This window comes from Phyllostomus discolor, chromosome 6 (assembly GCF_004126475.2).
Source record: "Phyllostomus discolor isolate MPI-MPIP mPhyDis1 chromosome 6, mPhyDis1.pri.v3, whole genome shotgun sequence".
NCBI lineage: Eukaryota > Metazoa > Chordata > Mammalia > Chiroptera > Phyllostomidae > Phyllostomus > Phyllostomus discolor.
This window is the reverse complement of record NC_040908.2, coordinates 3,500,980-3,752,716: the sequence shown is the minus strand read 5'-3', so window position 1 is coordinate 3,752,716 and position 251,737 is coordinate 3,500,980. Positions and strand designations below refer to the sequence as shown.

Sequence of the window (251,737 nt, the reverse complement as noted above, 5' to 3'; positions counted from 1 at the left end):
TCTGAGAGAAGACAGATGGTGAGAGAGCACGCTGCCTGCCTGTTGCTCCGCAGGAGACGTGCCCGGAGAGCCCCTCAGAGGCTGCCCCTGCGCCCGCGGTCCCGCTGCACCTCCCTCCAAAGCTGCCCTACGCGGGGCAGCGCTTCTCCGGGTTCACCCGCACGCCGCACAGTGAGGACGTCCCGCCCGGCCGCCCGGCCCAGCCCCCGTGGGGGGGGGGGGGCGGTGAAGCAGGGACTCGCCCACGGTCACGCAGTGAGACGGGAGCACAACCCAGGCTCCTCCGAATTCAGAGCTTCCCCCTGGCCGGGTTGCTCGATGCACGCCGGTCAGCAGCCTGAAATTCCGCCTCCCGGTCCTGCTGTCCTGCGCCTCCCGTGTCCCCGCAGCCCAGGGCCGCCGCCACTAGCTCCCAGGGCCCCGAGTGTCCACGGCCCCTGCCACCCCGGTCCCCACTCTGTCGTGGGGGGCCTGCCTGTCCTTCTTGGACGATGTCCCACAGCCCCCCCCCCCCCCAGCCTGTGGCCCCAGCTGTCCGTCGGCCAGGGCGCCAGCTCCCATCACCTGCACTGCAAATGACCCAGCGTCACCTGTGGCCAGGGGACCGGGTTAAAAAGTACATTCACTTAGGGGCGGATGGCAGGGCAGAGCACAGACGGGGTTCAGGGCAGTGGAGTCATCTGTACTATGCAGTGACGATGGGCACGTGTCACACTGTACTGTTGTCCAAACCCACAGAGGCACCACCCCGAGAGCGAACCCCGGGGTAAATACCGACTGGGTGATAATGGTGCGTCCGCGCAGGCTCAGCGATTGCTAACAACGGCCCCCTCTGCTGGGGGTGTTGATAGCGGGGGAAGCTGGGAGGGGGGCAGGGGGTGTGTGGAAACTGCACTTTCTGTTCCATTTCGCTATGAAATTAAAACTGTTCTGAAAACCGAAGTCTTTTAAAATATGTTCTGTAGGCTGCGATTAAAAAAAAAATTGAGTTTCTATCCATTAATGGATCGTGAAATCACTTCGCCGGCTCACTGACAATCGCTTCTTTAATGAGATCGTATAATATTAGAGTACGACATGCTCAGGAGGTATCCTTCGGTGAAACGTCGTTTTACACGTTTTATTTCCTTTTTTACTGAAGGGAAACCTGTGACCTGTTACTACGGAGCGAGAAATTGAGATTCAGAAAGGTTGGGCAATAACAGTATTTATTATAGAGGCACCGCGCGCCCAGCGCTCTCCGAGCGCTTTGCACATTCCTCGTCTAATCCTCACGGCGTCTCCCCGAGGAAACGAGATGTCAGGCGCGCGGCCGAGAGCACTCCGCCGGCAAGTGGCAAAGTCGAGGTCTGCGCCGGGGCAGCCTCAGCCTCCTGTCACGGCTCCCACACCTCGCCTCCCACGGCCGGTCCCGCAGCTGGTAGCGGTGGAGCGGGGAGGTGAGTCAAGCCCCGCCCCCCGCCCCCGCGGCTCTAAGGCCAGTTCCCCTCCCCAGCACAGGGAAGAGCGTCCCCTCCTCCACACCGCCCGACCCTCCTCCAGCCCCGCCTCGTTCACTCCCATCTCCCTGGTCTTCAGTGGCTCCCTGGAACAGGCAGAGGTCGGTTGCAATTGTACCTTAGCCTAAGCTTAATGGGCTTAAAAACATCCATTCATTTCCTCTTTTCTTCAAATGCGTATTGAGCTCCAATGGCAAGCACGCACGCGCACGCGCGCGCGCGCGCACGGGGCTCGGGAGCAGGGTTCATCCTCAGCGGAGAATGTATTTTTTGTAGCGATGATTACAGCTTGCAGTCATCAGTGTAACACGAGGTGTGTGCAAGGAGCCGTGGTTCCTGAGCGTCCCTACAGGGGGCGCTGAGGAGCGGCCCGTCGGTCTGGAAGGCTGCGGAGGGACGAAAAGAGGGGGAGAGGCTGCACTTGCTCCGAAAGGGTGTTCCCGCGGCCTAGGTGTGCATCAGCGGTGTGTGGTGGCCACCCTTGAGGCGGGGGCCAGGAGTTCCGGACACCTCGCTGGTCCAGCCACCCGGAGACTCAGGCCTCCGGAAGAGTGACATTCACCTGGTTCACCTGCCTCACCTGGGAGGGAGCAGCAGGTTCAGAGGAAGGCACATGGTTGGAGGCCGGTTCGCTGGCCTGAAACGGCTGGGGAAAGCCGAAACAGGTGGCCCCGGAGGGGTGTGACCTCTGCGTCAAGGTTTCAGACCTCGGGTCACCGCTCAATAGTTGATTGGCTGTGTGATGAACTTATTGGGTATGACCAGCATTTTAAAAAAGAGATAGCATACAGCATAAACTAGAAAACATCGGAGCGCTTCACACAGGTAAAAACAAGGGTGGCTGAAGTCTCATCCTAGTATCCAGAGGCCGACTCTACCTCCAGAATGTTCTGTCAGGGGGAGAAAGCTGATGCTGGGCTGGAGTGAGGGAGGAGGGGGTGGCAGATGCAAAATCCAGCAGCGAGAATGCCCCCCAACAGCCCACAGTGAGCTGGGGCCCACTGACACCTGGCAGGAGAGAGAGAGGTGGCTGTGGGTCCCAGGTCAGGGACAGGGGGTCTGACCCGCAGAGCTGGTGACAACGGAGGGCAGAGAGGCGACTCCTGCTGGAGGCGCCAGACCAGCCTGAGGCCACACGGCAGAGGCAGAGGCAGAGGCCGAAGGAGCAAGGTAGGCCTGGGGGTCCCACCCTGCGGGGAGCAGCCCCAGCACCTCGGAGAGAGGGGAGTGAAAGGGTGATACGCACTCGCCCCCCCAAACCTGCATACCCTGTGCCCCCACCTCCCGGACTCCTCAAACCATCACAAGCCTCAGAGCCTTGACTAGGGACTGGGGACTCGAACTTATCTGACCCCAGGATGCGGTGCCCCCACCACGCATGTCCGCACAAGCCTCACTCTCCCTCCCCAGCCTCTCTGCTCAGCTGGCTAGAGCGCAGCTGCAGGCTAGGTGCTCAGATTCCTCTCACCTGGTGCTCTCCCTCGGTGGGTGCCCCTCCCCCCACCCACATGTGGAAGCCTTAACCCCCAATGTGCCTGTACTTGGAGACGGGGCCTTTAAGGAGGTCATGAAGGCCTCCTGAAGGGAGGCCCAACTCTAATTAGCGTCCTTGTAAGAAGAGACGCCAGAGGTCTCTCTCTTTCCACGCACAGTCACGGGAGAGGCCCAGTGAGGGTGCCGCAGGGAGGCTGCCGTCTTCAAGCCCAGAAGGGAGGCCTCCCTGGAAACCCCACCGGCACCTGGAGCCCAGGCCTGCAGAAGCCCGAAGGAAGGTGTTACAGCAGCCAGGGGAGACTAAGATGCCCCCCTTCTCCCCTCCCACGGGCCGGGCTGAGTCCTCCCTGGACGGACCCCTCCTCCCAGGCCCCAGACACAGGCCCTTGTCACCTGACCCCTCCGCCCACCCGTCTAGGGTCTGTGGAGGCTGAGCTGGGACACCCAAGGCCGAGAATGAATGAATCTGTCTGCCGCCTTCTCCCGGAAGGTCACTGGCACGTACAAACCCCAGGCGGGGGTCTGTGTCCATAGAGCACTTCCTGACAGCTTAAACCGGGGGGGAAAAGTCTGGACTTTTTTGGCTAAAAATGGAATGTTCCTCGCTGTGGCATATTCAGTCTTGCGTGCGCCTTCTATTACATTTGAAATTGTTTTTGCGGGGGCTCGCGCTGCGGGGGCTTGGTGACGCGGGAGCGTAAAACCTTCTGTCAGACGCAGGGAACAGCGCGATGTTGACTCAGGTGGGTTTTCACTTAAACGGGGAGGGAGAAGCCGGCAGCCTAGGCAGGCAACACGGGAGCGCTTGTCTCAGCTGAATTGTTCTTTACTGAATATGTATTTTGTTTTTTGATGTGTTGAACAATAACATTTGGGGCTTCGGAACGCTTCATTTTGGTGGCATTAATTAAAACCAGTGCGTTGAGTCCCGACGCGATTTGTCTAGACAAGGAGCGATGCAAGCTGTAATCGGCTCCTGTTTTGTGGAATAATCAGTTCTGTTCCGTTCAGTTCTCTTTGTGTTTTTGCTGAATTTAAAATACCTTCCATCCAGATTCGGTTTCCGTGCTCCGTTGAAAATTGACTTTTCATTATCTGCTGCTGTGCGCCCACCTCCTCCTGTCTGAATAAACTGTCACCAAAGTCGAGCGCAGGAGACTGGCCGGGCACCAGGCGGTTGGCTAGATGGAGAAGAGTAGGGGGGGAGGATAGAGAGGAGAAGGGTGTAACACTGAACCACCAGGAAACGTCGGGCTTTTTCTCCTGTCTATGCCTCAGTTTCTTTCATCTACAAAATGGAACCGGTATAGGGTCTTATGAGGAACAAATGCAGTAACGGGTGTGAACCGGCTTTAGGAACTGTTGAGACACAGGAAACGTGAAGGCAGGGAGGAGGAGGGCATGGAGGGGGAGGAGAGGGGAGGGGCTTCGACTTCCCGGAGCCCGTCCCACGTGGGCGGATCCCTGTGCGTCCACACACCTCCGCCTCCCCAGCTCCGTTCCTGGTGACTCATCCAGCTCCAGTGCTGGGTGGGAGGACCGCGAACACGACAGGGCCGCCACACATCCCAGATGTGTAGGAAGATGTGAGAGCATTGGGCCAGGGCCGCTGCCCCGGGGGGTGGCTGAGGGACAGGAGTCTGTCAATGGAAATCAAGCTCCTTTGTGTTTCTCAGGGAAAGGAAAACAGCTGGGAAACAGGCCCCCCAGTCTGGAGCCGCGCCAGTCCCCGGGGGAGGGGTGGGGTGCTGTTTGCTTTTAAAGCACGCAGGCAGTGTGCAAAGAGAAGAAAACCATTTGAAAAACAAGCCCTTTAGCATTCTCCTTTTCTTTAATTGCAAAATTAATATGTACTCATTGCAAAAATTTCGAAAAATGTATAAGCCCCATATTAGAGTCCCCCAACGGCCTACTTGCCCGGGAGCAGTGCTGTCCGCGCGTTTCCGCTCTTGCCGTGATGAGGTTCCACCGTCTCGGCATCTTAAAACCACAAGCGCTTGTTTAATGTCGCAGCTCCCCGCGGTCGGGAGTCTGCCAGGGCTTAGCTGGGTCCTCCACACCAGATCTCACCGGCTTCATGCACAGCGCGGCTGGGACTGGGGTCTCCTCTGGAGCTCAGAACCCTCTTCCTTGCTCACGTGGTAGAATTCATCTTCTCTGCTACCACAGAACTCAGGGAGGCTTAATCTTCTGTGAGGCCAGCAGCCAAACCTCCCTGACCTCAGTGAAGGCCTGAGTCCCCCTTTAAGAGGCTCACCTGATTAGGCCTGGCCCACCCAGAAGACCCTCCCTTTGATGAACTCAAACACACACTGTCACGTGACTATTACATTAGTAACCTCCTCCCAAAATGAAATACTTAGGCGTAAGCCTGACAACATTTCTACCAGACCCGTATGAGGAAAACTACAAACTCTGGTGGAAGAAATCAGGGAAGAACTACACAAAGGAGGAGCTAGCTAAGTTCACAGGCAGGAGGAGACCTTGTTTTTGCCAAGATGGCAGTTCTTCCTGACTTGATCTGGAGATTCAGTGCAATCCCGATTAAAACATCCCAGACCCTGGCTGGCATAGCTCAGTGGATTGAGTGCAGGCTACGAACCAAAGTGTCGCAGGTTCGATTCCCAGTCAGGGCACATGCCTGGGTTGCAGGCCACGGCCCCCAGCAACCGCACACGGATGTTTCTCTCTCTCTCTCTTTCTCTCTCTCTCTCTCTCTCCCTCTCTTTCCTCTCTAAAAAATAAATAAAATCTTAAAAAAAAATCCCAGCAAGTAATTCTGTGGATGTCGACAGCGGATCCTAAAGTTCATACGCGGGCAAAACGCCCAGGACAGCCAGCGCAGCACCGAAGGAGAAGGACACGGTCAGGGCCGACACTGCCGACTGGAAGACTCGCCACCGAGCTGCAGGAATCAAGACAGCATGCTAGCGGCGAGACGCAGACGGACAGGCCCGTGGGGCAGAATACAGTCCGCGTACATACGGTCGGCTAGCTGGGCTCCGACAGCGGAACGAGGAGGCAGTGCCACACAGCAGAGACGGTCTCTTCCGCAGACGAGACGCTGGAACACCCGGACATTGCAGGCAAGAAAAATGAATCCAGACACAGGCTTTACACCCTTCGCAAAACTAACTCAAAGTGGACCGTAGCCCTCAATGTAAACCGCAAAGTGGCAAAACTCCTAGACGGCACCGGAGGAGAAGACCTAGGTGACCTTGGGTACGGCATGGGCTTGTTAGGGACAACAGCAAAGGCACAGTCGATGAGAGGAAGGATTCATCAGCTGGACTCGGTCGAAAGTACAACATGTGTTCTGCGAAAGACCATGTCAAGAGAATTAGCAGACAAGTCACAGCGGGGAGGAAATACTTGCAAAAGACACAGTTGATAAAGAACTGTTATCTACAGTGCACAACGAGCTCTTAAAACTCAACCGTCAGAAAACAAACAACCCAGTTAAAAGGGGTGTGGATGTTCAAGCCCCGTGTTTCTCACTGAAGATGAGCCTCCGTGTAGGAAGCCGGGCCCCAGCACGGCACAGGGGAAAGGGAGCTGGAGGCAGGGGGACAGCCGCCACCATCACCCCCGCTTATGTCCCGTGGAAGTCAGCAAAGAGCCGTGGACGTGGGCTCAGCCCGGCACTAACTCTCCTTGGGAACTCCTCCGGGTCCCGCTCTGGGAGGGAAGCGGTTAACCAGTGCTCGTTGCCATTTCCACGTCTGCCCCTGGCCCGAGAATGGGAAGGGAGGGGGCTGTTATGGGGTCAAACGAGGACAGAAAGGGCAGGGTGTGGGGAGTGGAGGGTGGTGCCTGCGAGCTGAGTGGGGGGGTAGCAGAGTGGGAGGTGGGCTGGCAAGAGGGAGGGAGGGGGATGGGACTAGAGAGGGGAAATTCGGCCATGTCTTCTCGTGTTTTGAAGAACATGTCGTGTCAAGCAGGGCTTGATCATTACTGTCCTTTGTGGGGTGTCTCAGTGCAAGAGGACCAAATAATTATGGTGTCACGAGCTCAGTCCTTCCTCCAAGGCAGCGGCCAGTCACCAATGCATATGGTTGCAGCGTCCCCGGGAGTGCCCTGTGCCTTAGTCGCCCATGGGTGACCAACAGGGCCCCTGGGGGTGTAGAAGTTTCTTCCTAGTATGGTTACGATGACCAGATAGGCCCTCGCAGTTGCACAGGTGGACCCTGGGAGAACCTCAGAGCTGGAAGGAAACTCAGACCACTTAGGTCTTCCATGCACTGTACCCCTCAGCTTGCATGCCTCCAGCGATGCAGAGCTCATGGCATCGCAGGGGGCGGGAAGTGGAGGGGGCGGGGAGTGGCGCGACATGAAAGCTCTCGGGAGGAGAGGCCTTTCTGTGCTTCCTGGCAGTGAGATCGTTCCCGGCCCCGAGACGGTGAAGGCGCCATCTTTGCAGGCAGGCTGGCCCTCGAGCCAGGGAACAGGGCTTTGCGTCCCACCTTGGCCGTGCTCTCTAGCTGTGGGACCTGGAGCAGGTCACCTTGCCTCCTTGAGTCTCAGTCGCCTCCTCACTTGCCGAGGTGGTCTTCTGTAAGTCAGGTCTGTACTTGGCAACCCCAGCAACAGAAGGATGGATGGGTGGAGGGTGGAGGGTGGGTGAAGGATGGAGGGTGGATGGATGATGGAGGGGTGGTGGATTGGATGGATGATGGTGGTGGATGTATGGGATGGATCGATGGCTGGGGAGATGGGTGAATGACAGAAGGATGGGTGGAGGGGCGAGGGCTGGATGAATGGGTCGCTGAATGGATGGCTGGACGATGAATGGATAGATAAATGGATGGTACAAGGCAGGGGGGTGGAGAGAGCGGTGGAACAGATCAGTGGATGGGTGGATGGGTGCATGATGGGAGGGGGAGTGAATGGGTGGATGCCAGAGGCTCTAATTGGGAGGGATTTTGCAGACAGGGGAGGTGGCAACGACACAGAGAGAAGGGAGTGTTTTCCTGCACGGCGAGTGGAAGGTTTTCCACCAGGAACCACAAGGGGCTCCCCTGGACTTTCTCCCACGCAGGAGTCACCCGGAGAGCGGCGTGGGAAACCGCCGGCCGGGTAGGAGCGGAAGCCACAGGCCCTTGCTGGCAGGGCACCAGGGCGGCGCATCTCCGGGTCCCTGCTCTTTTTAAGGAAGGCTCTTCTCACCGGCGTTTGAGCCAAATAAGGGCAGTGCACCCTGGCTGGTGCCTCGCAGGGCTTCACAGTGGCCGGCCTCTGCCTCCGTGTAAGGAATGGCAAGCACGGACTGGGCAGGGACCGTCCCCGTGGAAACTGGGGGCAGGGTGCACGAGGGGGCTCCCTTTGGAGCTCCCACCAGGAGCTTTGCCAGGCTCCCATGTCTGATGACCCCTGAGAACGTCACATTTGCAAAAGCTCCACAGATCAATGGCAGCGAGGTGTTAACAACCTGCAGAAGGGTTTCCTAAATAGAGTCAAGACATTTAGAGCCGGAATCTGCCCAGATCTGCCCCTCAGATTGGCCCAGCCTCCAGCTGTGGGCCTTTTGCAGGGTGGCAGCCAGGGGCCCCCACTGCCCCCCCAGCCTTCGCCACACCTCCTCTGGGTGTGCGACGTGAACAGGCGCTGCAGACCCTGGGCTGCCCAGCCTGGAGCAGCGTGGCCTACACGCGTGGGGCAGGCCCCAGCACCTACTGTCCAGACTATTCCTCTACCCCAGTCCTCGCGTGTAGTTACTCCACGGGTTACCTTTCCTTCTCCTCCCACCAGAGTCTGGTGTGTGCGTTGTCAGGCTGCACGATCCCTACCCATCGGTCTGCATCCTCCCTTGGGGCGGCGCTGGCCCTGACCTGGGCAGGGTGCCGTCTGCCACTGCCCTGCCTGGTGAGCCCCAGGTTTTTCCCCAGAAACGCACGTGCGTTTGGTTGCAGAGTGCCACCCAGACCAGTGGGCCTCCCGGAGGCGCTGCTCAGTGAACGGAGGGAGTGTAGGCCGTATGACTCTTCATAGTTTTGGAAAGGAATCTGATTCCAAACTATACCCGGCCCTGAGGGACTGTCGCCTTGCGCTGGGTGACATTTGAGACCTGCCCTGACTCTCTGCACCCAGACTCGGGCGGGCAGACGCCTACCGAACAAGTGAGTGCGGCCTGAGAGTTGTCCCGACGTCCCAGCACGTTGCCGTCCTCCCCCGAGCACCGGCCTCTGAGAGGGAAGGTGAGGTGGACCCCACTGGGTGCACCTCTTGCTGGGCGGGTCACTTGCCCATCAGAGACTCAGTTTCCCCATCTGTCAAGTGAGAGCCTCTGTTTCCTGACATGTTGCCCTTAGGGGCCCTTGGGCTCTGAAACACCAACTAGGGACCCGGCGTTACAGACTGAACGTGCCCCCCCCAAATCAGTGTGGTGGGGCCCTAACACCCCTGCGCCTGCATTTGGAGAGGGAGCCTCTAAGGAAGTGATTAAGGTTAAATGAGACCTTCAGGAGGGGACTGTAATCCAACGGGGTTAGTGCCTTGCAGAGAGAGACACCCGAGAGAAGCTCTCTTTCTAGACTCTCCCTCTTGTCCCCTCCCCCTCCCCTCCCCTTCCCCCTGAGCTTGGAGGAAAGGCCGCGTGAGCACACCTGGAGCAGGTAGCCCTCTACAAGCCAGGAGGAGGGCTCCCACCGGGACCCAGATCCGCCAGAACCTTGATCTTGGAGGCCCAGCCTCCAGCACTGGGAGGAAATCCATCTGTATTGTTTAAACCACCCAGTCCTTCGTCATCTCAGCCAGGGCAGACGAAAACATGTGACGACCATTCTCGTTTTACAAGCACAGGAAACTCGGGTCAGAAAGGTGCGGTGGGGCCACAAGGAGGAGCGAGAAAGGAAGGAGCCGCTCGGGGAAGGGAGCACTTTTCCGCCAGAAGTGCCAGGGCGTGGGCAGAGGCCGTTGTGTTCAGAGAACAGGGCTGTGCCCGGGGCTGAGGACTTGGGGAGCCATCCTCAGACAACCATATGTTTTGAATAAAAATTGGGGGCCCCAGCTGGTATAGCTCAGTGGATTGAGCATGGGCCTCTGAACCAAAGGGTCGCCAGTTTGATTCCCAGTCAAGGCACGTGCCTGGGTTGCAGGCCAGGTCCCCAGTAGGGGGCGTGCAAGAGGCAACCACACATTGATATAAAAAAAAACGGGGGGCATATGGTCTGGCATGAATATGTAAATGAGCCTAAATCTGGGAAATTCGAGTTCCGAGGGTACAGCCTGCACGCCGGGCGTGGGCGGCACAGCCTCGAAGGACCTCAGTCCCGAGAACGTCAGTGGGGGCCCCTTGGTGAGCGGCACTGGGGCTCTTTTCCCCAAGCACAGGGCTCCGGAGACCACCGAAGGGGCGGTTCAGTGATGCTGGCCCCCACTGCAGGGGAGGGAGGGGCTTCCCTCCACCCTCCTGCGGTCTTTCCGCTGCCTGACAGCCAGGGAGACGTGAGACAGATCAACAAGAGAAAATAACCACATTAAATACACGCATGTGTGGGAACCCCGCACACATGAGACGGCCTGACACCCCACGCGCACGTGAGGTTGGAGACAGAGAACCGGGGCACGCGGGCCGTCCAGAGCGAGGGGGAGGGAGGGCGCCGTGGGGACGCCCAGGGCCGGATCCAGACGGCAAGGAGGCAGGCGTTTGCCCGCCCGAGAGCTTGGTCCAAAGCGCTTCTCTCTGATGGTCTTTCGTTATGGGCAAGGCCCCTGACCCAAATTCTTCTCCATAGTTGAGGGCGTGGGGCAGAAGTTGCTCCTAAGCCCACAGGGTCTTGGCTGCTTTTAGCTCGAAACGATCCAGCACTACAGGGACACACTTGGGGTGACTCGTTCTGACCCCCAGGACACCGTGGAGCGGGTGCACTTCCTGAGCCGGGAGGGCAGCCTGCGAGACGGGGCTCCCCTGCCCGCAGCCGACCTCTCCCCACTGCAGCTGCGGTGGGTCACTTCCTTTTCCAGTGACCTCTGCCTTTCTCTCTTTTCCGTTTTAAGGGCACACCTCCTTCTCAGCCTCGGGAAGATCCACAGGGACCCTCCGCTGGCCCCGAGCAGAAACACGACAGCGAGGAGTCAGCACCTTCATCCGTACCCGTCTTCCTCTGGCTGCCTTCCCTCTCCCCACAGCCCTGTCTTCCTCCGCCCTGGAATACACGTCTGAAGGGACAGCTCCCCGCCGTGCAAATGGGTGCAGCCACCCCCACGATCTTGAATTTGGGGGGTTAGAAGGAAATGTCATCTGGGCTGGTTCCCTAAAAGCCTCCCCCCCAAGACAAAAAGTCCCTCAAATGATAATCGCGGACTTTGTCCTGTTGTCAACCACCCCCTCCACCCCCCGAGCAGCTGGGCTTCAACACGCTGCCGACGGCCTCTGCGGGGCTGGCTCCTTAACTCTTCCCTCCCCGGTAACAGTGCACGTGTGGTGAGCACACGCGCACACACACACACACACACACACACGTGCACACGCTCCCTAACACCACAGGTGTTCACTGAACACCACGCGCAAGCCAGCGACAGCCTTGGAAGAAGGGACCCCTAGGGGCCTCCAGCGGTGGCCGTCCCCTAGGGAAGAGAGCGTGTAAATATGTGAAAAGCTCATTTGCAAAGCAGGAGTTAAATAATACAGCGCCAACAGAGGGGATAATCCCTCAGACAGAGACGCTTCACCTTGAAGAGCACCGCCAGCCCCTCGCCCATGGCTCACAGCGGCCCTGAGAAACGCCCACGGCAGAGCCGCCAGGGCTGGGAAGGCAGGGCGGAGGGGCCAAGCTGCGGGGTGTCCGCGGCAGTGAGAGGGATGGTCGGCCTCACAGCCATCATCGCAGGCGCCGGGAATGAGTGAGATTTCCTCTGTGGTTCCGGCAGCTTGTCTGCACCAAGTGAGCGGCTTAACAAATGGACCTTGATTTTGATGGCTTAACAGTGGGAGTGGCGTTCATGTACCTGGTGACTGGCTTCTCAAACCTCACCCCGCTGGAGCTCGAGAACACTCTATCCCCGGTCTCCCCCCGGGGTAAACGGACTCCAGAGACTCTGGGTCAACACCCCAGTCCCCGCAACCGGGTGCGGGCTGAAGAGTCCCCCTCTCTGCTCTGCAGCCTTGCAGGTCTCTGAAGGGGCTGCCCCACCACCGCCTCCAGGCCACGGTGCCAAACCCCGTCCAGCCCCAGACACAAGGCACGGGGAAGCCCATGGGCCAGGCCCCAGGAGAGCAGGCGCCGGGCCGGGCCGGGGCAGCCTCTGACCCCGGATGTGGGAAACCAGGGCAGACATGCCCCTGGCCCCTCACGGCCCTCTTCCTCTCTCCTCGCTTTCTCTGCACGCAGAAAGGTGAGAGGGTCGAAGACCCAGAGCCGGGGTCCCGGCCTGTGCCCCAGGACCCCTGGGGCAGGGTGGGGGCTGAGGGCTGCTGGCAGGACTCTCCGTTGGAGGCTGCAACTGCTTTGTCCACCCACCTGCCCATCGGCCATGGCCCCACCAGCGGCCAGCAAGGCCCTCGTGCTGCGCCAGCTGACCACCAGGAGAAGGTGTGACGCCTCTGATGAGGCCCTCACACACACAAGGACACAACTAATGTAAACCGCACCCCCCCCCAGCAGTCTACTGAGAACTGTGGCTGGGTCACCAGTGCCACAGCATGTGGCGTCAGACCCAAGGTCAAGGCCCAGCTCTGCTCCACCAGCAGCCTTGTCTGCCTGAGCCTCAGACATCTCGCGCCCGCAAACGGCAGGGGCAAGGAAATGAACCCAAACACGATCACGTGTGTGAGATCTCCAAGCACACAGTAGGTACACAGTAGACGGAGGTGCCGTCCTCCTTCCCACTAGGTTATCACCTGCAGCCTCAAACGGCCGGCAGGACCAAGTGTGGAGACTGGGGCGTCAGACGTGACGGGAGCAGGGGAGGCCTCGGACGCTGCGAGTAAGGGTTTCCTTCTTCCACCGCAGACAAGGAGTGCCGGTCCGCTGCTGCCGGAGCCCTCGGCTCGCCGCCGCCTTGGCCTCTCAGCCGTGTACCTCCAGCACCCGGACACGGAGGGGAGGGACACCAATAAGAGTTTCATTAAATAAGGCCTTTCTGGCATCTCCCAAGTCAATAGCAGCCTCCGCACCTTCCGGTGGCTATATTGCTGTGTTCCTTCCTCGGCATTATTGAGGACATAGGCTCATCCGTTATAAAGATCCCAACACAGGAGAGAAATAAAGTTCGACCATGCAGGCAATCCGGGGAGGCTAGTAATATTTTATAGGAGGCATTACTTTCCCAAGGACTCGTGTTAGTGGTTGTAGCAAGGGTCTAATTTAAGCCTCCTCGTGATCCTGAAACATCGGATGTTATGGACTGAATGTTTATGCCTCCCCGAATGCGTGTGTGGAAGCCCAGCTCCCGCTGTGACCGTGTTCGGAAGCGGAGCTGCTCAGGAAGTAATTAGGGTTAAATGAGGTCGTGAGAGTGGGTCCTGATATCACACAATTAATGACGTTATAAGAGAGGACACCAGAGAATTTGTTGTCTCTTTCTCCCCCTTCACCACAGGGGGACATGGCAAGGAAGTGACCGTGTGCACGCCTGGAAGAGAGCCCTGGGCAGAAACCGGACTAGCCGGCGCCTTGACCTTGAACTTCCAGGTCCCAGAAATGTGAGAAAATGAATTTCCGTGGGGTAGGCCCCCCAGCCGGTGGTGTTTTGTCACTGCACCCGAGCTGGCTAAGACAGAGGACAGCTGTTCTAGATTACTGTCGTTTGACAAGGGAATAAAAATAATGTGGAAAGGTATGGTGTCCTGCCTGAGGTCACGCAGCTGCTACACGGTAAAGCCAGGATTGGGGCCTGAGCTTTCCAGAACACCCCACCCCACCCCCCGCCAGAGCCAGTTACCCTTGTACCATCCGCAGCTGCCTCTTTTGATGGCCGTGTTTGGGGCGGGGGGGTGGGGGGGTGACAATGTGGATAGAACCCCGAGTCCGGGGCCCAGGGCACCCCTTCCCGAAGGTGTCCCTGGGACTCTGACTCCGTGGGCTGTGGGTGATGTGCACACGTGTCTCCAAATAAGAGAGGCCGGAGCCCTCCATAAACCCCGACACCTTCGAGTGTGACTTCACTTGGAGAGAGGTCTTTGCAGACACAGGGAGCTGCTGTGTGATTTCATTTATACGCCGCCAGTCAGGGAAAAGGCACCTGTGTATGGACAGAAGTCCAAGCAGAGGCTGGGGGAGGGAGAGGGGCTGACTTCGCAGGGGATCCGGGGGACTTTCGGGGACGCCGCAGGCACGCTGCCCGGACCCCGATGGTGTTCCCACGACTGTACACGTCGGCCGGTCTCACAAAGCCGCGCGCCTCGACTTCGAGATTTCCATTACATCTCAGTCAACCTGACTTTCTCATCCTTACCCTGTTCAGAGAATGCTTCCTTTTTTTTTTTTTTGCAAAAGTGTGTCATCCAAAGAGAAAAGCAGCATTATCCATGCTCATTTTTCCCCTGATGAACACGTGACCAAATACCGTATCTGTGTGTAGAGAGAGCTCTAACTAAACACGTGTCTCGCGCTCACATGACACATTGTGGACACTGCACCTGACCGGGAACTTCCGGAGCCGCTGCCCCTTGTCCCCGGAACGAAGGACAGACGGATGAGGAGAGTGGTGCTGGGGCCACCTGCTCCGTCTCAGCCCCGCCCCTTGCCAAGGCCCGGAGAGGGCGGGGCGGGCCCCGAGTTTCACTGTTTTGTTTCTACCTGCGCGGATGCTGTTGAAGAGCTCGCTAACCGGCAAGCCCTGCACGGGGATCCATGCTTTCTGACCACTGAGAAAGCGATAAAAATGTGCCCGATCTTCTCCCCAGCAGCAGCGGAGCGGAAAGCGAGAGGCGGGAGCGGTGCGCGGACGGGAAGCCCAGCGGAGGGGCAGAGCGGGGGGCAGCGGCAGGCGGGCATCGGAGCTGGGAGCTCGTCTGCGGCCCTGCGGTCTATTTTGGGTGCTCCCCACACACCGGGCTCCGTGGACGTGAAAACACCGCCCATTCTCAGCACCCAGAGCCCGCGTGGGAGGTGGCGTGGGCCCCGGGGCGACAGACAGGAGCTGGGACGCAGAAGATGCTGCGTTCCTGCAGTCGTTCGCTCTGAATGGATCCCCACGGCGCCCACAAGAGCCCAGCTTACAAGGGATCGGCCTCAGACAAATCCACCCGTACCTGTGAGGGGGACAGTTAGTAGGGAGGGTCTCAGTGGGCTCACGCTCTGGCAGTGACGCCGACCAGCTAGAGCAAACTCCGTGTGGCAGACGCTCTAGTGGACGTGCAGAAGGGGAAGGCCATCGCGTGGACAGAAAACACCTGACCTGAGTCAGAAGGAAAGGGGAAAGGACACGGGTGGGCATGGGTGGCCCCGGGGGTGTGACAGGGGACACACCAGGTGCCTGAGCCAACAAAAAGGAAGTAGAGGTAGGGGAAGAAACAATAAAAAAAAAAAAAAAAAAAAAAGAAACCTCTGGCAGTAGTCTTATTAGGATGAGCACAACTCCGCCCAGCTCTAATTGTCCTGGGAGTCAGAAGAATAGAGGAACACACCAGATTACATAATTTTCACTGCCCAAGATAAATAAGTGCTCAAGCCTGCCAAGAGTGACAGCTTCCCCAAGTGCTACCGGGCATATACTTGGGCTTTGAAATGAAAAGGCATTCAACATTATAAGCAAGATGGGAAGAATATATTTACTATAACATCTTATCAAGTCTTAGCAACCTATGTGATATGAGGGGAAGCAATGAAAACGTCTAAACCTTGTCCAGCACAGTGCCACCGTGTTGCTGACACCTAAGACACCTGAGCATACCTTTTGTGGCTAACGTCTATGTTACTTGGGGTGTAGGCTAAATTGCGATGTCAGAGGCTCACAAATACAATGGTTTAAAATAGAAATGTGTGTCTCTTCCACAGAGCAGTCTGAATGTGGGCACTGGGCCGAGGCTGGCAGGTGGCTCTGCCTGATAATGTCATTGAGGGAGCCAAGTTTTTCTGTCTTACCGCTTTGCCATCCCCTGGGCTGTCTTCTCTCTGCACGACGGTCACTCACTCCTCCAAACCACTCCACATGCCAGCCCCAGGCAAGCTGGAAAGAGCAAGCAGGGCCAGCAATTTATGTACTTAAGAAAGTAATGTGGGCCCTGGCCATTGTGGCTCATTTGGTGGGAGTGCCATCTCATAAACAGAAAGGTCACCAGTTCAATCCCCGGTCAGGGGACATGCCTAAGCTGTGGGTTCCATCGCAGTTGGGGTGCATACAGGAGGCAGCTGATCCATGTTTCTCTCTCACATCATTGGTTTTCTCCCTCCCTTCCCCTCTCTCTAAAAGCAATGAAAAATGTCCTTGGGTGAGGATAAAAAATAACAAGAATTTGGAAATTGCACGCACCACTTCCTCTCACATTCTCTTGGCCCAGTTAGTCATACGGACAGTTAGCTGCAAGGGAGTCCACGCAGCACGGTCTGCTGGGGTTGATTATGCACCTGGCTAGAATGCAGGGGCTTCCGTTGCCAAAAAGAAAACGGCAGTGAGCAGTCTCTGCCTCGACGTCTGAGCACAGGCCTTCAGAGAGAGAGAAACCAACCAAACGACAAAGGACTGTGGAGCTCACTGATGCACTGAGCTCGCCGGTTCCAAGGCTTTGCATTTCTTGTTTTTAAATTCCATTTGCTGTTGCCTCTTAATTGTCGGTAAAGAGAAAAGACGATTAGAAGAACTCAGTAAGTCATCTGACCAGCTCTCCAGGCAGCAGGTTCGGATTTCTACTCCATTAAGCCTTCTGCCAAGAGGAAGGTCCACTTATGCAGAGTGCCAAGGTGACAAGCCGAGGTCCCCTCTTCTGACTTCTGCCAAATCTGGGGGACGTTTCAATCCAACCAGGCTGCCTCACATCACCTAACCGGCCCCAGACCACAAAACCCTCCATACCACCAAGAGGGCATAAACTGCTCTGGGCCACCCAGCAAGCCCCCAGCAGAGCTGGGCCAGAGTGCAGGGGAGTAGCCGACCCAGCCCAGTCCCAAGCCCCAGCAGCCGCTGGGCATGAGGAGTCTCAACACATGAGGCACCTCCATCCCTCAGAACTTGCTTCTGATGAGCCACCTTCTTCCCCACCATGAGCAGGCTGGGGGTGCAGGCCGGGGGTACTGAGTGGCTCTCTGACCCGTGGAGACTGGGAGTGGCTGTCTGGCAGACACCCAAACAGGAGAGGGTGGAAGGGGAGCGTGCAGCTGCAGGCTGAGCTGCCATTGGATGAGGTGCCAGGGGCCCAGAGCAGGAACCTCGGCATCCTCCCGCCTCCCCGGGTACCCCGCTTCCAGAGTGGACGGGCTGGCAAGGCCCGCAGAGGCCCCTGGGAGGATGCCTTTGGTGCAGCAGCAGGAGTGGCAGAGGCGGGAACAGCTCGGACCCGGGACCACAGATGTGAGCCTTCGTAATCACCTAATTAACGCCTCCGTTCTCCCCGAAGACTCGAATCCCCATAAGAGCAGGGACAGTATCTTCCCCTGCGACAGTCCTAGTGCCTGGCACACAGTAAGGGCTCGAGAAATCTCTGTTGGCCGACATCCTCCCAACCCAGGCCTCATCCGGATCCCGGTCCAAGAACCTGTATTGGGCATCACTACCGGCCAGGAACTGAACTGGGCGTTTCCCATACGGCACCTCAGTTCACCTTAATAACCTTGACAGTTGCATGTTGCGGCCCTCGTTAGGGCCAAGGACAGAGCCCAGTGGCCCTCCCTAGACACGGCGTCCAGGACGAAGGAGCAGACCCTAAAGACAGCTCAACCTCATTGGTGTGCAAAGAGCAGGATGCCAAGGGCTGGCATCCCGAGAGAGGGGACAGACAAGGAAGGGGCCGACTGTCCCTGAGGACGCCAGGTGCCTGGCGGAGTTCTGGCCGCTGCACGGCTGTTCCCTCGCCTGAGCTCTGAGCAAACCCGGGAGCTCCGGGCCTGTTAGCCACATGTTCCAGGAGAAGAAACGGGCTGGGGAGGTTAGAAAGGTGCCCAGCCCCTCGGCTCCAGGGGGCGGGTGGGCCTGAAACCCAGGTCACACTGACTGCTAAGCCCCAGCTCCTTCCACATCTGAGGACTTGACCCTTGAGATGTGCTGTGGGCTGACCTGTGCCCTCCCCACATCCATGTGCCGATGCCGGAACCCCATGGGGCTGTGCCGGAGATGGGGTCTCCGAGGAAGGAATGAAGGTTCAATGCGGTCACACGGGTAGACCCTGACCCAATATGTCTAGTGTCCTTGTAAGAAGAGGAAGGGACACAGGCATACTCTCCCTGTCATGTGAGGACGCAGCGGGAAGGCAGCCATCTGCCAGTCAGAAAGGGGTTCTCCCCAGAAACTGACGCCGACCCTGGACTTGCAGCCCCAGAAGGGTGGGAACATGCATTACGGCGGTTGGAGCCCCCGGTGACATCTGATGGCAGCCCGGGCAGACTGACTGAGGACGTTTCCACCGCCCAAGAGCTCAGCGTTGGGTGCAACAGGCCAAGAGCCCCTTTCCTCCTTGCTCAGTATTTGAGGGGGAAATGGCTTTCACACCTCACGAGAACACCATCGAGTTTACGGAGGAGCTGGGACTCGCCGTGGGTCAGGGCCCGCTGCCTCCCCTGCCCCATAAAGAATCTGTGGGGCACACGCACCCCCAGGAGCCTCCAGAATCCCTCAGAACAACTCTCCCCCTCCCCAGTCTGAAGATGTGCCGGCAGCGCCTGGCCCTCATCACCTCCCTGCCCCCCACCCCACCCCCCACAGAGGGCGCTGCTCTGAGTTAACAGAGGGTGCTCACACACACAGGGTCTGTGCCGGAACACCACCGGGGGAGGACTCGTCACCTCCCCACCTCTCCTGACAGGGACGCTGAGACTCGGGGGGAGGGGGTCCCTGACATGCACAGCAGTCCTCCGGCTCCACCCCTGGTCCTTCAGTGTGAAACCCGAGCCTCGCGTGCCCAAGCGCAAGGTAAGGAAGTGCATCTGAATGTGTGCTGTTCGGCAAGCGAGTCACTTCCTGGCAAACAATTAAAAGCAAAACGACCACTAAATGGTTAGAGCTCTATGAACAGCTTGCCAGCCAGAGAGGGAGACAGCACCACAATAGGGAGGAGGAGTCGTGGGGGAGAGGGGGATTTTTCTTTCTTGCTCATCTGTGCACCTACCGACCACCACCCAACTCCCTTCTGTCATGGACGGAGGCCGTGGGCCAGGCGCTGGGCCAGGCGCTGGGCGAGGGCTGAGACCGGAGGCGGCTGGCCAAAGCCCCCTTGAGGGTCGCTGCATTTTGTCACATGTCCACTCAGTTATGCAGCAAAGCGGACGTGGGATGGGAGGACAGCTTGTTGGAACAGGTGACATGGCCTCAGGGCCCTCCAGGACTCTGGTCACAGTCTCCTGCGACACGGCAGGTTTGCTGGAAAACTCAGGTTAGTGACTGTGCCGGTGCCGCCCCAGCGACACAGTGCTCCCACTTCCCACGTCCCACGGGTGCCTCGCCACACCCCTGAGGAGCAGGCGTGGTGGCCAGCCCATTTGCCGACCAGGGAAAGGAGGCTCAGAGAGGCTAATTCGCTCGCCCAAGGTGAAGTAACCAGTAAGTGACAAGCCAAGGTTTGACCTCAGATCTTCCTGGCTCCGATCCAGCGCCCTCCCCACCTTTCCCAGCTGCCTCCTGGCCCCGTGCCCAGCACCTTCCCCACACTACAGGCATGTGTCAGAATTGGCACCGAGTCTAGGAAGATTTGGGCCCATCTCAAATCCACCCTGACTCCAAGTGTGCAAACAGTGTGTGCCCTTTGAAGGGAACTGTTCGCCCCTGTTTGCACGAGGGATCTGGAGCCTGTGCGGTGATGCCCGAGATGAGCCTTGCACAGCACTGAACCATACACATGTGGGTCGATGCCGGGATCAAGGTTGCCCACTGTGCGTCCTCAGGCAGGAAATAGGGCTGGGAGCCCAAGTGCATCCCACATGGCCTCCGTCTGCTCCCCACAGACTCTAGCCGGCTAAGTCCCCCACCCCCGGTCCCCTCCACATCCTAAAGCCTCCACTTCTCCATCAATAAAGATACAACTTAAAATATATCCAATGATTCACTGCAAAGAACAGAATGACGCCCAGCATCTCAGCAGGTGAGGGCTCCGCCAGAACAGATGCCGGCGGCTTTCAACAGCATCACCACCCCCCCCCAAAGTGACGAGGGTCCCAGCCTTCCCAGCGGGGTGAAGCCAGCGCCTGCGTTCAGATCTGCGTTCAGATCTGCGTTTCCAAGGGGTTCACGGAGCGCTCCACCGGGAATGGAGATGCTTCTGCTTTTTGCCAAAACGCACGAAGCAGCTCATCTCTGAGCACTGGCAGTGAACTGGTTTTTTCAGGGGTGTGGTGCAAGGGGGTGACACGCAAGATGTGTGTGTCATTCTCTCACAGATGTTTTCCCCCATCTCCAATTATGCCACTCAAACCCAAGTACATTGTCTTCTGCGTTTCTAAGTGGTTTAATCATAGAACTGCTTCGTTAACTCTCATGAGTGCTTGGGAACCAAGCAAAAAAAAAAAAAGAAAACAAAATCAAGAAGAGCCAGGAAAACAAGCCATGGCAGACACGAGCGTTCCTCAGTTCTCAGCACGTGTGGGCCTGGTGGGAAGTCACTAGTGGGAGCCCTTGGCCTGCAAGGTCACGGGGAGACTGTGCTGACGTCTCTGCTCCTCCCGCCCCTGTCCCCTCTGCTTTACAGGGAGGGAGGCCTCTTTGAGCCGTCGTCCCGCCCCCACCTCCAGCAGGAGGCCGCGACCTGGTTAGCTTGCAGCACCTCGGTCTCCTGCACAGAGGAGCAGAGAGCCTGGGTGTGTCTCCACTTTGTTTGCCCTGAGGAAACAGAACCCAGAGGCAGGGACTTGGCCTCACCAGCGTGACAGCGACTAGGAGGCCAGACCAGGTCAAGGACCTGTGAGTTCGGGCCCCGTGTCCGGAGCTCCTTCCTCTCCTAGGCAGGGGCTGCTCCTCCCTCGAGCCTCCCCGGTAGCTCTCCCAGAGACACCGCTGCTGCCTCCTCCTGGGTCACTCCTCACTCCACCTGTCCCTCCACAGTCTTCACAGCCGTGTGTCCCTGTCACACCTGAACCCTTTCGATGTCTTCCCAGGAGCTGCAGGTCACACTGAGTCTCCAGTCTTTCACCCAGTTCTCGGGGTCGAGTGATTCTCGACCTCACCCTGCTTGTGGCCTCCTCCAATCTCCTTCCCTCCCACCCAAAGGCCCAGGCAGCCTCTCCCAGCCCCTGAGGCCCCTCCCACTGGCCGAGCCGGACCCGCCCACCGCGCTCAGCACAGCCCTCCGCGGGTGGGTGTGAATCCACCCTGCCGCGCCGTGCAGACATGTAACAACGGGGCGCCTGACAGAGGGGGAACGGTGAATGGAGAGGCAGTTCCTTCCGTGAGCGACCGTCGTCTGCCCATGAACAAATCTTCTTCCAAATCCTAAGATCCTGTCTATGTCGTGAAGGAGTTTCCTCTGAAAGGGTTTCCCAAAGAAGCCCGCCCTCTGGATGTTGAGGAGGACAGTACCGCACTTCAGCTGGGGACCTTCTGCGGAGTCACCAAGGAGCCCCCATAAGTGGGGTGCAGGGACCTCCTCCCACCAGAGGTCAGAGCCAAGAGCACCAGCCGGTCTCAGTGGCGTCCTCCCATCCCCCTTGTGCCATTGGACTGGGGGGAGGGGGGAGGGGCAAACTCCCTGGGAGCTCGCGGCGCAGTAGGATCGGAAGGACCAGGCTGAACAGAGCCCACCTCAGAGCGAGCGGAAAGCCACAGGCACAGCCCAAGGGGGCCCGACGGGAAGGACCTGGCTTCGAGGAAGAGGCGGCCTCTCGGAGACGGACCGCCCTCCCCTCCGCCGTCATCGTCATCAGCAGTGCGCCCTCCTGTGGCCGACGAGCAGACTCCATCACGTGCAACAGGTCTCAAGTCACGAGGAGGGGCCTCCCTGGGGTCATTCTTTCCCTAGAAGCGCCTTCCCCAGAGCCACGCCCCTGCAGACGCACCCACCCCCACCCCCACCGGCCGGGACTGCGCCCCCTTCCCCTTTCAAACCTCTAGTAACACGGGGACGAGACCTATCGCCCCAGCTCATCAGCCTTTACCCCCGGGGCGGGGGATGCCTGCGGGAGGCAGAGGGCCCTCCACGCGTGACGAAAATCGGGGTTCTGCTGGTGAGGAAGGAGGCAGGGCAGTGTCAGCTTCTAAAGACACCCCGTCAGACCTTCGCTGCACCTCGTCACCCTGCAGACCTTCCCTGCACCCTGCGGTGTGACACACCGTTAGCGACTCAGGTGGCTGCTGGGCATAGGGAGGGTTCTCCTCCTCCATGCGGGTTTTCCGCTCAGTTCCGACACCTGTGAGTCATCTGGCTTTGGGCGAGTCACCGAACCCCTCCGGGCGCTTTTCTCATCTGAAAACGGGGGTTTTTAACTCTTCCCCAGGCGCCAGGAAAGACGAGATGAGGAGCGGGTGTCACGATCACGATACAGGGTGCAGCGCGCTGGCTGGCGCCAATGGAGGCTATTTTGGGAGGAGTGGTTACTAAGAAACCCGAGGCTCTGGTAACCTTGGCAACCATAGGTAAAGCAGAACGCTGGCGCATCCCCTGGCTGCGTTCCCTTCTTATCTCCTCCTCGCAGAGCCGGTCTCCGGTGACTGATTCCTTGGGTGAGGCATCTCCCAGGGCCTCTCCAGGCCTGGCGCTGGCCTGGCTAAACTACTCTCGCACAGCCATGGTCCAGGGGGGATCTAGAAAGACAGGGGCCCCTCCTTGCTTCCGAGGTCGCCGTGGAAAGGGCAGGGCGCCCTCCCGGAGAGCCCACTTCCCGCCTCCCTCTGTGTCCTGTCCTCGGCGCCGTCCTGTCCTGGCTGCAGTTCTCCCGCCCGCACCCAGCACCGTGGGCGGGCGTCAGGAGTGGAAGGGGTCGCCTCTGGCTAGCGACTGCCGGCTCCCAGCAAGCCCTTGGGTGAAGGCAGGGCTGGCCAAGAGGAGGCAACAGCCGTGCTCCCTTGCAAAGTGTGCCAAGTGTGCAAACCCTTGTTTCTATGGAGTCGATGTAGGTGTTAGCAGGTATAACTAGGTAAAGGAGAGTGTTTATAACCAGGGTGTAGGCTGCAAAGACCATCCGTGTGACAGATGCCCACGTGCCTACATGCCCACAGCCCAGCTCAAGGACCGGGACTCAGCCAGCACCTGCACGGGAACGCATGTCCTGCCCCTCCCTCTTCATGCACATCTGTCACGGGCTCTGTTTACATTTCCTTGTGGTGCGGCCCAGTTTCCCCACGTCCGCGTCTCTGAACACGTATTCAGCTTTGCCCGTTTTGAACTCTGCGTGAATGGAATGGTAGAGGCTGAGTCCTCCCCTGCATGCTGGGGCTCCACCGTTCGCTCCTGAGGTTCGTTTGCTTTCCCTTCTCTGCCGCGTCCCACCGTCTGGATACCCCGGGGACTGGCCCACCCCTCCGCCCGCCAACCCATGCTCAGGCCGTGTCCGGTTTGTGCCACGAGGAGCGAGGCCGCTCTGGGCATCCCCAACGGGACTGTCCCTCGAACAGGCCCCTGGGCGGGTGGCTCTGCCGGCTCTTGGCACCTTCTGCTTCCTGGGCGTCGTTATCCGGTCCCGCGTGCCCCGCTGTCTTCTGGGACCATGTCCCCGTGTGCAGTGCCCCCCTCGCGGGACAGACTCATGGGTTCTCTCCGTGTCTCTTCAACGAAGAGAAATTCTTACTCTCGGTGGGGTCAGTTTTACCCCCTTTTGCCTTGATGATCTGCACTTCTCTGTATTTCATGCGAGATCTTCCCTCTTTGTTACAAGTCAGAAAGGAAAACATCACCTTCTGCCCTGATGTGTGTGGCTCAGGCTGTTTGGGTGCCACCCAACACATCGAAAGGTTACTGGTTCGATTCCCGGCCCAGGCATATGCCTGGGACGTGGGTTCAGTCCCTGGTCAGGGCACGTATGAGTGACCCGTGTTTCTCTCCCACGAGGATTCCTCTCTCCCTCCCTCCCTCTCTCTCTAATCAATCAACAAATATATATATATTTAAAGATTTTATTTATTTTTAGAGAGGGAAGGGAGGGAGAAAGAGAGAGAGAAACATCAATGTGCAGTTGCTGAGAGCCGTGGCCTGCAACCCAGGCATGTGCCCTGACTGAGAATCGAACCTGCAACACTTTGGTTCGCAGCCCGAGCTCAATCCACTGAGCTATGCCAGCCAGGGCTCAAAAAATATATTTAAATATATTTTTAAAAACAAAACATTATCTCCTTAAAGTGCTATGAGTTCACATAGCTAGGCCTTGACTCTGCCTGGGGTGATTTTTCAAAGGGCACGAGGAAGGGCTGACTTCCCTCTTTCCCCGTGCGGCTGCTGGGAGCTCAGCAGCACACCCCCGCCTGGGCACCCGGCCGAGTTTTGTCGTAAATCAACTTTCTGTGTTCGCTGGCCTGTTTCCGGCCCACGTTTCGTCCCATCGGTTTATTTTTGTATCTAGAGTGTGAATCCCAGTAAGTGCACCTTCATCTTTCATAAATTTTATAAGTGGTGCACACGATTAAACCGCCACATTGTGCGCACGATGTAACGAGTGAACCGAGAATAGAACGCTGGGACAAGAGAAGCTGAGTCTAAACGGGGGCTCTCACGTTTGTCCCACGCCCCGGGGAGCCGCCCCAGGGAGCCGACCCGTGTGCTCCCTCCCGCTTCTGAGGCTGTGAGGTTGGACCCCTGAGCCCACTGGTGCTGCAGGACCCCCCTGCAGGAGGGGCCTGCGGAGGGCGGGGTGAGTGCCGAGTGCCCCCCAGAGTCAGGGAGGGGCAGCTGCAGCCGGGCTCACAGTCTCCCCACCCCCCCACCCCGCTCCCTCCCTGGGACAGGGTGCAGGGCGGCCCCTCGGTCCGAGACCCCCCCACCACCCCCACCGCCACTGGCAATGCCTCCCCCTCCACACACTGCTAAGCCTTCCTGCCAAGCTCCTCCTTTGTCCAGGCCCACACCTGAGTCTCCCAAGCTAACACCCACTCACGCTCCAGCTGCGCCCTTCCTGCTGGGCTGAGGGCCTGCTCTCAGACTCCACCCACCGCTCCCCATCGTGGTCCTTTCTTGTTTTTATCAACAGATGCCTCTTTCGAAAGGGGCTGCCCAGCGTTCTCCATCAGGGGACAAGCTGGGCGAGGAAAGACATCCAAGCCCTTGGCCGTGTGGAGTTCGAGGTGACAACCTGGAAAAGCCGAAAGGACACGCACTTCCGTTAAGCACACAACCAGAGCGAATGTCCTCCCGACAGCCCCGTAGGATACAAACATTTGTAGTCCCTCCCAGGAGGTCGAGGACCAGGACGGCTGCAGCCGGGTGCACGCCCCGCCTGGTGAGGGACGCAGGCTCCAGGCCCCGCCTGTGCTGCCGCCTCTCCCCCAGAGTCAGAGCCGGCGGGCCCGCTGGGGGCTCCCGCGGGAGAGCTGCTGCCGAGCCGTCGTAGGCAGTAATTATAAGCTGACTTTAATACCATATTTAATTTTTGTAAGCACTTGGGTGTTTTATTGTACGTGAATAAAAATGCCCCTTTCGCTAACCAGACACCTAGAATTAGAACATAGGAAGCACCGAAGGCCCTGAAACGAGCGCCGGGGTGTAACTAACTACTCACTGCCGGCAGGCTGCGTGTTCGAAACCGAGTCCCGGAGAGCAGGGGTGATCGGGACGGCATGGTGACTCCACTCCTCCGTCTCAGCTGTGTCGTGGTCCCTCGATGGACAGACTTCCCTCCTGACCCCTGCTGAACTGCTGGTTGAAATCCGCTGGATTGCAGGGTCATCGGAAAACATAAAACGTAAACGGGGCGGGGAGGGGGGGGTTTCGCTTCAACCAACCCAGAGGCCGGCAGCGCATGCGACCTCAGAACCTGGCGCGCTGGCCTCGGCCGTCTGCCCGGTGACAGCGTGAGTCCCCTTGGACGCGACGGGAAGGACAGTCACCGTGAGGTGGCCACCTGTGACTGCTGACGCTCCCGCCCCTGACGTTGACCTGGAGAGACCACAGAACCACAGAAGCTCAGACCAGGGGAGCCAAGGACGACACCAGAACCAGGCTGGGAAACTGAGGCCCGGCTTCAGGGGGGACCTGGCGCCGAGAGCCGGCTCCCGAGCGCCCCCACACGGCCTGCTGGGAAGGTGCAGCTGAGTCGCCTGCTCGCCAAGGAAAGGGCAGCATGGCCCCTGCACGGGCGCAGCTCTCATGGGGAGACGGCGCCAACCGGCCGAGGAGGACAGGAGCCCATGGGTCCCGGGGGTTGGCCTCAGGCCTGGGGCCGTGGGGATGGACCACGGCCTGCGAGGGGGCGCACAGGAAGCGCCGAAAATGTTAAGTATTCGATTGTGGTAATATACAAAATTATCTAAATTTGCCCAAATTCGTCTAAAGGTACAGGTAGGTGCACTATTTGTATGTAAACTGTTCCTCAATAAACTTGACTTACGAATGAAGCAAGATGGGCCGAACGTTAACTGGCCGTGAGTACTTGGAAAACCATTACTCTCGCCCGCCTGTTCGCACCGGTATCTGAGGATGCCCATAGGAAAAAGATTTTTATTATATCACCCAGCTTCCCTCGCTCCGGCACCCACAAAACTGCGGTCCCGTGGGACTGAAGAGTGGGGATAGGACCCCAGCTTTGTGCACGTGACTTACGAAATTGGTTGCACGAGCTTTACCCTGTATTCTCGCAAGGCTCCAGGGCATGCCCCTCTCTCAGGGGAACCTGAGAGACCCAAGGGAGAAGACCTGTCCAGGGTCGCCCAGGCAGGGCAGCCGGCTGGGCCAGGCAGCAGGTATTTCTCCCCCAGCACCTGCTCCAGGTCCCAGGACCGGGCACAGCCCCCTCAGCAGGGCCTTGGCCTCACACAGCACCACCTTCCCAGGCTCTCGGGGGCCAGCTCGGAAGGCGGGGCCAGTCCAACCCAGTGGTTAGCGACCGGGGCTGGAGTTAGTTGCCTGTCAGTTACCGTGGTCATGTCCTACTCAGTTCCCCTCGAACCCCCAACCAGAAGCTAATCGACAGGAAGAGGACAAAGTAGGCAGGGCCGGACGTGCTCCCAGCTGCTTGCAGAACAAGCGGACAGTTCCTGAGACGGGCTTTACTTGGGGACGGTCACCTATGTGCCAAGAGAACACCGTTGCCTGGCATCCCGGGGCTCAGCCACGTGGCTGGAGGCGTCGCTGTTTGGGGAAGAAACCAGCCTGTCTGGCCCCCTCCCCAGCGAGGATCTCCCAGAGACCCCTGAGCACGACAGGAGTTGGCTCCTGTGACGTCCCTTTGGGAAGCACTAAGACCAGCCCCTGCCGCCCTCAGCACAAACCGAAGGCAAGGCGAGGAAGGTGGAGTAAGAGAAGACTGGCAGGACTTGACCCCTCCCAAGGCTACATCAAATTGCTCTATACAATACTCAGGAGGACCTGAGGGGAGGCACCCTGTCGCCCCACTTCCATCTGCAAGGATCCCCGAGAACGGGGTCCTCACCGCCCTCGAGGTCCCCCAGCCCCGCAAGGCGCGTTCTGTCGGTGACCACCAGGGACAAGGAGACTGGCGGTGACAGAACGAAACCACTGCCGTCCACACTGATCTGCCCAGGAGCCACCCCCTTCCTGAGCCAAGACCCGGTCCCTGTCCCGTTGTTTTTACTGTGCGGCAATTGCTAAGGCTACTCCGTGCCAGGCACGAAGCCGGGGACACTGCCCGTCTAGACTGTGAACCCCAGGTTTGCCAAAACCCTGCTGCACTTGTAGCCCCATGCTAGCCCACACCTTCCACCAGCCTGACTGGTTTCTTTGCTACAAGATCTGGCTCAGGCGCTGCCTCCGCCAGGAAGTCTCTTCGGATTGCCCAACCCATCCTGGCTTCTTCCATGGAGTGTGCTGCCCTTCCCCCCTCTGAGCACTCTCCCAGAGACAGGAGCTCCTCAAAGGGAGGCCCGAGGGCAGCCCCTGACTCACAGGCCGGCTCACCGTCTGTCTACCGGGGGCGAGGCTCACAGAACAAAAGCATACATGGGGGGGGGGGGGGGCTGGGTGCCCTCCCCGAGGCATGGAGGTGCCAGGGCCGGGGAGCGCCCAGCAGGGAAACAGCAGCCTTGGCGGTCTCATCCCCTCTCCCCATCCCCTAAGCATCGCTGACAGCTGCTAAAAGCGACCTGTGGGTCCAGCCGGCCACACTGAGGCGACAGGACTCGCAGGAAGAGGAAGGGAGGCGTTGCCAGGGTCTCGGGAAAGCACGAACCCCGCAGAGGAGTCTTAGGAGCAACTCGTGACGTCGGATCTAACAGGTGGCCCGGTGGGATCGCTGCACAGCTCCTTGTCTCCGCTGGGAACCGGCTCTCACCCTGTTCCCCTCCAGTAAACCCCGAGCCCCAGAGACAGGACCCCCGCAAAGCATTTGAGTTTTCTATCCCCCCCCCCCCCCCCGGAAACGCCTGCCACCCACTGCCTGGAAATGCACAGAGAGGTGGGGGCAGCTTCTCCCCATCCCCTGAGCACCTCTAAGCAGGAAACTGACTGACACACCCGTGTGGACATCCTAGAACAGCGCGTTCCTGTGTAATTTGGTCTCCAGGTCTACAACGCTCACCCCTGTGGAGGAGACACTGTTGCTAGGATACGGCCAATGAGTAAACACCCCGAGTCCTATTGTTGTTTCACAGAATCCAGCCTCCGTGGCTTTAGTGCAGCAGCTCGGCTAAGGGCACCTGCGATCTCCTAATCGTTGTGACTAATGGACACCCCCCAGTCCCTCCCCAACCAGGCCTGTCACTCCGAGGCCTCCAGAACATTCCTTGTTGCTTCTGCCCCAAGTCTGCCCCTTAAATATTGCTGATCCTCAGGCTCCTCCCCCAGGGCCCTGACTCTCAAGACGTGCGAGTGCGGGGCCAATGCTGCGGGCGGGCCTCTGCAATGTTGCCTCCCAGGACCCCGGCTTCTCCCTTCCCTCCGTGCTGATGCCGTCTCCGCGGCGCACTGGCCCAGGCCGCCAGGTCTGTGAACAGGCCTCAGCTGCCATAGCAAACAGACGGAACGCGGCTCCGCCTCGAGCTCTTCCCCAGCCTCAGGCCTGTGTATCTGCCCTCTTTCTAGATGTCTCCACCTGGTTGGGGCCGCCTTCCAGCTCCTGCACAGCAACCCCCCATCTTCCAGGGGCCCGAACCCCATCTCAGTTCATCAGCTCAGCTTCAGCCCTCAGTCACCTGAGGCAGAAAAGGAGTCACCCCTCCCCCCATCCCCTGGTCAGGCTGACTTCACCTCCTCATAATTCTCCAAACCTTTGCTTCCTCGCCACCCCGACTGTGACCGCCTCACGTGAGACCCTCACGTCTCTGTCCAGGCGCGTGGCAGTCGTCACCCGTCACTCTCCCACCCGCAGTCGGACAACCCACTTCGCTCAGTCACCAGGACTCCCTCCGCGGTTGATACCGCGCACGGAACCTGTGCGGAGAATGGGCTCCCCTCCACTGGGGGCGATCTGACGTCGGATCCGGATTATAAACGTGTATGCCCTTTGAGTCCGCAATTCCAGGGCAAGGAGCTCACCCTCTGCACACGTTACTTGCAGCGTTGCTGGTGACAACCGCAGGGCGCCCCCCACAGGGGAGATGTGGAAAACGACGTGCTGGACTGGGGAACGTTCTAAAGCCAACACAAGGACAAGGCGGGCTGGGCACACCAGTCAGGACGACTTACAGACGCGGAGATACGAAGCAAGGGCTGCAACGGCGGCGGCGTGTGTCGCTGTCCTGCCACAGCGGGACGTGTACGTGCGCGCTCCGGTGATCAGACTCCGGAAGAAAACGCCAGCTCTGGGCACGGAGCATGCGCTCCCGGAATGGAACTCGGGATAGGGGTTGGGGGAGGTGGGCGGGGGGGGGCTCCGGGTCTACTTTTTGACCCCTCCGGTTTCTTTACATGGAGCGTGTTTTACTTTTTGAAATGAAAAGATGTTCGACCCGTCCCGTGCCCCGCGGCCAGAGACCTTTCTAAAGTGCGGATCCGCTCACGTGTCGTTCCGCACTCCGCTCCCCGCGGGGCTCTCCGGGACAGCTGTCTGGGGCAGTCCATGCTTCCTATAGAGCAGCTACCACCTGTCCTCGGGTGGACCATACATCATATCCCCACTCCATCGGTGGCCCTAAGATACAGTCGACCCTCCTGAACAGGGATGGCAAGCCCCCCCCCCCACGCATAACCCCCCACGACCATCCTAACTGCCCCGAAGGCTGCTCTTTGAACTCCAGAACCACTGAACTGTAGGGCTCCCCTGAACACGAGCTATGCTCAGCCCCCAGGCCTTTGCTCCCACTGTGCCCTGTTCCGGGAATGCCCGGCATACACACCCAGCCCCCGGCACAGCCGGCCGCCACTATTCCGAGTGGGCTGCGGATTCGGCATGGTCACTCTGCTGAGTGTGGCGACACCATTGCCTGGTGAGAGGGGGAACCTGCACCTGGCACCCAACAGGCAGGGAGAAGAGAAGGGGTGTGAACTCTGGGCTCACCCTGAGCACCCTTTACCCAGAGACGAGGGGGTGGGTTTCCAGCAGGACCGCGGCCATGGCTCCATCTGAGGGCTGGGGCTGCCGGAAGGTGAGCCCAGAGGTGGGACCCAGGCCAGGGCTCACAACAATTTCCTCATGGGCCAAGATTCACGTCCTAAGACATCTTCTAGATTTCACTCACAGAAATACAAAGAATGTCTGGGAAGAGTCCAGCCATCATCAATGTAAGGGGAATGAATGGTTTGCAAGACAACGATGCAACCTGGCAGCCAAGGAGAGTGGACTAGAATGTGCATGCATGAACAATGACGACTTCACTGTACTAGTCAGTGGGGGCAGTAGACACCATTGAGTGAGCATGCGTACTGTGTGGTTGTTGTATTCAAAATGACCGAGCGAGTAGAGCAATGAATCTGCATCAGATTTTGTGCTACACTTGAACATTCCTCCGTGGAAACTGTTTGGATGACTCAGAAGGCCGCAGCTGTGGGCAACTGGTGATGGGCAGCTTCATCACAACAATGTACCTGCTCATGCATCACATCTCGTGCAGAGGTGTTTGTTTTTTTGTGGGGGTTTTTTTTTTGGTGAAACATCAAATTGCCCAGGTGACCCAGGTCCCCTACAGCCCAGATTTAGCAACCTACAACTTCTGGCTTTTCCCAAAACTAGAATCACCTCTGAAAAGGAAGGGATTTCAGCCCATCGATGAGATTCAGGAAAATACAGCAGAGTAGCTGCTGGCAACTGGGAGAACTGTGTGAGGTCCCAAGGTGCCTACTTTGAAGAGGACTGAAGGGTCGTTATCCTGTGTACAATGTTTCCTGTATCTTTTATCTTCTTCAGTAAATGTCTCTGTTTTTCATATTGCATGGCTGGATACCTTCTGGACAGACCTCGTCGATTTCAATGGGTGTAGGAGCCCTACTTCCTGTTTCCCACCGGGCCCCAGGCTCCACCGCCTCGGTGACTTCTGCACCAGTGCTAACCTTTGCCTGCAGTGCCACCTAGTGGACGTGGCTGGCAGCACCAGCGCCTCTCCTGGCGGCTTCCATCAGCCAGGCTGCGCCTGGTGGGCTCCTGGAGGGGCTGAGAAAGCGGGACTGAAGAAATACGCCCAAGGAGGAGGCCGGACAGTGATGGGACGGACTCGTGCAGCCTGGTCAGCAGCACAGGCCCTGGAGCACAACCAGCCCGGCTCTGTCGCCCACTTAGACGCCTTCCAGCCTGTGGCCCTGGGGGAGCCCAGGACCTCTCCCCAGCTCACATGTAAGAGGAAGGCAACCCTTCCCAGCTCACAGGTTGCTCCTGGCAGTTAGTTACCTGAGACGGTTCAGGTAACGTGGGAAGCGGCGGCTGACCGGGTGAGTCCTCAGTAAAACAGAGGGATGGGTCACTACGCTGTTGCCGCCACGCTCCCACCCCAGACACACGGCTCATAAACACTCACCACAACATCTGTTCATCCAACATAAAACTCCAAATGTGCCGGGCACCGAGTCCAGCGGGGAGGGGAAAGACCCATTCCCTCTCCGTGTATGTAACCAAGAGCAACCAGGACTGTCCTAGGCCACGGGGCCGGGTCCTTCATCCAACCGACTGTCCACTGAGCACCTGGCCAGTCCAGGTCCAGCTGGGCCCCAGCCCTCAGAGTGCCCCCTGGAGGGGCAGAACCACAGGGTGGCCTTGCCAGAGTTCTGTACCCGGCCCCGGGGGAGCAGGGAGGCCTCTCAGAGGAGGAGGCACACTGATCTAGAAGGTTCCAGAATGTTCCCTCTCCCCTGAGAGTCAGTTTCTCTCCAAAGCATACCGTGCAGGTGGCACACACAGCCCACAGAGAAGCAGCCTCCCTTCCACCCAGCTCAGGATTTGCACCATTTCGGTCTCTGCTCAGAAGTGGGGCCCGAGTGCAGCCGGCGCTGCTGCCCCCTTCCGCCGCCGCCAGAGAAGAGGTGGAGAAGCACTGCGGACTTTTCTTCAGCCCTGCGTGGTGCTCAGTGTACGAGCTGCTGGGAGCTTGCCACGGACTTTAGAAAATTGGTAAAGCCAGGTTTAAATCTTCTTCAGAAGCTTGGGAGAGTGGGGTAGGGAGGGGAATTTGTTGTAGAACTCGGCTTCCCTGTGGCACCCGCCAGCGATGAGTGGAATGCAGAGAGGCACCGGCCAGCCCTGGAGGAAGGAAGGAAGGAAGGAAGGAAGGAAGGAAGGAAGGAAGGGTTCTCTGCCGCTGACCGGCTGTTGGCTGGCTGCCGCCCTGCATCCTGGGGCCCCGGGCTCTGCCTCCAGACACTGCAGCGTCCAGCCCTGGCACGTCGCCGAATCTGCCCAGCTCTGATCTGCATGCCCACTTACCTCAGTAGCACGGTGGGACAGCCTGGTGGGACGTGTGTGCCCGGCGCACGGCCTGGAAATGCGTGTGCGCCCGAGTCCCCTGCCCTGGCCTGTGGGCGCTCCAGTCTGTCATCAGTGTGAGCATTCGGGGGGCTCAAAAGGGCTGCACCCAGCTGTTCATCCGTCACCCATCTGAAGGGCAATGGATCCCTCCGGTGGGGCTGAGGTGCTGCTGAGCACAGAGAAAGAGCAGCACAGAAGGAGCCCTGAGACCCCACCTCCTCAGGCCATCCTGGTCCCCCTGAGCCAGCAGGGGGAGAGGAGGAGGAGAGGGGGTACAGTAGAGGGAAGAAGACCCTGAATTTCAGAGTCCCGGCCTCAGGCAGGGGCCAGCCTGGGCCAGGTCGGGGCTGGGGGCCAAACTGCCGTCTGTCCCTCCTGTGAAGCTGGTGCGGCCTCATGGGGCTGGGCCGAGGGGCTGCAGCCTCAAGCGGGATCACAAGGCTCCTTGTTGGACCTGATTCAGCACCTTGTGACCCGTCCCATCCAGGCCAGGGGGGACACCTGGCAAGGATCTGTCCCTGCCCCACGCATAAGGCGCTGGTGTTTGCAGCTGGAAGTGGAGAGCCTGTTGGCACCATGGCAGGGGACGCTCTTCGTCGGGAAGGAACTGGCCACCTCCTCCCTCCCGGGTCAGTGTGCCCAGTGTGGAGCGTTCTCAGCCAATCAGCACGAAGCCTGTCTGTCCGGCTTCAGATGGAACGGTCATCACACTCGTTCAGTGGCTGTAAACTCACCCACGGCGCCAGGTAGTGTGAAAACTCTCCTAAGCTGGCTGGGAGATAAAGGAATCCGGGAAGAAAGGAGGCGGGGTGAAGGCTTGTTCCAGCAGGGCCCTGGAGGGAGGGGAGTGAGTGGTCTTCACTTCTCCGAGGGCCCTCTGGGTTAAGCAGGGTGCGAAGGGCCCCTCGCACGCAGCTCAGGGCAGCGAGAGGTGGGAGCCGGCGGAGGAAAGGGTCGTTACCAAGGGGAACAAGGGGACCGGGAGGCTCGCTGGGGCACAAGGAATGAGGTGTTCTCCTGGAGAGCTGCTCTGGGGGGGGGGGGGCGGGTGTACCCGGAGGACGCCACACCAGCGTGCCCATTAGCCCCTTGAACAACACAGGTAACACTCGGTAGCGGGCCTGTCCTAGCCGGTTCTGCGAAGGCAGACTCCATGTGCGTCGTCCAGGGGCACAGCCGCGGCCTCTCTCAGGGCCTGGGCTGCTGCAGCGGGGGAGGGGGGGTGACCAGAGGACAGGGTCGGGGGCGTCATCAAGCAACCCAGCGGGGGTGACCAGAGGACCCGTAAGAGCTGCGCAGTGAAGCTGTAGCTTCCAACCTGGGGCAACATTCTGAATATTTCCTTGTGCCAATTTCTCCCTTTAACTGAACTTAAATATCATTTACAAAATGTCCCTTCCTCCCTGGGCTAGATCTGGAATGTTAGAGTGAACCCATGGATGGATACTCTTTCGGGAAAACAATTTAGAATGATCTGCAGCCTCTTGGAACGCACTCCTGCAGAAAACACGGATTGCAACACTTCAGCACGGGGACCTGGCGCCACCTGGTGGTCGCCCGGATTACGCGCAGGCGCGGTGACCACGCCCCCAAGCCCCTTCTCTTGGGGGAAAGCTAAGCGGACTTTGGCCTTGGACCGGAACTTGGCTGTCACCGGCTTGCAAATTCACCAGGTTCCACCAGCTCAAACAAAATTAGCCAGCCCAAAACAAACAGAGAACTGGTAGGCATGGAGCCTCGTGGCATTTCATTCATTTATACGTTTATTTGTTGGAAGGTTGTGCATTCATTCATTTCCCCTGGCCCCTGCTCAGAGCTGCGAATATAGACCTGACCGGGTCCTGGCCCTTCCAGCTGCTCAGGGGGCGCTGGAGGAGGCAGGCGCACACGTGGTAAGAAGCTGGAGGAACCGGATGCAGGTGTGGCCCGGAGGAGCGGCAGGCCCCCACCCTCCCTGGGGACAGGTGTGGGAGAACCTGGGTCTTAAAGGCTGAGTGGGAATCAGCCAAGGGTGGAGTAGGGAGAGGGGTGGGGGCAGACATTCTGAGCAGAGACAGCCGGAGAGGGACGTCTTCCTGCAAGAGGACCAACCCGGGGCGGCTGGAGGAGGGAGGGAGGGCAGGACTAAAGCACCCGGGACTTCACAGTTCCGCCAGCAGAGCCTGGGAAGTGTGATTTGTGCCACTGCAGGAGGCCAGAAGGACATTTCCGCCGGCTTCTAAGTCTCCAAGGAACCCACAGTGGGACTCCGGAGGTCATCTCCAAGTGAGGTTCGATGTGTAGACACAAACTGGCAAGGCAGAGAAATGTGGTCTTCGGGGAACTGCTTTGACCTTGTGTCTCGTTAGCACCTGGCCATACCACTTGGGATGCACTATCTTAACTTTTTTAGTTCTACAGTTTTACCTAATGACTAGCACAACTGGTTAGCATTACATGTTTTTAAAATAATTTTATTTTATTTTTTAAAGGTTTTATTTTTTATTTATTAGAGAGGGAAGGGAGGGAGAAAAAGAGAGAAACATCAATCTGCGGTTGCTGGCGGTCATGGCCTGCAACCCAGGCATGTACCCTGATTGGGAATCGAACCTGTGACACTTTGGTTCGCAGCCTGTGCTCAATCCCCTGAGCTATGCCAGCAATGCCATTATGTTTTTTAAATGAAAGTATTAATTCCATTCAAAGTAAACATGTGAAATTCATCACAACATTATCACCCTCCTTCGACATGTCTCTGATTTTTAATACATCAGAAAATAAATCAAGAAGAGGCCCTGGCCCCTCTCATCCTCAAGGAAGCTCTGGAAAACTCTGGAAAGCTCTGGGGAAGGATGGACTAGAAGAGAACCAAGAAGGGCTCTCCTAACAGCCGAGGTCCAAGGTGCTGAAATCTGAGCTGGGCCAGGATCTGTGTGGATGGAGAGAAGAAATACTATTTAGATTTCCAATGTGGCGGGATTTGGGGATTGCTTCTGGGAAAGAAGAAAGAATTGTGGATAATCCCCGGTGCCTGAGGAGGAGGGCAGATCCTGGTAACCACGGGATCTGTTGTTTGGTGAGCAGAAAGCCAACATCCTTGGTTTTACAGCTTTTGGCAAAGCGACAGGTAGTGTTGGACCTGGCAGGTGTGGGGATGGGAACGTGCAGGAGCCGGACAGAGTCACACGGGTCAACCAGGAGAGGGAGAAGGGACGTGAAGCACGCATGGTCCGCAGGCTGCAGGCGCCAGTGGTCCTGAGGGCTGCCAGGGGAGGGCCCTGCCGGGCGGGGTTCTGGGCCCCGAGTATCCCAGAGGAACCTGGGAGAGGTCTGGTTCCGTCGGACAGGAGCTCTGGGGGGTGTGCAGGCCTGCCAACAGCGGCACCGTCATGGAAGCTACCTGGGGACCTGGCCCCCGGAGAAAGGAGCCGTGGGACCCAGAATGAGCCCTAGTGTCGGCCCCTGATGACCAGGAGGAGGAGGAGGGGCCACCTTCTCAGGGGGTTGACAGAATCTAGTGTCCCCCAGCTGCACCAACCTGTGGCTTTGGATGAAGTTGTCATGTCAAGAGAGACCAGAGGAGCAAGTCCCGTTTCACTGACTCTGGTGCTGGGGCTCAGCAGAGAGCCCCCTGAGAATTGTCCCATGGAGCCGTGTGTGCTGGGGACTGATACCCTGGCCCCTGCGGAGCCAGGGCGGGAGTCACTGTGCCTGTGTGTCCCCTCTGAAAGAGGGGTTTCCTGGGAGTGTGGTGGTAGTTTCCTTATTTTCAAGGGGTATCCTTTGTCACTATAATTGAATAAAAGTAGTACACACACTCAAGGAGGATGCTGAGCATGACAGGGTGTCAGCCACCATCTGGGCAACGTGGAGGATGCACGAGAAATAAGCTGGGCCCGTGTCCTCAGGGGGCTCCCGGTCCCTCACCGGAGACCCCCCTTCTCCCCGAGCAAGGGCTCCTTGCTGGGCTTCGGAGTCGGAGAAACTGGGTTACAATCTGGTGGGTTTTATACATTCTCTGTGAAACGCTCCACTTTCCCTCCCCATCATGCTCTTCCCTGCGGGAAAATGACACATCGCTGTTACTAAATAAACAGTGTGACCCCCTCAAAATCCATACGTCGAAGCCCTGGCCCCCAATGTGACTGTCTTTGGAGACAGCCCTTTAAGGAGGGCATGGAGGTTAAAGAGGTCGTGGCGTGGGGCCTGACCCAACAGGAAGAGGAAGTTACACCAGGACCATGTGGCCCAGAGAGAGACCACGTGAGCACTCAGAGAGAAAAGGGGCGGCAGACAAGCCAGGGGCTGAGGCCTCGGGAGAAGCCAGCCCTGCTGGCACCTGCACCCCGGACATCCAGCCTCCAGCACGGCGAGGCATCAGCTCTCTGTTGTTCAAGCCACCCAGTGGGCGGTACTTGGTATGGCAGCCCCAGCAAACCGATACAGTCCCCACTAGTTGAACTGCTGCGTCCTGCTCGGGCCGGTACCTGGGGGTGGAGGTGGGAGAGGGGTGCCACGCCCAGACGGGAGATTTAAAAGGAACTTTTCTGCTTTACTCGCCAATATCCTCACCCCCAACCCCGCTTAAAAAAATTCTTGGGAGCTAGCACGTGCAAAGTTAACCTATTTATTTATTAGTAATATTATGAACTATGGGAAATGTGGTGGGAGTTTGAGTCACTAATTCTGTTCATCGTTCTGGGGAAAAAAAAATCACGTTTCCGGACAGTCCTTCCCTCCTCCCCAAGTCATCCGGGGCGTTCTCTCCCGCTTGGCCATCAAGCCTGTGAGGGCGGATCAGGACGAGGAGTCTGCCTGCCGCGCTTCGGAGAATGTTGCTGTGGTCCCTTCCATTTTTTCCAGGAACAGCGGCCCCGAGCTGGTGTTCGATCGGCCCAGCTTCCGGCCGAGGCCACGGGGACCTTCTGAAATTGTCTCGAATCACCCAACTCTGGAACGCTCAATTCCCATTTACTGAGCACCCAGGGAGCCATACGAAATATAGGCCAAAGTTGTAGAATTCAACAAATTTAGTCCTGTAAGAGGCGTCCGTCTTTTGTTCTTAAAACCCATCGTGCGTTCAAAGAAAAGTGACTGGCGTGGCCGCTGTCCCTGCACTTGCGTAGCTGCGGGGACTGGTCCCGGCTGGCCTGCTATGGAGGTCTGACCACGGAGGGTTCGCCCGCACCAAGCCCTTCTCCTCTGCACCTCTGAGCTGCACTTGCCAGGAATAGCCCCCCCCCCCACTCCTCGTCTGTCCCCCAGCACCCAGGAACCCTCTTCAACATCAGACTCCCCGAAAGGGAGCGAGCTGCTTGCTTGCTCTGCCATCTCATAGAACGTTCTGTCCGTGCCTTCTTTGCAGCCTTTTATGGGCCTGCCTCCTCCCTTGGGCTGTGGGCATCTATGGGCAGGAGACCTCTCTTTCTCTTTTATTTTAATTTTCAATTACAGCTTACATTCCGTATTGCTATGTATTAGTCTCAGGTGTACCGCTTAGAGCAGGGAACCTGTCTTAGGCACCCTAGCAGCCCAGGACCCGCACCGTGCCGGGGATAAGCGGATATGCAGCAAATATGTGTCACAGGAGTCAGTGAGGGAGGGAAGGCGTGGATGAGAGCGAGCAGAGAACCCTTCCTTTGCCTGCATCGGCGGCCAAGCCGCCTTTACACTTGAGCTTTCAAACTCAAAGCCTCTAAGAAGAGCTGGAATATTCTAGATCACGCAGAGTGCACCGATAAGCCTACCTTTTGATGGCTGCGACTGCATTTTCTGTATTTCTTTTGTTCTCCGCTCAGCCTCCAGACATGGGAGGCCTTGGGTGCACAGCTGCTGAGGGGAGCCCTGACGTACCCACCCCCAGAGACTAGCAGACTTGGGGGTCACAACTGAATGTAGCTCTCTTGCACTGAGCAGCCCTGGTTCCACAACCTCAGGCCGACTAAACACTTTGTGTCGGGGAGGTGTGGGCTGGAGCTGAGATTTAACCTGCTACACAAATGGCCACCGTACACTCGGCGGCACCTGGAAAACCGCTTGTGGCACCGGCTACAAGGTGGGCATCTGGTCCCTTAGGTGGTTGGTGCACTGCGCCCACCCTCCGGTGTGCGTGGGAACCGCCCCCGTGTCCCTGAGGAGATCACACAGACTGTGCTCCACCCATACAGGGGGCGCAGCCAGCAACTGTGTGTTATGTGGATGGGCTGCCCAACAGAACTCGGAGCGAAAGAAGCCGGATACAGTGCAAACTGGCGGTGGCTTGAAGTGAGTGGTGGGGCTGGGGTTTTATTTATTATCTTTAATTTTTATGTGTATTTTACTTACCTATGTATTGTACTGTGTTTTTTCCATTCCCATGTATCCCCCTTATACACACTCTCCCCAGCAGTCACCACCCTGTGGTCCACAAGTGTGATCCAATTTCTATGAAGTGCCCAGTTAGGCAAAGCCGACCTATGATGGTAATACACAATATTAGCTATTTTTTTTCCCAGGAAGTGCAGGGGGTGGTTCTGGGGTGCTGTTTACATGGGCTATTCGCCTTATGAAGAGGTCAAGGAGCTGTCACCCTTAAAGATTTGTGCTCTTTCAGTACGTACATTTGTACTGAAGCTATTAGCCTGCCTGATGACCATGACAAAGTACCGCAGGCTAGAGGGCTTAAACCACAGACGTGTATTGTATCACAGTTCTGGAGGCTGGAAGTCCAAGATCAAGGTGCTGGCAGGGTTGGTCTATCCTGAGGCCTCTCTCCTTGGTGTGCAGACCACTGCCTTCTGGCTGAGTCCTCACGTGGCCTTTACTGTGTGTACACACCCCTGGCATCTCTTCCTCTTCTGAAAACCCTGTCCTACTGGATTAGGACCCCCCTTATGACCTCACTTAGCCTCAGTTACTGCATTAAAGCCCCTATTTACAAAGGCAGTCATTGGGATTTTAAAGCTTTAACATTATGGTTCTGGGGGAGACACTGTTTAGTCCCTAACAATGTTACATTTCAATAAAAAGTTACTTAAAACAAAAGGCAAACACACAAAACAAAAGACCATGGACCCCCAGCCTTCCACAGGCAAGGCGGGACAGAGCTCAGGAGAGCAGGCATCTCCCCTCCTCCTCCCCCCCCCCCCCCCCCCCCGGGGGCCCAACCCTTTGCCCAGTGTGAAGCCTCACCACGCCCACCCCTCGAGATCTCAAAATTGCGGAACCAGGAACCAGGGACGGCTGTGTGTCTACTCTTCTTTCTGGCAGGGAGTGATCATCGTTCTCCCTCCGGTCTGCCCTAACACTGTATGTACTTCACAGGTTTGCAGGTGGGGAGGATAGCTCATTCTTTCAGTTTATGAGCTCTGTACCTGGGGGCCTCACACCCTGACCTACAGGGTCAACGCATCTCCCAGACATCCAGGACTTTGAGCTGGGTGCAGCCCCCTTGGGGAGCAACTGCCTCTACCCTTGTGTGGATATTTGGAGCCCAGCCTGCAGCGGAGATGGTCTTGATCCTAATCGGTGAGATTTCTCCTCCCGGCCAGAGAAGACTATTTCCCAGCCTCCCCTGCAGTTAGGTCGGGGCCACAGGGCTGGCTGCTGGCCATGGGATCTGCGTGGAAGGGCGCACCAGGCCTGGCCAAAACGACCGGTGCAATCCTCCTCGTCGTCTTCGTTCTTCAGTCGGCCAAATGCGGAAGAGCCGAGCGAGGACCCGGAGGAGGAGCTGGAACAGTGCTGTCCAGTGGGGCAGCCTCCCGCTCCACATGGCTGTTGAGCACTTGAAATGTGGCTGTTTTGCGATGTGCTGCACGTGTCAAATATACACTGGGCTTCAAAGACTTCATATGAAAAGAATGTAGAATAGGTTATTAATCATTTTTATAGGATTACAGGTTGAAATAATAACCTTGGGGTTATCTTGGGTTAAACCATATTATTAAAATTAATCTCTTACTCCTTTAGAGTGGCTACTAGAAATTTTTAAATTTTACATGTTGTTGTGGCTCATGTTATATTTCTATTGAACAGCCCTGTTCTAGAGCGGTGTTTCTCAGCCTCTCTCTCTCTTTTTTTCTCATTATCATCCTCCTAAGGAGCCTTTTAGACACTTCTAATTTCCTCTCTCCCATGAAATTTGAAAAACACATATGCTGTGTATCTGTTTATGTACTGTAGCCGTAGGAGTATCTAAGATTTTTTTTTAACCTCCTTCCCTCCACGAGCTAGTTTTGCCCCCTTGGGGACAGTACCTCCCACATTGAGTGACAACGCATGTTTGAGAAGATGGTGGCATTGTATGGTGGGCAGAGCCAGAGTCCCTGAGTCACCACCTGAAAAGCCACTCCCAATGAGAGCCAGAAACAGCCCTTTACAGTATAAGCCATTGAGATTTTAGGGTTGTTTGTTTTAGAGGCCACCATTAACTACCCTGACACACCAAGTTCGAGACTTTTCAACAGCATCAATAAACCCAAAGAGATCTTAGAGAATTAAAACTCAGGGATCTGCGGGGGCAAGCCTGTGTACTACAATCCGAAGGCCTCGCCGTGTCACACAGCCCCCAGCACCACCCCCCAAAATGCCAAAAATGGGCATTGGCTGCGGCTTCCTCTTCACCCTGCAGGTTCACCTGTCTATGCCTTCTTCGCACCTGTTGGTCCCTCTCCCCAAGAAAGACATTCTCCTGCTTGTCTAGCAAATCTTCCAGACCCGGGTCTAATGCCTCCCTACTAGTCACTACCATTCCTAGACCCCACTGTGCTCAGAAATGCTTTTGCCAGAGTCATAGCTTAACAGAGCGATGTGTAACATAACACAGCCGTTATGTATTAGGCGGCACAGAGAAAGAAACTATTACTAACAAAAACCCAAAATGCTCCAGTCTACCCCAAACATAGGAAGGGAAATCAGAGTGGAAAGATACCTTAGTCGTAGTCTGTTATACTTCAAACATTTTACTTTTGCAAACCTTACAAGACATCAGACCACGTGAAGGCATTGCGAGGGCCCCACCCAGGGCGAAGAAGAAAACCCTGCGAGGAGCACTGAAGCTTAAGTCCCGCGGGGAACACGGTCCTGTCTGCGGGAAGGCTTTGCGCAGTCCTGTGCCCAGGACATGGCAACTTGTAAAGCAGTTCAACAAAATACTTGGTGACACAGGTTATATACAGCACGTGCTTAGCAAGTGTTTTTTGACTGAGTATTCATCCGAGAACAAGAAAAAATTAACATCATTTAACAAGGTCCTGGATGCGCTGAGGGCCCAAAGAAAGTTATCCTCCCAGGAGGCAAAGAGGAACAGGGATTGGGGAGGCCAAGGATGAATGAGGGCTGGAGAGGGGCTCCTTCGAGGAGGTTTAACGTGAGGTTAAAGAGAATAAGGAACCACGGGCTAAGAAACACCAAATAGTGGACCCCAACGGCCTGGGGATGGGGGTGGTTGGCAAGGGGAGAGGACCAACCAGAATGGAGAGGTTGGGCAGTCCCGCCCCCAGCAAGTCCCTCCTTCCGCCGGCCGCTCGCCCCGCCTTTATTAAAAAAACCAAACTGGTAACCTCTACCCGGCCACCTCTCATTGGCTGTGCGAATGAACGAGGCCTTCAGGGGCCAATGAGCCGCGGCCACGGCTTGGCGAGCGTCTTCCGGCCCGCCCCCGCTGCGCCGCCTGCCACCGGCCTCGCGCGGACCGAGGGCGGGACGTGGGGCGACGGGGGCGCGGCGCGGCAGAGCTGAGGCGGCGGCAGGACTGCGCGGCGGCCCGGACGCTCGGCATGGCTCGCCTGGTGCTCGGTAGGCGCGGCCCTCCTGGCCCTGGGCCTGCGGTTTGAAGGCCCCGAACCCTCGCGGCGGTCCGCAGCCCGGGGAGCCGGCCGGCGCATGGCCTTGGCAGGGTCCGCTCTGGGGTGGGGGCTCACGGGCCTGGCCCACTCGAGGACGCTGCCGGGGAAGCCAGTGGAGCCCCGGGGGGACGGTTGGGGAGTCCCGGGGACCGGGGCTGCCTTTGGCCGGAGCTCCCGCGCGGGCCTTCGGGCGGAGATGCGGGGCCCTGACGGACTCGGGGCGCGTGGGGAGGAGGGGGCGCCCTTGGCGGGGGGCTCCCGCAGCTCACCCCGGGGGAGCATGTACACGAGCGTGGCAGGGCGGAGGAAGCCCCGAGGTCGGGCCCGAACTTCGGGCTTCGGGGCCGCCCGGGACATCCCCGAGCCTGGGTCCGAGCGCGGGTACCGACCTCCTGGTCGGGGTGGGGGTTGGCGAGAGCGGGGAGCTGCTTCGAGCCGCTGAGATCAGCCTGGCTTCCTGCCTGGGGGAGGGTGAGTATTGGGGCGCAACCTGGAAGGGACCTCGGGCTCGGCTGTGTACGGGAGCGTCACGTACTCCTCGCGCGGCAGAGGCACGTACTCCTCGCGCGGCTTCTCCTCCTCACCACTTGTTTTGTGCCATTCCCACTTCTGAGAAAATCTGAACTAGCAAAACCCAGTCCCGAAATCAGCCTGGTGGTCGCCCCCTAAAGGAAACGGTGCCGTTCACAAGCTGGCCGTAACGATGCAAGAATACTTTAAAGGTGATCGAACTTTTAAAAACTAAATTGAACCCAGGCTTTCTTGAATTATGTAAGTCTCTTTGAAAGACGACAGTGAGCTGAGTTGAGGGTCCCGGTCCTTCTCGGGTTCCTCTGGGTCCCAGCCGCAGCACTCTGGCGGTGATGACGCGAACCCCAGCTCCCGACAACAGGTTCGACTCCCAGCTCCGCTGCCCCGCAGCAGCTTGGCTGTGTGACCCGGAGCAAGTTCCTCAACCCCTCGGGGCTGGCACTCCGCCGGGCTGGGCTGTTCGGAGGAGCGACGAGTTAATGCACGTCTGGAGGGAGGGAACAGGATGGAAACATTGGCTGTGTTGCTGCAGAGGGGAGAGATCCGGGGAGCGGGTGTGGTGGGGGGAGGGGTGCCCCTGTTTAGAGTTGCCCGCACGTGAAGTCAGACGGAGCTCTGAGAGGGGCCGCGGCTCTGTCAGTGGACTGGTTATCTCAGTGAATGTAAGCAGCCCCTGCGGGGGCGGGGGGGGGGGGCCCTCTCGGTATCGAGATGACTGCTTTGGGACTGTGCGCTCTTGGGAGATGTCACCGACGTGGGTTTAGAGCATCCTCCGCTCCTGCGGAGGGATCACAGCAAAGCTGTCCGCTTGCACGGAGGCCAGAGGCTGGGGGTCCCCGGGTCCTGCGGGTGCTCCTTACCAGGGAGCGGGGCAGCGACGTGGTTTTTAGAAACAGAACCGTGTCGGTCAGCACTTAGCTATGTATCATCTTAAGTGGGCCCCGGGGTGTTTTGTTTTCCTGGGGGATTTTGTGGAGTCCTTACTGGCTATACTTTTGCTGTTGGAATTTATACATCTTTTAATCTGTTTTTCAGATTATTATGTTTGATTTCCTTCTAAACCTACTAGGTCATACCCGCTTTCAAGGAGTTTCGGTCTTGGAGCTTTAGCATGGAGGCATTCCATTGGACAGCCACTTGTATGGAGGGGCGGCTCTTGTGAGGACCAGGCAAACGTTAAAAAGACTAAATGAAGTCCTCCAACACCCCCACTAGGGAACAAGTAGCCCAAGTTCATGTCGTAGTGAGTGTCAGTGGTCGTGGCGGTCTCTGTCTGGAGGGGAAGCGCGTTCCCGGGGTAAGAGTCAGGGACCATGGACCGTGCCTCTGGTGGCTCGAGCCTGAGGAGGAAGGACAGTGCACTCTTTACAGCTGTCCCCATGGGCCAGGGAGAGGAAAGAGCCTAATCCTCTGCCGCCAACTAGCTGCCTGCCGCGGCCCTCCTTGGGACGAGGCCTCTGCAGGCTCAGACCTCGGGTGAAACATCGGGTTACATAACCGGGTGCTGTTTCTAATTATATGGCCTTAGGTAAGTTACCTTTCTGTGCTTCCACTTTCTGGCCTGAAAATGAACGTGATAGTACGTACCACGTGCAGTGCTTAAATGAGTTAAGGTATGTTAAGTATTTAGGACAGTACCTGGCACATGGCATCATAGCAGTGTTATTCTGAGTTAAGATGTCAGTTTCGGTTTCTGGAGGATGGATCGGCAGATAAATATATCAGAATGTGAGCCATGTCCCCAGTACCCTCTGTAAGGTTTTAAGTAATCACATTCATTGCGGGGAGGGGGTGATTAGCCTTCTCAGCATTGGCCTGTTAACAGGGAACAATGGGAAGCCGATTCTGTCCGTAGATACAGCCATCAAAATGGGTACATGGGGTAACGAGTCCGTGATTATTACACAGCCTGCGTCTAACTTACTTTGAGAGACAAAAGGCTACAGAAGGGAATACATGTATGCATGTGTGTGTCCATATATACATGGTAAGGTCCCGTTTATATAAAGTAATAATAAAGCCCCAGGCCTGTGTTACACGGAGATGTCAGTGAAAATATGAACGGCTTGCTCTGGAGGGGACTGTGGATGGCTTTGCCTTGGCTTTTCAATTTTTGAAATTTTCACAGTGAACTCAGTGTATTGAACAAGTGTTGGTATGTATCCATTTTTATGCCCCCCCCCCCCCCCCCCAAAAAAAAAGCTTCTTTAAGTGAAGTGGATCTTCATGGGGGATTCTCCAGGACCAGTCTGTCTCTCGGGCTTATGTAGAATTAAGACTGTCTTTGCTTAGGTTCTTTTTTTTTTTTTTTTTTTTTTTGAGATTTTATTTATTTATTTTTAGAGAGGGAAGGGAAGGAGATAGAGAGAGAAACATCAATGTGCGGTTGCTGGGGGGGCATGGCCTGCAACCCAGGCATGTACCCTGGCGGGGAATCGAACCTGCGACACTTTGGTTCACAGCCCGCGCTCAATCCACTGAGCTACGCCAGCCAGGTTTGCTTAGGTTCTTAATTTACTCGCTTCACTAAGTACGTCGAGTTCTGTTTAACGCTTCCTGCAGCAGCGGAGGCGACTGGCCGCCCCATCCAGCAGAAGTGCAGTGCACACTGTGCAGTTTCAGGTTTTCTAGTAGCTACATTTAAAACGGCAAAAAGGAATGAGTGAAATTCATTTTAATATGCACTTATTTACCCAATATATCTAAAATACCGTTTGAATAAAATACCATTTCAGCGTAGAATCAATACCAAAAACATTAAGGAGGTAGTGTTTTTCCTTCCTGCCGAGGTTTTGAAATACAGTGCGCTCTTCACACCTGCAGCGTCTCTCAGTGCGGGGTAGCCGTGTGTGGCCGATGGCTACCGCACTGGACGCCACGGTTATCGAGGGAGCCACTGTGGCTGGCCTGCTCCTCATCCCCGCCCGCCCTTTCCCACCTCTTGAAATGGAAGGGGAGCCCTGGCTGCTGTGGCTCAGGTGGCTGGAGGTCGTCCTGTAAACCAACAGGCCGTGGGTCTGATTCTGTGTCAGGGCACGTGCCCAGGTTGCAGGTTGGGGCCCAGCGTCAGGGCACGTACAAAGGGCAGCTGATACCGATGTTTCTCCCCCCCCCCCCCACCTTCTCTAGTGTCAGTGAATGTGTCCTCTGAAAAATGGAAGCGGGGGAGGTCATCCATCACAGGCTGGTGGGGGGGGGGTTCCCTTCCCCTCCTCCCGACCCTGGGCACTTTGTTCTGCTTCTTGATTCTGTGTGCTCTATCTCCAGCCTTTCCCTCTGCCTGCACCTCTTCCTCTCAGGCTCGGTCCACTCCCATCTTCACAACGAGACCAGCCTTCTGTCCCATGTTTGCTTGTGCTCTGCTGCTCTTTGTGACGAACCTGTGTCGAGAGCTACCTGTACTGTTGTCGCCAGTGTGCTCCCTCCTGCTCTCCCGGCCCCTGCAGACTGCTGCTGCTTGCTTCCCCTGCCCCAGCCCAGCTGCCCGTGGCCTCTGTGTCGGGAGAGTGGTGCAGCTGCCAGCCCTTCCTGCGGGAGCTCCCAGGAGCAGTTGTTACTGTTGCCCGTCCTATCATGCCCTCGGTTTGTGTGACGGGCTCTCCTGACAGCCCACGCTGCAGCCAGACCCTTTCTAGAGAGCAAATCTGATTGCACCCCCACCCCCACGGTAACCCATTGGTGGCTTCAGTCACCATTAGCAGGGTCTCCAGTTTGATTTCAGGTTCCTCCATTAGCAGGCTCTGTCGTTCAAATGCAGTCATCTCGAATTGTGTGACTGTTAACTCTTGTCCCTGGCACACAGCCTTCTGATCTCGAGCACTAAAAAGACAGCGTGGTTTAATGGGAAAGGTTTGGAAATAGCAGTCAGATCTGTGCTTTACATGTATAGCCGTAGATGGCCCCTGGTCTCATTCTGCCTTTAGTTAGTGGTGCTCTCCAGTTAGTGATGCTGTGGACAATCGAGTGACCTGATGTAGTGGACAGTGGTTTGGAAATTGAAAGCACTGTGTAAGTGTTAGGTAGACTTTTTAGCAATAAAACAGTTCACATTGGTGTACACACCTTCCAAAAGAAATTTGCCTCCGGGTCATTCGAAAGAAGCTCCATTTGACGCCTTCCAAACCCCGTTTACGAAGTGAGCACAGGGAGGGGTGACTGCCTCACAGATGCTGAAAAGACCTGATAGACATTTCTCTAATTGCATGCAGTTTACCTGTTTCATCACAAAAGGCAGCACCATGAAAATGGGAAAATATTTCTGCTGAAATCAAGAACATTCCATTATTTAGCATTGCTCTGGAGGTATAAAACAATGCAACTAGAAAACATGAAATTACATATAAATCTTAAAGGAGGAGGTGAACTTTTGGTAGTGTTACCATTCAAAAGACTTCTGCATTCTCGAGACCTTGCGAGAATCCCAGTCTAGCAGGGGAGACAAATAATCATTTCTCCCTACAAAAAAAGCTTTGATTGTTGTAGAATTGTGCACCCGAAACCTGTATGATTGTTAAACAGTGTCACCCCAGTGAACATTATAAAACCCAAAGAGCATTAATACAGGTGACGTGCTAATACTGCACCTGAGGAACGTAAGAAATCAATACTGTGCGGATTACTCGGATCACAGCTAGGTGTGCCCTGCCGACTTCCTGGTGTCCTCACCCACCTAAGGGCAGTGGTAGTCCCACTGCACGGGGTGGCTACAGAGAATGAGGGCACTAAGAATAATGTGTAAACCTTTTTCCGGTGCAGCTCCCTTCTTGCTGGGCACTTCACAGCCCCTAAAATTCCAGGGGCTCCTGGCAGCAGGGGCAGGGGTACGGTGTTAGGAGGGGCCTGCCCCCAGCCGTGCTTCTCCCCAGGGTGGGGGGGCTCCATCGGCTGAAGAAGACTCTGGTCCCCGGGTTTCCGGTCGGTGCGAGCCCTGTCGTTGATGCTCTGCTTTTGGTTGTCTCTGCAGGTCTGGTGAGCTGCACCTTCTTTCTGACGGTGGAGGGTCTGTATTCCTCTAGCGATGATGTCATCGAATTGACCCCGTCCAATTTCAACCACGAAGTGATTCAGAGCGATAGTTTGTGGCTTGTAGAATTCTTTGCTCCATGGTAAGTATTATAAAATATTGTCAGTCGTTTACGGTACTTTACAAGGAAAAATACTATATAAAGATGTGATTTTTATCTGGCCATCTAGTTTACCCACTGAAAGAAGTAGAGGGAAGTGGGAGGAGACTCCACGGAGTGTTTGAGGGCCATGGAGATTGAGTCAAGTGAAAAACAGTGGGTGAGGGAGCTCATTTTTGCAAGACAGAAGAAAGAGAGAAAAAACCCGTAGAACTTTAAGGTGATGTGTCCCTGTGAGGAGGTAAGTACAGGGAGGTCGACCAGGAACCGACTTACGAGGGGAGGACGCTGGGCAGAGAAAGGGAAGAGCTGGGACTAGCTCCCCTCTGTGTCGTGAAGAGGGCTGCTGCCAGAAGGACGTGATTGGAAAATCTGGTTTGATTTACCAGTTCTTTCCTTGCCTCAGATTCGTTGTTGGAAAAAAAAAACCCTTGTGGGGTGAGGATGCACTTACTGTTGAAATGAATGGTGTTACAGTTATGTATAGTCAGAACACAGCGTGTAGTTGAAACATTTAATGAAAACAAAACAAAAACCCAACAAATGGAAGTTTGGAGACAGGTCGGTGGAAATGGCGCAAAATGCACACGAGACCGTCAGTGCTGCGCACGAGCAGGCAGCGGTGCCCGGGAGCGGACCGGGCGCCAGCTCGTGGGTGCGCACAGGGGGCTGCAGGCGGGGCGGGGACCGGGGCGGGGGGGGGGGGGGGGGAGCTGAGGTGAGCTGTGCCTTCGAAGCTCGCCCAGGGTGGTCAGCCACGTTCTTACCTGAGAGTTTAGCATTTTGGGTGTGCCTGATGTTATTGCTTCAGTTTTTCCTCTGGAGGACCGTGGAACTGAGTTTTAGGAACATGATACCAGTCCTCGTGACATGTTTTACTTAATGTTCATCAGTGTAGCAAACGGAGGCAAAACCCTTTGTTTTGAAAGTTGATGCTGCCATGTCTTTGATGCTTAATGCCTTTATTATTTTTTTTAAAAGCTCCTATTTGTTTTTTGGCTATTAAATCCAAGTGAGGATTTTATAGGGGCTAGTTCATTTGTGTTAGTAAATGAACAAATAGTTGTTATTTGTCGGCATGAGTCATTTACCTTGTTTCTGGGGACTAGGATGTATGAGAATGTGCCTCCCTCCGAAACTAAGCCAGCAGCCTCGTCGAGAAGGCGGGACCTGGATCGGGGGCTCACTGTTACTGCCCCCCGGCGGGGCTCTGCTCCGCGCTGCTCTGGGAGGAGCCTGTCTAGTTGGCGCAGGGCGCTCGGCCTCTCCCTGTGCTTGTGCGCTGGCAGGCGGGTGCAGCCGAAGCCTGTAGGATCACAGAGGAAAGCTAAAACACTGACGTAGTCAAGACATTGAAATAAATTGCACGTGCTTGTGTGGCCCTGCTTTACCGGACGGTACAGACGGGGCCGGGCAGCAGGTCTCGCAGCTGCCCCCCGGGTTCTGGGGCAGCAGGAGCAGCAGTGAAGCTCCTCGGTGCGTGCGGCTCCGCCGTGGTGACAGGGACGCGGCCGGGTGCGCCCCCGCTGTGCTGTGTTGCTCGTGTTCACAGTCGAAGGAAGCCCTAGACTCCGGTGACAGGTCGGTGAAGACAGCAGGGGGCAGCGCTGCCAGCAAAGCTCACAGAGCCCTTAGATTTCATTCACAACCCTTCGTGGGGGTCTGTGGGCGGAGGGCGGAGGGCCCTCGGGGCAGAGGGTGGGCTGCGTCTGTATTTACGTGGCGTTTTGGTGTGTCTTTACGTTGCTTCACGTTAACAGTGAAGGAGGTACGTACTCTGACAGCCTCTGACTGGCATCCTTCTTTCGTAGAGTAAACTGACATTAAAGAGGCACAGAGGTCTGTAACATTTGGACTCCTGGACTTCTAAGTAGCTCGCCTAAACACCAAAACACAGGATACAGAAGTGTGTACAAACAACACTTCAGGACGCTTCCTTGAGAGGCCCTGTGGCGTGCCGGGGGAGCTGCTGCTCCCATGGGACCGAGCGCATGGGCTCTGGGGCGTGAGGCCTGCAGGGCGGCTCTGCCGCAGGACAGTGGGCGGGGTGGCAGGGTATTGTCACCGCTCAGCCTCGGTTTCACCACCCGTCACACTCAGGCGCTGAGGCCTGCCTTCCCGGCTGTGCCGGTTACCTGCACTCCTGGGTGGGGCTGCCCACGGTGGTGCCGCCCACGGTGGTGCTGGCATACCAAGTTCACTCGATGGGCCCTCACAGACCTAATTAGAAGGGAATTCACTTTGCAGCAAGGAAAACCCGGCTCGCCGGTGGGTGAGCTAGCCAGGGCATCACCACGTGGTGGGCATTGCAGATCCGCGAGCGTGAGCAGCACAGCTGCCTGCGGTGGCGCAGACACAGCGGGCTGCGCACATATCGCTTTAAGAAGCGCTTTTCTGGGTATCTTCCAGTTCACCCACATCCAAGTGCCAGTTCCTGAAAGATAAGGGTTTCCTCGTGGTCTTGTCTGCCCTCTGTCTCTCTCGCTCTTCTGTCACCGCCGCGTGGTGCCCTGTGCCGTCCACGTGCCAGGCTGACCGACGTGGGGCGACGTGCGTGTCGGCCCCCCACGCTGCTGTGGGGCCGCAGCTCGGTGGTGTTTAGGTTCGAGCACAGGTGCCTCACCTGTATGTGGAAAGGCTGCACTGGATCAGAGAATCTCAAACCGCAACAGGTTTAAGACGGAACCACTGGCCGAATTTATGAAAATACATGTTCCTAAACTCCCTTCTCTGAGGACCTTGGATCTCTCGGGGCCCGGGAAACCGCATTTTGCCTCGTCGAGCACCTCGTCGAGCCCCACGCGGAGGGACGCGTGACCAGATAGGCACTGGCGCTCTGGCCGAGCGATGAGTTGGGACTGATGGGGTTTGTGTAAACGATCTGAACGTGATCAAATCGTGCAGTAGTTTGGAAGCGTCGTAAAGCTATGAGATGAAAAGGAATTGCAACAAAGTCGTAAAATACTGGGCCCCTCCAGGGTCCTGTTCCGTGGGTGCTCGTGCTCCTCACACAGCCCCGCCCCTGTGGCTGTCACTCGGCAGACCTGGCGGGTGATCTCTGAGTTGGGGACCAACGACTTTAGCTGTTGCCTTGTGTTTTTCTCCGAAAGGTGTGGCCACTGCCAAAGGCTGACACCGGAATGGAAGAAAGTAGCAACTGCATTAAAAGTAAGTTTCTGAAGTGTCCACATGTGCCTGTATATGTTTGGATTTATGCAAATGGCTTAATGTATAAGAAGCTAATTTGCAATATTAAAGCTCAAAATCCTTGTTTTACTGCCAGGATCATGTAGGAAGCAAAGGTATGGTGTACATTCTAATTTCTATGTTGTCTATTTGTGCCAGTTCTGTTTCTGGCGCGAGTCTGTGTTTTGCCCGTCGCTCCACTTGGGGACGGCTCTGCAGACTGAAGCCCCCATTCACTCCGTGCCTAAACGTGACCCCGCCTTCCGTCCTGTCTCTGAGTTCATGTGACTCGGACGGAGGGTCTTGCGGAATCCTCTCGGGCTGGAAGGGAAACGGGCATGTCTCTCCCTTCTCCGCAGGGTGTTGTGAAGGTGGGTGCCGTGGACGCGGACAAACACCAGTCCCTCGGGGGACAGTATGGGGTGCAGGGATTCCCTACCATCAAGATTTTCGGCTCCAACAAAAACAGGCCAGAAGATTATCAGGGTAAGGGCTTCGCTGGCGGCCGCCCTGGCTGGGTTTTCTTTCATATGAGTGGGCCGGGAGACACAGGCGAGGACTGGGCTCTGGGACTGGTCCGCCCCCACCTGCGGGTCCTCAGCCCCTCCTGAGTCACGCTGAAGGCTGCGTGGGCACCCGGCAGGTGGGGGGCTGCCCCTCGTCGTCCCCACCAGCTCAGGCCACGCGGCCTTTGCCCCGATGGAGTAACGATGCTCTGTGCTTCCCTCTCGTCTTTCTCGTTGCAATTGTTTTTAACTTACTAGCTATTTAGTATTTTACAGTTCCTTAACACTGAGTAAAGATCTGCCGGCGTCCTCTCGCTGTGACCTCCCCTCTGCTGCAGGGGAGGGGTCTGGCGCAGCGGCCCAGGAGGGCCCGTGGTGGGGAAGCCGTGCAGACTGCCTGCGGCGCCCCTGGACGCTGGGCACGCAGTGTTACAGCCGCTGCGCAGTCCCCCGAGCTGGTGCCGAGGGCTGCCCGTGCTGCCCGTCCGTAGATGAGGGAGGAAACCAGGAGCATCTGCTCCTGGGCCCTGGGGCAGCCGAGGAGCGAACTCGGCTCCAGACTCTGGGAGCTGAAGGTTCCTTCAGTTACCCCGTGTGTTCTTGTATGGAGCAGCCCTTAAGATTTATTACATGGGACACATAAGTGGCGACTTCACAAATCAGACATCTTCGGTTTTGCTTTATGTGAGAAAAACAAGTTTGCGGGGTGGGGGCATTGCAGAATCAGCATGCCCGGAAAACGGTGTTACCGTGTCATCTGTGCTTGGTGGCCTGCGCCGTGTGCAGCTGACAGAGAGAACATCTCAGCAGGGGCAGCGCGAGGGGAGTGCAGAACCTGGAGAGGGAGAGCAGGGTGGCAGCCGGCCGGCTCGGCTGCTGGCCTCACCACGCTCCGGCTTCGTGGCTAGGTGTTGGGCTGGCCAAAAAGTCCGCTTGGTTTTTCCGTACGGTGGCTCTAGCGGTGTTTAGATGTCTTTAACTTCATTTGAAACAATTTTGTTAGATTGTATCATGACAGCTGACATACCAGCCTGCATTAAAAAAAAAACTTAGCAAAATTGGTGAATTTTTGTGCAGTCATTTTAATATTAAAGATGGAAGAAGACACACAACATTTTCAGTGTATTATGTGTTATTATTTCAAGGAAGGTAAAAATGTAACCAAAATGCAAAGAAGATTTGTGCAGTACAGGAGAAGATTCTGTGACTGATTGAATGTGTCAGAAGTGGTTTGCGAAGTTTCTTGGTACTGTGACATTCTGGCCAAATAATTCTCTGCCGTGGGGCTGTCCTGTGCATTGGAAGATGTTTAGCAGCACCCCTGGCCTCTCCCCAGCAGAAGCCAATAGCGGGGGACAGCCGACGTACTCAGAATATCCAAGTCAGTAAAGCTAGTGGTGGAAATGAAAAATAGGTCTTTTGTTTTACAGAGAAAACTAAATGGACTTTTTTAGCCAACCCAGTAGAATACTTTACTCTCTAGACCTGCTTCTGTTGTATAAAATGAGCATGGGAAACCTCCATTGCCACCGAAAGGTACACGGGAACCGCGTGACTTGGTGAAGACAGTGTAGTCGGTACGTCACCAAGCTGGGGTTCAAAGTACCAGAAAGCCTCGCGTCCTTTCCTCTAGACTCCCAGCCCCGAGGTTTGATGAGTGATGAGTGTCATTCTTTCTGAGTCAACATCTGCTTCTCTGCTCCAGAATAATAATTCGTTTTGCTAACTTACAAAAATCAGATGTTTAGAGTAGGGTTGCATTTGGCTTGCTGCCCGTTTTTGTAAATAAAGGAAGAATTTGGTGACCCTTGGTCTAGAGTGAGAAAATTCACTCTGACTTTTTTTTAAGATTTTATTTATTTTTTAGAGAGAGGGGAAGAGGGAAACATCAGTGTGTGGTTGCCCCACACGCGCCCTCCACTGGGAACCTGGCCCAAGACCCAGGCATGTGCCCAGACTGGGAATCGAACTGGCAGCCCCTCGGTTTGCAGGCCAGCACTCAGTCCAGTGAACCACACCAGCCAGGGCCTCTTTGCCTTTTTTGCTCGTCTGTTTCTTGACTTGGTCTGTTTCCAGGTAAATTTGGGGCTCCACACTGCCCTTCCGTCCAGCCTGCGGCACTGGGGTTCCTGCCGGGGTTGCAGTACCAGCTGGGCGGAGCTCGCTCTGCATGGTGCTGTACAGGGTTTTCTGGGGCCAGGTCCAAGGTGGTCTCGGATTTTATCTCTTCCTAGGGAGTTTGATTAGAAAAGTCACTTTTTTAAAAAAAGAAAGATGCAACTTTCTGAGTATTAGAGTTTTGCTTTGGAACCCTGAAATTCGCCTCATGGCACATCATGCTGCCCCGACGCTTCTGAGTCAGCTCGCAGCCCCTGGCTGCTTGAGCGCGCGGCTGCGGCAGGCTTCTGAAGGCTGTGGTCGCTGTTGAGTGCCAGCTGCAGGGCCCGAGCGTGGAGCGGCGCCAGCCCGCCCGCCCGCCCGCCACCCGCGCTCAGGCCCTGTCCACCCGCAGGCGGCAGGACTGCCGAGGCCATAGTGGACGCCGCTCTCAGCGCCGTGCGCCAGCTCGTCAAGGACCGCCTGGGCGGAAAGGGTGGCGCGTACAGCTCTGGAAAACAGGTAAGGCTGTGCCACGTCTGTCTGTAGGGTGGGGGACGGTTTTGAAGCCTGAGAGTGGACCCCTTGTAGGAGGTAGCTTTGTCGGTGGGGCTTTTTAAGTTGTAAAGCGGTAAACTTTCAACTAAAAGATCACAGGAGGTTGGGTCCACTGACCCCATGGGCAACCAGCCGTCCAGCCCGCCCACCCAGCCCCCTCAGGGCCACCTACCGCGACCGTAGCCGGTCAGTCCGGGCACATCTCGCCCAACCGCAGGCCGAGAACCAGCCTGCAGAGAGGCCTCCCAGCCCCTCCGTCACGTGGCTACAAGGTGGGGGGAGGGGGCTAGCTCTCCTCCAGACTGACTCGGGGCGGACAGGTGACCTTGGGGTAAGCCCCCAAGCCCGTGTCTGTGGCAGTGAGCCCGGAGTCCCCGGGAAACTCTACGTGAACACGCAGCGAAGAAGAGAAGAGGTTCCGGCTCCGTGGGAGGGCGTGTTGGGTGCCCTTCCGTAACATGTGACAGTGCCCCATGGTGGCACTGTGCCCCATGGCACGTGCTCCTGGCCTCGGGAAAGACGGCAGATGAACCCTTACTGACGAATATAGATGAAGTGGCCCTCTGCTCTTTCGGGGGACCAGCAGGACTAGCTTCTCTGTGCAGGCGGGGGGCACGTCCAGAGATCTGTGTTCTTGCCTTTTATTTCCAATGTAGACGCTTAACGAGCGCAGCCGCCTCCCCGCGCTCCAGGCCTCCGGGCCCAGGCGGCCGAGAGCAGGCTTGCGGTCCCGCCTGGCTCTTAGGGCTGGCGCTGAAGGGAAGTATCTGAAGAGAGGAGAGGACTAGATGTCGTTGTCCGCTTTCTGGGACGGGGGGGGGGGGGGGGGGGGGGGGGGGCTCTGTGGGAGGGCAGTGGCGTGGAGCCCCTGGGGCGGCCAGCGGCCGTGCTGGGGTCCGAATCCGCGCGGGTAACCCTATCAGCACAACTCCTGGAGCCACGCTGACGTCTCTCAAGGACAATGGCAAGCGGCAGAATTTAGACACGTGTTACATGTCATGCTGAATGTGCTGGTAGTTGCTTGAGAGTAAGTGTTACCAACCAAGCAAAAATAAAATACTAGTGTTACACGACGTCCCTGATTTGAGTAAAGTAGTTCTCACTTGGGAGGATGGCTCAGAAACTCGGTAACTCGCGGAGGCGGCCTCTGTGACCGGAGCACCGAGAGCGGGGATCCTGGGCGCCGGCCACGCCGCAGCTTGCTCTTCGGTGTGACCCTGACAGGGCAGAGGTGAGAGTTCAAGCAAGAAAGACGTGATCGAGCTGACAGACGACAACTTTGATAAGAATGTTCTGGACAGCGACGACGTTTGGATGGTTGAGTTTTACGCTCCGTGGTGCGGACACTGCAAAAAGTAAGTCCCGGGACCTTCAGACCGCCGTCTGTCTGCTTTCTCGTTTTCGACCCTCCCCGCCCGTTCCACCCACCCCGCCGCCTGCCCGTGAGCTCTGTCTGTCCAGGGGCCTGGGCGGCGCCCTTTAGACCCGTGTGGCAGTGTGCACGCGCCCCTCGGAGGAGCTGGGCCAGTCACAGATGCGACCAGGGTCTCCTCCCGAGAGCCCCCGACTCTAAACAAGTGGTGGACGTTGGGTTGGTGTCAACGCCAAGCGGGTCCTCTCCCACGTTCTCAGAGGCAAACAGGGGCGAGCGTCCAGGTTCCGGGGGGACAAGGGAAGGACTGGGAGCACGCGCGGAAGGCAGCACCCTGTCCCTTGCAGCCGGGCTGAGCGGAAGCACACACGTCGGCAAGAGCGTTGGCGCTGAGGGTCGGACCTTCTTTTGCAGCCTGGAGCCGGAGTGGGCCGCTGCCGCCACCGAGGTCAAGGAGCAGACGAAAGGGAAGGTGAAACTCGCCGCCGTGGATGCCACGGTCAACCAGATGCTGGCCAGCCGCTACGGGGTGAGTCCGGCTCCGGGACTGTTGTTCGAGAGACACAGGGTTTCTCGGTCACTCCGTCCAGTGCCCGGGGTCCCCTCAAGGTGGGGGGCTGGGGGTAGAGCCCACAGAGTGACCTTGTTACAACTAAGAAGTCTGGAAGTCAGGGCTGTTACTGGGGTTTTTCCCCAGCATTTCACTGTTTTTATGTGGTTGGTAGGAGCCCTTAGATTTCCCAAGCTTTTACAGGTGGCTCACAGGGCTTCTGAAGCTAGCCTTTTGTTCTAGAGCAGATACATGGGGTGTGGTCCAGGGTTTGAACCAGACGCCGCCACACCTGGCGGTCGGTTGTTAACTCCCCCCGCCCAGCAGACCTGGGCCTCATCGCTTGGACATTCGTTACGTTAAGTTGCCTAGAAGGGGGATTTAGAAACACCATAAAGATTACCTGTTTCTTATGGAATGTGAATTTGATGTTTAAAAGATTAGGGGATTCCCTACAATCAAGATATTTCAGAAAGGCGAGTCCCCTGTGGACTACGATGGAGGGCGGACGCGGTCCGACATCGTCTCCCGGGCCCTCGACCTGTTTTCCGACAACGCGCCGCCTCCGGAGCTGCTGGAGGTAAAGTGCGGGGGCGGCGGGCACAACCTGTCCAGCCTGACAGCCGGGCGTTGGGCCGTGAGGACAGCCCCGTCCTTTAGAATTAAGCTCTTTTCCTGCTCCTTTGGAACGTTCTTAAAAGTGTTCCTGTACTTTCGAAGGGGCAAAGCCTGTCCAATTATTAATTGCTGCTTTTCATAACTTGAGCATTGAAATAATTGCACTGTGAGAAAAAGTGAACCTAAGCTTCTTAAAAATAGAGTGGATCTTCTGTCTCTCGTTCTCAGAATAATAGCTAACACTTATTTAGCACCTGACCATGTGACAGGCTCCGTTCTGGTATTTCTGGGTAGAATTTTCACGCTTTATTCTCATGCGAACACTTAGAGGTGATGCCACTTTTAATCTCCACTTTGTGTATGAGGGCGCTGAGGCACCGCGAGCCTCAGGTTCAGGTAAACATGTGATGTGCGTGAGCGCGTCCGTCCGCCTACTCAGAGCTGCGTGTCGGAGCCGGGCTGCGCGGGCGTTGCGTTCAGAGGCCGCACGTGCAACTCCCGCACCACCGAGGGCGGGTGGCTCAGCGGTGATCCTTAGCGGGCATCTGCAGAGCCAGCCGCTCTGGGGCGCCTCTTGAACTCGGGCCAGGAGGTGCCCTTCGGCAGACGTCTTCTCTGTCTCTCGCTTTGCTCTGTGAGGCCCGTGGCGGTGCTCAGTCTGTCTCCCGCCCCTTGTCCCCGGGCCCCGCAGATCATCGGCGAGGATGTTGCCAGGAAGACGTGTGAGGAGCACCAGCTCTGTGTGGTGGCTGTCCTGCCCCACATCCTCGACACCGGTACGGGGTGGGGGGTGGGCGCGCCTTCCTGCCCCGTCCCGTCTGTGCTGCCCGCCCCAGGAGCGCGCGCAGGTCCGTCGGCGCCGCAGACACCCTTGTCTTCACCCTTGAAATTCCGTGTTTCCATCAGGGGCTGCAGGCAGAAACTCGTACCTGGAAGTCCTTCTGAAGCTGGCAGACAAGTACAAGAAGAAGATGTGGGGGTGAGCTACGGCCTCAGCGTCTCTGGGTCACTTGGGCGGGGAGTTCAGTGCCCCTTGGAGGGCCTGGTCCCCTCTGTCCTGTGGGGGTGTGCCTGTCCGTGTCACTCAGGGAGAAAAGAGGTGGCACGGGTCTGTTACGTATAGGGCACTTGTCTCCACCACAGCGCACCTTTTTCTCGGGGACTGCAGTCTGGGTGGCAGCTGGGGTCCCAGGCCCACAAGCAGGAAGTAAATGAGGGATGTGGCCGAGTTCCAGTGCGGCCGTGAAGGAGGGCAGATGAAGGAAAAGGAAACGGAGCTGTTTCTCCGCCCTCTCCCAAGGGACAGCCAGATGCGAGCAACGTTTTAAAGCAATGTCCGCCTCCATTTTCCTGCCGTTTATCTTTAATTCAGCATTCTTGTATGTATTGAGCAAGGGTGACATAGCTATAACTTTTAAAAAAGACGTTATTACACTTTCCAAAGACCATACATAATCCAGATGATACTGATACCAAAGACAAAATTCATGAGGCCTAGCGGACAATGTAATATTCTGGAGGCTGGGGTGGGGAGACTGTCCTGCAGGCAGGCCAGTCCATTTGGGGGTGCTCCTGGAATCAGGGTGTAGGGGACATGGGAGAGGAACTGTGGCCACTGCAGAGCACACCTGGAAAACATGGTTTTTAAAGACCCTGTCTTTTGACTGACTTCCACACCCATTTCATTCCATAGAGTATCTGAAGCGTAATCTTGCATTCTTTCCTTAAGATCTGCTAGTTAGACCCTAGCTAACTTGAAGGAGGTCTTTGTCCTGAACGCGGTCTGCTTCTCCAGGTGGCTGTGGACGGAGGCTGGAGCCCAGGCGGAGCTGGAGAGCGCGCTGGGCATCGGCGGGTTCGGCTACCCCGCCATGGCGGCCATCAACGCGCGCAAGATGAAGTTCGCTCTGCTCAAGGGCTCCTTCAGCGAGCAGGGCATTAACGAGTTTCTCAGGTAGTTGTGGTGGTGTTCCCTCTGGTTCTGCCGTGGGTTTGGGTTCGGAACTAGGTTTATATAGACCAGGGGATACAAGGAATTATTTTCCATTTATCATTCTGGAGAGATGGATGTTTATAAACTTGGAGCTTTCACATCATCATCCGGTGGGAGCTCTGTTCTCTTCTCCGTGGGAGCGTCCTACAGTAGTGGACGGTGCTGCCACCTTCCTGGTCTCGGGGCGCTCTGCCCTTCTGTTCCGTGGGTGCCAGCCGGGCTCTTCCTGGTTCTCATGAAGGTCTCCTGGGCGAGCAGCAGCCCAGTCGTCCCCGTCCCCCCCAAAGATGCTCAGTACCCTTGACCTTGGGTGTTAGGGTTTCCACTTCTGGGCACTGGCTTTAGAGCCACTCTGCAGAGCAGCAAGGGGCTGTGGCTCTGGCGCTCGGCAGGGCGTCTGCGCGCCGTTGGAATTCGCAGGGGAGGGACGAGAGGGACGGAGTTCCAGATTGACGACCCCACCTTCCCAAAGCCTGCCTGGGGTCTTAGACTCTCACCTTTGATAGCTTTTACATGATCGTCTAGCATTTTAGCAAAATGCACTGCTGGTTTTTAAATGGTTGGTAGTAACCGGCTTTGTCTGCTGCTGAGGCCCTAGGAGTTCAGTGACGCTGGTCCTGTTGCCCCGCCTGAGAAGACGCCACCGTTCACGGGGCGTTTCCCAGGAGTGACCGCGGGGAATGCCTCTTCGTGAACGGGCTGGGCGCGTCCTTCTTCCCCAAGTCGCTGCTTCACCCGCCCCGCAGCCCCGTAACGCCTGTGCTTGCTCTGCTCTGTCCCCCAAGGGAGCTGTCCTTCGGGCGAGGATCCACCGCACCCGTGGGGGGTGGAGCCTTCCCCGCCATCAGCACCAGAGAGCCCTGGGACGGCAAGGACGGGGAGGTGAGTGCCAGCATGGGGACTGGGAGGGGGGCTCTTCTTCCCTGCCTTCTACCTCCCTGGCCCTGCGCACCTTGGCCCCTTGCAGGCCCAGTCCTATCAGTGGTGCCGAGTGGCATCTGTACCTAACAGAGGCAACCAGAACGAATGTCAGACAGGAGGTCGCTTTGCTGGCGATCACTGGAGCGAGCGTGTGCCCTTGACTTCATTCGCTCTGCCTCCCGGAGCCGTGCCAGTGCCGCTGCGGCTCTGCCTGCGGTGGGCGTTGGCGCCGGCGCACCTCTGCCCCGCCCCCCCCCCCGGGGACGGCGAGTGAAGCGGCCGCCGGTGAAATCTGGTTCTGGGTCGCCCGTCTGCGTCTGCGGCGGGGCTGACCGCTGGCGGTTTCCTGTCTTGCAGCTGCCCGTGGAAGACGACATTGACCTCAGCGACGTGGAGCTGGACGACCTGGGGAAGGACGAGCTGTGAGGGGCTCGGCAGGGACTCGGGTCCTTTCCTTGGGAGCAGGCGTCCCCGGCAGTGGGGGAGCGGTCTGTGCCAGCAGACGGCTCTGCCAGTGGCCTTGTCGCTCAAGAAGCGGCACTTGATCGGTCATCAGAGAACTCTGCGACGGCGAACTTCTGCATCTCAAGAAAACAATGGAAAATTCTATGAATTGTAGCCAGTGAATTGGGTTGTATTCCGTCAAGTGATATTTTGAAGAGAACCGATGGGCTGTTGAAACCCTTCTCCCTCCCTCTGACTGCTGCTTGGGTGTTCTTGGAGGCTGTTTCTTACGTAAGTTTTTAATGTGATTCTTTCATTTGAATATTAATGGCTTTTTCCATTAAAGAATAAAACAATATTTTGGACAATGCCAACAAATGTATGAAGTTAGTGTCCACGTCATAGATCCTGAGTCTGCCGTGTAGCCAGTCAACGAATACGGATGTCTGGCCCCGATGGCTTCCCTCTCTGAGCACCTGTGGTTCGCAGGTGCGGCGGCGGCACAGGTGGTGGGCGTCCTGCGAGGCCAGGCTGCTCGGGGACGTGGGCCGGCAGGGCGAGAAGCCCGGGCCGGCCTCCGCGAGCTGCGTGTCATGCCCGGCGCCGTCTCGGGTCCAGCAGCGCCAGTGGCCGAGCGGGGCACAGCCGCCCAACAGTGCGCTCGAGGGTGTCCGGTCGCCGAGTCCCCGCGAGAGGGCCGTGGGGCCAGGGCGCACAGCGGCAGGCCACCAGTCTAGGGGCGGTCCCCGCGGATGTAAAACCTTCAGGAAAACGAAGTTCTGAAACACGTTAGAGCACAAGTCAAGAGCCGGTTGAAAGGACTGAGCGTTTCTTTATTGTGACTTACAAAAAATAAATACAATTGGAACGAACTTCTGTGAGCACTTTCTCTAAAAACCTAAGTTCCGGAGGACACCCGAGCTGCTCCGGCTGAGGGAGAGGCCTTCTGCCGCCGTCGGGCCCGCGGGGACGCGGACGCCGTGGGGCCCGCCCGCCGGCCCGGGGCTAGTCCAGGAGGCTGAGGTCGATGTGGAAGTACACGTAGGGGAAGTAGTCCTGGTTGCTGAGCTGCAGCCCCGGGATCTCCACGGACGCCTGCGGAGGGAGACAGGGTCGGGCTGCAGTGCGCGGGCTGGTTTCCGGTGACGCCCCCGCGTGCTCGAGGAAGCGCTCCAGACGCGGACCCTGCGCTCTGCCCTGCACCCCGCCACCGCCCCCCACACACACACACTCACAGCCGCTGACACCTCACATTCCTAAACTGCGGGGTTTCACAACAGTCTGCCAGGCACCGTTTGGGGGGCGGGTGTCCCCTGCAGGGAGGCTGACCGACTGTTGCTGCAGAAAGGCGGCCACCTCCGGGCCCGATACCTACGTCCAACAGGCTGGCAGCTGCCACTTCATCCAGGTGTCGGAACACGGAGTTCAGAACCTCTCTCAGCCGCTTGGTGGACGACTTCTTATGAGGCTGCAGGAGCACGGCCTGGAAGTTCACGGGGAGGCCGTACCTTCCCAGACAGACAAAATGCGCGCGTTAAACGCCAGCGCAAACGTGGGCAAAGCCACCTGAGCAAGAAACCGAGTAGGTTCTAGTAAAATGAAAAGCTGCAGCCAGCGTAGCAGCCAGAGAAAATAAAGCTCGGCTGAGCAAAGTGACTTAGGGTCAGGGGAAACGATCACTAGAGATCTTTCCAGATAGAAGACGCTAGAACACGCCAGCCCGCTTCCGACACGGCAGTTCTTGACCGCAGAGCTGAGAGGCCGTTCCGGCCGCCTGTGACCGCTGGGTGGCGAGACTCGTGGCTCCGACCGAAAGCGTCTGCCCAGAGCCCAGCCTCGCTGCCTCTCCTCCAGTGAAGAAGGAAAAGCGAAAAAATCCAGCTCATCAAGTTTTCGGGTAAACAAAAGACTTTAAATGGACTTCGAGTGCCTGAGTACATTTAAAGTCACTCGCCTGGCGCTTTTCCTGTGGCGTTGCCCAAGAACAATTGAGTACTGTATAAATAATAAACGTGCTCTTGGGGAGTATCCATTTTTTTAAAAATACACCATCAGGGAGCAAATGCTGGGCTGTTCCCTGCTTGTCACCTGCACGCCCTCCTGCCCCAAGCCAGCTGTGAACGCAGTCCTCAGGGCACTGACATCTCTGGGTTGCCCTCGATTCACCGGGGCAAACACCTGTTACCATCGCTATGTTTTTATTTCCTGATGTCCACGGTTATGCCCCGCTCCCAGGCGTCCCCAGGCCTCCCTGTGGGCCGCCGATGGGGCAGTGTGCCCCGAAATGCTGGGGTCTCCTCCTGTCTGATCCTCTGACAGGTTGCAGTCGGCAGCTCTGTGAGAGGGGGCTGCTGGCCACTGGTGCCACAGCAGCCCAGCACCGGGCCGGTCCCGGCCTGTGCACCCGCACACCAAACCTTGGGGCCACCCTCCGCCTCTCCTACTGTCCCTACCTGGGAACTCACCACTGTCTTGCCCCGTTCAAGACAAAAAGTGAACTCGCTGAGCTCCTGTTCCAGACACCCGTGTCCTGTGTCACCACGCTAGCTCCCCACACCACGGATGTGAGAACCCTGACTGTCCCCGGCCTTGGACCCTGGGCACAGCTCCCTCCTGTCTGCCTGGCAGGCTTCTCAGCCACCACCCCTTAGATGCTGGGGTTCCCTGAGGTGTCCCTTTGGTCCCTCCCCTCCGACTCTCCCTGGGGGTGAGCTCGCCCACACATGCCAGTCATTGACGACGCCTGGGTGTCTGTCCCCCACCAAGACCCAGGCTCACGTCTAGCTCTCAAGGCCACTTCCCTCTCCGTCTCGGCTGACGGAGGCCCCTGGCCTCGCCGCCCTGAAGGGAACTAGCTCTCGCCCTGACGCTCTTCATCCACAGACACTCAGCACCCACTCCCGCCGAGCGCTGACTCGGCCCAGCACCCGCTGCAGCTCCCGGGGTCGGGGAAAGGTCAAAAGCACTCAGAGCACTTGCCGGGCAAAGGCCACCGGGAGGTCGCAGGAAGCGGGACGTGACCTGTCTCTGTGCTCTAATGTGCTCGGTCAACATCTACTCCCTCAGACCGCCATCTCCCCGTGGACTGGGGTGGGGGGAGCCTCTAGAAAGGGCCGGGCAGCCCCACCCACACTGATGAGACTGTGATGCAACGCAGACGGAGAGCCAGCTGCAGACTATTAGGTGTAAATGACCCCGGTTGGGGGATGGGAAGAGCCCTGATTGTCCGGGGAGTGTGAGGCCACGAGGGACACGCCCTGCAGCACACACACCCACACGTGCCTTCGTTCAGGGCTCCTGAGTCACGGCTGTGCTCAGGACGCCGGTCCGCCAGGCAGGCTCGGTCTGGGCGCCGGCCGGCCAGAGGTGGCTGAAATACTCCAGGTTGGTTTGAGGACGCCCGTCAACCCGGCAAGGAGACCCCCGTCATCACGGGCCTCTGAGATGCGGTGGGGGGTGGGGAGGGGGCGGGGAGGATGAGGAGCCACGGTCCAATCCACGCAGAGGTGCGTTCGGACAAAGCTGCATCGGCAGCCACGGGGAGGGTGAACCAGAGGCACAGAACCAAGGAGGAGCCCGTGGCCACAGGCGGGCGAGCCGAGCGGGGAGACACGGGGGAGACAGAGGCAGGGGGACAGGCCGGGCGAGCACGGAGTGGGGGGCGGAGGCAGTGGGGGCAGCATGCGCGGACGAGGGGGCAGAGGCGTCCAAGCTGGCCACCAGCAGAAACGGGGGAGCTGGAGGAAGGTGCTGGAAGGGAAGATGAGCCAGATAGAGTATGGCTGGCGGGCGAGGTGGGGGGATGGGAGGGGACCCCAGGGCAACCTGCCACGGGGGGAGGGGCAGCAGCAGAGGGGGCTGAGGGCTGGGAGGGCCTCTGAGCCCGCCAGCCGGAGCAGGGGCAGCCCCCGGGAGCAGGGTGCAGCCGGCGGTGTGTTCACGACACCCCACGTGTTCAAAGCAGGAAGACAAGCTGGCTTCAAAAAATAACTCCTGTCAGATCCCATTTTCATAAAAATTTAGCCAGAATTATACACCTCTGCACATTTAAAAGGCCAAGAACCCCAGATCTGGAGAAGTACACACCGGCATGGGCGTCAGTGGTGTTTTCTCTCCCTGTTAAAACATCGGGTGATTTTATCCATTCTTTGTGGTTACCTATAGTCTCCAGAATTACCAGTGAAACTATTTTGCTTTTGTTTAAAGAAAAAGGGAAAATAAGTTTTGGTGGTGGCGGTTTGGTGTGGCTGGGTTTATCTTTTCTGGTGCTCGGAGGCTCGGGCCTTGAGGTCAGGCTCTGAGGGAGCGGGGTCCTGGGTCCTGGGCCCTGGCAGCTGCCAGGCAGGGGCAGTGAGCAGGGAAGTGGGAAGTGACACCAGGGTCTGGCTGCAGGAAAGGGCACTAGCCAGCAGGGGGCCTCGCGGCTGAGGGACGGCTCGCTGGACTCAGAAACCCTGGCCAGGAGCTGGGGAGATGTCCTGTCTGAGGAGGCTGGAGGGCCCGGGAGGGGGCAGGGGAGCCCAGGTGACCCTGGACCTGGCTCGGCCACCACCCCTCTGCAGGAGGGCCGGGCCGGCTGCCCCCCCACCTACCTGAGCACGGACTCCACAAATACCCGCAGCGCCTTGATGTGGACCCAGGCGATAAAGGCTTCACTGAAGTTCACCTTGAGCCAGCGCAGCAGGGGTCCCTGCAAAGACAGGCAAGCGTGACCCCTCCCGGCCACTCCGCCCCTTGACCCCAAGCCAAGAAGGGGCGCGGGTCTGGCAGAGCAAGCCCTGAGCGGAGGAGAAACACCCAGGGGCGAGCAGAAGCAGCGCGTCGGTCCGACGAGGCCCGAGGCCCGGGTGGGGAGCCGGTGCCCGGGACCACGTTCTCCAGGCGGCCTGGCGCTGGGAAGCGCCGCGGGCCGGCCACAGGCACACGCGTGATCCGGGCGGCCCCTGGCCTCGGGGCTCTCAGCCGGCAGCCCCCAGGCTTCCACCTGACACTGTATGGCCTGGGGCCCACCTTCATGGGAGGCTCTGGCCCCCTGCCCGCGTCACCCATGGCCACCGAGTTCCAGAAGCTCCTCATATGACCACAATGCTTTGGGGCCGTGGCAGCTGTCACGGGTGCTGGGGGAGTTCAAAGTCTTGCAGCAAAGGCTCTGAGCTCCCACCTGATACCTCCAACTGCCCACAAGTTCAGCAGGGGGTCCAGCCAGGGCAGGACAGCAGGGCTGCCTGACCACCGCCACCCGCAGCCAGGGTCTGCCCGCCACCAGCTGCAGCCACCTCCAGACAGAGCAGAGGCACCCTGGCCCCAAAGCACCATCCCCGGCAGGGGGGCGGGGGGGGGGGGCGCATAGCCCCAAAGAGGCCTCCAGAGGAGGAAGAAGAAATCGTCCCGGGCTCCTCGAAGGGAGCAGCTCAGAAGCCGTAGAGATGACAGAAAGTGCAAGGCGTGGATTTCTCGGGAGACGCCTGCGCCGGCGAGGACAAGCGAGCCAGGGAACCCCGGGGCTCCCTCGGGGTGCTTACCTCGCCCTCACCCTCACTCTCTCTGTCGGTGTGCCCCACGGCAGGCCTATCGGGGTGACCTAGTGGGGTTACCTTAACCTTGTGGTCCGGGAAGGTGGAGGAGGATCCCTTTTTAAGAGCAACACAGGAAGTTTGCTAAAGGCACAGAAACGATTAATCTTTTAGGAAGCATGCATGAGAAACACACAAATAACGCTCATTGCCCGAACGGGCCGGCAGGCAGGAGGCGCGTGCCATCCGCCCTGGGGGCGTGGAAAGTCTTTGTTCGCCTCCATATTCCGTGGAAAGGGCTGACGGCTGGGGGTGGAGTGGGGGGCAGTTCCCGCACCCCCTCCTCTGCCCGGCCTGGCCCGGGCCTCCCCCTTGAGCAAGCAGGCCAGGGCAGGGCAGCTCCCAGGGGTGCAGTGGAAGCGACTGCCTGTGGAGCTGTCTGTCCGGGCCCCGCCGGGGTGTCCCCACCAAGTGCAGCCCACGGCGGCCTCCTTGGCGGTCAGGGCGCACTTCCACACGCTGCCTGCTCTTGGGGCGTGTCACCCTTCGGCGCCATTTTTCTTTCAAACAGGGGTGAAGCTCAGGGAAACCCCACCCTGGGCTCTCAAAGGGACTGATGACACCGGGAGCCGGCTTGTCCCCTCTGGTTGACAAGCAACCAGACGGATGCGGGAGGCGGGTCCTACCCACCCACTCACAGGCCAAGGGGTAAGGGGCTCAAGAGCCCGGGGCCGGGCTGAGCCCAGCTGGCCCCCGCTCACCGGCACACAAGGAGAGCCCCCAGAGGGCCAGTCTCCCAGGCAGGGTGTGTCCTCCCGGGCCCCGTTCCCCCCCGCAGAGAGGCCTGGCAGGGCTCCCCAGGCCGGCGTGGGGGTGCAGAAGCCGACACCAGCCGGCAACCTGAGACCCAGGCGGCAGGTGTCAGGCTTGTGTGTCACCTCGATCCTCTGGGGGTCTGTGCCAGCGCACGGGTGGGTGCCAGAGGACCTGACCGCCAGTCCTCCGGGCAGGGCCTGCCGCCTGGACACACGTGGAGGCCGCCATGACCTGGCTTCCGTCCACACGCAGCGGGGAGCCAGGGGCCACTGAAGAGGCCGCGGGTGCAGTCCCAGGTCTTGGAGACACGGTTCAGAGGGGGCCTTTTGGGTCGCAGCTCTGGTGGCGACCCCCTTTCCTGCCTGGGTTTCGGGGGGCTGGAGCCTGGGGGCCCAGGGCTCTGACTCAGCCCTTCCTCTCAGCAGAGGACCTGAGAAGTGTGCGTGTCCCTCCAGGGTGCACACACCCATGCACATACATGTATGCATGTTCATGCTTGGGGACACTTTGTACAGCCGCTTCCCGTGGCCTGTGAAAAGGGACAGGCCAGTCCAGGGGGGTTCTGAGGAGCCATTTCAGGGGTCCCCACGGCTGGTGTTCGCGCCCGAGGGTGGCTGGTCTACCGGACTCCCTCGGAGAGGCCACTGCCTCAGGGGTCAGGCGGAAGGGCCGAACCCCCGCCCCAGGTCCCCAGGTCGGGAAGGCTCGGGGCAGACCCGCGGCCCCGGGAGACGCAGCACTTGTGGCTCCCAGCCCAGCTCGCACTTGCAGCTTCTGTTTACCCACGGGCTCGCCTCCGAGAGGCCGGAGTGCTTTCTGTTCACCCCTCCTCCCCTCTGCACAAGAGGTGGGTGCTGATGACCCCCCCACCCCACCGCTGCGGGGGCTGGGGGCAGGACCTCGAGAACACCCCACTCAGACAGGGGCCCCGGGGCTCAGCCCCGAGTAGCCAGCCACTGAGGACGCTGCATGGGAGTGACCCTCCCCGGCGCCTCGGTCACAGTGCAGAGGCAAGAGTCTGGCCCGCTCCCCGGGGCGCCCGGCCGCCCTCCCCCTGAAGGTCTCCGAGTGGCTGTTGTCGGAAGTCTCAGGGACAAGTACCCACTCTCCCCTGAGAGCGGCGTTCGGGTAAACACAGGTGCTGGGGACGGGGGTGCCACACCACACACCTGGGAGCCACCCCGTCGGGCCTCCCTCTGGAGCCCCGCCTGCCTTGCTCGACCTCAGGGGTGCCTCGGGCAGGGTCCCCTTCCAGGGTCTCATGGGCAGGGTGGGGCCGAGCCCCTCCGGGCAGCGCGGTGCCGGGCTCGCACACACAGAGGGCACCCAGCGCCACGGCTCCTGGCTCAGGGGCCAGCTCCCCAGTGACCTGTGCATGCCACCTCCCCGCAGGCCCTGCTCTGGCAGCCCCGGGAGAGCACGTGCTCCCGGGTGTGTGTGTGTGTGTGAGGGGGTGTGTGTGCCCAGGGCCGTGGGGACACCGGCGCTGAGAAGTGGGGGGGCCCAGCAAGGCCTTCTGCCCCCACCGAGCCCGAAAACCCGCGTCCTGACCCCGGCACTCACATACTGTTGCTTCTTATCCGACAGCAACCGGGTCATCTCCTCCCTCTCCCTCTTAATCTCCTTCTCGTCGTAGAAGAACTCTCGGACCATGAACCTGAAAGCAAGCGAAGGAGAGGCTGTCAGGGGGACGGAGCACCCTGGCGCCGCTGAGCGCCCGGGGAAGCCCGCCGTGGTCCTCACTTGTTGGCTCTGGCTTTGCTCTTGAAGTCGTCGATCACCTTCCGGAACAGGGTCACGGTGAAGAGGCCGCCGTCCTTGTCCTCGGCGATCAGCCTGTGGGAGAGAAGCGTCCGCTCGGCCGCCGGCCTCGTGCTCAGGCCCCAGCCTGGCGCTGGGCTGGGCGGGGCCTGTCCTCTCCCTCGGGGCTTCTGTCCCCCCCTCGTCGGCCTGTGGCCTGTGCACGGGGGCCCTGCGAGCGTCGAGGGCGGGAAGCCCAGGGCGTCCTAGCTCTGTGGTCCTGGCTGCCTCCCGCTCCTCCCACTCGCCCTCCATGCCGGAGGCTTAGGGGCCTTCCGGCCACCCAGACGCAGGCCCTCAGGGGAGGGGGGCTGGGCTGTAGGGAGCAGTCACCCGGGGTTCCTGGGTCTGAGTCCCCTTGTGTGCGTGCAGGCGCCCCTGGCCCTGACACACTGGTGAAGACCGCCCCACAGTGGCCATCTCATGTCCAATGTCACAGTGGCCTCGCCAGGCACAGCCTCCCAGCACACCTCCATGTAAAACCACCGCGGCCGCTGTCCCCAAGGGCATGGGGGTGGTGGGGGCCAGTGATGGAAGCATTTGTGGGTCCCAGCGGACCGGGGAGGGGAGTCCTCAGACTGGGCGGGGCTTTGTGAGCGCGCCGGTGGGGCCACAGTTCCTGCTCCGCAGAGCCGGCACCCTCAGAGGCTGCCCGGCTCCAGAGCCCTCCCCGGAGTCAGCTCTGGGACTCTCCGGGCCCGCAGGGCTGGTGCTCGGGTCCGAGAGGTTCTCCCCGCCCGTGTCCGGCACCTGGCTGCTGAGGGGTGGCCCCAGGAGAGCCTGCGGAGCAGGTCCACCTTGAGGGCCGGCTCCTCTGCCCTCGGTGCCCCCTCCACATCCCCCCCCACCCCCGCCCCGCAGACCCTGCTGCCCCGGGCTCTCTCCTCCAGCTCCCGTGTGACCTCAGGCTGTGACTGTCCTGTCCCCTGCAACCCTCACTTTAGCTCCTGATAGCCATCTCCTGGGAGTCTGGGACCCTGGGAGAGCCAGCCTTGCCGCTGGGAGTGGGCGGGGCCGCCTGAGGCCGAGTCCCCAGGGGCTGGGAGGCGGGAGGCAGAGGAAGGGGCCTGTGAACATCACAAGCTATTTCAGACATTCACATAAATACCTACGTGTCTGCCACGCAGCTTTAGGCATCAACCTCCATGCAGTAGAATCCCCCTGGGTCGTTCCCCGCCCCCCCCAAACTGCACTCCGCTCTCCGCCCCGAAGCCACCCCTGTGCTCAGCGTGGTGTTTCTCATCCCCAGACACGCCCAGACCCCTGCGGTGCCCCTGAGTGTGCCCAAGTCACACGCAGTGGAGTCCGTCCGTCTTCAGACCGTAAGTAAGTGGCTCCACACTGTGTGCGCCTTCTGCAGCCGCTCAGCACGGCAGAGCGGGGCCTGCTGGCCTTCCCAGCTCTGTGGCTGGGGTTCTCCGTGTGACTGCGTTCTCCTGTCCCTTCTCCTGTGACCTAGCCAGCCCTCACTGCCTGCTCCTGCTCTGACCCCTGCAGGCCACACCCCAGAGACGGTTTCCCGGTTCCCCGTCCCTGCCCCAGGCCCACACCGAACTGCCTGGAAAGCCAGAGCAGTGTGCAGCCCGGGAGGGCTCCCGGAAGGAGGGGCGGGGAAGTGAAGTTCTGAAAGATGGAGGGAGGCTGGTCGTGTGGCCGTGCAGGCACTCCGGGTCGAGGGGCTCATGCAGCGGGCATAAGTGTTTGGTGGCGGGGTGCCCCAGAGCACCCACGCACGCTTCCCGGGGGCACTGGGGGAAGCTGGGGTCGCACTTACTTGGTTGACCGAGGGACCACCATGTCCGAGAGGGACTCGTAGGTTTTCTGCCATTGCGCGTAGTCTGGTCTGTGAGAACACGGGGTGGTTCGGTGACTTCCGCAGAAAAGGCCGGGAGGCCTCCTGAGTGTTTAGGGGGCAGCACACCCCTTTTCCCGAGGGGCCGAGGTGAGCAGGGCTGGGCCAGAGAGAGCCCCAGACCCCCTCTGCAGCCCTGCAGGGCGGGGCCCCGCCCACCCAGCCCTATCCTGGGCCCCACCTGCTGGAAAGGCCCATGAGAAGGACCCAGCCAGAGACCCCGCTGGCTGCTTAGAGACCCTGGCCCTGTGTGGCCTTGGGCAGGACCACTGGCCACAGCCACCCCCCCAGGCTTGGAGCAAGCCAAGTGAACCTGTCTGCGACACCTGGCACACAGCAGGTGCTCAAGAAACGGCTCTTTGTCGCTGCTGCAACACCGCAGGCACTGTCACCCTGCTCCTGTTACCGCCACACCGCCTCCGTTCAGGGCCCGGGACCGGCCTCGGGGGCTCCCCCTCCCTCTCCTTGGGCAGGGCCAGCCTCCCTCCGTGATGACCGGCGCAGGTCGAGACCCCGCTGCCCGCCTTCCTCGCCCACATACTTGGGGACGATGACCAGGAGGGTGACCAGATACTCGGAATCCAGCACGAAGTCTTCTTTGTTCACAATGTCACTCAGGGTCCGGGTGAAGAGGTTTCCCCTGGGTGACGTGGGGCAAAGGGGGCGTGATCAGCAGAAAGGCACGTGGGGGCACCGTGGACCCCCAGCGGGGGGTGCGGGCAGAACCAGGAGCGGCGGCAGGAAACGGGGGGAGGCTTGGGCTGCTCCCGGGGAGGGGGCCCCTGAGGCTCAGAGTACCAGCCCCCGGCAGAACCGCCGTGGCTGGCAGGACCTCGGGCGCTGTCACCAGTCACCCGAAGGGCTGCTGAATCCAGCACCGCCGTCACCATGAGCCACCACTGTTGCTGTCAGAAGAGCACCACCGGGGGCAGACAGCTTGTGACTCAAGTGTCCACACGGCGGCCAGCTCTCGAAGCCGCCTGGGCGGCCCCGGGCAGGTGCGGGCCCGGAGAGAGCGCCGTGTCGCTTTACACGCCTTGCAGCAGCCAGGGCTCGCTCGCCTGGAACCGCTCTCCGTGTGCCCAGTGGAACCTGGCCCGCGCCGGGCTCACGGCGTTTTTGGCACAGGGATCACGGCCACGGCACCGGCAAACGGGCCACGGTACGGCCAACGGGACTGTCTGTGCCGTCGGCACACGGGCCGTGGCATCAGCGAACACGCGGCACGCAATGCTTCCAGAATAAGACAGCTCTCGAGCGCTGAGCTGAGGCCGCAGCTCTAGGTAAACTGCCATCCCCCGCCTCTCCTCCGCCTCCCTCGCATCACCGGTAAGTCTCCGGGGGCCCTGTTCCAGAGGGGCCGAGTTTCCCTCCACGGTCAGGCCTCACCTGCCCGCTTCGCGCCTGTGCGGCCCCTGCACACAGCACACACTCCCTAACTACTTGTTGAGTGAGTGAGTGTGAGCGGGCCACGGACAGAAAGCATGTGTGGGTCTGCTTCGTGTCTTTAGGGTCTAGCACAAGGCCCGAGGGTGCAGTAGGTGCTCAATACACATTTGCCAGATGGAGAAAAGGAGAGCAGAGGAGGGGGGGAGGGAGGGCTGGTTGCACCCTCCTCACCCTCCCCTCCCTCCCTCCCCTGGAGTCTGTACTGAGTCCGTGGGGGACTTATTCCCCACCCGACTGAACGGGCTGGGCCAGGGGTCTGCTCACGCCCCAGACCCTTCCCACATCCACTATTTGGGGGTGCGAGTGGACGGCCCAGCAGGCAGACGGTCTCGTGGCCCCCTGGTCCATACCACGGTGCATCTACCCCAAGGCCACCATTTAGGGCTGTGTGCCTTGGGCGCCCTGCCGGCCGCGCCTCCCTGGCCAGGCCCAGGGAGGGGTCCCACTCCCCGGTGCCCGTTTAGTTCCAATACAAAGCCAGGCAACCGAGGACGGTTTCTAGTTGAAGCGCATCCTTCCCTCTTTGGTCTTAAATTTCCCACGGATGTACTGTTTGCTTTTTTCACAGGAAGACAGCTGGCTCAGGGGCCCTCAGAAGAGAGAAGGTGCGGTGGGAGGGACACCTCCCTGGTGATTGTTTCTTTGCTCGCAGCGGTGAGCCAACCAGGAGGGTAGCCATCCACTGGGAACGGCTGGTGCTGGGCGCCCCCAGACACTTCCTCTCTCTGCAGTGTCCTCAGAGAACTGTCCACAGAACCAGACCCACAGGCCGGGGCGGGGGTGGGGGGGCAGCTGGAAGGATCGTCTGTGCCGACTCGGCCCTATTCATGATCACCTTCCGGCCTCCCCAGCAGGAGCTCACATGGCTCCTTCTTACATGCCTCCAACAACAGGGAGCTCACTGCCTCATAAGACAGTAGCAGCCATCACGGCACTGGCCTTAGGCTGTTCTCCTGACACCTCCCGCCCTCCCGGTGACCAGCTGTGTTTGCAGAGCCGGGCAGTCTGTCCCCTCTCCCACACGGTGGCCCTTCAGGTGGGCAGAGAAGGCCCCTGAGTTCCCGGAGCTGCTCTGCTGCAGCTACAGAGCCCCCACCCCCTGCTGGTCCTCCCTGGAGGCCGGGCTCTGGCAGTCCGGCCTGCGGCTGCCTCTGTGAGGAGGGGACTCTCCGCCCCTCCGCCCGCCACCCCGTCTGCTTCAGGCCCACCCCTCCCAGCACGGCTCCTGCAGAGTCCGAAGTGTGTCTGCCCGTCCGTCCATGCATCTGTCTCACTCTCTCACACACACATCAACCCCGGTGGCCCCACAATCGGCACCATGCACGCCCTGGCTGGCCGGAAACCCCCCCCCCGCCCCGCCAGGCTTGGCGGCCGCGCGCGGCAGGAGGACAGGGCACTCACTGGGACTTCTTCTCCAGGTTCTCCAGGGTCACCTTCAGGGTGTTGTAGGCGGCCGTGCGGGACTTCAGGTCGGTCTCGATCTGGGCCAGTTGCTGTTTGTTAGGAGCAGAAGAGTTCAAAGAGTTGGTCAGACTCTCCCGGCTTGCCACAGATTGCTCCTGGCATCCTCCAGGACACACCGTGAGTCCTGCGCGTTCACCAGTGGGGGCTGCCCTTCCACCCCCACCCTGCTCTCCGAGCGCCCGCACTCGGCCCCCCGGTGAGGCCCTGGGAGGGCAGGAAGGGGTGAGCAAGGGGCCCCTCTCTGCAGACGCAGAGGCTCGGGGAGCGGACTCCGTGGACTGGCAGCCCATTTCCTCCTCCTAGTCAGGGCGCCCTCACTCGGCCCCAGGGCACCCGCGGCCCGCACGTGTGCACCCCCAGGCTCGGCTGGAGGTCAGCGCAGGCTGGGACCCGTCTTGCCTCTTCAAACACCCATGTATTTGAAGGCTCCGCGGCTCTGCCCCAACTGTGCCCAGGTCTCTAGACTCAGCTGTGCCCATGGCAGCCCCTCCCTGCCCCACACGGGTGGACAGGCCCCTTCAGCTGAGAGGCCAGTCATCAGCCTGACGCTCAGGAGATTCCCTTATTCCAGAATGTTCAGGAGCGTGCCCCAGGCCCCCTCCTGAGGTGGGCAGGGAACGAGAAAAGCCAGGCCCGAGGCCCCGCCTGGCTCCTGCACAGGTGCCCCATCACCCCGGCCGGGGTGAAAAGGTCCTCCCCGAGGCCTGGAAGCAGAGGAAGAAGAACGCCCACCCATGCCCGATCCACGGGAAGCCCTCGTCACGGCAGACGGCTGCCCTGAGTGGGTGTTCCGACGACGCTGCGGGCGGCCGCCCAGGCCTCAGGGGGCCCCTCCTGTGTGGTGGGCGCGGTCGGGAATTGGAAAGACGCCCACCGGCCCCTGCCCCCCAGGGTCCATGCTGCGACAGCAGAGCCCCCTACCACGGAATCGGTGCCCCGGCGCCTGGCACCCACGGCACAGCACGGGGACCACGAACGGGGGTGGGGGGGTCCCCCGCGCTGACACGTGTGGGGTGGGGGCCCATCCCCACGGCTGCTGGGAGACGCCGTGCCCACGTCCATGTCCGCCCACGTCCCTGTCCTCGGCCACCGTCAGCGACGCCTCACCTGTGGCTCGCCGTCAGCCACCAGACCACCAGACACAACAGAGCGGGGCGTGCTGACGTGGGGACACCCCAGAACGGTCCCAGGGAAAAGGGGGCGATCTGTAGGGGGTACGGACAATTCTGTGCTGAAACACATGCAGCTTTTACGTAGCTGGAAGGGTCTGCTTTGGGCTTCTGAGCGTCGGTGTGAAGTTCCGGGAGACTGAAGGGAGCGGGAGTGGGGGTGGGTGGCGTCACAGGAGGCCGTTAATGCTTTTAGCTTGACGCTTGGTTGTGTTTGATTTGGGGGGGGGGGTTTATAATGTTTTTTACAATTTTAAGAATGTTTCTTGCTTTGCAAAGATTGTCGATTTACAGAACACTGTACACACAGCCCACGTGGCCCTGTCCTGGTCCCCAGCGGCAGGGTCTCCCACAGAACAGTGCCACTTCGTGCCCGGCGTGTCGGCGTGGGCACGGGCCACAGGCCTTGATGCCTACAGTAAGATTTATATATATATATGTAAGATTTTATTTATTTATTTTTAGAGAGGGAAGGGAGGGGGGAAAGAGAGAGAGAGAGAGAAACATCAATGCGCGGTTGCTGGGGGCCGTGGCCTGCAACCCAGGCATGTGCCCTGACTGGGAATTGAACCTGTGATGCTTTGGTTCCCAGCCCGCACTCAATCCACTGAGCTACGCCAGCCAGGCAAGATTTATATATTTTTTTAAAATCCTGCAACCTCTCTATTTTGCCAATTTCACCACGAGCCAATGAAAACACTCTGCAGCGGGTGTCGGACCCAGCGCGACAGGGAGAGGAGCTGATGAGACGTTGAGACACAGCTCCGACTCTGACCGGCTGCGTGACCCGGCATCCGCCCCCAAACCTCGCTGAGCTCAGAGCCACGGACCAGTGCGAGCTAATCCAGTCCACGGAGCGGCTCGTGCACGAGGAGGAGTCCTGTCCTGCGCCAGCCTGCGCCCCCCAAGGGAGGCGGGCTTGGGTCCCCCGGGCACCGCCCCACAGAGCGGCCAGCGCTGGGCAGAGCTGGAGTGGGCACGCTCAGCAAAGCCCAACACCAGTCCTGCTCCTTGGAGGTGCACCCGCCACGGGAGGCAGCCCTCGCCAGCCACGGGCAGATGCGCACATGGTGGGGGAATGGGGGAATGGATCTGTCGCTGTCCCACCAGTGAGATTCGGGGCTTTTCTGAAACCAGAGCATCAGGCAGCCCGTAGGGGCTGACATCGCACTGGCTAGGCGGGCCCCCAGCCAGGGGCCATGCTGCCACTCCGGGTGCAGGGCTGGGCGCCCTCCCCACGCCTCTTCAGTGAGGGAGGGCCAGGCGGCTCAGCTCCCAGCTGGTGAGCGGGTCAAGCCTCCCCGGACTGTGTCAGGACAGGGCTCCTCCTCCCAGGACGGGAGACCTGCCCTGTCACCCGGACGACGCTACCCGACCCCCACCCAACAGTGGTGGTTACCTCCCCACGGCTCTCCCAGGGGCTGGGACCTCCCGCTGGGGTAACAGGTCTGATCCAGGGCCAAGGGCACCATGTGGGGGCTCCGGTGCAGGGCAGGGTCGGGGCACACGTGCCCCAAGCCCCTGCTGGGCTGACTCAGGGAGCAGGGTCAGCCTGGCACCCCTGGGGCAGGTGCCCCGCATGCTGCACAACCCAGCCCAGCATGCCCACCCAGTGCCAGGCCCTGACCCTGCAGCCCCCCATGGTGGGCGCCTCACCTCGGCCAGCCTCCCACCTGACATCGGAAGAAGGTGACACCTACCTCCCAGGGCGGACACGAGAAGGAAAAGAAGGGAAAGAGCCCCACGTGGTCCCCCCACCCCGTGTGGCCCCAGGCACACAGGGGTGCCACCCACCCCCTGCTCTCCCTGCCTCTCTGTTTCCTTGCCAAGGTCAGTCTTTGGATCCCCCGGACCGGAGAGAAGCCAGGGTCTGTCCTCGCCCTGCTCTGGCCCCTCAGCCAAGGGCCCTATGTGCTCTGGGGCCTTCGTCACTGGGTCCGGTGACCCTGGGACAGCCTCTCGGTGAGCACTGTCCCAGGGGACTCAGACACGGCCCTGGCTGCCCTGTCTGGCTCCGCCCAGCCCCCCGGACGGCTGTCTGCTCCTGGGTCAGTGGAGGAGGCAGGCACACGGCAGCCGCCCGGGAGCCACACCTGGCACGGGGGCCCCGGGCAGCCCCCCCGGAATCGGGCCTTCCAGAACCACTGCCCGACTGTACCAGGAGGAGCCGGGACTTCCGTGACGTCGGGGATGCCCACGGAGCCTCGCCCACATTCCCGGGCCCTCTGGCCCCGGGCCAGGCCACGGCCTGCAGTGAGGAGAGGCCAGCTATACCACGGGGACAGTCCCAATGGCCACCTCCTCCCACGGGCCCACCCAGCCCTGCCCAGGCGGCTCTGCCGCTGAGCAGACAACAGGAGGGCTTTGTTCCTGGCCCGGCTCAGGCTCCCTCCCAGACACCGGGCCAGCAGGATGCCTGCCCTAGGAGGGGCCCCACACGGCACGGCACGGAGGGAGCGGGGACAGGGTGCCACAAACCGTCGGCGCCCACCCTCAGGGAGACAACACGGCTGGGAGACAGCTCCCCACCCCGATCCGGGGCCCCCAGAGGCGGGAAGCAAAAGCTGGAGGCTATGCCTGTCAAGAGGGGGAGGGACCACGGGAACAGCCCAGCCTCCTGCCCCTGGCCCCCCCATAAAGTCCGTCTGCTCCGCCAGGGCCCAAATGCCATGTCGACCCACATCAGGTGGTCAGAGGCCCACGGAAGCATGAGCGCCCCCCGAAGGAAGGGGGGTCCCCTTCTCTTACCTTTGCCAGAGTGTCCACCACGCTCGCCAGCGGCTGCTTCGCGGGGTACTTGGCCATGTCCCATTCAAAGTGGGTCACGAAGGACGTCAAGTCAACTGGAAGGACACACACACACGTTTCGGCACGTGAGCGGGGCTGGCGAGGGAGACCCGGCGGTGGGGCCCCGACCACGCACCGCACACCCACCCGGGAAGCAAGGAGAGGGACCAGAGGACAGACTGGGGCTCCGGGGCAGCACACCCCGCGGAAGCCGAGGGCTGGGCCAGCTGCCTGGCCACGGCCCGCACCCGAAACCCCACGCGCCGTGAGACCCAGCAGGCCGAAGGGACGCTGTCCCAGCTGCGCGCTCTGCCCCCGACTCCGCCTCAGCCGGCCGCCCCAGGCAGGCGCTGCTCCGCCAGGCGGGAGGGATGAAGCTGGCTGAGAGGTCGAGGCACCGGGCTCATCCCCTGCCTTTTCCAGCTGCTGGGGCCGCACGTCCCCGCTGGGTTATCCTCCTGATTCGAGGTGCCCCAGAGGCACGCCAGGGACCCTCAGCCAAGCCCCAGAGACACGCAGCCTGTCCAGGGTGCCACCTGCCCACAAGACGAGCCGTCCTCCTGCCCCCCTGCGGCCGAGCGCCGGACAGCGGCGATTTCAACACCCTGGGTCTGTTTTAGAGAAGGCGTTGGAAACACGACCAAGTGTTGGAACTGGTGGGTGTGGTTCTTAGTACCAGGCATGGGTGTGCCGTTTTCCAGTGTATGTCCTTTATTTTTATACAAAATGGCCTTATAATTAGAGACCCCCCCCCCCGCCATATGCTTGTACCCAGGGAAGAACTGCATTGGACACAGTGAAGGAAATGGGTTCTCACCAGGAGCCCTGCCTCCTGGCACCTTGACCGTGAGCCAGCTTCCAGAACCGTAAGATAAACGTCTGATGGGCAAGCCCCCAGTCCGTGGCACTTTGTTATGGCAGCCAGACCGGAGTCACCCAGGTTTGAGTGTTCCTTCGGCCTGAGTATGGACTTTGGCACTGCCTCATAAGGGCAGGGAAATGACCTTGTAAAAGGAAACAGCCCTGGGAGGAACCGAATGACTGTCTGGATACTAACAGGGGGTGTGGTCAAGGGCAGAACCAGAAGGTCAGGAAGGACTCCTCCCGTGGCACCAGGAGCCCCTGATCCCACTTCCTGAACCCTAGCGCGGGCCAGGCGCTGGGCGAGCACGAGGGTCACGCTCCGCCCATGCGGGTCACACGCTGACAGGCAGGGACCGCAGCCCATCCCACAGGCCCGGGCACAGGCACGCCTGGCAGGAGACGCCAGGCTCCGGGGTCAGTCCCCCTTCCCCTCCCCTCTCTGCCACCTCCAGCATCCGGCAGAGACTCCCCCGCCCAAGCCCAGCCACCTCTGACCCCCAGCTGTCCCTCACGGCTGCTCTGGGACTGTGACATCGGGACGGAGCGCACGCAGGCTCCCCCGTCCCACGACACTGATGCTGCCGCCTGGTCACCCCTGAGTCGCTTGCCCTGCCGGGGTCCCTGAGGGCAGAGCGCTCTCTCGGCGTCTCCAGGGCCCGGCACGGAGCAAGGGCCCCACGCTCGCATCCCCCTAATAACCCCGCTCCTTGTCCTAGCTCTCCCGGCCCGGGGTGCTCACAGGAGACGGGCGTCAGACGGAGCTCTCATCCCCGGGTTCCTCCACGAAGCCCAGCGTCTCCATGGCGCTCGGACCAAAGCGCGTGGGCTCCCTGTCTCCACAGGGGGGGCCAGAACCACCTTATAGTGCAGCCCACCGCACAGTGGCTCCCAGACCCTCGGTCTCCGCCTCACCACGGCCTGCAGGGCGCTGCGGGCTGCCCCTGGGGCTGGTAGCTCTGCAGCACGGTCACATCTGGATGCCCGGCCAGTACTCAGCCGAGAGCTTGTAACTCGGGAGCCGAGCAGGGATGTGGGACGAGGGAAGCAGGAGGGGAGGCTAGGTAAGGAGCCCGTGCAGACCTCCCTGCAGAAGGCTCCAGTCTGTGACGGTGACCGCCCCCGCCCCTGCAGCACCTGCCCCCCTGCCCCCCACGTCTGGAGTTCCAGCTCCAGACACTGCCTGTGGCCCCTGGTCACTCATCCAAGGGAGGCCTTGCCTGTCCACACACGGCCTTAGGTGAGAACAGGCTCTGGGGACAGCCTGCCCCTCAGAGGGCACGGCCCCCTCGGGCCGTGGGGTATGTCCAGGACTGTAGCTGTCTCTGTCCACGTGGGAAAGAACCGGCCTCCCCTTCCTCCCCTGGCCGGGGTCAGGGAAGCCTGGTCTCCCCGGGAGCCACGTGGGCCATGGGCCGGTGGCCCGTGCGTCCAGTCCGTGAGGCAGACAGGGCCACTCAGGCGGCAGCCCTTGAGCGACAATGCTCACGTCTGAGACCCAAAGCCAGGCCTCCCCAGCAGGCAGGCAGGCAGCTGGACGGGGACCTGTGACCACACAGGCTGCCGCCCAGAGGCCAGAGGGACCTTCCTGCTCGGAGAGCATCTGTGCCCATTCCAGGGCCCCGGCCCGACCCGGGTGTGCTCCCTCGGCTTCGGCTGAGATCAAACACACCCGTGTCCTTCCGTGCCCCAGGCTCAGCCCAGGGCAAAGAGCGAACCAAAGTGGAGGGTGCCCAGGCAGAGCTGCCAGCCGGCACAGGCATGAAGTCACCGGCAGTGAGAACACCGAGACCCAGAGCGCTGACCTGCCAAGGCCACCCAGCGCATTCCACAGCAGGACCAGGTCTGGCCGCTCCCTGGCTGGGGATTCTGGCCCTCCACACAGCCTGAGTGCCCGGGAGTGCTCTGGAGGAGGCTGGACTAAAACCCCACGTGCCGGGGCCACCCCAAGTCCCCCCAGTGGGCTCTGTCAGCCCCCGGTGCCAGGGTCTGCAGAAGAAAAGGATTTCCCCATCCAAAGAACACTGGCAGAGCCCGAGCCAAGCTAAGTGGGAGAGGTCGCTTGCCCGCGGTCCTTTCCAGAGCCTGTGCCGTGTCCTGGCATCCTTGGCCTCTGTCGGCATTGGCCTCGGGTAGGCAACAAGCTTGGGAAGCTCACAGGGACCCAGCTCGCACGAGGCCTAGAGGTGATGAAACAAACAAGCAAAGCCGAATGTCCTCCCCTGGAGGAGGGAGGCAGGGTCTCTTAGAGCCAGGGCCATCTGGATGGGGATGTGATGGAATAATAACACCTGACACTAAGTCATGCGCACTCTGAGTAGCAGCGTGTGAGCACGGTGGTCACCATTGGACCGTGAGCTCGAACCCTCAATCCCTGGAGACCAAGTTTTCTTGTAGAAAGGTAGCTCTCTGCCTTCAGTCAGCTCTTCTGTCTAGGGCCCTACGAGAGTTACCTGCTGGCAAATAGGATCAGCTGATCTTTTTAATAACATAATCTGTGTATCAGCATCAGCCAGAAATCTCACTGCAAACGAAGCGACTGCATTTGGGGAGGCGTTTTGCTAGCCTTCAGTCTGTAGAGATTTGTACTGGTCCTCAAAGGGTCTGCTGGCTGGAATTCCTCCAGCTGGAGCAGGTAGGGGAAAACCCAGAGCAAAGGGCTCCTTCTGATGCTGAAACCAGGAAAGGCCGGTGTGGGTGCAGGGACTCCCTCCGGGTGCTCGAGGGAAGCAGCTCTGTGCCCATCCAGGCTGCACAGAGCTGAGCCTGGCGTTGCAGCTGCCAGGGGCCGCCCAATGGCCAGCCTCCCAGGCAGGAAGGGGGCTGCAAGGCCAAGATGCAGGAGGCCACCCGGGACCCCAGAGTCAAAGCACCCCCACTCCGGGAGGCAGGCAGAGCTGCCCAGGAGGCGGGGGAGGCCCGAGGGAGGGGGCAGGGGATGACACAGTTGCTCTCTGGGTCATACGGATCAAGTGACCAAGTGCGAGGGGGTACTGGGGAAACCCGCCGTCGCCCGGTCACTGTGCCCCGATGACCAGACCGAGACCCCCCCCTTCCCAAGGGACATGCGGGCACCACACTGAGCACACACACAGCAAACAACACACGACCTACTCTTTAAACATTTCATTTTCTCCTTCACACCTGCAACGTAAGAAGGGGTCATTATTCAACCGCGTTCACGAGCAAAGCCAAGTTCAGATCTGGGAGCATGAGCATTTCCACTTGTCGGTTGAAACGAGCAAATAAAAAGCTCTTTAAGGTTGCCGGGAAGGGGGAAAAGACGAATTTCTGAGTCACAGAGGATTCCGTGTCAGGTATGGAAGCTAGCCCCTCATTTTCAGGACAGACGCCTGTGGGGCGTCACGGGTCTAATGAACTGCGGACAGTTAAACACCCGACTTCCAAAGCCTCCAAAGTCGCAAACTTTTCATCTTGCACATCTTAAGTGCGCTCAAATTCTAGGTACACAGTTAATGGACCCCAACACTTTAGGTCAAACTCTCCATTTACTGGGCACGACGTAAGATTTCAGTTTGAGGCATCGCTCAGCACAGCGAGGCATTTCGGCCTCATGTCGGGAAAGGGCTGATAAATCCGTGGGGGGCTGGGGGCTGGGGGGCTGGGAGCTGGGTGGAACTTCCCACGCAGGAGAGAGCGGAGGCTGACAGAGAAGGCGGGGAGGGCCCGACAACCAGGAGACCCCACTGAACACGTTTCCACTTCGAATTTCACACAGGGCTTCAGCCACAGCGTGAAACACCCGATGGGGGGCGATAAGCCGGCCCAGGGGCAGGTCCTCCCAACATCCCTGCTGCGGAGCTGACCGCCGGAGGCATAGTGAGTGTCTGCCACTTCAGAGCCTCCTGGGTCAGGGGGTCGGGTGGGGTGGGGGGGCACCGTATCATTCCAGTCACTACCGTGTGGCCACACACCCAGGGCCACCCACGGGCCAGTGGAGCTGGGGCAGCACCGCGGTAAGGACAGAGGGGCGACCTACCTCCGTTGGCCAGGAGGTTCTCCCGGACCTTCCCCTTGGTGTCCTCCATGACCTCCACCACGCTCTGGGCCATTCTCTTTATGAGGCTTTGGGGAGAGAACACAGGGCGGGTTAGAGCAGCAGATCCCTCGGGAGACTCTCACGCCCCACCCGTGGGGAGAGGAGCGGGAGCCGCCCTTTGGGGGATCAAAGGGCTTCAAATGCTGGCGACCTTTGGACCAGTATGTCCACTTCTAGGAATTGGTTAAGGAAATAGGAAAACAAACAGGAAAAGCTTTCTGAATAAAAAAAGATGCTGTTTGCAGCTGGGCGGCTGATAGCGAAGAACTGGGAACCGCTGGAAGGTTCTACCATAGGGGGTTGTTTTAGCAGATAATGGTCCACGCATCTGGCGGCCTTTGTCAGTAAAGGTTTACAAAGGATTTCTGATATCATGGAGCGAGGTGTGAGTTATAACGCTGCGTGGAAAACAAACAAGGTTCAAACTTACACAGAAAGTGTGGCTACAACTCTGTGAAAATTGTTCTTCCAGTTTTGGTTATGTTCTATTACGATCTGGTATCACTTTTTTAAAAGATTTTACTTATTTTTAGAGGCAGGGGCAGGGAGGGAGGGAGACAGAGAAGGAGCGAAACATCGATGTGCAAAAGAAACTTGGATCCGTTGCCTCTGGCACGCCCTGCAACCCAGGCACGTGCCCTGACTGGGAACCGCACCGGGGACCTCTCGGTTTGTGGGACAAGGGGACAACGCCTAGCCCATGGCGGAGCCACACCAGTCAGGGCTGGTATCATTTTTATCATCAGAAAATTTAAACTTTTTAAGTCACCAGAAAGTATCCCGAAGGCTCCAGAAAGTACTTGGGGGCAGAAGGACTCCACTGTGCTTGGCTCTGCCAGTTACCAGGCAGATAACTTGGCCCAAGTTTCTTTCATCTCTTCGAGCCTCCGCACTCTTAGGTGTGAACTGTGGATTGTAGCCACTGTGCAGGACAATTGTAACTATTAGTATAATTCACCAGGCACCTGGCGTGGAGTAGCAAAGAGGGTCTCCTCGTAGAAGCCGGTCAGTTAGAACCGGAATTGGAAAACGCCACACCAGGATCAAGCTGAAATGAGCAGCCAAGTCTTTGCCTCAGGCCCTCTCTCCAAACTCCCCCGGCTCCCTGCGGGAGGCAGCGGGTGCAGGGAGGACAGAGCCAGTCACTGATGTCCACACGGGGAACACGGTCTTCTGCTGCTGCAGGCACCGGCCCTGGCTGCACAGAGCCCGGGGCGGGGGCCTGGGCGGGGAGGTCCCTGCCCTCCAGCATTCCCCCTTAGTTCCTGCCCATGGGTTGTACACGTGAGTTCCTGGAGTCCTCTGTTTCCTACACCATTTTTATCTCTCCCCATCTACCTTATGCCTACTAATTATGCTTCTTCTTCCCTGTACCTTCCCCCCCCATTCCTCCCCTCCCCCTCCTCACTGAGATCCCTCCATGTGATCTCCATTTCTCTGATTCTGTTCCTGGCCTAGTTGTTTGCTTAGTTTTTGTTTTTGTTGTTTCCCTTTTCTTTTAGGTTCATTTGTTGATAATTGAGAGTTTGTTGTCATTTTATTGTTCATATTTTTTATCTTCTTTTTTCTTAGATAAGTCCCTTTAACATTTCATACAGTAAGGGCTTGGTGATGATGAACTCCTTTAACTTGACCTTATCTGGGAAGCACTTTATCTGCCCTTCCATTCTAAATGATAGCTTTGCTGGATAGAGTCATCTTGGATGTAGGTCCTTGCCTTTCATGACTTGGAATACTTCTTTCCAGCCCCTTCTTGCCTGTAAGATTTCTTTGGAGAAGTCAGCTGATAGTCTTATGGTAACTCCTTTGTAGGTAACTGTCTCCTTTCCTCTTGCTGCTTTTAAGATTCTTTCCTTCTCCTTAACCTTGGGTAGCTTAATGCTGATGTGCCTTGGTGTGTTCCTCTTTGGGTCCAACTTCTTTGGGACTCTCTGGGTTTCCTGGACTTCCTGGAAGTCTATTTCCTTGGCCAGATTGGGCAAGTTTGCCTTCATTATTTGTTCAAATAGGTTTCAATTTCTTGCTGTCATTCTTTTCCTTCTGGCACCTATAATTCTGATATTGGAATGCTTCAGGCTGTCCCAGAGGTTCCTAAGTCTCTCTTCATTTTTTTGAATTTTTGTTTCTTCATTCTGTTCTAGTTGGATGTTCACTTTTCCCTTTTGTTCCAAATTGTTGCTCTGAGTCCTGGTTTCCTTCCTGTCACTGTCGGTTCCCTGAATATTTTGCTTTATTTCATCTTGGGTATCTTTCATTTGTTTTTTTCATTTTTCGACCACGCTCAATCAGTTCTGAGATCATTTTGATTACCAGGGCTTTAAATTCTCCATCAGATGGTTTGGCTATCCCCTCATCACTTAGCTCTCTTTCTGCAGTTTTGCTCTGTCCTTTCACTTGGGCCCTATTTCTTTGTTTGGTGGGCGCACCTGCTAAGTTGTAAGGGGGCGGGGGCCTTAGGTACTCACGGGGCGGGGCAACCCTCCTTGCATGCGCTGCAGCGCGGCCTGTGGGGGAAGGGCCAGAGCAGGGCACAGCGCGGCTGCCTGCGGGGCTCCGGCGCACTTTCCAAGGGGCTCTCCTTGAGACTGGGAGTTTCTCCCACCGCCGCGGCGACCCCCGTCGGGGTCCCCAGTCAGCTCTGAGGCTCCGTTTCGCCTTCAGCCAGCCCCGCCCATGCAGTCTACCCCGTCACAGCGGCTCTTCTGAGTCGGCCCGTGAGTTCTGCCTCCTCACCGGCCTGGTAGTTCTGGTTGACTTTTTCTCCAATTCCTTGGTCGTCGGAGTTCCGTGAAGTTTGATTTTCCGGCACTTCTGTTTGTGTATTGATTTTACATTGGTTGTTATCCTCCTTTCGGTTGTGCGAGGAACCGAAGGGTTTTTACCTACCTTGGCTGGGCCGTATTTTTCCGTAAGACCTATCCTCATTTACATTCCTTGTCTGTGTACTCTAAGAGTTTTGTTTTGTTTTGTTTTGTTTTAGGAGAAAGCAATAGCCGGCTCAGGCAAACATTTTCCCCAGCTGCAGGGGCAGCTGGGACAGCCCTGCGGCCTCTCCCGCCTCCCCAGCTGTGGGACATCATACCTGGCCGGTCCCCCTCTGGTTCCCCATCAACACGTTTTGTGCCAAAGCCGCAGGGGGGTGTGTTTCCTGGCCGTCCACGTGCATGAAGTGTCCAGAACAGGCAAGTCCACAGAGTGGGTGGCCGATGGCGGTGGGAGGGGGGATTGGGGCGGGGGAGGGGGGTGGGGGGGGGAGGGGAGGGAGGCGACTGCTGATGGGTGCGGGCTTTTCTATTGTACACAGTGACAAGGCTCTGCAATGGGTGGCGGGGAGGGCCGCACGGCCCTGCACACACACCGGAGAGGAATGCACCGCAGGCGTCAGAGCGCGACTGTCACAGTGGGCGAATTGTGTCGCAGACGAAAATACCTGCCTCGGCCTTTCTGCTGGCTTTCGGGTGGAGACCCAGCCCGGAGGACACTGGCAGAGACGAGAGACTGGCCCTTTATGCTGGGCGTCACGCCTTCTGCCAGGTCCCCTCCCTTGGCTCTGCTCCCTCTTCTCCATCGCCACCCTCGTTTACAGCCGCCAGGAGTCCGTCCAGCCAGTCCCTGGTCACCGTCCCAGACAGAGCCTGCCCTCTTCCTCCAGGGTGGCCCCCAAGCGTCCTCCCCGCTCCCCCGGCCTCTCCCCGTCTGGCCTCCCCCCGTGCATCCCCCACGGCAGGCAGGCGGGTCTCCAACAATACCCAACCTCTGCGCACGCCGCCCTGCTGTTCCACCCCTGCTGGGGGGGTTCCCAGGGCATCCCGACACTGAGGGTCTCACTCCTCAGAACAGTTGAGAAGCAGCACCCCGGCCACCCGGCTTCCGCTTCCTGCGCCCCCTCGCCCCGCCCTTGCTGTCCTGAGGCCATCTGGACTATCCTGAGCTACCGGGGTGCCACTCACCCCTCATCACAGCCCCCGGGTCCCCTCCTGGGGCGACTCACCCGTAACAGATACAGCAGCGCTGGGTGACACCCCGCTCAATACCGCTGCTTCTCGCATGCAACAGAAACACATGGAGTGTGGCCCGGCCAGGTGGCACAGGTGGGAAGAGCGTCGTGCCGTACACCAAAAGGTTGCGGGTTCGATTCCTGGTCAGGGCACGTACCTAGGCTGTGGGTTCTATCCCCATTCGGGGTGTAACCAATCAATGTCTCTCTCTCTCTCTGAAGTCAATAAACACATCCTCAGGTGAGGATAAAACACACACGTACTCAGAGTACCTGCCTCACACCAGCCAACGCGATGGGGACACTGGGGTGAGCAAACCGACCATGGCCGCTGCCCCCCCCCCCCCCCCCCCCCCCGGCTCCCAGTGGAACGTGCCCCGCCCCCCGCTGCGTCAGTTACCACCGTCAGACGCACTGCTTTCCTCCCGGAGCTCCCCGCGGCATAGACAGACTCTGGAAAACGTGCGAGTCGTGCAGACACATAGTGGCTCCCAGAATCCCCTGCGGCCCGGGGTGCGGGCGGATGGAGAGCCCCCAGACAGGACCCAGCCCGGGGCTCCGGACCACATGCATGTGTCACCGGAATTAACCGTCTCTACTCGTCTACCTCCTCTGCCAGACCAGGAGCTTCTCAAAGAATGCACGTTTCTTTAAAAAAAAAAAAAATCAGTGTTTCCTATGATTGCAAAATAATACTCCATGCAGCCGCTATATGGAGCTTCGTCCCCGGCGAGGGGGCCAGGCCCTGGAGTTTCCCAATCCCGCCCCCCTGTAAGCCACATCCCTCCCGCAGGCCCAGGAAGCGATCTGACAACTGGAGGGTCGAAGGGGAGGTGCGAACGGACACCCTGGGTGCCCAGGACCCTAACTGCCTCAGCAGGTCGGTGTCTGCCCAGAGGAAGGACGTCACGTGTCCGCACAAAGGCTGCACGGGAACGCTTGCGACAACTTTGCCGCCCCAAACTAGAAACCATCGAAACGTTGCCCAGTGGGTGAACGAATAAACAAACGTTGGCTTACCCATAAAATGGAATACTACACAGCAGTGAAAAATGACTCTGCAGCATGAATAAATCTCAAATAGTAATATAGCAAAGGAAAAACAGACCCAAAAGAGGAGCGTGTCATTCCACACACAGGAGAGTTCTGAAAGTGCAAACAATCTTCTGCTGACAAAGGGTCCCAGGGCCCTCTTGGGGGAAGTGGGCATGTCGACCGTCTTGACCTTGGTGACGGTTTTGTGTGTGTACAGGACGGGGCAGAAGGAAGTCTGCAGTTGTGAGTATGCGAGAGGTTATTCTTGTGTTACTGATCATTGCGTTCGTGCCCACACAAACGACTGTAAACCTCCTTCTGCCCCACCCTGCATGTTAACACTCAACAATAAAAAAGGACCCTTTAAAATGTGCCATTTAAAAGGGTCACAGGTTCAATTCCCAGCCAGGGCACATGCCAGGGTTGCAGGCCATGGCCCCCAGCAGCCGCACACTGATGTTTCTCTCTCTCTCTCTTTCTCCCTCCCTTCCCTCTCTAAAAATAAATAAGTCTTTAAAAAATGTGCCATTTATTGCATGTTACTTGTATGTGAATAAAGGCATTTTTTAAAAAGCCTATACTCCACACAGGTAGCATTTCTTACCTGAGGGGTTCATGAAAACCCCCAAAATTGACACTACAGTTCATTAGAAAAATCACAGGGCAATGAGGACTCTCCTTCACTGCTGGCAGAAAAACGCGATTGGCCAGCCCAGAGAAATCTGGTGTCATTTATCTAAATTACAAAAGCGCATGGCCCCTGGACCCAGCGGTTTTGTGCTGAGAATCCATCCTGCAGACACACCTGCATGCTTACACACGCAAAGCGACGACGCAGGTGCAAGACGGTTGGTAACGGGCCCCTGGCCCATAAAAGCCAACAAGCCAGCGCCCACCCGTGGGGCTGCCCGGCGCACCAGGTCCATCCCCACGGGGAACGCCAGGCAGCCGGACAGCGCGCTGCGTACGGATGGGAGAAATCTCCCAGGAGACGCTGTTAAGGGAAAAAGAAGCGTGACACTCAGTAGCACGTGTGGGTTACTACTCTGTGTTTAAAGAGAGGAAATACAGAAACACATTCTGGAATGGCCTGTGTTTGCATAAAGGAGCACCGGAAATGTATCCGGGCAACTAAGCAGGGCCGGGGGGGGGGGGGGGGGGGGGGGAGACGGCCGAAGGGGGGCTTCTCCCTGCGCAGCCTTTTGCATGGTTCCGAACGTGGATGCGTGTGAACAGATGACCTGTTCAGAAAGGAAAAAGGATTCACTGCAAGCCTTTTAATGTTCGTTTAGAATCCCTGGCCTTGGGATCAGCTTCTTAGAGGTAAGGTCAGGTTCAACCAAATGTACCTGTGTCCGGTGCTGCCTGAAGGGCAGCGAGTGCCTAGGAGTCTCCACACCACCTGCACCCGCCGGAGAGGCAGCCCCGGAGCCTGCCTCGGACACGCACCACCGGCATCCCTGGAGATGGATGGATGGACGGATTCCCTGTGATGGATCCCGGCATCCATCACAAGAAAGTCACGGGATACCTTTCTCTTTTTAAAAAGAGCTTTAGCCGCGGTGTGGAGAGTGGATAAGAGAAAGTCAGAAGGTGGGTTAGCAGTTTGGTGTAAAAACACAGGAAGGAGATGAAGCTGGAGTGGGTGAAGGCGGAGCGCAGGGAAGTGGACAGGCTGGGAAGTGGACAGGTTCTGGGGGCGGAGCCCGCAGGGCTCGGTCCTCACTGGAGCCTCGAGTGGCCGGTCAGGGATGGTCAGGGACGGTCAGGGAGCAGGGCCAGACTGCATGAGCGCCAGGTGCGTGCGCCCAGGGAGCCTGTGCTGAGGCCACGAGGCCTCGTCAAAGGAGGGTGTGTCCCTGTCAGCTGTCCGTTGAGGATGATATCAACTTAGGGCATGAAGCCATGAAAAAAAAAAAAAAAAAGCACCATTTAAAGGTGCCCCTTGCCCTGGCCTGTGTGGCTCCATGGGTTGGGCATCGTCCCATAAAGAGAAAGGTCGCCGGTTCAATCCCTGGTCAGGGCACGTGCCTGGGTCGCGGGCCAGGTCCTCAGTCGGGGCGTGTACGAGAGGCACCCAATCAGTGTTTCTCTCCCTTTCTTCCTCCCTCCCTTCCCTTCTCACTAAAAATAAATAAGTACAAATAAAATCTTTCAAGTTGTCCCTTAAGCTCTTGAAAAGGTGGGTCTGAGAGGCTGCCACCCACTGAGGGTGTCACAGACCGACACGGAGGACAGGGTGAGGTCCGGCGAACGGAGGAGCCGCGGGCTCCAGGAGCTGGCCGAGGCCTAACTAGGATGGACATGCCTGAGATGAAACTTAATCTCTAAGGAATTATTTCGTGCGTTTCACAATGTTGCCTCAGGCTGGCCCTTACCTGAGTGGCCAGCCAACATTCCTCCCTCCCCACTGGCTGGACTTCTGGTCCAGGGGGAGCCGCTGGGGGTTACGTGGTGGAGGCGATGGGGGGAGGGGTCTGTCTGGTACGGAGCCACCTAAGGCAACGCAGAGGCATCCCAGCAGCCCCCGGAGGAAGGGGCAGAGGCAGGGCGGGCTGGGGAGAAGCTAGCTGCCAAGGGCCAAGGGCCTGTGGCCAACGGGAGAGAGGCAGGTTGGCAGGGTTAAGGCCTGACACGCATCAGCCGTGGGACCCCACCCCGCTGCGGGACTTGGTGGTGCGAATGTGCGTGTCCTCCTCTGTAATGAGGGCCTGCTCATCTGTGCACGGGGCTGTGGCCAGGATGTCACGAGCAAATGGAGAAAGAGAAAACACCTGGGACAGTGCTGGCACCCAAGGTGCAACAGAGAAATGGCAGTGCCCACACAGGGACAGGACAGTCCCCAGGGAAGGGGGTGGCACTGGGGACAGAAAACAACACAGCGGAGGCAGGGAGGGTACCTCGCAGCAACCCTCTGAGGCGGCGTAACTGTCAGAGAGCTGGACGCAGCGAGCAGTAACAGCAAAGGGTGCCAAGCTTGAAAATGGGGGTGCAGCAGGCAGGGAAGCCACGCAGGCCAGTTGGCACAGCAACACCCCCCACCCACGGAACCAGGAGAAGACACCCAAGAGGGTACCACGGCCACTTACAGGCAGCAGCACCGTGTCGGGTCACAGAGAAAACCTCAGACCCCCGAGGTAGAACCACCACTGATTTCATTCTCCAACAACAAAGCAAGAGAATTAGAAATGAAAAACAAAACCAAAAAAACCCCCCAAACCTTCCAGAAATTTTAAAAAAGAACACCAAACTTCCACGTGTCAAAAGTTATATAATATAATTCTCAGAGGAAAATTCAATGCCTTGAGGTTTACAGAACAAAACAAAAAAGGAAATATAGGAACTAAGCATATAACTCAGTTTCACAGAGAGGAGCAAGAAAATAAACCCAAATAAAGCAAGAGGGAAAAAATTGGGACGCACGCAGACGCCAAAACTAGAAATAAGAAGAGCAATAAAAAATGATTTTAAAAAACATGAGAAAAAGTCTGCTTCTCTACACAAAGGGTGAAATAGCTAAACCACTGTGTAGCGGAATCCAAGAAAATGAAAAACCTCCAAAAGAGATACATTAGCAGACACATTGTAAAACTCACGCAAATACATGCTGAGAGACCTTGCGAGTAATTTGGAGAAGTTGATAAAGTGGAGTAGGCTCAGGAAAAGGAAATTTACCAAAACCGACACCCCGTCTCTCCCCACAGAGAAAACCAAGGGGCCAACAGCACTGGATGATTCCGTGACTAGAAACCACTCCTAGAAACAGACCGGGTCCCAACATGTCGAATGGCACAGTTTAAACCTTCCACGAACAGACCACCCCATCACCCTCTAAAGCAGTGCAAAGACTAGCACCCGGGAACACACAGAAATGCAGATCCCCGGGCCCCACCTGAGACTACCCATGGAATCAGGAATTCTGGAGGCAGAGTCTAGTAATCTGTGTTTCAGCAAACGTTCTGATGGCACAGTTTGAGAGCCACTGGCTTATTTATTTATTTTTAATTAAAGATTCTACTTGTTTCTAGAGAGAAGGGAAGAGAGGGAGAAAGAGAGGTAGAGACATCGGTATGAGAAAGAAACATCAGTCGGTTGCCTCTCGTATGTGCCCTGACTGGGGACCCAACCTGCAACTCTGGCATGTGCCCTGACAAGGAATCAAACCAGCAACGTCTCTCGCTTTGCTGGAGGATATCCAACCAACTGGGCCGCACCAGTCAGCGCTGGACCAATCTTAATACCGTGGGTAAGAATGGGACTCCAGGGCCAGGCTCCCTGGCCTCTAACCTCAGTGCCACCGGTGGCTGCACATTCCCGGGAGGTCACAGAGCGAGCCCTCGATAAACGTTAACTATCAGGCTGTACTGGCGGTGTTGTAATGTCAGTATTGCTACTCATGCACACTGGTGCAAAATTTTCTGACACGAGCAAGTAAAGTTCAACATTCCAAGTAAGGTTTCGCCTTGGAACGCAAGGATGGCTCAGTAAGTACATTACTTAATAAACATGCCACATTAAAAAAAAATAAAACATAAGACCAATTTATTACATCCCACAAAAGGAATTGGAAAAATGTGCAAAACTCATTCTTATTTTCTTTTTGTACTTTTTCATATCGTACTAAGACCAACGCTTAGTAAAACAGAAACAGACACTTCCTTGGCATGATAATATACATTTTAAAACAAGAGCCAAAATGACATGTAATGGTGAGACACTAGAACTATTCAAATGAAAGGCAGGAACAAGGCTAAGATGCCCATTCTCATCCCTGGCAAATCAAACACTGTTCTGGAACACTGGCCAATGCAATAAAGCAAGAGAAAGAAATAAGAGAAAATAAGGAGAGCTTACGATTTGCAGACAAAATCATCAAGCCTAGAAAGCCTTAGAAGATAAGCTGAAAACCACTAGAAACAACAAGGAAATTCAATAAGGGGGCAGGTCATGGAGTTCATACATAAAAACCCCTATTTACAAACAAAAGAGCATTTAGAGAAAATATCTCATTTATAACAGCAACAAAATTTTTAAAAAGTGCATGCTTAGGGAAAAATGAATAAGAAGTCATGTGGACCTTTATCGAGTGAGACACTGAAGCTCTACTAGAGGACAAAGGAAAGGCATCAAGTCAGCTGGGAGGCGAACTCTGGTCCTGGAAACATGCAGAATGGTGTGCACGCCCCCCCCTACCCTGCACTCCCGGTGCGGTGCCGCCAGCATCATCTTTAGTGTCTCTGCACCAGCCATGAGCCAGCTGCTGCCCTCGGTGCTCGGGACACATCTTTTTAGAAAAAATCTGTTTCTGCTTGGTAGAGATCTCAAAATAAGGTCTCCAAGGTTTGTAAGCATTTGAACTGGCTAATGAATATGAGTGTGTGTGTGTGTGTGTGTGTGTGTTTTGTTCTGTTTTACCAGGGAAGGAACCACACAGTCCCCAGCTCATGGTGACTGCAGGGAGAGGAAGTGGCTAACGTGGGACTGTTCTCTTCTGGTACCTTTATACCCTTTGATATTTCTAATGTGTAACTATAATACTTTTTTTTTAACGACAGTGGTCATCAGCTGAGTCATGAATGAGATGAGTCCTGGCGGAGCTGGAGGAAACCAGTTAGGGGCGGAGTGGGTACAGACAGGCAGACAGGCAGGCACTAATGGGTAAGCTGGTGAATCCAGATCAAAGGTCTATCTGCCCCCTCACCCCCAGGCCTGCAGCCCACGGAGCTCTTTCTAGGAGCTTCGACCCTCACTCGGAGCATGAGGGGCTAGAGCGGGTCTCCAGGGGCCTGTGCAGTGCGGCCCCTCCAGGGACTTGCCTTCCATCATTCATTCCGCTGGTCACTGCGGGCCTGCGATGTTCTCCATTCCGGGGATGTAACCGTGCAGGAAGCCTGGCCTGTGGGGCTTACAGTGTGCCTGGGGAGACAGCTATGAAGCCAACAACCCCACAAGAGAGCGTACAACTCCACTCGGGTGAGTGTTACGGCAGAGGGGCACTCGGGTTGGAACAGGAGAGGGTAAGTCAGAGGATCTGAGCCAGGAAAGCCCGGGGCAGCTGAGCGGGATGCACGGATGACCTCGGGGGTGAGCCGGGTGTAGGGGAGGATTTGAAACCGCTTCTGGAGAGCGCAGGAGAAGAGCGAACACGCAGTAGGACTGCCAAGCAGCTCCGAGGAACCCAGACACCACACGGCGCACGCAGGCGCTCGACTGATCTCCGTCGAACGCACCGGAGAAGGGTCACGCGGGCGACCCCCACCTTGCAGGAACAGAGGAGTCTCAGTAACTTTCAGCAGTCACGCTTTGCTTCTCTCTGGAATGCCCTTAGGAGGACAGAGTCGCTGGAGCTGCGCCCCTAAGCAGACATCCACCCTCTGATCAGCCGACCCTCGGTCCACTGCTCGGAAGCACGTGGGCAAAGGAAAGTCCGAAGCTCCTCCCCAGCCCAGGAAACGCACCCCAGTGCATGTGACAGTCACCAGTTTCCCTCAGAAGCGCATGAGGTACGTCTGAGTGCCCCAGCTCCTGGGAAATGGAATATTGCAACCAGCTCAGTGAAACCGGCTAAGATACCGTGTGGGGCTCAAATGCTGGAAAAAAAAAAAAGCCCAGCAGGGTGGAGGAGGGGGCCCTGCATAGCTCTTTAAAAGATAAAATGGTTTCGTTCCTCACAGGCTCGTGAATTACAGTGTAAATGCGGAGCAAATCAACAAAGGCAGCGTCGGGGGATAAATCAAAAATGCATGTGAGGCTCCAGTGAGCAAACCCTGCCTTCCAGCTACATGGAAAAACACTGCCGTGCCCCGAGTAAATAAATAATAAAAGGATACGGAAACAATACACCCTGAAAACTCGCGTCCCTTCTCTCCTGGCCAGAGGCAGAGCGGACGGGTTCAGGCTGCCCCGGTTACGCAGCCAGAGAGCGTGTATTTATCTAATAACACCCGAGCGCCTTTCAGGGAACGAGGGGGGGGGCATTCGCAAAACCTGCAGCCAGTCTCCAGACACCCCATGATCCCACCCCAGGCTCCCGGATCAACTCTCAGACAAGGAGCCCTGCGCTCTGGACCAGATACATGCTGGAAATAAGAATTGTGGGGGTCTCGGAGCATGCCATTTTTCTTTCTCCCGGCAGGAAGGCTCCTGAGAATATACACTCACAAGGAAAACAATACACAGTGGTTTTCATTTTTACCGCATGCGGCCTTTAAAGAAAACAAAAGAACCACTTTAATTCACGTGGGCCCTCTCTGTTCGCAAAGGCGGCCTCGACGTTGCTAGTTCACACATGTTCATTCATCCCGTCTCTGAAACAGGTGCACGCCCCCATCGCAAGCAACTTGAAAAGCAAGTAGATTCAGAACAAACCACTGACACTCACTGAGCACAACAACAAAAAATGAAAGCGGAAGCAACGGTGAGTCAGGATCATAAAATTTTAGGGCCAGAAAGCCTTCTGGTGAAGAAGAGGTTAAAGGGCTTGCCCTTGAGGAGAACACTAGTAGCCAAGACACACCTAGAAAGGTCTAGAAAGATGAACTGCTGAGTAGGTGTCATTTCCGCAGCAGGCCTGGGAACAGCTCAGTTCAGCCAACGCTGTGGTTTGTCGGGGTAAGAAAAAGGCAGGCAACCGCCGGCCGAGGGCAGGGGGCTGACTCCCCCTCCCCCACATCTGCCAGACCCCCGACCCCCGCGCACAGCCGCTCAGGACAGGAGCTGATGATATTGAGGGATCCGGCCGCTTTTTCCTGGGCGTCACCTTGTCACAGAGCGTGTCCTGGGATTTGGTGATGCTGCATCCAACCCGGTTTTACCCATGTCATTCTCCCCCAAAAGCACAGTCGTGGCCACGATTATCCCATTGTACAGGTGAGAAAGCCAAAGGTTAGTCTTCTTTCTCGAAGACGAAGAGCTGCACACCTCTTGGCGATGCGGACTGCCCAGCAGCCACGTGGAACAAAACAGTAGCGACACGGATGCGTGGTAGTCGTGGGCAGTGGGTCCCAGAACAATGACTGCGCACAGAGAACCAAACTCCTGGCCGTGGCTCCAACTCTGAAGGTCAGAAAGCCTCGAAGGACTCCAGACCTTTTCTATCAAAGGTGCATTAGGAAAGGCAGTAGCCGCCTTATTGCCATCGCACTGACAAGAAAAAGTAGCCCGTGTCCACAGGCCCCGAAATCCCTAAACCCTCCGTAGGGGCGGCGAGATCTAGCAGTCGAGCCGGGGTCATTTCAGGAGGTGTGTGGCCTGGCGCTTGACGACCCTTTCCCCATCCATCCCACCTGCATTTTTACAAAATCCGTTACTGCCCTGCCCAGTGTGGCGCAGGTGGGTGGGCATCATCCCACAAAGCGAAAGGTCGCCAGTTCGATTCCCAGTCAGGGCACGTGCCTGAGTTGCAGGTTCAGTCCCCGGTCGGCGGGTGTGGGAGAAGCCACAGATCACTGTTGCTCTCTCACATCGATGTTTCTCTCCCTCTCTTTTCCCCTCCCTACCCCTCTCTCTAAAAATGAATACAAATAAATACAATTTCAAAAATGTTTTAAAAAAATAAAGTGAACAAAATGAAGAAAAAAATGGAAAGTCACTGGATAAACAACAGATGTTCATTTCACCAAAACAAGGAATTATTATTTCAAAACCACCTCACAATCAATGGCAAGTCCCTGTGACATAGCATTACAGTGGAACTGTTCATGGTGAGATCAAAAGAACAAGATACGAAAAGTTACAAAATATGTGTCACCTGATGTCACCTTTATTACTAGAGGTGCATGTATTACTATGCGTGTGCAGGAACGATGTTTATGTGTAGGAAAATGTGGAGGTATGCCCTGCACACACAGCACCGGTGATCTCCGGAAGGCACGATTATGGGTGGCTTGCATCCCCTTTTCCGTGCTTTTCTATGATCTACAAATACTTCCAGTGATTTTGTTCCCTATTGGTACAAGTTCTTTTCAGACAGCAAATGCCTGTCAGACTCTAAAACATCCTCCTGCACTTCGGGGGGCAGAGCGAACAGCCAGGGCTTCCCGGAGGGGAAGGACCCATCTGCAACATCTCACATGCCAACTCCGGGTGGCGTTTCTCAACGACCTCCCTGCCGCACGTGCACGAGGAAGCAGGGAAAAGAGCAGTCATTACAGGTCACCTGTAAAGCCAAAACTGCAAAGCATCCATGGCCATCGACAGGGAAATTCGAACCAATGGAGGCAGCAGCCATTCAAGGTCATGCGGCCAATAAAAACAGCGTGCGCTATGGACGGACCCATCTTTAATGATGTGATTAAGTGGAAAAAAAAGAAGCAAAGTGCGGAACATGTGTGGTCAGCTGCAAGAAGCCACTTGAAACGATACATCGCATTTACGTGTACACGTACTGGCCGTCCCTGGAAGGCTCGCCCAGAAAACGTTAACCACGCTGCCTTAGAAGAGGAGAAATAGGAGGAAAGGAAAGAGGAAAACAGGTCAAAGGGAAACAATTCTCACTGGGTAGCTTTCCCTTTGTGCTGTTGAATTTTTTACCGCAGGCAAATGTTACTACAAACACAAACCCAAATGCAAAACTTAAAAGCCCCGGGGCGGCAGGAACTGGGGCGGGAGGAGCTATGCCAGTTACTTCTCCGAGTGTTTCCGCAGCTCACCCCACCCGCCGCTGCCACCCTCTTCGTTTTGAAGGCGGCCCCCTTAACAAATGCTGAAACAAACCCACGCCAACAAAACCACGTGGTGGACCCCCACATGCTGCTGGTGACCCTGTGCCCTCCCCGGGACCCACTCCAGCTCTCCCCTCGTGACGTCTAGGACCGGGTTTCGGCGAGTATGGGCTCAGCCAAAGCCAGAGCACTGTGTCGTCTGAAAACAAGGTCCAGCTTGTGTGTAGTAAATAAGCGACAGTTTACCTTTCAGCAAAGGTATCGAGTTTCCCCAACTCATCGGAGAGGCCAACGAGGGAGTCCAAGGTCCCCACCTGGAAAGATCACAAAGAAATGAGAGGCTGGGCGTGGTGGCCGAGAAGCGAGGGTGCCCTGCTCCGCAGCATAGAGGATCCGTCACGTCCACCTTCGGTGAGTTGTCTTGGTCCATAGCCACATTGGAAACTGGGAAGAGCTCTTAAAGGAAATCAGTGGATCTGGGAATTAAAAACTTTTTTTTTTTTTGTCAACAGGATAAATTGTCATGTTTCCACCATGGGAAGCAGTGACCACAAGGTCGTGGCCTGCCCTCAGCTCGTTCTCATGTCACAGCGGTGGTCTGCAGCTCACGGGTGGGTCCCCAGAGCCCAGGAGGGGATCCCCGGAGAGCAAGCCAAAGACACGATCATTTCTAAAAGCCCTTTTTCTCCAAGAGCCCAGCCAAGTCCCTTTCCCTGTCCTTATCTGAGGCTATTAACAACGATCTCACTGGGGCAGGGGACAGCTTTCTCCCACATCACCATTTGTCCAAGTCCTTTTCTTCTCTGGTTAGTTACAATAGTCTGCTTCTTAGTGGGGAAATGGTTAGAGCTCAAAACAGTGTTTAAAGGTCTATTCACGGGATCAGAAGAAAAAACTTTGTGGCTGTGGTGGGGGGTGATTGGGGGGTGGGGGGATCGAGGAGAAAGGACTCATGGACACAGACAACAGCATGGCGATGACATGGGGAGGGGGGTATAAGGACGATAAATGGTAATGGGGAAAAACAATAAAACAATTAGAAATAAACTTAAAAAAAGGAAAAAGCTTTGTTGTCATGTTACCAACCACCGATTCAGGCCCTAAAAAGTAACTAGGAAATTATGAAGCTTAGATATCTTTCTCTCTCTCTCTTTTTAAATCCTCACCTGAGGACATTTTTTTCTCATTGCTTGTAGAAAGAGGAAGGGAAAAAGGGAGAGAGAGAAACATTGATGCAAGAGAGAAGCATCCCTTATGCACACCAGAACGGGGATCAGCACCTGGACCAGGGGCCTGTGCACACCTGTGCCCAGGCCAGTGATTGAACATGCAACCTAGGTCTGTGTCCTGGCCAGGAATCGAACCCGCAGCCCTTTGGCTTCGGGACAATGCTCCAACCAACTGAGGGCAAGCCTGGATATCTCTAAGTTGTATGAGTGAAGTTGTTTCTTTTCCATAAATTGGATTGCCAGCAGCTTTGGGCAGGACTCCTGTCTTTTTTTTCCCTCCTTGTTCCCTCCAGGCTGGCGCGCTGCCTCGCTCAGGGTAGATGATGAGTGGATGCTGAATTTACTCACTGTCACAGGGTCTGTCGTTGGACAAACAGTGGCAGGTTTGGAAGTCAGCCACATATGGGTTCGGAACCCAGACCTGCCACCTACCAGCTCTGCCTCAGCCCTGGGGCTCGCTCTCAGGCCGTGCTGACCCAGACCTCGGGACTTGCAAAGATTCGAGGTAATGTGCTGAAAGTGCCCGGCCCCCAGCATACTGTCTGGTAAACTCTAGCCAAAGCAGAGGCATCACCAATGACTATGGCAGCTGGCGGTGCAGCTCCTCAGGCAAGGGGCAAGCCGAGGTTCAAAAGAGGCGCGTATGACGGTGAGCTGGGAGAGCCACCTCTGTGCAGGTAGCGGCCCCCCTCCAGCGCTCCCAGCGCTGCCTGCTTCTCCTTGAAAACCTGTTCTCTTAGGAAGCCTGGCAAGAAGTCCACTCTCTCTGAAGTGAGAGGACCATGCCTATCTTTCTCCCCTGTCTTGTTCCTCTCGATCTAACTTGGTTCTGAGATACTCCCTCACGGTCATATCTCTTTCTGCCATCTCCCTGGGTACCACTAAATCCCCTTCCCGCCTCTCCAGCAGAACCAGAAGGGGCCTGGATTTCCTGCCCAATTCTTGGTTCCAGAGCACAGTCATGGCCTGAAGCTCTCCACGCCTGCAGCTTTAAACGGAATTACTGGTCTCTGTAGATGCGGAAGATGAAGCAGGAAGAATCTGAGAGTAACTCAAAAGAAGCCAAGTGTACGATGCTCTTCCCACTCTTTGAAGACACTGCTCCTCACACCCTCTCTTCCGGTTCACTCCCCAAGTCCACGTTTCCGGGACTGAATTCGGGCTGTGGCGTGAAGTCCCGTCCGCACCATTGACTCCGCCCTGATCGTCCTCACCCGCAGGCTGATTCTCAGTTTTGCTCCCTTTGCTGCCCTTATTTTCCCCTTGGCTTCCAGGAGACACCACCTCCACCCAAACCCATCACCTCCCTCCTCCTCCCCAGGGCCTTTACCTTGAAGTCGGGAATGGCGAACTTGGTGTTGTGAGACAGGTTGGACTTGGAGGTTACCGTGTTCATCCTCTCCAGGGCTTGCAAATTTTCCTTATCGCCAGGGGCAGAAATTAACCAAAACTCCGACATGCTTCCGGTCTTCTTTTATCCAGTTACTGACCAGAACGGCAGCCACACATACGAACAGAAGCAGGAGGAGAATTTATGAATGACCCATGGACATGAATTAAGGGGGGGCAGGGGAGGGGAATGTGGGAGGGAATGGGGGTACTGGGTGTAGGGGGAAATGGGGAAAATCAGGACAACTGTAATGGCACAATCAATAAAATGTATTGAAAAAAGAACAAGAAACAGGAGAAGTGTCAATTATCTCCACTTCTTCACCACTCCCTTTCCTGGGAAGTCACCTCCCTGGGACCTGTCACTTTTCCTGTTTCCCATGCTTTGCCCCTCTGACCTTCCAGCTCAGACTCCACAGTTCCAAGGACACCCATTTGCACAAGCTCATCTGCCCCGTTCTTATCTCCACCTGCAAAGCCCTCAGGTCCTGACATCCATTCCCAAAGGTCCTCCTTCCCTAGGGGGTTCTGACAGGTATTCCGGAGCAGGGGAGGGAGGGGAGCGTCTTTCCTTCCCCTCTCCCCAGTCCAGTGAAAACCTGACATCGGAAACAGGGGTGCGGGTCGCTGGGCATGGGGACCTTCTGCACTGGTATTCTCTCCCTTCCACGCTGCATCCTCTGGGGTGCAAGATGCGGTGGAAGTAGAAATGAGATGGGGAGGAGTTTTCCCAACAGGCCACCTGGGCAAACCCCCAACCTTGGGAGGGACCCTAGCTTTAAAATAGACTTCAGAAGGACTCGTTTTTTTTTTTTTTTTTAAATAAAATACAAAAAAAGTGTGGGGCAGGGACTACTAAAGCCGCGTGTCCACGAGAGCGGGTGTCCACTCTGCTGAGCGGGTAACTTGCTGAGCTGGCAGGTAGCTTCTGTCCAGCGTCTGCGGCCTTTCAGGTCCACTAGCTCCGCTCACTCAGACGCGTGCACACCCACCCACCCCTTTCTCCCCTCGTTCTGTCTCTCCCTGCCCGTGGCCTCCCCCGGATCGTCTCGGGACCGCTAGGGGAAAACACAGGATATAACCAGAGACCTGTCAAGAAACTTTCCGTGTCGACGCTCACCCCACTCTACTCCAGGATAAGCTTAGTCCCTCCTAACCCGCCCCCTGCACACCGATCGCAGTTCCTCCCTGTCCTATTACCTGGGGACAAACTGGCCTGAGCACAACCTGGGGAGATGCCACCTGCCAAGCCTCGGGGAGGGCGCAGCGGCGGCACTGGTTCCCTGGTTCCCACGGAGAAAGGGCGAACCAGGACGGCGCCCGTGGGGACCACGGGCGCAGGTGGCTCGCGCGGCCCCTGTCTGGTCGCGCCGTGCGCGCGTCTCCCCCCCCCCACCCCCCGCCGCCTCGAGAGCCCGATCCCGCGCGTCCTTACCGGGAGCCGGGGAGCCGGGGAGCCGGCGAGCCGCGCGGGCGGGCTGCGGGCGGGCGCGAGGCAGGAGCGCACGGCCGGCTCCCGGGAGGCAGCGGCTGCAGCGCGGCGCCCCGCCCCGAGCTTTTATCCCAGCTGCAGGACGCCCCGCCCACCGGCCGTAAATTTGCATATCGGGCCGCCCCGCCTCCCGAGGTCGCCTGACCCGGGGCCACGAGCCATCCCCAAGGCTGCGGGAAGGGGACGCTGCCCGTCGGGTCTCAGGTCTCGGAACAACATCCGCAAGACCCTCCCCGCGGGGGCTGGCACCTGGCGGGGTGCTGGGAGCTCGGAAAGGGTCCTCAGCCCCTCGACGTCTCGGAGGGGACGGGACAGGACGACGACGACCCCGCAGTGGGAGAGGCGAAGTTCTCGCGGGCGGACACCCGCCCTCGGCGGCCGCCCCACCCCCAGCCCCGCCACCCCTGGCCCCGAGACGGGTACGAAGGTCTCAGGGGAAATCACCGGGAGACAGGACTGACCTGTGGAAAGCGACGCCACGGCCTCACAGGTTTGGGAGCACACCTGGCAGAGCGGTGGATCTTCCCGGCGACGTGGGCGAGAGAGCTCGGCCTTGTTGCCTGGAAACTCCCCGCCGCCCGAGGCGCCCACTTCGCCTTCCCCGCTTCTAGACGGCCCTGTGCGGGACCACGGTGGGAGCCCGTGATCCGGGCGGCTTGAAACAAACCCCAGACACTATACATAACCTGCGACCGATAAAAAACAAAGCAAGAGCTCTGACAATTCATTTTCCCTGGAGTAAAGGAGGAAACGTTAGTACCTCTTCTCTGTGGTCGATGTTTTCTGTACTTTTTCCGGGGTAAAAAAAATCTCAATGTTTGGGGCGGAGTGGGGAATGTGGAAGAAGGTATGGTTGCCGCCTTTGGAATGGGCTCTCCCCTTACAATGAAGACTGTCAGCTTATTGTGAGTGCCAGCAGGTCTTTGGAAAGAGAGCCAGGTGTCACCCCACAGGCTGGGATGGGAAAGTGGCTTTCAAGGTCGCAGCGTGAGCTGAGCCTGCCGCAATCCTATTGCAGATTCGGTGTCGGCAGCTTGGAAGTCCCAGGACCTGGCTCTGCCTGATCCTCATGGTGCATTAGTCAGTCCTTGCAACATCTTCCCGAGGGAGGAGGACGCCTGAAACCCAGGGATGAGGAAACCTGGCTTGTGCAGGGAGATTAGGTGGCAATTCCAGGGAAGGAGTGTCCTGGCTGGATATTGACAATGGAGCCCCAGTTTGGGACTTTACCGGGGAATGCCCTTCTTCCCAGCCACACCTCTGGAGCTGGAGCAGACCTCAGGGGACAAACAAATGCAGGGACGCACATGCACAGAGACTGTGCTGCCGGGGGCCACACCGCTGGTTAGCGACCCAGCTGCAAGTGGAACTCGGGCCTCTGGCCCACGTCTTGTGTCAGTCCAACTGCTCCCAGCACGCCTGCCGGATGCAGGCAGGACTGGGAAAGAGGACCCATGGTTTCTATTTCTTCCATCAACGTTTTTCCGGCCTCAGCATGCAGAACCTCTGACCCAGCTTCTCAGAGACCGGGCAACACATTTAGAAGCCCCCGGCTTTGCCCGTGGCACCATTCTCCCTATTCACACAGTCTCTTCTAACTAGATTGTTTCAAGATGTGAAAGAAGGGTCAGATACAAAATACTGGCTGGACGTCTGATTCAGAAAAGCATTAGGACCTACAGTGTTCCTTGTCTTGCTGTCAATTTCTCTATTCAAGGTCAGTCTTTGTGGTCTTTCACATCTTAAGCTTCTTGTTAAATGTCGGAATTTGTAGCCCTGGCTGGTGTGGCTCAGTGGATTGAGTGCCGGCCTGTGAACTGAAAGGTTGACTGTTCAGTTCCCAGTCAAGGCACATGCCTGGGTTGTGGGCCAGGTCCCCAGTAGGGGGCGCGCAAGAGGCAACCACACATTGGTGTTTCTCTCCCTCTTTCTCCAGCCCTTCCCCTCTCTCGAGAAATGAATAAATAAAATCTTTAGATATTGGAATTTACAATAGTGACTACTGATTTACAGGTAGCTTGACTTTTCTCAAATAACATTTTTTTCTGCTTATTAAGGTAATTTTATGCTTCGTATAGAGATTTTTGGGAAACACAGAAAAGTATGAAGAAGGATGTAAAAACATCACCTGTGTTTCCATGACAATGGCCACTGTTAACATTCAAAGTCTCTTTGTTCCTTCTTAATGCATATTCATATCAACTTTTTGGCATGGGTAAGATTACGGATGTATCATACGTAAAGTTTGGCAACCTGCTGGCGATTGCTTTTTTAAGGTCACAAAATGTATCAAATGTATCTTATCGGTGCAGTTTAACCCGGTGTCATCAGCAGCTTGTCACCGCTCAGACCTGAGTCAGAGACATTGCATTTCAAAGGCAAATAAAGAGATCTTGTTAGACAACTTATATCTTGAAGAAAAAAAAAAAAAGAGAGAGAGGAGGGGGGAAGGGGAGAGTTGAAAACCACACTAACTTGCCCAAGGGTTTTTTGATTTGAAATTTTCAGAGGCAACCACACAGATACCGATCAGTTTTTCAGGTGCCCACGTGTGTTAGTCCCTCAGTCTCTAACACACACACGGGGAGGCATCAGCCAGAAGTTGTGCAGACCAGTGTGTTTGGTGCAGTTCCTTGGTGTATTAGGCGAAGATCAACGATTGTTCCTACCATCAAAGGAAAGCCGTTCCCTTCTGCGTCAGCCTGACACAACGTTCAATAACCTGTTTTCCAACCCCCCAGCCCCCCGCCAAGTCTCTAACACCTGCAGCGAATGAGCACTGCCTGTCATATATCCCCCGGGTCACAGAGAATGCTTCATATACATAGCCCGGGAGGACCCAGGTCATAAAGAATGCTATCTCTTCTAAAAATAAAGGCTGAGCAGGAAATGCCATGCACCTTGAGTCATCTCGCGCTCATTATGCACCTGGCTTTGGCTAGATAGGCCTGCAATGTCTCCGCGGTTGGCAATGGTCACGCATGGGGCCCGCTGACGTCTGTGCAAGACCCAACAGTCCTGTCAAGTTTGGGAACCAGAAGAACAAGGCTGGCCCAGTTGCTCTGTTTTTCCGCCGCCCCTCCCAGAAGGCACCCTTCTGGACCTCTTTAACTATGACTCCGTGGGGACAGCCCTCAGAGGGTGCTCTGTCCGAATTAGCACAGGCACGTGATTCCTCCTGCAAGTGACTTGGGCGAACTTTCCCTAGGCTTTGCTGAGAAGAGCCCAGAGGGACAGGTCTCTAGAGGAGAAAAACGTGAGCAGATTGTCCCTTGTGAGTCCGGGTGGTGCTGTAGAAACAGACTAGGCTTTGGAACCTGCTGAACCTTGAGGAGTGTAGATTGTCCATCCCTCATAGGAGAGCCCACCTTCCAGCTTGTTCTGAGGATGATGGAGAACAGCCCTGATGGTAGAGAACAGGATGACAGAGGCGCCTAACACATCAGAAAAGGTTCCTCTCGCTGCTCACAGCCTGTCCTTGCTCAGATGGTCTTTCGGGGCTCACTCAGCAATATGAGTAGCAACAGCGTCTTTCTCCCAGGGGGCACTTTGATCTACGCTTCTTCATTCAGCCAACATCCAGACATCGTGAGGGTTTTCGGCTTTTTTGTCAGAGAAAGTAAGGCCGGGGAATTTTCATGATTTATTTGCCGAAATGGACATAGTTAAGGAGAAGTGTCCTCTGACCATTGCCTCATTCGATGAGTTGTGATTTTGTTTTTTGTTCTTGTTTTTTTCAGTACTGCAAGGCAGTGAGAGGTCTGTAAAAATAAATCAGAGTTTTCAGACTCGTGGTAGAGCACAGCAAGTATGAGAAACAGAAATTCGAGCAGCCCCAACTCACTAAGGTGTGAGTACCAAACACCACGCAGGGTGTAATGCAGGCTCGCACGGAGGTAAAAACATCCAAGACATGCCATGATCCTCGTTCCACAGGTGAGAAAACAGGCCTGGGAAGATCAGGCGATCAGATCAAGGGCGCAGTTACTGGTAGTAGCTCTGGGACCTAAACTTCATTCTTCTCCTTCTGCGTGCGTGTTGCACAATAAGATCTAAATGACTCTTCGGCTGCCCTCTCCAAAGAGCTGGACTTTGTCGGCCGTGAGGGTTCTGGCTCTTCCACTCAGCCGCCGACGGCACTGCCACCAGGCACCTGACTTCAGTGGGCTGTGAACGGGGGAGAATAACAGGGCGTGTCCTGCAAGGTTTTGCTGGGGTCTAAATGGCATGGTGCAGCGGCCGGGCCGTCCCAAGCACTAGTCAAGGTGCTCTCTGAGGACGGGCCACCGTAAAAGCCCCTCTCCTCTCTGCTTCCCTCCCTCCCTTTGCTTCTGGTTTCCAGGTCCCCTTTCTCCCTGACGGGGTGCTTCTGGGAGATAGCGATTCTGCCTTGTGGCACACCCGTGGTCCCTTGGTCACATGTGCCTTCAGTGACTTCGTGCACATCTTCGATATCACTGACCTGGTAGGAAGCAGAGTGGAGCAAGGGCTTCTGGGAGGAGTCTTTGAGGTACAGCAAAGAGCCCTCCCTGAGGGGTCCTGAGTTCTGGCTTTGGAGCTGAGAGGATCCGACCTCAAGTCCCACTTTCGTCATGTATTAGCTGCGCCCAGCTTCCCTCCTCTTGTATTTCATCACCTCTAACATGGGGGTGCCTAGGTCTAATTGTTAGGGTTCCGATAGAAATGCAAAATATCCAAATGCACCTGATCCTGGGGTGCTGGTCTTTTTACTCCGGCTCGCTGGCTTCAGGAAGGCAGGGATTATATCTGTTTCATTCATGGTCAAGTTCTTAGCACTGTGCAGATGCTCAGTGAGTACTTGTGGGCCACCTGAAGCTGGGAGCTCCAGCGTTGGAGGTCGCCTAGAGAATCGGGAGAAGCTGAGTGAGAATGATTTCCTCTTCTTAAATCTATTCTGTTCTAGGAGGATTTTATTTATGTATTTTTAGAGAGAGGGGAAGGGAGGGAGAAAGAGAGAAATGTGAATGTGTGGTTGCCTCTTGTGCGCCCCCAGCTGGAGGCTGGACCTGCAACCCAGGCATGTGCCCGGAGCAGGAATCTAACCTGCGACCTTTCAGTTCAGAGGCTGGTGCTCCATCCACCGAGCCACACCAGCCAGGGCTGTTTCAGAAGTTTTAAATGGTTTCAAAGGTCGCAAAGATACAACACTGTATGCATAATAAGTATTGGTATGTATGTGGAACATGAGTAATATCCATAATCATTCATTTATGTTTCTAAGGTTAAAAATTGGAGACGACATATACACCCAGCAAAAAGGGACTGGTCAAGTTAATAATGTACACCGTGCTGTCATTGAAAATGTTTTAGAGGACTAGTAAATGACATAAGAAATGAGCCTAAAATTTTAAGTGGAAATCCAAAATCGAGATTCTAATTTTGTAAAAAAATATAAATATAATACACAATATAAATCTTAAAGGAATTATATCAAGATGTTAAAAGAGGTTACTGCTGCACACCAGTTAGCAGTTCACTGCCCAGAACAGCGTGAGTGGTGGTCCTGGTGGCCCCTCGGCTGAGCAAGCGCGTGATGGAGGCCAGACCTCCCACCTGAGGGAGGAAGCTACAGACACAGAGAAAGAGAAAACTAGAATTAGAATCAGCCCCGTGTCACTGCGTTGGAACTAGAGGTACGAGTGATGAACTCCTAGATTTCAAGGTGGATGGAAAGATGGATAGATGGGTGGAGGGATGGATGGATGGATGGATGGACGGACGGACAGACTGACAGAGATTATTTCCTAGCTCTGCTGAGAGTGCCTGGAAGCAACGACTTCCCAGTAGCACCGAACATCAGCAGTCCACACCCGGGGCATCGTCCGCTGGAAGGAGCTGGGCGTCCCTGGGGAGCTGGCTGGCTCCCGGGCTGAAATAGGGAGTGGCAGAGGGGCATAATGTCTCCAACTTACTCTCTGTAATGCATCTCTCTGTAAATACATACTCTCCGTGTATAGCTATACATCTGTATCTGTGGAAATTCTTGTAAGGTTTCTTGTAATTTTGAAATTGTATAAAATTACCCCCCTAAAAGAAGGTCTCCCTTTGCAGACTGGCACAACATCCAGTGAATGGCACAGTTCAGTTGGTGAATCATATGGTATGTGAATTGTATCTCACTGCAGCTGTTTCCAAAAAGAAAGCTACCACAGATACCACCTACTAAAAAGTAACCTAAAAAAAAAAAAGTCGGCTCAAGCATGACCTGCCTGTGAAACTTCCCAGGTCTTTGTCTGAACTCTGACACCCCTTGGCCTCTCCCATCCCCCGTCCGTTTTCGGTCACCGCGATGGGCCGCTTGTCTGTCCTGGGTTATCCCCCTGTCCCCGAGGCTGGCTCAGAGGGCAGGCCGGAGTCACCCCTCACCCCTCTCTGAATCACCCACACCTGGCACCGTGCCTGGCAGGCTGCCCGTAAGTGTTTGTTTAAGAAGCGAGTTCTCATCTTGAGAAATGTCATATTGAATACGCATATCAGTCAGCCATTGAATTATTAGGTAAATACATATGTTGTTCATTGCCATGAATAATATATATCCCCAGTGCATAAAAAGCTGGTAAACATTGCTGAAACTAAGATTCTGAGGACCACGCTGTGCTTAGGAACGTCAGAGGTCAAGAATGTCACATTCTGCCCTGACTGGTGCGGCTCAGTTGGTTGGGGATCGTCCTATGAAGCGAAGGGTTGCTGGTTCAATTCTGGGTCAGGGAACACGTGTGCCTGGGTTGCAGGTTTGGTGCCCGGTTGGTGCATGGGAGAGGCAACTGATCGATGTTTCTCTTTCTTTCTCCCTTCCTTCCCCTCTCTCTAAATTTATTTTAAGTAAGTAACATAGAGAGCCCAGAAATAAACCCATGTCTTTATGGTCAATTAATATTTGAGAAAGGGGGCGTGAGCACACCATGGGCCATATCCTAAGAATCCCGAAAAGCCAATTCAAAAGAATGTGCTCACCCTATGCTCATGGCAGCACTATTTATAATAGCCAAGATTTGGAAATAGCTGATGTGCCCATCAGTAGATGAGTAGATAAAAAAACTCTGGCACATTTACACAATGGAATACTACGCAGCAGAAAGAAAGAAGGAAAGAGCTCCTACCCTTTCGCAACAGCATGGATGGAGCTGGAGAGTGTTGTGTGGAGTGAAATAAGCCCGGCGGTGAAAGACAAACACCATAGGATCTCACCTATTAGAGGAATCTAATGCACAAAAAAAGCTAATGAGCAAAATAGAACCCGAGGCATGGAATCATGGAACAGACTGACAGTGGCCAGAGGGGAGGGGCGAGGTCGGGAACGGTGGAAAGAAGGGGAAGGGACTCGTCATAGAACATACATGAAGGACCCATGTCCATGACCCATGGACATGGACAACGGTGTGGGGAATGACTTCGGAAGTGGGGGGTGGGCTGGTTGGAGGCGGGCAAAGGGGGAAAATAGGAGAACTGTAATAGCATAAACAATAAAACTTTAAAAAATAAATAAATCTTTAAAAAAAAGAATGTCGGAGTCTCTGAATACGTGGCCTCCATTTTGGTCTCAGCGCCTTGCAGCCAACATTTGGGGAGAGCGGCCGTGGAGGTGGCTGGAGTGGGTGGCTGGGCCCTGCCTGCTGCCCCCTGGCTGCCCGCCCGCTCCCGGCCCTCAGCCTGGGGCCAGCCCTGCTGACAAACCAGGTCCTCCTAGTGCCCACTGTCCCCCTGGTGTGGGCTCAGTGTCCCCCACACAGCAGGTCCTCGGGAAAGCTTGGCTGTGGTCGCTGCTGCGCCCGGCCTGACCGAGGAGACCTGCTCCCGGACCTGAGCCGGCAGGAGGGAGTCTGCAGGCAGAGGCGAGAGGGCGCAGGGGAGAGTGGTGGGATCCGGCCAGTCCTGTCCTCCTCCTCCTTTCACGCCTCGGAGAGAGCCGGCGGCCGGCTCGGGGGACAGTCCACACCCTTACGCCCCTGCACGTTGGGAGGACAGTGTGGGAGGTGCCCTGGGGGGCAAACGAGGCTCCTGCCCAATGCCTTCTTCTCCCACAGGTTTGAAGGGCCCCTTTCAGAGCTGCCGGGGGACGCCCCCTCCCCCTCCCCGTGGACCCAGGCGGCAGGAGTGACACCCTGATAGACGAGATAAGATAGCACGGACCGACGCGGCACCTTTTTTAGCACAGGAGTATTCTCCCGTTTGAAAAACGAGCACTCGGCGCACAGGGAGCTGTGCATGAGCGATCATGAAGGGGCAATGGTCCTCGACGCCCAGAAAAGCCACGAAGACCTGACGAATGTCCTGCCAGGCCCCGCGGCACGGGAGGGAGCCCCTGGCGCCTGCCCACAGCGGGAAGCAGCCTGCGCACAGCCACGCTCACGGCGGGCCGAGAGGCGTGGGTGAGACTCGGGCTCAGTCCCTCCGAGGGCTTGTTGCAGGCCCCCAGGCCCGGGTGGGTATGCCCCTGAGCTGGGTGTTCCTGAGTGTGCGGGGGGGGGGGGGGGGCACCCCACCCTGCGCTCCTCACACTTGTTCCGCCCGGGGTGCCTTGTGTCCTCTCCCTGCTCCTGAGTCCTCGGGGCCCCCGGAGCCATCTCCCAGGCCAGGCCGGCCCTTTCGGAACATCTCCTTCCCTTGGCTTCCTGCCGGGGCCTCCCCCGAGGAGACCCTGGAGGAAAGAGCTGGTGTCGGGCCAGGTGTCCCCATGTCCCTGGACAGACCCTGCCCTCGAGGCTCCTGCCATCCAGCCCACCGGCCGCCTCTGCCCCTCCTGGAAAAGGACAGAGAAAGCAGAGACGTGTGTCCTCACGATAGGGCCTCACAGATGACCAGGCCCATCAGGGGATGACCCACACCTGCCTGGTTCACCGTGGGGCCAAGCTAATCAACAGTTTCATGAAGGAATGGATAAATGAGGGAGTGAATGAATGCGAGAGTGAAATGGCATCATCTGGCCACCCCACCCCCTTCCTCAGGAAGGCTGGGGCCTCTGTCTTTGGTGCAGTATCACTCTCTGGCCCCAGAAGTAGGGGCTTGAGTATCCCCAGGACAATGTCCACCCCTGCCTCTAACCACCTGGATCTGCTCCACTCCGAGGTCCGGCTCTTCCTTGTCCTTCCGTCTGCCCACTCCTGCGGCCACACCCTGCGCATCGTCATCACCTGAAACTGCTCCGCCTCTGCAGGTTAATTACCAATATCCCACTCTCCTACACAGCCGGCCGGCCTTCCCACCCTCATGCCTAACGCCCACTGCAGGCGCCCGCAGAGCACACACGCGTGAGCAGGCCCGCCCCCGCTTTCTCCCGAGCTGGCACCTCCTCCCCATCTGGCCTCTTTTCCTGCCAGACCTGACTGTCTGAACTTCCCGCTCATTGGCACCTTTGATCCCCTGGCACCCACTCTTCCCGCAAATCCCCCACCTGTCTCAGCAAAGCCCTCAGCTCCATCGGCTTTATAAGGTGGGTGGGTATTCTCCACCTCCATCCTGGCAGCTCAGCTGTCCCGGAAAGGGCCCCGCAAGGGCTGGCCGTCACCGCTCTTGGCACATGACCTTCTTTCTCTGGAGGCCCCTGGGCTGTGCTCACACGCCCGTGCACGCATTCCACAGCTGTGCACTGAGCCGGCCCCGTGCAAGGCTCTGGGGGGGGCTGAGGGGTCAGCAAGGCGGGCCAGGGCCCTGCTCTCGGGAACCTACGTGCCGGCGGGGGAGACAGCAAACAGGGAAACAGCGGCCGAGGTGTCGTAGCCGGGTCAGCATCACTGTTCTGCTGGAGCTCCCTCCTCGGGCTTCTCGGTCTTCCTTCTGTAGACGCCCTTGCCTCCTACTGCAGGAAAAGTGGTCCCCTCCCATCCCTTCTGGTACCATCATCATGGATTCGTCACCCCGCAGACCCCTCTGCCCCGAGGCCACCTTTATTTTCTCGCCTCAGAGGAGAGGAGGTGACAGGTTCCTCCTCTCTGAGGCCAGCACGGGGACCGGACAGGAACCGGCCGGGAGCGGGTCTGGCTGGGGCCCGCCAGGAGCGTGTGGGCTCCTGACCTCGTGGAGGAGACGTTGCCCAACCCCAGAGTATGTGGAGAGTGCGTGATGGGGAGTGTGTTTATGACAGCTGGGGCAGTGAAACGAGGAAGGGCAAGGGGAGAGCGCCTAGGTGGGGCCGCCTTGACTCACTGAGAAATGAAAGTCACGGTGACAGAATGGGGCCTAGGTGGGGCTGCGGGTGGCTCGCCGGAAAGTCCGAGGAGTGAAGGCCTTGGAGACAGGCGCGGGGGTGAGCCCGGCGGGACAAGCTGCCGCTTCCCTGATGGCAAGTGTCGTGGGGACCCTTGGAGTTCAGGAGAAGCACGCCTGTGGGGGAAGAGGAGGGGACGGGGAAAAACACGGGTGTGCTCTGGGGGGCAGAAAGCACCCTGAGTCCTTCCTCTGCAGGGTTCTAAAGGCTGGGAGTTTAGGGGAGACTCTTAATAGAATATTCATCGGCCTTATGCTGATGCACCCAAATAAGATTTACTCCCTTAACTTCATCTGTCCTCGGGTGTGGTTAGCACTAACTGGATGTCTGCCATCTCTCTCCCTGAGTGGGCGATTTAAGCTACGTGCCCTCTGGTTGGGCCGAGCGTGAACTGCGTCCTCCTAAGCGTCCTTGGTGAGGGGAGGTAGGGTGTTGCGACTCACAGGATGGCCGCAAACGGTTCGGTCCTTCCTCGGTCTCAGCTTCCCTCTCCCACTCATCCCGGCCACCTGGCCTGGGTCAGCACCTCTTCCTGTGCTCACCGCAAATCCTCTCAAGCTGGCCGTCTCAGCTTGGAGAAAGGGTCACCTCCCTTCTCCTCACCGTTTCACTGTCATTGTTCCCTAACCTCCCCTCGGCTTGCAAATAAGCTCAGTGGTCCTCTGTCTGAAAAATCCTCCTCCTCCGTCCCTGAGTCCCCCTCCCTGCCAGCTGGTCGCTCTCCTTCCCAAACGGGAGGACTTCTGACCTCCCAGAGTCTTCGAGTCCGACTGCTGCCCACACATGCATTCACCCGACAGTGGAGGACCTACTGTGCGCTCGTTGCTGGGATAACAGCAGGGGCACAAAGGGCAAGGCCACCTACCTCAAGGGAGCTCACATTCGGGGGCGGAACCAGGTCCATGCAAGTGTGGGGGTTCAGAACGAGCCACCCAAAGACGTGCCTCTGTGGTGCATGCATCATTTTGAGCCAAAGGCGACAAGACCTTGTGGGCTCAAGAACAACTTCTTCTTTTTTAAAAGGTTTTATTTATTTATTTTTAGAGAGAGGGGAAGTGAGGGAGAAAGAGAGGGAGAGAAACATCAGTGTGTGTGGTTCTCTATCATGTGCCCCCTACTGGGGACCTGGCCCGCAACCCAGGCGTGTGCCCTGACCGGGAATCGAACCAGCGACCCTTTGGTTCGCAGGCCGGCGCTCAGTGCACTGAGCCACGCCACACAGGGCTCAAGAGAAACTTCTGTCCCCCACCTCCTTTCATTATCTAGAGGAATCCGAATCAGGGGCCTTGCCCATAAGGAGAGATTGTCAGAGATGAGCCTTTTGACCTGTTCGTGTGGCAGGGCACACGGGTAATGACTGAACCTCTGCTCTTCTTCTTATCGTCCTGCACTGACCCTTCGGCGTCCCCAAGGCGCCTTCCCTCCTCCCTCGCTCCGGGGCACACATACCCCGTTTTCCCTTTCTGCCTGGGGACCCTTCATCTGACTCTCTCGAGTCCGTGGGGTTCCAGTGTGCACAGAGTGAAAGCTGATTGTCCCTCGCCAGTCTGTCTCCTGTTGATCTGATTACTCAGCCAGCCAGAGGAACCAGAGGACGAAGCGGGGAACCTTGCCCTTCCCCACACAGGTGAGTGGGTAAATAAAAGAAATGAGGAACTCACACATTTGCTCACAGCTCTGTGGAGAAGGGGCCACCAGACTGAGAGCAACCGGGGAAATCCACTTTAAATGCGGCTCTCCCAGGAAGAACAGCAGGCCGGCCAGTGTAGAATGACCCAGATACCTGAGCAGCGGGGACAAGGGCATGTGGGGACACAGCTGCAGGAAGTGCAACGCCTGGTGGCAGAACACTACCTGGCGTCATTGGGGAAGGCGCTCGAAGGTGGGCCGTCCCCCCTCTGTGCCCTGAGACCTGGGTCAGTCATGCTCATCGGTGTGCAGCGTTCAAAGTCAGGATCCTACGGAGCGTTCGAATGGGCACCTCTTTCCAGTGTTGGGTCAGTGTGAACAGGGATGCTGGGAAGGTTCGTGTCTAGGTCCTTCGCCGAACACGTGGGCACTTCGCTGTGGGATATGCATCTGGGGATCAGACCGCTGGCCCTAGGGCTGACGTACGTTCCCCTGGGGTAGATAAAGGCTTTCCACGAGATCACACGAATTCACACGCCCACCAGCAATGGCACACGCCCACCAGCCGTGTGGGACGGTTCTTGTCACTCCACATTCTCCTTAATCCTTGGTGTCAGCGGAATTTTTCATTTTAGCCATTCAGATATGTGTGTGATGACAGCCGTTGGGGTTCTGATTTGCATTTCTCCCATGACTAATTATGTAAAGGACACTTTCGTGTGCTTATTGGTCATTAATATGCTAATATATTTTTATAGATTTTTTAAATGAGTGAGTTGCAAGCATTCTTTATATATCCCAAATACCAGTCCTTTGTCGGCTATGTTTCGTGAATATTTTCTCTCAATCTGCAACTGTGTTTTTTGATGATCAGAAGTTTCTAATTTTGATGAACTCGAATTTACTGATTTTTTTTATGACTATGGGGTTTTTTGTGACCTAAGAAACCTTTGCCTATCTCCCAAGCCACAAGATACTCTCCTGTTTCTTTTACAAAGCTTTATGGTTCGCCCTGGCCGGTGTGGCTCAGTTGGTTGGGTATCATCTTACATACCAAAAGATGGTGGGTTCAATTCCCAGCCAGGGCACATGCCTGGGTTGCCGGTTTGGTCCCCAGTAGTGGCACATGTAAGAGGCAATTAACTGATGTTTCTCTACCTCTCTTCCTCCCTCCCTTCTCCTCACTCTAGAATCAATGAAAGAAAAATGCTAAAAAGCTTTATGGTGTTAACTTTGATGAACTACACTTTGTGATCTATTTTGAATCATATTTTTTTGGTATGGTCTACAGTAAGATTCAAGCCCCATATGGATGTCCACTTATCCCAGCATTGTTTTTTTTTTAATGTTTTCTGTGATTTTTTAAAAGATTTTATTTATTTATTTTTAGAGAGGGAAGGGAGGGAGACAGAGAGAGAAACATCAATGTGCAGTTGCTGGGGGCCGTGGCCTCCGACCCAGGCATGTGCCCTGACTGGGAACCGAACCTGCGACACTTTGGTTCGCAGCCTGCGCTCAATCCACTGAGCTATGCCAGCCAGGGCTATCCCAGCATCGTTTGTTGAAAAGAATTTCCTTTTCTCGTCGGGTTGCTTTGGTGCCTCCATTACAAATCAGATGATTGCATTAATTGGAGTCTCCTTCTGGGCTGTTTATTGCCTTCCCTGCCGTGTGTGTGGATTCTTACTCCAGAGTCATGCTATTTTGGTTTACAGTATGTCTGGAAATTGGGTAGTATGAATTCCTCTAACTTTGTTTTTCTTCTCCCAAGTGTTTTTGAAAAAAAAAAAACTTTGCATGTTTACACACTTTAGAATCAGTTTGCTAATGTCTATCAAAAAATTTAAAAAAAAAGAATTTAAAGCCCCTTGGGATTTCGATTGGGATTGCATTGTATCTATAAATTAATGTGGTGAGAATGGACAGCTCAGCAATAAGTCTCATCCTGAACTATTTAGTTGCTCCCCCATTCTCCTCCAACCCACCGCCATCTGCCCTCTTCCTCGGCTCTGAAGCCGGGAGGCCCCTTGACTCTGCCCTTCCCCCAGCCCCAATGACAGCCGTTGCGGGCTGCTGGTGCCTGTCCCTCACCGGCTGCCGGATCCAGGCTCACCTCTGCGTCACTACTGGCACTGTGCCAACGCAGGCCTTCCGCTGGGCTCCCCTGGGTGCCTGACTAGCTGGACCCCGCAAATCTAGCTGCACACCAGCCTCAAATAGACTGCCTGTGCACTCCTGACCCTGCCACTCTGCCTGGAAGTCCATTAGCTCCAGGATGAAGTCCGGTGATCTTAACTTGAACTTCACCATGAACTTCACCTGGCCCTTTCCTACCTTTTCACCTGCGTTTTCTGATACTCCCTGTACCTCCTTCTTTCTGAAAGCCTCTCCAGCCCCTCTTTGGCCTGCTCACTATGTCCTGTACACAGGACTGGCTACACAGCATGCATCCCCTTGTTCAAAGGTTATGGAGTCCTTTGGTGCCCTGGCCGGGTGGCTAAGTTGGTTGGAGCATTGTCCCGTGCACCAAAAGTTTGCAGGTTCAATCCCCGGTCAGGGCACATCTAGGTTGCAGGAGGCAACCGATCAATGTTTCTCTCTCACATTGATGCTTCTCTCTGTGTGTATGTAAAATCAATAAACATATCTTTGGGTGAGGATTTAAAAAGATTTAAAAATTATTAAGAACTTCAAGATGGCAACAGCAGACTCTTACACCGAGTGTGCAGCCTTCCTGACGTGGGCCCTGTGAGGCTGCCTGGCCCTTCGCACGTCCCACACTCATTGCCATCGTCTCTGTCGCTGAGGCACAGGGGGCCCCGGAGCTCTGAATAGCTGGTCCATGAAGGGAGCTGCTTTCTTCCCAAGTCAGTGGCTTTGTTTTTGGTTGTAACCTGATCGGGTTTTTTTTTTAAGATTTTATTTATTTATTTTTTAGAGAGGGAAGGGAAGGAGAAAGAGAGAGAGGGAAACATCAATGTGCGGTTGCTGGGGGTCGTGGCCTACAACCCAGGCATGTGCCCTGACTGGGAATCGAACCTGCGACACTTTGGTTCGCAGCCTGTGCTCAATCACTGAGCTACGTCAGCCAGGGCGTAACCTGATCATTTTAAATGCTCTTAGTGAGTAGACTATTCACACGCATTGTAATCTAATTATTCAGTTCTGAAAACAGCCAACACCTGCCTACAGGGGAGGCCCACTGTGACCAGCACACAGAGAACTCGGACGTTGGGGGTTCAAATACCAGCAACCCCATTGCAGAGGCAGAGGCTGTGGCATGCTTTCAGGCGCAGAAGTCCCCTTGCAGCCAGAGTGTGTCCCTCGCGGTGTGACTAACCTGAGCTCGTCCTCAGTAAACAGCTGTTCTCATTCAGGGCCTCTGTCCATGAAACACTCCAAAATGTCTCCTTCCTAATAGGAGTACTAGGAAGTATTAGGAGTAACAGGAGTATTAGTGAGCATTTCCAAGTGCATCCTTGAACTGGGCATTTGCACACACAGTGTAAGTGTGTGATGGAAGGAGGGCATGGGAAGGGGGGAGCATCCCACCGTCTGGGGCTGGGCACGGGTGTGGGGTGTTTTCCCACCCACTGGTTCGGGGCCCAGGCCCTAGGGAGAATCTCCATGGTCAAGTCTAGTAAGTCTTCCAATACGTCTTATGCTCAGCATCCCTGGCTGGATGTCTCCCTGTCCAGAGCTCCTTGGCAGAGTGGACGATGTCTCACACAGCCTTTTACTCTGAATATTCACAAGGCCCGGCAATGGGTCAATCAATGTTTGGCTGATGAGTAAAGGAGAAAGGGGGAAAAGAGGGAAGGAACAGAAGAGAGCTTTCAGGGTTAGATTCTTTCACCTTGTAGAAATAAGATAACTGATTACTTCCTACTGCCACCACCGAAAGCAAGCCAACAAAAAACAATCTCACTTCACCTAAAGTCCAACTTAGCTCTGACCAGTGCGGCTCAGTTGGTTAGGTGTCGTTCCGCAAAGCAAAAGGTGCCCAGTTCGATTTCCGGTCCGGGCACGTGCGTGGGTTGTGGGTTCGGTCCCCAGTAGGGGCACGTGCGAGAGGCAACCAATCGATGTCTCTCACATCTGTGTTTCTCCCGCTCTCTAAAACTATATAAATAAAACCTATAAACAAACAAATAAATAAAATCTTTTTTAAGAGTCCGGCTTAACTTTGTCCATAATGTAGATAATAACTCATTCTTGCTCGTTTAAGACATTTAGTGACTATATTAGTAATACTGATGAAAACAACAGTACATTTCTATCTATAGCATTCATGGCACGTTATTTGATTATAACATGCAGATAACATGAACATGTTCACTTAGTTACCCATTCAGTTATTCTTTCCACAGACACTGAGTGCCTACTATGTGTCATAACTAAGGCATACGTTTCCATGGTCAAACATTTTGTGGTTTATTTTGCCATTGGCCGTTGGTGGATTTAAACACAATTTTAAAAGTCAGTCTTTTTAACTGTAAAAATAGTAACCATACATTTCTCTCTCTTTTCTGCTGCAGACGTGTAAGATGAACAACAGGCGTAACGTGAGGCCGTGTGCAGGCGAAGAGCAGCGTCAAGGGCAGACTGCCTGTGCATCCCTGAGTGTGTGAAGAGTGTGCCTCATGCACACTCCAAAACCTGCGGGGTGGTCTGGCCTACAGAGCAATGCCTTCCTTTTGCACAACAATGTCATCACTGGCAATCTGCCTTCTAGAAGCTTACAACCTAAAGCAGACAGGCTGGCGAATGTCCGAACTGCGTTGGACAGGTAGGGGTCACTCCATGTTTGTTGAATGAATATGCAAATGGATATGGTTAGAGTGCATATGGTCGAGAGTAAAGACGTGTTAAAATAGCATGAAAAAAATACAAAAAAATTCACAGTAAGTCCTAAAGATATTCCCATCCAATTTAAACAAGGTGTTTACACATCGTGGTAGCCGCATACCGGCATGCCTAACTGACTTTAATTTCTCAAATCCCAGCTGTAAGCCAGGAGTCTGTGCGTGGAGGGAGGCATGCTTCCCTTTTTGCCTGGGTGGGAAAGGTAACTTGTGCTGGATGATGATGACGACAATGACCACGCAAATTGTTGCAGTAGGCAGAACTCTAAGATGACTCAAGGACCCTCGCCCTTGCTTAATTCCCTCCTCTGTGCACATGAGACATTATGTTAATTTCGAGTCAGAAGAGATTTTGCAGATGCAACTGAGGCTATTTACTAATCAGTTGATCTTGAGATACGGCCTCACCTCCGCCCACGAGCTCTTTAGGGGAGGAGCTTTCTGGGCTGGAGGCAGGAGAGGAAGTCAGAGCGCCCCCCTCTGGCTGGCCTGGAGGGAAGCCATTGAGCATCTGCCTAGTGAGTGCCTATGGGATGGGAAGCTCACAGCCCTGAGGATGGGATGGCCCCCCGGGAGCTGAGAGCCGTCCCAGCTGACCGCCGGCACAACCGACAAACACCGAACAGGGGGCCATGGCGTGACAACGGCAGGAGACAACAGAAAGGAAGCTGGAGGCAGATCTCTCCCCGAACCTCCAGAACGGAACTCCCGCCGGCCGACACCTTCCTTTCCACCTGGGTGTGCCCTGAGCCGGGGAGCCCAGCCGCGGCGAGCCGCGTGCGGCCCTACAGAACAGAGAGCCGGTCCTCAGGTTGCGTGAGCCACCAAGTCTCTGGCGAGCAGTGCTGCGGCGATGGGACACTCATCCAGCTGTCAATGGTGTGTTAGGGTATGGACAGTTCCTCCACAGGCTATGAGCACACTCGAGGGATGACTGAAGGTCTGTGCGAGCCTGAAGCACAGTCCGTGGTGATCGCTCGGAGTAGCATCCTCCTCTTTCACTCAGTGCACAAATATTTACACTTGCCCTGTTCCCAATGTTGCATGTAACCGCATACACGGCCATCAGACGGGTCAGGTCCCTGCTCTCATGGGGCTTCCATTCCGGCGGGCAGGTAGCCATCAGAGTATAAAGACGCTGACTGTCAAGGAGCCAAACCATTTCGGAAGATAAATGTGATAGAGACGACACAGCACTGGGATGTGACCGAGGCAGCCGGGGGGCAGAGGGGAGACATGGTGGGTCAGAGACGGCATCTGGGGGGGGGGTGACGTTTCAGCTGAGGTCCCAAGGGTGCCAGGTAGCCAGCATGGACAAGCCGAGGCCAGAGCCTTCCGGGCAGAGAGAACAGCAAGTGCAGAGACGCTGGGGCCAGAAACCCAAGGCGACAAGGCGGCTGCAGCCTCTGAGAGCTGGAGAGCTGGGCCGACGCCGGGCTGCGCAGGCTCCGGTCAGCCTGAGGAAGGAGTTTACAGGTGCGTGCACTGGGTGGGAAGCAGGGCAGTGATCCCATCTGAGGCAATATTTTGGAGGTTTCTGTGAGGTCCGCCACAGGGGAGAGTGGCAGCTGGGAGACCATCGGGCGGGTGCTGGGGGGTTAGCCCGGGGGTGGTGACCTGGCCCAGAGTGTGGCGGTGGTTAGGGCCATGTAGAATCCAGAAAACCTTCTCTGGGATGAAACAGATAAGAGTTGCCGGAGGATTTGATTTGGAGGGCGAGCAATGGGTGGGGGGCGGTCCTGTTTATTGAGATGGGAAGGCCAGGGATGAGGTTTTCCAGGCGAAGTTGGGAAATCTACCCACAGCATATTGTAATGCTTCGCAGAGGGAATGCAGAAACGCATTCTAGAAGAAACAGAGCCAACTGCTCCACAGGCCGGGCGGGGGGCGGGGGGGGGGGGCCTGGAAGCCCAACCGCTGGAGTGTGGCCGGCGTGGCGGGGTCGGTGCGCCGCTCTGGCAAAGCCGTACGGGCTTATGCCAAGGCCCCATCTGGGCAGCTGTCCCTAACCTTATTCAGGCCCCAGTCCCTTTGGGAACCTGTTGACACCTCTGTCCATAGGAGACAGGTATTCTGCATCCGTTTGCAGGGTGGGGTGGGGTTTAGAACTCCTTGAAGCCCACCCGTGCCGTGACGTACGCTCCCACAGCAGACCGGGTCCAGCCTCTCTGACTGCCGCTTGGTCTCTGAGCCGGCTCCCTGGCTTTCCTCAGAGTCCTGTGAGCCGCTCAACAGCCTTACGGTGAATTTCCTTTCCTTTTGGATTGGCCAGGGTGTGTGAATCGTTTGCAACTAAGAACCTGGCAGATATGGGATATAAGCAAGAACAGGGAAAAGGGCAAAGAGGATGAGGATGTGAGAAGGGGGAGGGGGAGGGGAGAAGAAGGGGAGGGGAGGAGGAGGAGGGGGAGAAAGTGAAGGTCACCCAGTCTATATGCCTCCTGCTCTCTCATGCAACTCATGGCAAATTTGTTTTTCTTTTTAAACTTTCAAACATACAGAAAAGTTGAGAAAACAGTATTTTCAACAATTCGCATACCCCTCACACAGACTGAACCATTATTAACATCGTCGGGCAAGTTTCTTTTTGGTGAACCTCAGTTTTTCTTATTTTCCTTATTTTCCTCATGTGCAATACTGAAAAATTAATACTGCTTTCCTCGAAAAGCTTTATAAGATGGAAAGAGGTAACTCGTGCAAGACATTTATTTCATTTAGCATGCCTACCTTGCCTGCAATGAACTTCAGGGATTTCATTATTATTAATCCTCTCGACATACACTGTGGGAGCATCCACACAGGCTGAGACTTTGGAGACATCGCAGAGCTGATGACTGGGTGTCAATGGGGTGTCAATGGGGACAGGGATTAGTAAATAAAAAATTATAATATAAGACGGTATTCTTCAACCTTGACTCATGTTCAAATGTGTAAGTGAAAAAGAAGTCTCAGACTCCCAATGTTGCCTTAACTCTTTTTTTAAAAAGCCTTCACTTTGCCACCATCTTTGGAGGACGGCAAAGTCACAGACGCACGGCAGAGCCCCACGCGCACTTCGCCACCTGCCCTTGGCCTTGCTGCCATCTCGCACGGCCATGGCAGAGGCACCAGACCAAGGCATTAACACGGTGCGACGCTAGTGACCAAACTGCGGATTTGGTCACCTTTCCCCTTGATGTCCCCTTTGTGTCCCGGGAGCCTGTCCAGGCCACCACATTGCACTTAGGTCTTAAAGCTGTAGAACCATAAACCTAGCTCTAAGTTTATTATGCTTTTAGGTCTTCTACACCAAAATAAATGTATACGTTCATTTCAAGCAAAACCTTAAAACTTCGAACCAATATAGTCCCAATGAGTTTGATGATGGACGCGGTTTGCATGAGAACCAGCTGCTGTTTGCTAAATGAGTCCGTGGCCGTGCCGTGCCTGAGTTGCATTCTCTATCGCCGCGTGATTCGGTTGATTTAATTCTTCCCATCTCTGTTCTCTGCTTAATCAACTGCAAAACCTTCTTTCCCACAGCAGGCACGACATCACCGGACTTTGACTCAGCTCTCTCTCTCGTCCCTCTCATAACTCCTCACACCACCCCCTCTCCTTCTCGAGGCTGATCTGAGACACTGGAACTAGGGGCACATGTAACCGGTGAGCTGTGAACTCAAATGTCAACTCGAGGCTGACTCGGAGCGGTAGTGCTTTTCAGAAGATGGCCGCCCAGATAATCAGAGGTGCTTGTACCCATCGTGAAAAAGGTTATCATTGACATAGAAAAAAAAAAGCCTACAGGTTATTTTGAGGACACAACCGTATGTCTCAGTTTAGGAAAGGCTGCAGTGAGGTTACGTACAGAGCACGATGTGAACTGAGATATTTAAGGCCTCCCGGAGAGGAAGGACGAACAGGAGTCTCCGAGGTACGCGCAGGGAGGGAGGGCAAAGCTCTCCGGGGAGCAGGTGCAGAGGCACGAACAGGGCGAGTGAGCGGCTGGCACTTTTCGAGCTGCAAGTAATTCATCGTGGAGAGTCTAGGGGGTGAGGGGCAGGGGTGGGAGAGTGGGCAGGGAAGGGGCAGCTCTGACTCTGCGACCGGGGAAGTCCCAAGCAGCCAGCAAAGGTGTTCAGATGTGTTCTCTCGGGCTTTGGGAGAACGACACAGTTTTGAGTTGGAGTGGGACCGGATTGGGTTTGCCCATTAGAGAGATGACTCCGCCTCCTCTGGGAGACTGATGTGAGGTGGGCAAACCAGAATAAAAGGGTTGCAATGGGCCAGGTGGGTGGGGGTGAGGGTTGGGCCCCTATGGCTGTGGGAACAGAGAGAACGAATCTGACCTCTGACAGGTGGAACCCCAAAAGGATCCCAGATGGATTGGCCGTGGAGGTCAAGAATCGGGAGAGGAATTTTGAAGATCCCTTGTAGGTTTCCAGAATGGCAACCGACAAAGGAACTTTTAAGGTTAAATGCGGTCTGCCACGTAACTGTTTTGTTTTTTTTTCTGGAACAACTTCCAGTGTTCTGGTTCCCAGGAGTGAATGGCAATAACTAGCGCTTACGTGGGGCTTCCTGTGTCGGGCGCTGTTCCAAGTGCTTCCCGTGTGCTGTGCGTTCCCGAGTCTAAAGGCCCATCAACTCTGCGGTGCGCCGCTCCCTCCGGTGCCACCGGCGGGAAAATCACTGTCCACTAAACACGCCCGACACGCAGACCACATCCTTATTTCAGGGATGTTAAAAATAGACGTCTTGGACTCGGTGATCCATGGCATGTATCCCTTTATCTTTACGCCAGCCCATTGGGTATGAATGAGGAGCAGAGGCAGGCAGAGAGGGGGTTAACTTGCTGTATCCGGGTGCTGCCAGGCAGCCCAGACCTGGACCAGGACCAGGCAGTGTGGCTCTGGAGCCTGTGCTGTCAGCCCCAAGCGTAGGCATCCAATAAAACCTTATATTCAAGTTCACGGCAGCCTGTGGCCTGAGTGCCGGTGTTAGAGGTGATACGAGAAACGTCAGAGGATCTTCGCTGTCCTTCACAGTCCTAGAGCGCTCAAGCCCTCGGGCCAGTGACTGCGGGAACAGCTGTGCTGACGTGGAAGACCAAGAACACTCTGTTTTATCTCACAGAACACACTGCGGCCCCTCCCGTGTGGTCCTTAACTCTGAGCGCTGACATTTCCTGCGGGAGAGACTGGCTGTGCCAACGGACGTGCTCGAAGCAACACTAGCCTGGCACAGAGCTACGCAGTTTTCATCACCCAAGGCCAACAACACGCGTGGGACACGGAATTAGGGCTTTGGGTCAGGACGGAGAGTAATCAATTCATGGATTCACTTTTACCAAGACGTGTTTACTGGCAGTGTGCTATACCCCAGGCACTGGGGCGGTGTCAGGGAACCCACGGATGAATTGACAAGTCCTGTCATTGAGTCTAGGTGGAGGGGGTGGTCAGGAAAGTACATCACAATCCAGTTACAAAGATAATCGCCGTCGGTTTCTTTAGAAAACCATTCAGAATAACCCAAGGATGAGGAAGCGGTGAGAGTACAGCTGGAACATGATGGATGATGGGTCGTGTGTGAATTGTGGAAGCTAGGTGAACCGTACGTGAGTTGACGGCGCTATTAAATTTTTAAATATGTCACAAAATTTTCCTATAGTAATAAAAGTGAGGGAGAAAGAAAATAACAGAGTGAAGAATATGTTCAAAAGGAGCCTGTGCCAAGTTTAACTTTAAAAAATAGCAAAGCTTTGTGGGCTCTTTAAAAATGACATTTTAATTAGCCTGGGGGGGGTGGTGACCTAAGGGAGCCAGAGGGCTGAAGAACTCCCTGAAGCATGGGTATGTGGTAGAGCATTACGGCCAAGTTCATTACCATTGTGCTTGTAGGATGTGTTCCTTGCATTTTGACAATAAAAATCTACCAAGAAAAGATATAATGGCCATGAACGTATTTATACAGTTCAGTGAAAGAACAGGAGAACGAGCAAAATACCCAAAAGGTGAGTTCTGGGGAGCTGGCGGGCTGTGGGTGTACGGAGAAGCTCGAGGCATTCCAGAGTCCGGATTAGCACAGGCAGAGACTCAAAATCCGGATCATGAAACCGATGCTAATGAAACAAGGCAACTCTAGGGATCCGTGGGGCACAGGATTGAATAAAGTGAAATGGTCTGAGGCCCTTAATTATGAAAGTTGGGATATATCTCTATATCTCTAATACACAGCACTTAAAAAGTGGCAGATACTATGGTTTTACAGCCAATGGGCTTTTATAATACTCACTTGAAAATAATAAAAGGAGTATTTTTGTGCATAAAAATCATTCAAAATTTCTTGGAAGTCGTCCTGCATATTTTGGCAGATAAGCATTTTCTATTTTTATGACTTGCAGAAAGAACGACCTGGTTACCACCCTGCAGCCCGGGATCTTTCTGCCCTGTCGTGCTGCCCCCCTGAGGAGGACGGCGGTCCTGCAGCCTTCCTCAGAGAGAGCCTCCGGCAGAAGGCAGAATTTGGACTGGGACTTGGACAGTTAGAATAAAGACAGCATTGCTAAACCCAGAAACCCTCACCCTGCCGTGAACTGGTATGGGCTGTGCTCAGAATCACCCTCTTGGTTACATGTTAACCCAGTTAACCCACACTTTCCCCTCAAGTTTTCATCTAAGCCAAGAATTCTCAAGTCCTAGGCAAAAATTAAAGAGGTTCTCTACGAAACTGGAGGATGGACAGTTTGTGAACTTTGGAAACAATGGGTGTATAAGGGGCTGTCTGTCATTACTGCCGCACACACATCTCAAAGGACATTAGGTATAAATCCACTCTTCCCTGATCTCCACCCCTTCTTCCACTATTTTTTTAAAGTATGCTTTCCTTTTACTTCCTTCTGTAGTGGATGAGTGTCTAATGAACCCAGACCAAAAATATCATTTTTAAAAGATTTTATTTATTTCTTTTTAGAGAGGGAAGGGAGGGAGAAAGAGAGAGAAACATCAATGTGTGGCTGCTGGGGGTCATGGCCTGCAACACAGGCATGTGCCCTGACTGGGAATCGAACCTGCGACACTTTGGTTCACAGCCTGCACTCAATCCACTGAGCTACGCCAGCCAGGGCTCAAAATATCATTTTTAACACCCCCGTTTTAAAGAGCATTTATTTGTAATGTAAGATTGCAGAAACACTGGAGAGAAAAGACACTTCCCATCAGGAGATGAGTGGATAAAAAAAGCTGCGGACTGGCATAGCTCAGAGGGTTGAGTGTCATCCGGAACAGGGAAAGGTGGCCGGCTGGATTCCCGGTCAGGGACATGCCTGGGTTGTGGGCCGGGTCCCTGGTGGGGGCATGAAAGAGGCAAACCAATTGATGGTTCTCACACACCAATGTTTCTCTGCCTCTTTCTCCTTCCCTTCCCCTCTCTCTTAAAGGGGGAAAAAAGCTGTGGTACATCCACACAATGCAATCATCAAAAAGATGGAAATCTTAGCATTTGCGACAGCACGAATGGATCTAGAGAGTGAAGTTGGCCAGTCAGAGGAAGACAAGTACCATAGGGTTTCACTCACATGTGGAATCTAATGAACGAAATAAACTAACAAACAAAATAGAAACAGACTCGGAGATCCAGAAAAAAAAAAACAAAAACAACAGACTGACAGCTCTCAGAGGGGAGGGGAGTTGGGAGGCTGGGTGAAAACGGGATTAAGTAGAGAAAAAAAAAAAAACCCTCATAGACAGACAACAGCGTGGTGATAGCATAAAGGGGGTGGGGGAGGCAGGAGGGTAAAGGGGCAATGAATGGTGAAGGAAGGGGAGTTGACTCGGAGTGGTGAACACAATGCAATATACACAAATGACATGTTATAGAATTATACGCATGAAACCTATATAATTTGATACACACACACTATCCTACACTACCACTCTGAATCCCCGCCACCGAGCTCGCAAGGCCCAGGTCAGCCCCAACACCGCCGGCCCGCCCGCCCGGGACTGCGACACTTGGGCTTGGGCAGCGACTTTAAGGGCCTCCTGCCGCTCAGGACGTGGAAAAGAGAAGAGCGGCTTCTGGTTCTCGCCGGCGGGGACCCCAGCGGGGTCCTCAGCAACCCCGTCGCGCCCCCGATTTCCGCCCACTCGGCTCTGCCGCTGCCCTTCCCTAATTCCGCCACGCTCCCTCTTCCGGAAATCAGCACTTTCCAGCGCCGGAAGTGCGTCATCAGCCAGGGCCGGCGCCGCACGCCACTCACTACCCTGCACGCCGCACGCCGCGGAGTCCCTGAGAGCTGATGCTCGTGGGAGCGACTTGGCTTGGAGCGCGGGTCGCCGCTCCTCCGAGACACCATGCAGGTCTCCAGCCTCAACGAGGTGAAGATTTACAGCCTCAGCTGCGGCAAGTCCCTTCCTGAGGTGAGTCGCCTGGGGCCCCTCGGGGAGCTGTCCGTGCCGTCGCCGCGCCCGCAGCTGGGCCGAGGGGCGAGCAGGGTCCGTGAGCTCGCAGCGAACCTTGGTAGGGTCCTGCAGGGCGGAGGACGCGTCCCTCTGGGCTCCCGTGGACGTTCGCAGCCGCTGTCCCGCCGAGGAGGAAACCGGGGCAGGTTGATGGAACGACATTTCTCCCTTGTTTCACTGCCGGCTCATCGGGTGGTCGTTGAGTACCTGTTAGGTGCCAAGTTCTAGAAATACCAGCCGTGAGCGAGGCAGAGGCAAGCCTGGGCTCTGCAGAACTGATGCTGTAGGGGCGGCAGTTTCAAACTTGCTGCACGTCACTTGGTGTCGTAGGGTCCTAAGCGTCAGGGTTGGAAGGAGCAGGGAAGATGGGCGCTTCTCCCTGTGTTCTCATGCCTGCAACACGCAGCGGCCCCAGGGAGGTGATTCACCCAGGGTCACACACCGAGGCTCTGAAGTTTGGTGTTTCTTTCTTATAAGTGATGGGTCAGGTTTCTATACAAGAGGACGCTTTTTGCAGAAGCTCCTGTCGGTCCTCAGATTCCTTGTTAGACTGTGGTTTTAGGACATGCTTCTTTATTGCTGGCATGCTGCTGCTGCTGTTGCAGCCTGCCCTTGGACCTCAGACTCCAGCTGGCTCTTCTTCCACTCCGCCACCCCGGAAAGATGGGGAGCCAGTGATCAGATCCTTCCTTTCTTCTCGGAGTTCAGGTTAAATAGTTCCCTTGCTTCCAGCTGTTCTTCAGACATCAGGACCTTCTTGTTTTGTCCATTCTACACAGTTGTCGAGAAGTGGCTTCGTGCAGGCAGCCCTGCTCTGAGTGCCGGGTCCCTGGGACCGTGTTGGGCAAAAGGGCTAATAGGGGAGCCGACAGGAGCCCTTCTGATCACATGATAGGTGCTGTGAGTGATGAGTGACGTGCAGAGAGCTGTTCTGGGTGGGGTGTTTTGGAGAAAGCCTTCAGAGAGGGCCTCTTTACAAGAGGTGACACTGTAAAACACTGGTTTTTACTGGTGACACTGGTTTACTTGGACTGTAAAAGGGAGCCGGTCACGTGAAGGCACAGAGGGAATTTTTGGTGCTGAGAGGGCGGAAGCCTAAATGCCCCGCAGCGGGTACCCACTTGGCATGTGGGGAACACTGAGAGGCCCAGGCGTGGCCATGATGGGTGGAACGAGGGGAGGGAACGGGGGCAGACAAGGCCAGAGAGCCGGCCTCACAGGCCAGGGTGAGAAGTCGGGGTTTTCCTGGTGCTGCTGGAAGTCACCACCGTTGGGCTTTAAACGGGGCTGCCATGCGGCAGATGACCACAACGGGGGAGAGACGCGTGGGGACCAGCCAGGTGGTCCAGTTGAGAGCTCAGGTGGCCCGGGCTGGGGTGGTAGCAGAGAGGATGCCAAGATGCGTGGGATTCGGGAGGCAGGCCGGTGGGACCTGCTGGTGGGTGGGACGGCGGTGAGGAGAAGTCGAGATGACAGTGGAGATGAAAGGAAGGAGTAGAGAAAGCTCTTGGGTTTGGGGTCTTAACAACTGGGTACGTGGTGGTGAAAAGAATCCAAAGTCTTATTTTTGGTACTTAAGGTTTGACGTTCTAGTGAACGTCAAGTGGGAATGTTGAGTGAACAGCTGTGTGTACTAGTTTGGTGGTTTCTCTGAGTCTTCTTTTAAAGCAATTCTAACTCATCAGCAAATTACTTGTGTTTCTTTTCCTACTTCCGATGTCAGATCCAGTGAGGTCTTTTTTTTTTCTTTTTAACAGCGAGGCGTCTGTTTAGTGTGAGAATCAGTTCACCAGCATTCCCAGAGCTCTTTCCCTCGGTTTCTGATTCAGTTACAGGACAGGGGTAAAGTGACATTCTTTATCGCCTGGGATTTTACAGAGTCCAGAGACGATGGCTGACATTAGTGACACCTTTCCGTTCCTTGGCGAACTTTGTCTTTAACTTTTGACTTACCTGTTCCTGCCCCATGTGGATGTCAGCCTCGTGTGCTCTGCTGTGGTGCTGTCCGTTTGCACAGAGATGCTTGAACAAACTTTCCTTCCTTCTTGTCGTCACATGTTGGAGATTTCTGGCCCTTTGGGGTCAGGCTCTAATGCAGACGGAAGTCCCCGTCTCCTCTCCTTCGCCCCAAGCTTGTTTGCTCGGACTGTATGAGACCGCTGCTGTGCCAGCCGCCCCCAGGTCGAGCCTCGCTTCCTGAGAAGAGGAAGTGAGTCCCCTACTGGAGGGGCAGCCGTGGTAATAATATGCCCTCGTCCTGCTGGTGTCAGGCTGATGTGAAAGGATCCACTGCTCATCACTTTTAACATCCCCGCTGATTGAACTATTACTGCCTAACGTAAAATCAAAGGCTACCACAAACCTGTAAATCTGTTCCATATATTAGGTGTAATGTTTGAGGCTTACTGTTTTCTCTTAGATTTACGAGATGAGTTACTTTTGTCTTGCATAAAACATGGTAGTTCTAAAAATTTATTGTCTATTATATGCAAATATGTACAAGAAAAAAATCTAGAAAATCTAGATGTGTTAACAGGGTTAGGATTACAGAGTATTTTTACTTTCTATGTTACATATGTATATAAAGTTTTGAGTTTTTTAAACTTGAGCACGTGTTAGTTCTGCCAGCAGAGAGACAATTCATGTAAACATGGTTTAAAGTGAAGCCTCTCCGTTTTCCTTAGTGGCTTTCGGACAGGAAGAAGCGAGCGCTGCAGAAGAAGGATGTCGGTGAGTGTCCCCTCCCCACCCCGGCGACGCCCGACCCCCAGGTCACAGCCCCTCCGGTCTTCACTGTGCCCATCCTCAAGTGAGGTTGGCAAACGTGCAGCGGGAGACAAGGTTTTGCCCTTTTCCATCTTAAGAAATCTTTTGTCGTGGTCAATGTGTTCCTGGTGGGCATGGGATTGATTTTACTGCTTAAAAGCTGATAGGTTCGCCTTTTACTGTTCCGTGGGTGACAGCAGATGCGGTGCTCCTGGGTCGGAGACAGGGACTCCGTCGCCCACGCGACACGGCACACGGCGTGAGTGTCAGCTGGTCTGTCAGGGCTCCCTGCCCGGAGCCCCGCGGGGCACTCAGCAGGACCCGGACGGGTGTGTGTCTGCACGCAGGGGGCCCGCGTCGCAGCCGAGGAGGGCCGGGTTCGGGAAGCGCGCTGCTCTGATAGCGAGCAGCGAGGGAGCCTGCCCCTTGCGCAGCGGAGCCGCGTTGCCGCGCCCGCCCGGCTCCCAGCTGGTGCGTGGCCCTGAGAAAGGCCCGGGTAAAGGAGTTGCCAGGGCCCGGCGGCGCTGCCACAGCCGGCGAGATGTGTAGGGACGTCCGCGACCCCCGGGGGGCTGTCTCCTGCCAGCTCCGCCACCGCTGTGTTCTCCGGTGTGTCGGGGTCTCCGTTTGTTGAGCCCGTTCGCAGTTTCTGCGGTACAGAGACGGTGACCATTGTCATTCTGAACAAAGGAACTTATGTGCCGGACATACAACATGAACAATGAAAGGTCATTGCGGAAGATTTTGATTCTTCAAGTTACCGCAGCAGGAAGATAGGCATGTGAGGCCAGCCCTTAAGTTACCCTGGACACATTCCCATTCTGCCTTCCCCGGTACAGTTGTTTATGTGTGAAGGGTGCCTCACCCTCTCATATATTCTCTGTGTTACTCTCTAAAGACCAAAAGGCCTAAGGTATCACAGGGTTTTCTCGATGAGAGATACACCCCCAAGGCGAGCATTTTGGAAGAGAATATGGGCTTTCTGTGGTGCTGGCGTTGCAAATTGAAGACTTTCAGTCAAAGGGGAACAGAGGCCGCTGCTCCAGTAACGCTGACCGACTCCGGTTTCTCCTCGCGCGCTCGCTGCGGCCGAGCGCGCTGGTGTGCGAGAGAGTGTCCAGAGCGGTCCGAGGGAACGGAGCCTCGCCGCTGCTCCCGTCAGCCCGTCTCGGGGCTGTTCTGAGGCTCCCAGACTCGTGGGCCACTCCTGCTCAGTCCGTCTGAGTCTTACAGTTACATTTAATGGGCAAGGGGCAGCGATGATGGGCCACAGTCCTTTTTAAAAAATTATATTTTTCTTTATTGATTTTGGAGGGAGAGGAAGGAGGGTGGAGAGAGAGAGAGAGAGAGAGAGAGAAATCTGTGTGCTGTTTCACCTGTCCCTGCGCCCACTGGCTGCCTCCTGCACCTGCCCTGACTGGGAGCCAAACACGCAACGCTGGCACATCTGGATGGTGCTCCAGCCACCTGGGCTGCCTGGCCAGAGCGAAACAGTTCTTGTAATAGGCACATTGTTACGATAGCAGCCAGCAAGAATCCACGCTTTTTTTAAAAATATTTTTTTATTTATTTTTAGCAAGAGGGAAAGGGAAGGAGAAAGAAGGGGTGAGAAACATCAAAGTGTGGTTGCCTCTTGCACGCCCCCTACTGAGGGCCTGGCCCGCAACCCAGGCATGCGCCCTGACTGGGAATCAAACTGGTGACCCTTGATTCGCAGGCCGGCGCTCAGTCCACTGAGCCACAGCAGCCAGGGCAGAATCCACCCTTTCGTGTAGGGGAGAACCAGTTTTTGTGAGAACCAGTTTAGGGTTTTGGTTCAGAGTGATCTCCACGTCTTCCTCTTGCCTGAATCCTCCTGGCTGTAGGTCACTGGTGCCAACAGAGGCAACATGGTAGCCGTTTCTTACATAACTTAAGATTTCCAAGGTTTAAACGTATTATTTAGAAAGAGCATGGTAAGATTTTTGTCTTAGCCACGATTGAATAATGGTAGTGGCTTAATGCTTATTCTATTCCCTCATCACCCAGGTCTTAAAACCTGATGTTTTCCAGTTAATGATGTTTTTTTTCCTTTTTGAAAAATTAAAACAAGATACTTAGTGAGGAAAAGTAAGGTGTGAGCCACGAGGAAGCCGTGCCGTGTGGTAGGTGGGGCTCCGTCAGTGGGTTTCCCGGGGCTGGGAAGCACGGGCCTCGCCGATCTGCTGGCGGGACCGCGAGGAGTGCGCTGCCTGCCTGCGCTGTGGTCGCGTGACCACTCGGTCAGCTGCCCCTTTTCTCTCTCTGCAGATGTCCGCAGAAGAATTGAACTGATTCAGGATTTTGAAATGCCTACTGTTAGTACCACTATTAAGGTTTCAAAAGATGGACAGTATATTTTGGCAACTGGTAAGCATCTTTTTGGTTATAATTTATGTACATCTCGTATCAGGAAATATCATGGTGGGATAGGTCACTTTTTAAATTACCCTAACCCTTTATTGTAAAAAAAATTTGAAACGTAGAATTATTTTTAAAAATTGTGTAGTGAACATCCGTTTATTTACCTACCACTGGGATTCACCAGCGGTGTGCTGCATCTGGTTTGCCTGTGTCTGTCTGTCCGTCCTCACGTTGCAGCTGGCAGCACGCCCTCCCTCTGAAGCACTCCCGTGCGCACCATTCGCTTGCGTTCAGTGTTTGTGGCTTTTTGAAGTAAACTTACGCACAGTGAAGCGCACGGGTCTGTACCGTTGGATGCGTTTGGACAAATGCGATGCCTGCGGAGCCCAGACCTGCCAGGGTTGGAGCGCTCCCTCCGCTCCCCCTGCCCGGGACACTGCCCTCACGCCCCCACGGTCAACCCCGCTCCCGCCGCGAGGGCAGCCGCGGCTCTGGTTTTTGTTGTCTGTTGCTGTCTGTAGTGCAGACGAATTTAGCCTGTGTCAGAACTTGATGTAAATGCGTCCGTACACTGCGTGTTCTGTTTGCCTGAGACTTATTTCACCTGGGACCGCGTGTTTGAGCTCCACACGTTGTCTGTAGTTCGCCCTTTTTTAACAAAACTATTATTACCAAATAGTGTTTCCTTACAGGAGTGCGCCACATTGTATTTATTCTCCCTGTGCTGCGCCCCGGCTGTTTCCGCTTTTGGGCACTACCGGTGAAGCACCGTGAACCGGCCTGCTCGGGGGACATGGCCAGGTCACGGGGGCAGTGTCTCGTTTGGTGACAGTGCCAGACTTTCCCCGCAGTGTTCGGTCACGTTGCCCTCCGACCAGCAGTGCGTGCGAGCTCCCGGAAGGGTCACGTTTAATACAGTGATTTCCCACGTCACACACCTGGTATTCTGTGTCGTTAAGACTCCGTGTTGACAGTACTCGTCAGTGCCGAAGGGAGAGCTGTGAGTGTGCGAACACCCAGTGCGTTGCAGCTTAAGAACAGCGTCACCCGGGCAATTGTTTGTAACTCGCTGTTAAATATCCTTGCTCGTTTTCCCCTCGGGACACTGGGGAGGGCGGCTTCTGAGTTCTCCTCCTCGGACGTGGTTGCGCGAGCCCTGCTGACCTCTGCAGGAAGTGCGTCCGGCAGGCCTGCGGGCTGCTGACCGTGATGAGTGTGTCCTTCGGGTTTTACATCGCAGTGACTTTCTTACAGGCACGTACAAGCCCCGGGTCCGGTGCTACGACACCTACCAGTTGTCCTTGAAGTTTGAGAGGTGTTTAGACTCAGAAGGTAAGAAAGACATTCAGTTTGAGTTCACGAAAATAGCTTTTTGTATTTGGCTGCTTTTCTGCTTGCTAAAATGAGAACGGGCTGTGCATTCATGTTCTCTGCTGTGTAACGAAGTACCGTGAACACCGTTCACTGACTCACAGCCCTGCAGGGGAAGTGCATCGGCGCTCTGGTGCGCTCTGGACTCAGGGCTGGGCTCGGGGTGTCAGCCAGGTCGGACGCTCGTCCAGGCTCAGGGCAGGAACCCGCTTCCGAGCTTTCAGGCCATTGGCAACATGAGGTTCGATGTGGTCCTGGGACTCGGGGCCTGTTTCCTGCCGGCTGTCAGCCTGGGCCTCTCTCCCTTGTAGAGGCCGCCTGCAGGCCTAGTCCCTCAGTCGACCCCCCCCCCCCCCGCCCCAACCCCCGCCTTCGAGCAGCGGCTCCCTGGGTCCCTCTTGGCCCTCCGGGCTTCCCTTCTGCTGCTGCCGGCGGGGGAAACTCTGCTCTTAAAGGGCTCCCGGGGTTCTGAGTCGCCTCTTTGCCACATGAGGCAGGGACTCGCGGCACTCACAGGTCCCACCCACGCTCTCCAGAGAAGGGGACCGTCCGAGGGCGGGGGCCGTGCTCAGAATCCTGCCCGCACTGAGGCAGGGTGAAGGGGGGCAGTCCGGCCGTCTTTACCACGCGGCCTCCTGTTCGAGATGGGGCGGGGGGGCATGGGCGGGGCTGTGCCCTCCGCACTTGTTTCCCCGGAGACAGACTCCCTGTGCTGCTGATCAGGCTGTCTCCGCTCTGCGTGTGTGTGCCTGATGCACCACGGATGAGTGAGAGGTTGCTGTTCTTCCATTTATGGGTTTTTAGACAGAGAGAGAGAGAGAGAGAGAGACAAACATCGATCCGCTGTTCCACTCATCTGTGCTCTCATTGGTCGTTTCTTGCATGTGCTGTGACTGGGGGTCGAACCCACAACCTCAGTGTATCAGAGCGATGCTCTAAGCAACGGAGCTACCTGGCCAGGGCCGCTATTATCTTTTTTTTTTTTAAGCTAAATTGTGAATGTTCTTTAATGTCTAGTTTATTTTGAGCATTTCAGAAAAATTGGCAAAATTTGGAAGTCATTATGTTTTGTGAATTTATCTGTTTTTAAATTGGTGTCAGTTCTGTACAAAATTTAGTTGATGAGTACTGAGAAATTAAAAGTTTAAAATTTTCCATTTGGTGTTTTGGGAGCAATATAATATGGCAACCTTGTTTTTATATAGGGGCAAACATGGTAGAAAAGCCCGGCGTTTGTAAATAACTTTTAGAATCTTTGCATTAAGTTTGCATTTTTATTAAAAACACGAATTGATGATTATGTTTTTCCTTACTGTTTCTTATTTTTCAGTGGTCACCTTTGAAACGTTGTCCGACGACTATTCAAAGGTACGCTTGATCGGTTTGTGTCCTCCAGACACGAATGAGTGGAATTTGTTTTTACGATGTGTCTCTGTGATGTTCCCATTGTGAAATTTAAAACGGCTGTGCGGTAAAACCCGCCACTTTCTGCTAATACACTTTTAGTCTGTCGCGTGTACGGTGCGTGGCATCTTCTCAAACAGCCGTGACAGCGCGTTTGCCCAGTCCAACGTTAGAGTAAAGTTGCCGTGCCGCACGTGAGACCCTGTCTGTGTTTTTAAGAGTCGGCAGCAGTCGGGTTTTAGGTCCCAGACTTGTGGTTTTTCGTTACCGCACCAGAGCCGGTGTCATCTGCCAGGTTGCTTTCACGTTCATATGTGAAAGGCAAAATAGCAGTGTTGTGTGTTCAATTCTGTTAATTCTGCAAATCGGTGGTCATGGCACGTTCCGAAACAATTAAAAACACAGCCAACTATGCATATTTTTTCTTTGCCGTATTCAATTTCAGTGAAAAACTTAATGATGTCCGATGTCACCTCGGAGGAAAATTGAATTTCCTGAGCTCACAGCCTCCCTGTGCTGTCTTCAGGTCTGGAAACTGCGGAGTCTAGTTGATCCTTTTGCTCGTGGCAGCCTTCCGTCCTGTGTCTGGGGACGTGCGATTTTATAATCTGTTTGACCTAGATATCGGTAAATCTGCTTTTAAATACCACCCGCAGATTTTAAAGATGCCTTGGTAATTCACTAAAGTTAGGTTTGTACAAGTTCGTCAGACCGTGTCTGATGATCACGAGGTTGTTAAGACGCGCCGAGCGGGACCTACTCGCCAGGGGCGCCGCGCCGAGCCGTGCCGAGCGGCGCTGCTGGCGTCGGAGGGGCGGAGGGCGTCTGTGCTCGGCCTTGCGGTGAGAGGCGCGGTTTGCAGAGAAGCTCCCGAGGGTGCAGGGGGCCATCGAGTGCCCACGGAGGGTTTCATTCCCAATCACGGTGCTTGTCGTGGTGGAGACGTGTGTGTGTGTGTGTGTGTGTGTGTGCGTGCAGACACGTGTGTGTAGAGGGAAGGAAGCCGGGGAGAGAGAGCAGAGGCTTTCGAGCTTTGTTCGCTGTGGCGATGGTGACACCCAAGCGGACTAACCTTCCTGTTTCACTTTCAGATCGTCTTCTTACATAACGATCGATACATCGAGTTCCATTCCCAGTCGGGCTTTTACTACAAAACCAGAATCCCCAAGTTTGGGAGGGACTTCTCGTACCATTACCCGTCCTGCGACCTGTACTTCGTCGGCGCAAGGTACCGGCTCCGGCGCCCTTGGTTTCCGCTTCCCTCTCGCCCCCCAGGCCGGGAGACACAACTTGCTGTTCCTGACGTGGAGGAGGAGGGGCGTGGGGGGGAGGACAAGCCACGGTCCATGGTCCCTGCCTTCGGGTCGCTCGCAGGGCGGGGTTCTGTAGCCACAGGACATCTTAGAAAGTCCGTCTTTGGCTCTTTCTAGCACGCTGCTCTGGACCTAGGGGGAGACAGGTGACCTGGTGGGGTCGTGTCAGCGGTGAGGCAAGTTTCTCAGCACCATTGCAAGGCGTTTAAAAGCTTTTTATCCTTAAATGTGGCCTTCTTTATGATTGTATAAAAATAACACATCTATTAGCGAATATTGGAAAATGTTAAAAAGTTTTAAAAAATCACAATTACGTTGTCCAGAGGGAGCCCTTATTAGTCTTTTCATGTGTGCACGCGTGCATACATTTTGGATTTTTATTCTCCGTGGTCCTCATAAATAATAGTCTCCTTCGTGACTTCGTGGTATTTCCCGGGCACGGGGGTGGTTTGAGTCACTTTTGTACAGGAGCAGCCTCACAAATAGGCGATTGTGTGTAGGTTGAGAGTACACTTTCGTGTTTCACGAAAGGGGGCGATGGGGTATGAGTGAGAGACACACACACACAAGGGCGGGCAGAAGCAGGTCCACAGTCGCAAGCATACAGAGCAGTTTGTTTTTGTAGTATTGTCTTACTCTCCATACGGACAACTGTAAGCCTGCTTTGCCCACCCTTGTCTGTATTTTTAAAGATTATATTTATTTGAAGAAGAGTTTATCATGGCTTACCTTTAAAGTTACCATATTTTTAACCTTTTGTATTACTTTGCAGCTCTGAGGTTTATAGGTTAAACCTAGAACAAGGACGGTACCTGAATCCCCTGCAGACGGATGCCGCGTGAGTACCTTGTTTTGAGAATGCTGCTGTGCTTGTTCCGGCCAGGAGGTGGAGCCAGACGCTCAGGGTGTCACCCGGCAACGCGTGCTGTGACTCAGTGGCGCCGGGCCACCTAATTAAAAAAGAGTCCCATTAAGTTTTCTTTCTTAAACCAGAAATTTACTGAAAGACCTAATGATTTCTTAAAATTTTTAATTTTTAAAAAATATACTTGAAAGTTTCAGAATTCACTGAAAAGTTCAGTTTATTATTTTTCATAGTCTTTAAATTTTCATTCATGATTTTATTTTGTTCTCGTGGAGAAATTTTGAATTGGTACTATTTTAAAAATTTTTATGTTTTTGCTAGCAGAAATTTAAGGGTTTTTTCACTTTCATTTTACCATATGGTGTTGCCCACACTCTCGCTTTATCTAAAGAGATGCCCTTGGGAATGCAGCTGTCACAGGGCAGTATGGGGCAGTGGTGACAACAGTAGTGGGAGGGGCCCTGTGCCAGGCACTGCTCAGTGCTTCATGCGTGTTCACTCAGTTTGGACTTGACTACATTTGTGTGGTGGGAGCGGGGGCCCAGGGGGTAAGGAGCTTGTCCAGGGCACACAGCTGGGGAGGGCGGAAGCTGGATTACTTCTCATCTGTGTGTATAAAGAGCTGGAGGATTTCCCTTGTTGCTTTGAAAGGGTTTTTAAAGGTTGGGAGAACATTTACTGATAACAATCAGGTGAATTCTCAGTGTTTCTTTTCACATTGACTTGAAATCCTCTTATTTACTTTAAAAAATGATAGTGCATTATTGAATAATAAAATTTATCTTTTCACACAATTTTCTGTTTATAGTAACAGCCATTATTATTCTTTACCCTCACCCAAGGACATGCTTATTGATTTTAGAGAGACGGGGGTGGGGGAGTGAGAGAAACATCAATATGATAGACATTGATCGGTTGCCTCGTACACACCCCGGCCAGGGACTGAACCTGCAACCCAGCCGTGTGCCCTGAATGGGAATTGAACCTGCGACCTTTTGGTTTACAGAGCGATGTTCCAACTGACTGAGCTATACCCGCCAGGGCATAACAGCCATTATTACTGTGTGTCTTGTACACTCTGGGCACTGTGCTGAACATTTTGTAGTTTTCCCATTTAGTCCTCAGAACAAGCAGGCGAGGGAGGTGAGGTATCCACTCTTCAGACAAAGCAGGCAGGGCTCCGAGCAGCCTGCCCAGCTGAAACTGGTCACGGCTCAGGCTGGGCCCAGCTCCAGCCTGTGTTCTGTGTGCCCAGGCGGGGGGAGGGGGGGGGCGGAATGCATTGAGAAAGGAGATGAACCCTTGCTGCCGTGACCATGTGTCCAAGGAGGCTCTCCCCTGTCTCCTGCCCTGGGAGTCAGACGCCTTGTCCCTGTGTGCCCGACTCAGCCCTCTCGTGCCCGGGTGTTTCTCACGAGCAGGTAACCGGGAGAGTCTGCATGTCTCCCGTCTCCACGGGCCGGCTGTCCGCCGAGCAAGCCCGCTGGGTGTCCCTCCCCGTGAAGCGAGGCTCACGTGCTCTTCCTTGTGGCTCTCGTTTCAGGGAGAACAACGTCTGTGACATCAACTCCGCGCACGGCTTGTTTGCCACGGGAACGGTAGAGGTGAGCGCGTCTTGCGTGATTTTAAAAAAATACTTGTTTCACTTTTGATGATGAACAAAATTTCATTGAAAGGCAGAGCTGCTGGTTCCTGAGAGCGGCGTGCTGGCGAGGCGACCAGCCGGGGGTGGGCTCTCTGTCTAGGAGGTCGGGGGGGTTGCTGCGGACTGCCCGGTCTCTCGGTGGGTGTGGTGGGCTCTGACCCTGATCTCCTGGCACTGGACAGAGGTCACTGCTGGGTCCCAGCTTCCGGGGAGCAGCGTGACCGCCGTTCTTGTTCTTAACAGGAGGCTCCCTGTCACGGAGCCCAGCTCTCTGCTGCTTGTTAGTTTGATGGCTGTGAGCAGCTTTCCCTGAGGCCGTTTCCTCATCGGTGAAATGGAGATAATAACCCTTACCTTGCCAACTTTAGAAAGGTGCTGGTGAGAATCATGTGAACCAGCCGACATGAAAACATTGTCACCTGTAAAGGCAGACAGGGCTGTCACCTGCACGTCCTGTGCAGTAGCATCCAGTAAATATACAGTGCTTTCCTTTTGTTCATTTTTTCTTCGGGGGGGGGGGCTTAAAATTTTTCACGTATTGGTTTTAGAGAAAGGAGGAAGGGAGGGAGCGAGAGGGAAACATCGCTCTGTTCCACGCGTTCATCGGTTGGTTCTCGTGTGTGCCCCGACTAGAGGTCGAACCCGCAACCTGGGCCTGTGGGGGCGGGGGGCAACGCTGTACCCCGCTGAGCCCTCAGCCAGGGCCGGCACAGCGCTGCCCTTTAGACCGCAGTGGCTCCAGTTCCGTGTCCTTCACGCTGGACAAGGTTTTTCCAGATTCGAGGTTTTAAGTACAATAATGTTAAATACTCATAGTAATTTATTTTAAGATTTTACTTATTTATTTTTAGAGAGGGAAGGGAGGGAGATAGAGAGAAACATCAATGTGCGGTTGCTGGGGGTTATAGCCTGCAACCCAGGCATGTGCCCTGACGGGGAATTGAACCTGGGACACTTCAGTTCACAGCCCAAGCTCTCATAGTAGTTTTTTTGAAAAAGCAAGTATGTCGGAAAGATATCATTTAAAAAGTGTCCTCTGTGCCTTTCAGTCCCCGGATCTCACCGCCCAGAGGCACCTCTTTAACGGTTTGCAGTGTCACCTTTCGGGTTCTCCGTGCGTGTGCAGGTGTGCGCATGCAGGTGTGCGCGTGCACTGCCGCTGAGGCTTCTCAGTGTACTCTCGAGTGAGGTTTCTCACGGCCTCCACTTCATGCGACAGCATAAAAACACGTGTGTTCATACAGCGGTGCTCACAGTTAGTTACAACACAAAAAGAATTTGTGTCAGCAGATGGACAGGATTGCACTGTTTGAATATTCTGTAGTTCATGAAACCAATCCCACATGGATGAAATTTAGGTCTCTTTACTCAAATTATTTTTACATTAGGAGATTAGGATTTGAAATGGGATACATGATGTCGATTTAATGGAAATATGCAAAACCATATTGAATGCGTTATAATACTATTATGCTCAAATCAGGCCAGTGGCTCATTCTCTTGGTAATTCTTTTCTTGAGATTACTAAGGGAAGTTTTAAAATAGTTTCCTTGAAAAAATAGTTTTTAAATAGCACCCTTCCAGAGTGATGCAGGCTAGCTAGCAGGACAGTGCTTCGAGGGAGAGGTCACGTGGCAGGGCGGGCAGCCGCTCGTCCACCAGGGCAGCCCTGGGATGTGGTGGTGGGGCGTAGACCCCCGGCCCAGCAGCTGGGGTTCCTGGGATTTCCTGATGGTTGGGGCTTGAAATTTGATATGCATAGTCAGACCAGACTTTTAAAATGCATTTTTACATTAACTTTTAAAAAGATCTGATTTATTTTTCCTGGCTGGCATAGCTCAGTGGATTGAGCGCGGGCTGCAAACCAAAGTGTCGCAGGTTCGATTCCTAGTCCAGGCACATGCCCGGGTTGCGGGCTACGTGAGAGGCAACCACACATTCATTATTCCCTCTCTCTCTTTCTCCCTCCCTTCCCCTCTGTAAAAGTAAATAAATAAAAATCTTTTTAAAAAACTTTTAAAAAATAGGTCTTTAAAAAATCTTATTTATTTTTAGAGAGGGGGAGGGAGAAAGAGAGGGAGAGAGGCACTGGCGTGCAAGAGAAACACAGATGGGTGGCCTCTCACACACCCCCACTGGCGACCCAGCCCACAACCCAGTTATGTGCCCTAGCTGGGAACTGAACCGGCGGCAAACCTTTGGTTCACAGGCCAGCTTTGGGCCACTGAGCCACACCAGCCAGGGTGCGATATGTTGGATTTTGGTTTCTTCTGTTTCAGTTGCTGTAACATTTATTACTTGTTGTTATCAAAATCAGACAGTAAGGGATTGCATTTGTGCTTTTTGAAGTGCATTAGGTTGCAGGCTTTAGCAGTAGAAGCAGTCACGCTTGGTCACAAAATCACTGCAATTAAAAAAACCACTTTGTGTTTACTCTGCAATTAAGCTGCGTACCCACCTTTTATTTCTGAAGGGTAGACTTTCCTTCTTTATGTCTGTGAAGTCTCCTAACTCATTTGGAGGAGATGCTGCAGCAGAAGCCTAGACCATCTGGAGTTACCTGCTGCGTGATTTATGAGATTTCATTTAAATCTCTGTGACAGGCACATTTGTAATAATAATAATAACCGATGAATGAGCTCACACCTTCCACGTACATTTGAGGTCTTGCTTTTAAGATGGTTCATAGTGTAAACAGTTTTCCGTCTTTATGCATATCCGTGTTTGATCATTAAGGCCTTTTTGGCATTCGCCTGCCAGTTTCCGAGGAGCAGCTTGTGTCTGACACTGTCGTTGTGTGTCTGTCTGTCTGTCTGCACAGGGCCGCGTGGAGTGCTGGGACCCCAGGACGCGCGGCCGCGTGGGCCTGCTGGACTGCGCGCTCAGCAGCGTCACTGCAGACTCGGAGTGAGTGGGAGTCGGTTCGCAGCGTAAACACGTGTCAGCGTTCGTTTGCAGATGTGTCAGCGCTAAATGAAAGTCCGTTACCGAAGGGTGGACTCGTTCAGACTGAGGGCTGAGGTGGTGGTCTCTGCGATCATTTTCCGTAAAAACCCCGGGCTGTGTGTGCGAGCCTACTGGGTGGGTGGGCCGGGTGCAGCTCCCCTGGGAAGGGGGTCCGTGCGGATGCGGGGTGGGGACGGCAGGCTGCCGTTCTCTGCAGGCAGAGAACGTGCCTGCCTGAGAACCCCGGCAGAATCAGTGGGAAGGATGTAGGAGCTATTAGGAGACTTAAGTAAATTGGTTACAGAACAAACGCACAGAACGTATGGCTTTGATACTTACCAGCAGTGTCCAGTTAGGAGGACACGAGGGAAACAGTTTACATTTATGACAACAGAAATTGTAAAATACGGAGAGGTCAAGTTATCTGAAAAAAAAAATGACAGTTTATTAGGAAACAAAAAGTTTGAGTAGGTAAAGAAAAATAACGTACTACTGCACTGAATATCGGTCGAGAGTTCATTTCGAAGAGTAAACGGCTGCGAATAAGGCGAGTGGCCTCAGGGTTTCACCCTGATGCTCACTGCAGTTCTGGGCTGAGGCTCTAGGGGGCGCAAGTGACACGGGGATGCTGGCCGTTGTTGGTAGCCTGGACAGTGTGCAGGTCCTGGGCCAAGGACCCCTAGACGGCGAGCAGTGAAGTGAGGACTAGCGTTCGCTGCTGACTGGCCCTCTGGCGCCTCCTCCACCCAGGTCTCTGCTCCCGGCGCCGCTGCTGGGGGCTGCCGCGTGAGAGGCCGGGTCTCTGACCGTAACCGTCCATCATTCTTGTTACTTTGAGAGGTTCCAGGTCCCCATCTGCACCCCAGTCTTTATTTCAGCTTGGACACAGCCAGCTTTAGAAAGGGAAATGGGCATCCCCTGCCTGGGTGTAACATGGTTTCCTCGTCAGCTGAGCAGGGGGTGTTTCTGTAAATACCTTACCCCGACTTAACGTGGGAGGTGCTGTCATACTGGGGCTTTCAACTGGTTTTATACTTTCAGAAGCTTGTTTGTTTGTAGCTGCTTTGAGAATATTTATTACAGTTTTTGAAGATAATCTACAGATCTTTTATTTTTATACGTAGAGCTTAGTTTTTACTTTGACTAAGAAAGTTTGGATACTATTACGTTTTTAAAAAGCAGGCTAGACATATGACTTTCCCCAGAACTGAAGGGTTTTTTTAAATGATTTTATTTATTGATTTTTAGAGAGGGGGGAAGGGAAGGAGAAAGAGAGGGAAATGTCAGTGTGTGGTTGCCTCTCGTGCGCCCCCTGCTGGGACCTGGCCTGCAACCCAGGCATGTGCCCTGACTGGGAGTCGAACCAGTGACCCTTTGGTTTGCAGGCTGGCACTCAATCCACTGAGCCACGCCAGCCAGGGCTGAAGTGAAGATTAATAATGAATCTGTTACTTGGAAGAAGGCTTGGCCACGTGCACAAGGAACACGAATGCTTTGCCTTTCAGGATAAACAGTTTACCAACAATCTCTGCTTTGAAGTTCCATGGCGCCTTGACCATGGCAGTCGGGACATCCACAGGGCAGGTGAGCGTGTTTAAGTTGGAAACGTCCCGCGTGAGTTAGCACTTCAGCTTCGTGCGTGCGTCCTGGGAAACATCCTCAGGTCTTCACTGTGGGATCGGGGAGTGAGGCACCGTACAGGGTGGGGCGAGAGGAGGTTTACTGTTGTGAGTGCATGAAGCACGGGCCCTATTCTCGTAGTGTTCTTTATTAGTTACCGTGTTATTTTCCACACGACAGCTGAGAGCCTCCTTTTGCACCGCCCTGTGTGTTTGGGCTGGAGTGGAGAGAACACTCCAGAACACTCCTCTCAGCTCCCCGAGAACGGTGGTTCTGACCTCGGTGGTTGGTCTGGGAGGCGCTCAAGCTGGGGCTGCGGTGGGGTCCGTGAACAGAGAACGGCGGTCCAGGAGTGTGGACCTCGGGCAGATTCCACTCCTGGGGATTGGTAGTGCGTGTGAAGTTACGCTGAAGGCCCTGGGAATTCCTGTAGGCAAGAGATGTGTTTAGTGGGTGTGTCCAAAACGAATCTGTCCCGGGCGGCTGGTTTTCCTTCAGCACGTGAGCCCACCCCCATGCGGCGGGGGTGCTGGTCTAGGAGCGCAGATGAGACGCCTGCAGAGGCTGCGTCCCGTCTGCCACTCCTTCCCTTCAAGGCAGAGCCCCCACCCCCGTGAGTGTGCTCCCCTCCCAGACCAGGTCTGAGACCCTGCCCCCGGGGCAGGCACTGCCTCCGCCGTCAGGGTCAGTCAGTCTAAGTGGGGCCTGTCACCTGGGCGGGAGGCTGAGTTTGCCAGGCTCCTTGCTTCTGATGTCAGGGCTCTCCCTCCCCCACCCCCCCACCCGCCCCCAGCCACAGCCTGGCCACCACCCTCTGTCTTGGCCTCCCAGGACCGTGTCCTGTACACCTGTCTGCCAGGTGTCTGTCACTCGCTGCGGCAGCACCTGGTCCTCAGCAGGCCGCAGTCCACACCTTTGCTGAATCCCCAGATGACAGAAACCCTCTCGGGCCTCCTCTCTGCTCCTCCCTTGGCGCATTAGCTCGGGAGTTCTCGGTCCCCGTGTGCCTGGAAGTTGCTCTCGGGGCTGAATGCGTAGAGCCACGTTCTCTGAGGGCAGTTGAAGAGATCCTTCTGGAGCCTTCTGCTGGCTGACTCGGGGACCCACGCACCCGGGGCAGTGATCACTGTGCTCGTAAAGGGCCAGGGAGGCAGATGGGGGCCACTGTTGTCGGTTTGTACAGTTGCTTTTTAAGATAAAGTGTTCAGTTTGCACAGAAGTAACTTGCTTTTTCCCTTCAGATCTTACTCTATGACCTGCGGTCGGACAAGCCGCTGCTAGTTAAGGATCACCAGTACGGGCTGCCCATTAAGTCGCTTCATTTCCAGGACTCCTTAGATTTGGTCTTGTCTGCAGACTCTCGGATCATCAAGATGTGGAATAAGAACTCAGTACGTATCGTTCTGCTGAAATTTCTATTAAAACCAGTATTTTCTTAAGAACATCTGATGTTCTCTCCCCTCAGCTGCAAGTATCGCATTAAAAATGACAGAATCTTACGTTGTTGGTTTAATCCGCCTTCTGCTATTCATTGTAAAACCCAAATATTTTCAGAGAAGTAAAAGGTTAGTTCATCAACTAACTGGGAAAACGTTCATTCACTACAGCTTTTAAGAGTTCTTTGCATTTAATTCATTACAAACTTAGCATCTTTTGTCAAAAAATGTCACCCCTTTATTTTAAAGATTTTATTTATGTATTTTTAGAGAGAGGGGAAGGGAGGGAGAGAAACATCAATGTGTGGTTGCCTCTCACACGCCCCCTACTGGGGCCTGGCCCGCAACCCAGGCACGTGCCCTGACTGGGAATCGAACCAGCAACCCTTTGGTTTTCAGGCTGGCACTCAGACACTGAGCCACACCAGTCAGGGCTCTTTTATTTTTCTTTTAATCCAGTTTTGAGATGCGGTGGGTGGAAATCTAGCAGCCTCGACCTCGGTTTCCGGAGGGCGAGTGCCTGTCTCCGCGGTGGGGCTGCCCGTGCCCAGGACCCAGGCGCTGCCCGCAGCCCGCACTGCTCCACTGCTTGTCCGAGTCCGTGGCTGCTCTGACCGGCGCTTTGGTGTTTCCCTTCCGTGTGGCTGGTTCCCAGAGCGGGGACCTGGGACCTGACCGAGCCGATGCCCTTTTCCCCTCTGTGCGCTCGGGGGAGATTCTGGGTTGTCCCCGGGGCGTGCCCTGCCTCTCAGGGCCTGGTGTCCGCAGCTCGGGCCACAGCAGGGAGGAGGAGAAGGCTCCAGCTGGTCTGAGTTCTGGGGAGGGTCACCCCGATCTCCCTGGGAACCGGCTGCTGCTCACCTTTGTTGGCTTCAAGTTGGGAGGGTGTGAGGGCTTTCTTAGGACGTTTCCTGGTGTCATGGCCTGGAATTTTGTCTGCTTTTTCTGGTAATCCAAACTGATGTACTTAGAACAATATGTATGTTTAATACTGGAAACGCTGACATTGTATTTTGTAAAATTCATAGGCTGCTGGGCAAGTTGGAAGGTGCCCTTGACCTGGCTTTCATGCTGGCTCGAGGCAAGGCGTGTTGTCAGTTTGGGCGTGCGTGCTCCCGGACCCTCTAGCTGGGGCGTGGTTTCCCCGGGTGTGGGGTTTTTTGCTACTTTGTTCCACGCTGTTCCAGTCCTCTTTTCCCCCTTCCTTTTTTCCTTCCCTCTTCCCTTCCTGTTTCCGTGGGAACTGACAAGAACAGGGAGGTAGCTGTGAGAACTGCAATGTCTCCCGTGAGAACTGGGCTGCCGTCTTTCACTGGGCACAGACTCGAGCCTCCCCTGGCTGCGGAAGGCTGGCCCTTGAAGTCCCCGCGCCCGCCGCGGTTGCTACGCTGAGTTTTGTTTTGGTGTTGTTGTCGCTAGTGACTAAGTACGCCCTGTGGACAACACCCGCTCTCACGGTTTTGCTTGACTGGCTTTCCTTGTGTGTCTTTCTCATCTCTTTTTCCTGTTCTCATCTTACCCGCTGCCTCTTCCTGTCTTACCCTCCTCCTGTAACTTTTAAAAAGATGGCACGTCTTTAAAAAAGGGGGGCACGTCCCCGCCCCCCACATTTAAAGGGATGCCTTGGGCTTCACTGTCGAACAGCCGTTGCCCTGTGCGTGGACAGGATTCCAGTGTGGGAGTCATCCCACGTTCCCCCGGAGCCCGCGGCGCGGGGACGGCAGCCGTGTCCCGGTCCCGCCGCGCCGGCCGTCGCTTTCCCTGGGTGCCGGGTTCGACCGGGGAGCGTTTCCCAGAGTGTGAGCATTTGTTGAGCTGATGCACGACTTTATTTTAAACGTTGCCCTCCCCTGTTGTAGAGACATCACCTTTAAAACCGCTGGTTTACTCTCTCGGATAAGTCGCCTCTCCCCCTTGGGCCTCAGCTTCTTCGCCTCTAGAATGAAGAGTGTTTGGTAAATTGGTCCCATGAATTCTCTGAGATACTGTTAAAAACTTAAGTTCTGTGACTCCAGGGAGCTGGTTTCCTTTCTTCACACACCAGTAGGCGCTTGAGCTCTGTCTCGGTGCATCTGTCTACGCGGCATTGCCGAAGCTGTGTCTCTGAGTTTTAATGACTGCTTTTTGGTTACTCTTTCAGGGGAAAATATTCACTTCCTTGGAGCCAGAACACGATATTAATGATGTCTGCCTCTACCCCGACTCAGGTACGCAGCATGGAGCCCCGGGTCACTCGGCGAGGCCAGTCTGAGCTGTGCTGTGTTGGGTTTTAACTCACCGTGTTTCTTCAGGCAGGGCTTGGCTTCGTCGGGACAGGTCGTAGACGTTGCGCTTACTTGGAAAGTCGAGAGCAGGAGGTGCTGTGGCTGGTCCAGACAGTGGCCTCTCCGTGGCTCGGGGCGCAGCCAGCCCCTGTCAGTGGGAAGGGGTAACAGGTGGAGGCGGCGGCAGGTGCGGTGCGGTTTCAGCGAGCTCTTCCGCTCCCCGCGCGATGTGCAGCAGTGAGCGGGAATCCAGGTTGGGGTGGGAGAAGGCCGCGGGGCCGTGGGGCCGGGGGTGTGCAGGGCAGATACGAGGACGTGGCAGGATCTAACAGTCCCTGCAGGCGAGTCTGAGAAGAACAGGGAGGGGGTGAGGACACGAGAACAGTTCCCACTCGCGGGCATGCTGCACCGAGAGGGCAGGCGAGCACGGGTCACTTGGGAGCGGGTGCAGGCAGAGCGGGAGAGGCTGCAGCGATCTCTGTTGGTGTCGCATGGGCGGTGGTGAGTGCGGTTTGTGGGTGGAGTCTGGGACAGGGCGAGCCCTGTGAGGGACCAGTGTAAGGGCAGCACGGGGCTAGAGCGGGAGAAGCAGGCCAGGCCAGGCCGGGCCAGCTGGGGCTGGGTGGGCAGTGGTCGGGGAGGCGAGGGCAGGGGAGGGCAGGGTGCAGCAGCACGGGCCAGGGTAGGCTAGGCTGGGCTGTGCGTGAGACTGTACAGTGCGGCACGGTGCACGGGGCTTGTTCGGGGAGGGGGAGGTGCCTCGTTCCAGGGTATGGCGGCCCTGGGAGGAACGGAGTGGGGAGGCAGGTGGCGGTTGATGGTGGAAACTGGTTTTTTTAGTTGAAACCTGCCAGGGTCCAGCCTCGGCGGGGTCTCAGGGTCCCTGAAGGATGCACAGCTCAGGCGAAGTGACTGAAGGAGACTTCTACAAGCTTTCCTTTTAAAGATTTTATTTAGTGAGTTTTAGGTAGAGGGGAAGAGAGGGAGAGAAATATCAATGTGCAAGGGATACATGGATCGGTTGCCTCTCTCATCCCCCGCTGGGGACCTGGCCTGCAACCCAGACCTGTGCACTGACTGGGAATCAAACCGGTGACCTTTCAGTTCGCAGGCTGGCGCTCAGTCCACTGAGCCACACCGGCCAGGGCACAAGCTTTGTGTTAACAAAGAGCAGAAAAAAATACTTTTCAGACATCGACTCAAATTGTTGTCCTTAACATTTGGTGTACCTGTGGGTGTGTGGTCTGACAACCTGAACGTCTTCTCGCTGTGGCTCCTCTACTGTGCGTTACAGACAGATCTCCCGAGTGAGTGTAATCTGGCTGATTTGTCCGAGTGTGTAACAGCCGGAGCCCTGAGTCTGCGTCTTGGCCCCAAACTTCCCTACCTCGAGACAGGGCATCAGCGTGAGCTCTGCATCTTGACCTGTAGGAGCAGGTGCTGGCGGGTGTCCCTGAGACAGTCGGGGGCCGGCAGAGGGGACGCCGTTGGGTGCGGCTGGCAGGGTGCGTGAATGTCTCGCACGAGGCGGACCGCCATTTGAACACATCACCTAAAGTGTCATAGAGTGTGCTTGAGTGTGATATCGTTATGTTACAGAATTACATGCTCACGATTTTGCAATGAGAGATTTTCATGTGATAAAGAGGGGCCTCGTCTGTGCTGGGCCCGGTGTGTGAAATCCCCCAGTAATCACACAGGACCCCGTCCGTGGTGGCCCCCCGCAGTGTCACTGACGGGCAGGGGCCGCTCGGGAGACCTGGGGGACAAGCCCGTGCAGACGCAGCGCCGAACCCAGACCAGAGCCCCAGCGCCGCGGCTCCGTGCCGGAGAGGGAGCACCCGGAGGTCGCTGCCGCTCCTGCGGTGCCAGGGGGACACCCGCTGCGGGCCGCCGGGACGCTGGCCCCGACTCCTCCTCTGCCTTCTGACCGGCTGGCCTGAGAAGACCGGATTTACAGTGGCCTGTGGGCTCTGCTGTTCCGGTCCCTGCAGAGCTCCCTGTCACAGGGTGGCCGGGCCAGGCTCCGCAGGGGCAGCTGCATGGGGTGGTCCGCGCACAGCATGTTTTCAGCAGGTGTGACCTTGGTATGAACTTGCAGTCAGGCGTGAGGGGCTGCTTTGCGGTGACGTTTCGTGGGAAATACTTCGCCTCAGTTTTTTGATTCCCGATTGACAGGAAGGAGCCTTTCTTCTTAACTTTCTGATTTTTGTTTGTGTTAGAGAGTGCATTGAAATTCCATTTTCTCTCTGTGTCATGTCTGAAGCTCAGCACTGTCCCCGTGACACGCAGCGGCCGACGCTGCAGGCCTGAGCCCTTGGTGGTGGGAGGGGCCGTCTCTGAGGCTCGGGGAGCCGCCCAGGAGGCCCGGGCCGTGGCCCGCAGCCTGAGCCCTGGGCGCTCGGCACTGCGCCCGGCGTTCCAAGCACCTCGGACGGTCCACAGCCCACAGCGTAAAACAGGTAGGTGAGGGTGCTCGTCCCCACGTGTTGACCTTCTCGTTGTGCTTACTTTCAGGGATGCTTCTCACCGCCAACGAAACCCCCAAGATGGGCATCTATTACATTCCGGTGAGTGGGGCAGATACGCAGCAACCTGAACACGGGGCAGGCAGAGACGCTTCCTTTTCAAACGGGGCGTGTGGCGGGGCTTGGGGACTGCGTGTGCGGCCGTGTGAGCCCCACGCGGCGGGTGCGCCTGCAGGTCCACCGCGGGCCCCGGAGCCAGGAACACAGTGTCTGGCTGCTCTTCGCGGGCGACGAGTTGGCCTGTGCTCTCCCGTTTGCATCTGTCCTGTGTCTGGGCGTGTCGTAGTCTGACACTCCCGGCTGCTGGCTGGCGATCAGGGGCCGCGTCCTGAAGTAAAAGTCTGGGTCTGGGGCTTGTGCAGTCTTCCTGCTGTCGACTGTTTCTTCTCAAAGGGAGTCACACGTGAAAGGGACTCTTAGATTGGCGTGAGCAATGAGGATGTGCGGTGTGCAGCCCTGTCCTTTTTGAGCTTTGTTTTTTAAACAATGTTCCTTTTACCCGTGCTGGAAGCCTCCGCTCCTTCGCTTCCAGCTCGGAGTGGGGAAGAGAGCCAGGGGTGTGTGGGGAGCAGTCCTGAATGCTTGTGCCCTGCAGCCATCTCCCCGGCCTGTGCTGGGACGGCAGGCAGCCGTGGGGACAGGATGGGCGGGTCGTTGAGGCTGTGAGAGGCCTGGTAACCCAGTGGGCGTGGGGAGGGAGGGGGAGGAAGGACCCAGAGGCGACAGCCCAGGCCCTGCTTGGGGCACGGTGGGGACGAGGAGGACGTGCCCTGAGTCCAGGAGGAGGAAGGGGAGCGGCACAAGTTACCTTCCTTTCTGTATCACGCTCTGCGTTTTATAAAATGACCTTTAGAAGGAGAAGCAGGGTTTTTGGTACCTAAACAATGCGTGCATATTCCTGTTTATTCCCAGTATCGCAGAACACAAGAATATAAAAATCACCATTCCCCCTTGATTTTATGAGGGCTGTAATAGTTGGGTGTGCTCTTTAAGTCATGCTTAGAGTGTTCTGCACGCAGCCAGGTTTCATATACAAATTTAAGGCATTACAGTCACCTAAAGCGTTCCTGGTCGTCTCCATCACAGAGTCTGAGGCGTGAAGGAGGCCCCTCACTCGCTCCGACTCCGGGCCGGTTTCTCAGGGCGGGTTTTCTGTCCCGAGGCCGGGTGCTGGCCAGGGGTGAGAAACCGCTTTCCTGACAGATGTCCGCTTCAGCTGTATAACTCACTCAGGTTGACCAGTGGACGGCTCTCAGGTGGCCGTGCACGTGGGGCCCCGAGAGCCCGCTGCTCGCACCCAGCTCGGTGTTGTGCCGGGGCCTGCACAGTGGTGCTCCGCCCTGGCCTGCCCTGCCCTCGCGCCCAGTGAGGCTTGGGTGGGGCCCCTGTCCTCACTGGGCACCTGCTCCTTGCAGTGCCCCTTCCAGGCCAGGAGAGCCCAGGGCCTGAAAGCCCTCTGTCTTCATTAGATTCCATCCGCTTTGCCGAGCTGGTGTTCGGTGCCGAGGTGTACGTGAGGGCTCTGGAACTAGAGAGGTTTAAACGTGTGGCTCGTGGCAAGCACGGCAGTTCGGGCTGCAGTTTGTATGGGCATCTTACACATCAGGTGTGAGTGAAAACTCCTTCCCCCGCGGGGGCTGTGCCAAGAGTGCAGGCAGCCTGAGGTTCTTTCAGCTGTTGAGTGTCGCCTCTCTGCCCAATGGCATTTCCCTGAAGACCGGGGCTCTTCCCGGATCGGATGCAGGTCCTGGTGTGCGCACCCCCCCCGCGTCACACTTGCAGGTCCCCAGAGCCGACCCATCTTTTACGACCCAGCGGGTCGTCTCCAGCCTTTCCCCATTTTCTCAGCGACTCTCGTACTTTTCCTCCTTGGAGACCAGCAGCTGTTATTTTGTTCATTTGCTTTTCAAATTCCGGGCCTAATTCAACTATAGCTCCCGAGAAATTGTTTTTCAGGTTGGTTTTCCCTGGAGTGTAGCTTACCCGTGGGCTGGGTCTTCGCCAGTAGCACCGTTGGCAGCCATGTGGACTCCAGAGGCACTGCCGGCCCCGGGGGCACCCGCCTGACGCCCAGGCAGCGCGGTCCGTGTCGCCTCCGCTGGACACGCGTGTGGAGCTCAAGCCCCCGGGGTGCCCACCGGCCCCTGCGACTGTGCGCTGCTGGGTGTGCGACTGCTTACACGCCTGTGGTGCCTGTGCCGGAAGATGGTTTTTGTGCGGCAGGGTAAGGGTCAGCACCTGTGCTCTGCCGGCCAGGTCCGAGAGCCTGGTGCAACGCCGTCGCCGTGCGTGGGGTGCTGGCAGGTTTCTGAAAGCCGTGGCCGGTCTGGGAGGCGTGACGGAGGTCTGGCAAGAGGCTAGACTCCTTCCTGGGGAAACGCGGAAGGAGAGTGGGAAAGTGAGCACGGTTAACTTTCGGCGGATCGTTTTTGAGATTTTTCCTAAAGTTGTCTTTGCATCTGGGGTAGGATGGACTTACCTGCCTTAGAAATGTGACCTTTGTTTTCCTTCCTGTGCGCACCTGTGCGCCTGAGCTGGAGGTGCTGGGGGCGCCGTGCGTGTCCCTCCCTGTGACTTCAGCTTCAGTCCGGACCGTGATCCGTCCCGGTGATGCGTTTCCACTCAGAGCCCATAGTGAAGGCTCCCCTGCGTTGATTCACTTGCTGTTCGGAGGGTTCCCAGGACGTGGGAGCCGAAATGGCCCTAAATGCACTCGTGTCCGTGTGGAGCCCTGGAAGCGGTCATCACGGCTCCACCTGAGATGCTCCTTTAAGGAGGGGGCTGTTGAACGTGGCGAGAGAAGTGACTCTGTGGGGAGTCCTGTTCCTGGCACCGGCTGCGGCACCCCCCGTGGTTTGGGGGGGGGCTCAGGCGCAGAGGAAACGCTGCCCTGGAGACGCACAGCCACCGGGGACGCCCGAGACAGCGCCCTGGAATAGGAAGCGGCTGCAGCGCCTTCTTCACGGGGGGAAGGGGTTTTCAGCGAGCCACGGAGAACTGTGGGAGCTTTCGAAGAAACGGAGCGCTAGAACCGGAAGGGAGGTTTGAGGTCGTCTCGTCCAGCCCCTTGGGTTGTAGCTCAGGAATCAGTTGTTTGTTCAAGGTCAAAGGACAGGTCGGTCGCAGACCTGGATCGAGAGGGCCTTTCTTCATTCCGCATTGCACAGTGGAAAGGGCTTGGATTTTGGAAGTGGTCTGGCCTGAGTTTGCATACCAGCTTTGGCGATCGTAAACTTTGACCTTGAACGAGTTACTTCCCCTGTCTGCACTTCAGCTTCCTGAACTACAAAAGAGGGATTGTGTTGCATGGGAGGCAGCAGCTCGTGGGCCTGGCCCGTGACACAGGTCAGCTGACTGCTGCTGTCAGACTCTTTGCTGTGAGCGGATGTCAGGGGTCCAGTGGCAAAGAGTGTCCGTACCATCTGGGCACGGGCCGCCGTGTGGCTGTTGGAGAGAACGTGGTACCGAACGGGACGAAGGTGCCCTGAGGAGGCTCCGACAGAGACCGTAAATGCGAGCGAGGAAGGCGCCGCCGGAAGTCCCGCGGGGGTGCCCGTCTGCTAGAGCAGAGCCCTGTGACGGGCGGCAGGGCCCGCGCCCCTGGCCGGGCTGTCGGCTGCCGACGCAGAGAGCAGTGGTGCAGTCTGGCTGCCGAAATAAGGAAGTTAAAGATGAGGTTCATTCCCCCCGTTACGTCATCAGAGCACCCTCTTCATAGGAAATGGCAAACAAAGTAGAAGGAAACTTGAATACCTTTCCACCACCCAGAGGGAAACACATCGACTTTTTGCTACATTTATCTATCGTTTTAATCAGAAACAACATTTATATGGTTTCATGTCTTGCTTCCCCCCCTTGATTAATATCCCCATGTTAATGTAACTTTTGGAGATCATTAAAAAGTGAGTTTTGCATATGAATGTAAAAGTAATGCGTGGTTCTAAAGAAATGTTTAAATACCAGAAAAAAGGTGAAAAAATCAACTGTATCTTTCTGGTGAGAGACATTTTTGCTCATATTTTCTTTGCATTTAGGAATATTGTAGTGACTTTTAAGTCCTTCAAAGCGCTGGCGGGGGGAGCAGTTTCAAGCAGGCAGCCGCCCAGCCACCCGCCCCCCTCGGTGGGCAGGTGCCCCAGGCTGAGCTTGAGCCAGCGCCTCTCCCGCTGCGAGAACGCAGCCCTCCTCTCCAAAAGTGTCAGCTGCCTGTGACCAGGGGCCTTCTCCACTTTAAGTTTAGGCAGGGTTCGTTTTGTGTCCTCCCCGGGGGGAACTGCGGACGAAGTCATTGGTGGTTTTTTGCGTCACGTGGCTGAGATGAGGCGAGCCCTCTGAAAAGGGCTGCTGGCGCTTGTTGTTTTCCTCGGAAGATGTTGGGCCCCAGCTCCTCTCCCTGGGTGGGATCTTGGTAACGTGAGATGCGGGGTTTTTGGTTTGGTTTGGTTTGGGGTATGACGAGGCCACTAGGTGCGCATCACCCACGGTCTCTGGTCCTGTCCCAGCCCCTGAGGGAAATGGACACTCGAGACGTACTGAAGGCCACACGGAGGGTCGCAGTCTCGCCTGCCTGACTTTGGCACCTGATCTTTAGATAAGGGCTCGAACCAGTGAAGTTGAACTTCAGAGACAGTAAAAGCAGTGGCTAGAGCGGGAGAAGGGGAACGGTGTTGAAAACTCCATTAGCAAGTTCAGGGTGGGCGCGGCAGGGCTGAGCAGCAGCGTCTGTTAGAGAAGGGCAAGAGCAGAGATCTGGGAGTTTTGCTCAGCCGAGGAGCACGTGGGAGGCAGAATGTAGGCCGTGCTCCCACCCAGGAGCGGGGGCAGGGCGGGGGCGGACGAGGTGGTGTGATGAGAGGCCAGGTTGTGGGGCGAAGGGTCGTCGAGGAGCGTGTCCCAGGCGGAGTGTCGGAGGAAAGCTGCGAGTCCAGGGGTCCCACTCGGTCCCACCTGAGGAGGTGTGTTCTTGGGGTGCAGGGAGAGGGTAAGGCACCAGGGAAGGGCTCCTGCTGTGGGCTGGGGAAGAGGGCTGTCATCCTGGAGGACACAGGAAGAGCCGCCGGAAAGTGGCCGTGGTGGGGCGGGGGAGAGCTGCCCCTGCTGGACTTCCAAAAGGAAGAAGACAGACACATTTGAATGAAAAACAATTCACTTTACATTGAGTTCAACTTCGTGTTCAGAGGTACATAGTTTTTAGATGTCTTGATTGACAGTCATGCAAATGGGAGACATAGGCTTAATTTTGTTCTCAAAGAAAACCATCTTAAAGATCAGGCCAAGTCTATAGAAAGATCTGGAAGAGTAAGACATCTTATGAAGGGTAAAAGACCTAATTTTATGGGGAGAAAAGGGCGAGTCGCTTACAGGCGGAACCTGGCAGGTGGTGGAAGAGTGAGCCCCCAAACCTGGTGTGTTTCCATCACCTTTTCTAATGGAGGCCGCACAGCAGGCACCAGGGGGCGGGGGGGGGGGAGTCGTGTTTCTTTTTAGCGAGTTTCCTTTCCAACGCACGGCAGACCGGTGGGGACTGGATTTTATCTTACGCGTGGAGTTGCTTTGTAAGGCTTGGTGTTTGTTCCGTCTGTAATTTTTCAGTTAATGCGTCTTTGTCAACGGAAGGTGAGGCACAAAAGTCAGGTGGCTGAGAGAGTGTTTTGTTCTCACACAAATAAGTTGTTTGTGTCTTTACTGGGAGGAAATGTGGGCTTCCTATTTTCCTCCAGACACCTTCAGGCAGTGACACGGTATCTGTGACATTTTGCTCAACAAAGGAAATCCTCTCGCCTCCCATGACAATTTATTGGGTCACAAGAATAGCAGACACATGGAAAGCGTTAACGTGTGACACTCAGGAAGTCATTTTCTGAGCATCCTGTCACATTTCCGGAAGTCAGGTCAGTTCTGGCTGGGTAAAAATACATATGAAAATGCCCAGTGCACACGTGACACGTGTTTTAGCGTGTTGGCGCATCGGAGGATGCTGGTTTGGTTAGACGGTGACCCACCTGGCTCGCCCGTCCTGATACTCGGTGAGGCTCAGCGATGGACCAGAGGCCTTGTCTGCCAGCCCGGGCCGGGGCCTCGCCGAGGAGCACACCCCGCTGGTCTCTCCCCAGCTCTTGACTGGGACGTACCTCTGGGGGTGTTCCCTCTCTTCCCGGCTCTTGACTGGGATGTACCTCTGGGGGTGTTCCACCTCTCCCTGGTTCTTGATCGGGAAGTCCATCTGGGGTCTTCCCTCTCTTCCTGGTTCTCAACTAGGAAGTCCATCTGGGGGTGTTCCCTCTCTTCCTGGGTCTTGATTGGAAAGTCCATCTGGGGGTGTTCTCTCTCTTCCTGGTTCTTGATGGAGAAGTCTGTCTTGGGTGTTCCCTCTCTTCCTTGTTCTTGATTGGAAAGTCCATCTGGGGGTGTTCTCTTTCTCCCTGGTTCTTGATGGGGAAGTTCGTCTTGGGTGTTCCATCTCTTCCTTGTTCTTGATTGGGAAGTCCGTCTGGGGGTGTTCCAGTTCTTCCTGGTTCTTGATTGGGAAGTCCCTCTGGGGGCGTTCCCTCTCTCCCTGGTTCTTGATTGGGAAGTCCCTCTGGGGGCGTTCCCTCTCTCCCTGGTTCTTGATTGGGAAGTCCATCTGGGGGTGTTCCCTCTCTCCCCGGTTCTTGACTAGGAAGTCCATCTGGGGTCTTCCCTCTCTTCCTTGTTCTTGATTGGAAAGTCCATCTGGGGGTGTTCTCTTTCTCCCTGGTTCTTGATGGGGAAGTCCGTCGTGGGTATTCCATCTCTTCCTTGTTCTTGATTGGGAAGTCCGTCTGTGGGGGTTTCAGGGCTCTCCTGATGGGGCCCCGCAGCTGGTGGTGGCAGGACAGGGCGCTCGTGCCAGGGCTGGGTCTCTGTCCTGCGTGTGCCTGGCTGCTTGACTCCTGTGGCAGTTTCACTGATAAATGTGCCCCTTCCCTACTCTGGATTTTGTGTTTTCTTTTTTCCTTAAAAATAAAAAGCGGACTATACAAACAGGTAAGAAATTCAAGCAACACGCTTTTAAAAGGCCCAGCTTATATAGCAAATACTAGGAAAGTTCTAGAACTTGCACTGTCTTTACCTTGGTTCAGCGGTCTCGGGGCCCAGGAAGCTTGTCTGGCTGGTTCTGGTGCCCGTGTGCTGAGACGACAGCCCCCAGAGCACGACCTCTGTCTCACTCCCGTCGTGTCCCTGGTGCCGGGGACAGCGTCTGCTGCTTCTCACCGCGGGCCTGCTGGTTTGAAGGGATGAATACTGTTCTACTTCATTTTTAAAATTTGTGGAAATTTCTCAAATGCACCTAAGAGTAGAGAGAAACGTAATGAACCCCCTTCTGCCCATCCCTTCACTTCAGTGTTAGGTTACCAGCTCCCCCCGTGCCTTTCCGAGGGCTGGAGGAGGGCTGGAGGCGGGGGTGGCTGGTGTTACTGGCCCTTTAAATCCCTCTGGAAGGTGGTTGTGGAACGTGGTTAAACGGGAACAAGCACTTGATCTTCACATTGGCACAGGCCTTTAGTTAGGCTGCGTGTGTACCTTCCCGAGGAAGAGCGCGTCGTTCTTGGAGGGAAAAGCAGAGGGTGTGTGAGTGACGGCAGGGAGGCGCGCGGAAAGACGGGTCAGGTCTGCCCGTTTGGGTCCTTTGTGTGTCTGCACGTGGTTGCACCGCTCGCTCGTTCACTCGACCACGTTCGAGAGCGGTTTGAGGTTCCAAGCAAAATGGAGTGGAGTGTGCAGCGCTCCCCCGTGTCCCTTACACGCACGCGCACACACTCGCGCACACACACAACACGCCCTCCTCTGCCGGCAGCGCCCTGCACCGCAGTGGTGCGCTTGTGGCTCTCGACGAACCTACGCCGACACGTCCTTACCGCCCAAGGTCGTCGGGGCTCTCTCTTCCCGCTGCCGTGCGTTCTGAGGGCTTGGACAGACGTGTGACGGCGAGCACCCCCACGGTGTCCTGCACGGAGCAGCTTCCCCGCCCTGAACGTCCCCCGTGCGCCGCCGGCTCGTCCCTCCCTCCCTCTCCCCAGACCCCGGTGACTGCTCACCTGTACTGTCTCATAGGTTTGCCTTTTCCAGAGTGTCACACGTTGGAGTCGTACACTGGGTAACATGCCTTTCCAGTTCCCTTCACGTCTTCCCGCGGCCCGATCGATAGCCCGTTCTGCTCTTTGCAGAGCGCTGTTCCGCTGCCCGGAGGGAGCACAGCTTGTGTGCCCCTCCCCCAGCTGACGGGCAGCTGCTGCCCGGGGTAGAGCCCGTTTGGCCTGGTGAGGACCGCCGCCCTGTCGTCCGAAGCGGCTCCCGGCAGCGAGGCAGGGCCTCCGCCGCTCCAGGGATTCTCGTGTGAGAATCCTTTCTATCTTCCCAGGGGAAGTACACGTATTTAAAACTCTGAAGCAGACACTCTACCTAGGTTTGTATTTAAGTACTTAGTGGTTGGCCACATTTTATTCGATGTGAGTCAAAACTTGGTTCTTTTCACCTCCTCTTTTGCTCTGCACGTGTGCCGCTGCCCTCGGCTTTCCTTGGAGACCGTGGCGGATCTAATTGTGCTTGGATTTAATGTGTGCTGTTCAGGATTTCCTAGCTCCTCGCTCGGTTCCCTGTGGGTGAACAGGGGCTGCTGAATGTTTTTGACCCTCCCAGAATAGCACCGCTGAGGTGTATGACCTTGAGGGAAGAGTGTACATACATTTCAAAGCAGTTCATTTTTCCTTTGTTCCTGCCAAGTTTCCATCACTAGATATTTTTAAATATTTGGATACCCTTAATTTTTACACAGACTTCAGGATTAAGAGTTGGGGAGGCATAAGGGTATGCTGAGAAGTTATTAATAAATTCCTTTGCCTGCGAGGAAGCTGGCCGGAACCAGGAAGCCCCTGATGCGGTAACCAGGATAGCACGCCGAAACCATCTGTGTAACCTTGGCGGGGACAAAAAGACCAAACAAGGTCTCGGAGAGTGCCCGTTACCAGGTGTGTGATCGAAAAGACAGATACATTCTCATACGGTGAACTTGGCCTCGTGCCTTCCGCGCCCTGGGGGAGCTGCATGTGCAGGCGCCGCCGGCCAGGGGGGGCGCTGTTGGCGTCGTCGGGAGGCTGGGAGGGGAGGGGAGGGGCTGGCGGCAGAGGAGCCTGGCGCTGCCGGGCGTCGCCGTCACCGCAGACTGCGTGTGACCTCCCGGAAGCCGCGTGGGATTTCCGGTGTGAGACGACGGTAAACGCCCAACGGTGGTGGCCAACGGTGGTCTGTGGCCGCGGCACGAGGCCAGGCTCTTCGGGGAAGAAATCACGGGAGACCTCAGGAGAGACGTGGTTTCCCGTTCAGCAGTGGACCGTGAAGGAGACGGGCCATCTCGAGACGCTGTTCCTTGAGAATGGAAGGAGGAAGGTGGAAGCCGAGGATCTTTCCATGCTTTTTAAGGCATTGTTCGCAGTTTTCGTGAAAAGCGGGCAGAAATGGGACCTTAGCGAAAAGGGGTCCAGTCTTTCCCCGTTAACTACAGTGCTAGCTGTGGGGTTTTGTAGGTGTTTTATTTATTTGTTTTGGAGAGAGGCAAGGGGCGGGGGGAGAGAAACACAGATGTGTTGTCCCGTTCACCGATGCACTCGTTGGTTGCTTCCTGTGTGTGCCCTGGCCAGGGTCGAACCTGCAGCCTTGGCGTGTAAGGGCCACACTGACCAGTTTGAGCTGCCTGGCCAGGGCCTTGTAGCTGTTTTTCAGAATTGCGTTCCTTTCTGTTTCTAGTTTGTTGAATTTTTTTTATCATGAGTTGGGGTTGGATTTTATCAAATGCATTTTCTGTCTCTTGAGATTTTGTGGGTTTTGTCCTTTATTAATGTGGGATACTGTATTGATTTTCACATTTGAACCAGCTTTTCATTTCTTGGACAAATCCAAGGGGGTTTTGTCCAAGGAATGGGGTTTGGCGCGATAGTTCTTAGAAGTGCTCTCGGGACAGGGGACACCCTTCTCGGTCACCTCCCCACGGACTTTAACATGCATCCTCTTTGCTCCCCACCCTTGGTTGTTTTTGTCTGTTTCCAGGATATGAGAGAGTTTTGAGTGTTGAAATTAAACGTAGAATTAACATTTTAAAGTCACATTGTAATCATAGCTGCAAACGGCCTTGGGCACGTGGCATGTGTTTTTGTGAGCTTTAAACTTGGCTCTTCTGCCTCAACGGGCTGGAGCCAGCTGACGCTGGGCTGCGTCTGAGCCGGGGCCGTCCCGCAGCGTGTCGATGGGGATTCTTTCCTGTTTTGGAGGGCCGAGCACGTCCGGTCAGGTCGGACGACGGGGTTGGCCTTGCGGTGGCTGAGGGACCCAGTGTCCCTGTATAGCAGCCCAAACTGGAGACTGGGTTGGTCTCCACTTCTCCACTTTTGTGACTTGTGACCGTAGGACATTTTTATAAACGAAAAGTGGAAGGTGATTAACAGATACTAGAAGTTCAAAACAGAACAGTCCCCACCAGTTTTCTGAAACAACACCCTGTAAGTGGATAAAAACGCAGGTGGGCGCGCAGCAGTCACCCAGGTGGGCACGCAGCAGTCACCCAGGTGGGCACGCAGTAGTCAGCTTTGACCGCACGCAGCAGTCACCCAGGTGGGCGCGCAGCAGTCACCCAGGTGGGCGCGCAGCAGTCAGCTTTGACCGCAGCGTGTCGTGGAGCAGCACGGTGACCACAGAACGCCCGGGACCCGTGCCGTGGCGGCGGGAGCAGCACTCCGGTGGCCGAAGACGCCTCCTCGACGTTGTAGAGCCTGGCGTTCAGGAGGCGAGTTCCTGTGTTTGTAAGGAGTAGTTGAAGGTTTACCGTGTTTCAGGAATGAAGACAGCAAGGGGTTTTACACGTTCACTGGCGTGTTGCGGTCCTGGGCCCGGCAGGCCGCGGTGTGCGCGGGCGAGCCCTCCTTGCTGGTGCGGTGGCCACGGATTGGGGCCCCCGGAGGAAAGCCGTTCTGTGGATGGAACCGAGGCCAGTGCCGCTCACGTCAGTGGTCTCCGCTTCGCTCTAGTAGTTCTGACGTTTTTTTCTCTGAAAAGGAACTCGGGAAACGTGGTCAATAAAATCAGCCCGTTAGATTTCATTTTGTTTTTGTTGGAAACATTTCCTCCTATAAAATTTAACAACCATGGGTTTGATTGCAGAGGTCACTTACCGCAACCAGACCCGTCCCTGAGAGGCCATTTAAAACAATCCCGTTAGCATCCAGATAACTGATCAAACACCGTGGTGTGGGATGGAACGAAAAAGGACTGTTACGGTCTTTTGGTATTTTTCCCCTTCACCCCCCAAGAGCAGCCAGCGAACACAGCGTGACGTTTTTATTGTCTCGGCGTGTGTACGGGGGGCTGGAGGCTTGAAGGCGGAGCCCCCGTGCTGGGGGGCCGTTGGTGACCGGTGTCCGCCCGTCCAGGGGCCGGACAGGTTGGGCTTGACCAAGCAGTGTTCTCGTGTCCGGTGCTTTCATGGTGAAGTATTGGAGGGTTTTCATCTGAATAAGGACAATCCGATAATTTTTTAAAACCGTCAAACAGGACCTTGTAAGGCTCAGTACCTGACGCACGTGAAATCCATGATGCGTTCGCACGTGCTTTGTGAATGAGTGGATTTGTTTATGGAATATTTATTGAGCGCTTCCCGCTCGGCAGGCGGTGCTCTCGGTGCTGGGAATCCGCCCTGTAAAACAGGGGAGCCCCTCTTCCCCCAGAGGGACGGGAGCAGTGACAACGGTGTGCTTCCGTCCCGAGAGGGAAGACGGCTCCCTTCGGCTGCACGCGCGTGCAGGGGGCATCGCGGGGGACGGCAAACGACCGCGGGGCAGGCGGCCAGCTGGCCCCTGTGCTCGCCCCCCCCCCCCAAGCCCCATGTCCTCCCGCCCTCACCCGCCCCCCTGCGGACCCGGCGCCCTCTCCGTGCGCCGCCCCACGCGGCCGAGGGTGTCTGCCCGTGCGCACCGGCTGTGCTCCCGCGAGACTCGGAACTGCCTCAGGGAGCTCGCACCGGGCGCCTTGGCTCAGCACGGTGCTTTGTGTGGGGTGCGTCCGGCGCTGACTGCAACTCCTGCCCGTGAGAGGTGTCACGCGGGGGGATTTTTAAAGGCGCCTCGCATTTCCTGCAGGCTTGTCTTCTAGGGCGCGAGCCCGGCCCCCCTGTGTGTGTGATCCCCTGCTTTCAGAACGCGTCCAGACTCTGCTGTTGTGACACTCGCTGGTGGGACTCCTGCTGTGCTGTGGAGAGTTGCTCTCACGCTCAGGAGCCCAGCAGTCCTCAGCGGCTAGGGGTGGGGTCGTTCTCTCTAATCAGGCAAAATAATATGATGATATTGGTGTGGCTGTATCTGACCTTTTTTTTTGATTGAAGAGGGCATTAGGGGCCATTTTCCTTTGCTATAACTCTCCTCCCACCTGCCTTTTTCCAAAAAGGTTTTGCTAGATTGAATCATTTCCATTGCGATGGCTGCTGTTCTCCCATGTCATTGGTCACTGCCAAGGTCCCCGGGCAGGTGGTCAGTGGATGCTCCGCGTGGTCAGAGGCCGGTGTTCTTTCCTCCGAGTCCACGCCCCCCTGCCCCCCCCCCCCCAAGGATGTCAGCTGCACCGCCTCCCGCTGAGCCAGAAGTCTCCTCGGCGGGCGAGCACCTGCATCGCAGCCGACCAGTGAAAAGCAGCCCGAGCCTCGGGCTCACGAGCCGAAGGGCCCAGATCTGACTCGTCGGTTGTAGGGTCTGTGCAGCCCTTTGCCCCTGAGCCTCTCACTGGGACTAATGCTTGGGTCCAGCGTCCCGTTCTAGGTTAAGTCTGAAGACTTATAGGTACAGTATTTTAACTTTTAACGAGTTAAATGAAGTGGACCGATCAAGAGTAAGTGTAGTTGTGAAGTAAATTAGTTGAAAACCCTTAAAAAAGCTAATTCTCATTCTAGACTTTTGTTCTTCATGAGTGGCAAGCGTAAAAAATCTGTACACCAGGTACGCGCTGGGAGACCCTGGTGTTGTTCTGAGTGAAAGAGGCGGTAGATGACGGGCGGACGTGGTCACTGTAAACATGTGAATCACGTGTGCTCTCAGGGCCTCGTGTGAGCATGGTCACTGGTGTCCCCACTTCCTGCCCTGAGTTTCCCTCCCGCCGGCCTCAGCTCCTCCTGCCTGACTCCCTCCCATCACCTGCTCGTCAGCCGTGCGCATTGCAGTTGCTTCCGATACTGCTGGCAGAATCAGGACTTAAAAACTGCATTTAAGGGAGCCCGGTTGTAGTAGCAGACTCCCCGCCGACCTGGGGGAGCGTGCGTGTGCTGACCTCTTCGCCGACGCCGGCAGGTGTTGGGCCCCGCGCCCAGGTGGTGCTCCTTCCTGGACAACCTGACGGAAGAGCTGGAGGAGAACCCGGAGAGCACGGTGTACGACGACTACAAGTTCGTCACCAGGAAGGACCTGGAAAACTTAGGTAAGAAGTAACCGAGACGAAGTGGTGATAAAGTGGTTCTGTCTCTCCTTGTCTGGTGGTGGTGGTGGTGAGGGGTGCTGGGCATTTTAGAGGTGGGGGGTCCCTTCTGTCTGGTGCTCCAGATCTCTGCCCAGCAGACACTGAACGTAGTTCGTGCTGTCAAGGTCACGGTCTGCGCTGAGAGGAGGGTTCAGACGGGCTCCGCCTGCTGGGGCTTCTTTGCATCTGGGCTGAGGAGTGGCACTGCCTGTGCGTAGAAGAGAAAACCTGTCAGGAAAGCAGTGATTTATCTTCTTGAGTACCAGCCGAATAGAATCAGGTGGTGAAAAATCCTGACGACTGCGAGCGAAGGGTTCCCGGCTCCCCGGAGGTTCGCTTTTAAATGCCCAGTCCAAGATGTGGAGCCTGCAGACGGACTCTTCGGGTGCACAGAGCTCGCTGGGCACTTCAGGGTTAAAGACTGCAAACCGAGACATGCCTCCTGGTAGCATTCAGCTCAAGGAGGGCTCGCGTGTGCCGGGCAGGATGTGTGCACGCGCCCCTCACAGCTCTGAGGAGTGTGCACGCCGTCGTGTGGACAAGGAGACTGGGACACACTGAGGGTGGGGGAGGTGCCGGAGGCCTCGGTGCTGCTAGAAGTGAGGGTGAGAGTTGACCCCCGAGACCATGCTCTCAGCCGCAGGCACCCCAGCCTCTCCGGAGGGCGAACCCATCCCAGCACAGGGGCGCAGGGCAGAGCAGCAGGCGCGGGTGGTCTCGCTCCAGTGGCGGGAGGAGGCGACGCAGCAGATCACGGCGAGGGGGACGCACGGAGGCGGGTCCGCGCTCCACAAGTCTGGGCACCCCGGCTGTCTTTGAACAAACACGTGTGCAGCCGCAGCTGGATGGTGAAAGGAAACAGGATTGCGTGATAGATAGATATACTAGGTTTAGGTATATTTGAGTAAAATGGAATTCAGCTCGCTTTTGAAACTGTGAAAAATAGGTATAATATTCAACAAAATACATTATACTAGAAATCTTGTCATGTATGTTATTAATATAATATTAAGTGAGCCATTGGCTGTCATTTTTCAACAGATTTCACATATAAAACCTTTAAAATAATTGATATTAAAAGTAGAATTAAGGCTTAGTAACTAACTTATCTTATTTCACAAGACTATTAACATTAAACACTTACAAGCTCTGACCCCCCCCCCCCGTGGCCTTGAGCAGGTCCCATCACCTGGTGTTTCCCAGACGCGGCTCCCGGACTGCCGTGTCTGTGTCTGCAGGAGGCACCTGGGTAGATAGAGAGCGCGCAGCGGCCGTGTCGTGGGCATTGGCGACAGGCGGACACGCGCCCACATCCCCCTCTGCTGTGGCTGGGCCCGTGTACCTGACCTCCGTGCGCCTTAGTCTCGCCCCCTCCAGAGGGGCGGTAATAATGGCGCCCCCCCCCCCCCCCCGTGGAGTTGCGTGGCGGCCGCAGCACATGGGGTCTGAGGAGGACTCCGCGCGGTGTCTGAACGTGGCCAGTGAACGTCGGTGACCATTTAAGGGATTTCTTTCTCGTTACCTCCCCAGGGCTCACGCATCTCATCGGGTCACCTTTTCTCCGGGCCTACATGCATGGGTTCTTCATGGACATACGGCTCTACCACAAGGTACCCCAGAGAGCACCGTCGTTCTGGGTGGCCGACGGGCAACCCGTGGCCGTTGCTTCTTCACTACTTGCATTTTCATGCAGTACCCTTAATGATTCATGGGAAATCTGTCTGTTCTTTGGCACAACAGCGATGGTGCGTATGAAACTGCTGCCAAATGCAGCTCTTTTTTTATTTTTATCTTCTCTCTTTGAAAAGGTGAAGCTGATGGTAAACCCATTTGCTTACGAAGAGTACAGGAAAGACAAGATCCGACAGAAGATAGAGGAGACCCGGGCACAGAGAGTCCAGTTGAAGGTGAGTGTTGTGCTCTCCACCGAATTTACGAGAGGAAAGAACTTAGCTTTCATTTTGTTGTTATTCCAAAGGACCCTGCCACCCATTTCTGAGTTTTTCCATCGTTCACTAGCATTGTTGGTGTGTTTTATTTGTCGTGAGGGTGGATGCTGTGTGTTTTATTGTGGCGGGCTCCCTTGCAGTGGCATTGTGGGAAACGGTGGCATTGTGAGAAACCATGGCAGAGGGACTGGTGTCGTCACCCCTGCTGCGCCCATCGGCGGTGTCTTCCGGCGGGCATTCGGAGTTGGGGGTGTCGGGCCTCTGCCGAGCCCCACTTCTTACTGCCGGCGGGCTGAGTCTGAGGCCGGCTGCGTGAGCCAGTGGAGAAACTGGCCGTGGACAGCGTCAGGGTCCACACAGCGGCCAGACCACACCGGTTACATTGACCGGCGACTTGGGTGTGAAGAGCCGTTAACCGGGCATCAGAGAACCGGAGAGAGAGAAGCACGAGGTCTGACGGGAGGGGCACTGGCTGCAGGGGAGGGGGGCAGCCGGCCTCTCAGGAGGGGGTGCTCAAGGTAGAAGAGGCTGCTTCTGGGGGCCTCAGGAAACCGCCGCAGGAACCCCCACTCTCCTGGGCCACCTGCTGCCGCCAGGGGGAGGAGCAGCACGTGTGGTGCCGGCTCTGCAACAGGCAGGCGGGGCGAGTGGTCCGGCCCCCACCACCACCCCCTGCCCCCCTCTAGCAGCCCCCCGTGATGAAGGTTGCCCCACCACGTGACGCCGTCGTCCCTCCCTGAGCATTGGCTCCTGCACACACACACACTCTCTCCCGGTGCAAAAGACTCTTCCTCTGTTGGGTGCTCAAGAGCAAGGAACGCGTGTGCGGTGGTGGCGGGGGCACCAGGGCGTGGAACACCCTTGTCCAGCTCCCCGCATTCACCCTTGAAGACGAAGTGTCCGTGTTTTAACGCAGCTTGTCTCCGCTCCGCAGAAACTGCCGAAGGTCAACAAAGAGCTGGCGCTGAAACTGATGGAGGAGGAGGAGGAGAAGCGGAGCTCTGCGTGGAGAAAGAAAGCCAAGGTAAGAGCGTGTCGGGGCTGTTGGTGGAGCCGCCCCCGGTGTGCGCCGCGGCGGCCTGTCGACCCGCGCCAGGGCCTGGCCCGGGGCCGCTGCCGCCGTCTGCCGGGCTGGGCGGTTCACAGGTTATCTCACGTAATGAAGGCCTTCAAGACCAGTCGTGAACTCGGGGAGGAATCCTTCCCTGTAATTGTGAAGGATACTTGAAAGAATTGTTAAATCCATCAGCAGTTCATTAGTCTTGCCTTTGAACTCCGCTCTTCAAACCCTCCAGAGCGGTAATAGCGCCGGGCCCTCCCGAGCCGAGAGCCAGGGAGGCGCGGCTGCCTTCTGCTTCGGCTCCGGCCGAGGTTCCGGGGAGGCACACAGTGAGGTTTGCTCCCCGATGTCGCTGCCACCGGCAGCGTCACTCGAGTCTAATGGGGTGTTTACCGCCAGCTGACGTCGGACCCGCGGTGGGGAGCCACCCGCCACACAGTGTCGGGAAGCGTCATCTGGGCCTTCTCCAAGCTCAGAAGTGTGGCAGCGTTAATTCTAGATAAACATTAACTCACCTGTTCTTTCAACAGGTAGGTGCTGAGCGCTGTGCCCCAGCATCCTGGGAAGGCACGGCACCCACGACCCATTGGTTTTGCGAGGGGTCGAGTTTTGTTAGAACTGTTTTTACTACAGGTGTTGTTTTCCTTCCGCCTTTTCTGCCGATCAGCGTCTGCCGCCCCAAGCCCAAGTCCGTGCGCAGTCCGGCTCCCGGGTCCGCAGCAGCTCAGCTGGGCGCGGCCCTGCGTGACCTCTGCAGGCCCAGGGCCCGACTAGCCTTGGGGCTACTCCACACCAGCAAGGGTTTGTGTAGCCGTTCATCCCTCTAGGGGAGGCATAATCACGCGCGGACACTGGGCTGCATCGGGTCAGTTCTAACCAAAGGCGTTGTTCTGGGTTTTTACTGCGGTGGTTCACACGCAGTTTTAGGGACAGGACGTGTCTCCGAGGTTGGCTGGGACGTTGGCTGTCCCTTCCCTCCCCCTCCACCCACCACCCTCACTTCCCCCGAGATCAACGCTTGCGCCCTTTCAGCTGCTTATTTGGGTGTAAAACTCCGTCTCTTAGTGGCGTCCTCTTGACCGGTACATGCCAGGCGCTGGCCCTGGGCAGCCTTCCTGCCCAGCACTGCCCTTCCGAGGCTCGAGGGGGGTCAGCGGTCAGCGTGTCCGTGGCTGTGACCTTGCCCGAGCCCCACTTCCGGGCGGCACTGCCCGCACAGCCCTCGTCTCCCCTGGACCCGGCGACTGGCTTCCTGTTTGTCTTCTCCGTGGTCACCACTGCTTAGCCCTCCTTTTTTGCCCACGTCTGAATCTCATCTCAGGGTATTTCTGTGGCGCTCAGTTGTTAGAGTAGTTCTGTTCTGCTGAGAAGTCCCTTCTCACCTTCCTGCCCGGCAGGCTGGACCGGGCGTCCGGGAAGCCTGGTCCTCGGCCGGCATCCTGGGGCTCCCTCCCCGCCCCCACGTGGTGGCCTCGGGGTCCCGAAGGAACAAACAGTGTTTCCCACCAGCCCTGCGGTCAGTCCGGGGGGCGGGGGGTGGGTACAGTGAGGAGAGGTCGGCCCTGCCGGTGCGCAACGACAACACCATGTTGCCCCACGCACGTGCTTGCTTCCTCAGGGAGTCCCTGAGGATCTCCTCCTCCTCCGGAGGGAGAGCGGGAGGCGGGAAGAGGAGGGGGAGTCCAAGGACGCCCCCGGGGCTGGCCCTGCGCCGCCTCGCACATCACTGGGCCCTTTCAGTCCAGACACTCAGCCCGTCAGCTGGGAGACGTTCTCGGAAAAAGTTAGGTGGTTTCTCTCCGCCGTGACCAATGGCCGTGGTTCATGTGCGCGTGAAGAGTTCCAGGAGGCGAACGGACGCGCCCAGGCGGGGGCCGGGCTCCTCGTCACCCGGCGGGGACCTGGCCACCCTGTGGATGTCGGGAGCCCCGGCAGCAGTTTCTTCGCAGCCTTTGTCTCGGAGGCTTAGATTCTCCTGCTTGGAGAACGGCAGCCCGCCGCCAGCGTTCTGAGAGGTGAGGCCTGGCGTCTGCTGGGCCGCAGGGGTGCGGGCGGGGCCCACCCCTCCCCCCGAGGCTGCCCTGGCCCGGAGGGTGCCCCTGGCCCGGCCGATCCCTCCCCTCCAGAGGGGAGGCCTTGGTTGGACAGCCCAGGTGCTAGGCCTCCCTTTTGTCCCAGAATCTCACAGCTCTGCTTCCCTTTGCTGTCCTGTCCATCCTTCAGGGCCTGGGGCTTCCGGAAGCCCCCTTCTGCTGTTTCAGTGGGGTGTCAGCAGAGCTCGGGAGGCGATGCCTTGTGCAGACCGGGTCGTTCCTCGGAAGTCTGTATCGCGGTACTCCCATAGGTGCCACGGCACTGGAAGCACGAATTTGTTTTAGGTGTCAGACGTTCCTCGTACGTGTTTCCATGTTAGCACAGTTAATGAGCTTCCTACTCAGATCCGCAGATACACTGCTTTGAGGTCGGCTGTGGTGTAAACAGTACTTGGAGGTGTTTTCCAGATTTCAGGGGCACGTGTTCAGCATATATACATGAGTATCTATAGGGCAGATCTCTAGCCAGACATTTGTAAACTCCTGTAGAACATCACTAGCTACACCTTAGCCAACTTAAAAAAAGAGAGACAGCTGTGAAAACAAGCAATTACACAAGGAAAAATCTCGGGGAATATTTTTGCAGCTGCGTCAGGAGAGTTTTTATTTTATAAATGTCCGTCCACTGCATACTTGTCTTTAAGCAAAGCAATTTATTTGTTTAAAAGTAAGAAAGATCTTTAGAGTACTAGCAACATATTCTTTTAAACATGTTTCTTTGTTATCTAGTAAATATTATTTAATAAATATAGTAAGATGAAAAGGAAATTTTTTCTTGGGTTCTGTTTATTTTTTTACCTGAAAAATATATAACAGGTTAATAGCTATTTATTTGAAAATATTTAGATCTTTGGCAGTATTGCCTGTCCTGTATTTACAGGTAGCTCCAGAATTTGTACAACTGAGCCCCCTCCCCTCGGCCTGAGACCGGGCCTTGCTCCGGGGCCCTGATGGTGTCTGTCAGAGCCCAGGTGGCATTCGCCAGTCAGCACCGCAGACCTCACCAGTCTTACGTGGAACACGGTTCCTTTTCTGCTTGTTAATTTTTTTAATTCACTGGATTTTTTAAAAAGACTTAATATTTTAGCTGGAGTTTCAGGTTCATAGAAAAACTGAGGGGAAGGCACAGACCCCCATGTAACCCTGCCCCCCCCCCCCCGGGGCCACCTCCCCTGTGAGCCCTGCTGAGGTGGCTCTTGTTGCAGTCGCTGGCGGCCCCCACCCCCAGAGCACTGTCCACGCCGTTCGGCGTTTTCCTGAGACCCCTTGTGTGCACCGCGCCTCCTTCTCCTCAGGTGGGGGGGGAGCGCCTGGGTCAGGAGCTAGGCCTCACCTCTCCGTTTGTTTCTCCCTCGAACCCGCACCCGCCCTGGAAACGAGGCCTGGTCGCTGTCTGATGCGTCGTCACTGTGCGTGCGGTCCGGCGTAGGATCTGGGGTGAGGGTGTGCCGGATGTTCAAGTGCACACAGCTAGTGAGCAGCCCACGTGCCGGAGCGTCTGGTGATTTGACAGCCGTGCGTGTGTGCGTGTGTGTGTTAGCTGCGCTGCACAAGCACCGGGCTCGGGGCTCAGCTGCTCGCGGCCTTATCATCACTCCGTCCGTCCGAGAGCGGAGCCCACCACCCACCACGCACAGCGCGGCTCTTCCAGCGGGCGTCCACCTTGCTAGCTCTGCCCACCACGCTCACACCAAGTAGGTCGGTTTATCCGCTCTCCAAGCCTGGGGCAGATCAGGGACGGATAAGGGACCGGACTGTCACCGGTTCGCAGGAACTGGTGAGTGTGCGTGCGCCTCGTAAACCCTCTCTTCAGAGGGGTGCGTGCACAGGGGTGCGTGCACAGGGGCGGTCTGAGCGCCCCAGGTGGGCTGGACAGCGAAGTCCAACTGTGTCAGAGTGACAGGGCCTGTGCCCTTGAGGAAGTTAAACAGTCTAGGGGAAACGGATGAGGCCGTTCCGAGAGGGGCGGAAATATCCCTGTGTCCAAATAACACAACTGGAGCAGGTGAACGCCCACCACCAGCTCCCACCTGGTTTGTTCTTGACTTGGTGTCTTCGACGTGTGCCTCCTCTCCCGGTTTTGGAACATGAGATTCAGAGACTCCCCAGTTCTAATTCTGTATGTTCGCTGTGCTCGAAGCTCAGCGGGTTGGGTGTCGTCCCGCAAACTGAAAGGTCGCTGGTTCGATAACCTACCGGTCAGGGCACGTGCCTGGGTTGTGGGCATGTGAGAGGCAACTAGTAGGTGTTTCTCTCCCTTCTTCTCTTTCTAAAAGCAGATAGATAAAATCTTTTAAAAGCCGTGTTTGGAAAACATACTCCCTTGAAAAGTGGTTTTGCATTTAAAACATTAATAGAAGAATATTCTCTCTAATGTGTTGAGCATAAAGCCAGTCGGAAGTCTTGTCCTTGGCCCCTTGCGTGTGATGGCGAAGAAGCGTGTGTCGTCTCCGGAACAGGGGACTGGCGTTTGTGTGGGGCTGGAGACAGAGCCGGGGGCAGGCGGAAGCTTCTGAAAACCAGCCTAGAGAGAACTAACTCACCGTAACCTGCTGCGTTATGCCGTGTGCAGCTTATCACTCTGGGATCGAGTGAAACCTTTCAACACTGTCGTTCTGGTCAGATTGTACTCGGACACTGACTTGAAATCTTTACATTCTTCTCCCAGAGCCTTCCCAACATCCTGACTGACGACCGGTTTAAAGTTATGTTTGAGAACCCCGACTTCCAAGTAGACGAAGAGAGCGAAGAATTTAGGCTTTTGAATCCACTTGTTTCAAAGATCAGTGAAAAAAGGAAGAAGAAGCTGAGACTCTTAGAGCAGCAGGAGCAGCGAGACAAGGTGATGTACTGTCGTGCGGAAGTTGCCTTGTTTCTTTGGTACGACCCTCTCTGGGTGAGTCGGCAGAGTCTCTCGGTGCCCTTGGGAGGCGGCTGGCCTGACCTTCAGCCTGGGCCGCGCCTCGTGCATGCTCACGTACTCTGCCGGGCCGAGGCTGTTTGGAAGAGGATGCCGTGCCGGGCGGGGGTTGGTGTGGGGAGAGGAGCCGTGTCTCACTATTTTTATCCCCAGGAAGAGGAGGAAGAGCCGGAAGGAAGGCCGAGCGACGCGGAGAGCTCCGAGAGCTCGGACGACGAGAAGGCCTGGGTCGAGGAGGTCAGGAAGCAGCGCCGGCTGCTGCAGCAGGAGGAGAGGGCCAGGCGGCGGCAGCAGCTCAGGGAGGACCAGCAGACCGTCCTCAAGCCCCAGTTCTACGAGATCAAAGCAGGCGAGGAATTCAGGAGCTTCAAAGACTCTGCCACGAAGCAGAAGCTGATGAAGTGAGTAGCACGGCCCTCGCACGGCCAGGGCCTGGCCCCTCCTCGCCGCACCTGGCCCTGGGACTTCCGGCCTTCCGGTCTCTGGCGGGAGCGAGGCCACGGGAACGCCCGGGCTTTGTTGTGCTGCTCTGTGACAACTTCCCCAGCTGCGGTTCGTGTGTAGGGGGGCGCGGGGGCAGCCTGGGAGGTTGGTGAGTGCACTCCGGCCACCGCTGCTCTGCCAGAGCGTACTCCTGCCGCCCGAGTCTGTTCCCGTCGGTCCCCTCGCCCGCAGCGGTCTGTCTGTCTGTCTTCCTGTCCGCCCCGCGAGTCAGTCGTCTTGTGCACAGTGGCCGCGGAGCTGACAGTCTTTGCCTCTTAACAAGTTACTTTTAAAAGTTAGTGTCCGTTGTCTTTACCCCCATCTCGGTTTACCCGATTGTTGAAAAGGTCACTTGGAGAAAATTGCCAGAAATTTTAAGCCTTTTGTGGGAAAATTGAGAGATCAGAAAGAGTGGTCAGTCAGGTGCACAGAGGCAGAGGTAGACGGGGATTCCTGGTCCTGTGGGAACTCCGTTTTCAACCTTGGAGGAACCGCCAAACCGCTCTGCGGGGAGGCCACTCGCTCGCTCCCTGCTGTGTCCGCACCCGCAGCGCACGCCGCCTCCCGCTCTGCGTGGCCCCCGCTCCCCGTCCCTCGCTCAGGCCGTGGCCCCGCCGCTCCCCGTCCCTCCCTCAGGGGCCGCACTCAGGAGCTTGTCTCTCGCGCTCTGGTTCTGCGGAGGATGCTGCTCGGTCAGGCCGTCCGCTGCTGGCGTCGGGCTTCCTTTACTGCATTCCCCGCACCCACACCAGTGCCCTGGGGCGGGTGCAGGCACGGGGGACCCTGTGGAAGCAGGAGTCTCGGTGCCTGGGCCACACACCTGTTATTAGAAAACAGTGACAAACCCGTGTCGGCCTCGGAAGTCCCCGTTTCCCAGAGATGGTTCATGAGAAATCTGTTGTAGACAATTTAGGGAGGAACGGGGCGCAAGTCCCAGCTGGAGGTGACGGGAGCCTGACCCGTGGGCTGGAGAGGGACAGACACACTAACCCCCCCTGCTCCAGGCCTGAGACTCAGAGGGAGACGGCGGTCACCCAACGCGGCTTCAGGTCCCAGCAGAGCGGGGCGGCGATCGTGAAAGGGGGCGGGGCTGCCGCCCAGGGAGGGACGTGGTGAAGAGTGGGGTGACAGTTGAGGGGCGGACTCCTGGTGGGGCTTCGCTCAGGGACGCCACTTGGGGCCGCTGGGGTTTTCGTCTGTGTGTGTGTGAAGAGCTTCTTTGGAGTGTCTTGCCTAGCAATGGAACTTCCTGGACCAAAGGGTGTGTGACAGGCAAGGCCGCGTGGGCACTTTGCGCTCCTCCTCCTGGATGGAGCCCAGTTCCCCACGCGGGCCACAGCGGCGGGCGCCGGGGGCTCGGCAGGCCGGCGGAGCTGTGGGGACGTCGGTGCCCCGGCAGCTTGAACCCCGGCCCCGGAGACGGGCCTGTGCAGCAGGTGCAGATGCCTGCCCGAGTTGTGCCGCGGGGAGAACGGGGCACTCAGGGTTTCGTCAGGCTGGGCTGTAGCACTGTCCTGTGGGCTCTGCACCCCCGGGTGCAGACTGCGGAGGGCGCTGTTCCGAAGGCCACCCTCCAGCGCCCTGTCTGTTTTCCCGCAGAGCGGTTTGAAGCTCTCGGGTGAGCACAGTTTTCGATGGCGCGGTATGGTCACAGAAGCGCTGGTGAGCATGGGCTGCACAGCTCCACACAGGCGAGCTGCCCAGCCACCCCGCCCCCAGCCCCCAGTCGGCAGGCGGTTCGAGTTCCCCGTGAAGCCCGGGCCCACCCTCCTCCCTCCTCCGACCAGCCCCACAGCCGTTCGGGCCTCTCTCCCTCGTGCTCACTGCCCGGCCCGAGTCCTTCTTCTCCTCGCCTTCCAGCCTTCCGCGGCCGCCTCTCTCCTCTCAGCGGTCTGCACCAATCTGGGGGCGGTTTCTATTTGTGGCAGTGAGATTTTTCCCTAGAATTCCTTACCCTCAGCTACAAAGCAGCCCAGTGCCGGCAGCCCGGAGCCTGGGTGAGAAAGAAGCGGATGGGGGGGCGGTGGGGGGCGGGGGCAGGAGGGGCAGGCCCAGCACGATAGCGCGCGGCCCTCCTCCCCAGGCCCGGCAGGGCGGGTCTCAGCGCTCTCTCCCGTCTGACAGACGGTTCGGGGGTGTCTGTCTCCCCCTCTTCGGTCCTCTCCGCCTGAGTTCACACTCGGTGGCTGGCCTCGGGCCGCTGGGCAGCAGCCGCCGCTGCGGACTGACTTTCAGAGGGAAGGATGGCGCTCGCTCTCCGCAGCCGGCTCCCCCCCACACCCCTCTGCCAGCCGCGTCTGATCTCCTGCCACGGCTCCGTCTCGCGAGGCCCAGACGGGCAGGCCCCCACAGGCGCAGCAGCCCTGGGTGCCGAGAGGCAGCCGGGACTCGTCCGCCCGGCACGGAGGAGGTGGGTCATTCTTGAGAGAGTAGCAATTCCCTACAGTTGACTTGGAAAGTCTGTTTCTTCCCAAATTAGTGTTTTCCGTGGCCCCGCAGTTACTCACGGTCCCTGGTAGCTGCAGACCACCAGGCAGCGCTGACGGCCCCCGAAGGCGCAGACAGAGGCGAGCAGGGCAAGGGACCTGCCCGGCCGACGCGGTCACAGGCAGGCCCGAGTCCGTCCACCGTGCACTGTGGGAGTCTTGTTTAAAAAAAAAAAAAAAAAGCCAAAGTAAATTTTAATTCCATGGGACACGTCACATGGAAGCTTGTCATTCGGACCCCGTGATGGGTGCATCTCCTGGACAGGACTTCATAAATGAGGTGTGGTCTGACACATGCCTGCCTGCAAACCCCAAGTTCTGAACGTGGAACCCGGCTTTAAACTTGAACCCCGTGTCGCCCAGAGCAAGCCATTCACCGTCCTTCCTCCCTTTTTGCCGGCTATAAAGGATAAACGCTTCTGTCTCGGGGATGTTGACAGGATTAATTAGCGTGTAAAGAACTTTAAAGGTGAAAAGTGCTTTAAAACTGCTTCTTAACAATGTCATTGCCTGGAAGAGGGTGCCCCTTCCATGCCAACCACGTTCTGCCTCAGGCGACGTGAAGAGGGCGCGCTTCGGACGGTGCCGCCCCGCCCTCGTGCACGGGCCGACTCTCCCACGCTGCGCCCGCCAGACGGGGCCTCGGCCGTCTCGTGCGTGGGCCGTCCCGGGGCTGAGCGTGGTGGTCACCGCGACGGGGCGGGGGGGCTGCTCACGCAAAGTACCCTCGTTCATTCGGCCGGGTTTTCAGGGCTCACGTGCAAGGGGGACCCTCAGCTCCTAGTTGGGGCGAGGAGGGCGGGTCGTGTGTTTTCTCGTTTTGAGGAGGGAGCGGAGCGGGGGCAGACCCAGCCGCCTCCGTTTTCCCCCAGTCCCTCTCGGGGGCGAGGGTGCGGCTTCAGCCTTTCCGGAAGGGTTAGTGCTGCGGTTCGGAAGCACTGAGGGTGGCCCTCTTCAGGCTCAGCTTTCGGTCCCCCTGAGCCCAGGGAGCAAGAAGGGCCGGTGTTCCGAGCGGGGGGTGCAGTGAGGTGATACATATTACCGGTACCGGCCCAGGTTTGGGGTCCGGACTGTGAAGAGGTTGGGGGGGGGTGTGGGCGCGGGACCAAGACAGAGGACGGGTGCCGCAGGGCTCTGCCCGCCAGGGCGGGGACACCGGTGGGTTGCACAGAGCGACACGGATAGGTGAGCGGGCGTCCGACAGCCGCCGTCGGTGCCGCGTGTCCTCGGCCGTGAGCGGGGACCGCGCCTTGCTCCCCGCGCCGTGCGCAGCGTGAGCTGTGTCTGTCTGCACCACGTGTGCAAGGGTTCTTCTCCGTGGGACCGGTCCTGATTAGAGCGTGTTCCAGCCGTGAATCAGGGCCTGCTGCTAATGAGCGTGTCGTTCTCTCGCAGTAAAACCCTGGAGGATCGGCTGAGACTCGAAGCAGAGAAGGGGGCGCTGAGCGTGGCGGACACCACGGTGGGCAGCAAGCAGCTGACGTTCACGCTGAAGAGGGTGAGCCTGCGTTCCTGCGTCCCCACTCCCTGGCGTCCCCGCTCCCTGGCACGGCGAGGCCTCCGCGGCCCCGAGCCTGTGTCTGAGCCGCCTCCCTCTCTGCCCCCCCCCCCCCGCCCTCCCCGTGGGGGAAGCAGCACCCTGCGGAGGCTCGCCCCGCAGCCGGAGCCCTCGGGGTGGGTTCGGGGGGCGAGGCTGGCTGTGTCCCAGTGTCCAGAGTGACCCAAGAGTTGGCGCTGTTGGTTTGTTGGTTCCTGGGTCTCAGGGCCACCTGAGGGGCCTGGCGCCTGGCACCTGGCACGGCAGAAGTCCCGCCCACGGAGGCCGGGAGAGGGCGCTGGAGGCGGAGGTGGGCTGTGAAGGCCGGGCTTCCATGACGGACGTCCCGCTGCCCCGGAGTCGGGCTTCGGAGGCGGGCTACTCGCCAGTGCAGGCCGGGCTGCTCTAGACCTGCCCTGAGAGCCGTCCCTCCAGCTTCCACAAGGCCCGGCGCACGCTGCAGGAGGGGCGGGCCGCCTGCGTGTCTGCTGCCAACTCAGGAGCAGAACCCTGCGGTTTTATTCTCCAAAAAAAGTTGTTCACCCAGTAGATCTCCCTTAATATATATTGTTACCAACTGGGGGGAAAATGACAAAGGTTCTACCTCTGACTTTTTAAAAATTGAGATGCAATTCACCCTCTTGAAGTGCAGCCAGGGTCCTTAGTGTGGTCGCCGAGTTACGTGGTCGTCACCGCTACCTGACTCGAGACCATCCTGGTCGCCCCAGAAGCAAACCCTGTGACTGCCAGCAGCCACCCCAGGCCCCGTGTTCCCAGCCCCGGGCAGCCAGCCACCTCCCTCTGTCTCGGTGGGTTCGCCTGTTGGGACACCAGCTACCGGTGGGACCACGCAGTGTTTTTGATCGTGACCGGGTTCCCTCAGCGCATTTCCACAACGTGGGCTGCAGCTCCGTTCCTTCCCACAGCCGGTCCTTCGCTGTGTGTGCAGCACCACCTCTGGCCCACCCGTCCACCTGTCGGTGGGCGTTCGGGCTCTCGGTGCTGCTGGCGGCAGCTCTTGGGCTTGGGGGAGCAGTTTGATTTTTTTAAAACAGCCAGGAGAGTTCCTCGGAACCAGTTCTGGCGAATGAGTGCTTTAATCACGGGGTGGGGGGTGTTATAATGCACTCTGGTGCGCGTGAGGTGGTCCTTTGTTTTGTTTTTAAGACAATGTGAAGAAACCAGTGGTTCTGGCTCACAAACAGAAGACTGTTCTAGAAGCAGTCGATGCCATTTTGTGAGCAGTGGTGTCTTCTGAGGTTGACCATAGTCCTTGTGAAGTGTCCCAGCGGTGCCATGCGTTGGCTGGGAAGCCACTGGCATGCTTCGTGGTTCAGGCCCTCTGTCGGGAACTCGTCTTGCCCGGGGGTTGGCACTCCTCATGCGGCGGTGGCAGTGGGCCCTCGCCCTGCGGCTCCTGCCAGGCCAGCGTCCAGGCGCCAGACCGTGTACCCTGGGGCCTGCGGGCCACGCCTGCCCAGTGGCAGGGCTGGGGCCGGTGGTCGCCGTTGGCATCCTGACGGCCACCACAGGGCTGCTGGAATTCTTCCTCTCTCCCTCTCCCTCCATTCTCTCTTCTAGTCCGAACAGCAGAAGCAGCAGCAGGAGGCCGAGAAACGGCACCGCCAGGAGAGGAAAGCTCTCCGTCGCTCAGCTGGCCACCTGAAGTCCAGGCGCACGAGAGGACGGCCCTTCCACTGAGTCCGGAGCGGACTGGCTGCGCGGCCGGGAGGGTGGGTAGGCACCGGAGCGCGCCGGCCACGGACCAGAGGCACGCGGGTCGCAGCGTCCTGTCCATCCCTGGCACACGTCCGAGGCCGAGATTCGCAGCTGCCCCGCACCTGCCGCTGGGTCAGAGCGTCGCCCCAGGGCGCAGGAGCTGCCGCTCCCCACGAACATTGTCCCCCCCCCGCCCCGTGCAGTGTGCACCGCCTGCATCCGGGCGCCCCCCCCGCCCCCCGGGCTGGAGACGGGGCAGCAGCGGGGGGCACTCTCGAGAGCCCAGAGCTTTCTCTGCCGGTGCCGCTGCCACCCCCGGCGACTGCCACCCCCGGCGACCGCCACCCCGGCTCAGCCGCCCTTGGCCGTGGTCACACGTGTGTGTCTGCGTGTGCTTGTGGGGTAGCTGCCGGTCTGTGTGTCCATTGGGATTTTTTAAAAATATGTTTATACCAAGAATGTAAATTAATGGCAAGAACAACACAAAACATGAAATGGAAGTTATTAGTGGGAATAACTGAAGTTATTTTTTATACTTGCTCAAGATTAAATAGAGATTTTTTTCATGTTTCTTAAATGCATACAGATAAACAGTCTGGAAACAACATTTATAGAAATAAACTCTTTCATTCGAACAGCTTCTTCGAGAAAGACCCGTTCCTTGAGTTAATTTGAAAGTGAACTGTGGTTCCCTGAGTTCCTGGGGTGTCCATGTGCCGCGGGGGGTGTTTCTTCACGTGCAGCTGGGACGGCGGCTCTGGGCGGTACATTCTAGCTGGGAACGCCGGGGCGGGAAGGCGCAGGCGGTGACCGACACGGCCGGGCTGCAGAGCCTGCGGCCGCCTCAGGACCTACAACTTCTGGTTGCACGGGACGACGCTCCAGCCACCTGAGCCGCCGCCCAGCCTGGGCTTGACGACATGCTCAGAGGCACCATTCAGGGTGCGTTTTCTTACGCCTTCAGCTGGAGTTGCTCCAGTGCCCAAGGCTGTGTGTCTCTCTCCGTCCCTTGCAAACAGCCCCCATCATTTATTCTTCTGCTGCCGTGACAAGACGGGTGGCTCTGGGGTGGGAGCGGGTGGCCTGGCCCCCGGCCCGAGCAGGGGAGCCCCTGACTGGCCCTGAGGGAAAGAGAGGAGCTGGCAGTGGCTGCAGGCTGGCCGGCCGTGGCAGAGCCAGGTGGGCAGCAGAGGTAACGAGGGGCGCCAGCTGACCAGCGGGGGCTGCTTGAGACCCTCAGTGTCTCACAAACACCCTGAGGCCCCGCCTCGGAGGAAGAGCTGAACCGGCACAGCTGCACGGCACAGCGTGGCCGGCCGGCCACTCCCCCCTGCGCCCTCTGTCCTCCCCACACCCACCTGGCTGTTTCTGGAACACTCCGGCGTTCTCTCAGGCCTTGGCTCCCCTTGGCCCGCCCTCCCTCGCGGCCACGACCACCCCCCTGAAAACGGTCACCCCCCTGCTCTCGGCACGCCCGGGGCCTTTCCCGCAGCGGATGCCCAGCAGACAGCGTGTACTCGGGGAGACGTTTTATTGCGGAAAATCTCAAACATACACCCGAGCAGAGAACAGTTTAACGAGCTCCCATGTGCTCATCAGCAGCTCCAATAATTAACAACAAAAGCTCATTTTGTTTCATCTTGACTCCTCCCCATTGGCCCTATTATTTGGAAACATTTTGATCCCAGACGTATCATTTTATCCATAAATATCCGCAGCGCCCTGCTGCCCCCGCCCGCACCGGGACGGAAGCCCGCAAGGAAGGGGTCGGGCTCTTCGGTTTGTCGGTTCGCTGCTGTGTTTCCAGCGTCCGGCAGGATGGCCAAATGGCCGGTGGGCGGGAGCTGCTCTGTGAGCCTTCAACAGCACGGCGGGGACTGCAGGAGGGACTTCGGGGTCAGTGCCAGCCAGGCAGGTCCCGCTGAACCAGAGTGGTCTCAGGGGCAGGGAGCCAATGGCCTGGTCGGAGCTGGGGCGCGAGGACAGGGGAAGGAGGGTCAGAAGGAGCAGCTGCAGACACTGGGAAGGAGTGTGGACGCAGAGGAGCAGAAATCAGCACACGAGAGCCCGAGAGAGGGTTTTGTCCGAAGTGGGAGAAGCCCCCACTGGGCTGCCCGCTGCTGGGAGTGACCCCCAGGAGGTGAGAAAGTGAGCACACGGTCACTGGCGAGACTCTTTGCTCCCCAAGTGGGTGTAGTAGTCACCCGCTGCCGGGGAGCACGTCACCCCAAACTCAGTGGCTTGAAATGACAGTTCTCCAGCCCTTCCGGTGGGTCAGCGTTTCTGGAGCCGCTTCGCTGGATGGCTCTGACTCGGGCTCTCTCAGGAGGGTCCAGCTGAGACGGCAGCTGAAGCTATAGTCCCTGGAAGGCTTGGCCGGAGCCGCAGGCCGCCTTCCAGGCTCAGGGCCTCTCCAGACCTGGGGCCTTGCTGCAGGCTTCTCCAGTGGTGGCTGAGTGTCCATGGGAGCCACCTTCCCCCCAGCAAGGGACCCAGGAGAGCGAGAGGCCAGGGTGGGAGCCACAGTGCTGTCGGCACCTGGCGTCAGAGGCTGTGCATTGTCCTCGTCCCCTACCCTCCGCTTTGTTAGCGGTGACTCAGTCCAGCCCCCACACACTGGTGGGGGGCTTGGCGCCATCTTTCCAATGGAGGGCGTGTCCAGTGGGGTCGTCGGGCCGCCCACCGGACACCCGGAGAAACCCGGGTCTCTGATGGGCAGATGGCCGATCGGGGCAGTGCGGAGCTGTGCTGCAGGTTCCGTGAGAGTGTTTTTTGACCGAATGTGCAACATGAGCATCTATCTTCCTTCTGTTTCAAAGCGCTCTCTTCAGCACACGTAAGATGCAAAAAGATTTTATAGGAACACAGTTTTAGTGGCTTCGTAAGAAACGTTAAGACTTCCGGCCAAGATGGAGGCATAGGTAGACACACTGTGCCTCCTCGCACAACCAAGAGAGGGACAACAACAACTTAGAAACAGTAACAACCAGAACTGACAGAAAATTGAACTGTGTGGAAGTCAGACAACCAAGAAGTTAAAATACACCCGTTCATCCAGACCGGTAGGGGGAGCGGAGTCGGACAGCTGGGCTCGGGTCGTGCTGCACGGAGAGCAGAGAGCGTTGGGACCAGGCGCATAAGGCATCAGGGCATGCAAGACCGCAGCAGGCGGACCCTGGGCCCACAAGCGGCAGCTGGCAGACCCCGGCCAAAGGGTGGCAAACGGCAGACCCAGAGAGGCGGCGACTGTGAAGCAAGGCCCTGCGCACAACCCAGGATCCCAGCGCCGGGAAATAGAGCCTTGGGGCACTGGTTGAAAACACCTGTGGGGGTTGAGGCACAGGGAGAGACTCCCAGCCTCACAGGAGAGGTCCTTGGAGGGTCCCACAGGGTGCACAAGCCCATTCACACGGGAATCGGCACCAGAGGGGACCCGTTTGCTCGGGGGAAGCGGCGGAAGGATGTGAGGTCTGATGGAGAGCGGAGCAAGCACCATTGTTCCCTCCCGAACCCCGCCCCCACATACAGCGTCACAACCCAGCGACTGGGGTGCCCCGCCCTGGTGAACACCTAAGGCTCCGCCCCTCATACGTAACAGGCACGACCAGACAAAAGGTGGGGGAGATGGCTCAAACAGAATTGAAAGCCCCACAAGCAATACTTTCAAGCGACCAAGAGATAGCCAACCTATCAGATGCACAGTTCAAAGCACTGGTGATAAGGATGCTCACAAAATTGGTTGATTTTGGTTGCAAGTTAGATGAACAAATGCAGGCTGTGATGAGAGAAATGAAGGGAAATGCACAGGGAACCAATAGTGATGGGAAGGAAACTGGGACTCAAAACAATAGAGTGGGTCAGAAGGAAGAAAGAAACAGCCACACAGAAAAGAGTGGAGAAATAAGAATTCAAAAAAATGAGGAGAAACTTAGGAACCTCCAGAACATCTTTAAACATTCTAACATCTGAATTATAGGGGTACCAGAAGGAGAAGAGGAAGAGCAACAAGTGGAAAAGTTATTTGAACAAATAATAAAGGATCACTTCCCCATTCTGGCAAAGGAAATGGACTTCCAGGAAGTTCAGGAAGCTCAGAGAGTCCCAAAGAAGTTGGACCCAAGAAAGAACACACCAAGGCACATCATAATTACCTTAGCCAAGGTAAAAATGAAGGAGAGAATCCTAGAAGCAGCAAGAGATAAGGGGACAGTCACCTACAAAGGAGTTCCCATCAGACTGTCAGCTGATTTCTCAAAAGAGACCTTGCAGGCAAGAAGGGGCTGGAAAGAAGTATTCCAAGTCATGGAAGGCAAGGACCTACATCCCAGAATGCTGTATCCAGCAAAGCTTTCATTTAGAATGGAAGGGCAGATCAAGTGCTTCTCAGATAAGGTCAAGTTAAAGGAGTTCATCATCACCAAGCCCTTATTTTATGAAATGTTAAAGGGACTTATCCAAGAAAAAGAAGATGAAAAAACATGTATAGTAAAAGGACAGCAAACTCACAATCATTAACAACCACACCTAAAGCAAAACCAAAAACTAAACAAACAACTAGAACAGGAGCAGACCCACAGAAATGGAGATCACGTGGAGGGTTAGTGGGAGGAGGAGAGAGGGGGAAAAGGTACAGAGAATAAGTAGCATAGATGGTAAGTAGAAAATAGACAGGGGGAGGGCAAGAATAGTATGGGAAATGTAGAAGCTAAAGAACTTATGACACATGGACGTGAACTAAAGGTGGGGAATGTGGGTGGGAGAAGGTGTGCAGGGTGTAGGGGAGTGAAGGGGGGGTAATGGGACAACTGTAATAGCATAATCAATGAAATATATTTAGCCTTGGCTGGTGTAGCTCAGTGGATTGAGTGCAGGCTGCGAACCAAAGCATCACACATTCAATTCCCAGTCAGGGCACATGCCTGGGTTGCAGGCCATGGCCCCCAGCAACCGCACATTGATGTTTCTCTCTCTCTCTTTCTCTCTCCCTTCCCTCTCTAAAAATAAATAAAATCTAAATATATATATATATTTTAAAAAGAAAAGTTAAAACGTTTTTGTGGTTCTTGGGGAAACTTGCAGTGCATTAAAAATCTGAGTTTCTTTGATTGACCTCGGGCTTGGAACGGCTTTCAGACCTCCGCTCACCTGGGCGGCCCTGAAGGCAGAAGAAAACCCCAGCGCTGCCGCCGCCAGTGTCTTGAAGCAAACAAACGGTGGCCGTGACGCGACCACACTTCACACTTCGTTACGTGCCCGTCTTCGTGCTTCATGACCCCCGGAGGACGTGTCTCTCTCCTGCACTCGAGAACGCTCACAGCAGCGTTATCCTAGTGCAAGGAGAGTCCCAAGTAGGTGCGTGTGTTGTTAGAGTGACTGGATTCTGCTCAGAACTTGGACGGGGGACAGCAAAGTGTTAGAAAACGTGTCTGCACAGATAAATGCTCTAAGTGGGCACTGGGTGGTTCCCCCGCCCCCCCAAAAAGTTTGTATATCCAAGTTGGCATAAATCACTATTTTTCTCCTTGGGAAAATATGGAATTGCGTTATTTGGGGGGTTTCCTTCTAAATATATGAGCACACATACAGTAGCTTGATTTAAGATGTTATTAATCTTCTTGAACATGCAGGGAAATTTCCAGTCCTCATCGTTTTTTAGTCTTGGAATTCATTTTGTATCCACTCACAAGTTTTCCAGAATTCCCGAGGGCCACGAGGAATGTCTAAGTGCCATCGTGGAATGAGCTGTTCCGGGAACTGGGGGGCGGGCTGCCCGCACCTCCAATGTGAGTTTCAGGGGGGACGCAGCACCCCGCCCGTGAGTGGTGTCTGGGGTCCGGCTCTCCCGCAGCGGGTGGAAGCCCCCCTCGCCGCGGGCTTCCGGCCGGGCGAGTCCCACGCCCACGTGTGACTGAGGAGGAAGCTGACCGCTGCACTCGCTGACCGCTGTCCACCCAGGTGGGACTGCAGGGTTGGAGGCCCGGTGCTTTCCTGTGGGCTGGGAGGGGGGCCAGCTGCGTCTCCCTCGGAGCCTGGGGCTTCTCCCAGGTTCAGGAAAGGACCATGCATCAAAGGGGCCTTCAAGGTCAGCGGCCCAGCCACCTGCCTGGTCACGGGTCCTGGTCATACCCCTTTGAACTCACTGCTCCAGTTTCCGCTTCCGTGCCGGGGCCAGTGGTCCTCTCTCCCATTTCAGGTGCTCCAAGGGGGGCTCAGAGGCCGGGAGTTGAAGCCTCGCTCCCAGGCCCCCTCCCTCCCCCTTGCCCCCTCCCTTCCCTTTACCCCTTCCCTCCCCCTTGCCCAATCTGCCTCCCAGGTTTCTGCAGAGTCACGTGAGTGTCTTCTCCTCGTGGCCCCTCCCTGCCTCCACTCCCCCTGCGGGTCCTCCATCACGGGGATGCCCACCTGCCGTCCGTCTGCACCCCCCTGCACTGTGGCTCTCAGGTTGGGAGCCACCTCCCCAACAGCCTCTGCACCTCTCGTGTGGGAGGCCCACGGGAGCCTCGAGTTCTGCACGCCTGAGACACAGAGCTCATCGGCCATGCCCTCCCCGACACAGTTCCTGCTCCTGCCCCTCGTCCAGGCCCCCGGGGGCAGAGCTCGTGGTTCAGGTCCGAGTCACTGGCCACGCTGTGCAGGCAGCTCAGCAGAGGGCCTGCTCTCGGGGGGCTCACGCCGCACGGGGCACGCAGACCACGTCCAGCAGCAGCACCACGGAGGGGACGAGGGCCGGGAGGGGCCGTCCCTGAACCCGCAGGGCTGTGTCGGGAGAGGCCTGCAGACGAGCGGGATCTGAGGGAAGGCTTCGAGGAGGGCAGCTGGCCGGGACATCGGGGGGAGGAACTTTCTAGGCCGAGTCGGACTCCGTGACTCTGAGCTGGGGCTGGAAACCGTCCCTGACGTGAGCTGCCTGGCTGGGCCCCGCTGTGAGGGCCGCTGAGCCAGGGCATGGCCCCAGCTGTCCGAGGACCAGCCTGTTGGCCACTGTGGCCGCCACGGGACGTCACGCTCTTGGGGTGGGCGTCGGCCGATGCCTCCATGGCCCCACCGCTCCTGGGAGCACCGGGAACCCGGGACGTCGGCTCCACAGGCAGAGTCCACCGGGAGCAGCACGCCCGCCCCCCGGCCCCCTGGCGCCTGCCCCTCTCTGCCCTGCACCGTCCATCCCTGCAGCAGCATCCCGGCCCGGCAGCCTCGTCTGCACACAGACGGCAGCGGGCCCCGGGGCCCCAGGCCGCGCTGTGGGAAGCCCAGCCGTTCAGGCAGCCGGGTTTCCAGAAGAGCACGGAGCCTGACCGTGATGGAGACCTGGGGGCTGGGGGGACGCGAGGGGGCCGGTCCGCCCAGACGTGCCCTCGGGGAGCTCCCGGCCTCAGCACCCGCGTCCACAGGGTGGGGTTAATAGCTCCCGTCCCCCGGGACTTCAGAGGCCGTTTACAGCGCTTCTCGGGGCGGCCGCCCTGGGAAGCTGGAAGACAGGCGTGACCCGGCCCAGAGCACCGAGTAATTAATCAGGTCTCCGGCTCTTCAAACCAGGCCGCGTCTTGTTTTAAGAGGGTTACTGTGACGACGGGTTGACGAAAAACACGTGACCAGGCGCGGCTATAGATCTCGCAATAATCCGTCGGTTTTATTTTGCTGGTTTCTACGGTCACGAAGAAACTTCACCGACGGGCTCACGTGGACAGCCCGCCCTCGCCCTCCCCGTGCCTCCCCCCTGCGCCCCTGCGGCCGGGGCCGCCGCCGCTGCTCCTCCCGGACAAGGCGCTCTGGACCAATGAGCGTGCGGGGCCTGGCGTCCACGGGCGCTGGGTGGCTGCTGGCTGCGCAAAATGGAGAGACGGTCACAGCATGGTCACCTCCCCCATCTGCAGCGGCACCGTCCACGGTCATGGCCACCCGCGCCCAACCTGTTAAACGGGGAATCCCAGAAACAAACCGTTCACGAGCTTCAGGGGGCGCGCCGTGCTGCGCAGGGCGAGGAGGTGCGCTGTCCCCTCCATCCCGCCCCCCGGGGTGGGGCACCGCGTCTCCACGCTGCGCCTGCTCCCTGCCCGCTGGCCACTCGGCCGCCGACGAGGCGCCAGGTCGCGTGTCACCGCCGGGCAGCACTGTGTCCACACAGGTTTTTGTTTCTCACCCTCACCCGAGGGCACGCGCTCACTGACTGAGGGAGGGAGGGACTTACTGGGAGGACTCAGCCGCGTGACCGCCGAGGCCGACCACCCCTGGATCGGCGGTGGGCCAGCCAGCGGGAGCCCCGGGGGAGCGGGCGTGCGAGTCCTGGTCAGAGAGGCCGCCGCCCACAGGCCCCGGAGAGCCGGCGGGCAGTCTGGTCCGAAGGCCGGGTCCCCTCTTAGCAGCCTTTCTGTCCCACTCACGTCTGCAGCTGACGGGTTGCAGCCCGCCCACCCAGGGGACCCAGGGGAACCCAGGGGACCCAGGGGACCCAAGCCCTCGCCTGTGCTCAGGCCACTGACTCCAGCAGCCACCTCGTGCACAGGCCCCCGCGGACGCAGCCGGTGCAGCGTTTGACCGGACTCGGGGGTGCCCCGTGGCCCCGTCAAGCTGACACATGGAATTAACCCACACCAGCACCTGCCCCTCCCCTGCTACGTGCCGGGCTCAGAACCCCACATGCAGCCAGGTCTGCTCCAGCCTCACGGGTGAATCGATGGCCCCGTGGACGTGGGGGAGCCCGGGGGATTCCGCCCACGCTGCACGGACACCAGCTGCTGTCAGCATGTCAGCGAAGGTTTTTGGGGCCAACTTCGAAATGGGGAGCGTGTGATGAGGAAACCCCAAGATGTCAGATCGGAGGATGGAGCCGGAAAGACTCCGGAGCATGGCAGAGCGCACACCGCTTAACTCACAGCCGGGAACGGGAGGAGGTTTGGGTTTCAGGCAGGCGGATGGCCGAGGTGCCTCCCCGCTCTGCCCGTGAACTTCAGAGGAGGAGGAGGAGGATCCCCTCCAAGCCCGGAGGGCCCCCCCGGGCAGTCCAGCGGGTCTCTGCCCCGAATCGTCAGAAGGGCACAGATTCGGGAGCATCGGGCTTTGAATGCGGAAGAGGTTCCGGGAGGAGCACAGAGAAGAGACAGGAGGGACAACACAGGCGGGGACCCTGGTGGCTCGAGTCCGGCTGCGCTGGGACATTGCTTTGTGGAACCTCAACACCAACCCTGACATGAAGGAGGCTCTGGCGGGGACCCTGAGGTTCCGGTGGGGACAGAGACGTGGCTGGTACATGGCACAGCTGGGGCTTGAGGTCAGCGGAGCCGAGCCGCCAGCCCTTGCCGAGGTCGCTGGGGCTGGGCTGGCCGAGGGGCAAGGGCGAGAGGGTGGACCAAGGCCAGTGGCGGAAAGCCCGGAGCTTTTCCCAGCAGATGCTGCCTGCAGCCGGGAAGCAGCTGAGGCAGCGGCAAGAGGCCCGAGCACGGACGTGAGAAGAGAAAGGGAGTCCCGTGGAGGCCAGCGTGTGAAGTGGGGGTGTGGGGTGGGGGTGCAGGGGGTGCAGGGGCAGGCTGCCCTGGCAGCTGTTAATGGTGGACTGTCCCGGAGCTGTGGGCTTCTCTCCGCCCATCGGGGGCAGCCCCTGTGCCAGCGGGGTGGGGTGGGTGGGTCTCTGGAGATCACGGAGAGATGCCTGCTGGGAAACCGTCACTGTGCCCCCTGGGCTGGGCCTAGTGAGTGGGGTCGGCGCCTCTCGTGTGGCGAGTGCACGCGGGCCACGGGGCGCTGACGCCGCCGCAGCCTCGCCCTCAGCCTGGGGGTCCTCCGGGCCACGCCGTCATCTTGGCTGTTGGGCTCGCAAGGCCATCGGCCCTCAAGTTGACCACGCCCAGCGCGGCTGGGGCCCAGGCAACCGGGTGTCAGCCACGCAGCCCTGTCCCAACCCAAAGGGTGGGGGACGACGGCACCCCGTGAGTCTGCCCTGTCTGGCTCCTATGACAGAGGTGACGTGAGCAAGGCTGGGGCTGGGGCTGGGGACCGGCCTTGTTCTCCTGGGGCTGGGAGTGCCCTCAAAAAAGCCTTCAGAGAGGGGGTGGCCTGCACCCCCGTGAGCTTCGTCAAAGGTGTGGATGGAGGGTTCCGTACTGGTTACAGGTAACCACAGCAACATCCTGGCCTCGAGGAGCATGCCACCTCCAGGTAGGCCTCCAGGCGCCGCGTGCTCAGAGGAGCCTGGAGACGTCACGAGATCTTCCTGGACTTCCTCACCTGTCCCGTGGGCGTTGTTACTTACACCGCCCGTGGCCGCGGGGACGTTTAATGAGGTAAAGTGTGGGAAGACTCTGACAGCCCCCGGGGAATGCTGCGGGGGCCCCCCTCACCCCTCTCCCGGCCCCGCAGCCCCCAGCTCAGCCTCAGGTGCAGCGGTGGCAGCACCACAGCAGAGATTCTGCCCCCTGGGGTCCCCGGGGGGCTCTGTGGGTGCGGAGGGGACACAGGCGAGCACGAAGCAGCTGGCGCGCTCGTTTCTAGGCCGAGACCAAAGCGGGAGTGAGGGGCAGAGACCCCCAGCCACCTGCCACTCGCCCAGGCCACCTCCCCCTCCCCCTGCTGCTGCTGCGGGGCGAACCCCCGGAAGGCAGCCCCCAGGGCCCCGCGGCTCCCTGCCCCCAGGCTGTCCTCCACCCCCAGCTTCCTGTGGAAATGCCCGGGGAGTGTTGGGGGCCGAGGGGGCTGACCGGCAGCCCCGTTCCTTCTGGTTCCTTCCCCCGGGCGTGTGTCGGAAGGGCCCTGGGTGCACAGACGTTGGGAAGAGCCCTGGGATAGGAAACAGTCCCGGCTGAGTGCCGGGGCTCCAGGCGAGTCGTGAAAGAGAAATGGAGCTCGCTTCCTCCACAGCGGCCAAGTTCGGAGGTCGCACCTGCACGCCCACATCCTGCAGGTGGCTCCGTCGACGCTCCCTCCCCTCCTCGTCTCCAGTGTGACCTGCGCCGGGGAAGCTGGGGCGGCCCCGCGGGGACCCCCAGGCCAGCCTCTGCCCCGCCATGCGAGGGAGAACACCCCCCAAAAGCGGAGTTTATGTATAAGAAATTGTGTTTGTTCTTACATGTTGAATGTCAGCCACCTTCCGAGTCCTCTCCGCTGGATGCGGTGCACCTGGCGAGACGTGTGTTCCCGAGGCCCAAAACAGTGCGTGAACTCGTTGATTTTGATGCCTTTTTAGTGCGTCTGCCGTTCTCTGTTTCACCTCTTCCTCATCAGCAGAATGTTTCCCTTGGAGAACTTTTTTCATCCAGGAAAACAAAAAAAAAGGTCGCTCAGGGGGCGATCAGGTGAACAGGGAGGGCGGGGCATGGGGTCGTGCTGTTTTTGGTCAAAAACAGCTGAACACTCAGTGTGGTGTGGGCAGGTGTGCTCCCAAATCACCATGATGAAACGGGCAAACGCACTGAAAGAGTCTTCAAAAACATTCCCTAAAGTCGAACGCAGCCTCTCACAACAACACCAGCTGGTACACAGCTACTGATGAGCTCCTAGAACACCCACCTAGCAGAGGGGGAAGCCTGGTCTCCAAGGGGCCTGCCTCCCACAAGAATATTCCAGGCTTTTTTGAGCCAAACACCGGCCTCCCCTGTGCGAAACACCGCCCTGTGCTAAGCAAGCTTCACGCTGCTAACTGGGGCTTGTGCTGGCCCGAGAACGCCATTCGCTAGACAAGTGAAAACGGGTTGGGGTGGGGGGCGGGCGTTAGCCTCTTCCAGCCATTGTTCCGTGCACAGGTCAGTGACGCTGAGTGCATGCACGGCGGTGTGTGAACGTGGTGGGGACGCAGCCTGACCGTGCCCACGAGGAGATGGCAGAGCCCCCCATGGAAGAAACCCGGGCCCCTCAACGGCTGCTGGCCGCTGGCCCCCCCCGCCACCCGCTCAGACGACCCCTCCCAGGCCACCGCGTGAGACAGCTGGAAGGCAGTTTCTCTGGGCCACTGACTTCTCTGGCCTTGTTGTCATGGCAGCCTCGCCCCCAGCCTCAGCACCCGGTGTCCGAGCTGAGCCGGCCTCCTGGTGGCACTGCCCGTGGGGACCTCACCGTGCCCGTGACCCTAACCCTGGCCCTGACCCCAGGCATGTCCGAGTAAGAGCCCTGTCTTGGAATAGGAGGGGACTGGGTTTGGCTGTCCCCAGGTTCCTACTCTGAACCTCAGGTGCCGCTGGACGGGACTTCGGGTGGACGCTGAGGTTGGCAGCCCCTCAGTGCCCAGATCTGCCCTCCGTGGTCACCGAGGGCATGCTGTCTTGTCACGGGGGAGCCAACTAAGTCCCCAAGGCCAGGACCCAGCCTTACTCAGCAGTGAACCCCTAGGGGGGTCTCCTGGTGCAGGGCCGGGTGGCAGGTGACGGGTGGGAGATCCCTGAGGAATCAGGCACCACCGGGGGGCACCCTGCAGATGCTGCCCCAACCACAGGAGGCTGCCCTTCTGAGCACCGGCCTCCCCGGCTGTCCCAGGCCACACGCTCCGCTGAGGTCTGAGCCGAAGTCAAGTTCCCAGGAGCGGGGAGTTCTCGTGGGCGTGCTGCTTACTTGACCTTGACCTACAGTGTGATGAACAACATGTTTGGAAACAAAAACATAAACACCTGCCTCTGAAGGAGCCCCTCTTCCTTCGTCCCCAAGGGAACATTCCAGAAGGCCCCAGGCTGTCTTCATTTCTTAGTCTACTTTCTATCGAGGGGCTGCTTGGCCACACCCTTAGTGCTCTCTGTCAACCATGCTTCTTTCACTTTTCACGACGTGCACAGGCTGAGCAGTTTCCCAGTGTGTAAGGTCTGTCTCCTTCGTGCTTAACCCTTTTGTGTCCTAATCCTGAGCCCCTGGCGTTCTGCCACCAGCCCAGGAGAGCCAGCCGGGCCCTCCCTCGCCACTGTGCCGAGACCGCGGGGCTCAAGAGCTCGCTCGTCCCCGGAACGCTGGGCCACGGGCCTGAGGCAGCCGGCTGGCAGGGGTCTCCTCCCCTCTGGGTTCCCGGCCCACGGTCCTCGTCTCCCCGAGACCCCATCCGAACGGCCGCTGCTGCCCGACTTCTGCTCGCCCGGAGCCCGGGATGCGCTGGATGCCAGGACTTCTTCTCCAGCTGCCCCGTCTGTTCCTGAGCGAGCGCTCGCCGGGGTCTCCTTCAAGGTCCGTGTTCCCAGCACGCACCTCAAAGCTCAGGTGGCATCTACCGATGACCCGGTGCCAGGGCGGCTCCCACACCTGCAGGGACTTGTCAGAGAGCACCCCGTTCTCCGTGCCCCACCTCCTGGGGACGGTCCCTCCCCGTCTTACCCTGCCCAGCACACTCGCGTCGGGCTGCCCTCTCCTCAGCCCCTCGGGAACAGCCCCTGCTCCCACCCGCTAGGCCCAAGCCGCCCACTCCCTGTGTGCCTCCCGGTGCCCGCCGGTGCCCAGCAGCACGGGGGCAGGAGCTCTGCCCGAAATGCCCCCTGGGTGTCTGAGGATGCAGTCCCGTCACCACGGGACACGGTGAGAGTGGGCATGCCGTGACTGTCAGGAAAAGAGCAAAGCCGCGTCAGCACTGTGACACCGGCGCGAGGCGTTTGAGGCAGACGGCAGGCTTCCCCAACCGAGCCGGCCGATGTGTTGGCCAGATTCTCCAAATTGGGCAAACCTCCCAATTTCTCACCTGATGGGTGTTTGCCACCCGCAGCCAGGCTCCCAGGAGTTGGGCCCGTGTTGTCTCCACTTGGATTGGAGCTTCGGCGAGGCCGGACCCCCAGACTCCACCGGAGCTGGGGAGCCAGAGGTCTCGAGCTGCGTGTCGGAGGGAAGATGGGAGCCAGACGTGGGGACCTGGCTCCCGGACCGGAAGGGGTGCCTGGCGCGGCACAGGCGTGGGGCGGGGCCTCCGTGGCCGCCAGGAGCCCGTGCCAGCTCGGTCCCTCTGCTCAGGGCTGCTGCGTCAGCAGGGCCGGGCTGAGCCCACCCTGAGCCACCAGGCATGGGTCTTGGGACCCTGTTCCCCCAACGCTTTGGCTGGTCCTGCTAACTTCGCCTCGTCTAATTGCAGGTGAGTCACCGTGCGTGCCACCACTCAGAGGGACACCGTTGTTGCACACGACCCCCAGTCATGGTGGAGCTCCGCTCCTTGGCGTGACAGCACCTGGGTGCATGCTGACCGCATCTGGACCCACCCGTTTGCACACCTCGGCTGCCATTGTCCCCTGGGCCCGCGCCACAGCAGAACACTGGGAGTCAGGAACGTTGGATGAGGCCACGGGTGTGCCCCCACCCCTCCCTCAGGCCAGCTAGAACCCGGACCGGGCCCCCGGAGGCTCAGTGTGTGGCCGGCCCTTGATTAGGGCTGTCCCAGCAGAGCGACGCAGCTGGCACCCTGAGGGAGACCCCACAGCCTCAACCCGGATGCCCTCCAGGTTCAGGTGGGGGTTTGTGGTTTTCCTCGGGAGCGGAGGGAAAGGTCATGGCCAACCAAGGCTCTCCTGACAGGTCAGGATGAAAGAGAGGGTTCGAGGGCAAGAGGGAGCCCGGACCCCCCGAAGGTGGGGCTCAAGCAGGGCGGCGAGCACACGTTGGAAGGGAAGTCAGCGCGTGGGGCCCGGCAGGGCCCGGCAGGCGGCCCTCCCTTGGACCGGGTTTGCGGGTGGACGCAGCGGGCGGCCCGCGGTGCCGGAGTCTGAGGAAGGATGCCCGCTCCCGCCCTTTCGCCGCCGGGGAGCAGCGCGGCCGTGGAATCAGCGGTGCCGCATTATTGCTTCCTGACGCGCGGGCCGGGCTTCCTTCCTGCGGGCAGGACGCCCGAGCGGCGGCCCCCGCCCTGGAAAAAGGCCGCGCACACGTGCATCCTGGACAGCTGGGGCCCGGAGTGTTTCCTCCCAGTTGTTGGGAGGAACCCGGGGGGGGGGGGGGCAAATATGGAAAAGCCTGCCCGGAGCCAAAAGCCTGACCCCGGGAGGTGTGGCCGGGCCGGCCCTGTCCCCGCTCCTCTCGGCAGGGCAACTACATCGGGAGTGTCCTGTCCCCGGGCCTTTCTGTCAGGACGGCCTGTGGACAGGGCCCGATAGGACAAGGGCAGTGTCCTTTCAGGGGGTGTGGGGGCCCCCCACGACCCACCGTGATATGGGGGCCCAGGGAGCCGAGCAGGGGCACCCTGGATGCCCCTCCCCTCACAAAGGGGCTGCCGCACTGGGCTTTCACTCCGGGGCTGGGGGAGGGCTCGGTGGCCGAGGGGGCTTGGAAAGCGGTGGCCTGAGGACAAAGCCGCAGCCCCTTGGCTGGCCTCTCGCCTTCCCCCTGCCCCCACTCCCCCCCGGGGCTGCCATGCGCCACTCCCCCACGGGGACACTCCCCTGCCCTCCAGCTCAGAGCCACTCCCTCCGCACACACCCGGAGTCCGGTCTCAAGGGTCCCCTGCGCCCCCCGCCTGGCGCTGGGTTTGTGTTGCTGCATTTAACTGCCCCCGGGTAGAAGTTGGGAGCAGGTTCAAGTTCAAGCCTAAGGAAGAACACGTAAGTCAAAGACAGGACAACCGCCTGGGATGGTGACAAGTGCCTGTCGAAGGGTCCGTTCGAACAGAAGAGGGGAAGCCCCACGACGGGAGGGGCTACCGCTGTCACCGCCGGTGCGGAAGGCATGGGGACATGCGGTCCCGAAGGCCTTTCGACCTGCGGTTCTGGGGACCTTTATGAGCAGCGGGAGCACGCAGGCCTGGGGGTCCCAGTGTCGAAGGGCCTGTCACAGCCCAGTGTCTCCCGGACGCCACCGCTCTCCGCACGCCGGCTGCCCTTACGCGGATCCTGTGCTCGTTCTGTCCCGATGCCTTGCCTTCCTCCTTCCCCAGGAAGCCCCGAACACTGGCACGTGCCCCCTGGCATGAAGACTGCACTTCCCAGCCTTTCCGGAGCTGGTGTGGCCACGTCGCCGAGTTCTGCACGAGGTGACCACGTGACAAAATGATACGTGCCACTTCCAGGGGCCAAAGTTCCTCCAGGAGGGAACAGCCCTTCCAATTTCCTGCCTCCTCCCTGATGACTGGGATTTCAGCACAATGGCCAGGTTCCAGCAGCCATCCTGGGCGGTGAGGACAAGGGAAGCATCGCAGGGAGGAGGTGCGGAAGGATAATGCCGAATTGGGCCGAAGTGGCAGAAATACCCGTGACTTTATATTTGCTTGAAGGGAGAGACCACATTTTAGGCCTCCAGCGCCCAGCACCCAGTCGAGGTTTCAATTTGGTTTGATCCAACCTTTTCAGATCATGCTACCCAGGCAGTAAACAAAACCCGGACAGTGACCCCCTACTGTGTCTGACGACACTTCCCTCTCACGCTCTAAAAGCCTCCTCTTTGAGGTCCTCCCCTCCTTTCCAGGGAGTGCTGAGCTCACTGTCGACCCAGTGTGTTCTGGGCGTCGCCTCTCAGGTCCCGCCTCTCCCCACCGGAAGTTCCCGAGTGGCTGCTGAGAGAAGCCTCGCCCTCGGCCATGTGTGGGTCAGCGTCCAGGAGAGGAAGGGCCTTGGGAAGGAAGGGCCAGTGGCCGGTCGCCCAGGCCTTCGGGTGCAGGGGCATCGTGCATGTCCTGTGGACCGAGCTGTTGTAGCAGAGCTCACTGTGAGCACAGCCCGGCGTCCAGCCCTGGGGAGCCGGACCCGCCAGGAGCCACCCTGGTCGGGGAAAGGCGCAGTGACAGGGATGACAGAGCAGAGAGAGCGTCAGGGGCCACAGGGCGAGCTTCCTTTGGGGGGTGGGGCGAGCAAAGGCGCTTTCTAACAGCAACAATTCCTTCCTGGCCTGGGGTCCTCCCCACCCCCCGGGGGTTGCTGGGGGCAGCACTCGGGGAGAGAAGGGCTTTTATATTTTATTTCACATCTGTCTCATTTCCAGTTTCTCAAAGCCCATTTGCCCACGTCTGCCGTTGAAGCAGAAGCATTTGAAGTAGATTCTGTAAAAAGAAACCGTGAACGGTCACAGATAACTGCCCGGGAACGGGTGTCCGCAGCCTCCTCTGAGCCTGGACTGGGCTTCAGCGCGGGGTCAGCCAGACAAGGGGCCACTGGCAAGAAAAACTCTGGGAATCGAAGCCGCCCCGAGGAGTTGGCGTTGGGGGAACGTCGGGATGGATGCAGGGGCTGGTACTGGAGGTGTATCAGACATCCCTGTCCTCTGGGCGCGAGGCAGGACCCAGGTCCCAGTGACCAGGACCCCGGCCCCAGACGGTGCTGTCACCAGTCCTTCTGTGACACCAGGAGCCAGGCGGCCGGGGTGAGCCGTGTGGACATGGGGCAGGGAGGGGACGGTGGCTGAGTGCCTCCCCCTCCGAACTCCGCGCCTTTGAGAGCTGGAGAGCGAGGCACTCCACAGGTGGTGCCCGCTGCTGCCCACGTGACCCTGGGCTCCCCAGAGGGTCTCCCATCCACAGGCGGAGAAGCCGAAGCCGGCCGATTGCCGTGGCCGCCGAGTGGCCGGGTGGGAGCTGCACCCGGTGCTTCTCGGGCCCCACGCCAAGCGGCCCCCACCCCAGGCTGAATCGGTCCTCATGCCACTGGGCCGGTGGCCCCGAGAGTGCCAGCTGGACCGACCCGCTGTGCAGGGGGCACTTAGGACAACTCGGGTGACTGTCCACGCACCCCGTGTTCACTCATCCGGCCCCTGCTATGCGCACAGCCTGCTGCGGGGCCTGCAGGGGCACCTGGAAAACACAACCCCTTCCTCCTTCATTCCTCCTTCAGGAGGCCCGGGGGCTGCATCACGCCCAGGGTGCGGGCTGCAGACCTCGGGGGTCGTGGGGCCCAGGAGAGAGGAAGCCCACCCCCCACCAAAGGGAGGGGCGTCAGTCAGGAATGCTTCCCCAAGAAAATCAGGCTGGGGCTGAGCTCCAAGGCACGAGCAAGTGCTTGAGAAGAAAAACAACCAAAGAACATTCCAGAAGGGACCAAGAGAGCCAAGGGTCAGTGAGAGCCAGGCACAGACAGGGAAGGCCTGTGTGGGAGACAAAGACCGGCCCCGGGTGAAACCGCAGAGGTCGTAGGGCGGGGGGGGCGGGGAACGGGGGAGGAGGTTCGGGTACAGTTCCGCCGCATGCCTCCGCCGGGGTGTGCCTGGGAGACGCTGTGGGCAGTGAGACTCCTCAACAGCAAGGACGGGCAATCAGTCAGTGACTCGGCCCAGCAGTGACAAGGGCCCCGCGATGTGTCTGCTCAGACAAAGTCCAGTTTCTCTTTCAACCCCTCGGATCACGCACAGATTGTTCGGCGGTGGCTGTTGAATCCTGACTCGTCACGTTCCGTCCTCCCTGCTGCCCACCGTGGCTGTGTCTGCTGACGACCCGGACGGTCCCCGTGGTTCTAATGAACGTGCGCCCCGCCCCTCGGCGCTCTTCGCCGGCGAGATTTCAAAACCGGTCAGAGAATTACACTCCCAAGTGTCTGGTCGTTGCTCCCGGGTTTTTCAAGGGTGCAGATACAAGCATTTTTTTGTCAGTACGTAATCATGAGTTGTCCCCCCAAAATCACACAACAGCAGTGTTTTCAAATATGCCTGGTGCTCAGTTGCACAAGATAAAAGGATTACTTCCTTAGCAATGACTCCCCCCCCCAAGGGACTGTGTGTTGGAGGGGGTGGGGGGGCACCTGCCAGGCCACAGAGTAGGATCGCAGTCGGGAATAAACCCAATTACGTTTTGTTCGTTTTCGGCTCACGGGGTCTCTGAGTTTTCTGTCGGAGACCCCTCTGGATCTCTGGGGGACAGAAGGGTTTCTTCTCTCCTGTCTCCCTGCAAAGTAGTGGAAGGACCCTACTCTCTCTTTTTTTTAATGAGATGTGTAAGGTTTGGTGTTTTTTTTTTAAGATTTTATTTATTTATTTTTTAGAGAGGGAAGGGATGGAGAAATAGAGAGAGAAACATCAATGTGCAGTTGCTAGGGGTCATGGCCTGCAACCCAGGCATGTACCCTGACTGAGAATCGAACCTGCGACACTTTGGTTCGCAGCCCGCGCTCCATCCACTGAGCTACGCCAGCCAGGGCTAGACCCTACTCTCTTTAAAGGTCTTGTTTTTATAAAAATCTGAGACTTCTGGTGTGCTGCTTTCCGGCCCGGCTCCCTCCTCCTCCTCAGCAACGGAAGGAGTGAGTCCTCTCTGTCGCCACGTGTGTAACTGGATCCTGAATTCTTTATCTTTTTTTATTAGAGAATTCCAAGCAAAATGCAGCCCTGGCCGCTTTCAATAGCGCATTGTTTCAAGGAGGTCATTGCCGGTGAGAAAACACCTCTCCAGGCGCCCCTTTCGGTGGCTCGCGGCAAAAAGCGGTTCTTTGTGCTTCACCGGAACACAGCCTTCTCCAGACCCGGCGACAGCATCCCCCGGGGCAGCCCCTTGTACGGCGAAGTCCCCGAGCTGTTTGTCCTAATGACCGTTGGGATTCTCACTGCTGTTCTCCAGGCATCTTCCGGCAGTGTTCGCCCGCTGAGGAGGAGCGTGTCTTGGCGTGTTAGCATCTCGTATTCCAGTACCTACTTCATTTAAGCATTTGCCCAATGGTAATGCCTCTTGAATTCTATTAAAAAAAAAAAAAAAGCAAACCCTCAGCCCTGGCCAGTCTGGCTCAGTTACTTGTTACTTGAGCGTCATCCTTTGCTAAGTCCTAGGGTCACAGGTTCGATCCCCGGTCAGGGCACATACTTAGTTTGCAGGTTTGATCCCTGTCAGGGTGCTTGTAGGAGGCAACGGATTGATGTTTCTCTCACACAGACATTTCTCTCTCTCTCTCTCTCTCTCTCTCTCTCTCTTTCTCTCCTGACTCACTCCCTCCCTTGCTCTCTCTAAAATCAACAAAAATATGTCCTCTGGTGAGGATTGAAAAAAAAATCATCACCAACCAGGAGCATTTGCCTGAGTTTTGGTGTCCAGGATTTCACAGGAATCTCGGTGTGCAGGCACCGTGGATGAAATCCTCGGCCTTAGGGGTGACTGCCGCCTCCAGTCCCTCACCCCACCCCCGGGTCAGATCTGACACCTGGGGGCTCACACCTGAGCACCCTCATCACACGGCTGGTCTTTCAGGGGTGGTCAGGTTAGGGTTAGGGTTAGGTGCAACTCCATGAACTGTAGGAGTTGCACCTGTAGTCCCGTGAGCAGGGGCTCAGGGGTGGCCTGCGGGGCCCACCGGGAACACAGCGACATTCCTGACCGTCGGGAAACCCCAAGGGTTTTGAGTCTGGTCCCAGGGGTGGCCACTGGTGCAGAGGACACGGGCCGGTGCAGAGTGTGGGCCCCGGAGACAGGGTGAGCTGGAGAGGGGGTCTCTGAGTGACGTGGGGGGCGGACTGTGGAGGGTTTCTGTGGTGGGGGGGCCTCGGGAAGCAGAGCCTGTTCCTGTTTTATTTTTTTCATGTCTTGTGCTTTGGGGGAAAGGTTTAAGAAGTGTTTCCCAATCTCTGGTCCTATAGATTCTTTATTACGGTTCCCTCTGTTCGGGTTGTGATTCTACCTTTCTCATCGAAGTGGTTGGTTTATCTGGGGTCTACCTTTAAGGTAGGCTGTAAGGGGGAGGAATCCAGCTTGATTTTGTGCATCTAAGGCGCCGACCACTTAGCCCCCTTTACGAAACACGCCATTCCTGTCCCTTGTGCTTCCGGGGCCATCTTTCCTGAACAGCACGTCCCCAAATACAGATAGGCGGAACCGTTCACGAGCTCTCTGTTCTGTTCTGTTCCGTCAGTGCGCCTGTCTGCTCCTGAACTGGGCCACACCGGTTTTATTTCTGTGACTCGGCACCAACAGAGTCTGTGGTTCTTAACTCACACCGGCCGTGGGGCGGGTGCCTCTGAGCCAGCTGTGCCCGGGGGGCCTCGAAGTTCTGCCGGGTCAGAGGGGGGTCTGGGAAGGAACTCGGAACTCCGACCTCGGGGAAACCCACCCCCTCCTCTGAGGGCCCTGGGCTCCCTGGCAGGTCTATGGGTGCTCAGATGCAGCTCATCAGCACCCATGGAGCCCTGGGAAATGCAGAAACGATGGCACCCTCCTTCTGCACATGGGCCCCCGAGCCTTGGGTGCCCACAGGCCTCCCTGCTGGAATAACCTCCACCAGCTCAAGGGATGAACGTTTTCCAGAGACAAGGCCAAAGCCAGCGTTCCGGAGAGAGGTGTTTCCAAATGACCAGGCTCGGCGGCTTTGCGACAGGAAGCCCCTCTCTTTCTGGACCACCCTTTGTAAGAGAGCGAGGCGGAGCAGCAGCAAGCGGGGGCCAGCACGCGCGGATCGGTCCAGCAGCCGGGGCGGGAGCTTGACTGGCAGGCAAGGGGGAGCCGGCCTGTCTTCCCCAGCGAGGAGCAGGGGGACGGTGCAGGTGTCAAAGCCAGGGCGCTGCAGCCGTCTGCCCAGTGTCTCCGGCCTGTGCGCATCCCCAGTGGCAGGAAGCAGAGCCCCTCGCCCTTTGAGCTGCTCTGACACTCAGTCACTGGTCCTCCGTCCAGCCTGGACCGAAAGCTTCCCAGGGGAGCACGATGACATGACGAGGGTGGGGACCGCGCTAGGGGTGGAGAGAGCCGGAGAGGGCCGAGTCTGGGGCCCCGGCCTGAGGGAGCCGGCCCACGGGCGAGATTACAGACGGAGTCCCTCAGGCAGGAACGTGGGGAGGAAATTAAAGGGAAAGCGATGCGGCGAGGCCGGAGCCAGCGTGGGTCCCAAACCTGAAAGTCCACCCAGGACAAAGAAGAGTGGGTCTTCCTCCCCCACCCGCTGCCGGCCCACCCCCACCTGGGCCCCGTTGGCCTACCATTACCGGAACCCGAATACGTGCTTGTCAGTCATCCAAACCCTAAAGTGTGTGTGTCATCCGAAGGGCTTTTTACCGTTAGGGGAGTAACCCGAGCTCAAGAGAAACTCGGGAAACAGAGACGGTGGATGGAGTCGCTGTGAATCACTGTAAAGGTAAAAAGTAGTCACCGCGGCATCACACCGCCTGCCGTTCCCTATGCTGGGTTTTTTTAAAAACGGGATGCCGTATTCTGCGGGGTTCCCACATCGACAGACGTTACCCAAAAGCAAAGTTATTAATTCACGTTTTCCCTGTCTGCACTCATAGAGAGGTCAAGGTGTCCCCGGGGCCCGCACAGGGTGCACGCTGGCGGCCAAGTGCACGTCTAAATAAAAGTGCCTTTGTGCCCGCCTTCCACAACTGCCGCCCTGGGGCTGGCGGCCTCGGGGCGGGACTGGGGCCAAGCAAGGCGGACTCACAGGACTGGGAGGCCCCCACCTCCCGTGGGGAAGAGGCCCTTCCAGGAGACAGGCCCGCTTTCCAGCAGAGATAGGGGGTGAGGACCCGTTAGGAGTCAGCATGCGCTGCCCCGTCAACCCCCACGGCAGCCCGCGGAATGGGGCCGTGGGGCGGAGGTGGCCTGTCTTCCCGTCAGGCTCCTCCCGCTTCCTCCTTGAACATTAGAACCCCAGTTTTATCTGGACACCTGGCTACTGGAATGGCTGCATTCCTCGGGATTCCTTGTTACCCAGTGGGGCATGTGACAAATCCTGTCCAAAGGTCTGGAGGCCAAATTGTTCAGCTTCCAGGAAGGGGCCTTTGAAAAGAGACAAAGAACCACACTGTGCTCTTTACTCCTTCTGGCTAGCTGGGAATTGGATGTCGTGGCTGGAACTTGGCAGCCACATTGGGCCATGAGGGGAAAGCTTCCTGCTGAGGATGACGAACCCACGAGAGAAGAGTTGCTTGGGTCTCTGCAGATCGTGAAATCGCCCCACCAGCCCCATTACCCCACGGCTTACTTGTAAAACTTTATATAAGATAAAAAAAATTTTATCTTTAAAAAAAACAGTCACAGGTTCTCTCCATAGATAATTCCCTACTATTACAGAACATTACTAACATTTATTAAGTGCCTACCACTTGCCAGGCATTATATTATTCCTACTTTAACTAAATTCACACGGCTTAGGTTAACCTAATTTCCCCAACAACCTCACAGGGTTAGTACCATTATCCCCCTTCTACAGATGAAGAAACTGAGGCTCAGAGAGGCTGAGGAGCTTGTGGAGTCGCACGGTGAGTGAGAGCGCTCGACTCCCCAGTTCCGGGCTCCCCGCCCCCTCACTGCTCCCCAGATGCATCAGGGCTCACTTGATTTTGCTTCTTACGAGATGCGCTCCAACCGGAGAAGGCCAAGTCGCCGATGGTGGCTCTGTCTCCTTGTCTGCTGCCGGCCTCGCTTTTGACAGAACCCAGCCATTTCCCGGGGGTTTGAAGAAAAACTAAAATGTTTTAGTATCAGTAAATTACTTTCTTTCTCCACTTAAGGGGGCGGGGAGGCGCATCGTCAGCCATTATGAATCCAACTCAATTACCCTTTTTACGGTGATTACTATTCACGCCGCTCTAATTGGTTTCTCTTGGCGTTTTCATGAAGAAGCTGTATCTTCAAAGGTTCAAAACTCAGACACATCTTTGCTTGGAGCTGAAATTGGGCTCTGAGGGCCGGATGGGGAGCCCAGGCGCCAGGGGTTCTGCTGGGGAGGCAGACAGCCCAGCGCCCGCCCAAGCCAGCCCTGCGCCTCCCTGGGGCTGGAGGGTCCGTCTGGACCACCGGCCCCTCTGCACAGTTGTCCCACACGGAGCTGCGTCTCGTTGGGACAGGCCCCGGGGCTTGCCGACGGCAGTCTGGTCACAGCCTGGCCACCCAGGGGCTCTGGCAGCTCTTCTCACTGAGAACAGCCCCCGGGGGACCCAGCCAGGCCTCGCAGAAGGAGGCCGGGATGACCACTCAGAAGCCCTGGGTCGTTGTCCTCCCCGCTGTCCTGTGGCCTTGGGCAAGGTGCTTGGCCCTTCCAGTGCCATGGTTTCCCGTCTTTAAAGTGTCTAGTGGTTGCACGAGGCTCACACGAGACTGAGCGTGGGGAGCACTTACGGAGACGGGCTGGGTGAGTGCAAGCCTCCGCATGGGCTCCCAGCACGCAGCCGCAGCTTCCCTCCCTCGCAAGGGGCGGGTTCTGGGCCCACGGAGACACACACTCAAGTGGGTCCTGCCAGCGTGTGCCAGGCCATCGGGAGTGGCCATGCCGCTCAGACTCACAGGCTCATGGGCAGCTGAGGGGCTCCCGCAGGGCACTTCCCCTGGTCTATGCTGGGTTCGAATCCCGCCCACTCCACTGACTCTCCATGGGACTCCAGGCAAGTCACTCAGCTTCTGTGAGACACAACTATAAGAGAATAAATCTATGAGCCACTAGGCCTGTGGAGATTTGTTACATCAGCAACAGGTAAACCAATCCAAAGGTGAGGCTGACTTACCTGGGACCACACAGCCAGTCTGGAGGACAGGGACTCGATTCTGTGTCAGTGAGGCCGTGCTGGCTTGGGGTCTTACCCTCGGCTGCCCGGACCCCTCGGCCAAGGGGCTGCCACAGGCCCAGGAGCTGGGCACAGCCCTGGGGGGTGCACTTGGCACGGGAAGGTACCTGCGCCAGCAGGATGGGCCGCTGTCAGGTGGTCCTTAAAACAACCCCCCGCCCCACTCACCTGGCAGCCGGCCCCTCCTCCCTAAGGCCAGGTCAGACCCTGTGCGGGGGCATCCAGGCCCCACCTACTCCCCTCTCTCCCTCCCCTCTGATCGCCCCTGGTAACCGCAAGGTGGCTGCAAGCCCCCTTCGTGGTCGATGGGGGCCTCCACCCGGCCTGCCTCCCTGCCCCCACCCCGCTCGCTCCGCATTCCGGCTCATCCCTCGGCCCCCCAGAGGCTGAGCCCTGACACGGCGCTCTGCTCGCTCACTCGTCCGTTCACAGTTCTCCTTCGGCAAACATCAGCCAGGCACCCACGGGTGCCAGGCAGTGTCTGGGCGCTGGGGTCACGTGCGTGAGCAAAACAGAGAGACAGGCCCCTGCCTAGGCAAGCCCGTGCCCACGGGGACAGGCCTCCACAGACGCACTGAGTGAGAACTGCGAGAGGAAGGTGGGCAGAGCAGGGCGGGCCCGCCACGTCTCCTGGGGACTGCTGGGGGTCGGCAGGGGCAGCGTTGACAAATAGGGTTCGGGCTGAGCAGACGTGTGGTGGGGGGTGAGCAAAGTGGGTACCTGGGCCGGGTGCCCCTGGCTGAGGGAACAGGCGTGCAAAGGCCCGAAGGCGGCTCGCATACAGAAGGCCCCGGGACGCACCTGCTTTGGGGGCGTGACCTGCCCCCAGGTACGTCTGGAAGGCGTGAAGACGTGCCCAGGGCGGATACCCAGAGCTCTGGGCCCCGGTCGGGGGCTGACTGGGGCTGCTGCACAGAAGCCGCGTCATGCCCTGGGGGCTGTGGGGGCACTGCAGCCCCTGCGCCCCCCTTCACCACAGCCGTCACACAGACCCGCAGAGGTCCTCCTCCCAGAGCCCCAGTGACCGGCACGCCCCCCCCCTCCCCCAGCCCGGAGCAGCTCCGACCATGAGCAAACGTGTCCACGGTCAGCACGAGGCTTCTCGCAGTCTGTCAGTGGGAGGGCCGAAACAGCTTCTCCTTCTGTCATTCTGAAGGTAAATGTGTATACTCCGGGGAATTCCAGAAATTACAGAAAGACACAAAAATCTTAAAATCCCTTGCAGTCACACAATCCAGAACTAATTAGGGTTAGCTCTGGTTAGTTCTAACCATGTTAGAAATACAACTAATTTGTTGTATTTCTTTGCATTTTGACCCCAGTGTTGCCCCACGGGCATTTTCCATAAAAAGCGTGTGTCGTGCTGTTGTGTACATACATTCATGCCCCTTCCTTTGTTTGTTTGTTTAGCCTAACACATATTGTGAGCATTTTCACATGTTATTAACTGTCCTCCCATTTGTGGGTTTTGGTTTTTCAGTCCTTCCTTCGCTCGGCGGACCAAAGCTCAGCTCAGAGAGCATCGGGTGCCAGGTGCCAGGCCCTGACACGGCAGCCACGGGGGAGGCGGTTGTGGTCCCGCCCTCAAGCGGCTTTCCACCCTATGGGAAGCGGAGTTGCCAATTAACCCATCGGAAGGGTGACACGTGTTATGAAGAAGTGCAATGGGGTGCTCTCGGGCGCACCCACCTGGTCAGGGGCTTCTGTCAGGGGCTGCTGAAGTCCGAACTGAGATCTGGAGATCCTGTGGAAGTATCTAAATCCAGGTGTGGCTGGGCGGTGACATTGCAGCCAGAGGGGTGTGTGCAAAGGCCCTGCGTCTGGGAAGTGTGTAAATGCGTGGCACATAAGAGCAAGGAAAAGCCTGCCCCCCCCCCCACCACCACCATAATATCTCCACAGGGATGGATTTCTCCTCTTCCTCATACCCCACCGTCCCCCACCCCACCCAGGGAAACCCCGCCTGTCCCTCACCAGCCCCCCAGGACTGAGGACCGAGGTGTTGGGCCTGTGTTGGGCGTATGGAAACGGGGGGTAGGGGCGCCGTGCATTTGCCCAGCGGGCTCCCGGCTTTAGGCCTCCGAGAACGGGCGCAGCTGTAAATCCCGTGACAGGCACACCTGGCACTTTCTCTGCCCAGCAGGGGAAGACAGCCACCAACGCCCGCCAGCCTCGGTTTTCCAAGCGTGGCAGGCGCGTCTTCTTGGAACCCTGCCCTATCTGATGCTCACGCAAAGATCAAATGCTGGGGCGTGCCTCGCCGAAGGGGGTCAGGCCTGGGGAGGAAGCTGCCCTGGTTCCGGTATCGCCGTCTGCACCACGCCTGGCACCCAGCAAGCCCTCCTGGGTTTCCCCACGCCGAGGCCCGGCCCGGCAACCGTATGCTGCATCTACATCGGCAGGGCGGGTGGCTGGCCGCCTCCGCCCTCATCTGCATCCGAGTGGAAACTTCTGCAAGGGCTGTTGTCTTTGTGGAAACAAAACAAAGCGAAACGAAACTGTTAGGAAAACACTCCCCGTGCTTGGAAGCCCTCTTCCGGAGGCTCCCCACGGCAAGGCAGGTTCTCGGCTCGGCCGGCTGACTCTGTGCTGCTTCACTGAGTGCCGGGCAGCCGGCACCGTGGACACCGCGGCGGGACCCGCTCCCCTCCCCGCACACTCCCAGGCTCCCCTTCCTCCTCCCTCTCAGAGCCCTGCGCATATCCAGGGCGGGGACGCGCTGGGGCCAGGGGAGAGCCCAGACGGCTCTGACTAAGTGTGACGCTCTCGTTCTGTTTGCTAGACACACACTTGGTTTCTCCGGGTTTCTCACGGCTCCACGTATCGAGGGCTGGTGGAGTGGCCCCGTCTGGGGCCGTGAGGGGCATGGGGGAGTCTACTGGGGAAGCTCTGGCCTCTCTGACAAAACAGACAGACGGGACGGGTGCTACCTCCTTCCTTGTTTCCGGCCATAATCACGGACACGGCGTCTGGAGCCATGGTGACCATCTCATAGCAACGTGCTGGTCAGTGCAGGGAAAAGTCAGTGTGTGAGCGGGGAGACGGGGAAAGGGCCTGGAGCACCCCCCACGGCCCGAAAGGCGCCCTTGAGCAGATGACCTGGGGCCCCCAACTATCTACCTCTAGACTTCTTACTATCTCTAGACTTCTTACTATACAAGAAAAATAAGCCCCTGCTAGTCAGGTTTCGCCTACATACCGTTGAAAGCATTCCTACCTGACTCAGGTTGTATGTCTAAAACCCCTAAAACTCTCTACAGTTGGTTGTGCAGCTTTGGGAGCCCCGGGGTGTTTAATCTGAGCGAGTACCATATCCGATGCGGCAGGGAGGATGTCCTGTGTTTCGTTTCAAGGAGCCTTGTCTTTGGAACTTTCTAAGATGGAGTGCGCCAGCAGGACATTCATCGCTCTGCTTGGAAGAAGTTAACTTGTTAGATTGCAAAGCCCAGGACCCGCGTAGGTTGGAGAATCTTCTCGACGAGCTTCCGCTCATCGGGCTACAACCCTCAGGAGCTCCACACCCAGGACGGCCAGCACCGGAAGGGAGTCCCCGCTCCTCGCCCCCAGCAGCCCATGCCACTGGGAGCGCCGGGAAGCTCGGCTCCGGAAGCCGCAACCACGTGCTGATCCCTGTGCGGACCCATAGCCCAGACTCACATCACCCCAAGGGTCTGGTTTAGCCCAAGACCAAGTTTAGCCTAAGACGATCCTGAGGAAAGGTGCTTCCAGGGGCATGGAAGAAGCGAGTGCAAATTGTTTCTGGAAGAAGTCACATCCAGGCCTCCAAGGAGTCCCACCAAGTAATTTTTCAAGAACAGTTTAGTGGCGCTTAGTAAAATACAAAGAAGCACACGGGGAAATAAGGCAACAAGTGCAAGAATCATCGGTAAGAAAAATAAACAGCTAAGCGGAATCTCGAATATTTAATATAATGGAAAAATTGGAAACAAATCATAAAACTATTTATTATGTTAAAAGCAATAACGTACAAAGTTAAAAATATCTTCAGGAAACAGAAAACTATAAAAAGCTAACTTGGAAGATTTGTAAAGAGAATCAGATTTATTATTTAGAGAGAGAGAGGTAGAAATGAAAGCTACAATAACTGAAATTTAAAACTCAGTAGCTGGGTTTACCAAGAAACTAGATACAGAAGAAGAGAGAGTAAGTGAATGGGAAGATGGGCCAGAAGAAATGACCCAAATGACAGTAGAGATTGACAAAAAAGATGGAAATTGTGAAAGAAGAGGTTCAGGGACCAAAAGGAGAGAGTGAGAAGGTCCATCGACATTTTTTTTTTTTTAGAGAGGGAAGGGAGGGAGAGGGGAGAGAGAGAGAGAGAGAGAAACATCAATGTGCGGTTGCTGGGGGCCATGGCCTGCAACCCAGGCATGTACCCTGGCTGGGAATCGAACCTGGGACACTTTGGTTCCCAGCCCGCGCTCAATCCACTGAGCTACGCCAGCCAGGGGGTCCATTGACATTCAACGAGAGTTCTAGGAGAAGCAAGAGAGAAAGAGAGCAAGGGCACTATTTAAAGAGATAATGTCTGAAAAATTTTCGGAACTGATTAAAAAAATGCCAGTCCATCGAGTTTAAGAAGCCCAACAAATGCCCGGGATGAGAAATAGAACATGGAAAGGATGCTCAGACCCTGAGTGCCCATCCCAGCCCTCCTTTGCCCAACGATGGGTCCAAGGGGCTGATGTCACTTGGCCAGTCCTGGGGCCTGGAGCTCCTGTTGGGGAATGAGCAGGGCAAGGACAAGGGCAAGGGCAAGGGCAAGGGCACCAACTGTCTTTGAAAAGCTCTGCCTTCCTTCTGGGCCTGGGCCTGCTGAGGGCCGTGATCAGCGTGACCACCGAGGTATCGGTTTCTTCAATCCTCCTTCTGCGTGTTATGTTTAGCACAGCAGAGACAGAGGAGAGGATGGAAGCCCCGTTCCTCCAAGGCGATGTTTATTTATTCTTTAGAAGCCCGCACCAACCCACTGCCTCCCCCACGCCACCCCCTTCAGCTGCGTCTCCACGTCCACTGGGGCGGGGCCGTGCACTTAGCGTCTGACGGCGCTCACTCCGGGAACTCACGCCTAGCCAAGAGACTCACGAAGTGTCCAATCTTGTAAATTCTTCCCATGCCGAAGCTTAGTCCTACGATGAGGGAGACCCCGTCCCTCGGCGTCCCCCGGAGTCACGGATGGATTGAGGCAACCAAGACAAGATCCACTTGGAGAGAAGAGGCTGGCTAAGCTCTCAGAGGACAAGAGCTCTGATGTCCCTTCTCCTGAGGCTTTTACGGAGAACAGTGTGTGCAGGGGAGACAGCAAGCAGGCAAAGCTCACCCAGCAGCGCCGACAGGCCGCGGGCACAGGAGACAGGCATGATCTGTAGGGGACAACCGAGGGAACGCGGGGAGCTGCCTCAGGTCAGGGTCTGTTAGACGTGCTGACACCAGAGGGCTGTTGAGGCATGGCTCATGAGACTAGAAGTCCACTCCTTCTCCTTTGGACTCGGGTGTCTGATTCACGGCAGCAGGACTACTCGAGGCAAAGCCAGCCTCGAGGGGCATAATGCATTCCTTAGGCCTGCTTTCCCACGGGAACCCTCGGCGCTGGCATCCGGTCATACCCGCCTCCCGGCATTCCCAGCGTTCTGGTCAAGACTTACGGGCCCTTACTCAGGGCCTGGCTTGGGTGGGGCTACAGTTCCCGACACCACACAAAGGGGTCCCCAACCCAACGTCTCGTTTTAGGATGGAGAAACCGAGGCTGGAGAAGGGGAGGAACACAGGGGCGCCGAGAGCAAGGCCAGCCTGACTGCCCGTCGGGGGCACCGGCCACCGTGCACCTGCCCGCTTCCGAGAGAAGGAGGAGGCCAGTCCTCTTGTTCTCGGGGACGGCGTTTCAACAGTTGTTTGCTCTCGCTGGTACCAGGGTGTGTGGACAAGAAGGTTCCCCGCAGCTTCCCAGGGATGACATAGAAATGCAGAGAGAGAGAGACACCCCAACAAATCAAAACAGCCCCGGTTACATAACCGTGACAGCACAGGCTGAATCACTGCCCTGTCGTGCGCAGACCAGGCCGGTCACTGGGAAAAGTAAGAGCCTGGCGGCGGTGAGTCACGGGGCCCACCCAGCGCTGGGCCTGCCGGTTGATTCAGAGTCTGGGCTTTGCCTTCCTTCCTTCCACGCCGGCCGGCGCCGCGCTGTTTCACAACGGGGCCCTGCGAGTGAGTGACGTCAGAGTGTACGGGAGGCGGGGCCGGAGCCTCACGCTCTTTCTCGGGGCTCTTCCAACGTGTGGGCTTGGCGCTCGCTCCCGAGGGAGACGAGAGCATCAAACGCAGTGGCAGTGGTAGCACTGCTGACTGCCTATCCGGTTGCGAAAGGTGCTGGGACCCCCAGGATGTGCCGTGCGGACTAATCCTCATAATCCCTCAGCGAGAGAGGCATGGTCCCTGTCACGGACGGCAGAACTGAAGCGCAGAGGGGATGAAGACCTGCCCAGAGTCCCACGGGTAGTGGGAGGTGAGACAGGCAGACCCGGGCTAAGGCCTGCCCCCTGTCCGCCAGGGTGAGAAGGCCTCCTGTAGCCTCTTGTTTTCTGAGAAGTATAAATAAAACTTTATTTATAACATAATAAGCACACCTTCCACAAATTTATTCCCAGTTAGTCCAATGAATGAAAACTCTGGCTTAAGTAGAATTTATATTTTGCCCTAAATATTCCAAAGTCCATCCCTATCAACTTTGGAATTTTGGGCAGTGGCCAAACTCTCATCTTTTTGCTGTTCAACAATTTTCCTCGACCTTGCTTTCTTATTCCATAGAATCCAGAATTTTCAATGGGTTGGTAATAATCCTCCAAGATGAAGGGAAATTTCTTTCTCATCGTTTGCCTGAAATCTTGGCTTGGGTTCATCTAATTAATCAAGACATATGCCCCAAAAGGCCCACAAATTCGGCTACTAAAGCCGCTTTAAAGACCTCTGCCAGTGGTGCCAAAGTGCGGGCCATCCTCAGTTGCCCGTGGGGCTGCACTTCGGCCCGGGTTGGCAGAGCCCCGCCCCTCCGGCATTGGCCCCGCCCCTACTAGGGCCTGACTGCCCTGGAAACCTAAGAGAAAGGCAGAGCCTGGGGTGTGACTGTCCCAGGAAGGAGGAGAGAGCTGAGGGCCAGGGCGCTCACCTGGTGCACCCCCACCCTCACCCCGAGGCTGTGCAGTAGCGATGGGCTCCTCCTTGTCACGGATGGCAAGAGCTGAGGTACGTGAAGAAAAGCAAGCACAACTCTTGGAAGACACCTTTCTGTTCAGTGGAGAGCGAGGCTTCCATTTACCTGTTACTCCTTCGGCAGACCATGGTTCAACTTAACCACCCAAGACCACGTGGAATGTTCTGGAAGGCAACCTTTTATTCAACAGTGATGTGGAGCTCTTTGGGAGTGGTCTCCCAGCAATCCCCTGCACTGGCCTCTACCACGTGATGGAAACTCACCCAGAAAAATATTTTTCAAAATAGCTGTTCCCGTGGTGGGCCGGGTGGGGAGAATTACCTCTTCCTCAGGAAGTTCCAGCTGAGCCACATCAAACGCACTCTTCCGATGGCCTGCGGCGTAAGTCACTTATCTATAGACATTACTGGCATGACCCACGTCACCAACCACAGTATTTTTTTAAAAAAATTCAAATTAATCCCCTGAGCCCGCACAAATGCAATTGCCTGCGAGCCTCAGGGGCTCCGTCCCAAGGGGCAGGGCCCTCTGCCTGCTGTGCTGAGCCGGAGTCCCCAACCCAGAGTCCCCGACCCGGCTTCCCTCCACAGCGGGTCCCTCGAGGCCGGGAAGGACTGTCGTCAGGCACAGGGCTCACACAGTCCAGTGCTTTCCCTGGTCCCTGTCACAGGGACGCCACAGCTGGCCTGGCAGGCCGCTGTGAAGAGGAGAAGGCTCTGCCTGTGTCCCCTGGGCCGCGACCACCCCTCAAGTCTACGCTGCCTCGGGCACCAGCTCCAGAGGGTGAGCCCCTCCCTCGGCTGTGTTCCAGACCGAGGGCATCCTGTGCCAGCGCCCACCTGGGCCCCCCAGGCCCCCACCCTTCCCACCCCTTCACAGCCTGCATCCCGCTGGGGTCGGCAGTGAGTGCCAGCCCGAGGCCCGCGTGGCGCTGACGCAGCTCCCCCTGCCCAGCCGGAGGGGCCGAGGGCCCTCCCTGGCGGTGGGGCCTTGTCTCTCCCAGCCTCAGAGTGCTGCTGATGCAGCTGAACTTCACCATCTCGCTCCCTGCACTTAGAGGAACCAGTGCCAGGTGGACTGGAGATGGACAGGGAGACAAGAAAACCCCACGGTCTGTGGTTGGCAAAGATTCCCTAAACCCGACCCACGAAGTGCCAGCCGTCCGGGGAAAGACGGATGAACTGGACTTTGTTAAAGCGCCCCACCAGGGGGGCAGAACAGCCGGCACAGAGAAGTTACCTGTGAAAGGTACTGCTGACAAAGGACATGTACTCAGAATGTATGTATTTCAAATGTCCCACGAACTGAGAATAATCAGGCAAGACAGAAGAAAAACAGGTGAAGGATTTGAACAGGCCCTTCACAAACGAATCAATCCAATGGCCAGGAAGCAAATTAAAGTGGTGCTGGACTCCAGGGGCGGTCAGGGACATGCAAATGAAGCGAAGAGGAAAGAGAAAGGATTCCCCCGTTGGCGGGGCTGGAGGGCCGCGGGGTGTGTCCCGCACTGCGGTGCCAGAAAAGTGGGGCACAACCCCTTTGGGGGACCACCCGTTCAGCAGGAGTGCCGAAGCTACACAGAGCTGGCCTGGGGTCCGCGGTGCCGTTCCTGGGACCGCTCAGACACACAGAACCGTGTGCACAGGTGCTCGTGAAAGAACGTCCAGGAGCCAAGACCCGAAGCGACCCAAGCGCGGGTCAGCGCACTGAGGCGCGTTCACAGGTGGAGCAGGAGGCAGCGCCGAGGACAAACGGCGGTTCTCAGAACAGCGTGCGAACCCGCCCGCCGGACGGTGAGCAGAAGGAGGGGCAGGGAACCGGCCGCGCGTCTCTGCAGGTAACAGGGCTCCGCAGGCGGTCAGAAAGAGGTCCCCACCCCCCCACCCCACCCCCGGGGATGTGAGCGCCGCAGAAGGGCTGCCGCGGGGCCCCGGGAGCACCCCCTTCTCGCTCTGAGTGCCAGTTTCACCTCTTGCATCCATCTGTGTGCTCTTCGGATGTAGGTCACGGTCAGCGAAAATTTTTCTTACAAATACGAAAGGTCAGGGGCCAAGGCCTTCATCCCTTTTCTGGCGGGAGGTTTGGCCCACTGTTGATGAACTTCCCCACCCCCTGCCCCTGCCATGACCCCTGAACTCTGCGTTTCAAGGATTCGTTACAGGAGCAGCCTTGGTCAAAACAAGGTGCGCCTGCCCGTGACTCCTCCGCGTGCCGAGCCGGGGGCCTCCGCCGGGACGACCGGGTGCACGGCTGTTCCTGCCGGGGGAGGATCTGGCGGCCAAAAAACGCAGCTTCGCTCCCGCCGCAAACACACAGCGGCGGGTTTGCCCCACATCTTGCAACGCGCATGTGCGTGCTCAGGCAACACCCCCGCCCCCCTCCCGCTGATCTTCAGGCCGGTTGCGGACGTCTGGGAAACGAAGAAAGGAGTCAAGGAGGAAATAAAAACCACCCACGATCCTACTGCCCAAGGACAAAAGAAGTTCTCGTGTTGACGTGTTTTCTTTCCATCTGTTTCACACCTACACTTCATGAGCACGTCGTTGAGAGCTGTATTGTCGGATGATTTGCACACAGTAAAAGCCGTCTGTTTTAAGGGTGCAATTCAGTGACTCGCAGTACGTAGACAGAGGTGAGCGAGCATCACCACGATCCTCTGAGGATCCCTCGTGCCCACCCCCAGGCCCCAGGGACCAACCGACCTGCTTACTGTGTATTAGTCCTTTCTGGACATTTCGAGTAAGCGGGATGTTGCAAAAGGGAAGGGCTCTGTACGTGACTATGGCACTTAGCATCGCGTTTATGAGGCTCACCCACGTGGTGTCGGTAGTTTCTTCCTTTATTGTTGAGTATCCTGCCGGTGTCAGGGAGACCACAAGGTGTTTACCCACTTATCTCTTGATTGACGTGTGGGTTTTCTCCATTTTTGGCTACCAGGAGTAGTGCTGCTATGAGCATTCCGCGTCCCTTGGTGTGTGGCCATGTCTTTTTATTTCTCTGGCCAAGAGGGGGGTCCTCGTGGACCAGGCCAGCCCAGGACTCCAGCCACCTGTGTCCAGCTGAGTTAGAGGGTCGTGCAGAGTGCCAAGGAGGGCAGGTGCCGGGCGAGCCTGCGTGTCACCCAGCCCAAAGTGTCCCCGGCACAGGTGAGCAGACGGAGGCAAATCAGCGGAGCGTGGGCCCCAGGTTCCCAGTCAGAGGCCTGCTCAGCTGCCCCCTGAGGCCGAGGCACCCAGCATCATTCTGGCTGCCCATCCCTCGGGGGCCATGATGGCTTCCTCTTGGTGTCCCCAAGACGTGCATGGTGAGTCTGCACCCGCCGAAGGTGAGGGGCTGTGCAGGGGGTCCCGGTCTCCCACACCCACCGAAGGTGAGGGGCTGCGAAGGGGGTCCCGGTCTCCCACAGCCCTCGGCGCAGCCTGGCTGGGAACGCGCATGTGACCCCCTGGCCCTCGCTGGACTCCAGGGAAGGAAAACAGACACTCCTTTCCTGTGGGCCGGACTTCGGACAGAGGGCTTCCTGCTTCTCACCAGGGGACAGCAAGGCTCGAAGTAGGAATTCTCATCTCCTCTTCCCAAAGGGGAGGAGACCCCAGAGTCCCAGGGACCTGCCTGAGAGTCCAAAGACGCGTCACACTTTCCACCTCCGAAGGATGTGACTGTGGCCAATTCCACGATCTTCCTTTCTCCGCATCGGCCGTCCTGTGAGGGGCCTCGGTCTCCCCATTTGGCAGACGAGGAGATGAAGGCTCAGGGAGCACAGGTTCTGCTTGGGGTCGCCCAGCGAGGGAGGCGGAGGCGGAACTGGAGCCCGGTCCTGTCTGACACCCCCTCCTCTGCTTCTGTTCGGGACCCCCGGGACAGTGTGTGGGGGTGGGGCCGGTGCCCGTGCTGAGGCAGCACCCGCCTTTTCACTTTACGGGTGGGGAAACTGAGGCTCAGAGTGGAGGCCTGGCTTGCCGAGGGTCACACCCCTGCACAAAGGCCCCACCGAGCCTGTGAGCCCACGCCCGGGGGGCACTCCCAGCCCTCCCCAGCGATTCCCAGACCGCCTGGCTCACACGCGTGGCTGCGGGCCGTCTCGGGGCCGACCTGCCGGCGTGGGAACCGGGCCCCTGGCAGGGCCACGGTGCCGAGGGCCGGCGGGGAGGGACCTCCCGGCCGCCCTGCTCAGGACGCAGCCATTTGATACTTTTGGCTTTTTGCAAATCCTGAAATATCACCTTTTAATTGCTTAATTTTCTGCATTCGTTCATTTTATTGACACTAGCCTGGGGCTCTCCAGCCTGGCATATGAGAGAAGTTTTTACTTTTTAATAATAATACTTAGCATGTATAAAGTGCGTTTCATGTTCAAAGAGCTTTCTGCAAGGTTCACTAATTAATTGGGAAGCTCACCGCCGCCCCAGGCAGCTTTGACCAAGTTCTCAGGCTCCTGACTGGGAGGGGGTGATGCTTTCTGCTGCCCGACCTCCGGGTCGCTCTCAGGACCCCCTTTCCGTCCACAGCCGGCACTCTGGACCACTGCGGACGGCTCGGCCACTGTGTGCCGGTTTCTGCCCCGGGCTGGAGCCATGGAGGGAGGTCAGGTGGGCTGCCACCCCTGGGATCCTGTGCAGGTGACCCCAGTGCTGGGGCGGGCGCCATGGGGCAGAGAAGCCAGGGACTCGGGGCACCGAGGACACCGTGACCCTGTGGGCCTGCCGAGCGGGGCTCCTTGGGGGGCTATGAGGGGTGAAGAGGAGAGCCCCAGGCAGGCGAGGCAGGGGGTGCACCCTGGGCAGAGGGGGCAGCCTGTGCGAAGAGGGGGCACCAAGAAGCGGGGGCTCAGTGCTGGGACAAGGAGGGGAGGCGCAGAGGGGCATGGAGGTAGGGGACCAGGCACGGTGGGCTGGAGGGCCCCCAGAGGGCCCTCCATCTTGTATGCAGGCCACAGACTATGGGGCTCTCAGGGCTGGTGGTCTGCTCACTCGAGATCATTCCACCAGCAGCACCAAGGCTCAGTGGGGGGCAGGAGGGCAATGGGGAGGAGCACAGATGCAACAGTGGTTTAGGGGGGTTCATAGGGCTTGGCCGACCGTTCTGTAGGGGTGGAGGGGCAGTCTGCAGTCCCCGGGAGGGGCAGCCTACGGTCCCCTCGCCCCTGAGGGTGTCCCAGGCCCAGGGATGGTGGTGCCTTCCTGCAGACGCCCTGCAGTGGCACGGCCCCTGAGCCGCTGTGGGTGGATCTGTGGGTCCCGGGCTTGCAGGAGGTTTGCACAGAAGGTCAGCAGGGAGACTTGGAAGGGACTCGATGCAGGCGCCATCCGAGACCGGCACGGGTGGCCTGGCCCCCGGAGAACATCCGTGTTGGAGGGCAGGCTGAGGGAGGGGCTGGCGCAGCATGCAGCTGAGACGGGGCGAGCAGAAGGGGGCAAGAGCAGGACAAGATCAGGACAAGGTCAGGGCACGGTCGGACAAGGCCAGCTGGACAGGACGGTGCCACCACAGGGGCCAATCTTCAGGACTGTGCCCATGTGGCGAGGCCGGAACGAGGACCCGGGAAGGGTCTAGAGCAGTGGGCCCCCGGGTCCTGGGGAACCAGGAAGTGCTGGAGGGACAGACGGCCGGGTGAGGCCCGGGTGAGGGCCGGGTGGGGGCCGGGGGCCGTGCACAGGAAGTGCAGCGGGGAGACGTGTCCAGGCAATGCCGACGGAGGGAAGCGTAAGAGGAGGTTTCAGAAAGTGGGAGAACTGGGCCGTGGTTGTGTCCAGGGGAGAGGAGAGGTCAGAGGCAGGCGGAAGGGCTGGCCCAGGGAGGAGGCTGGGCCCAGGCCTGGGTCTGCACACCCTCCCCCTGCAGTGTGGGCGGAGCCAGGGACCCCCAGGGTGGGTGTTCACCGCCTGGGGGCTGGAGGGCTGCACCTCAGGCACCAGCCGTGCCCATCGGGGTCTCTGGCGCTCTTCCCTCCTCCTCCTGGGGACCCTAACGCTGCAGTGGGGGAGGACAGGGCTCCGCTCTCGGCTCCCGCTCCCTCCCGGCCTGGACCAGCCAGGGCCCGCTCTGCCACGGGTCCAGGGAAGAGGACTCGGCCCTCCTCCCAGTCAGGGGTCCAGCGGCTTGCCCCGCTTCCCCACCCAACCTCCCAGAGAGTCAGAGGCGAGGCTTAAAACTCCGAGTCTGTGGGCCTCGTGGGGTGCAGAGTGTCAGATCCCTCTTCCCTCTGGCTACCACGTCAGGCCCCTTGTCTAAGGAGACCAGGGGGCTGCGGGGAAGCATGGGGGCGGGGCGGACAGCAGGGCCTGAGGGCTGAGGCTGGGTCCACGCAGCTCTGCCCTGGCCCTGGCCGGGGAAGACCAGGACGGCAGGCAGCGCGGAGGGAGTAGTGGGGAGGGAGGGGCAGGGAGGAAAGGTGCCCGAGGAGAAGGGCAAAGGCAGGCAGGCCTGTGCCCCTGTGTCTGGCTGGCTGTCGCAGAGGGAGCCACAAGGGCCGGGCAGGGAGGTGCTGTCTGCGGCAGCTGGGGCCCTGCCAGGTCTGGGCGCCGGGGCGACGTGGCTCCCCGGAGGGAGGGAGGAGCGCGCGGTTCTCGTCTCCAGGCGGGCTTCTGACTAAGGGGGTGCTCAGCGCCCAGGCCCAGCAGGAGTCCCCAGGGCTGGGAAGGAGAGTTAATTGAACAGCTAATTGGTAACAGGCCTCGAGCCAAAGAATAATAATTAACTTTTATTGAGCCCGGTGCCTGACACTCCCCTGCGCTCTTCACGGGAATTATCTCACCGAAGGTTCGCCGTAGCCCCGGGAGAGCGGCGCTGCCAGCGCTGTCCTCGCGTGACAGATGGGGAAACCGAGGCAGGCTGCCGCTCGGCGATGTCGGAGGCCTCGGCACCCAGACCGGAGCCGGCACCCAGCGCCGGGCTGTCACCCGCCTGTGCAGGCGGGACACCCAGAGGTGTGGTGTGTGTGTGAGTCTGTGTGTGTGTGTGTGTCCAGAACAACTCACTGCCGACCCGGTGGTGGGCTTCCTCCCTGGCAGAACGAGCACTTTGGACCAGAAGTGAGTGTCTTGCAGTCTTTTTCTTGACAAACGCTTGCTCGGTGGAAATCTTCCATGGGATCTGCAAGACATAAAACAGACAAAAAGGGAACGCTTCCAGCCCTGGCCACCGTGGCTCCGTTGGTTGGAGCATCATCCCGTCAACTGAAAGGTCGTGTGTTTGATTCCAGGTCAGGGCGCATGCCCAGGTTGTGGGTTCAATCCCCAGTCAGGCACGTACGAGAGGCAACCAATCAATGTTTCTCTCTCCCTCCCTTCCCTTCTCTCGAAAATCAATAAGCGTGTCCGAGGACAGGGGGCCAGAGCTGCGTGGGCTTCTTCTGCGGCCCCCGGGACGGCCCCAGGCACCTCGGACGGGCAAAGATCCCTGCCTGCGGCCAGTCTCCGACTCCAAGGCCCCGCTATTGCCGAGAAATGTGTAACTTCCGCGCCTGTGAGTGACCACACTCGGACGTAAAAAACGCTGCCAGTCAGAGATAAAAACAACCACCACCTGGAGTTGTAGACAGTTCACACACGTGAACTCCGCAGGAATAGCCCCGGCACAAATTTAACTTCCCTTGCAACATAAAAAAGTTATGCAAATTAATGACAAGATAGTGATTTTTTAAATTATGTGGCACCCTCTCCCAAAATGCAAATTGAAACCGAAGCCGCTTCATAGAAAACGCCACCACGAGCACCCAGGCGTTTGACGAACGTTAATCCGGGGAAGTCCCTGGGGGCCCGGCCCCCAGCCACTGGGCTGACGACTCCGAGCGCCTCCAGGAGGCGCTGCGGAGCCGGCGGGCACAGCACGCTGTGCGTGTTCTCCCTTCGTTCTCGCTGCCGTGGCGCATGGATTCAGCCAACGTGCACCAGGGACTTCCTGCCTGGCCTCGTGCTGGGTGCTCAGGATCTTGGGGGCCTAGGATGGCGGCAGCTCTGCCAGCTGGTGCAGGAGTGTGTCCCCATTATAATGACCGGTGTAGACAATCTGGGGTGCTCAGGCCCCGCACAGGGTCCCCTGCTCTTCCCCCCAGCTTCTGCCCCTCACTAGCTGCAGGACAATGAGCCCAGCTGCACCAAGGACCTGCCCCGGCTCCTTTGAACAATAAGCTTGGGGTGACAGCTGGCAGCGGCTCCGGAGCACCGGCTTCCCAGGATGGGCCTGCAGACCTGCCTCCTTCCACCCGCCCTCCTCTTCCTTCTTCAGGGCCCAGCCCCACTTCCAGGCCCCTTCGTGCGCTGGAGGCCCGAATATGGGGTCTGGCGTGTGCACTGGAGGAATTCAGGGACAATGGCTTCATGCAGGGACCTCAGAGGGTTTGTCAAACAAACTAGAATCCTCGAGTTTCCCCATCAGGAGGTCCCTCGCCACGAGGCCATCCACACTCCTGGAACCTACGCAGATGGCTGGCCTGCCCTCGCTTGAACACCTCCCACGATGGGAACCTCACTATCTGTCAGGCAGCCCCTTCTGCTTCTCAATGACTCGCACTAGAAACTTTTCCTTAAATTCTCCCCCTAGCAGCACATACCCACACATCTTTAAGGCAGCCTGAAACAACACCATCCTTTCCCACGGAGCACTTCGAGTCTAGAGCACGGGGCTCGCACGGGCCAAGCAGGGCTGCCGTCACGTCTACACCGGGTGCTGAGCACGTGCCCCCACCCCAATGGCACAGAGCTCGGCGTCCACCCCTGTCCCCTCTGCCAATGACCATCAGGCCCTTCGCTCCAGCCCCCCGCCCTCCTGGGCCCTTCCTGCCCCCTGTTCCATAAAAGCTCTTCCAGTTTGCTCCCTAAGACCAGAAACGCCTATTTCAGTGAGTAGAGATTGCGAAAGAGTGCCTTAAGGTGACCTCCCCCTGAGAGCCCCGTGCTGGTGGAGGGAGGCGTGGGAGGGAGTGTGTGGCTGGATCCCCTGGACCTGGCTGGGCCATGTGTTCTTGGAGGCAAAGCTGGGGTCCCAGCCAGGGGCACTCCCCCTGCGAAGCCATGTGTCCTGCTGAGAGGAAGCCTTTCCCAGAAGTGCCCCCTCTTCTGATCCACCGGGAGGCAGCTGCAAGGGCCAGCTCTACCCCAGCTGGGGGAGTCGGGCATCTCCGAGCCCCAGCCTCCTCATCTGTAGAAGGATGCAGGGGTAGTGGCACCCAGGAGATGCTCAGGGCGTTGGAATGAATGAGTGACGCCCATTGGCTGGGCTGTTGGGAAGATTCAGTGAGATATAATCCAGGGGTTGACAGTGACCCGGCACCCTGTGGGTCCCCAATATACGACCACCTGCTCCACCTGCTTCTGAGGATCAAAAGAAGAAGCCGCTTCTTCACCCACAGATGCCCTGCTTGCAGGTCCGCCTTGCATTTCTTCCTGTGTCACGACCCTCTGGGCCGTCCATCTGGACCAGGCTAAGGTGAGTGGCAGCTGCACGAGGTGGCGCCCTGGGCCTGGCTGGCACTCCGTGCCTGGCTGCCTGGCTGTCGTGGTGGCGGGATGGCCATACCCACCCTCACCTGCAGTGGAGCGATCAGAGGCCGTGGACAATAAGAAAGTTAGTCAGTCCCCGGCCACCCAGCAGCCGAGGCAGCCTGTTACATCAGAGCCCACACGCCCGGCCGCCTGTCACCCACCCAAACGCGTTGGACGGCGCCCCAGCCTGGACCAGTGATGCATCGTGACTGTAACTCCCCACGGCTCCCCACACAGCCGGCGGGCCCCGTCTTGCCCCAGCGTCCTCAGCTCCTGCTCTTCCCAAGGTTGTTATGGGGAGTGGGGCGTGAGCAGCCACTGTGTCTCCCGAGGCGCGGTGGCTCCGAGTACTTTCTCAGGGCTCTGTGAGACCTGGGGCTCGCTTCCCACGGGCCTCAGGACCCACCGCCAGAGGCCCGGGGGCAGCTTCGGAGGGCCCTCGGTCTCAGTCGCGCACGTGGGCTGTGTCGGGGCCGGTGTTAGTTCGGGTTCTGGCTCTGCCACCGACCAGCTGGGACTCTGAGCGCCTCCCTAGTGTCTCCGAGCCTCAGTGTCATCGGCTGTGAACTGGGGACAATAGTGGATCTGCTTTGCAGGGCCTGGAACGAGATAGTGCATATGATGGTCTACCCACCGGGGCTGGACACTGAGTCAGAACTCCGTCACGAAGGGACGGCCACTGGTGGCTGTCACAGCGCTCAACTCTCCTTTCCCTTCCCTGTCGGCCAAATGGCCAAACACAGGTGCCTGTCCCAGCGAGATACGGCGGTGCGGAGAGCGGAGAGAAAAAAACAGCATGATCTTGCCCTGGCTGGCGTAGCTCAGTGGATTGAGCGCGGGCTGCAAACCAAAGCGTTGCAGGTTTGATTCCCAGTCAGGGCACATGCCTGGGTTGCAGGCCACGGCCCCCAGCAACTGCACGTTGATGTTTCTCTGTCTCTCTCTCTCTTTCTCCCTCCCTTCCCTCTCTAAAAATAAATAAAATAAAATCTTAAAAAAAAAAAAAGATTTGCTATAAGCTTAGCTGCGGTCCACAAGAAAAAAAAATTAGAAAAAAAACAGCACGATCTTTGAATTTTTGAATCTTTTGAATTTTTAGAAAACGGCACTGGGACAACAGGCGATGACAGGCTGACACAGAAACGGCCAGAGGCGGGTAATTGTTGGAGCTCGGTGGCAGGCACGTGGGGTCAGTGACACTGTTCCGTGTGCTCTGTGCATGTCTGAAGCGCCCACAGTGGAGCCGGTGGGGCTGCTGGGCTCCGTGGACTGAGCGCCGGCCTGCGGACTGAAAGGCTGCGGTTCGGCCCCCGGTCTGGGCACGTGCCTGGGTTGCAGGCCAGGCCCCCCGTTGGGGGCGCGTGAGAGGCAGCCAACAATGCTTCTCTCCCTCTCTTTCTCCCTCCCTTCCCCTCTCTCTAAAAAATAAGTTAAAATCTTAAAAAAAAAAAAAAAAGAAGCCACAGTCTGTGAGTCAGGCCGCCCCCCTGGGCTGACGCAGGGCGCTCACACGGTGGGTTGGAGGCCGGCCTTCCCCAAGAACTCTCTCTCTCTGTGGCGGGCGCGGACCGGTGTCGAGGGCAGGAAGGGCCCTGCCTCTCAGCGCTCCGTGTAACAGAGGAGACGCAGAACCGCTGCATCACTCAGAGACGCTGCCGGGGAGGAAGTTTGCTCCAGGTCCGGAGGCGAGGAGCAGCGTCTCGGCAGTGAGAACAGGCCGAGCAAAGGTGCAGCGTGAGCAGCGGGCCCCGAAGCCCCGAGTCCTGGACTAGGGTGGCCGGTGAGGCCAGGGGTGGCAGGAGACAAAGCCGCCGGCAGGTGGTGGCGGCAGGTGGCCCCCGAGGGCAGCTGCACAGCTGGGCACCCGGCTGGAGGCTGAGGCAGCGCCCGAGGGCTGCCGGCAGGCGAGGGAGGGCTTGCCTGGAGCGTGAGCTCGGGGAGGCTCGCCTCGCGGCCGTGGGAGGACACCTGCCAGCTGGGCGGCAGCTGGGAAGCCGTGGAGAGGGCGGGAGGCCCGAACCGGGTGGCTCGGATTCGGGAAGTCAGATCAGTGGGCCGAGGTCCAATTCAACGGAGGTGGGGGCAGGCCTCTGGCCCATTCCCCACCCCACCGCCACCAGACCCCGCCCCCGGCCGGGGTGATTTGCTATGTGTGACTTTTTGGCTAAAACAGTGAAGCACCCGAGGGATCTGCTGTTGGAACTTTCCAGAAAGTGATGCCTAAAGTTCAGCCTTGGCTGCAAAGGGAGGTCAGTGTCTTGAGCACGGACGTGCCAGGTAGGGAACAGGAGGGTCGCTCATGAGGAACCCGGACAGAGTGAGAAGGGCGGGGTCAAGTCAAGGGCACCTCAGCATAAAGGGTAAGAGGGCAGGGAGGAGAGAGGGTTGTCATGGAAACCAAACAGAAGAGGGGGCTGGGCAGCGGTGATGACTTAGGACGGGGCGGGGGGGGGGGGGGGGGGGGGGGGCGGGGCGGGTAAAATGAGACACTGGCTTGTTGGATTTGGCCACGCAGCTATGCCGGGAGACCTCCACCACAGGCAGGCAGGGGCCGCGGCTGAAGAGCCAGGGTTCAAAGCCGACAGGAGGCCAGACCCTGGGCGCCCAGGAGCACGTGCGGTGAGCCCTGCAGAGCAGGGAGGGGGAGGAGCCGGGGCAGGAGGGCTGTCTGGGGCAGAGGCCCGGATGAGGACCCAGTCCCGTCCTTTTCGGCAGGGGGCCCCAGCCCCCTCGTCCCGACCTCGGGGCACAGCCTGGACCCTGCCCTGCGACGGTGAGCTCTTCTTCACCCGCTGACACCTCGTGACTGGAATGAGGCGCAACAGGCCGTCGTGGAAAGACCAAGCGTCTGCTGACCGGGGCTCCGGTCCCAGCCCCACCGACCCGCCGTCTCCTCGTCGATGAGACAGGCACGGACACGCCAGGTTACTGCCCAGCTGGGTCCAGGTCACCCACGTGGGGCACGGGGGGGGGGGGAGGGGCAGCACCGGCCTGTCCGTGGGCCGTTCTGGGGCGCCTCCCCGCTCTGTCTCCCAGTCCCTCTCCGCGCCTCCCACGGCAGCAGCCTGAACTGTGTAAGAAGCCGCTTCAGTGGCCCCTTCTAACCGTAGCTCGTCTCCCACTCCAGGGCGCTGGCTTCCCACGTAGGTGGCTCCGGGACTTCCCCGAGCCCTCGCGGCAGCGTCTCCTGCTCCGCACAAGCACCCACGGCCTGGCCTGGCCAGGCCGGCTCGCTGGACGGTTTCCGGGTGAATCAATGGCACGGTTTACACAACCGGTGAAGCAACCGTCCTCTCTCCCGGGGGTTCCCCTCTCTCCAGGGTGCGATCCGTGGAAAGCCTGCCGTCCGGGGGTGTGCCCCGTCCTAGCGCCACTGCCCGGGTTGCGCAAACCGCTGGGAGAGTGCAGACACGGGCCCGCCCGCCCGGCCACTGGGGCGGGCGCCTCCAGTGAGAGGGGACTCGGGCCGGGAGGACCCGGGCCTCTGAGGCTGCCTCCGGGGTCCTCACCCAGAGCCCATGCTCTCCAAGGGCCCGTCCTCATTCTTTTATTGCTTTTTAGGTGTCAAACTATCAGCCCGGGGGAAAGATAGGCAGACGCGGTCTCCTAACCCAGGGGTCCCCAGCCTCCGGGAACCAGGCTGCACAGCATGTGAGCTTGAATGGAATGTGCTTCCATCATCCCGAAGCCAACACCGCCCCCCCCCCCCCCCGCCCGGCCAACGCCAGTCCGTGGGAAAATTCCCTTCCACGAAACTGGACCCTGGTGCCAAAAAGGCCAGGGACCGCTGTCCTACCCTGCCAAGTCCAGTGGCTTCCAGGTTGGACGCCTGCTGCCTTGGGCTTGAAGGCTTCCACGCCTTGAAGGCGGCACGAGACTTCGGGCCTGGGAGGGCCGTCCGTGGTCGGCTGGGTGCGGCCGACGTGGCGCTGAGCACCTACCGTGTGCTCGCCACGGGTCCTCTTCACCTGCCAGGAAGCGATGGTGCTTTAGGCTCGGGAACGGTTGCTCCAGTCACCCCTCTGCAGTTCTGCCCGGCTGCAATCGGACCCCAATGCCGTCTGCTCTTCCCACCACCACGGGACTCGCTGCCTGGTGACAGGGCCTGGCAGCAGCCCGCGGCGAGCGATTTCTGCACCGTCGGGATTCCCGTCACCCACGGGGTCTGATCGTCACGCACTGACACGGTGGAGCCCTCACCCACGGGCCCGCCTACGGCTGCGGCTTCTTCCTCTCACACTTTATTACCTATTTTGTTAGCTGAGGTAGAATTCACGGGCCATGAAGGTGCCCTTTTTTTTTTTAAGATTTTTTTAAAGATTTTATTTATTTATTTATAGAGAAGGAAGGGAGGGAGAAAGAGAGAGAGAAACATCAATGTGCGGTTTTGGGGGGTCATGGCCTGCAACCAGGCATGTGCCCTGACTGGGAATCGAACCTGTGACGCTTTGGTTCGCAGCCCGCACTCAATCCACTGAGCTATGCCAGCCAGGGGGAGGTGCCCTTTTAATGTGGACCATTCAGCGGTGTGAGAATATTCACAAGACGGAGTAACCGTCACTAACCACCTAATTCCAGAATATTTTTGTCACCCCCCTGGAAAAACCCACCCCCACTAGTTGGTCACTTTCTATCACCCCGTGCCCAGCTCCTGGCAACCACTCGCCTACTGGCCGTCTCCACAGACTTCACTTCTCCTGGGCGCGCTCCATGAGTGGGGTGGCCGTGAGCGGCCCTGGGGTTCAGCTCCTTTCACCGAGCGCAGTGTTTCCATCCGCGTTGTACAGCGTCAGCCCCTCCATCTCCTCCCACTGCCAAGGGCTCCTCCTCGGTGGGTACACTGCACCGTGTTCATCCACGCATCCGTCGGTGGGGATTTGGGCAGCTCCCACTTTGGGGCGGTTACAAATAATGCTGCTGTGAACACTGGTGAACAGGTTCTCGCGGGAACGTATGTTTTCCAGTTCTCTTGGATGCAAACCTGAGGACCGGATTGCCGGGTCACGTGGAAACTCTGTGTCTGTGCTTTCGGGGTCCCGACAAACTGGTTGCAACGCAAACACGTTTTATATGCCCAGCAGCAGCGCGTGGGGTTCCCGTGTCAACAGGCCGTCTCTGATGGTGGGCGTGGTCTCTCTCTCTGGCGGTGGTCATCCTGGGGGCGGTGAGGTGCTCTGCCCTTGCGGTTTGGATTTGCGTTTCCGTAGTGGCCAGTGGCGCTGCACATCTCTCTGTGTGCTTGCTGGCCATTTGTGTATCTTCTTGGGAGAAATGCCTGTTCAAAGCCTTTGCCAGTCTGGGTTATTTGACTTTTTATTGTTGAGTTGCAAGAGCTCTTTACATATTCAGGATACCGGACCCTTATAAAATACAGAGTTTGCAAATATCTTCTCTTCTTCTGTGGGTTACTTTTTCACTTTCTTGATAGTATCCTTTAACGTACAAATTGCCATTTCTTTCCAGCTCCGTTGAGGTCTAACTAACAAATAAAATCATAAGATACTTACAGTGTGTGACACAATTTGAAAATTTGGGTGACGTTTAATTTATCTATTCTTTTTTCTTTTGTTTCTTGTGGCTTGGTGTTACGTGTAGGAAACCACTGCCTAGTCCAAGGTCACACAGATTTGCATCTAAGAGTTTTCTTCTAAGAGTTTTATGGTTTCCAGTGTTAGGTTTTAAAATCTTAGATCCATTTTGAGCAGCTGTGTTTTGCACACGGTGAGAGGGAGGGGCCCAGCGGTACCCTGCCCCGCCGCCCTGGCGCCGCCTGCTGAGAAGACTGTCCCTTCCCCCAGCGGACTGTCTCGGCACAGCTGTTACAAATCGACTGCTCACATGTGTATGAGTTTATTCTAGACCCTCAATTCCTCTCCGTCGGTCTGTACATCCCTCCTAAGGCCAGTGCCGTACTGTCCTGTTTATGGTATCTCAGGGGTGAGTTTTGGAATGGAAAGTGTGAGTTCTCCAACTTGGTTCGTCTTTATCCATAGTGTTTTGACTATCCTGGGTCCCTTGAATTTCTACGTAAATCTAAGGTCCAGTGTGTCTATTTCTGAAACACACATACACACACACACACATGCACACACACGCACACACACTCACGCAAACCCATCTGGGACTTTGACAGAGCTTGCCTTGAATCTGCAGATCAACCCGGGAAGCACTGCTGTCTAGCCAACGTGAAGTCTCTCTGTCCATGAACTGGGGGTGTCCTGCTGTTTATTATTTAGCTCTTCTGTAATTCCTCAGCGGTGTTCTCCCTCTCCCTGGTGCCCTCCCAGCCTCTTCCTTCCCACCAAAATAACCTCAGTGCCTGGAGGTTGCACACAGGACGTGGTTACCAGCCCCTCAGCCTCCTGGCCGCTCCTCCGAGTGAGTTCCTGTTTGCCCCGGTCCCCCCGAAGGTGTGAGGTCAGGAAGCCCTGAGCACAGTGCTGCGAACCCTTAGGGAGGGTTCTTCCGTGAACCTGCGGGGCGGAGGCCAGCCCTCTTGGGGGGCACCACGCTGACTGCCAGGGACCCACCTGCTCCTGGGCCCCAACACGCTGACCCCGGGCTGACCTGTCTGCCTCCCCCCAGGCCACTGTGAATGGGACGGATGCAGTGGCCCAGCTCGGCCAGCTCCATGTGTCCACAGCTTCTGTTCACGTCTGCAGAACAGGCAGCGTCCTCACTGTGGACCTAGACAATGATCATGCCACGGAGGAGGACACCTGGGGAGGCTCAAGGGCACGGCTGGCCCCGTGGCACGTCCTGTGACGTAAAGCCCTTCTCTCTCTGGAAACCACGCGTCAGTGGGGGTCCCCGCCCCTGCTGTCTGCGTCACGCCCACCACCAGGACGGGCAGCCCTGACTCGGCTGCCGAAACGGGGGCATTGTGTGCTCTCCGAGCCCCCAGAGGCTCCCCGATGGAGCACGTTAGGGGTGGTAAATAACAAGGATGCTCTCTTCTCCTGGGCACCGTGCCTCCAAATTAAACATTTGGTCTGTGTGGCGCCTTCCAACGCCCGCAGGCAGCTCACAGCTCCCTCTGATTAGAACGGGGACAGTGGGAACCAGGCCTCAGTGGCAGGAGAGACGCAGGCCATGTTCAGGGTGCTGTTCTGAGACCCAGCACCTCAGGCGACAGAAGCAAGCGGGAGGTTCCGGGGAGGACAGAAACGAGACCAGCTGGGACAGAAGACGCTGGACACGCTGCCCACTGGCTGCAGAGCCCGAGGGAATGAAGCTTCCCCGGGGAAAGGGTCCACCCTCGCCCCTCACTCCCAGGTTCTCGCCGAGTCGGGCTATTGCAGGAGTCCGCATCGGTGACCAGATGCCAGGCAGGGACAGCCCTCTCTCTCCTCACGGAGGGACGTGGGTCAGGGCCCTGGCCCAGTGGTGCTGGGAGCTCTTACTTGCCCCCTGGGAACTCCAAGTCAGTGCCGTCGGCACCCGCTGAACTGGCGCTGCATCCTGGGGCAGCTACATTTCCTAGAGAGGACGCTGCGGAAACCCGATCTCCGTGACAAACTCATCACGTCCTGCGTGACTCTGCTCTCCGTGTTCGTTCACGGTGCTCGGGTCTGCGGCCAGGCTCCGCGGTGGGAGAAGTTAATAAAGAACCAAACCAAAACAGTTGTATCTTCATACCAGCCAGCACTTCTGCCTTCTGGAACTACCACCAGCACCGAAATAAACACCTACAGGCACAGACGTGGTTGGGCGCTGCCCCCCAAACGGGCCTCGGAGAAGGACCCTGGAGCCGGCCTGCACACCCAGCACGTCCGAGGGCTGCCCCCGCACCATGAAACACAGAGGGCAAGCAAACGAAAAGCCAGAAATGACCGTCTATACGGGGAAAGAAAAACAATGTTCTTAGCGAAACCCTAAACAGAACATTAATGCCACCTATGAAACAAAAGAACAGATGATGGACAAAAGGAGTGCCCAGCAAACAAGAAATAACTCTCAAGAGTTAAAAATTTGATAGTGGTGCCCTGGCTGGAGAGCTCAGTTGGTTAGGGCATTAGCCCAATACGCCAAGGTCGTGGGTTCGATCCCTGGTCAGGGCATAAGCGAGAATCAACCAATGAGTGTATCAGTGAGTGGAGGAACAGGCCAATGTCTCTCCATCTCTGTCTGTCTGTCTCTCTCTCTCTCTTTCCCCCCCTTCAAATCAATAAATTAAAAAAAAATTTAGCCCTGGCTGGCGTAGCTCAGTGGATTGAGTGCAGGCTGCGAACCAAAGCATCTCAGGTTCGATTCCCAGTCAGGGCACATGCCTGGGTTGCAGGCCACGGCCCCCAGCAACCGCACATTGATGTTTCTCTCTCTCTCTCTCTCTTTCTCCCTCCCTTCCCTCTCTAAAAATAAATAAATAAAAGCTTTTTTAAAAATTTAAATTTGATAGTAGTAATGGAACACTCAACAGAAGGACTAGAAAGTGAAGTTGAAGAACTCTTCCAGAAAGTAAAGCAAAAAGGTGAAGAAAGACAAGAAAACTGAAGGTCTAGTGGCAGGAGGTCCATTAAAAAAAAAAAAAAAAAAAAGCAAAAGCATTCCGAGACACTGTCCCCAGCCGGAGGCCCGCGTGTCCAGGGTGGCGGGCCCCCGGGCCCCTGCGTGATGAATGAAACCAGAGCGGCGCCCAAGGCTCTCCTGGGAAGGTGGCTTGGTTTCACTTCCCCGAACAGTCCTGAGCATTCTTCCCTGACATGTGGGAGCAGAGAAGCCTCCGGGTTGCTCCTAGGTCCGTGGGGGAGAAGCCCGTGCAGACAGACAGACAAACGGAAGGCATAGCCAGCCCTGCCTCCTGCCCGGCTGCAGCGCGGGGCCTGCACACTGGGCCCCCAACACTCCTTGAAGCATGGTCCCCTCTCCCCTCCTTGGGGGCCCCCTCGGAACCAACGGGGAGAGGCTCGCTGAAGGGGCCCCCCAGCCTGGGCACAGGAACGCCTTGGGGGGCCCAGGCCCCTGCTGCCTCTCCCTGGGGAACTGGAGACAGGACCGGGTTTCAGCACAGGGACAGCAGGGCAGACAGGGACCTCGGATGGCTGCCACAGGCTGACACCGTGTTGGGTGGGGGAGGGGTGCTTGAAATGCATCTTGGCTGAAAGAACAAGTTTTAAGATCGTCCCCCCAACCCCGACACGCACACACCTCCTGGCCCTTTTAAAGCCCCCCGCCTGGTGGCTCGCCGGTCCGAGGAGCCGTGGTGGTGGCGTGTTTGAAGGCGGGTTGAGCAACCCTCCTGTGTTTACTCTGCGGTCGGTGTGAAGAGTCCGAGGCCCGGTGACACCCCCCGCCCGCCCCGCCGTGTGTTTGCACTGGGACAGAAGGAGCCGCAGGGCCTGTCTCCAAGCTCTGGATGGATCGGGACATCTGAGTCACCTGCCGTGCCTGGGAGAGGCCTCCCGCTGGGCGTCGGGCGGAAGCGGGCGTTAGGTGGTGGCGGCTCGGTGAGCTGTCCTTCATTTGATTACCCCTCTCGGTAATTATTATTATTACTATTATATTTAACCTACTCAGAGGAATCCAATTACATGAGAACGGTTTTGCAATCAGGTTGTTCGGGCGATGGCGACGTGCTACCCCCGTCCGTGGGGGCGAGGGCCGTCCCTCGGGTTGGCGCTGCCTGCACCGGGCGGTTTACGAGGCAGCCCCGCCCGTCTGGGTGAGATGTGGGCCCACACAGCCACTGGCAGGGAGAAGACCCGGCGGGATTTCCCCCGCTTTATGAGCACGGAGTCGCTGTATGGCCCAGAGAAGCCGAGTGACTTGCCCGGGGTCACACAGGTGGACGAACAGAGCCAAAGCTGAGCTGGCATCCCGGCGCCCATGGCAGACTCGGCCCCGCCGCCCTGGGCAAGGCCACGGAGATCCTCTCGTCAGGTGGGCCTGTCCTGGGTTGGAGGGACAGCATGGCCTTCAGAGAAAATAAAATAAAATACTGTCCGGAGGGGCCCTGAGCCAGGCAGCGTCTGTGAGCCTCCTCCCCCCGCCCCCTGCCGCTGGGCCCCAGCCGGGCCGGCTTCAAGCACCCAGGGTCCTGATGGCATCAGAAAGACACACAGATTCTTGCCACTGACATTTCAAAATTAAAATGCGGATTTCCTCGTGATCGTGGCAGCACGACAAGTTTATTGCAGATGATTTTGAAAATACAGAGAACTGTGAGGAGCAGTATCAAAGTCACCCATACCCTATTCCCTTCATGCATGTCCTTTCTGAGGTTTTTCATGTCTAAATGACTATTTCTTTTTTCAAGAATTGGGATCATGCTGTTATGGTTTTATATCCTAGTTGGGGTTTTTTTGGGGGGGGGGGGTTGGCCACTTTAACCTCTTTCATGTTTGTCTTCCCGTGACATTAGTCTTTGAAAATATGATGTTTAAATGATACAGTATTGCATCATACGCAAACAACTTTTTGCTTGCTTTAGATCTCTGAAAAACCATACAAACGAATGGAAGTAAAGAAGAATGAGGGACAGGCTATAAGTCTGTATAAGTTTCCAAGCATGACAGTCTCTTCTTGGAAAAACAAAGTTAGAACAATTCGAAGAAAGAATCACACACACACACACACACACACGCACACCCACTGAGTTTAAGAAGACACTGGACAAAATTACAGTGTCCTTTTCCGAAAAATTCTAAACAGTAAGTCTTGGAAACGTTAGAAATAAAGACCAAGAACTGGTAGGAAATATTTTTCTTACTGGTGGACTTCTAGATATGAATGGTGCTATCACCTTGATTACTGCTGACCGTGGTCTCAGGGTCCAGCAAATACAGTCAGTTCAGAAAAGCATAACGCTGGTTTGACCTTGAAAAAATGAGATAAATTTGTCGATTTTTGTTGATAATATGACTATTTGCTTAGAAATCCAAGAAATTAGTACAAGTGACTAAATTAATGAGTACTTGGTGACAAAGCTAGATATAAAATAAATACAGCCTTAATGCATTTAAATGCATTTTGGCTGAACGACTTTCTAGCCTTAAACGACTAGAAATGGGAAAAATTATTGAATAATAGTAATTCGAACTACTCAATATTTAGGAATATGCTATAACAAGAAAGAAAAGGGTATTATGTAAAAACAATAAAATCTTACCAAATGGCACAAACCAAGACCTGGATAAAGGGAAAGCCGCATCCGTCCTTGGAGGGGAAGGCATAATCATTCTTTGAAGTCACCCCTTCTAAAATTAATGTAGCTATTTAATGCAATTCCAAATAGAATTCTAACAGAGCTTCTTTTAAGGACAGATAATTGGATAAAATAATTGTACAGCTTATTTAGAAAAAAATGAATTCCTAGGAATACTAACTTTAAAAGAAAATAGAGGCATTTGCATTACCAGATCAGAAAGCCACTCTATTCGAATAAATACGGTATTGGCACAGGAAGAAGAAATGGGGTGCAGAACCAAATGGGGGGACTGGAATAGATCCCTATATGTTTAAGAACCGAATGCAGAAGAACATGGTCTTTTACTCATGGGAAAAGATAGATTAATTGACCTTCAATCTTAAAACTTATGCAATGATCAATTCCAGATAAAGACGTATATATAAAAAGTAAGACAAAAATATCTTATAAGAAAGTTTTTTATTCTTTTTTTTAGGAAGCCACATAATAGTTTAGCAGTAGGAAAACACTTCTACTGAAGAATGAAAACTCAGATGCTATTTTAAAAAATAAAGACAGATATACTTGTCGATATTAAACTAATTGTGGCAAAAATATGTTCAAGTGTCAATTCAGAGAAAGAAAACTGCTTAGTATCTATTATAAACAAAGAGTTCTTACAAACCAACGAAAGACAACCACCCAATAAGAAATGGACCACGGACATAAGGAAGCAATTCACAGAAGAGCAAATTCAAGTGACTGATTTTTAAGATTCTCAAACACTCTAATGAGACAGGAAATGCAATTTGTAATAATAGTGAGATAATTCTGCACAACTGCAAAACCAGGGAAATTTAAAGCCAGCAATAGCATCTTTTGCCCTTGCAGACCTGGGGACACATGTCCCCCGTTACGAGTTACATGTACTATAACGAGTTACAGTGCATCGAGAGGCAACATGGCGACCTCTATTAAATTAATAGTCTATTCTTCAGCCCAGCAATGATTCTGTGCCTGGGAATCTAACCCACAGAAACAAAAGCATCAGGACGTCGGGCTTTGCATTCCAGAACCACAGCCCTGGACGACTGCAGGGGCGAAGCGAATACCTACCCGCAGGAGAGGGTTGGGTAGAACCTGGAAATTCTCACTGTGGAAGGTTACAGAGCCCCGGGTGCGAATGCGTTAGAGCTGTGACTTGGACTTCTTTGGGAAAACTGGGATACGGAAACCTGTGAGTGTCTGACCTGGTCTCTGTGAACGATAGTATCGAGACCCTGCGTGTGCATGTATGTTATTACGTGAGCGAGGAGACTGTAAGTCAGGTGTCAGCGCAGATGTCCTAGGGAGCTGCTGTGCTTAAAAAGTCATAGCAGTTCCCATTGTTGCTCGTGGGGGGGGGGGGGGCGGTTTCAGCGAGTGAGCGCTGAGGAGGCTTTATAGCGCCTGCGCAGGGCCTGGAGGGGAAGGGCCGGCGTCTCCCCGCTGAGACCAGGGGCCCAGAGGACAGCGGAGGGTCGAGGGACCACATCTGCGGGGGGCCCCTGAGCTGGCTGGCAAGTGAGAGGCTGGGGAGGGCAGTGCGTGACCCGTGCTGTGCGCCCCAAGATCTCTTGGCCCCTTTCCTACTCCCGGAACCCAGCTCCAGCCGCTGTGGGTTCTGCAGGACGAAGGCCACGTGCCTGTGGCATCTTCTTCCTCAAAGAGCATCGGTGCAGGAAGGAACAGATCCGTCCTGGGGCTGAAGAGCAGGCACGACGACATCGCTGCCATGACAACATCGCTGCCATGACGACATCGCCGCCACGGTGGAGCTCGCTGTGCGCCCGGCACTCTCCGCCTGCGCGAGTTCCCCGGAGCGCAGCATTCCGACGCGGCTGTCTCCCCTCGCTTCTCATCTGTTCGCCAGTGATGCCCGCACCCTCCCCCCACCCCAGGGGCCTGGCTGAGGGAGGCCGGTCAGGGACTTAGCACGGGATCTGCCGCTTAGCAAGAACCGGAGGCACGTGATTACGGAGGGCCATGCCCACACTCCTTCCTGGACCACAGAAAGCGATGAACTGCTTTCAGACACTGCGTGCTGGTGTCTGCTCTCTTTCTCGGCTCCCCAGTTACTTGCCCTGGGGTGATGGACACTGGACACATTTTACTGCTAAGGGGTATGTCCCAGGGTGAATTTGGGGGTCCCTTGGCCATCTGGAAGCCAAAGGGCAGCAGATAAATGTTTTCAAATGAGCGTGGCTATGGAGCTAAGTTGAGTGGGGTTAGAGGCCCCAGAACTAAACTAAATTGCGACCATTCTTATTCAAAAGTTCAAACATCGACTTTAGTCCAGACGTGATTGAGACTCTCTGAAGGAGTTTATGTGACCCTTGCTATTGGCTCCAACTCTGTCTTGCTTACAACCAGAGAAAACTATTTTTACTGTTTTTATTGTCTTGCCGGAGCTCGATTTTTTTTCTCTTTTTTTTTATTGTTCAAGTACAGTTGTCTCCATTCCCCCCACTCACCCCCACCCCAGCCGTCCCCACCTCCCTGTTTCTTCAGGAGAAGAGAATCTCCGTTTTTTATTCATAAAAAAGTAGTCAGTGATTTTTTAAAAAATGGAAACTTCCAGAAGAATATTTCATAGGCACGACGTTTATAACCTTTAAACGGTGACAAGCAGGGTGTTCTTCCCTTATACGGGGGGTGCTTGTATTTCCGTGTGATGCACAAACGTCTCCCTCTCGCCGCCCCGCCCCACCCCGCACGCCCACCTCTTCATTTTTCTGCCCTTACAGCTCTGGAAGGTCAGGCCGGGGTCAGCAGCTGTCCCGGGAAAGGCAGGCCGCCCACGCCTGGGCTCCGGCGAGCAGGAACACAGGACGGTTTCTGGTGGGGCTGGCGTGTGGGGCGCACGCCCGCACACCGCCGTGTGGACTCGTTGTTCCCACGAAATGAGTCCTCCACGGTGGGAAGGGAACGTTCATAGTGTGTGATTGGATGGGTGTCAGCATCGCTCCGGGAGCAAATGCCAGGGCTGCACCCGCAAACAGCCACAACGCGGCATCGGCTGAGAAGCGCTCCCTTGCCCACCTGGACGTTTCTCCGCCACGACTTCCCGGTGTCCCGGTGCCTGTGTGCACTCGGTACTTATCCAGTACCTTCCAGTACCTTCCGCCTGCTAGGGATCCGCAGACGGAGACCCCAGGGCCCCGCCCGAAGGAGCTCACAGTCGGGGGTGGCTGTGGGGACAGAAGAACAAACCAAGGGCCCCTGCAGAGAGAGCTCAGAGAGTCCCGGCAGCTCAGCAGACCGACAGGCCACCAGCTCCGCTCGGGACGAAGTGGGGGCTCCCAGGGTGAGCTGACGCTCCCGGTGGGTCTGCAGCGCGGGTGGGACTCACCAGCCGGGGCAAATGCTCGGCAGAGGGGGGAGAGGAGAACGTTGGGGACCCTCTGCAGTGGGAGGGGGGCTGCGGCACACAGGCACACCCGAACCCCACAACTGTCCAGGGAGTCGTGTGCCCCGCCCACCGGATGGGGAACCCGTGGCACGGATGCAGCTCCTGGCGCTCCGGCAGCCCCGGAACCTGGCAACAGGTGGGGTGCGGTCGGGCCGCTCCATGCTCCGGGGGTCCTTGAAAGCCCGGCCCCCCACAGCGGGCCCTGCCGTGGGCTCCATTTTGCTGGGGGCCTGCAGGGACATCATGTCCTTTCCCCCTCGGCGAAGCCAGGACTTGGGGTTCTGACCTCTCAGTGCTGGCCGGGCCGCCCGAGACCCCAAGATTCTTCTTTTCTCTGGGCCCAGTCACAGAAACGACAGTGGAACCACGGTGGCGTTTTAAACCCGGTCTCCAGAACCAGGGTACGCTCCTCCCTTCTGGCGTGCAAATGGATGTCAGAGGAAGACAAAGGGCGGGCACATCACACCCTTTGAAAATCATAAAATACTTTGATCAAAGAGGAGTGTTTGGTAAACTTGCCTGGAGTTCAACTAATTGGTTTGGGAGCAGATAGAATCTCCCTGCCAGGCTCTGCAGCTAAATTAGCATTGGTCAAGGCGTTTGAAGTTCAGAGGAGAGTGGGTCCTCAGAGGAGAAGCCCATTTGAATAATTAGCACCGCGTGGTGTTCCCAGCCCCGGCTGCGGCTGCGCATCCCACCCGGGGGAGATGAAAGAGACACTTCCCCTGGGCTCCGCTGCCAGTGGAGACGCTCTGGAACCCTTTAAAAACAAGTGGGAACTTTTAAGAGCACCTCCCTTCCACGGGAAGTGTGCAAGGTGGGGAAAAGAGAGGCCACTCTGGTGGGGGAGGCCTTCTCCAGGGCCCGCGCCACAGAGGGGTTACCTCGCCTGGGCATTGCCGACTCTGGGGACCCCATCATTCTCTCTGTCTGGGGGCTGCTCTGTGCGTGGGGAGACGAGACGCCAGGAACACACCCCCCCTCCCTGTTGTGGTGTCACTGTCGATGCAAATGGCTCTTCTCTGGGCTTCTGTCACCGCGCGGATGTACAAACATTTACGGAATCAGTGTCTATTTTTTTATGACTTGCTTTGTTGTTCTTCCTTATTTACCTTTGTTTCTTTAACTGCATGAAGTACGTTCACAGTTCCAAGGAAGGAGCCAAAGGGCAGAAAGGATGGTTTCAGGTAGCGTTACCTTCCCCTGGGGGGCACTGGCCTCGCATCAGGCACATCGGCCCAGCTGTCTCCGGGAGGCTGGGGCAGACGGAGGGCGGGGAGGGTTCACGTGACAGAGCACCTCACTGACCCTGCCCGATGACGCTGCTTCCCTGGAGAAGGTTAGTTCCTGCCGTGGGTCAGTGGTGAGGCTCAGTTTGCCGTCACGGACACGGGTGACCCCGTCTCGGGCCAGCGGTCTTCTCTCTGACAGCAGGGAATCGGGGCACATGCAGGGCGTCCGGCATCCACGCCGGGTCCCCTCCAGCCCCGCTCTGGTCTTCCTCCTACGGCTGCCCTTGGTGGACGGATGTTGGGTTCACTCTCGCACTGTTTCTTTGTGAAGAATGTATCTTTTTAGTCCATGTATATATCAAATGTATGTGTATAGCACGTGTAGATATACATATTATACAACTCATACACAAATAACACATATCATTTTAAATTAGCACGTTGAACATGCACCGTGCTCCTTTCTCTCCAAACGTCTTGGAGATCTCTTCCACGGCAGAATATGGAGATTTTCCTCACCCCTCAGATCAGCACCTACAAGCCTTTTATTCTGACAGAGAAGGCCCCCGAGCCCCCAGAATTGCGTCTGCCTGCCCGCTCTGCCCAGCGTGTGGTGGTGGAGGGGCCACGGGGCAGGCCACGCTTCGTCCCACTCGTCACAGACAGGGCCTGCGGAGTCGGGGGTCCTGTCGAGGCTGCAGGCTGGGGCCACGTCCCTGGGGCCCTCTCCCCTGCCCCAGGCAGGGCGTCAGAGCCCCGCAGGGACCCCGTGCGGACCACGGGCCGCGGGCCCAGCCACAGGCCCCAGGACGGGGGCCAGCGCCGGCTGAGGCAGCCCTGCCATCTGAGGGCCCCTGCACAGGCGGCAGACGGAGGCTGGCACTGGAAGGTGCACCGTCAGGCCCTCGGCCCCCGCCCCCCACACAGGCAGGAGCGGCTCAGGCTCTGCCTCCAGGGGCAGAGGACAGGGGCTCCTCCCAGGAGGGCTGCGGTGGCGGCAGTGGCGGAGACAGCGGGAGTGGAGCCCAGGGGACCTGGCTGGGGATCGAGACGCCGCCACCCCAGGCTGTGTGGCCCTGGGCAAGCCACCAGCCACGCGGAGACTCACCGCCCTCGTCCGTCCCGCAGGGATCCGTTCTGCAGATTCAGTCGCGGGCCTGGGCGAGGTGTCTGGGAACCCAGACGAGCATTTCCTGAGCACAGGGGGTGCAGTGGGAGGGGCAGCCCCATGTGTCCCCCAGGGCGGCACACAGACCCTCCCCCCAAGGTGCAACTCCAGCCCGTCGAAAGCCGTGTGTGGGGGAGCGTGGCCGTGGGGCGGGCCAGGCAGCAGGGTCTACCCTCTTTCCCCAGGGAGAGCCCGCTCCTCTGTCTGGGTGCCCCTGACCTCAGGGGAGTCCCCGGGCCCCTCTGAGTCCCGGTTTGTCCGATCTGTGGAATTAGATTCTCTCAAAAGTCCCTTCCTGTGCACCCTCACATCCGAACACTCAGGGCCTCGCCTGCTCCTGGGGGGTCTGTCACCATGCAGCGCCGTGGGCTGGCTCTGGGTGCCCGTGTATGGGGGGCGGGGGGCCTCAGCCCCACTGGCTGGGTCTCCAGGTGTTCCTCCTTCCCCGGCTCTTAGTCACCTGCCCAGGAATGCCAGCGCTGCGGGAGATGACGGAGCGTCTGGGTCCTCCTGGTCGCCAGGTGTTCCCGGAGGGCCTGCTGTGGGCTCCAATCCCGGCCAGACAGCCGCTCCCTGCACTTCGGAGACCCAGGGAGGGGGTCCGCCTCTGCGCGCCCCGATGTCACCGATTTTATCTTTTTTTTTTCGGAAGGAGATTTAGTGGGAAACTATTTCTCGGAATTAAAATCCTAACACTTTGCCTCCATAGGCTCCTTGCGGGGCATCAGCTGAGAAAGACAGAAAAAACACATTTAGCGAGGAGCGGGCCCAGAGCCGGTGGTGCGGGTGCCTGCAGGGCCGGGGACCTCTAGGGGGACACTGTAGCCAAGGGCTCACGAGTCCGTGGGCAGAAGGCGGACACGCCCCCGATGGGAAGGCCCAGGGAAGGCGAAGTCCTGCTGAAGCCGCAGCTGGCGAGTGGCGAAGCCGAGATGTGAAACCGTGACCCAGAACTGTCGGCTGTCCCTGTTTGCGGCCCCGAGGGGGCGCCTGGTCCCGGGGTCTGCGTCCCAGGACCCCGAGCTCCTCCACCAGACCCCCCCCCCCACCCAGCAGACCCTTCCCCAAACACATGCTGTGATTTTCAAGTCCAAATGCATGTTTTTAATTTGCCAGGTAAGTTGTGGAATTAGATGCAGGTTCTGCCACCTTGCATCCTCTGTGCCTCTGCTGTAGAGCCGAACAATAAAACAAAGTTGCCTTTCCGTTTCGGCGTCAGGGGCTTTTTTGTGCCCTGACCAAGCGGCCCAGCGGGTACAGCACTCGCCCCAAATCTCACAGCTGACGGGGCCAGCACTACAGTCGGTCCGGGCGTCCTCGGACCCCAAGCCCAGGGCCGCCCCACACTGCCTCTGCCTCCCGGAGGAGGACCATTCCGGCATCCTGGGTGCACCCCGCCCACGCCCCACGGGGCTCCCCGCCTGGGACTTAGGTCCACGCATGGAAAGGCTTCTAGGAGAGACGAAAGTGACCAGCAATCCGAGGCTATGCCGCACGCAGGCCTCCGTCCGAGAGCCCCATCCGTCCGTCTGTCCGTCCTCTGCCCACTCCGTCCGAGACGGTGGCGGACGCGCCCGGCACAGCTCGGCAGCAGCTGCAGACGGCCTTTCCTTCTCCCGTCTGAAGAAAGTCCACCTAGCAATGTGGGCCGGGCGGTTTGGGGGGGAGACGGGAGTTTGAACTTGAACTAGAACGCAGATGGCAACGCCGTATTTTTCCTTAACAACCTGATCCCGGCCTGTGCCTCAGTTTCCCCTGGCGATGGCATCTCAGATCCGCTTAACGGCCACGTGCTGGGGGGAATTAGAATGTCCCCAAGCCCTCTTCATAGCTGACAGCCAGGGGACGGTTCTGGGGCTTGTGCTGGCGTCCCCTCCTCCTGTGTCAGACTGGGGTGACGACACCCACACCGTGGGCCCCAGGAGGGAGCTCAGGGAGGGTCCCCACCCCGGACCTCCCGCTGAGCGTTTGCTGGCTGTGACCGAAACCTGTGCTTGCCACACCGCATCGATTATCGGCACGGAGAAGACGTGTTGTGATTCCAAGAAATTATATAAATTAACCTCGAGACTTTTTCTGGTAAACTTTCCATGACTGTATCTGCCCTTGTTTCTGCTTGTACAGAAATTAAATTTTTGCCTTTTCCTGCAACACGATCTTTTACAGCCTACCGGGTCACGGTAATAACACTTTGCAGCGCCGCAGCGCCTTTCATCCGGGACTCAAAGTGCTTCATAAACTTTAATTAATTCTTGCAACAAGCCCCGTGAGGCAGGGGAGGACTATTATCCCCATTTTACAGATGAGCGGAGGGAGACATCGAGGAGTGCAGCAGCTTGCCGAAGGCCCAAAGCGGTTAGCGGCTAGGTCTGAACAAGACGGCGGAACGCCAGTCCCGGGCCCGCTGGGCCCCGGGCGTGATTGACAGAGGCCCCCGCCCGCCGCGGCAGCGCCCACTGGTGGTAAAAGCACGGAGTGCGGCTCGCAGGCGGCAGGGCGCCTTACTTAGACTGAGTCACGTGCTTCTGCCGTGGCCACGGCCTGCCTTCCGGCGGCGAGCCGAGCCGAGCCCGCCGACCCGCTCTCCGATCCGAACGCCCCTGCTTCCACGCCGCCTTGGCCAGCGGGGTCCCGCGTCCCCCACATCAGGGCCCCACCAAGCCCCGGCTGGGCGCTGGGGGCTGTCCAGCAGCTGTCCGCCTGCGCCCTCGCCCCACGTGTGCGCTCCCCCCAACCCTGCTGTTCTCCCCATTGGACGGATGAGGGATCAGAGCCTCGGAACGCCCCCCCACCCCCGCCCCCGCCCCGTGGAACCAGGACTCCGACCGAGTTCCGGCTCCAAGATGCGTGACCTCGTCACTCTGCCGGCTGCCACCTGGCGCCCCCTTTGCTCACCATGGCATCGCCAAGGGTAACCGTAGGTGAGTGAGGAGCGTTTACTGTTTGGGGAGCCAGGGCAAGCCGGCAGCTGCTGTTCTCGGAGGCAGGCAGGAACAGGGAGCACCCTCGGGAGGTCTGATCACGCGCAGAGCTCAGAAAGGGCCGCGGTTCCCCAGGGGCCCGGCCGCAGGCTGTCACAGTCCACCCCGACCACCCACCACCCCTTTCACAGTGGCCGCTCACTCCAGCGGCAGAACTCCCTCCCTGGGGCTCGGGTGCTAACCTTCCTGCCCTCCCACGCAGCCACTGCCGCCGCCGGACAAGCCTGGATCTGAATTCTGGTCCTGCCCTCACGGTTAATCTCGGGCAAGTCCCAACCTCTTCCAGCCCCGGTTTCCTCATCAGTAGAAGGAGCTGTTGCAAAGACTGGACGAGTTCATGAACAGAAGAAGCCCATGGCACAGGGTCTGGCAGATGGTGAGGGCTCGGTGAGCGGCGTTACTCTGCCCTCCTCTGCTGGCCTGGCCGCAGCCACCTGCTGTCATGGGGGGCTGGCCAACTCTGTTCCCTGTTGCCTTGGCCCACATCCCAGCTCAGAGACTCGAGGCCCCACCATGCCCCACCATGCCCTACCAAGGTCACTGCAACGCCCAGGAGCCGTCACCACGGCTGTTCTCCACAGTCCCAGGGGCCAGCCTGCCTCCCACCGACCATGGACACCGCCCTTGTCTCTTTCAGACCCTGAAACCCAGACCCCTCCCTCCCTGCTAAAGGCTAAACGTGCCCCCCACCTCCCGCCTCGCTCTCGCCCTGCTGTGCTGGGTGGGATCCCAGCTACCACGGCCGAGTTAGGACTGCAGGCAAGCGCAGGCACGGGACACCGGGAGACCCCTTCCCGGGGTCATTAACTGAGGGGCAGACCCTTGGGTGTGGTCCTACGGCCGACCGGTCAGGCTTCCCTCCAGTATAGCCAACCTGAGAGAAACGAGCACAGTTTTCCACTGGACTGTCTCTTTAAAAAACAAGAATCGTTGCACAATAGCACTTCAGTTTTAACACGTTCGGATGTATCAGCCTTTATTTTTCTCTCGCTCCTTCCCCTGAGGCCCCCCCCTTTGTTCTGCCCCCGCTCCTCCCTCCTCGGGCCACACCTTCCAGGCTTCACTGTTGGATCTTGGGGTGCGGTGAGAACCCCAGGACACAGGCTTTTCGGGTCACAGGTCAGCTCATTCAAAGGCCCTGACCTGCGACCCCCACCCCCCAACAGCCCCACAGCCTCTCGGCTCTCCCCCCAGCTGGTGGCCCCAGGTTTCTGAAAGCACAGCCTCTCCTCTGTCGCCAGTCAGCTGTGATGTCCTGGCCCGTGACAGGGCGTGCCTTTTACTGTCTTGGCCTTCGGGGTCTCGTGGCCTTTCACACAGCTCCTGCCTCCAGCAGCAGTCGGAGAGCACCCCGCCGCCCCTGCCGGAGTTCTGTGAACGGGAAGCATTTTTGCGTAAACAGCGAATAGCTCAGTAAACAGAGAGAATGCAGCCAGGCGGCTTTGGGGTGCAGGTTCTCCCCACGTTTGGTGGTTGTTTTCTTTAGGGCAAAGTTAACGATCACACGAATGCTTAGACCCCCTACCACCTCGGTCAGGTTCTACCTTCTGTCCAAACAAGGTGAACTCAGGAAGAGCCAAGTCAAATCAAATCCAGACGAACTTCTCACAGTTTTAAATTCAGAATATAAGCAGGAAAAGGAAAACCCTCTCTCTCCAGAGATACCATTACAGGACATTCTCTCTTTTTTAAGATTTTATTTATTTACTATTTTTAGAGAGAGGGGGAGGGAGGGAGAAAGAGAGGGAGAAAGGAGAGAAACAATAATGTGTGGTTGCCTCTCTCTCGCCCCCTACTGGGGACCAGGCCCACAACCCAGGCCTGTGCCCCGACTGGGAACCAAACCCATGACCTTTTAGTTCACAGGCCAGCACTCAACCCACTGAACCACACCAGCCAGAGCTATAGCACATCCTTTTTTGTATGCAGACCTTGGATGGTTCTGTGGTATCCAGACACGCCGACACAGGGTGGGTGCCCGGTGTTTGTCGCAAGGGGGGCTGCGAGGATGGAGGGCCCGGAAACGGCAGGAAAGTTCACGCGCTACGGCTCACCCTGCTTGAACGGGGGCCCTGACCCGCAGAAGACCGGGGGCCTGCGCTGGGTCTTCACTCCCCCAGCAGCTCTGAGCCCTCGGCCCCCAGGTCTTGTCAGGACGCAGGTTCCGGTTCATGGGGCCTGGGGCGGGGCCGAAGGGTCTGCCCTGCTGCCAAGCCTGGCGCTCCTGCTGGGCCCTGGGCCTCCACCAGGGGGCAGTGCTCAGAGCAGGGGGCCCATTCCCTGGGAGCACTTTGGGGTCACTTGGGGGCTTTAAGAGTTATGTTTAGGATCCCCTGCACCCCCCCAAAAAGGTTCTGCTTTTATTGGCTGGGCCTGGGCGTTGGTGTACTTTTAAAAGTTCCCCAGATGATCCTAGTGTTCACCCAAGAGGTCGCATGCTAGGACAGCAGACTTGTCCAGCAAACGGAATCGAGAGCCCGTGAGGACTGCACGAGGCCACCCTGGGTGGGAAGCACCTAGAACGAGGCGTGTCTGGCGTGTCTGCAGCCGCTCAGGAAGCGTTGGCTGTTATTGTTTTAACACCAAGGGCATTGTTGAAAATGGCCGCCCTGGCTGGTGTGGCTCAGTGGACTGAGCACTGGCTTGTGAAGCAAAGAGTCACCTGTTCGATTCCCAGTCAGGGCATGTGCCTGGGGTGCCGGCCAGGTCCCCAGTAGGGAGTGCGTGAGAAGCAACCACGCACTGATGTGTCTCTCCCTCCCTCTCTCCCTCCCTTCCCCTCTCTCTAAAAATAAACAAATAAAACTTTAGAAACATATGGCAGCTGTGCAGCAACACAAACCTGGGCCTTGATGTCAAGGGCGGGACTTCAGTTAACAGGGCGCACTGACATCTCAGCGTCGGTGGGTCGGCCGCGACAAATAACAGCACGGGAGCTCGGGGTGCTAGTCGGGGGGCAGTGGTGATGGTGAGAGCTCTGTATTTTCTGCTGAAGTTTTCTGTAAACCTAAAACTGCTTTTTAAAAACATGAAGCTCGTTCGTTTGGAAACACTAACGCCTGGCACCACGCAGACCCTGGCCCGTCGAGGGAAGCAGGGTCCCCGCGGCCCCAGAGGGACACGCGGCGGCTCCCTCTGTGCTGAATCACAGAGGGGGAGGGGGGCCCCAGGGGGAGGGGCGGCAGCCCCAGGGCTCAGGGCTGCAGAGTTGCTCCTATTTCAGTGTTCGAACAACCGGCCGGACCCCAGCGCCTGCACACCCACGCTGGCTGATCCAACGCTCTCCTGAGTTGAAGGCAAAAGCGACGGCTGCAGCGGAATGACCGCCCCGGGAGGCGGGCGCCGCTATCCCCGTGTCACCCACAAAGACGCTGCCCATGGCCACAGGACGTTCAGCAGGGAGCTGGCAACCAAGCCCCAGCTTGTCGGCTGCAAAACCCAAGCCCTTCCCAGAGGGGAGAGGCTCCTCCCGGCCAAGTCACCCACGATCAGCCCACCGGTTGCTGCTCTACTCCTCCCTGAGGCTGGGCGGCGAAGCCGGCGTGAGCAAAGGGGCAGCTCTGCCTGGGCACCAGAGGCTGGAGCTCCTGCCCAAGGCACCACCCCCTCCCTGGGCAAAGCTCTTTGCCTGCCCCCGTATTCTGCCTTATTTCCGAGCTGGAGATAGTGGGCATTGCCAGGACCCCTGGAACTCGTCCGGACCGTCCCCCTGTGCTCCCGTTTTACAGACGGGAAAGGCGAGGTTCTGAAGAGGGAGACAACTTGGCTGAAGTAACACGAGCAGACGGTGGCAGAGCCTGGGCCAGGAGGCAAGCCTGTGCCGCCCAGCACGGGGCAGCTGCTCTTGGCGGGGGCAGCTCCAAGCACCGCCGCCCGCACTCTCTGGGCCTACCTGCACACGTGCAATTACCCCGTAAGGAGCCGTCTCTCCCCGCAGTCCTCGGGCCACATGGCTGCTCTGTGAGCTGCGTTCAGGGATGTCACTGGGAGCTGGCCACGTGCGACTGCCCGGAGGTGCGACAGTGTCACACACACCTCCCCTGGGCCTCAAATCCGCAGCCCAGCATCTTCCCAGAGCCTTCATGCCGGCCAGTGTGAGCCTCACGGAAGCTCATGGGTGGGCGAGAGCCCCTTTGGTGTAATGAGGGGTCTGGTTTTGTGAGCAGGAAGAGTCCCCTTTGTCCAGCAGCACGAAAAAGCGGGTTTAAAGTTAAAATTGTATCACGGGGTGGCTCTCAGACTCGGGTGACTCCTCCCTGGAGAGTCGCAGGGGCGCCTTCTCCAAAGGAGGTCGGAGCCGTCCCCACTTGCTTCTGAGTGCTGAGTGAGTGGACTCTCTGAGAAGGTCCTGTCCGAGGCCGAGGTCCTGCCCCAGGAGCGCAGCCTTGGAAGGGCCAGGGCAGAGGCAGGCATGGCCCCAGTCAGCTCAGGGGGCCTCCAAACACAGGTGCTGTTGGGCGCGTTGCCGTGTGCGCATCTGCCACCAGTGCGTACAGCTTTGACCGAGAGCTGCAGCCTCCGAGGCAGGGGGGCCGCCAGCCAGGCGTGGCTATTTAAGTCTAAGCTAATTAAAATTTGATACAGTCACAGAGTCGGTGTCTCCGTCACTGCAGCCGCACGTCAAGTGCGTGGGAGCCCCAGGGTCGTGCCATGCTGGACAGCAGAAATGTAGACCACTGGTGCAGAACCAGATGGCGCTTGCTGGTCTCAACAGCGCCCCCCCCGCCCCCCCCCGGCCAGCAGCAGTGGGTGCGAAGGTGTTGATCTGGACCCAGGGAACCAGCGAGAATGGCCTAAACCACACGAGCATGTTGAAGGAGCCTGCGAGTCTCCGTGTGGCCAGAAGATGTAGGGCTGGGGGCAGTGCCTGCGTCCCACGGGGAGGAGCTCTCTGGCTGGACCACGGTGGCGGGTCCGCTCTGCCCAGGACAAGCCCCAGGACACACCTTCCCTTGCAAGGACATCCTGGAGACACAGTGGGATTTCAGGCGATCTCTCATTTTGCGCCTTGCCCATCTTTCTGGTCCTCGAAACTTAATCATGAAGGGATGATTCTCCCGGGAGAATGTTCCTGTTTGTTCTCAGGGCATGTTTAATTTCAAGGAACCAAAATAACCCAGATGACGCAGAGGGTGGCTTACTCTACAGAGCCGGGCAGTCACCCGGAACCCGAGGGAGGCGGGTCAGTCCTGGCAGGAGCTGGAAGGGGCCTGCGTAAGCCTGGCGTGGTCCCCCCAACCCCCACAATGTCCCCTTCTCACTGCCTTCCTGGTCACAGTGGTCATTCTTCTCTGGGCATGTGCGCCCACCCGAAGGGTGCCCTAGCTGCCTGCCCTGTCGCAGGCCTTATCGCTCCAGGGAGCCGGAACTTAACTTACGCGAGCAATCCAGGCGGAGGAAACCTGGCCCCGAAGGCCGGGCCAGCCGTCGGCCCCAGGGCCCACTGCCGGGCCCAAGGGCGGGTTTACTCCAAGGCTGTGGAAGGCGCAGGTGCGCTGGGAGGGAGCTGCCTTCTTGGTGCAGCTCACAGGCCACCAGCCAAAACGTCCCCTGCAGCGTGGTCAGAAAACAGGAAACGAAACGGTGACGGCCTCCGAGGTCAACGATGATGATGATCAAATCAGCTGGACATTCACGACGTGAACCCCAATTATCAGTGTGCAAGTGTCCGGAACAGGGCCTGTGCCATGACGTACTCTGGGGGTGTTTGTACGGAAGGGAAGGAAGGGAGGGAGGAAGGGAGGGAGGAAGGGAGGGAGGAAGGGAGGGAGGGAGGAGGGAAGGAACCTGTTGTACTGCAACACATTCACAGAGCACGGGAATTTCTCATCGCGTATTTGACTTAAAGGAAAAAAAACAGCTCTTCCCTCTGAGCCTAGGATGGGCATAAAGTTTCCAGTATCTTCCTTTCAGATGTTACTGAAACCCCTTCACGGCACACTGGGAGCAGGGCCACGCAAGAGACCATGGAAGGGACGGCCCCCTCTCAGAGCACAATGACCCGGCTCGGTCTGGTGGGGAAGACGCAAGTTACACACCTAAGGTGCGTGCACTCATCCCAAAAACGATGGAGGAACTCTGAATGCACACTTCTTTACTCTCCTGTTCAGCTCACCGTAGTAAGTACAAGTGTCCAAAACCACCCCAAGCCGTGCAGGTGGCACTCGACGGTGTCATTTTGAAGAGAGAGACGGTGTTTCCCCATCAGACAGCGTTGAAAAGGCGTTTTAAATGAACAAAGGAATCTGCTTGTACATGAAAAGTTAGATAATACAGGACAGCATTAAAAAGAATCAAAATCCCACCTTTTCATATGTATTTATATGAAGTCGCACTTCCGTTTGGGGTGATGAAAAAGTTCTGGAAATGGAAGATAGTAAGGGCTGCACAGCGTTGTGAATGTGCTTAATGCCACTGAATTGTACGCTTAAAGACGGTTGTAAGGGCCCTGGCTGCCGTGGCTCAGTGGTCTGAGCACCTGCCTGCAAACCAAGAGGTCGCCGGTTTGATCCCCAGGCAGGGCGCACGCCTGGGTTGCAGGCCAGGTCCCCGACAGGGGGCGCGTGAGAGGCATCTGGTCAATGTTTCTCCTGCACATGGATGTTTCTCTCCCTCTCTTTTCCCCTCCTCGTCTCGAAAAATAAATAAACAAAAATATTTTTTAAATATTTACAAGGGCAGGTTTTATGATATGCATATTTTACCACAAATTCACACTGGATACATAATTTTATGAATCTGTGTTTTCGTTTTACAATTCAACTCTACATCTCGCCGTACATTCACGTGTATTCACAGACGCAGCCGGGAACGTGGGACACTATCGCTCGCTATGGCCACAGCTAACCGTGTTACCGTTCCGCCCCATTCCTGTTGGGTATCGAGAGCGTCTCCAATTTTTGGTTATTACCAACCACATTCTCGTGGATAACTTTGTGCATAAAACTTCATAGGCTTTTTAAAGCATAGCCTGAGGATACAGTCCTAAAAGTGGGATTACCGAGCGAGAAGGCGTGGCATTTTTCATGCTTTTGACCCTTGCGGCCAGGCGGCCTTCGGTAAGTGACGTACCTGTGACCCCCGCGCCCTGCTCTGCGTGAGGGAGCCGGGGTCGCTGGCCCGCAGCCTACCTGGGGCCGTTCCGAGAGTCCAGGTGTGTGTGGCTGCTCCCCCTCCTCCTGTCGGGTGCCTGACCCCACCGCGAGGTGCTGCTGTGGGTGGAAAGCACAGTCACAGCCCTCGGGCCGTGGACTCGAGTGTCCAGTGCCAAGGTCGCCCTGGCAGCAGACCTGGCAGCAGGTTTGAGTTCATCCGTGAGATGTTTACCTTACTTTGAATGATATCTTTTTACAACGGAAGCTTCTTCCCTGAAAATTATTTTTGGTCTTAAGCCTAAAGGGCAAATCAAGAAAAGAGTGAATATTGCGGAGACAACATTGCGTTGTGTCGAGGAGGGAGGGAGTGGGGGGGGGGGGCATAAAAGGCTTCTCTTTCGCGTACCAAGGACGGGGGCTACATCGGCGGCTCGGCAGCCCTGGGAGGGGCCTTCTCTTGCTCTCCCCACTCGGAGCTGGAGAAATGAGACCTTCCCCCACAGAGATGGGATCCAGTGGCGTGCACTAACGCACCAGGGTGGGCTGGGGTTCAAATCCACACTCGTCCCCGGGGTCTATTCTCCTGGCAATTACGCAGTGACACAGTCCGCCCCAAAGCCTGGAGTGTGCGGGCCTGGCTACGAAATTTGGGGAAGAACATTACAGCTGCCTCTTTCCGTGTTACATGGCCGTGTGACCAAACACCCCACACTTCAGCCGGGCGAAACAGACACCCACTGTGTGGACAGGTCCTGCAGGTCCAGGGTGGTAGGGCCATGTCCTAGTCCACGACATTTAGGCCCTGGCCCCCTTGACTCTGTGGCTTGGGGCCAGATTTTATCTGCCTAGTCCCTGTTCTGTTCTGGGCAGGTTATCAGCTGGGAACGCTGCTGTGCCCTGAGGGCCCAGCTGCTCCCCCTGCAGTGGCCCCAGGGATGCGTCACAGCCAGCAAGGTGACCCGGGGCCCCAGGGCTCCAAGGCGAACATCCGTGCTCGTAAGGTGCACGTTGCATCACCTTTGCTTCACTCTGTAGGTTTAAGCCAATCACCAGCCTGGCCAGACTCCTTTTTTTCCCCTTTTAAATTGATTTTAGAGAACAAGGAAGGGAGGGAGAGGGGGAAAGAGAGAGAGAGAAACATTGATTCGTTGTTCTACTCGTTCACACTTTCACTGGTAGAGTCTCGTGTGTGCTGAGTGGGGATTGAACCTGCAACCTTGGTGTGTGGGGAGGACACTCTAACCAACAGAGCTACCCAGCCCAGGGCTCTTTCTCCTGTTTCTTGCCCAGCTGGTGCTGACTTCCTGGGACTTCTGGCCCCTTCCAGACCCCAGCCCAGCCCGGGGCTGTCAGACAGCCCAAGCCAGAGAGCATTTCCGGGCGCGGGCCTGGGAGAGGAGCGGACACGGGGAGACCTGTGATGTGCAGGGTGCCCGCTGAGTTTGGGAGGCCTTTATAACTGACCCACAGTAGCTACCTCCCTGGGCTGTCGGTGAAAACGTTTGTTCGGTCCCTGAAATGTCAGGCTCTTCCGTGTTGGGGTGAGCCCCTGTCTAGCTGAGTTGCTGACTTCTCTGGGAGGAATTCTGTCTCGTGCCGACACCCACCCTTCTCTCTCCCTTGGTGAAGGCCCTGCCTGCTTTGCTGGCCCGCCCGCCCTTGCTCCGGGTCCGGGGAAAGCAGGAGAATGGAGACGAGCTGCCCCTAGGGGTGTGGACAGAGGGTCGGCAGGAGGTGTGGTGAGTATGTTGGGGGGGGGAGTGGCCTGGCAGGGAGAGGCCATCACGGCAGCTCAGCTGGAACAGTTTGCTGAGCAAGGGAGAGAAAGATGCCCCAGGGAGGACAGCTCCCCGGAGGAGTCGGACTCGCTGGAGACGGAGAGGAGGGGGCTCTCGATGGTGCTCTGGACTCCGCCGCCCCTCCGTCCCTGCGCCAGAAGAGGCAAGAGGAGGTGGCGTCTGCCCGGCCGCCTTCACAGTGCTGCTTGGGGCTGAGCGTGGGGGAGCGCGGCCTGCTCGGCTTCCCGGTCACTCATATGAGCTTCGGCAACACGGCCAGTCTCCCCAGCGACCCTGGGGGCCTGAAGCAATCTGAGGGTCTCCCCGGCCCCTTGCGCCACACCATTCTCTTCTTCCTTCTGGCGGCCAAACCCCGATTTTGTTCAGATGGGGCGTGCGCCCGCTAGGGCCACCGTGACAAACAGCCACTGGCCGGGGGGCTTACGAAACAGAAAGGTTTTGTCTCACGGTTCTGGGGGCTGGAGGCCCACGACCCAGGTGTCATCGTCCCCAGGGCTGGACCCTTCTGAGGCCGGGAGGGTGGCTCTCCCCCAGGCCCCGCCCACCAACACCAGCTGCCGGTGGCTCCCTGGCGTCTCTCGGTCCCTTGGCCCCTGGAGGCATCACCCTGACCTCCGCCGTCATCGTCACATGGCGTTTCCCTGCCCCCTGTCTCACCCTAACGTCTTCCTTCCGTCGGCATCTGTCTCTGTGCCCAAATTTCCCCCGTTTGTGAGGGGTGCCACTGGTGTTGGGTGGGGCATCATCCTAAAGACCTCACGGAACCGGACCCCCCCCCCCCCCCGCGAAGGACCCTCTCCCCGAACACGACCACGTCCTGAGCCACTGGGGAGGAGGTCCCACCTGGGAGGTCGGGAGGGACAACGCCACCCAGGACAGGTAGCATCTTCCAAGGAGCCTTGCTCGTCACGGGCAGCCCCAGCCCATCCCCAGGGCCTGGCAGCGAATGGCCGGCAGTTTAAGTCAGTAGGGAGGTCCTCCCCGCCCCTCCGGGGATGGAGAAGATGAGGGGACCGCGGTACAATGGCCCGACGGGACAGGGAGGGGCACGTGCCAGGAGAAGTACTTCCTGGGTAAAGCGAGACAGCCTGTGCTCTGCCCGCGTCTCCCCGACCCTTGGCCCCGTCTGTGTCTGGTACCGAAGCCCTGGCGGCCTTCCGGAGCCACGAGGGAGGGGGCTGGGCCCCACCCTGGCACTGCAGCAGGGAGAAGGGGGCAAGGCCGGTCCGCAGAGGCGCTCTGGTGAGGCTCCTGCCCGGGGAAACCGGAGCCTGCCCTTCCTCCAGACGTCTCGTCCTGGGAGATGATTAACTTCGCCTGTTGCTTAAGCCGGCGTGAAAGTGCCCCTGTGCTCGCCGGCACTCTTCCCGGGAAGTGTCCCACCAGCGGGCAGGAAGGCGAGGCCGGCCTCTGGGAAGGAGGCTGTGCCGGTCATCCTCGGTCTGGTCTCAGAGCCGCACCCTGCCCGGCCCAGCCCTGCTCTGCGCCTCGGGCTGGGGCGGAGATGGGGCTGGCCCCGAACCTCACACTCACTAGCTCCCTCGGCCACAGGTTCCTGGTAGGAGGTTGGAGGGCGGGAGAGGCGGTCTCCACTTTGACCAGGGTCCCCAGCATGGGCTGCGTCCTCCCGGCGGTTCGGTCCCCTCCGGTCTGCGCCACTCTGTGGTGCCGGCGCCCACCGGACAGCCGCAGGTGCACACCGCTCCGCTGGGAGCCCTCGCCCTCTTGCGCCGCCCCCCCCCCCCCGGGAGGGGTATCAGCTTCCTGCAGCTCTTCCACCTTACAATCCTGTAACGAGCGAGCTCCCCTGTGCCACTCACCTCCTGAACCGCCCGCCCAGGCCCTGAGTGATACACGGCCTGACGTGCCGGAGGGGGGGGTGCATTTTGTGCCTGTGAATCGTGGCAAACCGGCCTCCTGAGATCCCCGGGCGCTGTTGTCAGCAGGGGTTTGTCTGGGCTGATGGAAATGAAGGTTGCAGCAGAGCTGAATTGTCTGCACAACAAAGGAGTGGACCCCGGGGTTGGCGGCTGCCCCCAGAGTGACCCCTCGTCCAGCCCGCACTCCCTTCCCCCATGTGAGCTGGACACACAGGTGGTCCCCTCTCGGTGCACCCACCAGTCCTGTTCCGGCCCTGGGTGCTCTGGCCCCTCCCCCACTCCCCACTCCTGGAGGAGCGGCTCTAAGGCCAGGCCTCCGCACAACCTGGGTCTAAGAGCCGGAGCAGAGCGAACGTGCCAGGGGGAGCGCCCTGCGTGGCCTTGGCCCCGGTGACCAGAACATACCAGAACTCGAGCTCAGCCTCCCCTCTGGACTGTGAGCTCGAGTCTCTGCTTAGTAGCTGGGGGGGACCCTGGCCTGGAACAGGTGCTCACTCACGGCCTGCGAGAAGGGAGACGCCGGGCGCCCCCCTCAGATGGTGCCCAGATGCGTGGCCGCCCGTGCCCAGGGCGCCCCGTGGCTCAGCAGGGACTTTCGGACAGACGGCCATGGTCCTGACTCAGCAGGAATGCAGCGTGCACCCCACCCCGGGCAGAACATGCACCTTCCAGAAGGTCCGGGTTGTGCAAGGGCCCTCCGCACGCTACTCCCGAACTCTTACTGATCCGGGGCTTCCCCAAGGTGGGGCCCCACGAGGGTGGGGCTCTGGCAAAAATGGGTCAGTGGCAAACCCAGCAGAGGTGCTGTGACTCGTTGAGTCAGAGGCGGTCACCAGGAGCTTAGGAGAAAATAAAACAAAAGAGGCGGTTTTCATCACGTGTCGGCCTCGTCAGTTCCCGGCAGCCAGAGCGAGCTCATACTCACCCAGCACAGCCCTTGCACACAGGTGACTGTCGGTGGAAACATGTGTGGAGTGAGCAAGTAACCAAACGGAGTCTCTTTAGCATCTCCTGTCCCTTTAATGTTACAGAGCACACGGGGAGAAATTCCCATGAGCGAATTAGCCGCGTAGCAACCCCAATGACAGATTTTTCGGGGCTGGTCTCAGGTGAACAATACAGAATGTGCAGGTGCAGGGCCGGAAACTGGAGCTATGAAGACAAGCGAACTGTGGTCTTGACCTCAAAGGGAGCGGAAGCAGAGGGAAGGGACAAGCCCCAAGGTGTCCCGACCGTGTGACCCACACCGTGCTGGCAGGGGGGCGGGTCCTACAGAGCAGACAGGTGTAGGAGGGCTGAGGTGGCAGCAAGGGAGGCCTCGGGGTGAGCAGGCGGACCCCGCAGGGTCCAGAACTTCATCCTGTAGACGGAGGGCCGCCAGAGAAGGACTTTGAAACGAACGAGGAAAGTACATCTGAAAGCTTCGGCCCAGCCAGGGGCCCACATGTTAGCAGGGCATCGGGTCTGAACGCCAGCTCAGCACACGCTCGCTGCGGGAGAGAACGCACGGCTGAAATCACCTGCCCGTCAGACAAACGGCTTCTCGGCCTGTGGACGGAGGTGACCTTTGCTCTGCAGTGCACTGGGGCGCCACCGCCCTGCCTGCTGGGCTCCAGGAGGCCCGGGCTCATTGCTGCCCAATGGCTCACGTCCCAGCAATGTCCCGGGGAGCCACACCAGGGCGGGGGCAAGGTGGGGTGGTGATGCAACCGTGCTTCGTAAAATAAACATCCTGGGACTTCTACTAACACGCAGGTGTTTTTGGCTTCCAACAGATACTTCTGGAGATGCCCCACTCCTCCGATGACGCCCAGGCGGCTCAGGGTGGGGAGGCCCTCCCCGGAAGCTCCCAGTGCCTGGGGCTCGTCATTTGGGGATTGGCAAAGGCGGGACACTTTCCACTGCAGAGGGTGGATGGCGTTTTCGGAAACACCTAGAACGATTCAAGGGCAAGGCTAGAGTGTGGGTGAGTGACTGAGCATCGGAACACTATTTTTAGTCCAACATCGACATGTGACGAGGCCGTCCCGTGGCTGCTGCCCTTACCCAGGGCTCCTGAGTTCCACCGGTCTCCCAGGGCAGGTCCTAACCACCCGAAACCCCCGGGGGGCTGGACGCCATGAGCCTCACTCCATAGTGAACTCTTACTGTGCTTCTGGGGAAAAAATTTCGGTGCGGAATATGACCACAGACAGAACACAAACCCATTTCCCAGAAAGTTCTCGAAGCCAAACATTCCAGTATTGACTATAAGGATACGTCAATGCTTGCCGTCGTCGTTTCTGTCGCTGGACGACATCCGGGACACGGGACTCCTCGAATCTGTGATCACCGTCCACCTCTAGAAGCCCTTCCGTGTAAAGTCATCGAAAAGCACCTCCCGCACCAGACGTGTGTCCTCATTTTCGGGCCAGCAAATATATTTACATTTACTGTATCTACTGTATTTACATTTACATGTATTTACTCAGTGTATTTACACAGAGTTTTCTTTGTAAAAGAAGTCAGAGGTCCTTAGCAGGTCAGACTGCCAGAGCCTCCACTTTCAGCCTGGTCCAATCGAACCAGAGAGCGTTTCGCAGGAGGACCCTGGGACCCCGAGAGGGGAGGGGTGCCCAGAGCTGCCTCACGCAGGAGCTGGGTGCCGAGAGCAGCCCAGGGAAACTGGAGCTGGTCCCGGAACCGAGGCGGGGTGATTAAGGACATGGGTCTCATCGGCAATGTCCCGTGTGCATTTCGATGTCTTCGTTCCCTTCCTTCCCTGCATCTGCCCCAAACACGAAAGCAAGCCTCGTCTCCACATAAAGGCAACCTCTGGTGTTAGGCGCACCTTCCACGGTTGCCACCTCGCTAAGGACGATACAGTGAGGGAGAGGATGAAATCTACCGAAAACATGCCGAGAGGCATTGACGCCGGGCATTTTCGGGCCAGGGTTAGTCACCAGAGCTTTGTATCCCAAATCCAGTTTAGTAACCGGATGGAGTGACTCAGGCCCTGCTACTCCCAGACTCGAGGTTGAGGGCCTCTCCGGTGGTTTGCCCGCAGGCGGTGGGGCTGGCACAAGAGGGAGCGGCTCTGCCGCCTTCCCTTGCCTCGGTTTCCCCGTCTGGGTCCGATGGGTCCTCCGGACACCGCCCGGCCTCCCCAGAGCAGAGTGCAGCATGGAGGCAGTTGACATGTTTGGGGCGGGTCGGACAGACCCCCAGTTCCTGAATCAAGAACTGAACTCGACATTCCA

The 251,737-nt window shown here is 57.3% G+C and overlaps 3 protein-coding genes across 9 annotated transcripts; 2 read left to right on the top strand and 1 right to left on the bottom strand.

Moving 5' to 3' along the window:
- Positions 1-42,623: 42,623 nt before the first annotated feature.
- PDIA6 (protein disulfide isomerase family A member 6) lies at positions 42,624-61,089 on the top strand. The gene is made up of 13 exons (XM_028515641.2): positions 42,624-42,754; positions 48,299-48,440; positions 51,569-51,626; positions 52,004-52,130; positions 54,663-54,769; positions 56,030-56,160; positions 56,592-56,706; positions 57,167-57,307; positions 58,037-58,121; positions 58,252-58,324; positions 59,141-59,299; positions 60,124-60,220; positions 60,617-61,089. Exons 1-13 carry the CDS (start codon positions 42,736-42,738, stop codon positions 60,683-60,685), a joined length of 1,323 nt encoding a protein of 440 aa, XP_028371442.1. The 5' UTR covers positions 42,624-42,735; the 3' UTR covers positions 60,686-61,089.
- Positions 61,090-61,511: 422 nt separating this feature from the next.
- Positions 61,512-101,327, bottom strand: ATP6V1C2 (ATPase H+ transporting V1 subunit C2). 7 transcript variants are annotated; one of them, XM_036027655.1, is made up of 14 exons: positions 101,241-101,327; positions 99,728-99,885; positions 97,415-97,482; positions 82,415-82,500; positions 77,515-77,609; positions 73,535-73,626; positions 71,226-71,324; positions 70,607-70,675; positions 68,776-68,868; positions 68,596-68,689; positions 66,226-66,360; positions 65,296-65,393; positions 62,079-62,211; positions 61,512-61,798 (listed from the first exon to the last, which is right to left on the bottom strand). In XM_036027655.1, the coding sequence occupies exons 2-14, from the start codon at positions 99,854-99,856 to the stop codon at positions 61,709-61,711; spliced, it is 1,281 nt and encodes a 426-aa protein (XP_035883548.1). In that variant the 5' UTR covers positions 99,857-99,885; positions 101,241-101,327; the 3' UTR covers positions 61,512-61,708. The 7 variants fall into 7 exon arrangements, with proteins under 7 accessions (XP_035883548.1, XP_035883551.1, XP_035883549.1 ...); XM_036027658.1 differs by having other exon boundaries at positions 66,298-66,360; XM_036027656.1 differs by lacking the exon at positions 101,241-101,327 and adding an exon at positions 101,222-101,238 and having other exon boundaries at positions 99,728-99,882.
- Positions 101,328-126,226: 24,899 nt separating this feature from the next.
- On the top strand, positions 126,227-176,799 carry NOL10 (nucleolar protein 10). The gene is made up of 21 exons (XM_028516588.2): positions 126,227-126,396; positions 129,123-129,168; positions 131,494-131,592; positions 132,841-132,918; positions 134,288-134,325; positions 135,453-135,589; positions 136,447-136,512; positions 138,083-138,143; positions 141,006-141,091; positions 142,636-142,714; positions 143,992-144,141; positions 146,327-146,393; positions 148,968-149,020; positions 162,322-162,448; positions 164,018-164,097; positions 164,296-164,394; positions 165,371-165,460; positions 170,258-170,431; positions 170,663-170,910; positions 174,874-174,976; positions 176,597-176,799. The coding sequence occupies exons 1-21, from the start codon at positions 126,331-126,333 to the stop codon at positions 176,714-176,716; spliced, it is 2,067 nt and encodes a 688-aa protein (XP_028372389.1). The 5' UTR covers positions 126,227-126,330; the 3' UTR covers positions 176,717-176,799.
- Positions 176,800-251,737: the final 74,938 nt, after the last annotated feature.

What these genes read in the sequence shown, in the direction of transcription:
- PDIA6 (XM_028515641.2), top strand. An exon ending in GTAGAATTCTTTGCTCCATG is followed by an intron (nt 48,441 to 51,568) that starts GTAAGTATTATA and finishes TTTCTCCGAAAG; the next exon opens with GTGTGGCCACTGCCAAAGGC. An exon ending in AAGTAGCAACTGCATTAAAA is followed by an intron (nt 51,627 to 52,003) that starts GTAAGTTTCTGA and finishes CCTTCTCCGCAG; the next exon opens with GGTGTTGTGAAGGTGGGTGC.
- ATP6V1C2 (XM_036027655.1), bottom strand. Translation starts at nt 99,856, where the DNA reads ATGTCGGAGTTTTGGTTAATTTCTGCCCCTGGCGATAAGGAAAATTTG. An exon ending in CTCGATACCTTTGCTGAAAG is followed by an intron (nt 82,501 to 97,414) that starts GTAAACTGTCGC and finishes CTCTCCCCAAAG; the next exon opens with CCTCATAAAGAGAATGGCCC. An exon ending in GTGGTCCCTCGGTCAACCAA is followed by an intron (nt 68,869 to 70,606) that starts GTAAGTGCGACC and finishes TCTCTCCCACAG; the next exon opens with GCTGATCGCCGAGGACAAGG.
- NOL10 (XM_028516588.2), top strand. Translation starts at nt 126,331, where the DNA reads ATGCAGGTCTCCAGCCTCAACGAGGTGAAGATTTACAGCCTCAGCTGC. An exon ending in TCGGGACATCCACAGGGCAG is followed by an intron (nt 142,715 to 143,991) that starts GTGAGCGTGTTT and finishes TTTTCCCTTCAG; the next exon opens with ATCTTACTCTATGACCTGCG. An exon ending in CGTGGAGAAAGAAAGCCAAG is followed by an intron (nt 165,461 to 170,257) that starts GTAAGAGCGTGT and finishes TTCTTCTCCCAG; the next exon opens with AGCCTTCCCAACATCCTGAC.